We start from the raw sequence: 228,108 nt of genomic DNA, 5'->3' as shown, positions 1-228,108 counted from the left end.
CAGAACTTGTCCGTGTAGACCAATTTGGGTTTCCAATCTCTCCAAAAGAATGTGGTGATCGATGGTATCAAAAGCAGCACTAAGGTCTAGGAGCACGAGGACAGATGCAGAGCCTCGGTCCGATGCCATTAAAATGTCATTTACCACCTTCACAAGTGCCGTCTCAGTGCTATGATGGGGTCTAAAACCAGACTGAAGCATTTCGTATACATTGTTTGTCTTCAGGAAGGCAGTGAGTTGCTGCGCAACAGCCTTCTCTAAAATCTTTGAGAGGAATGGAAGATTCGATATAGGCCGATAGTTTTTATATTTTCTGGGTCAAGGTTTGGCTTTTTCAAGAGAGGCTTTATTACTGCCACTTTTAGTGAGTTTGGTACACATCCAGTGGATAGAGAGCCGTTTATTATGTTCAACATAGGAGGGCCAAGCACAGGAAGCAGCTCTTTCAGTAGTTTAGTTGGAATAGGGTCCAGTATACAGCTTGAAGGTTTAGAGGCCATGATTATTTTCATCATTGTGTCAAGAGATATAGTACTAAAACACTTGAGCGTCTCTCTTGATCCTAGGTCCTGGCAGAGTTGTGCAGACTCAGGACAACTGAGGTTTGGAGGAATACGCAGGTTTAAAGAGGAGTCCGTAATTTGCTTTCTAATAATCATAATCTTTTCCTCAAAGAAGTTCATGAATTTATCACTGCTAAAGTGAAAGTCATCCTCTCTTGGGGAATGCTGCTTTTTAGTTAGCTTTGCCACAGTATCAAAAAGGAATTTCGGATTGTTCTTATTTTCCTCAATTAAGTTAGAAAAATAGGACGATCGAGCAGCAGTAAGGGCTCTTCGGTACTGCACGGTACCGTCCTTCCAAGCTAGTCGGAAGACTTCCAGTTTGGTGTGGCGCCATTTCCGTTCCAATTTTCTGGAAGCTTGCTTCAGAGCTCGGGTATTTTCTGTGTACCAGGGAGCTAGTTTCTTATGAGACATTTTTTTAGTTTTTAGGGGTGCAACTGCATCTAGGGTATTGCGCAAGGTTAAATTGAGATCCTCAGTTAGGTGGTTAACGGATTTTTGTCCTCTGGCGTCCTTGGGTAGGCAGAGGGAGTCTGGAAGGGCATCAAGGAATCTTTGTGTTGTCTGTGAATTTATAGCACGACTTTTGATGTTCCTTGGTTGGGGTCTGAGCAGATTATTTGTTGCAATTGCAAACGTAATAAAATGGTGGTCCGATAGTCCAGGATTATGAGGAAAACATTAAGATCCACAACATTTATTCCATGGGACAAAACTAGGTCCAGCGTATGACTGTGACAGTGAGTGGGTCCAGAGACATGTTGGACAAAACCCACTGAGTCGATGATGGCTCCAAAAGCCTTTTGGAGTGGGTCTGTGGACTTTTCCATGTGAATATTAAAGTCACCAAAGATTAGAATATTATCTGCAATGACTACAAGGTCTGATAGGAATTCAGGGAACTCAGTGAGAAACGCTGTATATGGCCCAGGAGGCCTGTAAACAGTAGCTATAAAAAGTGATTGAGTAGGCTGCATAGATTTCATGACTAGAAGCTCAAAAGACGAAAACGTCATTTTTTTTTTTTTGTAAATTGAAATTTGCTATCGTAAATGTTAGCAACACCTCCGCCTTTGCGGGATGCACGGGGGATATGGTCACTAGTGTAGCCAGGAGGTGAGGCCTCATTTAACACAGTAAATTCATCAGGCTTAAGCCATGTTTCAGTCAGGCCAATCACATCAAGATTATGATCAGTGATTAGTTCATTGACTATAATTGCCTTTGAAGTAAGGGATCTAACATTAAGTAGCCCTATTTTGAGATGTGAGGTATCATGATCTCTTTCAGTAATGACAGGAATGGAGGTGGTCTTTATCCTAGTGAGATTGCTAAGGCGAACACCGCCATGTTTAGTTTTGCCCAACCTAGGTCGAGGCACAGACACGGTCTCAATGGTGATAGCTGAGCTGACTACACTGACTATGCTAGTGGCAGACTCCACTATGCTGGCAGGCTGGCTAATAGCCTGCTGCCTGGCCTGCACCCTATTTCATTGTGGAGCTAGAGGAGTTAGAGCCCTGTCTATGTTGGCAGATAAGATGAGAGCACCCTCCAGCTAGGATGGAGTCCGTCACTCCTCAGCAGGTCAGGCTTGGTCCTGTTTGTGGGTGAGTCCCAGAAAGAGGGCCAATTATCTACAAATTCTATCTTTTGGGAGGGGCAGAAAACAGTTTTCAACCAGCGATTGAGTTGTGAGACTCTGCTGTAGAGCTCATCACTCCCCCTAACTGGGAGGGGGCCAGAGACAATTACTCGATGCCGACACATCTTTCTAGCTGATATGCACGCAGAAGCTATGTTGCGCTTGGTGATCTCTGACTGTTTCATCCTAACATCGTTGGTGCCGACGTGGATAACAATATCTCTATACTCTCTACACTCGCCAGTTTTAGCTTTAGCCAGCACCATCTTCAGATTAGCCTTAACGTCGGTAGCCCTGCCCCGGGTAAACAGTGTATGATCGCTGGATGATTCGCTTTAAGTCTAATACTGCGGGTAATGGAGTCGCCAATGACTAGAGTTTTCAATTTGTCAGAGCTAATGGTGGGAAGCTTCGGGCGTCTCAGACCCCGTAACGGGAGGAGTAGAGACCAGAGAAGACTCGGCCTCTGACACCGACCCGCTGCTTAATGGGGAAAACCGGTTGAAAGTTTCTGTCTGCTGAATGAGCGACACCGGTTGAGCGTTCCTACAGCATTTCCTTCCAGAAACCGTGAGAAAGTTGTCCGGCTGCGGGGACTGTGCCAGGGGATTTATACTACTATCTGCACTTACTGGTGGCACAGACGCTGTTTCATCCTTTCCTACACTGAAATTACCCTTGCCTAACGATTGCGTCTGAAGCTGGGCTTGCAGTACAGCTATCCTCGCCGTAAGGCGAACACAGCGGCTGCAATTAGAAGGCATCATGTTAATGTTACTACTTAGCTTCGGCTGTTGGAGGTCCTGACGAATCGTGTCCAGATAAAGCGTCCGGAGTGAAAAAGTTGAGGAAAAAATAAATATATGAACGGTAATTAAAAAGTGAAACCCGTAAAGTTGTCAGGTAGCAAAATAGGTTGGCAACAAAACGCACAGCAATTCGAAAACAAGCCTGCAAGTTGTGACCGGAAATGACGTCAATCACCAGTGCACCACAGACACTAGGCCTGAATCTACTGTCAACAATGCCAGACAGTGTCTCACTGCCACATAGACTGGAAACAAACAATAACCCATACACTACTGGAGGGTTTGGAGGGAAGTCACAGATAATGAGCACAATTACCTCTCTCTCTTGCTCGAGCTTAGACCTAGGACCTAAAATAACCCTAGGCTTTCCCTAAGACCATTACATTAGTACAGAGATGCTTGAGGTGATGGGGCCACAGTGTCTCCTGACCCCTCCTGTCTCAGCCTCCAGTATTTATGCTGCAGTAGTTTATGTGTCGGGGGGCTAGGGTCAGTTTGTTTTATCTGGAGTACTTCTCCTGTCCTATTCGGTGTCCTGTGTGAATTTAAGTGTGCTCTCTCTCATTCTCTCTTTCTCTCTTTCTTTCTCTCTCTCAGAGGACCTGAGCCCTAGGACCATGCCTCAGGACTATCTGACATGATGACTCCTTGCTGTCCCCAGTCCACCTGGCCATGCTGCTGCTCCAGTTTCAACTGTTCTGCCTTATTATTATTGGACCATGCTGGTCACTTATGAACATTTGAACATCTTGGCCATGTTCTGTTGTAATCTCCACCCGGCACAGCCAGAAGAGGACTGGCCACCCCACATAGCCTGGTTCCTCTCTAGGTTTCTTCCTAGGTTTTGGCCTTTCTAGGGAGTTTTTCCTAGCCATTGTGCTTCTACACCTGCATTGCTTGCTGTTTGGGCTTTTAGGCTGGGTTTCTGTACAGCACTTTGAGATATCAGCTGATGTACGAAAGGCTATATAAATACATTTGATTTGATGAGAGAGGGGTGGGGTAGGAACACTTCCAGAGCGTAATCAAATCAGTGTGCATATTTTACAACTAACATGCAAATGCACCGTGAGACAGGAAACAAATCAACTCAGACAGATCCTCTGACAAGTAGAGCAGGTAGAAAAGATCTCACACACACACACACACACACACACACACACACACACACACACACACACACACACACACACACACACACACACACACACACACAAAGCCATTTAGGTTGTTAGAATTTAAGACTGAAGAATAGTAAGGGTTAGAATCGCTTCATACTACTTACGTTCTGCAATAGAATACAAATACTGTATGAATGTGTGTGTCTGCCTCTTTGTCGTTGTTTCACAAAGAGAGTTTGTTCAAGTGTGCATGCACATCTCTGTCTCCCTTTGTCAATCAATTATTTTGACAGTGTGGAAGATAGAGAGTCAGAGAGGATTTTTTTGTATGGATATGATTGCTGCAAGCAACCGACTTAAGTGTGGTGCTTCTGTCTTTTCAGTTTGTCAATGTTTAATATAAAAACGTAAACTTGTGACCATGTACAGTATGTGTTTTCATGCGTGATTTAATATGAATAAACCCTAAAGCATGCAATCCATGTGTTCACACAATGGGTGTGACCGCGCAGCACATACACGATACGCTATAGAATGACCACAGGAATGTGTATGAGTGTGAATGGGAGAGTGTGTTGCCGTGTGTTTAGGGTATGATTGGGGCATTACCAAGCTATGTTCACTGGGTACCGAGATTATAGTAATATGGTCCTCTCACTGGGGGGCATGATTCAGCTAACAGCCCAAGATCACACAAAAGCCCCCCCCCATGAGTTACCAGTCCAGCATGGTGTCCATCTGTCTGCCTACACAGAGGGAAATAGATACAGTACCAGTCAAAAGTGTGGACACACCTACTCATTCAAGGGGTTTTCTTTATTTGTACTATTTTCTACATTGTAGAATAATAGTGAAGACACCAACACTATGCAATAACACATATGGAATCATGTAGTAACCAAAAAAGTGTTATATATTTTATATTTGAGATTCTTCAAATTAGCCTTTACAGCTTTGCACACTCTCTTACAAAATAGGGCTGTCTTCTGTATTCTGTATACCCCTACCTTGTCCCAACACAACTGATTTGACTGGTACTGTGTCCGACTGGTACTGTGTCTGAGAGAGAGACGGGGACAGAGAGAAACAAAAAGATAGATAGACGAAGAGAAAGAGAAGTCCATAGTGAAAGATATGCCATATTATACACAGGGAGAGATAGAGATAAATCTTGTTGGGGATAGGGGGCAGTATTTTCACTTTGGATGAATTGCGTGCCCATAGTGAACTGCATCCTACTCTGTCCTAGATTGCTAATATATGCATATTATTATTCATATTGGATAGAAAACACTGAAGTTTCTAAAACTGTTTGAATTATGTCTGTGAGTATAACAGAACTCACAGGGCAGGCAATCCTCCAAACAGGAAGTGAAATTCTGAATGCAGGTCTAATTTTAAGTCATCGCCTCTTCACTTCCAAATAAGATATGGATCTGTGAGCACTTCCTACGCCTTCCACTAGATGTCCTCATTCAGTAGAACGTGGAATGGAGCCTCTGGTGAGAGCTTTGACAGAATGGGAGGGGAATGAGTCACTGTCCTGGCAGAATGCAATTTCCCTGTTGCGTGTTTGTCTGTTGATATCACCATCGTTCCATTTGGCTGCAGATGAAAACGTATGCTCCGGTTGGAACGTTATTGGATATATATGAATATAACATCCTGAAGATTGATTCTCTACTTAGTTTGAACAGTTTATTCGACCTGGAATATATATTTTTGAAGTTTTCGTCCGAGTTCTCCTGGACCAGCATCAGCTTTGGGGCAAGTGAGCTGAAAGTGCTAGCAAATGCAACTAATTGGACACTAGTGTTGGACATTATGGAACAAAACAACAATTTATTGTGGAACTAGGACTCCTTGCACTACATTCTGTTGAAAGATCATCAAAGGTAAGGGAATATTTATCATGTAATTACGTATTTCTGTTGACTCCAACATGGCTGGGAAATATATTTACGTTTGAGCACCGTCTCAGATTATTGCATGGTAGGCTTTTTTTCATAACGTTTAAAATAAATCTGACACAGCGGTTGCATTAAGAACCAGTGTGTATCTTTAATTATACAGTGGAACAAAAAATATTTAGTCAGCCACCAATTGTGCAAGTTCTCCCACTTAAAAATATGAGAGAGGCCTGTAATTTTCATCACAGGTACACTTCAACTATGACAGACAAAATGAGAAAAAAAATTCCAGAAAATCACATTGTAGGATTTTTTATGAATTTATTTGCAAATTATGGTGGAAAATAAGTATTTGGTCACCTGTAACTTCTTCTTTAAGAGTCTCCTCTGTCCTCCCCTCGTTACCTGTATTAACGGTACCTGTTTGAACTTGTTATCAGTATAAAAGACACCCGTCCACAACCTCAAACAGTCACACTCCAAACTCCATTATGGCCAAGACCAAAGAGCTGTCAAAGGACACCAGAAACAAAATTGTAGACCTGCACCAGGCTGGGAAGACTGAATCTGCAATTAGGTAAGCAGCTTGGTTTGAAGAAATCAACTGTGGGAGCAATTATTTGGAAATGGAAGACATACAAGACCACTGATAATCTCCCTCGATCTGGGGCGCCCACGCAAGATCTCACCCCGTGGGGTCAAAATGATCACAAAGCCTACCATCAGTAACACACTACGCCGCCAGGGACTCAAATCCTGCAGTGCCAGACGTGTCCCCCTGCTTAACTTCTTGTGTCGAGCCAACCCGGATCCGGGATCATGACTACAGCCTCAAGCCCATTACCATAACGCAACGTTAACTATTCATGAAAATCGCAAATGAAATGAAATCAATATGCTAGCTCTCAAGCTTATCCTTTTGTTAACAACACTGTCATCTCCGATTTTCAAAAATATGCTTCTCAACCATAGCAAACTAGCATTTAGCATTTAGCGTTAGCATTTAGCATTAGCATTTAGCGTTAGTATTAGCAGGCAACATTTTCACAAAAACCAGCAAAAACATTCAATAAATCATTTACCTTTGAAGAACTTCGGATGTTTTCAATGAGGAGACTCTCAGTTAGATAGCAAATGTTCAGTTTTCCTGAAAGATTATTTGTGCAGGAGAAATCGGTCCGTTTTCTGCGTCATGTTTAGCTACAAAAAAAAAAAACGAAAATTCATTCATCCAAACGCCAAACTTTCTTCCACATTAACTCCATAATATCGACTGAAACATGGTAAACGTTGTTTAGAATCAATCCTCAAGGTGTTTTTCACATATCTCTTCATGATATATCATTCCTGGAAGTCTCCTCTCTGTCTCAATCACATGGATGAATGCGAGCAGCTTGGAGATTACGCAACAATTTCAACAAAGGACACCGGGCGGACCCCTGGTAAATGTAGTCTCTTATGGCCAATCTTCCAATGATATGCCTACAAATACGTCACAATGCGGCAGACAACTTGGAGAAACGATAGAAAGGGCAGGCTAATTCGTGGCACTTTCACAGCCATATAAGGAGACAATGAAAAACAGAGTGTCAAAAATCCTGCTCATTTCCTGTTTGAAGTTTAATCTTGGTTTCGCCTGTTGCATCAGTTCTGGGGGACTCACAGATAATATCTTTGCAGTTTTGGAAACGTCAGAGTGTTTTCTTTCCGAAGCTGCCAATTATATGCATAGTCGAGTATCTTTTCGTGACAAAATATTGCGCTTAAAACGGGCACGTTTTTTTATCCAATAATGACATAGCGCCCCCATAGGTTGAAGAGGTTAAGCCAGTACATGTCCAGGCCCGGCTGAAGGATGCTGGAGAGTATTTGAATGATCCAGAAAAAGATTGGGAGAACGTCATATGGTCAGATGAAACCAAAATATAACTTTTTGGTAAAAACTCAACTCGTCGTGTTTCAAATCAAATCAAATCCAATTTTATTTGTCACACACACATGGTTAGGAGATGTTAATGTGAGTGTAGCGAAATGCTTGTGCTTCTAGTTCCGACAATGCAGTAATAACCAACAAGTAATCTAACTAACAATTCTAAAACTACTGTCTTATAAACAGTGTAAGGGGATAAAAATATGTACATCAAGATATATGAATGAGTGATGGTACAGAGCAGCATAGGCAAGATACAGTAGATGGTATCGAGTACGGTATATACATATGAGATGAGTATGTAAACAAAGTGGCATAGTTAAAGTGGCTAGTGATACATGTATTACATAAGGAAGCAGTCGATGATATAGAGTACAGTATATACGTATGCATATGAGATGAATAATGTAGGGTATGTAACATTATATTAGGTAGCATTGTTTAAAGTGGCTTAGGTAGCATTGTTTAAAGTGTTTGGAGGACAAAGAACGCTGAGTAACATCCAAAGAACACCATACCTACAGTGAAGCATGGGGGTGGAAACACCATGCTTTGGGGCTGTTTTTCTGCAAAGGGACCAGGACGACTGATTAGTGTAAAGGAAAGAATGACTGGGGCCATGTATCGTGAGATTTTGAGTGAAAACCTCCTTCCATCAGCAAGGGCATTGAAGATGAAACGTGGCTGGGTCTTTCAGCATGACAATGATCCCTAACTCACCGCCCGGGCAATGAAGGAGTGGCTTCGTACGAAGCATTTCAACGTGCTGGAGTGGGCTAGCCAGCCTACAGATCTCAACCCCATAGAAAATCTTTGGAGGGAGTTGAAAGTCCGTGTTGCCCAGCAAAAGCCCCAAAACATCACTGCTCTAGAGGAGATCTGCATGGAGCAATGGGCAAAAAAAACAGCAACAGTGTATGAAAACCTTGTGAAGACTTACAGAAAACGTTTGACCTCTGTCATTGCCAACAAAGGGTATATAACAAAGTATTGAGATAAACCTTTGTAGGTGACCAAATACTTATTTTCCACCATCATTTGCAAATAAATTAATAAAAAATCCTACAATGTGATTTTCTGATTTTTTTTCCCTAATTTTGTCTGTCATAGTTGAAGTGTACCTATGATGAAAATTACAGGCCTCTCTCATCTTTTTAAGTGGGAGAACTTGCATAATTGGTGGGTGACTAAATACTTTTTTGCCCCACTGTATGTAGAACATGTATCTTTCGTCAAAGTTTCTGATGAGTATTTCTGTTATCTGGCGTAGCTCTCTGTAATTACTCTGGATATTTTGGAGGCATTTGTGAACATGACGTCAATGTAAATCGAGATTTGTGGACATACATATGCATATTATCGAACAAGACATAAATGTATTGTGTAACATGTCATATGAGTGTCATCTGATGAAGATTATCAAAGGTTAGTGAATCATTTTATCTCTAATTCTGCTTTTGTGACTCCTATCTTTGGCTGGGAAAAATGGCTGTGTTTTATTTTTATTTAGTGGTGGTCTAACATAAATATATGTTGTGTTTTCGCTGTAAAACATTTTAAAAAATCGGACATGATGGGTAGATTAACAAGATGTTTATCTTTCATTATCTTTCATTTGCTAATGTGTGAAAGTTAAATATTTCTAAAGAATATTTTTGAATTCCCCGCGCCACCTTTTCAGCTGAATGGGGGGGGGAGTTCCCCTAGGGGAACGCCTAGCCATAACAGATACACAGTTAGAAAGGGGTACAGTATATTTTTCAGGAGGTCCAGACACAAACATGGTTAGCTTTCCGGCACACTTGGAACCATATGTGTTAAATGAACAACTTCTTTGTGAAATGTCCTTGAGCTGAGAGAGGGAGTTGGTTGGTCTGAAAACACAGAGACATGCACAGTCACACACAAAATCACAGCCACATGTTACTGAAGATACCGGTAGTCAGACACACACAGTCAGGCAGTAGATCATTTTACATTACATTTAAGTCATTTAGCAGACGCTCTTATCCAGAGCGACTTACAAATTGGTGCATTCACCTTATGACATCCAGTGGAACAGCCACTTTACAATAGTGCATCTAAATCTTTTAAGGGGGGTGAGAAGGATTACTTTATCCTATCATAGGTATTCCTTAACCTGTTAGAACTCTAGGGGCAGTATTTCATTTTTGGATAAAAAGACGTGCCCGTTTTTAGCGCGATATTTTGTCACGAAAAGATGCTCGACTATGCTTGGAATTGATAGTTTTGGAAAGAAGACACTCTGACGTTTCCAGAACTGCAAAGATTTTCACTGTGAGTGCCATAGAACAATATCTACAGGCAAAACCAAGATGTTTGAGTGACCAGGAAATCAACAGGATTTTTGAAGGCACGTTTTCCATGATCTCCTTATATGGCTGTGAATGGCACAGGAATCAACGGACACTTCCTATCGTTTCCCCAGGTGTCTGCAGCATTGTGACGTATTTGTAGGCATATCATTGGAAGATTGGCCATAAGAGCCTACAATTACCAAGTGTCCCGCATGGTGTCTGCGTGGAAATTGGTGCGCAAAAGTCAGGTCCCAGTATTTTTCCATCCGAATCAGAGAAGAATGCACGTGTCTAGGACTGGCATTTCAATGAAGAGATATATGACCAAACACCTTGAGGATTGATTCAAACAACGTTTTCCATGTTTCAGTCGATATTATGGAGTTAATTCGGAAAAAGTTCGACGTTTAGGTGACTGAATTTTCGGTTAGTTTCGGTAGCCAAATGCATAGTAACAAAACGGAACGTTGTGTCCTACACAAGCATCTTTCAGGAAAAACTGGACATCTGCTATGTAACTGAGAGTCTCCTCATTGAAACATCTGAAGTTCTTCAAAGGTAAATTATTTTATTTGATCCCTTTGCTGGTTTTTGTGAATGTTGCGTGCTAAATGCTAACGCTAAATGCTACGCTAGCTATCACCACTCTTACACAAATTATTGATTTTCTCTGGTTCTAAAGCATATTTTGAAAATCTGAGACGACAGGATTGTTAAGAAAAGGATAAGCTTGAGGACAGGCATATTTATTTCATTTATTTTGCAATTTTCAGAAATCGCTAATGTTGCGTTATGGTAATGAGCTTGAGGCTGTAGTCACAATCCCGGATCCGGGATGGGGCGGCCTAACAGGTTAAAGAGGTGGGGTTTCAGGTGTCTCCGGAAGGTGGTGATTGACTCCGCTGTCCTGGCGTCGTGAGGGAGTGTGTTCCACCATTGGGGAGCCAGAGCAGCGAACAGTTTTGACTGGGCTGAGCGGGAACTGTACTTCCTCAGTGGTAGGGAGGCGAGCAGGCCAGAGGTGGATGAACACAGTGCCCTTGTTTGGGTGTAGGGCCTGATCAGAGCCTGGAGGTACTGAGGTGCCGTTCCCCTCACAGCTCCGTAGGCAAGCACCATGGTCTTGTAGCGGATGCGAGCTTCAACTGGAAGCCAGTGGAGAGAGCGGAGGAGCGGGGTGACGTGAGAGAACTTGGGAAGGTTGAACACCAGACGGGCTGCGGCGTTCTGGATGAGTTGTAGGGGTTTAATGGCACAGTCAGGGAGCCCAGCCAACAGCGAGTTGCAGTAATCCAGACGGGAGATGACAAGTGCCTGGATTAGGACCTGCGCCGCTTCCTGTGTGAGGCAGGGTCGTACTCTGCGGATGTTGTAGAGCATGAACCTACAGGAACGGGCCACCGCCTTGATGTTAGTTGAGAACGACAGGGTGTTGTCCAGGATCACGCCAAGGTTCTTAGCGCTCTGGGAGGAGGACACAATGGAGTTGTCAACCGTGATGGCGAGATCATGGAACGGGCAGTCCTTCCCGGGAGGAAGAGCAGCTCCGTCTTGCCGAGGTTCAGCTTGAGGTGGTGATCCGTCATCCACACTGATATGTCTGCCAGACATGCAGAGATGCGATTCGCCACCTGGTCATCAGAAGGGGGAAAGGAGAAGATTAATTGTGTGTCGTCTGCATAGCAATGATAGGAGAGACCATGTGAGGTTATGACAGAGCCAAGTGACTTGGTGTATAGCGAGAATAGGAGAGGGCCTAGAACAGAGCCCTGGGGGACACAAGTGGTGAGAGCGCGTGGTGAGGAGACAGATTCTCGCCACACCACCTGGTAGGAGCGACCTGTCAGGTAGGACGCAATCCAAGCGTGGGCCGCGCCGGAGATGCCCAACTCGGAGAGGGTGGAGAGGAGGATCTGATGGTTCACAGTATCGAAGGCAGCCGATAGGTCTAGAAGGATGAGAGCAGAGGAGAGAGAGTTAGCTTTAGCAGTGCGGAGCGCCTCCGTGATACAGAGAAGAGCAGTCTCAGTTGAATGACTAGTCTTGAAACCTGACTGATTTGGATCAAGAAGGTCATTCTGAGAGAGATAGCGGGAGAGCTGGCCAAGGACGGCACGTTCAAGAGTTTTGGAGAGAAAAGAAAGAAGGGATACTGGTCTGTAGTTGTTGACATCGGAGGGATCGAGTGTAGGTTTTTTCAAAAGGGGTGCAACTCTCGCTCTCTTGAAGACGGAAGGGACGTAGCCAGCGGTCAAGGATGAGTTGATGAGCGAGGTGAGGGAAGGGAGAAGGTCTCCGGAAATGGTCTGGAGAAGAGAGGAGGGGATAGGGTCGAGCGGGCAGGTTGTTGGGCGGCCGGCCGTCACAAGACGCGAGATTTCATCTGGAGAGAGAGGGAGAAAGAGGTCAGAGCACAGGGTAGGGCAGTGTGAGCAGAACCAGCGGTGTCGTTTGACTTAGCAAACGAGGATCGGATGTCGTCGACCTTCTTTTCAAAATGGTTGACGAAGTCATCTGCAGAGAGGGAGGAGGGGGGAGGATTCAGGAGGGAGGAGAAGGTGGCAAAGAGCTTCCTAGGGTTAGAGGCAGATGCTTGGAATTTAGAGTGGTAGAAAGTGGCTTTAGCAGCAGAGACAGAGGAGGAAAATGTAGAGAGGAGGGAGCGAAAGGATGCCAGGTCCGCAGGGAGGCGAGTTTTCCTCCATTTCCGCTTGGCTGCCCGGAGCCCTGTTCTGTGAGCTCGCAAGGAGTCGTCGAGCCACGGAGCGGGAGGGGAGGACCGAGCCGGCCTGGAAGATAGGGGACATAGAGAGTCAAAGGATGCAGAAAGGGAGGAGAGGAGGGTTGAGGAGGCAGAATCAGGAGATAGGTTGGAGAAGGTTTGAGCAGAGGGAAGAGATGATAGGATGGAAGAGGAGAGAGTAGCGGGGGAGAGAGAGCGAAGGTTGGGACGGCGCGATACCATCCGAGTAGGGGCAGTGTGGGAAGTGTTGGATGAGAGCGAGAGGGAAAAGGATACAAGGTAGTGGTCGGAGACTTGGAGGGGAGTTGCAATGAGGTTAGTGGAAGAACAGCATCTAGCAAAGATGAGGTCGAGCGTATTGCCTGCCTTGTGAGTAGGGGGGGAAGGTGAGAGGGTGAGGTCAAAAGAGGAAAGGAGTGGAAAGAAGGAGGCAGAGAGGAATGAGTCAAAGGTAGACGTGGGGAGGTTAAAGTCGCCCAGAACTGTGAGAGGTGAGCCGTCCTCAGGAAAGGAGCTTATCAAGACATCAAGCTCATTGATGAACTCTCCGAGGGGACCTGGAGGGCGATAAATGATAAGGATGTTAAGCTTGAAAGGGCTGGTAACTGTGACAGCATGAAATTCAAAGGAGGCGATAGACAGATGGGTAAGGGGAGAAAGAGAGAATGACCACTTGGGAGAGATGAGGATCCCGGTGCCACCACCCCGCTGACCAGAAGCTCTCGGGGTGTGCGAGAACACGTGGGCGGACGAAGAGAGAGCAGTAGGAGTAGCAGTGTTATCTGTGGTGATCCATGTTTCCGTCAGTGCCAAGAAGTCGAGGGACTGGAGGGAGGCATAGGCTGAGATGAACTCTGCCTTGTTGGCCGCAGATCGGCAGTTCCAGAGGCTACTGGAGACCTGGAACTCCACGTGGGTCGTGCGCGCTGGGACCACCAGATTAGGGTGGAATGACAAGTGGGGCGGCAGCGTAGCCTAGTGGTTAGAGCGTTGGACTAGTAACTGGAAGGTTGCGAGTTCAAACCCCCGAGCTGACAAGGTACAAATCTGTCGTTCTGCCCCTGAACAGGCAGTTAACCCACTGTTCCCAGGCCGTCATTGAAAATAAGAATATGTTCTTAACTGACTTGCCTGGTTAAATAAAGGTAAAATTAAAAAATAAAAAAAAATTAAAAGGGTGGCCGCGGCCACGCGGTGTGGAGCGTTTGTATGGTCTGTGCAGAGAGGAGATAACAGGGATAGACAGACACATAGTTGACAGGCTACAGAAGAGGCTACGCTAATGCAAGGAGATTGGAATGACAAGTGGACTACACGTCTCAAATGTTCAGAAAGTTAAGCTTACGTAGCAAGAATCTTATTGACTAAAATGATTAAAATGATACAGTACTGCTGAAGTAGGCTAGCTGGCAGTGGCTGCGTTGTTGACTTTGTAGGCTAGCTGGCAGTGGCTGCGTTGTTGACACTACACTAATCAAGTCGTTCGGTTGAGTGTAATAGTTTCTACAGTGCTGCTATTCGGGGGCTAGCTGGCTAGCTAGCAGTGTTGATTACGTTACGTTGCGTTAAAAGAACGACAATAGCTGGCTAGCTAACCTAGAAAATCGCTCTAGACTACACAATTATCTTTGATACACAGATGGCTATGTAGCTAGCTATGTAGCTAGCTACGATCAAACAAATCAAACCGTTGTGCTGTAATGAAATGAAATGAAAATGTGATACTACCTGTGGAGCGAAGCGGAATGCGACCGGGTTGTTGAGTGCGGAAGTTCTATTCAGTAGACGTTGGCTAGCTGTTGGCTAGCTAGCAGTGTCTCCTACGTTAAGGACGACAAATAGCTGGCTAGCTAACCTCGGTAAATTAAGATAATCACTCTAAGACTACACACTCTAAATTACACAATTATCTTGGATACGAAGACAGCAAAGACAACTATGTAGCTAGCTAACACTACACTAATCAAGTCGTTCAGTTGAGTGTAATAGTTTCTACAGTGCTGCTATTCGGTAGACGGTGGACGTTTGCTAGCTGGCTAGCTGCTGGGCAGATAGCAGTGTAGACTACGTTAGGACGACGAAATACGAAGTTGCAATAGAAGTGCTGACTGTTTCACTTTGTTGTCCTCTTTCTTTTCCTTTTTCTTCTGTCCTTCTTTTGTCCTTATTTTGTCTTCCTTTCTTCTGTTAACTAGATATTTTTTGTTGTTATTCTTTGTAAGCTAGCTAGCTTCTTCCAGGAGAGTCCCTAGCAACTGCTTAGCAACAAGTAAACAATTCTGCTAGCAATTCAGCTAGCTAAGATAACTGTACAATTTTATGAAAAATAGTAAATTTTTCAAAAGCCTGTCTTTTTTGGTTTGTTCCTTGTTTTGTCTTCTATTGAGTCTTGCAGTTTTCTCTTGATTTTTTCGATGTACTTCACTCTAAAAAAACATTTAAATCTCAATATATACAGGAGCTCATTTTTCAGCAGCTGCTCAATTTAGAACTCCGGAACAATTACCACACACACCTTCCTGGTACAAGAATGCATATAATTTGGTCATTAGGACTTGTAGACTGGAACTCAATGGACAAACACTGTCCTGCTAGGAAGCCACACAAATATACCTTTTTTTAATCTTTTTTTAACTAGGCAAGTCCGTTAAGAACAAATTCTTATTTACAATGACGGCCTACACCGGCCAAACCCGGACGACTTTGGGCCAATTGTGCGTCGCCCTATGGGACTCCCAACCATAGCCGGTTGTGATACAGCCTGGATTCAAACCAGGGTGTCTGTAGTGACGCCTCTAGCACTGAGATGCAGTGCTTCAGACCGCTGCTCCACTCAGATCTTTCCTCCAAAACCAGGCATGTGGCTCCATCTCAAATAAATAACACTGCGGCAGCAGGATACAAGCAATCAGATTAAGACCCATATTAATTTCATATTCATTCATTACCCTTCATTATTAGGCCTAGCACAGGCTTCTCAGCTAATGTATGGCTACAGATGAGTCAGTGGGGAGATTAGTACCAAAATACCTCCACAGGATGCAGCCTCTTTCTGGTTGTCTAGACACTCAGGGATAATTCTCCACTCTGGGCTCTAAAGACAGAGCTCCATATGGAGGCTGCTCTCCCTCTCCCTCAGCCCCCCTTAGGCTCTCTCCCTCCACCAGCATTGAGTTTCATCAGATCTGGAGGGACAAGAGGATGGAACCCCATTACAGTCTCTGTGTCTGTACAGTATGATACTTACTATACAGTGCCTTCAGAAAGCATTCACACCCCTTGACTTTTTCCATATTTTTGTTGGGTTACATCCTGAATTTAAAAGGGATTACATTTATATTTGTTTTGTCACTGGCCTACACACAATACCCCATAATGTCAAAGTGGAATAATTATTTTTAAATATATATATATATATTTTTTACTAATTAATACAAAATGAAAAGCTGAAATGTCTTGGAATGGACTCACTTTGTGTGGATAAGTGTTTAACATGATTTTTGAATGACTACCTCATCTCCGTACCCAACACATACAATTTTCTGTAAGGTCCCTCAGTTGAGCAGTGAATTTCAAACACAGACTCAACCACAAAGACCAGGGTGGTTTCCAATGCCTCACAAAGAAGTGCACCTATTGGTAGATGGGTAAAAAAAAGTAGACATTCAATATCCATCCCTTTGAGTATGGTGTAGTTATTGATTACATTTTGGATGGTGTATCAATACACCCAGTCACTACAAAGATACAGTTGTCCATCCTAACTCAGTTGCCGAAGAGGAAGGAAACTGCTCAGGTATTTCACCATGAGGCCAATGGTGACTTTAAAACAATTTATTGACTGAGCGGTATGATGGCTGCGTGGTCCCATGGTGTTTATACTTGCGTACTATTGTTTGTACAGATGATCATGGTACTTCCAGGCGTTTGGAAATTTCTCCAAAGGATGAACCAGACTTGTGGTGGTCTCTAATTTTTTGGGGGGCTGATTTCTTTTGATTTTTCAATGATGTCAAGCAAAGAGGCACTGAGTTTGAAGGTAGGCCTTGAAATACATCCACAGGTACACCTCCAATTAACTCAAATTATGTCAATTAGCCTATCAGAAGCTTCTAAAGTCATGACAAAATTTTCTGGAATTTTCCAAGCTGTTTAAAGGCACAGTCAACTTAGTGTATGTTAACTTATGACCCACTGGAAATGTGATACAGTGAATTATAATTTAAATAATCTGTCTTTAATAAGGCTGGGGGCAGTATTTGAGTAGCTTGGATGAATAAGGTGCCCAAAGTAAACTACCTGCTACTCAGGCCCAGAAGCTAAGATATGCATATTATTAGTCGGGTTGTATAGAAAACACTCTGAAGTTTCTAAAACTGTTTGAATGATGTCTGTGAGTATAACAGAACTTCAACCAGGAAGTGGGAAATCTGAGGTTTGTAGGTTTTCCTATCCAATATACAGTGTCTATGGAGTCATATTGCACTTCCTAGGGCTTCCACTAGATGACAACAGTCTTTAGAACCTTGGTTGATGCTTCTACTGTGAAGGATGAGGGAATAAGAGCAGTGTGCAGCGAGCTCACTCAGGCGCACCCCCGTGAGAGTTAGCTGGGTTCCATTGCATTTCTACAGACATGCAATGGCCACGCTGCTTGGTCCGTTTGTGGTGAGATCTTCTGTTTCGTCCGTTGAAAGAATGAGACCAAGGCACAGCGTGGTAAGCCTACATCTTTCTTTATTTAGATGAACACCAAAAAAACAACAAAGGATAAACGATCGTAAAGTTCTGCAGGGCTAAACAGCTACTGTGCAAAAACAAGATCCTACAAACTAGGGTGGAAAACAGGCTGCCTAAGTATGATTCCCAATCAGAGACAACGATAGACAGCTGCCTCTGATTGGGAACCATACCCGGCCAACAAAGAAATAGACAACTACAATGCCCACCCAAATCACACCCTGACCTAACCAAATAGAGAAGTTTTAATGACTCCAACCTAAGTGTATGTAAACTTCCGACTTATATAATAGGCGTTGTCAGAGGAACGGCCATTAAATTATCAGAAACTCCAGTCACCCAAGTCATAGACTGTTCTCTTTGCTACCGCACAGCAAGCGGTACCAGAGCGCCAAGTCTAGGACCAAAAGGCTCCATAACAGCTTCAACCCCCACAAGACTGCTGAACAATTAATAAAATGGCCACTGGACTACTTACATTGATCCCCCCCCCTCCCTCCATTTGTTTTATACACTGCTGCTACTCGCTGTTTATTATCTATACAAAGTCACTTCACCCCTACCTACATCTACAAATTACCCCGACTAACCTGTACCGCTGCACACTGACTCGGTACCGGTACCCCTGTATACAGCCTCTTTATTGTTATGTTATTGTGTTACTTTTTTAAAAACTTTTGTTTATTTGGTACATTTTTTCTTAACTCTTCTTGAACTGCACTGTTGATTTAGGGCTTGTAAGTAAGCACAACAAGGTCTACACTTGTATTTGGCGCATGTGACAAATAAAGTTTGATTTGAACAAAATGTGGAATAAGTCAAGGGGTATGAATACTTTCTCAAGGCACTGTGTATGAATATCAGTGTCTATTAACCAAGAATGATAAACAGTTCAGCTTTTATTGTTAAGATAATAGCCGTCAGTTGTATTGTATTATTAGACAGAGGGGAAAGGAACAGTAGAAGACAGACAGACCATGTTTAGTGTAATGTGTGAGAGAGGGGGGGAGACACAGAGAGCCCATGTGTGTCTTAGAGGGAAAATTGTTCAATTCAAAACAGAGAGGCATTGAGGTACATGTTGTTCCAATGGCTTTCACACTGTCTTTCCATTTAAGAACACAAAAGCCCAGGATTTAGACATAACAATCAGAGCCACATGGAGACACACTCTTATGCAGAGACAACACACACGCTCTCTCACTCCCACATGAACATACAGTGGTATGCAAAAGTATTCACCACTCTTGGCATTTTTCCTATTTTGTTGCCTTACAGACTGGAATTAAAATGGATTTTTTTTGGGGGGGGGGTTGTATCATTTGATTTACACAACATGCCTACCACTTTGAAGATGCAAAACATTTTGCATTGTGAAACAAACAAGAAATAAACAAAAAAAAACAGAAAATGTGAGTGTGCATAACTATTCACCCCTCTAAGTCAATACTTTGTAGAGCCACCTTTTGCAGCAATTACAGCTGCAAGTCTCTTGGGGTATGTCTCTATAAGCTTGGAACATCTTGCCACTGGGATTTTTGCCAATTCTTCAAGGCAAAATTTCTTTAGCTCCTTCAAGTTGGATGGGTTCCGCTGGTGTACAGCAATCTTTAAGTCATACCACAGATTCTCAATTGGATTGAGGTCTGGACTTTGACTAGGCCATTCCAAGACATTTCAATGTTTCCCCTTAAACCACCCGAGTGTTGCTTTAGCAGTATGCTTAGGGTCATTGTCCTACTGGAAGGTGAACCTCCGTCCAAGTCTCAAATCTCTGGAAGACTGAAACAGGTTTCCCTCAAGAATTTCCGTGTATTTAGCTCAATCCATCATTCCTTCAATTCTGTCCAGTTTTCCAGTCCCTTCAGATAAAAAACATCACCACAGCATGATGCTGCCACCAGCATGCTTCACTGTGGGGATGATGTTCTCAGGGTGATGTGAGGTGTTGGGTTTGTGCCAGACAGCATTTTCCTTGATGGCCAAAAAGCAAAATTTTAGTCTCATTTGACCAGAGTACCTTCTTCCATATGGTTAGGGGGGTCTCCCACATGCCTTTTGGCGAACACCAAATGTGTTTGCTTATTTTTTTCTTTAAGCAATGGCTTTTTTTCTGGCCACTCTTCCGTAAAGCCCAGCTCTGTGGAATGCTCGGCTTGAAGTGATCCTATCGACAGATACTACAATCTCTGCTGTGGAGCTTTGCAGCTCCTTCAGGGTTTTCTTTGGTCTCTTTGTTGCCTCTCTGATCAATGCCCTCCATTTCACTTCACCATTTTGGACTATTTTGTTGATGTCCATCACATGAAATCCAAATAAAAACCCATTTAAATTTCAGATTGTAATTCAACAAAATAGGAAAAAAGCCAAGATGGGTGAACACTTTTGCAAGGCACTGTATACCACTCTTTCTCTGCCACATCCCCACACATGACACTCACTTTCTCATACACACAGTCACACATGCTCCAGAGAGAAAAACACACCCCTACTGCTGCAAATATGTTGGCTGAGGAGAGTAAACAGAATCCCTTCAGGGGAGCAGCATCTTCCAGAGAGGTATCCTTTCATTTTACACACTCCTATACACCAGTGGAGGCTGGTGGGAGGGGCTATAGGACTAGCTTACTGTCGTGGCTAGAATAGAATAAATGGAACGGTATCAAAGTCATCAAGCATACGGAAACCACGGTTGACTCTGTTTTGTTATTCCATTCCAGCCATTACAATGAGCCCATCTTTCTATAGCTCCTCCCACCAGCCTCCACTGCTATGCACAGACATGATGACACAGACTGAGATCTCTTAAGCAATACACAGGGCAGTAAGGCTTTTTCTTTCCTGGTGAGCATATGTGTTGGCGTGCAGATATTGCCTGTTTAGCCAAATTATGTGAAACTCCCCCCTCCAACTCAATTTTCTCCTCTCCCACTGTTTTTCTTCCTCTTATTCTTGCACTCTACTCTGTGCTCTCTCTCTCTTTATCTGCCCTAAAGCTGGGCCCCGGATCCTGTCCAACTCAACAGGCCTGAAGATGAAAGCTGACTCACTCACACATTTACACACATGGCTGCACACACACACACACACAAACTAAACAATCTATGGATGACAACACACACTGTGGATGACAACACACACTGAAACCCATGCAGATGCAAGTAAACACATGAATGCATATGCTTACATACATAAGTAGGGAAAGGGAAAACCTAGTCAGTCAGCACAACTGAAGGCATTCAACCAAAATGTGTCTTCCTTAACAATGTCATCGGCATCTGGGGAGCAGTTGTTGTTGGGTGTTAACTGTTAATAATAATAATACACACACACACACACATATATATACACATATATACACACACATATATATATATATATATATATATATATATATATATATATATATATATACTGAACAAACATTTTTAATAGCAACATGCAACAAATTCAATGATTTGTAACTCAATGAGTTACAGCTCATATAAGGAAATCAGTCAATTGAAATCAATTCATCAGGCCCTAATCTATGGATTTCACATGACTGGGCAGGGGTGCAGCCATGGGTGGGTCTTTACAACATTAACAATGACTATTGTAGCTGGAAACGGCTGATTCTTTTATGGAATATCTACATAGGCGTACAGAGGCCAATTATCAGCAACCTGTGTTCCAAAGGAAAGTTGTTTTAAACTTGGATTAGCTATAATTTTAAAAGGCTAATTGATCATTAGAAAAACCTTTTGCAATTGTGTTAGCACAGCTGAAAACTGTTGTCCTGATTAAAGAAGCAATACAACTGGCCTTCTTTAGACTAGTTGAGTATCTGGAGCATCAGCATCTGTTGGTTCAATTACAGGCTAAAAATGGCCAGAAACAAAGCACTTTCTTCTGAAACGTGTCAGTCGATTCTTGTTCTGAGAAAAGAAGACTATTCCATGTGTGAAATTGTAGAGAAACTGAAGATCTGGTACAACGCTGTTTACTACTCGCTTCACAGAACAGAACTGGCTCTAACCAGAATAGAAAGAGGAGTGGGAGGCCCTGGTGCACAACTGAGCAAGAGGACAAGTACATTAGTGTCTAGTTTGAGAAACAGACGCCTCACAAGTCCTCAACTGGCAGCTTCATTAAATAGTACCCGTAAAACACCAGTCTCAAAGTCAACAGTGAAGAGGCGACTCCGGGATGCTGGCCTTCTAGGCAGCGCTGCAAAGAAAAAGCCATATCTCAGACTAGCCAATACAAATACAAAATTAAGAAGGGCAAATAAACGCAGACACTGGACAGGGGAACTTTGCCTATACTACCCACCACTGCGACCTGTATGCTCTTGTTGGCTGGCCCTCGCTACATATTCGTCGCCAAACCCACTGGCTCCAGGTCATCCATAAGTCCTTGCTAGGTAAAGCCCCGTCTTATCTCTGCTCACTGGTCACCATAGCAGCACACACACGTAGCACGCGCTCCAGCAGGTATATTTCAATGGTCACCCCCAAAGAAAATTCCTTCTTAGATAGATGTGCAGAAGATGAATGTGCAAGTAGCGATTCTGGGGTGCAAAGGAGAAAAAAAAAGGAAAAAAATATGGGAGTGAGGTAGTTGGGTGGGCGAATTACAGATGGGCTATGTACAGGTGCAATGATCTGTAAGCTGCTCTGATAGCTGATGCTTAAACTTAGTGAGGGAGATATGAGTCTCCAGCTTCAGTGATTTTTGCAATTCATTCCAGTCCTTGGCCTCAGAGAACTGTAAGGAAAAGGCGGCCAAAGTAGGAGTTGGCTCTGGGGGTGACCAGTGAAATATACCTGCTGGAGCGTGTGCTATGGGTGGGAGCTGCTATGGTGACCCGTGAGCTGAGATAAGGCGGGGCTTTATTTAGCAAAGACTTATAGATGACTTGGAGCCAGTGGGTTTGGCCATTAATATGATGCGAGGGCCAGCCAACGAGAGCATACATGTCACAGTGGTGGGTAGTATATGGGGCTTTGGTGACAAAACGGATGGCACTGTGATAGACTCCAATTTGTTGAGTAGAGTGTTGTAGGCTATTTTGTAAATGACATCGCCGAAGTCAAGGATCAGTAGGATTTTCAGTTTTACAATGTATGTTTGGCAGAATGAGTGAAGGATGCTTTGTTGCGAAATAGGAAGCCAATTCTAGATTTAATTCTGGATTGGAGATGCTGAATGTGAGTCTGGAAAGAGAGTTTACAGCCTAAACAGACACCTAGGTATTGGCAGTTGTCCACATATTCTAATGTCAGAACCGTCCAGAGTAGTGATGATAGTTGGGCAGGCGGGTGCGGGCAGCGATTAGTTGAAGAGTATGCATTTAGTTTTACTATCATTTAAAAGCAGTTGGAGGCCACGGAAGGATGTTGTACTGTAAGTAGAGTAATATTTAAAAGTAATTGGCCCAGGAAATCATATGAAGCTGTGAAGAATCTTCCCATATCTTATCACCATCTTGAAGTCACCTCTGACACTCCACCTTTTCCCTGGTTCTACTACATTGGTATAATATTGAATATAGGAGTGTCCAAAGACTGGAAGCATCCACAACTAGACTGAATCAAAATGTGTGCATAATCTCACATCACTGACAGAGGAAACAAGTACAAAACCTTTTTATTTCATTGTAAAAAAATAAACGTACAAATACAAAGTATTTTTGGTGGTCCATTGATCTAGAAAAAAATAGATAGGAACTAAACACTGAGAAAGTATCTATGTAAAGAAGAGAAAAAGAGAAGAGTAAAATTACCCACACCTGTAGAGCTTAATTCCCAGACATGAATCACTGTAAAAGGAATCAGTAGCCTTCAGTTCAGAGCCTGAACACAGAAATATATGACAGACAATAAAAGTCTGGTTCGGAGTGAACTCTGTCTCTTATGACATCTATCACATGTATATATCCGTCTTACATCATTCTACAAAGTCATCAGGAAAAAAACACTGACAGTGACCTTGGTTTGCATGCAATCAGGTCATAAACCTAGGGAGACAAGGTCAGATTGTCAGCCTCACAAGCCTAGTTGCTCCCGAGAAAGGTATGCAGAGAATAACAGATATTCAGTTTAGCCTCCTGAGCTAACATAAATCATCAACAAATAACCTCTGCTGACCTCACACCACATCCACCTCTTTCTTCACAGACCTTTTTATTACACATTTTCTTGTCCTTCCCCATTCCCGCTACCTTTATCGTGACCTTCTCCTCCTCCTGTTTCAGAGGGTGTTTCTGTCAGCTTCTGGAACTTCTTCAGGTCAGCACAGAACACCTGAGAGTGTGACAGAGTCATGCTCCATTGACATCAATGCATGACTTAGTGTAAGTTCAAGTAACTGGTGTCCCAAGTTAGCCTTTATAGATTAGAGAGAGAAAGAGTAGAGGTAACAGAAGAGGGGATGGATTCTGACCCCTAGTTTGTGCCACTCACCGAGCATAAAGACCCATGGCTGTCTGAAGAATTCCCCTAACACAGAAATAAAATCAATCAGTGATGTTTTGTCCAGAATGACAGTTTGAGGTTGTTAAGCACATACTGTAGGGTGAATCCTCACCAATCTCACAGCAGACTGTCTGAGGCTCTTCTGCCCGTTTACAGCCGCACAGCTGTGGTCTTGTTCAGTAATCTGCCACACATGTCCACAGGCACAACACAGGCCTTGTCCATCAGACACACACAGTCTGTCACCGAGAGGTGGAACACAGGTAACGCTTAATATTATGCCTGTGTATAATGCATTCGCATTATAGGCATGGCTCCTTCCCAAAAAATGTATTCATCATAATGCACTACATACAGTTGGTTCATAGAAAGCCATTCCTCAGCTGCACACTTTGAAGATGCACCCTTAATTGCCCTGAAGGGTTGAGGCATACGTTGGGGCCCACCCTGGGCAGAGTGCGCAGTGAATCCCCAGCCTGCAGGTAGCCACTGGGGTCCACCGTCCACCGCCTCCACATTGCTGTCTGACAACCAGAGAGCACATGTCAGAGCGACAGACACAAAGAGAAGCATAAATGATTTGAAAGAGCGAGATAGATATCAGACAGACAGCCGGAGTGGTGTTGATGGTAGTTGAGGGGGTACCTGCAAGGGCATGCAGGGACGGGAAGTTGTGGTAGATGGTCTGGTCCAACTGCCCTGGATATGAGAGATCTGGTTGTTGGAGGTGCAGATGAAGGAGAACCGGCACTCCGTGGTGACCTGGAACAGCAGTCTCACACCTGGGGTGAAGAATACACCTGTGAAAATGTTGGCGATGTGTTAAAAGTGTGGGTCGGTTGCTCCCCACTGTGTACAGATCCCCCAACTTTACCTTCAGCTGGAAATAATCATTCAGCAGCTCTTCTTCCTTCATGTCTGGGTCAAAGGTCACAGCCACTAGTGCCTCCTCTTCCTACTTCCACCTCCATCCCTCCCTTGGATCTCTTCCCTGACACCTTTGACCCCTGGAGCAGGGCCCCTTTCCCTCCTCCCATCCCTGTCTCCTGTGGTGTTGGGACTATTGTAGGTGTAGTACCATAGAGTTGCTGAGAGTCCCCACTCGTCACCCCCACAACTTTGGTCTAGATGTAGATGTTTGGGGCTTTTAGAATTCTAATCTGTAACATCTTAAAGTTACCTGTAGTTGCTGTGAGTCCTGGACCTGCACCCCTCTCTGTGTGTGCAATACCTGTTGCTGGGGGTCCCAGATGAGTGACTGCGTGGTGTTGCCGTACCCCTGCACCGCCCACCGGGATGTGAATGTTCCCATTCATGAACTGGGCTGGAAACAGAGCTGGCCACCACCGTCTGGTATTGCACCTCCTCATGAACCCCCGACCACCCCATCAGCGTGGAAACCGCATGTCCCGAGCCAATAGGAACTTGCGTTGGCGTAGTGTGTGCCATTAACACTGTAGTTCCCCCGGCAACCTGCATGGCACTGTGTGCCTCCTGGGGGATGGCAATGTGTGTGTAATGCCACAATGACCACGTGACCCTGGCAGGGAAGAATAGACAGGGATGGTCCAGGTCTCTCCAGTGGGGCTGGTGATGGTACCTGTAACACTGTACCGGTGGCTGCGATCTACAGTCAACACGTCTGGCCTCAGAGACACGTAGCTCTGCTGCTGTACCTGAACTTGGGGGTGGCTAGTACAGTGGCCAGCTACTGACCAGGCAGGGCGTTGGACACTGTGATGGCATGTCCACCTTACACTTCTTGGCTGGCTGCAGGGAGGTGGTCTGGATGATGCTCCCCTGGGGAGAATACTGCTGCTGCGTGGGGGAGAGAGCTTCCTCTGTCTGGATCTGGACCTGCTGTTCACCTGCCACTGCTGCCAGCAACCCGGCCTGCAGCTGAAGGTTAGCTATGTGTGTACACCAATCGGTGGGCCTGTGTGTGTGTGTGTTTACCTGTTGGCGCGGTTCCCAGACTGTAATAGCTGGGCTATGGTGACCCCTGTTGATGGGAGGAGGTGGAGGAATGCAGCTGCAGGACCTGGCACGAAAACCACCTGGCCCTACTGTTGCCCCCTGACCTGCACCTACAGGAGAGGGTGAAAGAGGGGTTGTCTGCTGTCAGTATCTTTTCCATATACATTATGGTTAACTAGGATAATCCTCTCAGCAATAATTGGTACTAATTTTTAGGAGAGTGGCAGGGACAGAGACAGAATGATGAGGGAGAAAGAGAGTAGAGCAAGGAGCGCAAGAAAAAGTCCTGACCTGTATTATGTCTTGGCCTTGCGGCTGTGGTCATATGGGGCGAGAGCTGCTGCTGTCATGACATAACTTTCTGCTGGGACACCTGTACCTGCTGTTGCTGAAGGTAGAGCACAATGTGGTTACCCACCCTGAAACCACAAATGGATCAGCCAAAGGGCAATGGTCCACTTTTTCCAAAAACACTCCTTATGTCAGACTCATCTCGGACTCCAAGCCTCGGGCTCCAAGAACTACACCACACCTACCACCTCCGATACTTCACCCTCATGCACTTCCAATTCTCCTCCTGTCTTCAACCTCTGCTTTCCCTTTCTATCATTCTTCTTTAATAAACCATCTCCCTTTTTCTCCGCCATTTTTAACCAACTCAAGCTCACCCTCTTTTTCTCCTTCTCTCCCTGGCTGTAATTCCAATTTAACCAGCTGTCACAATCTCCGTAGAATCAGCAGGAACCCCTTGGGATGTCACTGTGGCCTGTTGCACTTCATGTCCCCTTTAAAATGACTAACACATCCATTTTTCGTGGTACCTGAAGGGGTGTAATCTCGCGTTAGCATCACACCGCAGTATAACGCTTTCTGATTGGCCGACTGGACATCGATGCCAATTTAGCAATTTTGTTGCTCGATTTAGCAACTTTTCAGACTACCCTGGCAACTTTTAGCAAGTTTTGAAAAGTGACTCAAACGCTAACATGCACGCATGTTCCTTCTAAATGACACAAAAATATTATCTGTCACACACCCAGTCACAACACACGTGCCTGGCTGCAAACGTGCATTGTGAGTGACGTCAGCAGCAGGCACTCAGCTCGTGTACAGCCAGCAGTAATTTCAGCAAATGATTGTTGGCTGACTGCAGCAGCAGTACGGTTCGACGAGCCAAACCCGATGAATATAGTTGGTCACGAATGTTTGATCTTGAACAGAACTTACAACATCAAATAGTGAGAGTCTGTACCTGAACAAATGTCAAATCATATTTTTCGCTGAGATGGCCAGTCAATTTGAGTAACGATATTGTGGATTCTACGCAATTACGCAGTTTTACGTTATCACGCAATAACGTCACAACGTCATTTAGCAACAAATCAACCTGCCTCTAGCAACTTACCCAGAAAATGAGTTGGCAACACTGCGACTGGAGTGTAACTGTAAAATGGCCCCCAGTGAAATCTGAGTGGTAAAGAAAAGGGAATGTAATAAAAGAGCACAGAGACAATTTGTGAGTCCAATGCACAAGAATAATGCTTCTACGGGCGTGTCCATCCAAACAGGCAAGTTGGATGGAAGAAGGTAAAGGCTGGGAGGGGAGTTAGCTGCAGTTAACGTTACAGGATCTGGAATACTAAACTAACTAGTTATTCTATCCCCCGTATTATATATGTTTTGTACTTTCATTGACTTGCCATCTTCTATTTGCTCAAGAGCTGCACATTATTTTGTAGGCAGTTAACGTTAGTCAGCACCAGTAACCCATCTTAAACATTACAATAGTAACTAACTAATGCAAATTTGTCATTTGTTCATTATCAATGACAATATGAACAATGATTTTAATCCCGTTAAATTTGATATCGTTTTATCTGGTGTTCTCCCAAGTTGACCTACCTGCTCGAGCAAAGAAACAAGCAAGACTTTCCAGTCGAGCGCATGCCCTACCTGTTAGTAGTTGTTCCGAGTGGTGGTTTAATTCCTATGACTAGAAAAAAACCGAGTTTCTGAGGCATTCGCTGAATCCCGACCACTCAGGCCATCAAATATAACCCTTTAGTTTCTGATGTGTAACGTTCCTGGATTCAACCACTGACAAAGTCCTGAGGGGCGTTCAGTTCACTTCCACGTTTGCTACGTTGCATGAACCGTGCACTGAACCGTGCACAGTTCTTCAACAGCGTTTGCGGTACGTTTGGTGGGCATGGCGAGGTGTGACAATTTAAAATCGTGCTGCACGGTAATATCTTGCATGTGCATTTCCCTGTGGATATATTTTTTACATCGACTCTTTTTGGAATTGGCACAGCAAACATCTACTTGGAATCATTTCTTATATTATCTTTGCTGCAAGGACTTTTGTTTAAACGTTCCCTCCTTTGCAACAGACCAAATGTTTTGCAACAGAGTTCGACTAATGAATACACCCCTGGCCGTACAGTACCGTTTCGGTTTAATTCAACGTTGCACACTGTTCTGTCATACTGAAAGCAACACTTGCTGAACAGGAATCTAGATCCTTCTATCTTCAGTGAGTGGACGGCCACAATAGTTAACATTTTCCTCAGCAAATATTATTGATCTAAAACTTTATTTTCCATAAAAACTGAAGCATGTTTCTTGTGAACCAACCAAATCTGACTAGCTGTGTACCACAACCCCATTGATGTACAGCCATTGTAACGTATGCCTTCATGACAGTAAGTTATGGTACAATACTAATTGACATGCATCTCGTTTGTCACCATAGAGTAGCGAATAGTATGGAAGGATTGTTTGAGGAGCTAGTGAGGCTGAAGGTCCACAGTGTCCCCAGTATCGGGTGAAGGAGTTCTTGGAGTCCCTGTCCAACAAGAGCTCAAAGGCACTGCAGGAGTTCAACCAGCAGGCAGGTGTTATCACTACAACCACCACCATGGTTTACCAGCAGGGGGTCAACTGCATCTACATAGACAGCAACGAGGTGGCTGGGTCACTGTTGGAACTGTCTGTCTGGTAAGAGACTGAGGGCAGGAAAGACAAGGTACAGTTAGTGAAAGACAAGATGGAGTTGTTGACAGTATCCATATTATAACCACATTGTGCTCTACCTTCAGGTACAGGTGTCCCAGCAGAAGGTGATGTCATGACAGCAGCAGCTCTCGCCCCATATGACCACAGCCGCAAGGCCAAGACATAATACAGGTCAGGACTTTTTCCTCGTTCTCCTTTCTCTCCTTTCTTTCTCCCTCATCATTCTGTCTCTGTCTGTCTCACTGCCACTCTCCTAAAAATGAGTGGCAATTATTAAAGTGCATTCAGAAAGTATTCAGACACCCTTGATTTATTCCAGATTGTTACGTTACAGCCTTATTCTAAAATTGATCAAATATTTTTTTCCTCCTCAACCTACACACACGACCACATTATGACAAAGCAAATACAGGTTTAGACTTTTGCAAAAAAAAAATAAGTAAGTCACATTTACCCTTTACCCATTAGTACTTTATTGCAGCAATTACAGCCTTGAGTCTTCTTGGGTATGACCATACAAGCTTGGCACACCTATTTTGGGGGATTTTCTCCCATTTCTCTCTGCAGATCCTCTCAAGCTGTCAAGTTGGATGGGGAGCATTGCTGCGCAGCTATTTTCAGGTCTCTCCAGAGATGTTAGATCAGGTTTAAGTCTGGGCTCTGGCTGGGCCACTCAAGGACATTCAGAGACTTGTCCCGAAGCTACTCCTGTGTTGTCCTGGCTGTGTGCTTAGGGTCGTTCTTCTGTTAGGTGAACCGTCGCCGCAGTTGGAGGCCCTGAGTGCTCCGGAGCAGGTTTCCATCAAGGATCTTGCTGTACTTTGCTCAATTCATCTTTCCCTTGATCCTAAATAATCTCCCAGTCCCTGCCGTTGAAAAACATCCCCACAGATGCTGCCACCACCATGCTTCACCATAGAGATGGTGCCTCCAGACGTGACACTGGGCATTCAGGCCAAAGAGTTCAATCTTGGTTTCATCAAACTAGAGAATCTTGTTTCTCATGGTCTGAGAGTCTTTAGGTGCCTTTTGGCAAACTCCCAAGTGGACTGTTGTGCCTTTTACTGAGAAGTGGCTTTCGTCTCGCCATTCTACCAGAAAGGCCTGATTGGTGGAGTGCTGCTCAGATGGTTGTCCTTCTGGATGGTTCTCCCATCTCTATACAGAAAGTCTTGAGCTCTGTCATTGACCATCGGGTTCTTGGTCACCTTTCTGATCAAGACCCTTCTCTCCCATTTGGCGGGCCAGCCAGCTCTAGTTAGTCTTGGTGGTTCCAAACTTCTTCCATTTAAGAATGATGGAGGCCACTGTGTTCTTGGGGACCTTCAATGCTGTAGATATTTTTTGATACCCTTCCCCAGATCTGTGCCTCGACACAATCCAGTCTCGGAGCTCCCAAGTTGTAGAAACATCTCTAGGATGATCAATGGAAACAGGATGCACCTGAGCTCAATTTCAACTCTAATAGCAAAGTGTCTGAATACTTATATAAATAACAGATTTCTGTTTGAATTTTTGCTAATTTATATGTATTTTTTTGTAAAAACACTTTTTACTTTGTCATTATGGGGTAATGTGTGTAGATTAAGATTTTAATTATTTGATCCATTTTAGAATAGGGCTGTAACGTAACAAGATCTGTAAAAAGTCAAGGGGTCTGAATACTTTCCGAATGCACTGTATTTCTAGATATTGTTTTGTTAACCAGTCTTGCTCACTGCTACTTGTTTCTCTTTGTCATGATTATGCCTCTGCAGTTTCTTCCTTTTTTTCTTTCACTTTCATAGTTGTTTTCCTTACCTGAGTATTGCCCAGATGTGAACAGGTATATGGAGTCACCTGAAAGTTCACACTCAGGATGTACCTTCCTCTGTTTTTCCTGCCAGCTTTGCGTTACTGGACTGAACAGACCTGGGATGACCTCATTGAGCTGGCTGGAGGCACAGTGAATAATGCTCAGGCCATAGTGCCCTCTTTAACAACTATCACCACAGTGGCAGTGAATGACTTGCAGACCTTTGGCCCCTCTGACCAGGGTTGTGTTCAATTGGAGCAAATGGGAGAAAACACTTTGAAAATGGAAGAGGTGCCACATGAATTTGTCATTTAGGAACACTGACTTTGGTTTTCTGTTTGAAAATGTTTTTTTTCAAGCGAGGCTTACAGTCATGGTTGACAAACCACTTTTTACATTGGTTTGTCAACCATTGGTCTCAGCCATTGATCCAGCAAGGCATGGTAGTAATACTGTGCTGTCTACGGGACAGCCCCTCGGAAACACAGACACAGACACACTCACTATCAACACAACCACACACACTATCAACACTCTACCACACACACAACAGACAGACGATTAAACTTGGAATTAGCCTAAATCTGTCGACCAATGGCTGAGACTAATGGTGTTACACTAAAATAGATGACGATCTCGGCCTCACTTGTAAGTGAATGATGGTGATGAAATAATCTGGACCCCGTTTACGAGACACTGTGGTAACCTTTACCACTCCGTACTCAGTACTCGTCATACAGCATCTGGAGTAACATGGTCTAACTAATAGAAGTAGAGAAACGACTGCATGCTGTGGTAGCGGAATCAGAATTCTTTAGGTAACATTTTATAAATAAGATGTTTTATCAATGTTCATAAGTATGCTTATGTGGGAAAAGTTACTTGGGCCCCAGAGAGGGGAGAGGTCAGGCTTGTCTTCTTATGGGAATGTGTCTGTAACTATTACTTGTAACTATGCCTTTCTCTTGATTTAGTATATGGCCTCGGAGGCTCACTGTCTCTGTGAGCTTGTCCAGGATGGGTTGTATTTTTGTTGGGAGTGTCTAGAATTGACAATTGATATATGCCATTGGATGAGGTAAAGTTTTGGTTCTAAGTGGTACCAAGAACGAGATAAGAACTTAGTTTAGGAGACCAAACTGAATGATATTTTATAGCCAATGCTGTCTGGCTATGTGTGTCTTTGCCTCTAAATGATCTCAGTTGCCATTATGTAAGCACTCTCAGAGAATTCATTTATGGACACTGAATTGATCTGAGAGTCACAGGGCTATGGTGAAGCTCATATAATTAAAGATGGACTTTATGATAACTCTGACTTGTGTGTGGTTTGCTCTCTCATGATTTGGTAATACAGGAAATTTCCACGACAATGCACCCATACTCTGTGCAGCACCCAAATCAAGTGGCAAGAATATGCTTATGAAGATTCTTCCTAAATTCATGGGCAGCATTCTGAAAATTGTGAAACCAGAAGAACTATGCACGTCTATTGGTCAAACTTGATGCTGTGAATGTAATCAACATATTACCCATGAAGATTTTCTACATTTTGATTATTGTTCAGTGTCCAATCACCATCAAATCCCTCACTCACCATGTCCTTCTGTTTCAGGGGGGTCACCATGAAGATGATCCTAACATGCTGCTCCCACACCATCCTCCAGAAGTCAGCCATGGTGCTGCGCAAAGGACCCTGGCTACAGATTAAGTCTGGCTCTGTACAGCCCCCTGAAAAGCAGACCGCTGACTTGATGAATGGATATATGGACAGACAGAGTACTTACAGGGACATAAACTAGCGTTCATATAGCTTCACTCTACAGTGGTAATCTGAAATCACAGGGACTGTTATTAATCAACGTGACCAGAAAGTGGGAAGCATTACCGAACATGGGAGAGATGTGAAGGATGTGTTCATGGATGTGGTGGTGCTATGATATGGTGTGCGCTGTAATACTCTCAAGGCAGTATGTAGGGGTATCTGTTCTCTCTGTTAACCTTCCAGGTCTTCAGCCCTGGTAGTGAGTTCTTTACCATCATCCAGCTCCTGAAGAATAAACAGCTAATGGGACACTATGAAACAGCCACAGCAGACACTACACAGACTCCAAAGCACAATCATCTACTGTATGGTGTGGTCTCACAAGACTGATGGCCTAGATTAGTGAGTTTGGTTTACCTCAAACTGCCCTTGGCAGCGAGTGATTGAAAGCACAGGTGGAATTCCTGTAGTTTATGTGCCCGTCAAAGAACACTTATTTGATGTGGAAACATGGCAACAGTCTTCAGCCGATTAAAACGTGTTTTTTAAACAAAGTGGTGTTTTTACAAGTGACTACACCCATAATGTTCTTAATTCCATCATTCCATGCTTCTGGGTTGGACTTGAGAAAACAACAATAGGCTAAAACACTTCACTAACAGCACTCAGTTACTGTATATCAACTAATGAAAGGTTACTTTTCTCTTCCATATTTTAGCAGATGCTCTCATCCATCATCGACGCCAGGACAGCGGAGTCAATCACCACCTTCCGGAGACACCTGAAACCCCACCTCTTTAAGGAATACCTAGGATAGGATAAAGTAATCCTTCTCACCCCCCTTAAAAGATTTAGATGCACTATTGTAAAGTGGCTGTTCCACTGGATGTCATAAGGTGAATGCACCAATTTGTAAGTCGCTCTGGATAAGAGCGTCTGCTAAATGACTTAAATGTAAATGTAAATGTAAATCCAGAGCAATTACGGTTAAGTGCCTTGCACATCAACATATTTTTCACCTAGTTGGCCTCAGGGATTCGAACCTTTCGGTTACTGGTCCAACGCTCTTAACCGCTCCGCTACCTGCCACCCATACCATTTCACAAAGACTCAAGTTATTATATCCACTCCTTCAGTGACTTTCAGAGTTCCTCACCTCATGTTTGTTAGGGGTGCAGAGATTAGGCAAAGCTTCCTTTGGTAACCAAGAACGGAAGTATAGTGTAGAGGGAGCCAGGCTGGTGAGGTGGTGTTGGGTAGTTTTAAAAGAAATGTGATCAGAGGATCACAAAGCCAAATCCCCCACCCACCCCTGCTAGCTAAAGAGGAATTTGGACACACAGTGGCTCTCACACACACAAGGATTTGAACACCAACCTGAGAACACATATACAAACCTGCATCAACAGGTCTACAACTCAAAACACAGGTAAAGCACAGAGTGAGCAACCCCAGCCTAGTGTTCCTTATTAGTTAGTATCACCTTTGTAAGTGCTCCTTTGAGTGAGAAAGAGTTTAGAGAGCAACGGGGGCTCTTCCCATCGATGTGTTATGTCCTGTCAAGTTGTCAGTCTCCAATTATCCAAGCCACCACATTTTATTCTCTCAATTCAAAGGGCTTTATTGGCATAGGAAACATATGTTTACATTGCCAACGCAAGTGAATAGATAATAAGCAAAAGTGAAATAAACAATCAAAAATGAACTGTAAACATTATACTCACAAAGGTTTCAGAGAAATAGAGATTTCAAATGTCATTGTGGCTATGTACAGTGTTATAACGATAGTTAAAGTACAAAAGAGAAAATAAATAAACAAAGATGGGTTGTATTTACAATGGTGTTTGTTTTTCACTGGTTGCCCTTGTGGCAACAGGTCACAAATCATGCTGCTGTGATTTCACATCATGGTATTTCACCCAATTGATATGGGAGTTTATCAAAACTGGATTTGTTAAAAAAAAAAATGTGGGTCTGTGTAATCTGAGGGAAATATGTGTCTCTAATATGGTCATACATCTGGCAGGTTAGGATGTGCAGCTCAACTTTGCACCACCTTTTGTGGGCAGTGAGCACATAGCCTGTCTTCTCTTGAGAGCCAGGTCTGCCTACAGCGGCCTCTCAATAGCAAGGCTATGCTCTCTTTCTCGCTCTCTCTCTCTCTGAAAAGTGGGAGGGAGAGAGGGATGGGTGGAGACGAGAGAGGGATGGGTGGAGATGGAGACTAAAGGGGCAGAAAGAAATAAGCAAATAAGTAAGAAATGTGTCTGTGGATAATGTGTTTATTTGCTATAATATTTGTTTGAATGCTGCCACACGTTGCTCATGAATGGTACCTATAAAATGTAGTAATACACAGCTGTGTACCTTAAAACCTTAGGAAACCTGGCCAGCTGCATACCACCATGCACCCTACTGCTGGCTTGCCTCAAACTAACCAGGGTTGGTCCTGGTTGGTCCCTGGATGGGAGACCAGATGATGCAGGTAGTGGTGTTGGAGGGCCAGTAGGAGGCCCTGTTTCCTCTGGTCTAAAACAAATAATATCCCAGGGCAGTGATTGGGGCTATGGCCCTGTGTAGGGTGCTTTCTTTGGATGGGATGTTAAATGGGTGTCCTGACTCTCTGTGGTCACTAAAGATCCCATGCCACTTATTGTAGGGGTGGTAACTCTGGTGTCCTGGCTACATTTTCGGTTCTCAGTCAACTTACCTGGTAATTTAAGGGTTACTTTTTTTATCACTTCAATCAAAAGAGGACAGATACCACTGGTCTAAGCAATAGTTTATCAATTATATATGTATATCACATACAAATACAAAAACAACTTTTTTAAATTATGTAACAAGTGTAAATAACATGAAAAATCTTTTGTTCCTGTTGTGAAGTTGATTTTATTTTTTATTTCATACTGTGAACATTGTTTATTGAGTCCATGAATATAATTAGAGGGTCAATAGTCCATAGAATTATCATTAGTTCTAATTCTAGACATACACATTCTAATGCTAGGTAGTCAAGGTTACAGCATCTCAACAATTTTCAAATCTGCATCTCATTCCAGCAGGGAAAGTGTCTGTGCCATGAATGGATAGAAGACTCCCTCCCTCATGATAATGAAACAATTTAAACATACCGTGTGTACCTAATAATAATTTGACCTAAGATTTGTGGGGGAGTTTCTTCTTAGAACCTGCTCTTCCAACATAGACCTCAAAATGGATCAGCAGAGAAAGAGCAAAAGGTCATTTAAGCCACAGTCTTATGTAAGTATTGAGTTACCGTTATCCCTATGATTATTGCGATGTCCTATTTCTTCATGGTTTGACAACATGTCCAATATATTCAAAAGCATTACAGCTAAATTGTATTTATTTGTGTATGTTGTGTCAGTAGTTACCAAACTGGAATTTAAAAACCAAGTCAAGAACCAAGAACGGGAGGGGGACAAGGTTTCCGAGACCAAGTCAAAACCGAGACCAGAAAAATGCGTGTCCAATTCAAGACCATGATTGTAATTCTCTCAAATCACCACCATAATAAGCGTTCAAAATGTCCAGTATTTCCATGTTCATATTTCAGAAGGCCATATGATTCTTTAGACATTCAGAATAGTTTTTTAAAAATGGGAAAATAGTAATCATTTGTACAGAAACATAATGGGGAACAATGGGCCTTCTATGCCTTCAGAGAAGGGTTTATGATTTATAAAATGATGATTATAATAATAATTATATAATTATTTTCAATGATGTTCTGATTTAGTATTTTCAGTTTTTGTTGGAAAGGAAAGGGTTAACACTGAAGAGAAAAAAATATCCAATCAGGGTTTTTCTTTGTTGGTCTCTGGTGAGATAAATCTAGCTAGCTATGTCAGCCATTGTCTAGGTAGGCCATCAGAAGCTAGATAAAGGCTTCTGCCATTCAACTGTATTAGGGCCAAATTTTGAAGTGACAATGGAATAAACCAATCACATTTTGACTTAATGGGTGGGTGTCACGCGGGACTAGGTGTGTGTACAGGAATCAGACGCAGAGAGAGAGTAACGGAGTAAAGTGCTTTACTATTGCACACCAAACTGATAAGCCCAAGACACTATACCAGAAAACCCAAAACCACAGGTAGGTCCAGTATAGAAAATAAAATACAGCACAACCTAATATGTACACACGTAACAAAAGACAATCCCGCACAAAACAAGGGCGGGTCAAACTACTACATATAGGGAAGCTAATGAAACCAAAATACACACAGGTGAAACTAATAAGACAAAACCAACAGACAAACGAAAAAGGAATCAGTAGCGGCTAGTAGGACGGTGACTAAGACCGCCGAGCACCGCCCGAACAGGCAGGGGAGCAAACTTCAGCGGAAGTCGTGACAGTGGGACCGTTTTTACAAAAACGAATGTAAACTTCTGCCTTCTTGAAGACCAACAGGTCAATGCGCAGTAGTTTTCCTAAGGTCTAGCTAGCTATCTTTGTTGTTGGCTAGTTTGCAGCGACTGCAGCAGGTGTTATCAAAGATGATGTTGTTGCTCATTTGTTAGCTTCTCCCTTTTCAAGAATAACTTTCAACAAGAAGTTAAGTTGCAAATGATCATCAACCCCTTTTCTCCCCAATTTTGTTGTATCCAATTGGTAGTTACAGTCTTGTCTCATCGCTGCCGCTTCTGTACGGATTCGGGAGAGGCGACGGTCGAGAGCCATGCGTCCTCCGAAACAACTCAACCAAGCCGCACTGCTTCTTGACACAATGCCTGCTTAACCCGAAAGCCAGCCACACCAACGTGTTGGAGGAAACACTTCACACCTGGCGACCGTGTCAGCGTGCAACTGTGCCCGGCCTCCCTCAGGAGTCACTAGAGTGCGATGAGACAAGGACATTCCTGCCAGCCAAACCCCCCCTAAGCCAAGAGACGCTGGGCCAATTGTGCGCCGCCTAATGGGTCTCCCGGTTGTTGCATTTAGTGGAACTGAAAGTATTTAGGCACATTAAATCTTATTAAAAAGTTTCCATATACACCCCCTGGAAGAATGACAAAAAATCTGACAAGCAACCACTTAGATATGGCCATTTTCACCTTTTCATAAATTCTTAGAAGGTTTGGGAATTACGTATACTAACACATTTGTGAAAATTCTATAGTAATATAGAGTGGGAAAGCAGCCGTGCGTTTGGACAATTAATAGACACTGCAATAAATAAAACTGAATAAAGAAATCTGTCAATGTCCAGGACCTGAGTCTACACAGACCGGTGCACTATAGCCAACCAGAGCACCAGTATACAAAAAGCTATTTGCCACATGGGCCTGCCATCTTTAACTTTGAACTGCACTGTGTGTTTACAGGCAGTTGCAACAATGCGACTTTAGATCATTAAAACACATTCACCAAAAGCCACAAAATATCCCTGAATAGATTTCTACAAATATGTAAACCCCTCGGGAGTCCTCTTACATTTGGGAACTTTACAGTCCTATTGACTAAACCATGAAAAGGTAGGCTCTCCCCCAGCTATGCACAACAACAAGATCAACAACTAATGCTAGCCAGAGCAAGATGAGCTCAAATCTAACGAAGGAATAGTAGATAAACCCTCTCAAACTTTTTCAGTTAGTTGGCCATCATAATTGCACTCATGGGGAACTGTAGCCTCCTCGTCCTTCTGCAGCTTGCCTGTCAATGCATAATTGACCCAACCAAGCACCCAAGGTAACTTGCTTGCTAGTTCCAGACACAAATGAGAGAACATCTCACTGACCATTTCATTCACCATAGCAGAGCTGGTTAGGCTGTTTACATGTTATCTAGAGCATTCTTTACTAACTATAAAACATGTGTCTATGTTTACTGAGTGTTTGTAAATTCATCAGTTGTTCTGTGCTCTGGCACACTTCAGAGAAATTAGAGTAGATAGCCAGAGGGAATTTACGATCGCAAGAGATATGTCAACTGGATAACAGTCGTTCAAGTTCTTGCTAGCTAACCAAATGACACCTGCATCTCTAGCTGTGTATAGCCACCAAAAAACAATATGAGGGGGAAAAGTCAGTCCCTCACCCACTCCTCCAATGGCATGCTATGACATCCTCCTAGCAGCTAGCTAGCTAACGTTAGGCTATGTGTTTTTAGATTGCTTAAATATATTCGCTAGCCAATTAGCCACGTTTGATTGACTTGTGATCATTGCCCTTGCTAGTTTGATTGTATTGACATTCCCAGCCTTAGTTACATTCATCCGTTTTTGTCCAGAATATAGAGTCATTGAAACTGAAACAGTGCATTCCGAATGGAGGCAACAAACAATGTACCAGGCCAGCTGTGACTTACAACCTGATAACAATATTTTTTGCACTACCGAGTCATGTATTGGTGAATTATATTAATCATGCATTGAACTGCATCCATCTATTCTGTAACAATTCCTTATTGTACCTCATGGAACGATGAGTCAAATATAACCTATTTGTAAAACCTCAAAGATAGTTTTGTAGCATAAACTGGGAATGCAATATTTTTTACTAATAGTATGATTGTCTGTTTGTTTCATATCTGCAAAGTAGTTAAATCGCTGTCAATTCCATTTTAAATTTTTTTTGTGTGCTAAATGTGAAATGTTTTTTTTTGCAATGGGCAGTAATAGTTGTAAATTCTTATAATTTGGACCTACTGGCTTATTATGTCCAAGTTTATGGTCTGCTTATCCTTTAACATCATGCTGTGTGTGACTGCTGTCTTTCCATGCAGTGGTGTAGTGATGCCTGATGCCTGATTTTATTTTTTACATTTTATTTCACCTTTATTTTACCAGGTAGGTCAGTTGAGAACAAAGTTCTCATTTACGACTGTGACCTGGCCAAGATAAAGCAAAGCAGTGTGACACAAACAACAACACATGAACAAACATACAGTCAATAACACAAAAGAAAAATCTATATACAGTGTGTGCAAACGTATTAAGATTAGGGAAGTAAGGCAATAAATAGGCCATAGTGGCAAAATAATTACAATTTAGCATTAACACTGGAGCGATAGATGTGCAGATGATGATATGCAAGTAGTGATACTGGGGTGCAAAAGAGCAAAAAAAAGAACAATATTGGGATGAGGTAGTTGGGTGGGCTATTTACAGATGGGCTGTGTACAGGTGCAATAATCGTTAAGCTGCTCTGACAGTTGGTGCTTAAAGTTAGTGAGGGAGATATGTCTCCAGCTTCAGTGATTTTTGCAATTCGTTCCAGTCATTGGCAGCAGAGAACTGGAACGAAAGGCGGTCAAAGGGGGTGTTGGCTTTGGGGATGACCAGTGAAATATACCTGTACAGACAAGGGTATGGTAGGATGTGAGTATAGTGGAGGTAAACCTAGGGATTTAGTGACGATGAGAGAGGTTCCATCTCTGGAGGCACCAGTTAAGCCAGGTGAGGTCTCCGCAAGTGTGGGGGGTGCGACAGAAGAGCTATCTAAGGCATGTTGAGCGGGACTGGGGGCTCTACAGTGAAATAAAACAATAAGAACTTCCCGAAACAGCAGTAGACAAGGCATATTGACATTAGAGAGAGGCATAAAGCAATCACAGGAGTTGATCGGCAGAGCTAAGACAACAACGGGTAAATGGAGATGAATGGGCAGAGACGGTCAGTTAGGTACACACAGGACATGAGTTTGAGGCTAGGTAAACTCTAACTTTTCTAAAAAGTTTCCACATGGCCCGCCCACTATGTATTTTGGAAAGGCATCATGTGTGAAAAATCTTTGTCAAAATGTATTTTGTAAAAAAAAAGTTTTTCGAATAGATTTGTCAGATTTTAACCAATTTTTTTATATTTTTATTAAATGGAAAAAGATACACTATTTTGATAGGCATCAGTAGGGATTAAGAAGTGAGTATACGCAATGCCCACTGAACAAAAAGTGTATACGGTTTGTACCTGCGGATAGCCTCCACTACACCACTGGCGCTTTGTGTTTTATAAAAAGTGCACTCTCCTACATGAGTGTGCTGGTATTATGGTTACTGTCCTTTCAGAATCACCAACCTGTCACACACTGAAGGCCTATATGTTTGCCACTGCGCAAATGTCTATAACAGGCTGTTAAAATGTAGGGCTGCAATCCCGTTAACGGGATCGATATGGCAACAGTCAGTAAAAGTGCAGGGCGCCAAATTCAAAACAACAGAAATCTCATGACTAAAATGTATTTTATACCGTTTTAAAGGTAATCTTTTTGTTAATCCCACCACAGTGTTCAATTTCGAATAGGCTTTACAGCGAAAGCACCACAAACGATTATGTTAGGTCACCACCAACTCACAGAAAAAAACAGCCATTTTTCCAGCCAAAGAGAGGAGTCACAAAAAGCACAAATAGAGATAAAATTAATCACTAACCTTTGATGATCTTCATCAGATGACACTCATAGGACTTCATTTTGCACAATACATGTATGTTTTGTTTGATAAAGTTCATATTTATATAAAAAAAATCTCAGTATACATTGGCGCGTTACGTTCACTAGTTCCAAAAACATCAGGTGATATTGCAGAGAGCCACATCATTTTACAGAAATACTCATCATAAACGTCGATGAAAATACAATTGTTAGACATGGAAATATAGATATACCTCTCCTTAATGCAACCGCTGTGTCAGATTTCGCAAAAACTTTACGGAAAAAGCAAACCATGTAATAATCTGAGAACAGTGCAAAAAAATATATTTTTTAAAATCCGCCATGTTGGAGTCAACAGAAATCAGAAATAACATTATAAATATTCCCTTACCTTTGATTATCTTCATCAGAATGCACTACCAGGAATCCTAGTACCACAATAAATGTTTGATTTGTTCGATAATGACAATTAATTTGGAAAGGCATCAAGTAGCTACTTTTGTTAGGGTATTTATTACACAAATCCAAAAGCTCGTGCAGGTCCAGCCGAACGTCGGTTGAAAACTTCAAAAAGTTATATTACAGGTTGTAGAAACAGTTCAAACTAAGTATAGAATCCATCTTTAGGATGTTTATATCATAGATCTTCAACAGCGTTCCAACCGGAGAATTCCATTGTCTGTAAAAAAAGCCATGGAACGCAGGTTGCTGTCATGTGAAATGCATGTGACCAGGACCTGGCTCTCTGCCAGACCACTGACTCAAAGAACTCTCATCCGGCCCCACATCACAGTAGAAGCCTCATTCAAGTTCTAAAGACGGTTGACATCTAGTAGAAGCATTAGGAAGTGCAACATAACCAATATCCATCCCACTGTGTATTCAATAGGGGCTGGGTTGAAAATCGACCAAGATTTCCCACTTCCTGTTTGGATTTCTTCTCAGGTTTATGCCTGCCATATGAGTTCTGTTATACTCACAGACATCATTCAAACAGTTTTAGAAACTTCAGAGTATTTTCTATCCAATAATACTACTAATAATATGTATATATTAGCAACTGGGACTGAGGAGCAGGCCGTTTACTCTGGGCACCTCTGGGCACCTTTCATCCAAGCTACTCAATACTGCCCCTGCAGCCATAAGAAGTTAATGTTACGTCCGTCGTTAGTGGTAGAATGACCGGACCAAGGTGCAGCGTGGTAGGCGTACATTTTCTTTATTAAATGTTCCACAAAAAAACAATAAACAACACAACGAACGTAAAGCTTCGGCATGCAACAAACAAAGACAAGATCCCACAACTGAAGGTGGGAAAAAGGGCTGCCTATGTATGATCCCCAATCAGAGACAACGATAGACAGCTGCCTCTGATTGGGAACCATACCCAGCCAACAAAGAAATATACAAACTAGAATGCCCACCCAAATCACACCCTGACCTAACCAAATAGAGAAATAAAAAGGCTCTCTAAGGTCAGGGCGTGACAGTTAAGATATTCATGTTTCAAGAAAGGAGTGTATATATTTGGCCTGGTGAAGCAGTTATATGCGATGACTGTTAATTCAGATTTTTTTTTACTCTGCTGGTCTCGGGAAAGAAATGATGAGTCCTCGTTGTCCGAGGCAAGACCAGGCACACATGAATCCAACCTTCGAGACACTATGTGTACTACAACACTGTCTGGACCACTATTGGAAGGATGCAATAGCATTTTCCCACAAGAAATTCCATAATTTGGTGTTTTGTTGGTGGTGGTAGAAAACACTGTCTCACTCTAGAATATCCCTTATTTGGTCCATTGGGTTGAGACCTGGTGACTGTGACAGCCATGACATATGGTTTACATCATTTTAATGTCTATCACACCAGTCAGTGACTACTCATGCCCTGTGGATGGGCATTGTCATCCTTTTGTGGCATAGCCATGGTAGCCCACCCAGCATGTTTATACATGACCCTAAGCATGATGGGATGTTAATTGCTTAATTAACTCAGGAACCTCAGGCTGTGTGAAAGCACCTGCTCTCTATATACTTTGTATCCCTGTTATAAACAGGTCAATGTTGTGTGCAAGAATCCCGACTTTGTGAGATGTTCCTCCTGTCTTACTTCCAAATGACTGTCAACTAGAAAGGTTCAAAAGTGCCAACATGTTGAAGGAACATACTGACTAATAACCAAATGAATAACCATTTATTAAACATGGCTTTGCATCATTAGACAAATGACCTAGGAAGAGCTCACAGTGACAAGAAGCAGAGGTCCTCTGGGGACAGGATTGTCCTTCCGTCCAGTCTAAAGGATGAGGGTGGACAGGCATCACACATGAAAGTGTGTGAAGAGGTGCAGGAAGAAAATGCAGAGGCTGTGAAAACCCCATCTGTCTGTGAACCACTGGTAAGAGATCACTGCTACCCATGTCTTTGTTTGACTGCCTGTGTATAGATGAGTTCTGACCAGCTGACTCTGACAGATTCTTCAGGATATTGAGGACTTGGAGGAGTCTACTGTAAAGGAAAGTCCAATTCCTCCAAAGGACACTGAAGATACAGATAAGGCTTCAACCGAGGTCCAACAACTGGTAATAAGGCTGTGTTTTTATCAATTGATTTTGACCAGAACTGCCCAGTCTGCGCTGCATCTGTATATCTGACCCAAAATGTCTGCACAGACCCAGGTAGAGGAACACAACCCTGACATCCTTCTACCTCACCCTGTTGATGCCCTGGAGAATGCCTATGTGAACACCCCCCCTGTTTGTGAACCACTGGTAAGAGATCAGTGCCACACATTTGTGTTACTGTCTGTCTGAATATGGAGAATGGAGCTCTGACCTACACACTCTCTAAATATGATAAACAGATTATTGAAGACTTGGAGGACTCTCCTGACAAGGAATGTCCAGCTCCCCGAAAGACTGAGGATGTAGAATGTGCTTCAGCACAGGGCCAAGAACAGGTAAAATAACCATGATATTTGTGCCTGTGTGTGTGTGTGTGTGCGTGCATAATCGTTTTCCGACAACATTTGATCATAATTGCCTTTCTCTACTTGTCACTGTGTTTGACCTTCAAAGATCCAGGTAGATAAGGACCGAGATAAGGAGAAAGACCATGATATGCCCCTCCCTTGCTGCTTAGATAACCTGAAGAAGCGCTTCTACCAGAGCAGGGACCGCCAGATCAGGGAAAGACACTGGGCTCAGTTCAGAGCAGAGACCCTGAGGGTGGCCCACCAAGGGATAGTTGTCCTGCAACGTGACCTGGAGCTGGAGCTGGAGCGTGTTAGAGAGGGCCTAGAGGATAGACGGCAGCGCAGAGAGAGGGACCATTACACTCTGGCCCAAGTGAAGAGAGAAAGACAGAAAAAGAGAGAAGATCAGATAAAAGGATGGATGGAAAAGTGGATGATATGGAGGGAAGAGGAGAGCCAGGGGGAAGAAGCTGAGGAAGAGGGGGAGACAGAGGAAGAGGAGAAAGAGGGAGAGGAGGAAAGTGAAAAGGAAGAGGAGAGTGAGGATGAAGAGGGTGATACAGAGGGAGCGGAAGAGAAGGAGAAAGAGGAGAAGGTGGAGGAGGGAGACAGGGAGGGGAGTGAAGAGAGCGAGGAGGAGGAGGAGGAGGATGGCATAGAGACTATCTGCAAGGCGGTGAAGATGCAGATGCACTTGATCATGGGCGACATTGAGCATGATATGAAGAATGACTATGAGCAAAACAAGAATAGGGAAGTCCAGGACCGGAAGATGTTGACCACCCTGCTGCAGTGCTTGGAGTCAGTCTACCAGACACGCACTGAGGAGATACTGGGCAAGATAGGCATGCTGTGGGACATCATGATCAACAACATGCTCCAGGACCTCCATGGAAGGAGAACAGCCCAGAAGTCAGTGTCTGCCCAGACTGCGCAGTATCTCCACTTCCGCCACAGTCCCCGTCTGGCCCCCATTACCCCTCTGACTGAGGCGGGCAGGAGGCTCCTCAAGGGATGGGCAAGAGGCCAGCAGGTGGGTGATGATGGGAACATGGCTATGACTTGACAGTTCAGTTATATGATGGGAATATGTTTCAACATTGTTTCTTCATATAAAACTATAACTCAAACATACACTGAACAACAATATAAACGCAACTTGTAAAGTGTTGGTCCCATATTTCATGAGCTGAACTAAAATATCCCCAACATTTTCCATACGCACAAAAAGCTTATTTCTGTCAAATGTTGTGCACAGATTTGTTTGCATACCTGTTAGTGAGCATTTCTCCTTTGCCAAGATAATCGATCCACCTGACAGGTGTGGCATATCAAGAAGCGGATTAATCTACCATATGCTACCTCCAAAGTTGTTTTTAAGAATTTGGCAGTACGTCAAACCAGCCTCACAACTGCATGGCGTCGTGTGGGCGAGCTTTTTGCTGTGCCCCATGGTGGCGGTGGGGCTATATGTGCAGGCATAAGCTACGCACAATGAACACAATTGCATTTTATCAATGGCAATTTCAATATACAGACATACCGATCCTGAGGCCCATTGTTGTGCCCTTCATCCGCCGCCATCAACTCATGATTCAGCATGATAATGCACTGCCCCATATCGTAAGGATCTGCACACAATTCCCGGAAGCTGAAAATGGCCCAGTTCTTCCATGCTCTGGATCGACGCGTACGACACCGGGTTCCAGTTCCAGACAATATCCAACATTCCACAGGCCACAATCAACAGCCTGATCAACTCTATGCGAAGGATATACAGTTGAAGTCGGAAGTTTACATACACTTAGGTTGGAGTCATTAAAACTTGTTTTTCAACCACTCCTCAAATTTCTTGTTAACAAACTATAGTTTTGGCAAGTCATTTAGGACATCTACTTTGTCATTTTTTCAACAATTGTTTACAGACAGATTATTTCACTTATAATTCACTGTATCACAATTCTAGAAGTTTACATACACTACGTTGAAAATTCCAGAAAATGATGTCATGGCTTTAGAAGCTTCTGAAAGTCTAGTTGACATAATTTGAGTCAATTGGAGGTGTACCTGTGGATGTATTTCAAGGCCTACCTTCAAACTCAGTGTCTCTTTGCTTGACATCATGGGAAAATCAAAAGAAATCAGCCAAGACCTCAGGAAAAAAATTGCAGACTTCCACAAGTCTGGTTCACCCTTGGGAGCAATTTCCAAATGCCTGAAGGTACCATGTTCATCTGTACAAACAATAGCACGCAAGTCTAAACACCATGGGACCACGCAGCTGTCATACTCCTCAGGAAGGATACGCATTCTGTCTCCTAGAGATGAACGTACATTGGTGCGAAAAGGGCAAATCAATCCCAGAACAACAGCAAAGGACCCTGTGAAGACCCTGGTGGAAACAGGTATCTATATCCACAGTAAAACGAGTCATATATTGATATAACCTGAATAGCCGCTCTGCAAGGAAGAAGCCACTGCTCCAAAACCGTCATAAAAAATTCAGACTACGGTTTGCAACTGCACATGGGGACAAAGATCGTACTTTTTGTAGACACTGTATGTCCTCTGGTCTGATTAAACAAAAATAGAACTGTTTGGCCATAATGACCATCATTATGTTTGGAGGAAAAAGGGGAGGCTTGCAAGCTGAAGAGCACCATCCCAACCGTGAAGCACGGGGGTGGCAGCATCATGTTGTGGGGGTGCTTTGTTGCAGGAGGGACTGGTGCACTTCACAAAATAAAAAATATGTGGATATATTGAAGCAACATTTCAAGACATCAGTCAGGAAGTCAAAGCTTGGTTGCAAATGGGTCTTCCAAATGGACAATGACCCCAAGCATACTTCCAAAGTTGTGGCAAACTGGCTTAAGGACAACAAAGTCAAGGCATTGGAATGGCCATCACAAAGCCCTGACCTCAATCCTATAGACATTTTGTGGGCAGAACTGAAAAAGCGTGTGTGAGCAAGGAGGCCTACAAACCTGACTCTGTTACGCCAGCTCTGTCAAGAGGAATGGGCCAAAATTCACCCAACTTATTACGGGAAGTTTGTGGAAGGCTACCCAAAACATTTGACCCAAGTTAAACAATTTAAAGGCAATGCTACCAAATACTAATTGAGTGTATGTAAACTTCTGACCCACTGGGAATGTGATGAAAGAAATAAAAGCTGAAATAAATTGTTCTCTCTACTATTATTCTGACATTTTGCATTCTTAAAATAAAATGGTGATCCTAACTGACCTAAGACAGGGAATTTTTACTAGGATGGATTACATGTCAGGAATTGTGAAAAACTGTATTTGGCTAAGGTGTATGTAAACTTCCGACTTCAACTGTATGACACTGCATGAGGCAAATGGTGGTCACACCAGATACTAACTGGTTTTCTGATCCACGCCCCTACCTTAAATTAAATGCGTTATCTGTGACCAACAGATTCATATCTGTATTCTCAGTCATGTGAAATCCAAAGATTGGGGCCTAAATGAATTGATTTCAATTGACTGATTTACTTTTAATGTGTGAACTGTAAATCAGTCGAATGTTAGAAATTGTTGCATGTTACATTTATATTTTTGTTCAGTATAGTTACATAGGTAGTGTATAGACTGTATATACACCTGTTACAACGTAGACATCTAGGTGTCAGTCACTACAATAACCTCCATCTACCAATCTTAGGATGACGAGGCAAAGAAGACTGGCAAAGGGAAAAAGAAGAAGAAAAAGAAGAAGACACAGAGAGAACAAGTGAAGGATGAGGAGAAAGACAGTCAGGTGCTGCAGAAGGAGGAAATGGTGGAAAGTAAGCCAGAAGATAATAAAAAGTCAGGGTAAGTGCAGTAATGAATTGATAGATGAATGAGAGCCAGAGAGCGAGAGAGAAAAATAATGTTGGTTATCATAAGTATATGATGAATGGAATATATTGCCTATGTACAGTATGTTGTCTATATATGGTAACTATATTGTATTTTAAATCACAGGTTTCTCCAATTGCTGCTGCTCAAACTGACATGCATTCAATGATGACAAAATATTTAGAAAAAATAAAGTTTGAAACCAGCTTGATTTTGTTTTTGATTTTGATAATCTTTGGTTTATCCATCTGGGTTTCACCCGATGATTGCATATAAACTCTGGATTACTGATACTATGTATTGGCCAATGAGAGGCTTTAAAGCCACCGGTCAGCCATATTGGTGCTCCCCAGAAGAAGCAGTCCTCCATATGAATGAATAGAATTATACAGTATTTCAATTAAATGTTCTAAAGACATTTTTTTTTGATGTAGTGGGAACAGTAACAGAACTTTAAAATGTATATACTTAAAGGAAAATGTTAATATAGTTTTCAATTTTACGTTCAGTTTATATAATACAATTTTAAAGTATGCATTGATGTGTCTGTACTAGAATAAACCTGGCAAAAACAAATGTAGATGTTAATAAATTGATTTTTATAGCTTCCAAAATAAAATAAAACACAGTGGAGGAGTGCCAAGTAGGAGGCGTGGTGGCTTCAACACAGCGCCTCCTGTTCGGTATCTAGTAGTAGTGCATTCTGAAAGTATTGAGACCCCTTCACTTTTTCCACATTTTGTTACGTTACCGCCTTATTTTAAAATGGATTTTAAAAAATCAATCAATCAATACAATATACCCCAGTAGAAAGAAGAAGAGGAGGAAGGAAAGCACTGCTAAGGTACACAATAGTATATTTTGGTATATAGAAGGTGCTCTTTGGTAAAAGTGGTAAATTGGTTATCCAAAAGAAAGGAGGACCAAGGCACTCTTCATATAAGTCATTTAAATGCCTTTATTTGTGTGGCATGTTCAATGGAAACAGAGTTTTAAAAATCCGATGCGTTTTGGCTGCATGGCCTTCCTCAGGGAGTACAAAGAAATTATAATACAATGTCCTCTTTTGAACAGCGTTTTCCAATCGGCCCTAATTTGAAGAGGGAGTGGTTATAAAATTGATTGGACAACACCTAGTAAGCAATACAAAACACATTAAAAAGTGAAATTCTGTAGATATGTTTTCAAAAAATTCAACTCCAAGCTAGAAACATCAGAACGCCTTGAAAAGTAGTTCTAACCTTAAATATGACTGGTAAAAGTGCCAAGAATAGGAGAGCCATCTATTCCATAGTACACTAGAACACAGCAAACATAGCTGAGGGCAATAGAGCAAAATGTCCACTAGATGAGAGCAAATGGACCTATCACAACCCTACAGGAAAGGTGAGAAATCCATATCTTCATTTAAAACCAGGCATTTTTTTCTATTTTGTTGCCTTACAACCTCAAATTAAAATACATTTTTGGGGGGTTTGAATCATTTGATTTACACAACATGCCTACCACTTTCAAGATGCAACATATATTTTAAGTCAATACTTTGTAGAGCCACCTTTGGCAGCAATTACAGCTGCAAGTATCTTGGGCTATGTCTCTTTAATCTTGGCACATCTAGCCACTGGGATTTTTGCCCATTCTTCAAGGCAAAACTGCTCCAGCTCCTTCAAGTTGGATGGGTTCCGCTGGTGTACAGCAATCTTTAAGTCATACCACAGATTCTCAATTGGATTGAGGTCTGGGCTTTGACTAGGCCATTCCAAGACATTTAAATGTTTCCCCTTAAACCACTTGAGTGTTGCTTTAGCAGTATGCTCAGGGTCATTGTCCTGCTGGAAGGTGAATCGCTGTCCCAGTCTCAAATCTCTTGAAGACTGAAACAGGTTTCCCTCAAGAATTGGCCTGTATTTAGCGCCATCCATCATTCCTTCAATTCTGTCCAGTTTCCCAGTCCCTGCCGATGGAAAAACATCCCCACAGCATGATGCTGCCACCACCATGCTGGTGTTCTCGGGGTGATGAGAGGTATTGGGTTTGCGCCAGACATGTTGTTTCCCATATTGTTTTGCCAAAAAGCTCAATTTTAGTCTCATCTGACCAGAGTACCTTCTTCCATATGTTTGGTGAGTCTCCCATATGCCTTTTGGCGAACACCAAATGTCTGCTTATTTAAGCAATGGCTTTTTTCTGGCCACTCTTCCGTAAAGCCCAGCTCTGTGGAGTGTATGGCTTAAAGTGGTCATATGGACAGATACTCCAATCTCTGCTGTGAAGCTTTGCACCTCCTTCAGGTCTCTTTTTTGCCTCTCTGATTAATTGCATGATCTGTGAGTTTTGGTGGGTGGCCCTCTCTTGGCAGGTTTGTTGTTGGTGCCATATTCTTTCAATTTTTTCATAATGGATTTAATGATGCTCCGTGGGATGTTCAAAGTTTCGGATATTTTTTTATAACCCAACCCTGACCTGTTTGGAGAGCTCCTTGGTCTTCATAGTGCCGGTGCTTGGTGGTGCCCCTTGCTTAGTGGTGTTGCAGACTATGGGGCCTTTCAGAACAGGTGTATGTATACTGAGATCATGTGACAGATCGTGTGACATTTAAATAAAGTCCACCTGTGTGCAAATCACATTTTATTTGTCACATACACATTCTTTAGCAGATGTTAATGCAGTGGTTCTTAACCTTGTTGGAGGTACTGAACCCCACCAGTTTCATGTGCGCATTCACCAAACCCTTCTTAATTGGAAAAATAAAATATGATTTTTTGAAATTCAAAACATAGGTATATATTTTACTGGTGCACAAAATGAACCGTGCATCAACATCACTGTGTTCAAAGAACAAGATTAGATTGGAAACGTCTGTGGTCTTGTCGAGATGAAGGCTGAATTTTGTCGGGCTTGAAATCAGATCTGCAACTACTTGAGCCAAGATGTCTTTGCTCATGTCCTCTATTCTGTCGCTGATGGTGTCATTTAAAAGAGGAATTTGGGATAACTTATCTTCAGCCTCTTTTCCCAGCATGATATTCGCCATCTTCAACACAGCTGGTTTTACGAGTGTTTCACCAATGGTGTGTTGTTGCCCTGCTTTGCGATCAGGTAAGCAACTTCGTACGATGCTGTGAGGAATGGTTTGTTGATGGGCACAAAGCCGAGAACAGGCAGAGTAGCCTTTTCATCGAATCTGGCTCTCTTCACCTTGAATTCAGCGAGCGTTGTGTTCTTGTATTTTCCATCTCCATGCAGCATAAGGAAGTGTTCTCTTAGTTTTGCCGGTGCTAGACTAGAATTGCTCAACTTGGCATTGCAAATCATGCAGTTAGGACGCTGACTCCCATCACGTTCCGTTATACATGCGAATCCATATTGTACATATTCGTCCGACCACTTTCTTTTTTTGCTCGACATAGTAAGTATGAAGGGATTAAAATATTAAGAAAGAAATCACAAGACGTACCATCACGACAGTCACAAGTCGACTACTGAGCGCACCAAATTCCCTGCAGCACAGATAGGCCAAGCGATGTAGCGTGATCACCTGCAGCCAATGATGGCCAAGCGGGGCGTGTCATCACGAATCACATGAGTCGGATGTGTGTCTTGACCTCCGCCGAACCCCTGAGACTGACTCACCGAACCCCTGGGGTTCGATCGAACCCAGGTTAAGAACCACTGATATAAGATGAGTAATGTAGGGTATGTAAACATTATATTAAGTGGCATTGTTTAAAATGGCTAGTGAAACATTTTTTACATCAATTTCCATTATTAAAGTGGCTGGAGTTGAGTCAGTATGTTGGCAGCAGCCACTCAATGTTAGTGGTGGCTGTTTAACAGTCTGATGGCCTTGAGATAGAAGCAGTCTCGGTCCCTGCTTTGATGCACCTGTACTGACCTCGCCTTCTGGATGATAGCGGGGTGAACAGGCAGTGGCTCGGGTGGTTGTTGTCCTTGATGAGCTTTATGGCCTTCCTGTGACATCGGGTGGTGTAGGTGTCCTGGAGGGCAGGTAGTTTTCCCCAGGTGATGTGTTGTGCAGACCTACTACCCTCTGGAGTGCCTAACGGTTGTGGGCGGAGCAGTTGCCGTACCAGGCGGTGATACAGCCCGACAGGATGCTCTCGATTGTGCAGCTGTAGAAGTTTGTGAGTGCTTTTGGTGACAAGCCAAATTTCTTCAGCCTCCTGAGGTTGAAGAGGCGCTGCTGCGCCTTCTTCACAATGCTGTCTGTGTGGGTGGACCAATTCAGTTTGTCCGTGATGTGTACGCCGAGGAACTTAAAAATTACTACCCTTTCCACTACTGTCTCGTCGATGTGGATAGGGGGGTGCTCTCTCTGCTGTTTCCTTAAGTCCACAATCATCTCCTTTGGTTTGTTGACATTGAGTGTGAGGTTATTTTCCTGACACCACACTCCGAGGGCCCTCACCTCCTCCCTGTAGGCCGTCTCGTCGTTGTTGGTAATCAAGCATACCACTGTAGTGTCGTCTGCAAACTTGATGATTGAGTTGGAGGCGTGCATGGCCACGCAGTCGTGGGTGAACAGGGAGTACAGGAGAGGGCTCAGAACGTACCCTTGTGGGGCCACAGTGTTGAGGATCAGCGGGGTGGAGATGTTGTTACCTACCCTCACCACCTGGGGCCGGCCCGTCAGGAAGTCCAGTACCCAGCTGCACAGGGTAGGTTCGAGACCCAGGGTCTGACAAGTTTGGAGGGTAGTATCGTGTTAAGTGCTGAGCTGTAGTCGATGAACAGCATTGTGGACTGTGGACCTATTGGGGCGGTAAGCAAATTGGAGTGGATCTAGGGTGTCAGGTAGGGTGGAGGTGATTATGGTCCTTGACTAGTCTCTCAAAGCACTTCATGATGACGGAAGTGAGTGCTAGTCGTGAGTGTAGTCGTTCAGCTCAGTTACCTTAGCTTTCTTGGGAACAGGCACAATAGTGGCCCTCTTGAAGCATGTGGGTACAGCAGACTGGGATAAGGATTGATTGAGTATGTCCGTAAACACACCAGCCAGCTGGTCTGTGCATGCTCTGAGGACGCGGCTGGGGATGCCGTCTGGGCCTGCAGCTTTGCGAGGGTTAACACGTTTCAATGTTTTACTCACGTTGACTGCAGTGAAGGAGAGTCCGCAGATTTTGTTAGCGGGCCGTGTCAGTGGCACTGTATTGTCCTCAAAGCGAGCAAAAAAGTTATTTAGTCTGTCTGGGAGCAAGACATCCTATTCCATGACAGGGCTGGTTTTCTTTTTGTAATCCTTGATTGGCTGTAGACCCTGCCACATACCTCTTGTGTCTAAGCCGTTGAATTGCGACTCTACTTTGTCTCTATACTGACGCTTAGCTTGTTTGATTGCCATGCGGAGGGAATAGCTACACTGTTTGTATTCGGTCATGTTTCCGGTCACCTTGCCCTGGTTAAAAGCAGTGGTTCGCGCTTTCAGTTTCGTGTGAATGAATGCCATCAATCCACTGTTTCTAGTTTGGGAATGTTTTAATCGTTGCTGTGGGTATAACATCTCCGATGCACTTTCTAATGAACTCGCTCACCGAATCAGCATATTCGTCAGTCTAACTAATTATGTGACTTCTGAAGGTAATTGGTTGCACCAGATCTTATTTAGGGACTTCATCGCAAAGGGGGTGAATACATATGCACTGATCCCTTTCGATTCAGTTTTTAGGTCCTCTGTAGGGTTGAAGATAAGAGATTGGTAGAATTTGACGGTGGTAGGCTTCTGTCACATATTTGTCCTTACTCCGCACAACTGTCTGCTTTTTTTAACCACAATCCATCCATTTTTGAACAATGATTGAACTGCATCCCTTTCTGTCTTAATTTACGTTGTGTTTGGTTAGAGTCAATTTTACCCCTAAAACATATTCTCCATGTATTTATTGTGGCATTCTGGACGATGGGACAACTGCGCCCAATGTTAAGTGCCCTCTCTACTTAGCAGCATACTCTGCTCAGTTTGGCAGCCGCGCAAGTGGGAGATCTCCGTGTGCTTCAGTTTACCAGATCTTTTTTTCTCAGTTAACTTGAAGATCACTCCACGACCCACATGTTGCAGCGCTGTCGTTCAGCAGCAGATGATGCGCTGTCAGCCACTGCCTTGTCATTCCCACTCGCCTTCACTCACCACTGTCATCAAATGGACTCAAGCTTGCCACAAGTTCTGGCTGAGCTCAATCGTCATAAAACGCAAACACAGCGATGAGTTTCTCTCTCTTGGTTTCACACAAATTTGAGAAGTAACGAGGAGCGCCCACAAAACAAATAATTTCTCATTTGGATCCCAGGCTGAAAAAGTTTAAAAACCCCATGCTCTAGGTCATCATGGCATTTGTAGTTCTTTGTGATAGCCACATTATCAGCTAATTAGCGTTTCACTTTTTGGGGGGTAAATACAGGTGAACATATTTATAAAAGTCACCCTGTCCTACCTAGAGAGATTTACACAGTTATCAAAACAGCACACCAGGGTAAACATAAGCCCATATTTGAAGTGTTTCTAAAATTCCCTATGGGAAAAATATATGATGGAAAAACGGTTGGTACCATTTCCCGTGTGACCGCTAGGTTTTATGGGTAGTATGACAAAGATTAGCCGTCGAGCCAGCTCTATGATCCATTCTAATCAAACAAGTAGTTGAGAAGTCTAAATGTTATCTCAGCACGCCATCTTGTGGCAATAATCGGACAGCGTTTGTTGTAAAAGTCACAGGTTTGGCAGGAACGCAAATCACAGGTGACAACTCCGAGTAGCACAATATGGCTGAACAAGCCTTCTTTATCCGCGTTTATTGGTTTTGCAAATTGGTTTTTAAGGAAACCTGGTGATAGGACAGGTTCATTTGCACACCGTTAATGTTGAACGAAGTGTCCGATTAACTCCACCAACGGTTCATCGGGTTACCAGAAATTGACTTCACCATGGAGTTGAGTTTAGTCAGCTAATATTACCCACTCAGTGGTGTGCTGTCTCTGGAAAGCTTACCTACACAGCCTTTTAAAACGAGAAGTTGAATGTCCACAAGGGACCACTAGGCTACACCTTCTGCATTGCTCGCATAGAAATCGAAACCAAAATGAAGCTGTCTCGAAAGAAATCCTGTGAGGTGACAATTAAACGAATGTCATAGAGCAATACAAGACGAGACTTAAAGATCAAACGTGCGCTGCTGGAGACAACCAAATTAAACTGTCTCCTCTAAACAAAAGAAATGGATCCACGGCAGCAGGAATCTTCACAGGGCAAGGTAAATAAACCCGCTATTATTATGTCCTCATCATTCAAAGCCTCCTCTGGTTTGTCTCATTGAAGGAAACATCTGTCAAACGGTCAGTTCGTTTGTTATGTTAATAACCAAGTGTTTTACACGAGAAGTGAAGTGCACCCTAATTCTGTAATCCCTACCCAAAACGCCACTTCCTGATTGTTTCATTGTGAATGAATTATTGTCCAGCCAATGCAATATCCTGTTCACAACTGAAACAAACATGCATTGGTTTGGGGGATCGGCTAAATTATTGTTGCAAGAATATTATTCAAGAATTGTGGTCATTCTAGCACATTCGGTTTGTACTGGCAGTCCCATCCCAGAAACAAATGCATTAGTTACACATCAGCTAAAAACACTAGAGTAAAGTTCAACACCCCCCCCCATATTATTGATATGATTGTACTTTCACTTTCAAGAGCTCCACCATGCCACACAAAGAACGCAGTGAAGAGTCACGTGACAAGAGGCCCAGCGACGTACCTATCAAACATAACACTGAGGTATATAACCCATACACCAATCAGTCATTCAATCAATTTAACTGTAGTTGTGTTTGAGTGATTGTGTGTAATGGCCGCCTTAGCATGGTCCCAGACAGTCCCAGATCTGTATGTGCTTTTGCCAACTCTTCTGTCATATTAATTTTATTGTGTTTACTGCATAAAGATCTGGCAAAAAGGCTAGAGCACTGTGAAAATAGTTTCTCATCCAGAACAGTAATTAGCTTACTATGTGACATTTTCAGGAGGAGAAACAACCTTTCAGAAGAATGAGAAGTCCACCTAGACCCAGAATAACTGGTTCATTTAGACCAAGATTTGGAGGAAGATTCTACAGACCGCGGTAAGATTAGAGGGCATTTCAGAGCAACCTTGTAAATGTTCAAGGGTTTGCTCTTGATAATTTCAACATTTCCTTATCTTCACCCACTTTCGTCCAATTCAGATTAGGTTGTAGAAATATTCACTCACTCACTCATCCATATACACTACTTTTCAAAAGTTTGGGGTCACTTAGAAATGTCTTTGTTTTACATGAAAACATGCATCAAATGAGTTGCAAAATGAATAGGAAATATAGTCAAGATGATGACAAGGTTATAAATAATGATTTTTAATTGAAATAATAATTTTGTCCTTCAAACTTTGCTTTTGTCAAAGAATCCTCCATTTGCATTAATTACAGCCTTGCAGACCTTGCCTTGCAGGCATTCTAGTTGTCAAGTTGTTGAGGTAATCTGAACAGATTTCACCCAATGCTTCCTGACGCGCCACCCACAAATTGTATTGGTTGGATGGGATGGGCACTTCTTACGTACCATTCGGTCAAGCTCTCTCTCACAACAGCTCAATAGGGTTGAGATCCGGTGACTGTGCTGGCCACTCCATTATAGACAGAATACCAGCTGACTGCTTCTTCCCTAAATAGTTGTTGCATAGTTTGGGGTGGCAGGTTAGGGGCAGCAGGTTTGGGACAGCAGGTAGCCTAGTGGTTAGAGTGTTGGGCCAGTAACCGAAAGGTTGCTAGATCAAATCCCCAAGCTGACAAGGTAAAAGTTAACCCACTGTTCCTAGGCCGTCATTGTAAATAATAATTTGTTCTTAGCTGACTTGCCTAGTTAAATGAAGGTTAAATAAAAAATAATAATGATAGTTTGGAGCTGTGCTTTGGGTTGTTGTCCTACTGTAGGAGGAAATTTGCTCCAATTAAGCGCCGTTGCAAAATGGAGATATAGCCTTCCTTCTTCAAGATCCCTTTTACCCTGTACAAATCTCCCACTTTTACCACCACCAAAGCACCCCCAGACCTACACATTGCCTCCACCATGATTGACAGATGGCGTCCAGCATCTTTTCATTTTTTCTGCGTCTCACGAATGTTCTTCTTTGTGATCCTTCATTTCTCAGAACAAATCAAATCAAATCAAATCAAATTTGATTTGTCACATACACATGGTTAGCAGATGTTAATGCGAGTGTAGCGAAATGCTTGTGCTTCTAGTTCCGACAATGCAGTGATAACCAACAAGTAATCTAACTAACAATTCCAAAACTACTGTCTTATACACAGTGGATAAAGAATATGTACATAAGGATATATGAATGAGTGATGGTACAGAGCAGCATACAGTAGATGGTATCGAGTACAGTATATACATATGAGATGAGTATGTAGACAAAGTAAACAAAGTGGCATAGTTAAAGTGGCTAGTGATACATGTATTACATCAGGATGCAGTCGATGATGTAGAGTACAGTATATACGTATGCATATGAGATGAATAATGTAGGGTAAGTAACATTATATAAGGTAGCATTGTTTAAAGTGGCCAGTGATATATTTACATAATTTCCCATCAATTCCCATTATTAAAGTGGCTGGAGTTGGGTCAGTGTCAATGACAGTGTGTTGGCAGCAGCCACTCAATGTTAGTGGTGGCTGTTTAACAATCTGATGGCCTTGAGATAGAAGCTGTTTTTCAGTCTCTCGGTCCCAGCTTTGATGCACCTGTACTGACCTCGCCTTCTGGATGATAGCGGGGTGAACAGGCAGTGGTTCGGGTGGTTGATGTCCTTGATGATCTTTATGGCCTTCCTGTAACATCGGGTGGTGTAGGTGTCCTGGAGGGCAGGTAGTTTGCCCCCGGTGATGCGTTGTGCAGACCTCACTACCCTCGGGAGAGCCTTACGGTTGAGGGCGGAGCAGTTGCCGTACCAGGCGGTGATACAGCCCGCCAGGATGCTCTCGATTGTGCATCTGTAGAAGTTTGTGAGTGCTTATGGTGACAAGCCAAATTTCTTCAGCCTCCTGAGGTTGAAGAGGCGCTGCTGCGCCTTCTTCACGACGCTGTCAGTGTGAGTGGACCAATTCAGTTTGTCTGTGATGTGTATGCCGAGGAACTTAAAACTTGCTACCCTCTCCACTACTGTTCCATCGATGTGGATAGGGGGGTGTTCCCTCTGCTGTTTCCTGAAGTCCACAATCATCTCCTTAGTTTTGTTGACGTTGAGTGTGAGGTTATTTTCCTGACACCACACTCCGAGGGCCCTCACCTCCTCCCTGTAGGCCGTCTCGTCGTTGTTGGTAATCAAGCCTACCACTGTTGTGTCGTCCGCAAACTTGATGATTGAGTTGGAGGCGTGCGTGGCCACGCAGTCGTGGGTGAACAGGGAGTACAGGAGAGGGCTCAGAACGCACCCTTGTGGGGCCCCCGTGTTGAGGATCAGCGGGGAGGAGATGTTGTTGCCTACCCTCACCACCTGGGGGCGGCCCGTCAGGAAGTCCAGTACCCAGTTGCACAGGGAGGGGTCGAGACCCAGGGTCTCGAGCTTGATGACGAGCTTGGAGGGTACTATGGTGTTGAATGCCGAGCTGTAGTCGATGAACAGCATTCTCACATAGGTATTCCTCTTGTCCAGGTGGGTTAGGGCAGTGTGCAGTGTGGTTGAGATTGCATCGTCTGTGGACCTATTTGGGCGGTAAGCAAATTGGAGTGGGTCTAGGGTGTCAGGTAGGGTGGAGGTGATATGGTCCTTGACTAGTCTCTCAAAGCACTTCATGATGACGGAAGTGAGTCGTTTAGCTCAGTTACCTTAGCTTTCTTGGGAACAGGAACAATGGGTGGCCCTCTTGAAGCATGTGGGAACAGTAGACTGGTATAGGGATTGATTGAATATGTCCGTAAACACACCGGCCAGCTGGTCTGCGCATGCTCTGAGGGCGCGGCTGGGGATGCCGTCTGGGCCTGCAGCCTTGCGAGGGTTAACACGTTTAAATGTCTTACTCACCTCGGCTGCAGTGAAGGAGAGACCGCATGTTTTCGTTGCAGGCCGTGTCAGTGGCACTGTATTGTCCTCAAAGCGGGCAAAAAAGTTATTTAGTCTGCCTGGGAGCAAGACATCCTGGTCCGTGACTGGGCTGGGTTTCTTCTTGTAGTCCGTGATTGACTGTAGACCCTGCCACATGCCTCTTGTGTCTGAGCCATTGAATTGAGATTCCACTTTGTCTCTGTACTTGTTTAATAGCCTTGCGGAGGGAATAGCTGCACTGTTTATATTCGGTCATGTTGCCAGACACCTTGCCCTGATTAAAAGCAGTGGTTCGCGCTTTCAGTTTCACGCGAATGCTGCCATCAATCCACGGTTTCTGGTTAGGGAATGTTTTTATCGTTGCTATGGGAACGACATCTTCGACGCACGTTCTAATGAACTCGCACACCGAATCAGCGTATTCGTCAATATTTTTATCTGACGCAATACGAAACATGTCCCAGTCCACGTGATGGAAAAAACAAGGACATTTCTAAGTGACCCCAAACTTTTGAACGGTAGTATAAATATTTTTTCTACTGTTTTCCTTCCTGTATAGATTCATAAGGGACGATCATTCATTCCGGAAGCCCCGCTTCAGTTTTGGGTTCCAAAGGTACCACCCTTTCACCCCTCGCCCACGGTTCAACTGGAGGGACCAGTCCGGCCCACCACAAGGCCCCCCGTGCCCTAACAACCAGTACAACGACCAGAGGAACATGGACAGGAGCGGTCCCGCCAGGGCCTCTACTCCTAAAGAACACAGAAGTAGGTTTATACTCACGTAGCAGTTTAGGGAGGGTTAGACCAAATGACTCGGTGGTTACAGGGTAAGGGCTCTACCATCTGTGCCATGAACCAAATATCTTGGCAGTTTAAAAGTACAGGCAATACATACTTAGACCTATATCACTTTCCTCTTGTGAACACTAGAGAGCAGTGTGAGCAAGCAGTGGCCATGTTGACTAGGAATAATATTTCCATTCTGACATATAGGCTACGTTTGGAATGTGTTTTGCTCATCAGCATTCCCAGTGGTTGATATTCACCAAGCAATAACATGACAATGTTACATAATGCTGGCTGCACACGGCATTGGTAGATATTCATCAAATTATAGGTGCTGTCTTTGCGTTTTGAATAAGTGGGTAACTAATTGGTCTCTAGACTCTACCCACACACTCACACATACCATTTTGTTCGTGTTTCTGTTTCATTTATTTGTTTCCTGCAAATATTTGTCTTACTTTTGATCTCTGCATTGTCGCGAATGGGCTCGTACTGTAAGTAAAGCCTTTCACAGTAAAGTCTACACCTGTTGTAATCGGAGCATGTGACCAATAACATTTGATTTGGTCACTATTAACCATTTGTATTTAGCCACTGTATATTCCTACATGTTTCTGATCATCAGATTTCTCCTCATCACGTTATTATCATGAAGAGTTTTGTAAGACCACAGTCGATGTGCTTGCAAGTCAACAATTAGCACTTATGGTTTAGCCCCATTCTCTATCATGTTTGAAAGTGTTTTCTTGAATAACTTTGCATTGCCTGAAGAAGACCTTTGTCTTGTTACCTGCAATAGAAACCATACATGTCATCTTTACTCTCTTTGGTGTTGATAACATGAGCTGTATTGCTTTTCTCAACCACAGTGGTGTTTTCTTCTCCTATTTAATTCAGCTGCTAAGTCTCTGCGCAGACTGCAGTGCTGTGGAAGTGTGTGAGAGAGATTGTGTGAGGAACAGGTTGCTCTATGTGCCTGAGAGATATGCTATTATGGTGACTCATCTCTATAGTGTGTTACAGAAAGAGAGAGAAAATGAGAGAAAGAGGGAGTGAAGTACCGGGCAGACAGCCAGCTGTATATACTGAGCCCTAACAAAGCTATCGCCTCATATAGGCACACTGCAGTCAAATGTTGCTAGGCAGCTTTCTCAAATCACACCCAATGGATTGTGCTTAAAGAAACATTAATTTTAGCCCCTGCGCGCTGCCTGTAGACAATAAACCTCCTGCTGCCCGCAGAGAGATGGCGATGGGGAAGCTTAGACCTGAATTGTACCTGCAGCTAGAGACACCAATGTGATGAGAGTTGAGGAGGACACTGGGTAGATTGAGGAGTCCCAGCATCAATCAGAGATAATTAATTTAGAGATACCACCTGTGCCAATCAAAGATTTTCGAGTTTATCACAGATGTCAGCTGCTGTAGTTTAGCTCTAACTTATCCCCCATCTGTTCCCGAGCTGGTAGAGTGTGTTGTGTTGAATTGTTGTGAAGACGTGGTTTGTCTGTGTTATGTTGCAGGTGCTCTCAGGTCTTCTGCAGGCCCCAGCAGAGAGAAGGAGAAGCAGCCTGTGTCGTTCATCGTAAGTCCACATTCCACCACTCCTCTCTGCCTCTTCTGGGATGGGGGGAGTCTGCGCTGTACACAGTAGTGCACACATACTGTATCTGCTGTCCTACTCCCGTAGTGTATGGTGGTGGCCGAAAAAGTCTAATCATTCCATTCATCTTCCAAAAAGTACAACATGCAGGCCTCTTTCATCATAAAATTTTTTTAGCCACTAAGGTAGCTTCACACAAATGATCCCTCCCTGCTTGACTGCTGCTTCAATTTCTCAGAAGTGAGATGCTCCACACTGGGAGGTACGCATTGCAACACATTTCCTCATGTTGAATAGAAACCTGAGTCCATCTCTCTTCCCATGATGTTCGCGATCAAAAATATTTAGTACACACACAGTCTTTCACAGTCCTTCAAATCACAGAATGAAAAGAAACCTCAAACATTTGAGCAATCTTGGCTAGACTGCTCGGGAAGATTATTAACGTGTGTGTGTATGCGTGTGTGTGTGTGTGTGTGTGTGTCCTCCACGCCCCTTGGTGTGATAGGAATTGGAAGGACAGAGAAAGCACAGACGCAGCATAAAGAATGAGAAAGTTGGAGTAATTGTGTGGTCTGACTTGGAGAGGAGCACAAGGTCGTCGTCGTCTTCAGTTTAAACATGCTCATTATTCAAATAGCCTGGCTGCCTGCTAACTTTAATGAGAGAGAGAGAGATGCACTTTTAAGGAACTCAACAACAGTCAGATGGGCTCTGAAAGGCAAACGCAGGCAGACTAGCCACGTGCTGCCAGAGTACTGACGGTGTGTTAAGGTCTTAAGGGATACTTATAACTGTGCTTATAACTGTCTCTCACCCCTGTGTTTCTGTAGGTGGCTCAAGAGAAGGAGAGATCCCACAGCAAAGAAAGAGAGAGGGGTAGAGAGCTCCCCGCCACCATAAGCAGGGCCACAGCACGAAACAGAGCCATCCAACAGAAGAGGAGAGAAATCGAGCAGGTATAGCACCATTCACAGTACAGGGAAACAGATCGAGAAAGAGAGGGGATGTACCACACTGCAGCAGCAGGTAGGGGAGAGGTAAAAGGATTTACACTAGTGTAAACACCAAAAAACGAGATTTGATCACTGCGGTGCCAAAACTAATTGAGAAATAGCCAGCTGAAGCTGCCTCGAATTTATCATAATTTGTTTCTTCCTTTTAGCAGCTGAAATGTTGAATAGGTAATCAGTCATGATCAGAGCCAATACATGGTGATGTTGTACATCCCTGGGTTGTTTACCTCCAATCACTCTTAAGCGCCTATCAGTCCAAAATGTGTACACGTGCACACAGCAGTGTTCTAGAATATTGGACCGTTGGCTTTCATACTTTTTGAATTATCTGTGCGGCTCAAGCAATTTCTCCAACTGTCAACACATTGAAATGGATAGAGGACGCGTACACGGAGCCATGTTGGATGGGAATTGTGAGGAGGTGTGCATTCGGGCTGTGCGGATTGTGTTCTCAGAGCAGCTATGTCACAATGGGACCCCGGACTATCATCTCTCTGCCTCTGTGGACTCTGAATTATGCCGAAGATGGAGCTCCTGTTATTGTCAGGTTGTTTGTCCAGGTTTTTTCATCATAAATCCGTCATCAGATGGGCGTAGTTCGGTTGTCTTTCAATAGGTTTTTAAACACGCGCTGTAATGGATACGTCACAGTTAATGTGACAGAACATCACATGAAGCGTTGTCAGTGGGAGGTGTGTGTGTGTTGGGTGTTGTCTCTCCATCCACTCGACTGATGAGAAGTTCACTCTCGCTCTTCACATCTCCATGGTAACTGGAGAAGGTAGGCTCTGTGAGAGAGCAGTCTGGCAACAGGTAGCTGAAATACTCGTCCTCCAAAGACACACACACAATAAATAGAAAATGTTTGTTGTGGGGGATTAATTGCTTTGCTAAAGGGCAGAATGACAGATTTTTCCCGTTGTCGGTCCGGGGATTCGAACTAGCCACCTTTCGGTTACTGGCCCAACGCTCTAACCGCGAGGCTGCGCATTCATGCACGCAGGCACCAACCAACCCTAATTGTAACCCTAACCTTAAAATAGCCTTTGTCCTCATGAGATGTGGGAAATGTCCCCAAAAGGATCGAAGAACCAACCAACATACACCCTTGCATGGTGTGAACAGCTCTCTGTGCGTGAGTGCTGCTACCTTGGACTATTAATCCACTCCGTGGTAATGGCACACACATGACGGGACCTCTTGCCCCAAGCATCTCTCCCAGAACTCTCTCTCCCTCTTTCCCACTTTTACTTTCTAACCTCTCTTTCACCTTCTTTCTTTCACCCTCTCTTCACATCCGCTCTATCTTCACCCCCCCTCTCTTTCTCTATCTCTCCCTCACTCCTATTTCCCCCTCTCCAGTCTCTTGTTTGCCTGCTCCTCTCCTGTGTCTGAATACTTCTGGTAATTCTGTGAGCTGAGTTTCTTTAGACCATCTGTGCTAAGCTCCTCACTGGAACAGGAGCCACAAAACAACCTCTCACGTGCCATGAAAATATGTTTATGTGTGTGTGTGTGTTTTATGTCACGCTGGTGTACAGTTAGGACTGTGCCATCGTTTGGTTGGGTTTAGAAGATATAGTTTAGATTAGAAGATGATGTGGTTTAGTAGATATATTTAGTGTGTACAGTATGTGTTTTAGGACTGTGATGCACAGTTAAGTGTGGTGGTGAAAATGCTGACTGTCTGTGTTTTTTATGCAGGTGTACCGTCAGGACTGTGACACGTTTGGCGTGGTGGTGAAGATGCTGATTGCCAAGGACCCGTCTCTGGAGCGGCCCATCCAGCCGTCTCTGAAGGAGAACCTCGGGGAGATCGGACTGCGCTGTGTAGAGGCCATGCAACAGTTCATAGAGGAGTATGACACCAGGGAACCATCACCACAGTGACACACAGTCCCCTTTGTCTTAACCTGTGTAAGTGGTGTGCTTGTATACCGAAACATACACACACAGTCATATCTCACAAAGCTCAGAAATGAAACTCAATATTGTATACGTGCTAATTGGGTATGTGACATTGCCGATGTTGAATAGCACGAGTCTATGTCATGACTCATGAGCTGGCCTGTCCTAGTGTCCTTGGTCAGTCAGGCCAAAGTCACTCCTGGTGCTCAGCCTTCTGGAAGCTCTGTCTTGACCTGTGATCGTGACTGCTACTGAAACTCAATCATTTATGATGTGTTATCAACTTTCAATATTGCTCTTGACAATGTGATGGAAGATACAGCTATTTCCCTTGTGTTTCCTACTGAAGTATAGCTAATGAATTCTAAGCCCTGTGACATATATACAGTGCCTTGCGAAAGTATTCGGCCCCCTTGAACTTTGCGACCTTTTGCCACATTTCAGGCTTTAAACATAAAGATATAAAACTGTATTTTTTTGTGAAGAATCGACAACAAGTGGGACACAATCATGAAGTGGAACGACATTTATTGGATATTTCAAACTTTTTTAACAAATCAAAAGCTGAAAAATTGGGCGTGCAAAATTATTCAGCCCCTTTACTTTCAGTGCAGCAAACTCTTTCCAGAAGTTCAGTGAGGATCTCTGAATGATCCAATGTTGACCTAAATGACTAATGATGATAAATACAATCCTCCTGTGTGTAATCAAGTCTCCGTATAAATGCACCTGCACTGTGATAGTCTCAGAGGTCCGTTAAAAGCCCAGAGATCATCATGAAGAACAAGGAACACACCAGGCAGGTCCGAGATACTGTTGTGAAGAAGTTTAAAGCCGGATTTGGATACAAAAAGATTTCCCAAGCTTTAAACATCCCAAGGAGCACTGTGCAAGTGATCATATTGAAATGGAAGGAGTATCAGACCACTGCAAATCTACCAAGACCTGGCCGTCCCTCTAAACTTTCAGCACGAGGAGAAGACTGATCAGAGATGCAGCCAAGAGGCCCATGATCACTCTGGATGAACTGCAGAGACCTACAGCTGAGGTGGGAGACTCTGTCCATAGGACAACAATCAGTCGTATATTGCACAAATCTGGCCTTTATGGAAGAGTGGCAAGAAGAAAGCCATTTCTTAAAGATATCCATAAAAAGTGTTGTTTAAAGTTTGCCACAAGCCACCTGGGAGACACACCAAACATGTGGAAGAAGGTGCTCTGGTCAGATGAAACCAAAATCGAACTTTTTGGTAACAATGCAAAACGTTATGTTTGGCATAAAAGCAACACCCTGAACACACCATCCCCACTGTCAAACATGGTGGTGGCAGCATCATGGTTTGGGCCTGCTTTTCTTCAGCAGGGACAGGGAAGATGGTTAAAATTGATGGGAAGATGGATGGAGCCAAATACTTCCATTCTGGAAGAAAACCTGATGGAGTCTGCAAAAGACCTGAGACTGGGACGGAGATTTGTCTTCCAACAAGACAATGATCCAAAACATAAAGCAAAATCTACAATGGAATGGTTCAAAAATAAACATATCCAGGTGTTAGAATGGCCAAGTCAAAGTCCAGACCTGAATCCAATCCAGAATCTGTGGAAAGAACTGAAAACTGCTGTTCACAAATGCTCTCCATCCAACCTCACTGAGCTCGAGCTGTTTTGCAAGGAGGAATGGGGAAAAAATTCAGTCTCTCGATGTGCAAAACTGATAGAGCCATACCCCAAGCGACTTACAGCTGTAATCGCAGCAAAAGGTGGCGCTACAAAGTATTAACTTAAGGGGGCTGAATAATTTTGCACGCCCAATTTTTCAGTTTTTGATTTGTTAAAAAAGTTTGAAATATCCAATAAATGTCGTTCCACTTCATGATTGTGTCCCACTTGTTGTTGATTCTTCACAAAAAAATACAGTTTTATATCTTTATGTTTGAAGCCTGAAATGTGGCAAAAGTTCGCAAAGTTCAAGGGGGCCGAATACTTTCGCAAGGCACTGTATATAAAAAAATATATATAAAAGAAATGCATGACATGATAATTGTACATATATGAACTATGTTGATATACAAGGATGATTATATCTAATACAGAGGAAGAATCTATTTACACACAACGTTTGAATGTTTTCACTCTTATAAAATAAATCTGCTCTTAAAAATGATATGGGTGTTTGATTCAGTGTTGTATTGTATAGTGCTATTCCCTAGACCCTCTGATCTGCAAATCACCTGATCTACCAGTAACTGCAAATTCTCTGTACCTCAGTTGGTAGAATATGGCGCATGCAATGCCAGGATACTGGGTTTGAATCCCGGGACCACCCGTATGTAAAATGTATGCATTTAACTTGCTAAATGGCATAATTATATTTACAGTATTAAATCAACCTGATCTACATATTTTTCTCATTTACTACCCAATAAAGGTGGTCAATGTGTGCAGCAGTCAGCTCAGGGCCATCGTATTGAGCATGTAAATTCAGCAAAAAAAGAAACGTCCCTGTCTTTCAAAGATAAATTGTAAAAATCCAAATAACTTTACAGATCGTCATTGTAAAGGGTTTAAACACTGTTTCCCATGCTTGTTCAATAAACCATAAACAATTAATGAACATGCACCTGTAGAACGGTCGTTAAGGCACTAACAGCTTACAGACGGTAGGCAACTAAGGTCACAGTTATGAAAATTTAGGACACTAAAGAGGCCTTTCTACTGACTCTGAAAAACACCAAAAGAAAGATGCCCAGGATCCCTCATCTGCGTGAACGTGCCCTAGGCATGAGGAGGCATGAGGACTGCAGATGTGGCCACAGCAATAAATTGCAATGTCCGTACTGTGAGACGCCTAAGACAGTGCTACAGGGAGACAGGACAGACAGCTGATAATCCTCGCAGTGGCAGACTATTTGTAACAACATCTGCACAGGATCGGTACATCCGAACATCACACCTGCAGGACAGGTACAGGATGGCAACAACAACTGCCCGAGTGACACCAGGAACGCACAATCCCTCCATCAGTGCTCAGACTGTCCACAATAGGCTGAGAGAGGCTGGACTGAGGGCTTGTAGACCTGTTGTAAGGCAGGACATCACCGGAAACAACTTCGCCTATGGGCACAAACCCACCGTCGCTGGATCAGGCAGGACTGTCAAAAAGTGCTCTTCACTGACGAGTCGCGCCAGGGGTGATGGTCGGATTTTTTATTTTTTATTTCACCTTTATTTAACCAGGTAGGCTAGTTGAGAACAAGTTCTCATTTGCAACTGCGACCTGGCCAAGATAAAGCATAGCAGTGTGAGCAGACAACACAGAGTTACACATGGAGTAAACAATTAACAAGTCAATAACACAGTAGAAAAAAAGGGGGGAGTCTATATACACTGATTTGCGTTTATCGTCGAAGGAATGAGCATTACATAGAGGACTGTACTCTGGATCGGGATCGATTTGGAGGTGGAGGGTCCATCATGGTCTGGGGCGGTGTGTCACAGCATCATCGGAATGAGCTTGTTATCATTGCAGGCAATCGCAACGCTGTGCGTTACAGGGAAGACATCCTCCTCCGTCATGTGGTACCCTTCCTGCAGGCTCATCCTGACATGACCCTCCAGCATGATAATGCCACCAGCCATACTGCTCGTTCTGTGCGGGATTTCCTGCAAGACAGGAATGTCATTGTTCTGCCATGGCCAGCGAAGAGCCCTGATCTCAATCCCATTGAGCACGTCTTGGATCTGTTGGATCGGAGGTTGAAGGCTAGGGCCATCTCCCCAGAAATGTCCGGGAACTTGCCAGGTGCCTTGGTGGAAGAGTGCGGTAACATCTCACAGCAAGAACTGGCAAATCTGGTGCAGTCCATGAGGAGGAGATGCACTGCAGTACTTAATGCAACTGGTGGCCACACCAGATGCTGACTGTTAATTTAGATTTTGATCCCCCCTTTCTGTTAGTCACGTCTGTGGAACTTGTTCAGTTTATGTCTCAGTTGTTGAATCTTGTTATGTTCATACAAATATTTACACATGTTAAGTTTGCTGAAAATAAACATAGTTGACAGTGAGAGGACATTTCTTTTTTGGCTGCGTTTAGATTGATGTATGATCACTAAGCAGCCAGCCAGTAAGGCAGTCTAATAACAGCAGACTGGTAATGAACAGATCGTATTTCCACACCAGTATTTGGAGCGGTGTCTGGAGGAACGGAGACTGTCAGTCAACCAAAACAACATGGGATTCCAGCTACAACCAACCACAGAAATCTGGAACAAGCCGCATTACAGCATTCATATACACTTATAAACATTTATAATGGCCTATTAAACATGGTTATTGTTATCGTGTCACCAAAAGATGTGACATTTCCATTGCTCATCGAAATCCACTTTAATTCCAATATGACACAACATCAACAAATAAACATGCAAGCCTTTTCTATCTCTACATCATGTTATACAAATAATGGTTCTGTAGTTACAAAATATATATAAATATTTAGGACCATTATGTACAGAACATTTACATTACTACATCCAAAACTTAAATAACATTTATTTTACTGTTATATACACTTAACAGGTATTATTATTGTTGTTATCTGTTTTATCTAGTAGTAATATTATAACGTTGAAAAACAAAGCATGTTGCGGGAGAAAACAGGACTATACAGGACGTTACTGTGCCTGAATGGCCAAGGAGCGTAGGCTAGAGCTGTCCTTGGTAAGCGTGGAGAGCAGGGCAGTGTAGTTAGGTTCAACGGCTTTTTATACAGGATGATAACACAATCTGCTAGCCAACTGTACTGTAGATCCAGCAGCTCTTGGTTTCCACTGAGGTAAACGACAACACTGTATGGCATCTATCTAGCACACATCGTCCGCAATCACACTTCCAGCTGACTGGTTTTGGAGGGCTGTGGTGTTTGCCAGACAGTTTTTGGTTCTCCTTAGTAAGTGATGGACTGCTTATAAGTCATTGGTTGGTCAATGCTATGAGAGGGTCCACTCAGGTGGTTTTCCAAGGTCCAGTAGGTACATAAAATATGTGAGCACTTCAGCCATTAGTGCTCTTGGAGTTGTGTACCAATACTTATTTGAAACTGAGTCATTTAGGATCATTCATTAAACTTTACAGACATGGTGAATTTATCCCTTGTCGGTTTCAAGACAGAAAAAAATAATGCTAAAGAGTTGGTAAACTCCAGCATGAATTGCAATTAATTGCTGTATTATCTGTATGCCTTGTTGACGTACTGAACATTATGCATGCATAAATCCAATTTCTAGACATTGTTAAACTGGTTTTAAATAACAGCTGGTAAATTCACTATAGCAGTAAAATGTTATGAATTTGTCCCATATTTCTGTTATGTATCTGTGGAAGACACACACACACACACACACACACACACACACACACACACACACACACACACACACACACACACACACACACACACACACACACACACACACACACACACTGTTTATCAATCAAATGCTGAGACCTTTCTTGGGCTATATAATAATATACGGTTAACAATACAAATGTGATGTTTTTGCCAATTGTTAGTCACCTGACTCCATTGCAGGCTTCTTGTCCTGATTAGCTCATACTGTGTAGGTGTATCCCCCCACCCCACCGCATAGAGCTAGTTGTGTAACTCACACACATCAAATATATATAGGCCTCTCTTTGACACACACACACGATCACTCTTTCATATACTCTCTCTCCCCCCTTTCTCTCTCCCCCTCCCACTCCCTCTCCTTCCTTTCTTTCTCACTTTCTTTTTCTCTGTCACCCTCCCACTCCCTCTCTCTCCATTCTCACCATCCCTAACTTTATCTATGAGATGATGCAGTTCTTGCTCTTCCTCCTCTGGCGCATGTGGAGCTGTCCGTGCAGCTGCCCTTGGTTTCCTCCATGTAGGGGTCCATGTATGGGTCCATGGGGGCCCCCCATCCCTCCCATCCCTGTAGGGCTGTATCTGTGGCGCAGCTCCTCATTGTGGAGGTAGCGTAGCTGGACAGGTCTGGGGATGGGCTCCCCCAGGAAGTAACCCTCGTCTTCTTCAGACTCAGAGGATGAGGAGCAGCTGGAGCACCAGAGGTCCGCCCCCTCCCCGTATCCCTCCCCACCCAAGTGTGGTCCCCCAAGGCCCAGCGGCTGCATCCCCCCACCCCCCGCTGCATTGTGCAGGGTGAGGTCTGAGGTGGTGCGGGGGCAGGGTCTGTAAGGCTGCTGTCTGTACCCGCCTATGCCCTCCACCCCAAACAGGTCCCGGGCGGTACGGCCGGCGGGGAAACGGTCATAGTCCTCCTGAACACGACGGTGCGGGGGTTCCATCATATGACTTCCCCGGTCGGCCGTCAGGTGGAGGGCATTGTCAGAGCGTGAGCGTCGAGAACGCCGGTAGTGGCGACCGCTGCTGCGGTGGTTGCCGTTTCCATCATTACCATTGCCACAGTGTTTGCGTCGCCGTGATTGTGTTGGTTGTTGTTGCTGTATGGGCTCTGGCCCATTCGGCCGACGACGAGGGATCCTCTCACTCATGGGGGTCATGCGGAGGTTACCACTACTCCCTATTAGGCCCACGCGACCTGTACCCTTAAAGGCCAGGGGCTGTGGGGAATCCCAGTACCCCAGGGGGTACCCCATCTGCACAGGCGCATTCAGGTACCCGTAGGGCCGAGAGGTCAGGGACTCAGAGCTGCGGAACTGGACAGAGGAACCCAGTGTGCCAATGTTACTCTTCTCAGACACATTCATCCCAGAGTCCTTACTAAGGTCTGGCATGGAGTATCGGGACAGGTGCTCTTGACGCTTACTTACCCCATCCAGTGAGTTACCTGGGAAAGATACACACACAGGTTATTCATGTATATAGATACTGAAGGTATTAAATAATCATTCATGATCCCTATTATCATATTATCAAATATTTGTACTATTTTCACTGAGGGAATTATAAACTCAATAGCTGACAGTGGCTCGAAAGGGCTGGGTTTTGATGAATTAATAAATGATAGGTGTGACGAGTCCTTGACCCCTCACTGGTCAATACTGCATGCCATTGTCTCAAGTTCTGTTGCTTATTGATGGTCTTTGCGTCATCATCAACTCCAATTCGGCTGTGGTCACCGAATATTATTTTCCTAGTCCATTGTGGATTGATACAGTTTATTAAATAGCATCGGCTACAGTAACAAGTAACAGCAATATTAACAAAACAATCAAAAAAAGATCCGTGTTTGCTCAATATGTTTTGAGTGTTGACAGTCAATGTTGTTGTAATTGGCTTCAGTATAGTATAGGCCTTTACTCGTCGCACTTATCCTCAAATAAAAAATACTAGGCTCCTGTAAATTGTATTCTATGTGTGAGGCACGTTATCAATAAGCAAGATATAACCTAGGCCTGCTGTTATAGGACTGAATCATTTGCATATGTTTGGAGGAGCCGCACATATGTTGGATAACCGGACAAGAGGCGGGGGTGGATACAAGCCAAATGGAGTAGCCTATACACTGCAGGTAGGCCTATGTGAATAATGCCTCACAAGTAGACCATTTAGAAACAGGCTACTTGACTAATGCATGGAAATACAAATACATTTAGCAGATGCTCTTATCCAGAGCATTAAGGTCTAAGTGCCTTGCTCAAGGGCACATCAACAGTTTTTTCACCAAGTAATCTCAGGAATTCAACCAGTGACCTTTTGGTTACTGGCCCAATGCTCTTAATCGCTAGGCTACCTGCCACCCTAGGCCAGGATAAGAAAGACACTAGACTCATTGCTGTTGAACCAGCTTTCAATATACTGTAGTAGGGTAAGGGTGGCCTATTAGGCAGCATTTCCCAAACTAGGGGTCGCCTGATATGAAAATGAGGTAGCGGGAGATTTTCCAAAATCCTGGTTGTACATATACAGTACCAGTCAAAAGTTTGTACACCTACTCATTCAAGGGTTTTTCTTTATTTCTTTATTTTTCTACATTGTAGAATAATAGTGAAGACATCACAACTATGAAATAACACATATGGAATCATGTAGTAACCCAACAAGTGTTAAACAAATCTAAATATATTTTATATTTGAGATTCTTCAAAGTAGCCACCCTTTTGCCTTGATGACAGCTTTGCACACTCTTGGCACACTCTCACATCAACACCTTTGTCAGATTACACTGTGAAACTAAGAATTGATTCTATAGCTAGCAATCAAGAGGGCGACACAAAATGGGGCTCCATCTATCACAGGATGGCGGGAAGGCCTCTGCACTCAAGTTATGAAAGTCTCCCTCTGCAATATGGACGCATTGTATTATACACCCACTGTGCTATAATGGATACACTGAGAGCAACTGGCAGGCAAAAGAGCTGAGCGCCAAACTTGGAGATATGTAGCAGGTAACTGTCACGCCCTGGTCTTAGTATTTTGTGTTTTCTTTATTATTTTGGTCAGGCCAGGGTGTGACATGGGTTAATTATGTGGTGTGTTTTGTCTTGGGGTTTTTGTAGGTATTGGGATTGTAGTATAGTGGGGTTATCTAGAAAAGTCTATGGTTGCCTGAAGTGGTTCTCAATCAGAGGCAGGTGTTTATAGTTGTCTCTGATTGGGAACCATATTTAGGCAGCCATATTCTTTGAGTGTTGTTCCTGTCTCTGTGTTTGTTTGCACCAGATAGGGCTGGTTTGGTTTTTCACGTTACGTTTTTGTAATGTTCGTTATCATCTTTAATAAAGATGTTTAATAATAACCACGCTGCATTTTGGTCCTCCTCTCTTTCATCGGAAGAAAGCCTTAACAGTAACTCCAATTGTAAACTACATTGCGCATGCCTGTTTGTAAAACTGCAGTGCATTTGGAAAGTGTTCAGACCCTTTGACTTTTTCCACATTTTGTTACATTACAGCCTTATTCTAAAATGGATTTCCCCTCATCAATCTACACTCCATGATGTAGAAAGCACAACAGGCTTTTATAAAATTTTGCAAAAAAGAAAATCACATCACAAGTATTCAGACCCTTTACTCAGTACTTTCTTGAAGTATCTTTGGCAGCGATTACATTCTTGAGTCTACTTGGGTATGATGCTACAAGAGTGGCACACCTGTATTTCGGGATTTTCTCCCATTCTTCTCTGCAGATCCTCCCAAGCTCTGTCAGGTTGGATGGGGAGCGTCACTGCACAGCTATTTTCAGGTCTCTCGATTGAGTTCAAGTCCAGGCTCTGGCGGGGCCACTCAAGGACATTCAGAGACTTGTCCCGAAGCTACTCCTGCGTTGTCTTGGCTGATTGTTTAGGGTGGATGTCCTGTTGGAAGGTGAACCTTCTCACCAGTCTGGGGTCCTGAGCGCTCTGGAGCATGTTTTCATCAGGGATCTCTCTGTACTTTGCTCCGTTCATCTTTCACTCGATCCTGACTAGTCTCCCAGTTCCTGCTGCTGAAAAATATCCCCATAGCATTATGGTGCCACCACCATGCTTCACCATAGAGATGGTGCCTCCAGACGTGACACTGGGCATTCAGGCCAAAGAGTTCAATCTTGGTTTCATCAAACTAGAGAATCTTGTTTCTCATGGTCAGAGAGTCTTTAGGTGCCTTTTGGCAAACTCCAAGCATGCTGTCATGTGCCTTTTACGGAAGAGTGGCTTCTGTCTGGCCACTCTACCATAAAAGCTTGATCGGTGAAGTGCTGCAGAGATGGATGTCCATCTGGAAGGTTCTCCCATCTCCATAGAGGAAGTCTGAAGCTCTGTCAGAGTGACCATTGAGTTTTTGGTCACTTCCCTGACCAAGGCTCTTCTCCCCCGATTACTCAGTTTGGCTGGGCGGCCAGCGCTAAGAACAGTCTTGGTGGTTTTAAACTTTTTCCATTTAAGAATGATGGAGGCCATGGTGTTCTTGGGGACCTTTGATGATGCAGAAATGTTTTGATACTCTATCCCAGATTTGTCCTCGGCACAATCCTGTCTTAGAGTTCTACGGCCAATTCCTTCGACCTCATAGCTTGGTTTTTGCTCTAACATTCAATGTCAACAGTGGGACCTTATGTAGGCAGGTATGTGCCTTTCCAAATCATGTCCAACCAATTGAATTTACAACAGGTGGACTCCAATCAAGTTGTAGAAACATCTCAAGGATGATCAATGGAAACAGGATGAACCAGAGCTCAATTTCGAGTCATATAGCAAAGGGTCTGAATACTTATGTAAATAAGGTCTGCCTGTTAACATACACTGCTCAAAAAAATAAAGGGAACACTAAAATAACATATCCTAGATCTGAATGAATGAAATATTCTTATTAAATACTTTATTCTTTACATAGTTGAATGTGCTGACAACAAAATCACACAAAAATTATCAATGGAAATCAAATGTATCAACCCATGGAGGTCTGGATTTGGAGTCACACTCAAAATTAAAGTGGAAAACCACACTACAGGCTGATCCAACTTTGATGTAATGTCCTTAAAACAAGTCAAAATGAGGCTCAGTAGTGTGTGTGGCCTCCACGTGCCTGTATGATCTCCCTACAACGTCTGGGCATGCTCCTGATGAGGTGGCGGATGGTCTCCTGAGGGATCATCTCCCAAACCTGGACTAACGCATGATGTCCCAGATGTGCTCAATTGGACGTCGGGCCCTCATACCACCCTCATGGAGTCTGTTTCTGACCATTTGAGCAGACACATGCACATTTGTGGACTGCTGGATGTCATTTTGCAGGGCTCTGGCAGTGCTCCCCCTTGCACAAAGGCGGAGGTAGTGGTCCTGCTGATGGGTTGTTTCCCTCCTACGGCCTCCTCCACGTCTCCTGATGTACTGGCCTGTCTCCTGGTAGCGCCTCCATGCTCTGGACACTACGCTGACAGACACAGCAAACCTTCTTTTCACAGCTCACATTGATGTGCCATCCTGGATGAGCTGCACTACCTGAGCCACTTGTGTGGGTTGTAGACTCCGTCTCATGCTACCACTAGAGTGAAAGCACCGCCAGCATTCAAAAGTGACCAAAACATCAGCCAGGAAGCATAGGAACTGAGAAGTGGTCTGTGGTCTCTACCTGCAGAACCACTCCTTTATTGGGGGTGTCTTGCTAATTGCCTATAATTTCCACCTGTTGTCTATTCCATTTGCACAACAGCATGTGAAATTTATTGTCAATCAGTGTTGCTTCCTAAGTGGACAGTTTGATTTCACAGAAGTGGGATTGACTTGGAGTTACATTAAGTGTTCCCTTTATTTTTTTTAGCAGTGTATATATATAACCACCAACATCCAGAATAATAAAGAATGGGTACAAAACCCGTCGCGCACCAGAACAACAATGTGCCCAAGCATTTACAACAAACAATACCACACGACGACATGGGGGGAACAGAGGGTTAAATACACAACACGTAACGATGGAATGAAAACCAGGTGTGTGGGAAAACAAGAAAAAACAAATGGAAAATGACCGCCGAACACCGCCCGGACAAGGAGAGGAACCGACTTCGGTATAAGTCGTGACAGAGGAACTGTTGTCATTCACACTGAATATAAATAAACATACTTTGTTGAATGTCTGTGTAATGAACAGACCATGTGTCTCCTTTCCTATGTAATAGACATATTTGGGAAACTGAACGAAAAGAACACAAGCATGCAGGGCAAATGCAAAAACATTATTCAGATGAGTGACCATATCAGCAAAATCCGTTTGACTGTGATCCTGGCTCATTTGACATGCCCTTAAGTGAAATCAATCAGCTGATCGCAATGTCATGTGCCTGAATTCTGCAGACGATGTATTCATGGGTCACTATGGAGGAGATTTGGTTCCTGACTCAAAGGGAATACTGTGCCGTTTCCCTCCGAGCATTGCATGTAAAGGCCGTTGTTGGTGCAAGAAGAGGAGGATCAATGCGCAGCGTGGTAAGTGTCCATAATGATAATTTATTATCATGAACAGAAAATAACGAGAACGAAACGAAACAGTCCTGAACGGTGAATACAAAAAACACTGAACAGAAAATAATTACTCACCACTCAAAGGTGAAACCAGGCTACCTAAGTATGGTTCTCAATCAGGGACAACGATTGACAGCTCCCTCTGATTGAGAACCATACCAGGCCAAACACAGAAATCCCAAATTATAGAAAAAAGAACGTAGACTGCCCACCCCAACACACGCCCTGACCATACTAAAACAAAGACAGAACAAAGGAACTAAGGTCAGAACGTGACATTGCAACTCATGGTACGCTGATTCAGTACTCTCGTCTGCATTAAAAACAAATATCGATCCAGGTTGGATGTGACAGGAGAGATGAGGTGTGCACTGTCAACCACGCTCCCTGACTTTGAGAAGCTCCGACGGGACATGCATTAAGCACACCCATCTCATTAGTGCTGGTGAGATAAGAGAAATTATGTCAGACTAATTTGCAATTGACAGCCCCACATTTAAAGTACATGATGGTGAGTTCAGAAATACTGTTAGAAGGTTTTGCAATTGACTGCGTAGCCCCAATTAAAAAAGTAAACATAGGCTGTTAATTACATCATTTGTTTCACATGGTCACAAGAATTTTTTGACATCAAAATGGGGCCACGGGTCAAAAACATTTGGGAACCCCTGCGATAAGGGCTTGTTTTTTAATAAAAAATAAAAAACAGAAAACAAGCTATTGCTACAGGATATTCACTTAAATGTTTTTAAATACGAGTCTCACCGGATCATCCTATCTCTCGTTCAATGATGGGCATGGAGGGGTTTTTACATACATGCAAATAATAACAGTAGCTGGATAAAATAATGTACAATAGCCCACATACAGTGCATTGCGAAAGTATTTCGCCCCCTTCAACTTTGCGACCTTTTGCTACATTTCAAGCTTCAAACATAAAGATATAAAACTGTATTTTTTTACACACAGGTGGATTGTATTTATCATCATTAGTCATTTAGGTCAACATTGGATCATTCAGAGATCCTCACTGAACTTCTGGAGAGAGTTTGCTGCACTGAAAGTAAAGGGGCTGAATAATTTTGCACGCCCAATTTTTCAGTTTTTGATTTGTTAAAAAAGTTTGAAATATCCAATAAATGTCGTTCCACTTCATGATTGTGTCCCACTTGTTGTTGATTCTTCACAAAAAAATACAGTTTTATATCTTTATGTTTGAAGCCTGAAAAGTGGCAAAAGGTCGCAAAGTCCAAGGGGGCCGAATACTTTCGCAAGGCACTGTATATAAAAAATAGATGCTCCCGACCTTGATCTTTTAAGAAAGCTTTGGTAATTAAGATGTATTTCAAAGCAGTCACATGAGCCAAACCTTTTATGATAGTCTTCTCAGCAAACCGGGAACATTCCCAGAACATTAGCTAAGATTCCCAATACGTTCTAGTTTTATCTAACATTAGGATGATAACATCCTAAAAACATTTTTTTAAGGAAATATCATTGGTATGTTCTCCTAACATTCACTAAAATGTTGTCCACAACATCTGTAACAACCACCACAGAACATTCCCCAAACATTCTCAGTAGGTTTCCAGGTAATGTAATAACACAATGTACCTGTAATGTTTTCCCAGCAAACCAGAATTGGTTCTGTGAAAGTTCCCAGAACATTTGATAGGTCGTGGCATATGTTTTCATGACACACAAACTGTCCAGCCGTACTGATGATTATAGAATGTTTGCATAAAGCATTCGCCAGATGTTGCAAGAATGTTCCTAGAACACATTTAATTTGTTATTTTTTTACCTATTTTTTCTCCCCAATATCGTGGTATCCAATTGTTAGTTACAGTCTTGTCTCATCCTTGCAACTCCCGTATGGAATCGTGAGAGGGGAAGGTCAAGAGCCGTGTGTCCTCCGAAACACAACCCACCCAAGCCGCCCTGCTTCTTCACACAGTGCCCACTTAACCCAGAAGCCAGCCGCATCAATGTGTCGGAGGAAACACTGTACACCTGGCAACCGTGTCTGCGATACAGTGCCTTAGACCACTGCGCCACTCGGGAGGCCCAATTTGTTCTTTAATTATTGGATATAGGGGGCGCTATTTTAATTTTGGGATGAAAAACGTTCCCGTTTTAAACAAGATATTTTGTCACGAAAAGATGCTTGACTATGCAGATAATTGACAGCTTTGGAAAGAAAACACTCTGACGTTTCCAAAACTGCAAAGATATTGTCTGTGAGTGCCACAGAACTGATGTTACAGGCGAAACCCAGATAAAGATCCAATCAGGAAGTGACGCATTTTTTTAAACAGCCTCATGCCAATGACTCCTTATATGGCTGTGGAGGAGCTAGGAGTCAGCTTACGTTTTCCACGTTTTCCCCAAGGTGTCTGCAGCCTTGTGACGTCTTTTTAGGCATTTCCATTGGAGAATGGCTGTAAGAGACCATATAGGGCGAGTGGACGCATGGTGTCTCCCGGAGAAAACGTTGCGTAAAATACTGAGGTAGCCATTTTTCCAATAGTTTCTTATGAGAAACCAACTGCCTCCACGGATATATTATTGAATAAATATGTTAAAAACACTTTGAGGATGGATCCTAAACAACATTTGCCGTGTTTCTGTCGATATTATGGAGCAAACTTTGAAAAAAGTTTGGCGTTATAGTTGAAGTATTTTCGGTCGATTTCTCGCCTCCAAAAATATTATTTTTGGAAAAAAGGAACATTTGCTATCTAACTGGGAGTCTACTGAGTGAAAGCATCTGAAGTTCTTCAAAGGTAATGCAGATGCTTTCACTCAGTAGACTCCCAGTTAGATAGCAAATGTTCCTTTTAATTTGGTTGCTTTTCTTATTTTTGTGAAAATGTTGCCTGCTGCCAGCACAGCCTAGCATAGCATTATGCCATGCTAAACTTACACAAATGCTTGTCTAGCGTTGGCTGTAACGCATATTTTGAAAATCTGAGATAATAGTGTTGTTAACAAAAGGCTAAGCTTGTGTTTCAATAATGCACTTGATGCATTCAGTAATGCACTTGAGGCTATGATTACGCTCCCGGATACGGGATTGCTCGTCGCTAGAGGTTAAACATTGCCAGAATGTTTCATTACATCGTGGGGACCAGCGTTACCTGAAATTTGTACTTTGGCACAAGTTTTTAAGGCTACACCCCAAATATTGCCAAACCTCCTACCTCATCGCAAGCTAGGTCATTTACCAATCCTGATGCTAGGGTTTGAAAACAGAAGAGCGCCGGCTTTAACAGGTTGAAATTGCAAAACGAGCATGCATTTGACAATTGTGCTGGCTTAACACCCGCCGAAAATAAAGCCCCTTGTCTACAATGTAGCTTCTAAACTCAGTTGAGAGGGTACAGTACCTGTAGCATTGGACAGGGCAAGAGACTCCATAGATCCTCGGGGGGTCTGTTCCAAAGGGGTGAGGGGTTCTGTGAAGCTCATGCCATTGCTCATTGCTTTCCTGGTCCTGGTCAGGGGGGGCCTGCTGTCCCTCTGGAAGCAATGCATGCTGATGTTCCTCTTGTCCGAGAAGCCCTGGCCTTGGCTGGACACCTCGTTGAAGCTCATCTGGGTCCTCAGCTTGGGTGGGCGGAACTCGTCTTGGCTGTGGTGGATCCAGTTGTCCTGGAAGGATTGACCCCTCAGTGCCGCCATGGGCGTTCGCTTCGTGTTGCCCTGCACTTTAGCTCTGGACTCAGGCCTTTTTCCTGGGTTGACAGGGCTCTGGGCTGGGGGCAGGGGGTTGTGGGAGCTGGGGCTGTAGCCTTTCCTGGGGTTACACAGGCCCAGGAGCAGGGAATTGGGGGTTGGAGAGGCATCCTGCTGGGAGCCCTCGTTGGCTGTCTCATAGGCTGGGGGGTAAGGTTCATCCCGGCTCATCCACACTTGGTTGAGACTAGGGGTGCGGCTGGGGGCGTGACTGGGTGTGCGGCTGGGTGTTCGACTGGGTGTCTGGCTAGAGCCAAGGCTCAGACGGTCCATTTGGATAGACAGCGGGTCCACCTCAACAGATAGACGATCAGTCATGGGTGCTGGCTGGCGACGCTCCTGCTCGGCATTTCGGCGCTCCGGTTTTAGAATCTTGATGCTGTGGTGAGACTCACGGGAGCGGGCACTCTGGAAGGCTGAGTCAGATGAGTCTGACTCGTCTGGGTCCTGATTGATGGAATTTATAGAATTTATAACATATAATTGAAATACATACAAAACACACATACTATACAATGGTCAATTGAACATTCAGTCAAGTGGTGGTTGTTCACCTGTCCGGTGCTGCAGGAGCGTGAGCAGTAGATCTGTCCCTGTTTGGGCAGGAAGGGGCGCCCCAGGAGGGAACGCTTACAGCGGGCACAGCAGAAACACTCCTCTGTGGCGTGCCAATGCTGCCCGTCATATGTCATCTGGCCCTGGTCAATGCCTAGGGAAAGGATTAGATCCTGTCATTATGTAACAGTGTTGCTTCCATCCCTCTCCTCGCCCCTACCTGGGCTTGAACCAGGGACCCTCTGCACACGTCAACAACTGCGACCCACAAATCATCGTTACCTATTGCTCCACAAAAGCCGCAGCCCTTGCAGAGCAAGAAATACAACCACTTCAAGGTCTCAGAGCGAGTAACTTCACCGATTGAAATGTTGCTAGCGTGCGCCCCGCTAGCTAGCGAGCCATTTCACACCGGTTACAATTAGAATTTGAAATAATACTACTACTTACTACTAATAAGGTGTCAGTGTTGGGATATCACATACTGAGTCTAATAAACCCATTATCTACAGTGAGACTGTATCACTCCTCAGTAAGCCAACAGCTAATCTGTAAAATATGAGCCTGCAAAATATTTTAATGATATTTACTGGATGAAGAAATTAAGTACAGTACAAACTGATATTGTGATTTTACCCAAAACTGAGATTATGCGGTCTATATAATAATTTAAAAATACATTTATAGAAAGCCCTTCTCCTAAACCAAGGGAACTAATAATATTTCACATGGTCCATCTGGACACAACATGGCATCCTCTGGGTCTGAATGGCTCATAGCTTCCCCCTGTCTAACTGGATTCTGGGCAGCAGATAATAACCACCTTCATTTCCCTAGCCAGTCATGTCTTAGCACAGCTGAATGATGCACATGGCTCTGAGTGTTCTGTTCTGCTATCGAGTGACAGCTGCTTTCCAAATGACTTCTACTGTAAATTGGTATGTAATGTTTTCTATTATAAGCTTTTGTCATGAATGCTTGAAGCTATGGATTTCTATCTCAGATTTTATGACTATTCTCTCTTAACGACTACAGGGTCCTTGAATGACGCCATTGTGTTTTGTCACACAAAAAAACATGTCAATAATGAAATGAGTTGAGACATGGAGAGATGGCGGTAATGACACAGAGAAAGACAAAGTGCGTTTTATAGTGTGTGGAAACAACACAGTCAAAGAGAGAGGCTGGAAGACAGGGGGTAAGATACATGTAAAGAGACACAGAGACAAAGAAAGGGTGAAAAATAGAGCAAGGGAAGAAATGCTATAAAGAAAAACGGGGATTGATATAAAGTTACTAAGAGAGACTGAGTGGGATGGCAGGAAATGAAAGCAATGGAGAGAGTGGCAGAGACAGAGGGAAAGACAGAAAAACAGGAAAAGGATGCAGGTGCGTTTTGAAGAATAGAATCTTTGCATGATTTATCTATTTCCATGTCTAAACGTACAATCTGATAATAATCAATAGAAAGAAAGAGAAGAGTGCAGTAAGCATGTATAAATCGTGTTTAGGAAACATCTAGAACCATGTACCTATGTGTTCACCGCAGGCGTCACAGTACTCTGCATACAGGGACTCGAAGCAGTGGCAGCAGTGTGGACGTCCATCCTTCATGATGTAGCGCTGGCCGCCCAGCGGAGCCTCACACTCATAGCAGCAGAAGTGCTTCATGTGCCAGTGCCTGCCTTCTGCCTCTGTGCACTCATCAGCAAAAATAATCTAAAAAAGAGAGTGAGAGAGAGTGACAGGCAGACAGAGAGAGAGCAAAGATAATCATCAGCAAAATCATCTAAAGCTATTAGAGACACCAAGCTCATCAGCAAAGACAATGAAATATAATATGCAGGAGAGACAGAGAACAGACTGTCAAACCATAGAACACCAGAGGGGGAGAGAGATAGACACCAAGCGGTGACAGATTCTGGGCTTGCACGCATCTTAGCTCAACCTTCTGAGCTCCAGCTAACCCAGCCAACCCTCCCACCACCCCAGCCCTCTAAGCCCAGCCGGGCTCACCTCATCGCAGGCACAGCAGCGGGGTTTGAGCATCTCTGAATGGTGCCGGCCGCAGTAGATCTTCCCTTCCTGGTGAAAGTAGATTAGGTCCACCAGGAGCTCCTCACACATGCTGCACACAAAGCAGTGAGGGTGCCACACCAGGCCGTGGCCTGCCCGTGACGCAAACACCACAATGTCCCCTCCATTTATCTGGCCCCCACACTGAGAGAGTGAGAGTGAGAAAGCGAGTGGAGGCAGGGGAGACAGGGCGAGGGAGTGAGAGATAAATAGATGAAAAGAGAGAGAAAGAGAGAGTCAAAGAAAGGAATTGACCGAGGGGGAGGGGGAGCAAGACGCCAGTTACATGATATAAATAATCCAATCTTTTTAAATGTGCATGACCTAATCACAAAAGGGCTTCTATGGCTAATCCTTCTGATTAGACATCAAACAGAATACCAAGGCAAGCTGATTATTTTCAAATATTTGATTTGCTGTGGCAAAGATTTTATCCCATTTGCACTGTCCCCTAGTGCAGTGGTTCCCAAACTTTTTATAGCCCCGTACCCATTCAAACATTCATCCTCCAGCTGCGTACCCCCTCTAGAACCAGGGTCAGTACACTTTCAAATGTTGTTTTTTGCCATCTTAATTCTGCCAAATAAATTCATAAAAAATTCTACAATGTGATTCTCTGGATTTTTTTTCTCATTTTGTCTGTCATAGTTGAAGTGTACCTATGATGAAAATTACAGGCCTCTCATCTTTTTAAGTGGGAGAACTTGCACAATTGGTGGCTGACTAAATAATTTTTTGCACCACTGTACATGCAACCCTTATTTGTTCATCAAAAATTGTGAATAACTAACCACAGGTTAATGAGAACGGTATGTTAGAAAGGATGCATATACAGTTGAAGTCGGAAGTTTACATACACCTTAGCCAAATACATTTAAATTCTTCACAATTCCTGACATTTAATCCAAGTAAAAATTCCCTGTCTTAGGTCAGTTATGATCACCACTTTATTTTAAGAATGTGAAATGTCAGAATAATAGTGGAGAGAACGATTTATTTCAGCTTTTATTTATTTCATCACATTCACAGTGGGTCAGAAGTTTACATACACTCAATTAGTATTTGGTAGCATTGCCTTAAAATTGTGTAACTTGGGTCAAATGTTTCAGGATGAACCAAATTTGCAGAGGTCTATAATTTTTTTCTGAGGTCTTGGCTGATTTTTTGTGATTTTCCCATGATGTCAAGCAAAGAGGCACTGAGTTTGAAGGCAGGCCTTGAAATACATCCACAGGTACACCTCCAATTTACAAAAAGTATGTCAATTAGCCTATCAGAAGCTTCTAAAGCCATAACATAATTGTCTGGAATTTTCCAAGCTGTTTAAAACCTGTTGGGGATAGGGCTGTCTACTGCCCCCGCTGGAGTAATTGCGTGCCCATAGTAAACATAATTTTTTTTTGTCAAAAGTTGCTAATATATGCAAATAAAAAATATTATTGAATAGAAAACACTCTAAAGCTTCTAAAACCGTTTAAATTATGTATGTATGTAAAGCAGAACTCTCAGGGCAGTCATTCTCCCAAACTCTCTCTTGTCATCAGAAAAGTTGGCCCAACTTTGACGTCATCGCCCCCACCCTTCCCAAGCACTTACAGGTCTGGGAACAGTCTCTTTGTCTTCAGCGCGATGTCTGCTTTCAATGGGGCTTCTCATTATGAGAATCGCGCGCTCACGAGAGTTTTGGCGGGCCGAAACCTTTCGGTCACGCGAAAAAACAGGTCACTCTCATGCGCGCTCTGCTCCGGTCCTGTCTTTTTCCCAAGATCGATTATACAATGCATGCGTTTCTGTTCGTCCTCACGATTGCTGTACACCTTTATAACTTGTTAAAGCTTGATTATGAACTTAGTTTGACAAGTTTAGTCGACATATAATATGTAAGTTCAACGTTTTGGTGCGCATCCACTTGACTTTTGGCTACATTTCAACCGAATTGTGTCGTGTTTGAGAACCGAAAGACACAGACTGCAAAACTAAACACTGTTTTTGGTAAGTATAATTCCTTCCAGGTCTTCTGATGGAAGAACAGCAAAGGTAAGGGAATATTTATGTGGTAAATATGGGTTTCTGTGGACTCCAAGATAGAGGATCCATAATGCTACTTTTTGAGCGCCGACTCATAGTATAGCCTAGTGAACGAAACCTGTAACGTTAAAAATAAATGTAACATAGCGATTGCATTCAGAAGAAGTGTATCTAACTATATATATGTAGAACATGCATATTTAGTCAATGTTTATGATGTGTATTCCTTGTTAGCTGACGTTATCTGCCGGAGCTATCGTCATTTCTCAGGACATTTGAGTAGCATTTTTTGAACGATGCATCATTGTAAACAGGATATATATAGCATATTATTGAAAAAAACATAAATGTACTGTGTAACATGTTATATTACTGTCATCTGATGAAGATTTCAAAAGGTTAGTGCATTATTTTTCTTTTAATCCTGCATTTGTTGATTGCATATGTTTTTCAACTTGGCTATGCAAATTAGCTGTGTCTTCGGTGGTGGTTTGACATAAATATGTGCTATGTTTTCGCCGTAAAACATTTTAGAAATCTGAGTAGATAAACAAGGTGTTTATCTTTCATTTGAGCCATTGGACTTGTTAATGTGTGGAGGTTAAATATTTTTAGGAATATTTTTGCGTTCCATGCGCCACCTTCCAGCTGAACGTGGGGGGGGTGTTCCCAAATTGGAACCCTAGTCCCCTTCTGGTTAAAGGCACAGTCAACTTAGTGTATGTAAACTTCTGACTCACTGGAATTGTGATTTGCAAGAGTTTCTTTGCAACTCTGCCTAGTAGGCCAGCATCCAGGAGTCGCCTCTTCACTATTGACATTTTTTTTGCAGATACTATTTAATGAAGCTGCCAGTTGAGGACTTGTGAGTCGTCTGTTTCTCAAACTAGACACTCTAATGTACTTGTCCTCTTGCTCAGTTGTGCACCGGGGCCTCCCACTCCTCTTTCTATTCACTCCTCTTTCGCTTCCAGCTACAATAGTCATTTACATTAACAATTTTCTACACTGTATTTCTGATCAATATGATGTTATTTTGATGGACAAAAAATGTACTTTTCTTTAAAAAACAAGGACATTTCTAAGTGATCCCAAACTTTTGAACGGTAGTGTAAGTGAACCCCAAATCAATGTATTTCTCATCATATTTGTGCCTCTTCGATGGTCAAATGTCTCTGTCTGTTGTTCTGTGCTTTCCCGGGTATGGGGGCAGCAGTTCTTCGGCTGCATCAGAGTCACAACCGTCAGTGTCTATGCTAGCTGGGCTAACAACAAATGTAGAATTACTGATGCTAGCATTGGATGTGTTCGTGGAAGCAGAACAACTTAGCAGTACTACCAGTAGAGCTGGTATGTGTCTCTATGGACGCAGGCCTTACTTATTTTTTTACGATTGATCCATTTTCCAGCAAGTGCAATGAGCAGCAGCTGTGAGAGAGTAACGGTTAATGTGATTGGATGTTAATTATTTGAGTAGGCTACCTGTATTTGACATTGTGTTGCTATTTCGCTGAACACTAGATGGTTTAATTTTATTTTTGGCAGTAAACGAAACCTCACCTAAATGTATAGCCCCGTTGGAAAATATAAATGGACTGTTTGAAAATGTAAAGAATTCTTATTGTTATATAGATTTTTTAATTGTTATTGTATATGTGAATCACATTTTTATTTGGCGTACCCCCGACAGCATTGGGCGTACCCCCGTACCCCAGTTTGGGAATACCTGACCTAGTGGAACCCCCTATGTGTCTGCTCTTTGTGCTGTAGGATTTCTGTGATGATTGTTTTGTGTCAGCATGTGTGTACCTGTTCGCAGATGGCCCCACTGACGGACAGTGGGAAAGGGCGGACATTGCCTCGGCCCAGGTTGTCCCTTTTCCTCTGGTTACTGAAGAGCTTGAGCTCCCTCTTCTCCTCGTCGTCCAGCGCGTTACAGTACCGGACCTGACAACCGGATCAACATAATACTCCATCATCATCATTATCAAACACATCATCCATACCTGCGTGAATGTGTCAATAGTCACTAGACACAGTGTATCAGGTAAACTAGTGTGTCACCTCGTTGTCGTGCGGGGGCAGCTGGTGAATCAGCTGTTTGATGCGGTGCTTCTCTCCTGGGCTGTTCACATACGGCACCCTGTCCTCAGGTAGAGAACTGTAGTACTGATGCACCTGACAGGGACACAAACCATAGATGAGTGATTTGATTTGAGTGGCTAGTGTGGTCCTCCCTTCCTGAAGTAAGACATGTGCATCCCTGTCATTATCTCTGTCGCCGACCCCAACCGGCCCCATGAGAACAAGGTTGGATGGAAGAGAAAAACAGAATTGGTTTCTAATGGTCAAATGTCTGTCAATTGAAAGCATACCTTGAGAGAGCCCTCCCAGATGAACCTGAAAGCTGCTGTTTGTAATGAATTGATGATGCGCTTCATATTCTGCTGTGTTGGTTATTGGTCTGTCTTCCATCAGCCTTATTCTTGAGAACAATGACTGGAACCATGAGTGTCTGGGACAAAGGATCCTGTGGCACTGCAGCAGATGCAGCCACGGAGAGCAATGTTCTCTTTCAATTGCTGACTGATCAAATTAAATGCGCCGAATACAACAAGTGTAGACTTTACCGTGAAATGCTTACTTGCAAAGCCCTTAACCAACAGTGCAGTTCAAGAACAGTTAAGAAAACATAATTTTTTTAAATTAAAAGTAACACAATAACATAACAATAGCGATGCTAGGGGGTACCGGTACCGTGTCAGTGTGCGGGGGTAGGTACAGGTTAGAGATGGTTGACAGAATGCCAAGCGTGTGCAAAGCTGTCATCAAGCCAAAGGGTGGCTACATTGAAGAATCTAAAATCTAAAATATATTTTGATTTGTTTATTAATATTTTTTTGTTTTTTACATGATTCCATATGTGTTATTTCATAGTTTTGATGTCTTCACTATTATTCTACAATGTAGAAAATAAAGAAAAATAAAGAAAAACCCTTTGAATGAGTAGGTGTGTCCAAACCTTTGGCTGGTACTGTATCTATGGTATCTATGACTTTACTGTAGGCGACAATCAAAGTAATTTCAGGCATTCAGTTAAACTTGTTGAGCTAAAGTCACATGATGAAATGGAGGGGAAACGCTTCAGGTAATTATTCCTCAAGAACACAATGATCTGATCGTATTATTATAATGATTTGCAAAATAATCCTTGACACATACAGAGCAGATTTAAACTAAAATCATCTTGTGGCTCACACCTCCCACAAGAAAAAAATGTACAGTTTGCCATAGAATTCTTCAGTACTTACTATAGAATTCTGTAGTAAACTGTATTATACTTAAGTAATAAGGCACAAGGGAGTGTGGTATATGGACAACATACCATAGCTAAGGGCTGTTCTTAGGCACTTCGCATCGCTGTGATATATTGGCCATATACCACAAACCTCCGTGGTGCCTTATTGCTAGTATAAACTGATTACCAATGTATTTAGAGCAGTAAAAATACATGTTTTGTCATACCCGTGGTATACCATGGCTGTTAGCCAATCGAACTTCCCAATTTATAATGTAGAATGCTATACTCCACACTGTAGTATCCCTCGATCGTGTAGTGCTTACTCTATAATTGTGTAGTATAGTATACTACACATTGTAGTGTCCATCGATCATGTAGTGCTTAATATGGAACTGTGTAGTATACCGTAGAATACTATACTACATGCTGTACTATCCCTCGATCATGTGTAGCCCTTACTATAGCATTTTGTATTATACTGTAGAATACTTCAGTAAATGATACAGTAGTATCTCCAAAAAACACTGTGTAAATACTACAGTATTTTCACACTACAGTGTCTGCAAAAAAACTATAGTAATACTACAGTATTCAGTTTGCATATACCTCACCCATTCCCTTCCCCATATCCCAATTTGTGCCTCCCATGAGTGAGAAACCTACATGCCAAGTATAGACCATATGTTATGTTCCCTACAGGTAATAGAGGGGCCCTTGATATGGATTGACAAGATAGTGGAAAGTGAAGTTTTGTTTGAAACTGCTAGCGAATCGGTTGAAGATAATTGCACAGAGTGAGAATGAGTAGGGTACAGAAGCGAGGAAGAAGGTTAGCAAGAGATGTAGTTGTTGTGGTGGAAGCTAGCAAACCCCCTAGACCCTAGTGAGGGTATTGGACCAATGCTACTTGGGAAATCCATTTAACGTCTCAAGGAAAATCTGGAATGTGTTGGAGGAAAGTGTTGAGAGTCACAAGAAGTGGTTTTATTTAGATTTTTTTTGTGCCTGCTTAGCAGAGGAAGCGTGTCGTAAGTCTCATAAAGATATCAGAGTAGAGTGTTTCCTGTATGGATTTTCAAAGCAAGGCGCCTATATCAAGGGGGTCATATCTGGGGTGGCGCATGAGAAAAGGCAGAGGATACTGTAACTGACGACATACTGTAGATGGAGTGCTTGGTGCCGTTGACAGATCTGAGGGGTGGATGGAGAGAAAAACTACTGTTCTTTGATGAAGAGTCTCTCTCTTCTAATATAAAGATAGGATTCATGATATATCCTGTAAGAGCTTTTGTGCACAAGCCCCTTCAGTGTCATAAATGCAGAAGATTTGGTCATCTGTCAAGTGTGTGCAGATGGGAAGAGTATAGTATGCCAGATTAAGTGAAATGCTGCAATTTTGGTGGCGAACATGCCCCCTAAATTCCTGGAGTGCCCTGTTAGGCTGAAGGAGATCGAGGTGGCAAGAGAAAGGAGTTTCCAGCTTGTTCCCTATCTGGAGGCGATAAGAACAATGGAAGGAACGAGTGGCAAGCAAGAAACAAAGGTTCTAGAGCCACCACAAGTGAAGGTTTCTCATAAAATGTTACATGTTAAAAAGGTGGACATTTGACTATTTAACTGAACAGCACAACACATTGTGAATGCAGCTGAAATTTCACTGCCGAGGCCTTGTAAGAAATCCTGTTGGTGAATGTTCTTGCATCACAGGCCACTGAGCCTGTGTAGGGATGTATCTTGGAATGGACTGTGATTGAAGAAGTGGGATCGGTTTTGTTTGTTGACGTGCCTATTTTGGATATTTGGTATGATGTCATTTTCCTCAATGTGAAAGAACCAACTTCTGTGTCAAACATAATAAAACAAAAACAGTATAGTAAATACAACAGTATAATATAGTGTCATGACGTTGGCCTGTGGGTAAGGTTTATAACCCCCCCCATAAATACCTTTCTCCCTTCCCTCTCTCTTGACTCTACAGAGGGACTCTTGAATATTCTTTGTTAAACAGGGATTCTGGGAATATCAGAAGGTGGGGGGAAATGAACCATATTTTGGTAATCCAACCAGTTGAACACATGCGTTGGTACTTAATGAATTCGGTTGGCATCTGAGACATTCTCATCAATGATAGGATGACATAAATGGTACAGTGTGAAGTCTACACATTATAGTTATCAGATTCACATGGAATTGTTGTGCAATTTGAATATAAATTAATTTGGGAGGGGATGAAATGTGATTTTAGCTTCCAAAATGTGAGAATTGGGTTTTCATGAGTGAATTCGGCCTGACTCAGTGACCCGCTCACGTGAAGAGACATTGGTTATAAACAATGAAACACTCCCTCCTCTCCCTTCCTATATAAAGCCTTGATGACAATATAACTTTCTGTTCCAGGTACATCAGGATGACGATCCGATGTCAGAAGGGTTCAGATAATAACTACAGAACAATGCCAACCTCAGTGTGAGCTCTGGTTGCGAATGGCATGAACTTTGAACTCTTATTCACTACTGAAGTGATACATCCTAGCCGTTGAGTTAGCAACAGCAGCTGAAAACGTGGGCTAGGAGAGGACAGACAGAGTATACTGTCTACCACACAACAACGACACTACAACATTTCCTGTTCACCGCCAGAGTCACTCTTCAAAGGACAAAGGACTCTGTTGGGCAACACGGCCTTCCATCTACTACCAACCTACCGAAGCGCAGCTCGGAGTAAATATTTATTGCATTTACCTTTTTCAAATGGGCGGTAATTTAGAATGCATAAGATTCTGTATTTATGATAGAGTAGCTGCCTACGGCCCGATATGGCTTCTCCCTTTGCTCTTCAGTCTTCCCCCTCTTTCACTCAAACCCGCCCTCTTTTCTTTGTGTAACCAGCTGTCATACCTGTTCCGTCCGCTACGTTTTCCTTTATGACATAATTTGTAATCAATGTATGATTAATTCTGTGTATATGTAAATCTGTGTGATTAGTTAGGTATTTAGTAAATAAATAATTAAACCCAATTTTGTATTGCTGATTCAACTTGTTAGCCAGGGTTCGTGAAGATAACCAAGAATTTACAACTTTCAGATGAGACTGAAATAAGGGGACGATTGATATTGACTGCTATTGATGTAAAATATTACTAGGTCTTGAAGAGTTTATTCGGAGGATAACTGCTCCATAAATATTATTTTGTGGTGCCCCGACGTTCTAGTTAATTACATTTACATGATTAGCTCAATCAGGTAATATTAATTACAGAGAAAGGATTTTATAGAGTAGCATGTCATATCACTTAAGTGCAGACACGACAGCAGTCATGTCTGCAAAAACACTACTGTAAATACAACAGTTTAATACACTAATGTCCCCCAAACCACTGCAGTAAATACTACAGTATACTACAGTCATGTCCGTAAAAACACTGTAAATACTACAGTAGAGTCCGAAATAACCCTGCAGTGAATACTATAGTATATAAATATAGCAATACTAGAGTATTTATACCATAGAATACTATAGTATTTTTCATGTGGGCTAGCATTGCACCAAAACACTAATAATCTCCAATCCTGTAGAAAACAGTCACTTAGGCAACAGTAGACGCCAAACTAAATTATCTTGATTTCATTCATCTCCTGTCGGTTCAGAGAAAGGCCACAGCTTCCATCAGCATCCTGTCAAGATGGCTGACTAGAGAAAATAACTATCATCAGCAATACCTGTCATCTATTAACAGAGCCCCGGGAGCGAGCGAGGGAGAGAGCGAGCAAGGGCGGGAGGTACAGCACTTTACTGTGGAGACAGTAGTTTTAACTTCAGCCTGATCGACCTAAGAACAAACACGGAACTAATTTCTCGATCATATGGACAGCTCCCGTCCATGGAAAGTACAAGGAATGTTTATGTCTGTGCTATTTTCTCTCTGTGCTTGAAGTTTATGCTTTAGTTTGTTCCAATTTTGTTCCTGATCGAATAAAAACATTGCAATCCAACAAAGAGCATAAAATGAAATTTTGATTTAACCATTATATATAATTTGATCTAACCATTATATAGCCAGGGATTCATGCTGAGACCATGGTCTCTTTTGCATATGAGCCCTGCATGAACACATCAATAAACAACAATTACACTATACATAGCTACAGTATATACTGTACACATCAATTACACAATACATGGAAAGCAAACACAAAACATGAAAACAAAACACATTCTTCAGCCCTCTAACATCTACCTGAATTGCCCTAGAGCAGGGGTCTCCAACCGTTCCTAGAATGAGAGCTACTTTAAAAAAAATTATGAGCTAGTCATTTTTTTCTAACTTTCAAATAGGTACTTCCTTCTCTTCTCATCTCCACCCCGGGTCTTTAGTTTACAAGAGAAAGTAGTGTCGTGACGTTGTATTAGTTAATGTGACGACTGTTGCTCATCGAATGATTAAAGGTTTCTAATTCCGTGATTAACTGAACCAAGCAATTATTAACTCATTAACTTGGGGCACCATGGGAAAATTAGTTTTTATTGAGTTTACATTTCCCAAATTAACTCAAAGAATGTCAGAATATCGATTTTACAACAGCCGTTAATTAACCAGTTACCTCTACAGTCTCGTTCTGAACATCTCATAATCCTGGAATCTGCACGGACCCGGGTCTCACCAATGAGTTCGTACCACACCAATCTTAGTTGAGTATTTATTTACTAGAAAGCTAAAATGATGATAAAAGATATACATACACAAAAACACAATCTAGGCTATTGATTAGAACTTAATATAACGGGCCAGCACACTATGGCGCATGTTACCCAAAATGGGGATTTAAAAGAGAGAGAAAAATACAAAGTACACGAGAGAAACATACATTTGGGTGAATTTGTCAGCTATGCTTATTCTAACCCTAGCCTTGCCCCAAACTGCCGCTCTTATGGGTCAGAATATAATGATGTAATTATGTGGGGAAGGTCTCAGTGGATTCTCTGCGTGGACCGTTCAGGCTGCTCAATGACTCTTTGGTTGTCCTCACGATGTCGGTGTCCTTTTAGCTTAGGAGTCTGTTCCCTCGCCCTTGCTCTGGAAGGGTTCTTCTGAGGACAGACAGCTCTGTAGCTCAGAGCTCACAGCGTAGGAATGAAACAGTGTAGATACCACGATTCGATGGGGAGTGGATGCTAGGTGGTTCGACTTGAATTAACCCGCTTAGACACAGCTACTCATCCGTAGCTTGGGTAGAAAAATATTTCTTTGTCTTCAAACTTGTGTTGCGTTTTGGGTTCGTTGACTTTTTAGACCTCGGCTTCAGCTTGGGTCACTTAGTCTGATATGTTAATTCTTCACTCACAGGTTTTATAGCCTCGGGTCAGAAGTGGACGTAACCACCTTTAGGGCAATTCTCTGCGCGTACCAAGTTAAGAGCAAGGTCTAGATTTGACTCAAATCCAATTTTAGACAACTACATTTACATTTACATTACATTTAAGTCATTTAGCAGACGCTCTTATCCAGAGCGACTTACAAATTGGTGCATTCACCTTATGACATCCAGTGGAACAGCCACTTTACAATAGTGCATCTAAATCTTTTAAGGGGGGGGGGGGGTGAGAAGGATTACTTTATCCTATCCTAGGTATTCCTTAAAGAGGTGGGGTTTCAGGTGTCTCCGGAAGGTGGTGATTGACTCCGCTGTTCTGGCGTCGTGAGGGAGTTTGTTCCACCATTGGGGGGCCAGAGCAGCGAACAGTTTTGACTGGGCTGAGCGGGAACTGTACTTCCTCAGTGGTAGGGAGGCGAGCAGGCCAGAGGTGGATGAACGCAGTGCCCTTGTTTGGGTGTAGGGCCTGATCAGAGCCTGGAGGTACTGAGGCGCCGTTCCCCTCACAGCTCCGTAGGCAAGCACCATGGTCTTGTAGCGGATGCGAGCTTCAACTGGAAGCCAGTGGAGAGAGCGGAGGAGCGGGGTGACGTGAGAGAACTTGGGAAGGTTGAACACCAGACGGGCTGCGGCGTTCTGGATGAGTTGTAGGGGTTTAATGGCACAGGCAGGGAGCCCAGCCAACAGCGAGTTGCAGTAATCCAGACGGGAGATGACAAGTGCCTGGATTAGGACCTGCGCCGCTTCCTGTGTGAGGCAGGGTCGTACTCTGCGGATGTTGTAGAGCATGAACCTACAGGAACGGGCCACCGCCTTGATGTTAGTTGAGAACGACAGGGTGTTGTCCAGGATCACGCCAAGGTTCTTAGCGCTCTGGGAGGAGGACACAATGGAGTTGTCAACCGTGATGGCAAGATCATGGAAAGAGCAGCTCCGTCTTGCCGAGGTTCAGCTTGAGGTGGTGATCCGTCATCCACACTGATATGTCTGCCAGACATGCAGAGATGCAATTCGCCACCTGGTCATCAGAAGGGGGAAAGGAGAAGATTAATTGTGTGTCGTCTACATAGCAATGATAGGAGAGACCATGTGAGGTTATGACAGAGCCAAGTGACTTGGTGTATAGCGAGAATAGGAGAGGGCCTAGAACAGAGCCCTGGGGGACACCAGTGGTGAGAGCGCGTGGTGAGGAGACAGATTGTCGCCACGCCACCTGGTAGGAGCGACCTGTCAGGTAGGACGCAATCCAAGCGTGGGCCGCGCCGGAGATGCCCAACTCGGAGAGGGTGGAGAGGAGGATCTGATGGTTCACAGTATCGAAGGCAGCCGATAGGTCTAGAAGGATGAGAGCAGAGGAGAGAGAGTTAGCTTTAGCAGTGCGGAGCGCCTCCGTGATACAGAGAAGAGCAGTCTCAGTTGAATGACTAGTCTTGAAACCTGACTGATTTGGATCAAGAAGGTCATTCTGAGAGAGATAGCGGGAGAGCTGGCCAAGGACGGCACGTTCAAGAGTTTTGGAGAGAAAAGAAAGAAGGGATACTGGTCTGTAGTTGTTGACATCGGAGGGATCGAGTGTAGGTTTTTTCAGAAGGGGTGCAACTCTCGCTCTCTTGAAGACGGAAGGGACGTAGCCAGCGGTCAGGGATGAGTTGATGAGCGAGGTGAGGTAAGGGAGAAGGTCTCCGGAAATTGTCTGGAGAAGAGAGGAGGGGATAGGGTCAAGCGGGCAGGTTGTTGGGCGGCCGGCCGTCACAAGACGCGAGATTTCATCTGGAGAGAGAGGGAGAAAGAGGTCAGAGCACAGGGTAGGGCAGTGTGAGCAGAACCAGCAGTGTCGTTTGACTTAGCAAACGAGGATCGGATGTCGTCGACCTTCTTTTCAAAATGGTTGACGAAGTCATCTGCAGAGAGGGAGGAGGGGGAGGGGGGAGGAGGATTCAGGAGGGAGGAGAAGGTGGCAAAGAGCTTCCTAGGGTTAGAGGCAGATGCTTGGAATTTAGAGTGGTAGAAAGTGGCTTTAGCAGCAGAGACAGAGAAGGAAAATGTAGAGAGGAGGGAGTGAAAGGATGCCAGGTCCGTAGGGCGGCGAGTTTTCCTCCATTTCCGCTCGGCTGCCCGGAGCCCTGTTCTGTGAGCTCGCAATGAGTCGTCGAGCCACGGAGCGGGAGGGGAGGACCGAGCCGGCCTGGAGGATAGGGGACATAGAGAGTCAAAGGATGCAGAAAGGGAGGAGAGGAGGGTTGAGGAGGCAGAATCAGGAGATAGGTTGGAGAAGGTTTGAGCAGAGGGAAGAGATGATAGGATGGAAGAGGAGAGAGTAGCGGGGGAGAGAGAGCGAAGGTTGGGACGGCGCGATACCATCCGAGTAGGGGCAGTGTGGGAAGTGTTGGATGAGAGCGAGAGGGAAAAGGATACAAGGTAGTGGTCGGAGACTTGGAGGGGAGTTGCAATGAGGTTAGTGGAAGAACAGCATCTAGTAAAGATGAGGTCGAGCGTATTGCCTGCCTTGTGAGTAGGGGGAAGGTGAGAGGGTGAGGTCAAAAGAGGAGAGGAGTGGAAAGAAGGAGGCAGAGAGGAATGAGTCAAAGGTAGACGTGGGGAGGTTAAAGTCGCCCAGAACTGTGAGAGGTGAGCCGTCCTCAGGAAAGGAGCTTATCAAGGCATCAAGCTCATTGATGAACTCTCCGAGGGGACCTGGAGGGCGATAAATGATAAGGATGTTAAGCTTGAAAGGGCTGGTAACTGTGACAGCATGAAATTCAAAGGAGGCGATAGACAGATGGGTAAGGGGAGAAAGAGAGAATGACCACTTGGGAGAGATGAGGATCCCGGTGCCACCACCCCGCTGACCAGAAGCTCTCGGGGTGTGCGAGAACACGTGGGCGGACGAAGAGAGAGCAGTAGGAGTAGCAGTAACTAACTTCACATTTCATCAACATCCTTGTTGTTGCGCCTTGATCATTGTTATTTATCATGGATTCACACACAGAACTGATGTCCTCTCTCAATGACTTACAGATTGCTGTCATCTTGCCGTTTTCCTGTTTCAACTCATTGAGCTGACCCTGGGAGAACTGAAAACTGTCCTTCAGATCCTGGACCTCTCTGGTCAGGTCGTCCATTCTTTTATTAGTTGAATCCACCAGTATTTGACCAAACACTTGAAGCTATTTTCTGCTTATAGATCTCTTTGTGTTTGTTTAAAATATCCTTCAACTGTGATAGAGAAACACCACTGTCCTCAACTGTACTCCCATCGGCTTTGGTATTTGTCATGGTAGCTGTAAACCATGTACTCCTCGCAGTTCCAGACAGGGCAGGTCACGAGGAAGATTGAAAACAACAACAAATAGCAGGGATCTAGACAGCCGGACAATCCCGGACAATCCGCGGTCCCAGCCACAATGGCTAACCGCGTTGTGGGCTGCAGTCACGGGCTGCTAGCATGATAGGTATCTAGCTAGCCTATCATTCTTCACCAAATAGCTCCTCAGACCCAGCCTTGGATGCCAGCCTTGGCATCCCATGATTCAAACTCAAAAGTTATCTAGCTACTAAGAAACTTCCCAATACACTTTCAAAACAACAAACTTTCCAAAACAACAAACCAAGCTCTCCCTGGTTCCACGTTCAACAGGAAGGGATTTGAGACAATTACAATAAAGGCAGATTGAAGCTCTGACAGAGCTTGGTCAGCTGTGGGGGCAATAGCATACACCACAGTGTCATCTGCAAACAGATTAAAGTTTGAATTATTACAGATACAGTAAACCAATATTGTTTGAAAGGTTGCTGGATAGAATCCCCGAGCTGACAAGGTACACATCTGTTTTTCTGCCCCTTAGCAAGGCAGTTAACCCACTGTTCCCGGGGCGCTGAAGACGTTGATGTCGATTAAGGCAGCCCACCGCACCTCTCTTATTCAGAGGGGTTGAATGTGGAAGACACATTTCAGTTGAAGGCATTCAGTTGTACAACTGACTAGGTATCCCCCTTTCCCCTTTCATGTAAATAGTGAAAAGAACCGTACCAAGAACCGATCCCTGTGGAACACCCTTTGTTAGGTGTTCTGTCCTTAATTTATTTTTCAAACCATCTACATGTTGCCTGGTTCTGTCACGTTCTGACCTTAGTTCTTTTATTATGTCTTTGTTTGGTCAGGGCGTTGAGTTGGGTGGGTTGTCTATGTTCCGTTTTCTATGTTGTGTTTGCGTTTGGCCTGGTATGGTTCTCAATCAGAGGCAGGTGTCGTTAGTTGTCTCTGATTGAGAATCATACTTAGGTAGCCTTTTCCCACTTGTGTTTTGTATTCTAAATGTACACCAGTCAGGTTTCAGACCTGGTCATAGCACCATCTATGCTACTTTTTTGGGTGTTTATTTTCTGTGTCTGTGTGTTCCACACGGAACTGTTTCAGTTAGTTATTTCATGTGTCGTTTATTGTTTTGTTTCAGTGTTCTTTTACATTTACATTTAAGTAAATTCACATTTACATTTAATTACATTTCTTTTAGTTTAATAAAGAGCATGAACACGTACCACGCTGCGCATTGGTCCTCCGATCCTTACTACTCCTCCTCGTCGGAGGAGACAGAGACAGCCGTTACAGGTTCAGACCAATTGATGAAAGCCTCTGAATAAGTAATGAGGTATCTACTGTGTTGAATGCTTTAGACAGGTCCAAAAAAGTAGCATAGATGGTGCTATGACCAGGTCTGAAACCTGACTGGTGTACATTTAGAATACATGTTATAGTTAAAAATGATCTAAGCTGACAATTTTCTGTCAAATCAAATCAAATCAAATGGTATTTGTCACACCGCACAAATACAACAGGTTACAGTGAAATGCTTACTTACAAGCACTTAACAAACAATGCGGTTTTCATTTAAAAACTTAAAATAAAAAATATAAAAGTAACAAAGAATTATAGACCACTGAAATATATATATATATTTCAACCTTTATTTAACCAGGCAAGACAGTTAAGAACAAATTCTTATTTACAATGAAGGCTTATCGGGGAACAATGGGTTAACTGCCTTGTTCAGGAGCAGATCAACATATTTTTACCTTGTCAGCTTGTGGATTTCGATCCAACAACCTTTCGGTTACTGGCCAAATGCTCAAACCACTAGGCTACCTGCCGCCCACAAAACACAAAATACAACCATAATTTCATTACTTTCATATTTCATGTTCTTCAGACAATGCATTCCACAGATTATCCTCCAGCTCATCTTCAGTTTGGTCATGGTTTCTGGCTTTTTCTCCTCTATCCTTCTTTCCTCAAACCACACGAGGGGATTGAAAATGAATTAATCATCAGTTCTGCTGCTCGTTTACCAATCAATGAATCCAGCTACAAATAATTGGACTGTTGTGACAAATACAGTTCAATTTGTTTCAGCCAGGGTTCAGAAAACTGTGGTAGGACACAGGAGACGTGAAGAGGCATGTGCGTGGCTAGATTAGTAGGTAGTTGGGATAAAGAGGTAACAGAAAGTCAGAATTGGGTTGTGTACCTGTTCAGGGCTGAGACCGAGGGGTGTAGTCAGCAGTGTGAGAGAAGGGGAAAACGGGGGTACAAAAGACGGGGTAACAGAGAGGTGGGTAGTGTACCTGTTCAGGGCTGAGGCCAGGGGGCACCCAGGCGTATTCCTCCAGCGCGCAGCCTGAGTCGTCGTCAGAAGTAGAGTTCCTCTGGAAGTCGTACATCAACTTAGTGACACTCTTCTCCATCTCCAGAGACATGGCCCTCACCACATGCTCCTCACTGGGACTCTTAGAGTGGATGCCAGTTTTCTTTTAGCAGAGAGTGCAAGAGAAAGGAGAGGGAGAGGGAGAGGGAGAGAAAGAGGGAGAGGGAGAGAGAGCGAAAGAGAGGGAGAGGGAGAGAGAGAGAGGGGAGAGAGAGTGAGAGAAATGGAGAGATAGGATAATTAGTATTCTAGGGCTCCGATTTCCCAGTGGCATACATCAGGGCTATGGCAGATATATTAAAGCATTTTAAGCAATTTGTTACAAGCAATTACACATTAATATTGTACAGAGACACACACACATACACACACATTGGCTCAGACTTTATTAAAACAGTCAAAAGCACATTATGTTTATGCCATTATAGTTTTCAAAACGAATGTACAGTCCAAACACAAAAGACGAATACAACCAACCTAAGTTAAGTGATCATTTATCAGGTTTGGAGAAAAGAGAGGGTCTCTGGCTGGAGAGTGAAACAGCTGAACACATTACTATTAACAGGACAAGGTATCAGATGCCTATCGCTGTCACGCCCTGGTCAAAGTATTTTGTGTTTGTCTTCATTTATTTGGTCAGGCCAGGGTGTGACATGGGTTTTTGTATGTGGTGTGTATGTATTGGGATTGTAGCTTAGTGGGGTGTTCTAGTTAAGTCTATGGCTGTCTGAAGTGGTTCTCAATCAGAGGCAGGTGTTTATCGTTGTCTCTGATTGGGAGACATATTTAGGCAGCCATATTCTTTGTGTGTTTCGTGGGTGATTGTCCTTAGTGTCCTTGTTCCTGTCACTGTGTTAGTTTACACTAGTATAGGCTGTTTCGGTTTTTGTTACGTTTATTGTTTTTGTAGTGTGTAATATAGATTTGTGTTACGTTTGTTGAATAAACATGGATCGCAATCTAAACGCTGCATTTTGGTCCGACTCTCCTTCACCACAAGAGAACCGTTACAGAATCACCCACCACACCCGGACCAAGCAGCACGGTAACAGGCAGGAGCCGCAGGAGAAGCAACAAAGGCAGCAACAGCGGCGCAATGAGGAATGGACATGGGACAATATATTGGATGGCAAGGGTTGCTACACATGGGAGGAGATCCTGGCGGGAAGGGATCGTCTTCCATGGGAACAGGTGGAGGCAGTGAGGAGAGCAGAGGCAGCCGGAGAGAGGAGCCGGCGATATGAGGGAACGCGGTTGGCAAGGAAGCCCGGGAGTCAGCCCCAAAAATTTCTTGGGGGTTGGCTCACAGGGAGTTTGCGCAGGTCTCCTACCTGGCATAGCCATACTCCCTGTGAGCCACCCCCCAACTTCCTGTGCTTACCGGGGGGCTAGAGAGACCGGGCAGGCACCGTGTTATGCTGTGGTGCGCACGGTGTCTCCAGTGCGGGTGCATAGCCCGGTGCGGTATATTCCAGCTCCGCGTATCGGCCGGGCTAGATTGAGCGTCGAGCCAGATGCCATGAAGCTGGCTCTACGCATCTGGTCCCCAGTGCGTCTCCTTGGGCCGGCTTACATGGCACCAGCCTTGCGCTCGGTGTCTCCGGTTCGCCTGCATAGCCTCGCCGCACTGGCAGGGCGACCGAGAGCATTCAACCGGGTAAGGTTGGGCAGGCTCGGTGCTCAAGAGCTCCAGTGCGCCTGCACGGTCTGGTCTATCCAGTACCACCACCACACCCCAGCCCTCCGGTAGCAGCTCCCCGCACCAGGCTTCCTGTGCGTGTTCTTGGTCCAGTCCCACCAGTGCCAGCACCACACATCAGGCCTACAGTGCGCCTCGCCTCTCCAGCGCTGCCGGAGTCTCCCGCCTGTTCAGCGCAGCTAGAGACTTCCTCCTCTACAGCGCTGCTGGAGACTCCTGCCTGTTCAGGGCAGCCAGTGCTGCCAGCCTGCATGGAGCAGCCAGAGCTGCCAGTCTACATGGAGCTGCCAGTCTGCATGAAGCAGCCAGAGCTGCCAGTCTGCATGAAGCAGCCAGAGCTGCCAGTCTGCATGAAGCAGCCAGAGCTGCCAGTCTGCATGGAGCAGCCAGAGCTGCCAGTCTGCAAGGAGCTGCCAGTCTGCAAGGAGCTGCCAGTCTGCATGAAGCAGCCAGAGCTGCCAGTCTGCATGAAGCAGCCAGAGCTGCCAGTCTGCATGAAGCAGCCAGAGCTGCCAGTCTGCATGGAGCAGCCAGAGCTGCCAGTCTGCAAGGAGCTGCCAGTCTGCAAGGAGCTGCCAGTCTGCACGGAGCTGCCAGTCTGCACGGAGCCGCCAGAGCTGCCAGTCTGTAAGAAGCCGCCAGAGCTGTCAGCCTACATGGAGCAGCCAGAGCCGCCAGTCAGCGTGGAGCAGCCAGAGCCGCCAGTCAGCATGGAGCAGCCAGATCCGTCAGTCTGCCAGGATCCGCCAGTCAGCCAGACTCTTCCAGATCTGCCAGTCAGCCAGACTCTTCCAGATCCGCCAGTCAGCCAGACTCTTCCAGATCCGCCAGTCAGCCAGACTCTTCCAGATCTGCCAGTCAGCCAGGATCTGCCAGATCCACCAGTCAGCCAGGATCCGCCAGTCAGCCAGGATCTGCCGAAACCACCAGCCAGCCAGGATCTGGTAGATCCATCAACCTGCCTGAGCTTCCTTTCACTCCTGAGCTTCCTTTCACTCCTGAGCTTCCTTTCACTCCTGAGCTTCCCATCAGTCCCGAGCTTCCCCTCAGTCCCGAGCTTCCCCTCAGTCCCGAGCTTCCCCTCAGTCCCGAGCTTCCCCTCAGTCCCGAGCTGCCTCAGTCCCGATCTGCTCCTCAGTCCAGTGGGGTTCTGGGTGAGGACTACTAGGCCATGGTCGGCGGCGAGGGTGGACTATCCAAGGACGCGAGGAGGAGGGACTAAGACAGTGTTTGAGTGGAGACCACGTCCCGCGCCGGAGCCGCCGCCGCCATGGACAGACGCCCACCCGGACCCTCCCTATTGTTTTGAGGTGCGTTCGGGAGTCTGCACCTTTAGCGGGGGGTTCTGTCATGCCCTGGTCAAAGTATTTTGTGTTTGTCTTCATTTATTTGGTCAGGCCAGGGTGTGACATGGGTTTTTGTATGTGGTGTGTATGTATTGGGGTTGTAGCTTAGTGGGGTGTTCTAGTTAAGTCTATGGCTGTCTGAAGTGGTTCTCAATCAGAGGCAGGTGTGTAATATAGATTCGTGTTACGTTTGTTGAATAAACATGGATCACAATCTACACGCTGCATTTTGGTCCGACTCTCCTTCACCACAAGAGAACCGTTACAATCGCTGCCTACCGACATCAGAAACATGGCATTTAAAGGCAATAATTTAGGGAGAATATTGAAAATCTAGCACCATGAGAGAGGCTTAATGGTTTGTGCATGCTAACATCACATGCCTTTTTTTGGTTGAAAAACAACCTAAATAAATCATCACATTCTTGTTTAATTTCTTGATTACACAAGTCTATGGAATATCACGGCATCAATTTGGTATACAGGGTTCTTCTGCTAGCCATTCAAAGGTGTAAGTAGGGAATGGAGGGTGGGTGATAAGGGGACAGGCCCTTACAGTAAATTGGTTTGTATGGAAAACAAGATCATTTACTGTAGCGAATTCAGTTCCAATAGAATCAGTCCCACTCCATCACATGCCACAGACCAGGCTCAAACATGATCTGTCCACATGAATCCAAAACATCATTCCCTCACCACAACCCTGTGGAACATCCAATACTTGGAATCTAGAAGATAACTAAAACAGCTTCTCAGAACATATTACAAAACACACACAAAGCCACATGAGAACTAAAGCCATGAAAGGACAATGACTTATCTAGTCTCCCTCTCTGTTCTTTGAGGGAGAGCCAGTGAGTGAGTCAGAGTGTATGAGGTACTGTGGTGTGTTGTTAATCTCTCTCTAAAATGGACGCCTCTAATAGATTCCTCTAAGGGACAAGGTAAAGCTGGTGTAGCTGCTAGCCCCTGGCCTGGCCTGAGGAAGGCAGGCAGTGCACTGATTACATCACCACTGTATGGAGGATGAGTGGAGAGAGGGAGAGGAGGCCTCATGGGAGACCAGGAGAGAGTGTTTTTTTTGTTGACATAACACACTCTCACTATACCGAGTGGTTAGTCATCAACACACTCCTCTGATCTGCCTTGGCAACATATTAGGGAGTGGGGGTATTCAGGAGGAGGGAAGGTCTCTCGCTTTGCTCGCTGGCTTATGTTCATTTATTCTTTCTAGAGAAAAAATGATAGGTCTGTCTATCAGTCACAGTCAATCAAAGATAATATCCATTATGTGCAATGATAATGAAGATGAGCACATACAGTTGAAGTCGGAAGTTTACAAACACTTAGGTTGAGTATTTTAAACTATTTTCAGCCCCTCCAGAAATTTCTTGTTAACGAAATATACACTGCTCAAAAAAATTACGGGAACACTTAAACAACACAATGTAACTTCAAGTCAATCACACTTCTGTGAAATCAAACTGTCCACTTAGGAAGCAACACTGATTGACAATAAATTTCACATGCTGTTGTGCAAATGGAATAGATTACAGGTGGAAATTATAGGCAATTAGCAAGACACTCCCAATAAAGGAGTGGTTCTGCAGGTGGTAACCACAGACCACTTCTCAGTTCCAATGCTTCCTGGCTAATGTTTTGGTCACTTTTGAATGCTGTCGGTGCTTTCACTCTAGTGGTAGCATGAGACGGAGTCTACAACCCACACAAGTGGCTCAGGTATTGCAACTCATCCAGGATGGCACATCAATGCGAGCTGTGGCAAGACGGTTTGCTGTGTCTGTCAGCGTAGTGTCCAGAGCATGGAGGCGCTACCAGGAGACAGGCCAGTACACCAGGAGACGTGGAGGAGGCCGTAGGAGGGCAACAACCCAGCAACAGGACCGCTACCTCCGCCTTTGTGCAAGGAGGAGCAGGAGGAGCACTGGCAGAGCCCTGTAAAATGACCAGGCGTTGTAGGGAGGTCATACAGGCATGTGGAGGCCACACACACTACTGAGCCTCATTTTGACTTGTTTTAAGGACATTATATCAAAGTTGGATCAGCCTGTAGTGTGGTTTTCCACTTTAATTTTGAGTGTCACTCCAAATCCAGACCTCCATGGGTTGATAAATTTGATTTCCATTGATGATGTTTGTGTGATTTTGTTGTCAGCACATTCAACTATGTAAAGAAAAAAGTATTTAATAAGAATATTTCATTCATTCAGATCTAGGATGTGTTATTTTAGTGTTCCCTTTATTTTTTTGAGCAGTGTAGTTTTGGCAAGTTGGTTGGGCATCTACTTTGTGCATGACACAAGTAATTTTTCCAACAATTGTTTACTGACAGATTATTTCACTAATAATTCACTGTATCACAATTTCAGTGAGTCAGAAGTTTACATACACTAAGTTGACTGTGCCTTTAAACAGCTTGGAAAATTCCAGAAAAGTATGTGATGGCTTTAGAAACTTCTGATAGGCTAATTGACATCATTTGAGCCAATTGAGGTGTACCTGTGGATGTATTTCAAAGCCTACCTTCAAACTCAGTGCCTCTTTGCTTGACATCATGGGAAAATCCAAAGAAATCAGCCAAGACCTCAGCCAAGACCTCCACAAGTCTGGTTCATCTTTGGGAGCAATTTCGAAACACCTGAAGGTACCACATTCATCTGTACAAACAATAGTACGCAAGTACATACACCATGGGACTACGCAGCCATCATACCACACAGGAAGGAGACGTGTTGTCTCCTAGAGATGAACGTACGTTGGTGCGAAAAGTGCAAATCAATCCCAGAACAACAGCAAAGGACATTGTGAAGATGCTGCAGGAAACAGGTACAAAAGTGTCTATATGCACAGTAAAATTAGTCCTATATCGACATAACCTGAAAGGCCGCTCAGCAAGGAAGAAGCCACTGCTCCAAAACTGCCATAAAAAAGACAGACTACGGTTTGCAACTGCACATGGGGACAAAAATCTTACTTTTTTTGTCCTCTGGTCTGATGAAACAAAAATAGAACTGTTTGGCCATAATGATACTTTGAACGATCGGCTAAGAAAAGCCAAATGACATGAACTCCTGAGGTGCTGACCTGTTGCACCCTCGACATCCACTGTGATTATTATTATTTGACCCTGCTGGTCATCTATGAACATTTGAACATCTTGGCCATGTTCTGTTATAATCTCCACCCGAAACAGCCAGAAGAGGACTGAGTGTCCTCCCCTCATAGCCACCCCTCATAGCCTGGTTCCTCTCTAGGTTTCTTTCTAGGTTCTGGCCTTTCTAGTGAGTTTTTCCTAGCCACCGTGCTTCTTGCTGTTTGGGGTTTTAGGCTGGGTTTCTGTACAGCACTTTGAGATATCAGATGATGTAAGAAGGGCTTTATAATTGTTTTTGATTTGATTTGATCGTTATGTTTGGAGCAAAATAGGGGGATGCTTGCAAGACGAGGAACACCATCTCAACCGTGAAGCACGGGGTTGGCAGCATCATGTTGTGGGGGTGCTTTGCTGCACTTCACATTCATTATGTGGACATATTGAAGCAACATCTCAAGACATCAGTCAAGAAGTTAAAGTTTGGTCGCAAATGGGTCTTCCAAATGGACAATGACCCCAAGCATACTTCCAAAGTTGTGGAAAAATGGCTTAAACAAAGTTAAGGTATTGGAGTGGCCATCACAAAGCCTGGACCTCAATCTCAAAGACAATGTATTGGCAGAACTGAAAAAGCGTGTGAGCAAGGAGGCCTACAAACCTAACTCAGTTACACCAGCTCTGTTAGGAGGAAAGGGCCAAAATTCACCCAACTTATTGTTGGACGCCTGTGGAAGGCTACCCGGAATGTTTGACCCAAGTTAAACAATTTAAAGGCAATGCTACCAAATACTAATTGAGTGTATGTAAACTTCTGACCCACTGTGAATGTGATGAAAGAAATAAAAGCTGAAATTAAATATTCTCTCTACTATTATTCTGACATTTCACATTCTTAAAATAAAGCGGTGATTCTAACTGACCTAAAACAGGGAATTTTTACTTGGATAAAATATCAGGAATTGTGAAAAACTGAGTTTAAATGTATTTGGCTAAGGTGTGTGTCAACTTCCGACTTCAACTGTATCCTCTGCACCGCACGAATGACAGCTCTGTTCAGGAGCATCATTTTTACCACTCTTGTTACATACTGGAAAGTTCAAGGAGGTTCAGTCAATAATCACCATGACATATCTTTGCCGTGGCTTCAGAAAAAGTTGATCAAGCAAATATCAATTGTCTGTTGGAGAAAAGACGGTAATTACTAAATTTCAATCAAATGACAGAAGTATTCTTTCAACTGTGTCCAAAACTACAAAGCGCTTCATCTTCAGAGAGAGAAAGTGAGAGAATAAGAGGTAAAGATACTGTAAATGGAAAGAGAGTGATTTAGTGAGAGAGAAAAGGAGTGATAAAGAGCTGTTAATGCAGTGCCGAAATAAATGTTTTTCCTTTTTCGCGTGTCATGCTTCACCTCCCTCCCAACTCCTCCTTCCATCCTTGTGTGGATCTGACAGGCTCTGTGTGGGTGGGCATGAGAGTTAGAGAGTGAGAGGGAGGGAGGGAGTAATAGAGAAAGAGACTTTTATTAATGTAAAAGCTGACATGAGAAGAGGTGCTCGTCTGAAGCACTGAAAACCTAATCTCTCATGGACAGATTTACGTTAACAACTGGTTCCGTAGAATCCGTCAGGAAGGAATGGGATGCTTGGGCTAACTAGCAGCAGTAGTTCCAGTGTTTTGTGTTTTTCGTCACTGGTTATTTGGACAAATCACAAGTTCGCTGGTGTTAGCATCTTTAGAATTTCGGAATGGGAGGAAGGCCAGCAACTTGCAAAGAGAGAGGGGGGGAGCTCCTCACTCCAGTTTCTTTCCCAGTTGTAGCATCTCTTAATCTCTTCTCTAAAAACACCTATGGACCCAGAACTGAATCGAGCAGCTGACTAATAACGTAAGACTTTAGTTCAGGACTGATAATGCTTTTTTTTTAATTGGCAAGAGTAGCAAACTGAGGCATGACATGCCAGCAACAAATGCCCGAACCTACACATCAAACTGATCAAATTATGAAATACAAGCATTGTAAAAAATAAAATCTGTAAAGTGAGCGTGGAAGAGGTGACATTTTTTGTTGTTGTCTATCAACAATGAAAAGCCATCTGGGTCTACCAAACTTGGATGGAAAATTAGTGTGTGCTGTCCTGCTTGGAGGGATGCAAAAGTCATTCCGCTACCCAAGTATAGTAAAACACCCTTTACTAGCTCAAATAGCTGACTAATCAGCCTGTTACCAACCCTTGGTCAACTTTTGGAATAACTTGTATTTGACCAGATACAATGATATTTTGCAGTAAATAAATTAACAAAATACTTTCTGCACGCTTATAGGGAAGGGCATTCAACATGCACGGCACTTACACAAATCATGGATGATTTTCTGGGAGAAATTGTTCATAAAAACATTGTGGGGGCTGTTTTGTTAGACTTAAATGTGGCTTTTGGCATTATCAGTCATAGTATGCTGCTGGAAAAACGTATATGTTATGGCTTTACACCCCCGGCTATATTGAAGATTGAGAGTTACCTGTCTAACAGAACACAGAGGGTGTTCTTTAATGGTAGCCTCCCTGTAACGGCCGTTGTTGGTGGAAGAAGAGGAGGACCAATGCGCAGCGTGGTGAGTGTCCATATTGATAATTTATTATCATGAACACAAAACAAAATAACGAGAACTAAAAGAAACAGTCCTGAACAGTGAATACAAAAAACACTGAACAGAAAATAATCACCCACAACTCAAGGGTAAAAACAGGCTGCCTAAGTATGGTTCTCAATCAGGGACAATGATTGACAGCTGCCTCTGATTGAGAACCATACCAGGCCAAACACAGAAATACCAAATCATAGAAAAACGAACATAGACAACCCACCCGACTCACGCCCTGACCATACTAAAACAAAAGACATAACAAAATAACTAATAATCATAACATAATCCCGGAAGAATTAGGCATTCCCAAGGGCAGCTGTCTTGGCCCTTTACTTTCTTACATATTTAATAATAACCTGCCACTGGCTCTGAATAAACCTCATGTGTATGCTGTTGACAACACTATACACGTCAGTTACTACAGCAAGTGAACTCACTACAACATTTAACAAAAAGCTGCAGTCAGTTGCAGAATGGGTGGCAGTAAATAAATTAGTCCTAAATATTTCAAAAACATAAAGTATTGTACTTGGAACAAATCATTCATTAAACCCTAAACCTCAACTAAATATTCTACTGAATAATGTAGAAATTAAGAAAGTTGTGGAGACTAAACTACTTGGAGTAACCCTGGATTGTAAACTGTTATGGTCAAAATATATTGATGCAAAAGTAGGTAAGATGGGGAGAGGTCTGACCATAATAAAGGGCTGCTCTGCTTGCTTAACAACAATATCAACAAGACAGATCCTACAGGCCCTAGTTGTGTCGCTGGCTCAGAACAGGGCAGCACGGCTGGCCCTTAAATGTACACTTAGAGCTAACAATAATACTATGCGTGTCAATCTCTCATGGCTCAAAGTAGAGAAGACATTGACTTCATCACTACTTTTTAATTTTTTAAAATATTGACATGTTGAATGCATCGAGTTGTCTGTTAAAACTACTAGCACACAGCTCATGCACCCATGCATACCCCACAATACATGCCACCAGAGGTCTCTTCACAGTCCCTATGTCCAGAACAGACAATGGGAGGTTGTCACGACTTCTACCGAACTCTCCTTGTTCGGGTGGTGTCCGGCGGTCGACGTCGCCGGTCTTCTAGCCATCGCCGATCCATTTTTAATTTTCCATTTGTTTTGTCTCGTTTTCCCACACACCTGGTTTTCATTTCCCAATTAGTGGTCATGAATTTAACCCTCTGTTTCCCCCATGTCTTTGTGTGTGATTGTTTAGGTCGGTACGTTTCCAGGTGGTTTTCACCCGTGTTTTGTGGCAACCGTTATTGTTCGCACATAAGTATTGTTGCTTTGTGCAATTTTTTCTTTAGTAAAGAGCGTTGTTCACTCATCTCTGCTGTCCTGTGCCTGACTTCATGTACCAGCTACACCCACCGCCTGACAGAATCACACACCCCAATCGTCATGGAGTCAGCAGGAACAGGTACCCTTGTTATTGGGGTTGAGGAGCACATCCAGGAGCAAGCAGCGGTGCTCCATCATCTCGGCGTCACCATGGATTGTGTCCTACAGACTATGGATCTCTTTCAGAGAAAGGGAGGTCCTCCAGCACCTCCACCAGCCCCACCAATGTCTCCACTACTTGCCTCTCTTTCACCCGGTCCCAGTGGGATTCGTTTGGCCTTCCCTAGGGAGTATAATGGGACTACTAAACAATGTCAGGTTATCCTTTTACAACTGGAGCTCTACCTAGCAACCGTTCACCCGGCACCTTTGGACCGAGAGAGGGTGTCCGTCCACGTCTCATTCCTCTCAGGGAGAGCCCTGGAGTGGGCCAACATCATGTGGGAGGAAGGAGATGCTGCGTTGGACCACTTTGAAGATTTCACCCAGTCTTTGACCATCCACCTGAGGGTAGAGTGGTGGGTGAACGTCTCGTACATCTGAGGCAGGGGACGAGGAGCGCCCAGCAGTTCCCTCTGGACTTCCGGACCCTGGCCGCTGGTGTGGGATGGAACGACAGGGCCCTAATCGATCACTATCATTGCAGTTTTGCATGAGGACATCCGTCGGGAGTTGGCCTGCAGGGCCACCACCCTCACTTTCGATCAGCTGGTGGACATGTTCATTCGGTTGGATCACCTGCTGGCTACCTGCGGACGTCCAGATCTAGGTCTCTCGGTTCCATCCCCCAGTACCACCCAGAGCTCTCTGTTGCCTGCATGTTTTTAAGCAGTACTTTTCCTGAGTTTTCCCTGCATTTCCAGCATAAGGTGCATGTCGATTCAGTCGCAGCTGGGAATGTCATTGACAGATCATTTGCCCATAAATTAAGGATCCCCATTGTTCCAGTGGATATGCCCTTCCCAGTTCATGCCCTAGACAGTCGACCATTAGGGTCTGGGTTGATAAGGGAGGTCACCGTGTCCCTGGGCATGGTGACGCATGAGGGTCATAAGGAGATAATCAGTCTCTTCTTTATTAATTATCCTGCGTTTCCCGTGGTGCTAGGTCTACCCTGGTTAGTCTGTCATGATTCCACTGTTTTGTGGCAATGGAGTGCTCTCAGTGGGTGGTTACGAGAGTGCTCCGGGAGGTGTTTAGGGGTGTCCGTTGGTGCCAATATGGTGGAAATTCCAGACCAGGTCTCCATCATGCGCATTCCCCCTGAATATGCCGATTTGGTTCTCCTGGTAGATGCTGCACTTCCCAGGAGTCACGTGTATCCCCTGTCACAAGTGGAGACGGTGGCTATGTAGACATATGTCTCCGAATCCCTGCGTCAGGGGTATATTTCGGTCCTCCACTCACCCGCCTCCTCAAGTTTATTTTTTGTGAAGAAGACGGAGGGAGGTCTGCAGCCGTGTATTTACTATCGAGGTCTAAATCATATCACGGTGAGGTACAGTTACCTGCTACCTCTCAAAGCCATGGCGATTGAGTCGATGCCTCTCCTTGTTCAGGTGGTGTTCAGTGGTCGACATCGACAGTTTTCTAGCCATTGCCGATCCATTTTTTATTTTCCATTTGTTTTGTCTCGTTTTCCCACACACCTGGTTTCCATTTCCCAATTACTGGTCATGTATTTAACCCTCTGTTACCCCCATGTCTTTCTGTGTAATTTTTTTATTGTTTAGGTCGGTACATTTCCGGCTGTTTTTTTTCTTGGTGCTGTGTTCACCCGTGTTTTGTGGCAACCGTTATTGTTTGCACATAAGTATTGTTACTTTGTGCTATTTTTTCTTAACCTCTCTAAGTTATGTGGGACGCCAGTGTCGCACCTGGCCAACATCCAGTGAGATTGCAGAGCATCAAATTCAAATACAGAAATAATTATAAAAATTCAGAAAATATACAATTATTTTACATAGGTTAAAGATGAACTTCTTGTGAATCCAACCACGGTGTCAGATTTAAAAAATGCTTTGCGGCGAAAGCATACCTTAAAATTATTTGAGAACATCGCCCAGCAGACAAATCATTACAAACAGTAACCAGCCAAAGTAGGAGAGTTACACAAGTCAGAAATAGAGATACAATTAATCACTTACCTTTGATGATCTTCATATGGTTGCACTCAGAAGACATTCATTTATTCAATAAATGTTCCTTTTGTTCGATAAAGACTCTCTTTACCTCCAAAATATCCAAAAATCTCATTTTGTTCACACGTTTTCTTCAGTAATCCACAGGCTCAAACACAGTCACAACAGGCGGACAAAAAAATCAAAATTGTATCCGTAAAGTTCATAGAAACATGTCAAACGATGTTTCTACTCAATCATCAGTCTGTTTTTAGCCTAAATAATCGATAATATTTCAACCGGACAATAACATTGTCAATATAAAAGGTAATCAAGAATGGCACTCTCTCGGACACGCGCATGAAAAAGCTCTGTGACACTGCAGGGTCCACTCATTCAGACTGCTCTTACCCCCCAATTTTTCAGAATACGACCCTGAAACAATTTCTAAAGACTGTTGACATCTAGTGGAAGGCATAGGAACTGCAATTTGAGTCCTAAGTCAATGGATACTGTAATGGCATTGAATAGAAAAAGAAAAGAAAAAACAATCCTACTTGATGAATGGATTTTTCTCAGGCTTTTGCCTTCCAAATCAGTTCTGTTATACCCACAGACACTATTTTAACAGTTTTGGAAACTTTAGAGTGTTTTCTATCCAAATGTACCAATTATATGCATATCCTATCTTCTGGGCATGAGTAGAAATTCCAAATGCTGCCCCCTACCCTAGAGAAGTTTAAGTAAAGTACGTTGTTCCCTCATCTCTGCTCTCCTGCGCCTGACGTCATGCAACAGCTACACCCACCGCCTGAGGTGCACAGTACTACATAGAGCTATGGATACATGGTACTCTAATCCACATGAATTATCTCACACAAACAGTAAAATCAGATTTAAAAAACAGATAAAAATACACCTTATGGAACAGCAAGGACTGTGAAGAGTCACAAACACAGGTACAAACACACACATACAAACGGACACAACATACACTCTATACACACGCACATCTGGATTGTGTGTTGTTGTTGAGTAGTGGCCGGAAGGAACACACTTAATGTATTGTGAAATATGTTGTAAAATGTATTTGAATGTTTAAAAATGTTATTGTAATGTATATTACTGCCTTCTTTTTTGCAGGATACCAGGAAGAGCAGCTGATTTCTTGACAGCAGCCAATGGGGATTCAAAACAAATACAAATACAAACTGAGAGGAATGAAAACCTATAACCAAGGTTTATTAGTTCTTCACTGACATATCTCCACAAATAACACACTGTTGTGGGTTCTCCATGTCACACCGTTGTTATTTAAAAACACACGTTTCTCTTACATCTTATACATGGCAGCTATACCTAAACACATGCCAATCTTTTTATAGGCTACAAACATTAATCTGCTTCAAGGTTATGAGAAAATACTCTCTATTCACTGGTCAGTAGTTATTTTCTCATCTTATGCCCAACAATGAAAATCAACATCTAAATGGTGATTTATTCTATTTGCAGCCACAGAAATCAGCAGTTGCATAACCTGCCCACGTACTCTATTATGATCTAGAATGGGAGAGATGATGTCAGCAAGTCGCTGTGCCAACGTTTACTAGATGTGTAGACCCTACATCATCAATGAAGACACCTGAAATCCATTCATTTGCATTTAGATGTAGGTCATGTTTATATAAGTAACCTGTCACTCACTCCTCTCCTGCACTGTACATCAATCAGTAACCAATATGTGGGACAGAGTGAGATGATAAATATTGTATGATACACATTAGAATGGTCCTTTCTTTTTGCTCTAACTGTATAGAATGTGGGTTATTGCACCATAAAACAAGCTCTATAATGTATGCGATTTTAATGTACTATCCAATAAACCACTTCATGGGTTGTCTGAGTACAGCCATATATTAAATAAAGCCATATACTGTATTTCATATCTCTCTCACCTTTACAGTTCACACATTGGCTATCATTTATGTAAGACAGGTTTGGTGAGAGAGCAGCGACAGAGCTGGATGTGGGTTACAGAAGCCTAAAGCTTGTGTCACACAAATGCTGGATCGAGCAGCCTAGGAATAATGGATATAACAGCCCAACAGCCAGGATGGACTAGGCTCCTCTGGCAGCTGTGTGACCTGTAGAGAACAGTCTGCCTGGATTAAACACACAGCATGTTGGTCTGTCTGGGTGACAGATATAAAGACACTTCTCTCTTCCTAGCTCTACTGACAGAACTTTATCACTCACAGCTATAGAGGAATTTTAATGATTCTGCTCATACAATGAAACATTGAAGAAAGAATATCTGTGAAGCCACTAAGCCATACACTTTACTAGATGAGAGGGTATGTGTGTTTATTCCTCATGTTAAACAGTACTAGTGACTTAGTTCCACCCCTAGGCCTGCTGTGTCCTTCCTTTGCAATACTGTAAAACATCAAAAACTTCTATAATATGCCCTTGGGCCTTTGAGAAAGCTGTGGCAGACAAGTGCATAAATTACCAACAATTATTGCAAAACTGAAAATCCGGTGTATAATAGGCGGAATTATCAGAGTTGAGGTAAATAAATGTAGAATTTATGTTGAAAAGTGCTCTTCTCTAATGCCATACGTATCTGCAGATGTCAGCAGTGCATGGATTCATAGATATTAATTTGGCTGATAAGACCATTGTTCAATAATAACCTTGGACTGAAAGGCCATTTTCTCTTGTGTGGAGAGTTGATTTGGTGGTTTATTAAAGGGTTGTCTCCCTTTGAGACATATTCTTGGTCTAATGTCCAACACAGAGACAGAAAATGACGATGGGGTAAACAGATAGATGCTACCGTACCTAACACCAACCCACTCTAATGAGGTTCCTGATGTAGAAGGCCATCCAAACTACCCAAGGATTGGTGGAAATCACACTACAGACAATTGAGACCACACTGTTATTTTGTCGTTGTTTAACAGCAAATATTGTGCAGCATTCTCTTGTGGCCCATGTTATTCAACGTGAGTCACTATCCACATTCTGACTGACTATCTATAAATGGAAACAATATGAAATGGCACTAAAACATTTTAGTCTGACAAACAGGTGCAAATGTGACCTTAGAGCAGGCACGGTCTCTACATCTTTCACAAAGGCAGCGTTGAAATAATGCACAATGACCGATCTGTTGTTTTACTGTTGGGCTTTGCTAGAATGTAACCGCGTCCCCGTGACACTGTGCTACAATAAGAAGTAGAACACGTATGACATTTTCACAGAGTCACGGTGACTGGAGAAAGCAGCGGTGGCATTGTGAGAGAGGGAGTGCACTTACAGCAGCAGTCCAAATGTCCTCCTCTCTCTCCATTTGAACAAACAGCCATCCCCGATTAATAATGAAGTGTGATAGAGGGATGGGAGTGAGAGAGAGAGGGAGGGCAAGAGCATTCCCAACCCCCCTTCCCTTATTTAATTTAGGAAGAAAGCATTCCAGAACCCAGTGGTCTCCTCCCGCTTCCCTCCTAACATCCTAACACCTTTTACATTTATCAAGAAACCAGTGTTCCAGAAGACAGCCGTGTCACCCCTCTTCTTTTCCTCTCTCCTTCCCCCTCTCTGTATGCCAATGGAGCTGGTTTCCATGGAGTCAGTTCAAGCGAGTAGCCACGGTAACCCCAGTCCAGCCCTCCCTGGTACACCAGAGAGAGAAAACTCAATTACACAGTGGCAAAGATGGAGGAATCACGCAGAATGTCTGTCATCTGTTTATCTGAGTGTGGGGACAAAGAGATTCAGATGGAGATAAAGTAATAGAAGGGAGAGACTTTCCATACGGATGTGATGAAACTTAAGAGCATGTGTGGTCAAAGACATTCACGCTCGTTGAATACCATTAAAGGTCAAATGCATTTTTATCTCAATATCAAATCATTTTTGGGTAACAATTAGATGCTTACTGTGATTGCTGTCAATTGAAATGGTAAAAAAGAAGCAAAATAGCTTCTTAGCAAAGAGCAATTTCTCAAGCAAGAATTTTGCTAGGACTGTCTGAGAGAGGAGGGAGAAATTGAAAACAACCTGTTATTCTTATTGATCTATCACCAGGCAGGCCAAAACTCCATCCTCCCAAACTTGGCTCAAACACCTCTTACACTAAAAGGGCATTTATCATCCTGTTCACAGTTTCACAGTACTATTCCAACCTCATATACACCTTTCAAACCACTACGTTTTTCTGCCAACTTCAGCATCCCGACAAATATTTGTTGACTTTTCTTTATGTATAAAAGGTATTGGTGGTGACAAAGCCTCTAGTTTTATTTCCACCAACCTACCTAGTCATGATTGCGATAAAGTTCTGCCTAGAGTTTAGTATGAAATGTAGACGTAATGCCGTAATTTCTTTGCATAGCCCACCACGTGCACTGTTTTCTTAGCCTCAACTGGATGGATCCATAAAGACTTAATATGGGAATACATATCACTGAATTACAAACATATCGGAATAAAGTAGGCTAACGCAATTGAAGGCATCAAATTGTAAAAAAATAAATAAGAATTATATATGACATTTACATAAGTATTCAGACCCTTTACTCAAAACTTTGTTGAAGCAGCTTTGGCAGGAATTACAGCCTTGAGTCTTCTTGAGTATGACTCTACAAGCTTGGCACACCTGTATTTGGAGAGATTCTCCCATTCTTCTCTACAGATCCTCTCAAGCTCTGTCAGGTTGGATGGGGAGCGTTGCTGCACATCTATTTTCAGGTCTCTCCAGAGATGTTAGATCGGGTTCAAGTCCGGGCTCTGGCTGGGACACTCAAGGACATTCAGAGACTTGTCCTGAAGCCACTCCTGTGTTGTGCTTAGGGTCATTGTCCTGTTGGAAGGAGAACCTTCGCCCCAGTCTGAGGACCGGAGCGCTTTGGAGCAGGTTTTCATCAAGGATCTCTCTGTACTTTGCTCTGTTCATCTTTACCTCGATGCTGACTAGTCTCCCAGTCCCTGCCGCACGCTAAAAAACATCCCCACAGCATGATGCTGCCACCACCGTGCTTCACCGTAGGGATGGTGCCAGGTTTACTCCAGATGGGATGCTTGGCATTCAGGCCAAAGAGTTCAATCTTGGTTTCATAAGACCAGAGAGTCTTGTTTCTCATGGTCTGAGGGTTTTTAGGTGCCTTCTGGCAAACTCCAAGTGGGCTGTCATATGCCTTCTACTGAGGAGTGGCTTCTGTCTGGCAACTCTACCATAAAGGCCTAATTGGTGGAGTGCTGCAGAGATGGTTGTCCTTCTGGAAGGTTCTTCCATCTCCACAGAGGAAATCTAGAGCTCTGTCAGAGTTCTTGGTCATCTCCTTGTCCAAGGCCCCTCTCCCCCGATTGCCCTGGATGGGCCAAACTGAGGGTTGGACCAAACATTTAAGAATGATAAAGGCCACTGTGTTCTTGTGGACCTTCAATGCTGCAGAAATGTTTTGGTACCCTAACCCAGATCTGTGACTACACAATCCTGTCTTGGAGCTCTATGGACAATTCTAACAACCTCATGGCTTGGTTTTTGCTCTGACAAACACAGTCAACTTTGGGACCTTGTATAGACGGGTGTGTGCCTTTCCAAATTATGTCCAATCAATTGGATTTACCACAGGTGGACTCCAATCAAGTTGGAGAAACATCTCAAGGGTGATTCATGAGAACAGGATGCCCCTGAGCTCAATTTTAGGTCTCATAGCAAAGGGTCTGAATACTATACAGAAATATAAGGTATTTCAGATTTTCATTTTGAATACATTTGCAAACATTTGTAAAAACATGTTTTTGCTTTTCATTATAGGGTATTGTGTGTAGATTGCTGAGGATTATTTTTTGTTTTAAATCCATTTTAGAATAAGGCTGTAACGTAACAAAATGTGGAAAAAGTCAAGGGGTCTGAATACTTTCCGAAGGCACTGTACGTCTGTATATTTAATTTATTCTCTGGCTGGGAAAATAAGTGGAGGTGGTAGAGCTTATCTCTTCGCTTGCTCATCTTTCACTAATCAGAAACTTTTAATCAAGTGTAGTCCGATTATTTTGCTCGATCATGTAAATGCAACTCAAAAAGCCAGTGACTCACAAGACTCACATGCTTTTGAAAATATAGATTGATATTATTTTCTACTGGTGTCATGATGAAGATACTCTCAATGTAAGGCCCTAGGCTTGCTCCCTAACAAAGTGGAGTCAGGGTAGAAAATACAGTTGAAGTTGGAAGTTTACATACACTTAGGTTGGAATTATTACAACTTATTTTTACAACCACTCCACAAATGTCTTGTTATTAACAAACTATAGTTTTGGCAAGTCGGTTAGGACATCTACTTTGTGCATGACAAAAGTAGATTCTTTCATTTATAAATCACTGTATCACAATTCCAGTGGGTCAGAAGTTTACATCCACTAAGTTGGCTTTAGAAGCTTCTGATAGGCTAATTGACAACATTTGAGTCAATTGGAGATGTACTTGTGGATGTATTTCAAGGCCTACCTTCAAACTCAGTGCCTCTTCATGGGAAAATCCAAATAAATCAGCCAAGACCTCATGAAAAAAATTGTAGACCTCCACAAGTCTGGTTCATCCTTGGGAGCGATTTCCAAATGCTTGAAGGTACCACATTCATCTGAACAAACAATAGTATGCAAGCATAAACACCATGGGACCACACAGCAGTCATACCACTTTGTGCATGACGCATTCTGTCTCCTAAATGAATGTACTTTGGTGCGAAAAGTGCAAATCAATCCCAGAACAACAGCAAAGGACATTGTGAAGATGCTGCATGAAACAGGTACAAAAGTGTCTATATGCACAGTAAAATGAGTCCTATATTGACATAACCTGAAAGACCGCTCAGCAAGGAAGAAGCCACTGCTCCAAAACCGCCATAAAAAAGCCAGACTACGGTTTGCAACTGCACATGGGGACAAAGATCGTACTTTTTGGAGAAATATCCTCTGGTCTGATGAAACAAAAATGGAACCGTTTGGCCATAATGACCATCGTTATGTTTGGAGGAAAAGGGGGGACGCTTGCAAGCCAAAGAACACCATCCCAACCATGAAGCATGGGGGTGGCAGCATCATGTTGTGGGGGTGCTTTGCTGCAGGAGGGACTGGTGCACTTCACAAAATAAATGTCATCATGAAAATGATGTGGATATATTGAAGCAACATCTCAAGACATCAGTCAGGAAGTTAAAGCTTGGTCGCAAATGGGTCTTCCAAGTGGACAATGACCCCAAGCATACTTCCAAAGTTGTGGCTAAATGGCTTAAGGACAACAAAGTCAAGGTATTGGAGTGGCCATCACAAAGCCCTGACCTCAACCCTATAGAACATTTGTGGGCAGAACTGGAAAAGCGTGTGTGTGTAAGGAGGCCTACAAACCTGACTCAGTTACACCAGCTCTGTCAGGAGGAATGGGCCAACATTTACCCAACTTATTGTAGGAAGCTTGTGAAGGCTACCCGGAACGTTTGACCCAAGTTAAACAATTTAAAGGCAATGCTACCAAATACTAATTTATGTTAACTTCTGACCCACAGTGAATGTGATGAAAGAAATAAAAGCTGGAATAAATAATTCTCTCTACTATTATTCTGACATTTCACATTCTTAAAATTAAGTAGTGATCCTAACTGACCTAAAACAGGGAGTTTTTACTAGGATCAAATGTCAGGAATGGTGAAAAATGTAGTTTAAATGTATTTGTCTAAGGTGTGTGTAAACTTCTGACTTCAAATGTAGATTTAACGTGGATCAAAAAATCATGGGCTTACCTTGGGTTCTATTTAAAATATACCTTTTTTTGTATGACAGCGGTTCCACACTTATATGATTCTGTTATATTTATATATTATATTGAAAGCTATGATTCCTTATTGATATCACTTTTTAAGTGCACTTCAATCAGTGTAGATGAAGGGGAGGAGACTGGACAAAAAAAGGCTTTTTAAGCCTCAAGACAATTGAGACATGGTTTGTGTAGGTGCTATTCCGAGTGAATGGGCAAGACCAAAGATTTAAGTGCCTTTGAACGGGGTATGGTAGTAGGTGCCACGCTTGTGTCAAGAACTGCAACGCTGCTGAGTATTTCACACTCCACAATTTCCTGTGTGTACCAAGAATGGTCCACCACCCAAAGGACATCCTGCCAACTTCACACAACTGTGGAATGTTTCCGACACCTTGCCCGGTTGAATTGAGGCTGTTTTGAGAGCAAAAGAAGGGGGGGTGCAACTCAATATTAGGAAGGTGTTCGTGTTCCTACTCAGTGTATGTGTAAGGTTCTGTATTTACTTTCTTCGTCAACCTTGTGTTTTTATTTTATTTTATTTATTTCACCTTTATTTAACCAGGTAGGCTAGTTGAGAACAAGTTCTCATTTGCAACTGTGACCTGGCCAAGATAAAGCATAGCAGTGTGAACAGACAACACAGAGTTACACATGGAGTAAACAATTAACAAGTCAATAACACAGTAGAAAAAAAGGGGAGTCTATATACAATGTGTGCAAAAGACATGAGGAGGTAGGCGAATAATTACAATATTGCAGATTAACACTGGAGTGATAAATGATCATGTACAGGTAGAGATATTGGTGTGCAAAAGAGCAGAAAAGTAAATAAATAAAAATTGTGGGGATGAGGTAGGTGAAAATGGGTGGGCTATTTACCAATAGATTATGTACAGCTGCAGCGATCGGTTAGCTGCTCAGATAGCTGATGTTTGAAGTTGGTGAGGGAGATAAAAGTCTCCAACTTCAGCGATTTTTGCAATTCGTTCCAGTCACAGGCAGCAGAGTACTGGAACGAAAGGCGGCCGAATGAGGTGTTGGCTTTAGGGATGATCAGTGAGATACACCTGCTGGAGCGCGTGCTACGGATGGGTGTTGCCATCGTGACCAGTGAACTGAGATAAGGCGGAGCTTTACCTAGCATGGCCTTGTAGATGACCTGGAGCCAGTGGGCCTGGCGACGAATATGTAGCGAGGGCCAGCCGACTAGAGCATACAAGTCGCAGTGGTGGGTAGTATAAGGTGCTTTAGTGACAAAACGGATGGCACTGTGATAAACTGCATCCAGTTTGCTGAGTAGAGTGTTGGAAGCAATTTTGTAGATGACATCGCCTAAGTCGAGGATCGGTAGGATAGTCAGTTTTACTAGGGTAAGCTTGGCAGCGTGAGTGAAGGATGCTTTGTTGCGGAATAGAAAGCCGACTCTTGATTTGATTTTCGATTGGAGATGTTTGATATGAGTCTGGAAGGAGAGTTTGCAGTCTAGCCAGACACCTAGGTACTTATAGGTGTCCACATATTCAAGGTCGGAACCATCCAGTGTGGTGATGCTAGTCGGGCATGCGGGTGCAGGCAGCGATCGGTTGAAAAGCATGCATTTGGTTTTACTAGCGTTTAAGAGCAGTTGGAGGCCACGGAAGGAGTGTTGAATGGCATTGAAGCTCGTTTGGAGGTTAGATAGCACAGTGTCCAATGATGGGCCGAAAGTATATAGAATGGTGTCGTCTGCGTAGAGGTGGATCAGGGAATCGCCCGCAGCAAGAGCAACATCATTGATATATACAGAGAAAAGAGTCGGCCCGAGAATTGAACCGTGTGGCACCCCCATAGAGACTGCCAGAGGACCGGACAGCATGCCCTCCGATTTGACACGCTGAACTCTGTCTGCAAAGTAATTGGTGAACCAGGCAAGGCAGTCATCCGAAAAACCGAGGCTACTGTGTCTGCCGATAAGAATATGGTGATTGACAGAGTCGAAAGCCTTGGCAAGGTCGATGAAGACGGCTGCACAGTACTGTCTTTTATCGATGGCGGTTATGATGTCGTTTAGTACCTTGAGTGTGGCTGAGGTGCACCCGTGACCGGCTCGGAAACCAGATTGCATAGCGGAGAAGGTACGGTGGGATTCGAGATGGTCAGTGACCTGTTTGTTGACTTGGCTTTCGAAGACCTTAGATAGGCAGGGCAGAATGGATATAGGTCTGTAACAGTTTGGGTCCAGGGTGTCTCCCCCTTTGAAGAGGGGGATGACTGCGGCAGCTTTCCAATCCTTGGGGATCTCAGATGATATGAAAGAGAGGTTGAACAGGCTGGGAATAGGGGTTGCGACAATGGCGGCGGATAGTTTCAGGAGGGTCCAGATTGTCAAGCCCAGCTGATTTATACGGGTCCAGGTTTTGCAGCTCTTTCAGAACATCTGCTATCTGGATTTGGGTAAAGGAGATCCTCGAGAGGCTTGGGTGAGGAGCTGCGGGGGGGCGGAGCTGTTGGCCGAGGTAGGAGTAGCCAGGCGGAAGGCATGGCCAGCCGTTGAGAAATGCTTGTTGAAGTTTTCGATAATCATGGATTTGTCGGTGGTGACCGTGTTCCCTAGCCTCAGTGCAGTGGGCAGCTGGGAGGAGGTGCTCTTGTTCTCCATGGACTTTACAGTGTCCCAGAACTTTTTGGAGTTGGAGCTACAGGATGCAAACTTCTGCCTGAAGAAGCTGGCCTTAGCTTTCCTGACTGACTGCGTGTATTGGTTCCTGACTTCCCTGAACAGTTGCATATCGCGGGGACTGTTCGATGCTATTGCAGTCTGCCACAGGATGTTTTTGTGCTGGTCGAGGGCAGTCAGGTCTGGAGTGAACCAAGGGCTGTATCTATGAGGGTGCCCTTGCTTACAGAGTTAGCGTTGTACCTGGTGGGTTCCTTGATGATTTGTGTGAGATTGAGGGCATCTAGCTTAGATTGTAGGACTGCCGGGGTGTTAAGCATATCCCAGTTTAGGTCACCTAACAGAACAAACTCTGAAAGCTAGATGGGGGGCAATCAATTCACAAATGGTGTCCAGGGCACAGCTGGGAGCTGAGGGGGGTCGGTAGCAGGCGGCAACAGTGAGAGACTTATTTCTGGAGAGAGTAATTTTCAGAATTAGTAGTTCGAACTGTTTGGGTATGGACCTGGATAGTATGACATTACTTTGCAGGCTATCTCTGCAGTAGACTGCAACTCCTCCCCCTTTGGCAGTTCTATCTTGACGGAAGATGTTATAGTTGGGTATGGAAATCTCTGAATTTTTGGTGGCCTTCCTGAACCAGGATTCAGACACGGCAAGGACACCAGGGTTAGCAGAGTGTGCTAAAGCAGTGAGTAAAACAAACTTAGGGAGGAGGCTTCTGATGTTGACATGCATGAAACCAAGGCTTTTTCGATCACAGAAGTCAACAAATGAGGGTGCCTGGGGACATGCAGGGCCTGGGTTTACCTCTACATCACCCGCGGAACAGAGAAGGAGTAGTATGAGGGTGCGGCTAAAGGCTATCAAAACTGGTCGCCTAGAGCGTTGGGGACAGAGAATAAGAGGAGCAGGTTTCTGGCCATGGTAGAATATATTCAGGGCATAATGCGCAGACAGGGGTATAGTGGGGTGCGGGTACGGCGGAGGTAAGCCCAGGCACTGGGTGATGATGAGAGAGGTTGTATCTCTGGACATGCTGGTTGTAATGGGTGAGGTCACCGCATATGTGGGAGGTGGGACAAAGGAGGTATCAGGGGTATGAGGAGTGGGAATAGGGGCTCCATTGTGAACTAAAACAATGATAACTAACCTGAGCAACAGTATACAAGGCATATTGACATTTGAGAGAGGCATACAGTAATCACAGGTGTTGAATTAGGAAAGCTAGCTGAAACAGCGGGTGAGACAACAGCTAATCAGCTAGCACAACAACAGCAGGTAAAATGGCATTGACTAGGCAACGGGGCCGACAGATAAAACAAACAAGCAGAATGGAGTACCGTGATTAATGGACAGTCCAGCGTGCATCAGCTATGTAGCCAAGTGATCAGAGTTCAGGGGGCAGCGGTGGATGGGGCAGGGGGGCTGGACTGGCGAGTGTTATCCAGGTAAAAAAATTAACAATGACTAAATAGCTTGTAGCTAGTTAGCTGGTTAGCTTCTGGAGGTTCTTGAGTGTGTTCTAAAAATTACAAATAATAGCAATTCCGTATCACATTGGGTGAGGTAGGTTTCCGGAAGGTATAAACACATTTTTTAAAATCGGGAAGAGATAGAAAGTACATATGGGCCACTGCGTGTTTGGGACGCGGCGATGCAGACGGTTAGCAGGCCTGTGCTAACAAGCTAACAGATTAGCAGGCCTGGGGTAAACAAGGTAGTAGTTAGCGGACCTGGGCTAAACAAGCTAGCAGTTAGCATGCCGAATTAGCAAGCAAGGAGATAGCGAGGGCTAGAGAGTTAGCCTTTGGGGGACGTCGCGATGGGGTGAGTCTGTTTATTCCTCTTCATGCGGTGACATCGATAGACCGGTCGTGGGTCCGGGTATTGTAGCCCAGGAGTATGCTACGGTGGCAGCACAGGAGCTCTGGCCGGGCTAGCTTCAAGCTACGTGGGTGGAAACGCTAGCCAGAAGTAATCAACCAGGGTTGCGGTTTAGCTCGATAGCTAGTTGTGAAGATCCAGCTGAAAAATGTTCAGTTTGCGGTGGGAACCCTGGGATAAAAAATGAAATAGCTCCGTTATGCTCTGGTTAGCGTCGCGTTGTTCGAACTGGCAAGAGCTTTCCGAGCTAAAGGTTAGCTGATGACCGGTTAGCTGAAAACCGCTAGCATAGCTGGAGGTTAGCTGGCTAGCTTCAGTTGAGGGGTTCCAGTTCCGAAGTAAATATAAATACTTTAGGAAAAGTAGCTACATTGGGTGAGGCGGGTTGCAGGAGAGTATTTGGAGGCTTAGGTTTAGCAAAGTGTTTTTAAAGATATGCGAAGAAAAATATCTAAAACGAAAAAGAGACGATATATACAGAGAGACGATACGACAGGACGACTTACTTCTACGCCATCTTGGAATACAAGATGGCGTGTTCTGTTTTGTTATGTTCTTGAACGTAGCCCTGGATTTAATTAACATCATTCATTCACTTGGATGTAACTTAATTAAACACACAATATGCCATTCTATTGATTTGAAAATAATTTTTTTTGTCTTTCTTATTACCTGTCGAAATAAATGAATAATGGATTTAGTTTTGATGGTGTATCTTCAATGGATTTATTAAAATGGACACCCACCCACATCTGCACACCACTTGTCGCCAAATGCTCACGGGAGGTACAAAAGGAGCATGCAGGCAAGAATGTGGTTCGGCCTGTTTGTAGGGTCATATAAACACTTCCCAATTTAAAAAATAATAAAAATTAACAGACAAAATACCATCAATCCTATGTGAATGCAGTAATAGTGTGGAAATATGTAAAACAGTTTTTGACTGCAGTGGCCGTTAAGTGGACAATTTGTGTTGTGATCACGTTGTCAATTTTCATGGGTTTCAATTAACCCAGCAATCACTCTTTCTGCTTCCAGCCCACCGGCCATCCCTCTCCCATCTTCCATGTGTTACGATGCAGGCTACGTAGCAGCAGGTCTTGTGCATAGGTGTGTGTTCTGTAAGCCTCTGAAGTCTGTTTAGGGGAATACAGTCAAGGACACATCACATTGGGCACACCACATCATTCCAACATGGACATTTGGGTAATATTTGGTTAAGGATCAGTGAGATTTCAACATTTATTCACCCACTCATGACAGCCAGAAGTTTGTTGAATTCCCAATGCTTCACTAAGCTTTTTACTATCTAAACCACATTTCAATGGAATAACAATGTCATATTTTTGGTTTAGTTGTCATCTAAATGTGTTATCACTGCACTTGCAACCATTTTAAAAGCACAAAGTTGAAATGGGAATACAATGTCAGATATGCTGTATTTACACAACGTAATGTGTTATTACACTGTGATTCATCTAATAGCACAACCAATTGACCTGGATGGAGGTTGAGTTGACATTAAAAGTACATACATTAAAATTGATCAATGCTGTTAAATATTCTGCACAGATTATTATAACAATTGTGAAGATGTCCACAGACCTGCGACCTTTGCATTCTATCTTGAACGTTGCCCGTGTTCTATGATTTCATAAGAAAACATTTACAATTACCTCACTGTGGCAATGGATGTGTTACTTATTTTGAGGTTGAGTAAGATAGCTTTATCTTTAGGTTATTTACTGTATTACAAACGCATTATTGAATTGTGTTTGGTTGACAACGCAGACAAATATCAACATTTAAAGAACATCTAATAATTGGATAGTTTCATCTGAGCCACTTTCTTAACCCTACACTATTCTTTAACTTTTATTTTTGGTTTAGTTGGAGACGTGAATCCAACGTATCATAAGTTAATAGGCTATTTACTGTTTTGCAAAAATGTAATTTTTTATTTTATTTTTTTTATTTCACCTTTATTTAACCAGGTAGGCTAGTTGAGAACAAGTTCTCATTTGCAACTGCGACCTGGCCAAGATAAAGCATAGCAGTGTGAACAAACAACACAGAGTTACACATGGAGTAAACAATTGTTTGGTTTTCAACGCAACCAACATTTGAAGGAGATGTATCTTTTGTGCAATGACGTAGTCTGTCTTTAATTCCAGTTTGACTACCGAGTTGGGCATCTCCGGCGCGGCCCACGCTTGGATTGCGTCCTACCTGACAGGTCGCTCCTACCAGGTGGCGTGGCGAGAATCTGTCTCCTCACCACGCACTCTCACCACTGGTGTCCCCCAGGGCTCTGTTCTAGGCCCTCTCCTATTCTCCCTATACACCAAGTCACTTGGCTCTGTCATAACCTCACATGGTCTCTCCTATCATTGCTATGCAGACGACACACAATTAATCTTCTCCTTTCCCCCTTCTGATGACCAGGTGGCGAATCGCATCTCTGCATGTCTGGCAGACATATCAGTGTGGATGACGGATCACCACCTCAAGCTGAACCTCGGCAAGACGGAGCTGCTCTTCCTCCCGGGGAAGGACTGCCCGTTCCATGATCTCGCCATCACGGTTGACAACTCCATTGTGTCCTCCTCCCAGAGCGCTAAGAACCTTGGCGTGATCCTGGACAACACCCTGTCGTTCTCAACTAACATCAAGGCGGTGGCCCGTTCCTGTAGGTTCATGCTCTACAACATCCGCAGAGTACGACCCTGCCTCACACAGGAAGCGGCGCAGGTCCTAATCCAGGCACTTGTCATCTCCCGTCTGGATTACTGCAACTCGCTGTTGGCTGGGCTCCCTGCCTGTGCCATTAAACCCCTACAACTCATCCAGAACGCCGCAGCCTGTCTGGTGTTCAACCTTCCCAAGTTCTCTCACGTCACCCCGCTCCTCTGCTCTCTCCACTGGCTTCCAGTTGAAGCTCGCATCCGCTACAAGACCATGGTGCTTGCCTACGGAGCTGTGAGGGGAACGGCACCTCAGTACCTCCAGGCTCTGATCAGGCCCTACACCCAAACAAGGGCACTGCGTTCATCCACCTCTGGCCTGCTCGCCTCCCTACCACTGAGGAAGTACAGTTCCCGCTCAGCCCAGTCAAAACTGTTCGCTGCTCTGGCCCCCAATGGTGGAACAAACTCCCTCACGACGCCAGGACAGCGGAGTCAATCACCACCTTCCGGAGACACCTGAAACCCCACCTCTTTAAGGAATACCTAGGATAGGATAAGTAATCCTTCTCACCCCCCCCCCTTAAAATATTTAGATGCACTATTGTAAAGTGGCTGTTCCACTGGATGTCATAAGGTGAATGCACCAATTTGTAAGTCGCTCTGGATAAGAGCGTCTGCTAAATGACTTAAATGTAAATGTAAATGTAAATGACTACGAATTAAAAATTGATATGTTGGATTCACATTTTGTAATGTTCGTCATCCTCCTCTGATGAGGAGTAAGATAGATCGGACCAATTTTCTTTGTGGTAAAGTGCCCATAATTTAATAAGAAAACTGAACACTACAAAATACGAAACAAACTATGTGAAACAAACGAAACAGTCCCGTGTGGCAAAAACACAAACACGGAAAATAAACACCCACAGAACCCAGGTGGAAAAAGGCTACCTAAATATGATTCTCAATCAGAGACAACTAAAGACACCTGCCTCTGATTGAGAACCATACTAGGACGAACACAAAAACCAACATAGAAAAACAAACATAGACTGCCCACCCCAACTCACGCTCTGACCATACTAAAACAAAGACAAAACAAAGGAACTAAGGTCAGAACGTGACACATTTGACATTTTAGTCATTTAGCAGACGCTCTTATCCAGATTGATTTACAGGTAAGATAGCTAGTTGGGACAACCACATATATGATATTTTCACAGGGATAGTTAGTACACTTTTCCTCAATAAAGTACAGGAGCTATCAGCAGAGCTGGGTGGGAGGTCAAGTGAAAGTGTTGGTTCAGGATATATATATAGGTGCCCCTCAAGGTGAGGAGGGGCATCATTTAAGATACTCTTTGAAGAGGTAGGGTTTCAGGGCGAAGCTGGTTACATCATTGGGGTGACAGGACAGAGAAGAGCTTGCACTGGGCGGGGCTGGAGCTGCCCTCCTGCAGGAGGAGGGCCAAGAAACCAGAGATGGTCGGAACGGGGTACTCGGATTGCAGTGTAGGGTTTGAACATAGCAATGCAATAGGGAGGGATGTTCCTCTTTCTGCTCCATAGGCAAGCACCCTGGTGTTGCAGTGGACGTGAGCTTCGACGTGAAGCTAGTGGAGTGTTCGGAGGAGTGGGGTGACATGGGAGAAGGATGAAAACCAGGGGGGCTGCAGCATTTTAGATAAGTTGCAGGAGTTTGATGGCACAAGCGGGGAGCCCAGCTTTTATGTTTGCAGAGAACTACAGGGTGTTGTCCAGGGTTTGGCAAAGGGACTTTGCACTCTGGGAGGGCGACACTGTGAAGTTGTCAACCGTGATGAAGAATTATTTGAGCGGGCAGGCCTTCCCAGGAAGAAAAACAGCTCCATCTTGTCGATGTTGAGCTTGAGGTTGTGGGCCGACATCCAAGCTGAGATATCTGCCAGGCACACAGAGATGCGAGTCACCACCTGGGTGTCAAAAGGGGGGAAGAAGAAAAGTATAGTAGTTGAGTGTCATCCGCATAGCAATGATAGGGGAGACCATGTGAGGATATGATGGATCCGAGTGACTTGGTGTATAGAGAGAAGAGGGCCTTGAATCGAGCCCTGGGGTACACCAGTAGTGAGAGCATGTGGTGCAGACACAGATCCTCTCCACGTCACCTGGTAGAAACGGCCTGCCAGATAGGATGCAATCCAAGAGTGTGCAAAGCATGAGGTGCCCCAGCCCTGACAGGGTGGAGAGGGGGATGGTTCATGGTGTCAAAAGCAACGGATAGATCTAGGAGGATGAGAACAGAGGAGAGATAGTCAAATTTGTTGAGTGGATTCAATAGGCTGAGTTAATGAGGAGCGGATGTCTTCAACCTTCTTTTCTTTGACACAGTGGTTGACAGAGAGTGAGGATGGAGGGAGGGGGGGTGGAGGATTAAGGAGGGAGGAGAAGGTGGAAAAGAGTTCCGAGCTGACCGGGAGGAAGGGGGACAGTGTGAGTCATAGGATGCGGAAAGGGAGGAGAGCAGGGTCAAAGGGAAAGATGATATGATATAAGAGGAAAGAGTAGTGGGAGAGAGAGCGAAGACTGAGGCGGCACATGATTCTTCACGTCTTCATCTCAACCAAGAATCCAAGTAAAGAATAAGACTAAGTCAAATCAAACTTAATTTAAAGTGCATTTAAAGTTTCATTTGACTTAATTTAGACCCAAATCCAACATATGAATTGTGAATTTGTACACAAACAAAAATTAAACCCAGACTAAGTCAGTGGCACAGACGGAACTATCCAAGCAGAGGATCTCCTTCAAAATGTTGAAATTTAGTTGTGTTGAAAGCCAAACACAATTAAATATCCAGTTTGTCTGCAAATGTATAGTTGATTTGTTAGATTCATGTCTCTGTCAACCAAAAATCGAAGTTAAAGAATAGGACTAAATCTAATCTAATCAAACTTTAAATGTACTTTAAATAAAGTAATTTTTTTTGGTCCTATTCTTTAACTGAGATTTTTGATTGAGATGGAGACATGAATCTAACATATGATTAACTTGTAGATTTGAAATCAAAGCTTGAAACCAGAGTCCTATATGTATTGTCTATTTTTTGTAGAACCCTGGGTTGAATTTGAAATAATAGCTGCGGATGACTTCGCAGATGTTGTACAGGCCTAAATAGTACCATTAATATATATATATTTTTAAATTGAACCTTTATTTAACTAGGCAAGTCAGTTAAGAACAAATTCTTATTTACAATGACGGACTACCAAAAGATAAAGGCCTCCTGGGGGGACGGGGGCTGGGATAAAAAAAAATGTAATTAAAATATAGAACAAAACACATTACAAGAGAGACATCACAACACTACATAAAGAGAGACTTAAGACTAGATAGCATGGTAACAACACATGAAAACACAGCATGGTAGCAACACAACATGACAACAGCACAAAACATGGTACAAAGATTATTGGGCACAGACAACAGCACAAGAAGGTACAGACAATACATCACGCGAAGCAGTGTCAGTAGATATAAGATATAACTTTTTTTTAATAAGATATGACTTTTAAAGTATGGTTACATTTAATTTGTTCTTTAAAACCTACCATTTGGAATGACTTCGATAGCAACTGTGAAAATGTTATTCTCACGATAGCACATCGGTAGTAGCCAGTGACATATATAAAAACTAAGCAGGGCTGGGTTTGTTTAAAACCCTGGATACGACACTAAATTAATAATTGTAGATCAATGCTCCAGTAGAAGGTGCTGCCCAGCCTATTGTTTATTTTTTCTGATAATGGATATAACATTGAAGATCTGACAATGTTTTAAAGGTACAAATTCAACATAATTTATACAAGGTATGTTTCTGTTGAAAATAGGTTATAACGATGACAGGATCCTGTGGTTGAAATTTCACCCTCAAAACAACTGTTGATTACTTTTTTCAAATCCAATATATTTTCTATGGAGAGCCCACGTCACAGTATAGTTGACAAATTGTAACAAGTGCACTGAGAGTCGGGGAGGAAGTTCAGGGAGTGAATGTTTTAATAATTAAACAATAAACACAAACAACGCACCAACATGAACAGAGTCAATAAGACCTGAGGAAAGAACCAAGGGGAGTGACAGATATATCAAGGAGGTGATGGAGTCCAGGTGAGTGTCATGAGGCACTGGTGTGCTTGACGAAGGTGACAGGTATGCGGGATAATCAGCAGCCTGATGACCTAGATGCCGGAGGGGGAGTAAACGTGACAGTACCCCCTCCCCGACGCACAGCTCCAGCCGCAGGGGATGAACCCGGGGATCAGGAGCGGACCGGTCACCCCTGCTGAAGTGCGGGAACCGGTCACGCCAGCTGAGGCGTGGAAACCTGTCGAGCCGGCTGGGGTGTGTGAACCTGACAGACCGGCTGAGGCAGGGGAGCCTGGCGATCCAGCTGAGGCATGAAAGCCAGACGAGCCGGCTGAGGCAGGGGAGCCTGGCGATCCAGCTGAGGCATGAAAGCCCAACGAGCCGGCTGAGGAAGGGGAGCCTGGCGATCTAGCTGAGGCATGAAAGCCCGACGAGCCGGCTGAGGCAGGGGAGCCTGGCGATCCAGCTGAGGCATGAAAGCCCAACGAGCCGGCTGAGGCAGGGGAGCCTGACAAGCCGGCTGAGGCAGGGGAGCCTGGCGATCCAGCTGAGGCATGAGAGCCTGACGAGCCGGCAGGGGCAGGGTAGCCTGGATAGCTGGCTGAGGCATGAGAGACTGTAGTGGCTCCTGGACCCGAAGTCATTTACACTGACACAAAAAAAACACAAAAAAAACTGGAGAAAAAAAAAATCACTCCCTGATGCTTCCCTTAGGTGAAGTGTTATTCTCTAACGAGTTGCGCTGAGAGTCGGGAAGCAAGTTCAGGGAGTGAGTGTTTTTAAAAAATTTATGAAACAATAAACACGTAACACATGAAAACAGAGTCAATAACACCTGAGGAAAGAACCAAGGGGAGTGACAGATATAGGGAAGATAATCAAAGAGGTGATGGAGTCCAGGTGAGTGTCATGAGGCGCTGGTGTGCTTGACGATGGTGACAGGTGTGCGGGATAATCAGCAGCCTGATGACCTAGAGGCCAGAGAGGGAGTATACGTGACACAAATTATGGTGAAACAATGTTGATTCCACCAGTTTGTGCCCAGTGGGAGAGGATAAAAATATAGCCCTATGTGCCTTTACATCACATTATGCGAACAACACTGCCCCATCGTTCTGAAATCTGTACCTTCTGACTTCTGAATAACATATTTTTAAGGTAAGAATGGAATCAGTGCATAATACATATAATCCAAAATTATATTAATGATTAATACGACAACAAAAGGCTTAAAATACCTCCAGAAACAAGGGATTCAATTTGACCAACTACAGAAGAAAGTGGATGGGACCATTAAAGGCAGACTGGCCATGTTAATGTGTACCGTATGTAACTGTTTATCAGAACTATACACAGCTCAATTACAGTACAATTCGCATAATCCAAATGTAAGGATTTAACACTTTATACATTTTATCTGGATAAAACCTAAGCACATGAGAGTAAACCAAACCTCCATGGTTAGACAGACTGATATCAGCATGGAATAAATGGATGGAGTGGGAGGAGAAAACAATGGACATAGAAATGCATACAGTGTCACACCCTGACCATAGTTTGCTTTGTATGTTCTATGTTTTGTTTGGTCAGGGTGTGATCTGAGTGGGCATAATATGTTGGATATCTTGTGTGTCTGTTTCTGCGTTTGGCCCTGATATGGTTCTCAATCAGAGGCAGGTGGTAGTCATTGTCTTTGATTGGGAGCCATATTTAGGTAGCCTGTTTGGTGTTGGGTTTTGTGGGTGATTGTCTCCTGTGTCAGTGTTTGTACCATACGGGACTGGTTTCGGGTTTTCACATTTATTGTTTTGTAGTTTGATCATGTATAGTTTCTTTATTAAAGAACCATGAATAATCACCACGCTGCGTTTTGGTCCGCCTCTCCTTCGACACAAGAACCCCGTTACATACAGCATCAAATAGAGAACTCACAGATAGCAACAGCTATTTACTTCACATCCAAATCTTATTTGGTTGCAGTGATGACAATAAGGAAAATGTTAAGAAACCTTTTGAAAACTGCAGGCTCAACTGTCACACGAACGCATGCTCACATACACAGGAGCACGCATACGCACACGTAAGCACGCACCAACGCACACACACAAACAGCACAACTCCTTGAAGTGAGGCACAATCGAGAGCATCCTGTTGGGGTGTATCACCGCCTGGTACGGCAACTGCTCCACTCACAACCGCAAGGCTCTCCAGAGGGTAGTGAGGTCTGCACAACGCATCACCGGGGAAAACTACCTGCCCTGCAGGACATCTACAACACCCGATGTCACAGGAAGGCCAAAAAAGATCATCAAGGACAACAACCACCCGAGCCACTGCCTGTTCACCCCGCTATCATCCAGACGGCGAGGTCAGTACAGGTGCATCAAAGCTGGGACCGAGAGACTGAAAAACAGCTTCTATCTCAAAGCCATCAGACTGTTGAAACAGTTAACATTGAGTGGCTGCTGCCAACACACTGACTCAAATCTTTAGCCACTTTAATAATAAAAAATGGGATGTAATAAATGTATCACTAGTCACTTTAAACAATGGCACTTTATATAATGTTTACATATATAAATGTCTCATCTCATATACTACTACTACGTATATACTGTACTCTATTCCATCTACTGCATCTTTCCTATGCTGTTCGGCCATCGCTCATCCATATTATGTACATATTCTTATTAATTCTTATTAATATTCTTATTAATTCCTTTACAAATGTTCCTTTACATTTGTGTACATTTGTTTACATTTGTCCTTTACATTTGTGTGTATAAGGTAGTTGTTGTGAAATTATTAGATTACTTGTTAGATATTACTGCATCGTCGAAACAAGAAGCACAAGCATTTCGCTACACTCGCATTAACATCAGCTAAACATGTGTATGTTGGTGTATCCAAGATGGCGTAGCAGTCAGACGTCTTGTCCTGTCGTGTCCCTTGTATATATCGTTTTTACATATTTTTCTTTGCGTATCTTTTAAAATATTTTGCTAAACCTCAACATCTAAATACTCTCTGCAACCCGCCTCACCCAATGTAGCGTGGATCTTCTTTTTTTCATCTAAAGTATTTACATTTACTTCGGATCTGGAACCCCACAACTGAAGCTAGCCAACGCGACTCTAACCAGAGCATAACGGACCTATTATTTTTATCCCCGGGTTCCCACCGCAAATGGAACATTTTCATCTGGATTTTCACAACTAGCTAACCGCAACCCCGGATGACTACTCCTGGCTAGCGTTTCCATCCACTTAGCTTGAAGCTAGCCCGGCCAGAGCTCCTGTGCTACCACCGAAGCATACTCCTGGGCTACAATATCCGGATCCACGACCGGTCTATCGATGTCACCGCATGAAGAGGCATAAACGCACGTAACCCCATCGCGACGTCCCCCAAAGGCTAACTTTCCAGCCCTTGCTATCTGCTTGCTTGCTAATTCGGCCTACTAACTGCTAGCCTGCCCCGGTCTACTAACCGCTAGCTTGTTTAGCCCCGGTCTGCTAACCGCTAACTTGATTAGAGCCCCGGCCTACTAACTGTTAGCTTGTTAGCACAGGCCTGCTTAACTGTCTGAATCGCCGTGTCCCCAGCTAGTCCAACCACTCACCGGACCTATATTTATTTTCAATCTTTTTTCGATTTTTAATTTGATTATACCTTCCGGTAACCTACCGCACCCAATACGATACGGAATCGCTATTATTATTAATTTTTAGAACACATTCAAGAATCTCCAGAAGCTAACCAGCTAACTAGCTACAAGCTATTTAGTAATTGTTAGCCACTGCTAGCGGCTTTTACCTTCTGCACAGCCAGCCAGTTTTTTTTAGCCTGGATAACGGTCTCTCCACAACAATGCCGGATTCCTGCCGTAATCCCTGGACCACTACTTCTGATCTTCACAGCTAGCTTGCACGCCGTACCGACGCTATCCCTGAGGCCCACTTCCCGGCCTACTCAGCTGTTCACCCGAACCACACTCATACACGGCTAGAGCCCAATACTCCACCGGGTCCTTGCTGTAAACTTGGCTACATAGTTGATGCCTGCTGGACACTGTGATCACTTGGCTACATAGCTGATGCCTGCTGGACACTGTGATCACTTGGCTACATAGCTGATGCCTGCTGGACTGTCCATTAATCACTGTACTCCATTCTGTTTGTTTATGTTTTTATCTGTCGGCCCCAGCCACACTCAGGCTCTGTGTGTAGTTAATCCGACCCTCTCTGACTAGTCAACGCCATTTTACCTACTGTTGTTGTGCTAGCTGATTAGCTGTTGTCTCACCTGCTGTTTTAGCTAGCTCTCCCAATCAACACCTGCGATTACTGTATGCCTCGCTGTATGTCTCTCTCAAATGTCAATATGCCTTGTATACTGTAGTTCAGGTTAGTTATCATTGTTTTAGTTAACAATGGAGCCCCTAGTTCCACTCTTCATACCTCTGATACCTCCCCACCTACCACACATACAACCTCTCTTATCATCACCCAGTGCCTGGGCTTACCTCCGCTGTACCCGCACCCCACCATACCCCTGTCTGTGCATTATGCTCTGAATATATTCTACCATGCCCAGAAATCTACTCCTTTTATTCTTTGTCCCCAACGCTCTAGGCGACCAGTTTTGATATCCTTTAGCCGCACCCTCATACTACTCCTCCTCTGTTCTGCGGGTGATGTGGAGGTAAACCCAGGCCCTGCATGTCCCCAGGCACCCTCATTCGTTGACTTCTGTGATATAAAAAGCCTTGGTTTCATGCATGTCAACATCAGAAGCCTCCTCCCTAAGTTTGTTTTACTCACTGCTTTAGCCTTGCCGTGTCTGAATCCTGGCTTAGGAAGGCCACCAAAAATTCAGAGATTTCCATACCCAACTATAACATTTTCCGTCAAGATAGAACTGCCAAAGGGGGAGGAGTTGCCGTCTACTGCAGAAATAGCCTGCAAAGTAATGTCATACTGTCAGTAAATATTTTTGGTCGGGGGACCCCTAGCAACCTGGGCCCTAAGCAACTGCTTATTTCGCTTATGCCTGGAGCCGGCCCTGATGAGATTTATATGTAAAACATTTACGTTTAACATCTTAGTAATTTAGCAGATGCTCTTATCCAGAGCAATTTAAAATCATCTTTAATATAGCTACAGTGCCTTCAGAAAGCATTCATACCCCTTGACTTATTCCACATTTGTTGTGGTACAGCCTGAATTCAAAATGTAATTTGTATTTTTTTTAATTGTTATGTCTTACCCACCTGCACACAAAACCCCATAATGACAAAATTAAAACATGTTTAAGATTTTTTTTATAGATTTATTGAAAATTAAATACAGAAATCTCTAATTTACATAATTATTCACAACCCTGAGCCAGTAAATCTTGGAATCAACTTTGGCTGAGATTACTGCTGGGTAAGTCTGGGTTGTACAATATTTGGTAGCCATTTTCAAGATTTCAAGATGCCATAGATTTTTCAAGCATATGTAAGTCAAAACTGTAACTAGACCACTCGGGAACATTCAATGTCATCTTGGTAAGTAACTCCAGTGTATATTTTTCCTTGTGTTTTAGGTTATTGTCCTGCTGAAATGTGAATTTGTCTCCCAACTCTATCCCGTTTACTTTTATTATTTTTTAAAACTCCCTAGTCCTTGCTGATGACAACCATACCCATAACGTTACATGATGCAGCCATCATCGTGCTTGAAAATATAATTAGTGGTACTCAGTGATGTGTTGTGTTGGATTTGCCCCAAACATAACGCTTTGTATTCAGGACATAAAGTTAATTTCGTTGCCACATTTTTTAAGCAGTTTTACTTTAGTGTCTTATTGCAAACAGGATGGAATATTTGTATTTTGTACAGGCTTCCTTATTTTTGCTCTGTCAATTAGGTTAGTATTGCGGAGTAACTACAATGATGCTGATCCATCCTCAGTTTTCTCCTATCACAGTCATTAAAACCTGTAACTGTTTTAAAGTCACAATTGCCTCATTGTGAAATCCCTCACCAGTTTCCTTCATCTCCGGCAAATGAGCTATCAAATCAAACTGTATTTGTCACATGCGCCGAATACAACAAGTGTAGACCTTACCATGAAATGCTTACTTACAAGCCCTTAAACAACAGTGCAGTTCAAGAAGAGTTAAGAAAATATTTACCAAATAATAAACTAAAGTAAAAAAGTAGCACAATAAAACAACAATAACGAGGCTATATACCGGTACAGAGCCAATGTGCGGGGGTACAGGTTAGTTGAGGTAATTTGTACATGTAGGTAGGGTTGAAGTGACTATGTATAGATAATAAACAGCGAGTAGCAGCAGTGCACAAAACAAAAGGAGGGGGAGGGTGTCAATGTAAATCGTCCGGTGACCATTTTAATAATTGTTCAGCAGTCTTATGGCTTGGGGGTAGAAGCTGTTATGGAGCCTTTTGGTCCTAGACTTGACGCTCCGGTACCGCTTGCTGTGCGGTAGCAAAAAGAACCGTCTATGACTTGGGTGACTGGAGTCTCTGACAATTTTATGGGCTTTCCTCTGACATGCCTATTATATTGGCCCTGGATGGCAGGAAGCTTTGCCCCGATGATGTGATGGGCCTTACGCACTACCCTCTGTAGCGCCTTACGGTCAGATGCCGAGCATTTGCCATACCAGGCTGAGATCCAACCTGTCAGGATGCTCTGATGATGCAGCTGTAGAACGTTTTGAGGATCTGGGGATCCATGCCAAATCTTTTCAGTCTCCTGAGGGGGAAAATGTTTTATCGTGCCCTCTTCAGGTCTGTCTTGGTGTGTTTGGACCATGTTAGATTGTTGGTGATGTGGACACCAAGGAACTTGAAACTCTCGACACGCTCCACTACAGCCCCGTTGATGTTAATAGGGGCTTGTTCGGCCAGCCTTTTCCTGTAGTCCAGGACGTGTAAATAGTTTTCTTAAACAGCGCAGAGTGTGAACTCAGCCATATGGGAAGCATTTACTTCACTCCAAGTATGTGCAAATTGTTATGTATGTGAAAGTCACTCTCTTTTAGATGTGTTGAATCAGGAAATGTGTTTTGTATGGATCAGGCGGGTTTATTTGTTAGAGCTAATGCTCAGACTAAGCATATGTGGAGTGATGTGTGTGTGCTGCTTTAATAATTGTTGCACCAATGAGGTCATCAATATTAATAAGATTTTGCTCTTAATTTACTTTATTGCATAAATAAAGATGAAATAAAAACCACCTTTATCATGATTAGGGCATATTGTCACCTGCATTTCCATCTGCTAATGTTTGACACAAGAATGATAGTCTATGTAGAGTAAAAATGATCTGGTTAATGTCACTGACCTGGGAATAATTGCTTTGAGTAAGATATACTTCACATAAGTGCGACCATGTAAAAGGCAGGAGGTTGTCTTGTAGTCTAATGTCTGGGGAATCTCATGCAACAGTTTGTGCTTGCCTACCAATCCATCCAAACAACAAAAGTAACACTCATTCAAGGCATGATTCATTTAACACCCTATCCCATTGTTACTGCTTTTATTGAAAACTAGCACCATTGTGTAGCCATGTCATCAACAATGGGCATGTAATGGCTCACGTCAGTTTCTTTCAAGTACTCACAAAGAGACCCGATTTGGCTTTGACAGTCCACCATTTAAAAAGAAGGCAGACAATGAAACAAGACAAATTGTTGAGATCTCCATAGACCAAGTCTAACTCACAAAAGCCCCTTGAAGTAGAACAAAAATGTGTTTACGTGACATACCATTCCAGGTGTTGCCATAGTTTTAGGTTCTTCAACTACTACAGATGTAGGATCTTAGCCAGTTTCTTACAGCAGGAAAATAATCCTACAGTAGCAGGAAATGCAAATTATTATGCGGACTATAATTCATTTTTGTAGGGGTTGATATATTTTTCTTAAGGGAAAATCAAGTCTTAAATGTCAAAATGGAAATACACGACACATTTTAAATGTCCCGCATTGCAGGAAAGTTCACCGGCAACATCGTAATCAATTTAAGATCCTACATCAGTAGGTGTTTTCTGAACAACCTACTATGTGGTGTTTGATGTTATGGCTGATTATTTGATCTTGAGAAGAAAGACTAACAGGGACGCATGGTGTCTAGGATAGAAGAGACAGGACCAGAATACAACCAGAGGGTGATTACAAATGGATATTGGGCATTGTAAGCTTTTAGTAGTGTCACGCCTGCTCCCTCTTGAGGCGCTCGAGGGCACCAGGAGGCCCATCATTACGCACACCTGTCACCATCTTTACTCTGTCATAATCGTCGTAAGAAGCGGACCAAAGCGCAGCGTGGTGTGAATGCATCATTTTAATGGATGAACAACGACTGTGAAGCCATATATGAAATGTGCTGACACAAGCAACTAGCATAGACAATCACCCACCACCCACAATGACAAAACAAGCTACCTAAATATGGTTCCCAATCAGAGACAATGACTAACACCTGCCTCTGATTGAGAACCATATCAGGCCAAACACAGAAACAGACAAACATACAACATAGAATGCCCACTCAGATCACACCCTGACCAAACAAAACCTATAAACATACAAAGCAAACTTTGGTGGGGGCGTGACATACGCTCATCGGCACTTCATGGGACTTTAACTTTATTGATTGACTCCCCTATATCTGTCACTTCCTCAGTTTCTTCCTCGTGTCTGCATTAATGCCATTTTGTTTACCCTGTCCTTGGTTTGTTTCCTGTCTGTCATTTATTAAATATTCCCCCCAATACTTGCTTCTCGTACCCCAGCGTCTGTCCTCACAGAATGCAGACACTAATATTGGAAGCATCAGGGAGTTTTAAAGGGGGGATTGGTAACGTCAGGTCCGGGTGCCATTGCCAAAGAAACCGGGGGTGCCACAGCTGGCTCGTCGGGCTTCCATGCCTTTGCTGGCTCGAGAGGTTTTCTTGCCTCGGTTGGCTCGGTCGGCAAGCTCCCATCCCATGTCATGCCTCAGCTCGTCGGGCTCCCACTCCTCAGCCGGCTCATCAGGCTCCCATCCCACTCATGGCCCAGCCGCCTGGTCGGGCTCCCACTCCTCAGCCGGCTCATCAGGCTCCCATACCACTCATGGCCCAGCCGCCTCGTCGGGCTCCCACGCCTCAGCTGGCTCATCAGGCTCCCATCCCATGTCATGCCTCAGCTGGCTCGTCGGGCTCCCATGCCCTGGCGGTACTGTCACTCTTGCTCCTGCTCCCTCTCTCTGGTGCTCAAGGGTGCAAGGTGGCCCATCATTACGCACACTGGTCACCATCGTTACACGCATCAGCGCTTCATGGGACTCACCTGAACTTTTACTGATTGCCTCCCATGTATCTGTTCCTCAGTTTCTTCCCCGTGTCTGCATTAATGTTGTTTTGTTTCCTGTCTGTCATTTATTAAATATTCACTCCCTGTACTTGATTCTCGTCTCCCAGAATCTGTCCTCACAAATAGAGATATTTTAAATGACCTCTAACCTGCATCATACTACATTAAATGTCATCCCAAAGTTCACTAGGGTTCATCAAACTAGAATTCCTGACAAACTGTGGGATAAGGGGATACTGGGGTTGATTCATGGATTCATGTCTCATGGGTCGTTTGTCACAATGCTTATTACACCCAATCTAGAGGGTGCTGGCTAATAATTTTAAAGATTAAAATGTGTTAATTCTTCATCCACCTTGTCAATTCATGTCAGCATGACAAAACATTAACCTGTAGTGACACCCCATCCCGTGAACGGGACCGTTGTCATCGTCTGACACTAATTAGCATAAAGCAACAAACATAAATCTTCCTAGAAAATATTCCTATTCATGAAAATCACAAGTGAAATATATTGGAACACAGCTTAGCCTTTTGTTAATCACCCTGTCATCTCAGAATTTCTAAATATGCTTTACAGCCAACGCCAGACAAGCATTTGTGTAAGATTAACATAGCCTAGCATAGCATTATGCCTTGCTAGCAGCAGGCAACCTTGTCACGGAAATCAGAAAAGCAATCAAATTAAATAATTTACCTTTGATGAACTTCGGATGCTTTCACTCACGAGACTCCCAGCTAGACAGCCAAAGTACATTTGTTCCCAAAATATTATTTTTGTAGGCGAAATAGCTCCATTTGTTCTTCACGTTTGGCTGAGACATCGCCCGGAAATTCCAAATTAGCTCCATAATATCGACAGAAACATGGCAAACGTTGTTTAGAATCCATCCTCAAGGTGTTTTTCTAATATCTATTCGATAATATATCCGTCGGGACAATCTGTTTTTCACTAGGACCGATTGGAGTAATGGCTACCACTTTATTTTACATGAGAATCTCTCTCGGAGCCACAATGTGACCACTTACGCAATGTGGCCGCCAACGGCTATTCTACAACAGAGATGCGTAAAACTACGTCACAATGCTGTAGACACCTTGGGGAATACGTAGAAAGCGTAAACTTGTTTATGGTACATTCACAGCTGAATAGGGAGTCATTGGAACGCAGCGCTTTCAAAACCTGGGGCACTTCCGGATTGGATTTTTCTCAGGCTTTCGCCTGCAACATCAGTTCTGTTATACTCACAGACAATATCTTTACAGTTTTGGAAACGTTAGTGTTTTCTATCCAAAGTTGTCAATTATATGCATATTCTAGCATCTTTTCCTGAAAAAAATATCCTGTTTTTAAACGGGAACATTTTTTTCCAAAAATTAAAATACTGCCCCCTAACACCAAGAGGTTTTAAGGTAGGAGAATTTGTTTTTCATAGGTGACAAATGTCTTGGGATTTTCTTCATAAATGCTTGAATTGTGGGAGTATACATGAACACTTATGCTTGTTGAAAAGAGAAAATGTGGCACTACATTCCAAACATATTTCTGAGTTGCTAAATCAAACCATGTGGTAACTACTTCTGGTTGGGGATGGATGTCACATGAAATGTGGGGTTGGTTGTCGGCAGAGTCATATACTGTACATAGAGAGTTGGGCCAATACTGAACGTTGAGAGCGCCACCTTCTCTATGAAGATCAAGTGAAAGCAGATATGCAGTTTGTTGATAACACAACACAGTACAGACTTGGGTACACATTATCCTGAATGCTAATCAATAAAAATGTCTGTTAAATTCGCTGCTCAATTTTGCCTGTTTACAGCGGGTCATTTCATAGGGTATTGCCAGAGGAGTTCTTGTATTGTTACATCACCTACATTTTCGAGAATAATTACAGCTGTTCTAAAACCTGACAGAACTCTCCATATACAGTGGGGCAAAAAAAGTATTTAGTCAGCCACCAATTGTGCAAGTTCTCCTACTTAAAAAGATGAGAGGCCTGTAATTTTCATCATAGGTACACTTCAACTATGACAGACATTTTTTTTTTTAAATCCAGAAAATCACATTGTAGGATTTTTAATGAATTTATTAGCAAATTATGGTGGAAAATAAGTATTTGGTCACCAACAAACAAGCAAGATTTCTGTCTCTTCCAGACCTGTAACTTCTTTATGTAACGGCTTTCTTTAGGTGAAGTAGAGGCGGACCAAAATGCAGCGTGGTGGTTATTCATGTTCTTTAATTTATAAAGAAACTACACATGAGATAACTAACAAAAACAACAAACGTGAGAAAACCTAAAACAGTCCTATCTGGTGCAAAACACAGAGACAGGAACAATCACCCACAAACACACAGTGAAACCCAGGCTACCTAAATATGGTTCCCAATCAGAGACAATGACTAACACCTGCCTCTGATTGAGAACCATATCAGGCCAGACATAGAAATAGACAAACAAGACATCCAACATAGAATGCCCACTCAGATCACACCCTGACCAACCAAAACATAGAAACATACAAAGCAAACTATGGTCAGGTTGTGTCACTTTACTCGGCTCCTCTGTCCTCTACTTGTTACCTGTATTAATGGCACCTGTTTGAACTTGTTATCAGTATAAAAGACACATGTCCATAAGACCTCCCTTCCCATTAAACATGAACACCTTTGGCCGACATCAAAATATGAAGTGTGGAGAGCATTTGTGCATTGGAAAGACGTCACTGAGATATCAGAATAGAAGGTTGATGCCTGGCCAACATATAAACCACTTAGTACTTTAGAATTTAGAATACAGGTATTATAAATACATTTGTGAGACTTCGTGCCAGCAAACAATGTCTAAACAGCATCTTCCCGATGCATCATGTATTAATCCGTTGGGCAGAAGTATCTGTGCTATCTGGGATTGTTGGTTAGGTTTAGGATAAGGGTTAAGTTTAGGGTTAGGATAAGGCTTAAGTTTAGGGTTAGGACAAGGGTTAAGTTTAGGGTTAGGATAAGGGTAAGTTTAGGGTCAGGGCTAGGGTTAGTAGATTGAAATGCTACTGAAAGTGTGTAGAGCATCTAGAGATGGACTATCCAAATGTTATTCTTGATAAAATTATGAATTTGGTTAGGAATATTGTTAGGGCTCCCGAGTGACGCAGCGGTCTAAGGCACGGCATCTCATTTACATTTACATTTAAGTCATTTAGCAGACGCTCTTATCCAGAGCGACTTACAAATTGGTGCATTCACCTTATGACATCCAGTGGAACAGCCACTTTACAATAGTGCATCTAAATCTTTTAAGGGGGGTGAGAAGGATTACTTTATCCTATCCTAGGTATTCCTTAAAGAGGTGGGGTTTCAGGTGTCTCCGGAAGGTGGTGATTGACTCCGCTGTTCTGGCGTCGTGAGGGAGTTTGTTCCACCATTGGGGGCCAGAGCAGCGAACAGTTTTGACTGGGCTGAGCGGGAACTGTACTTCCTCAGTGGTAGGGAGGCGAGCAGGCCAGAGGTGGATGAACGCAGTGCCCTTGTTTGGGTGTAGGGCCTGATCAGAGCCTGGAGGTACTGAGGCGCCGTTCCCTCACAGCTCCGTAGGCAAGCACCATGGTCTTGTAGCGGATGCGAGCTTCAACTGGAAGCCAGTGGAGAGAGCGGAGGAGCGGGGTGACGTGAGAGAACTTGGGAAGGTTGAACACCAGACGGGCTGCGGCGTTCTGGATGAGTTGTAGGGGTTTAATGGCACAGGCAGGGAGCCCAGCCAACAGCGAGTTGCAGTAATCCAGACGGGAGATGACAAGTGCCTGGATTAGGACCTGCGCCGCTTCCTGTGTGAGGCAGGGTCGTACTCTGCGGATGTTGTAGAGCATGAACCTACAGGAACGGGCCACCGCCTTGATGTTAGTTGAGAACGACAGGGTGTTGTCCAGGATCACGCCAAGGTTCTTAGCGCTCTGGGAGGAGGACACAATGGAGTTGTCAACCGTGATGGCAAGATCATGGAAAGAGCAGCTCCGTCTTGCCGAGGTTCAGCTTGAGGTGGTGATCCGTCATCCACACTGATATGTCTGCCAGACATGCAGAGATGCGATTCGCCACCTGGTCATCAGAAGGGGGAAAGGAGAAGATTAATTGTGTGTCGTCTACATAGCAATGATAGGAGAGACCATGTGAGGTTATGACAGAGCCAAGTGACTTGGTGTATAGCGAGAATAGGAGAGGGCCTAGAACAGAGCCCTGGGGGACACCAGTGGTGAGAGCGCGTGGTGAGGAGACAGATTGTCGCCACGCCACCTGGTAGGAGCGACCTGTCAGGTAGGACGCAATCCAAGCGTGGGCCGCGCCGGAGATGCCCAACTCGGAGAGGGTGGAGAGGAGGATCTGATGGTTCACAGTATCGAAGGCAGCCGATAGGTCTAGAAGGATGAGAGCAGAGGAGAGAGAGTTAGCTTTAGCAGTGCGGAGCGCCTCCGTGATACAGAGAAGAGCAGTCTCAGTTGAATGACTAGTCTTGAAACCTGACTGATTTGGATCAAGAAGGTCATTCTGAGAGAGATAGCGGAGAGAAAAGAAAGAAGGGATACTGGTCTGTAGTTGTTGACATCGGAGGGATCGAGTGTAGGTTTTTTCAGAAGGGGTGCAACTCTCGCTCTCTTGAAGACGGAAGGGACGTAGCCAGCGGTCAGGGATGAGTTGATGAGCGAGGTGAGGTAAGGGAGAAGGTCTCCGGAAATTGTCTGGAGAAGAGAGGAGGGGATAGGGTCAAGCGGGCAGGTTGTTGGGCGGCCGGCCGTCACAAGACGCGAGATTTCATCTGGAGAGAGAGTGGAGAAAGAGGTCAGAGCACAGGGTAGGGCAGTGTGAGCAGAACCAGCAGTGTCGTTTGACTTAGCAAACGAGGATCGGATGTCGTCGACCTTCTTTTCAAAATGGTTGACGAAGTCATCTGCAGAGAGGGAGGAGGGGGGGGGGGAGGGGGAGGAGGATTCAGGAGGGAGGAGAAGGTGGCAAAGAGCTTCCTAGGGTTAGAGGCAGATGCTTGGAATTTAGAGTGGTAGAAAGTGGCTTTAGCAGCAGAGACAGAGAAGGAAAATGTAGAGAGGAGGGAGTGAAAGGATGCCAGGTCCGTAGGGCGGCGAGTTTTCCTCCATTTCCGCTCGGCTGCCCGGAGCCCTGTTCTGTGAGCTCGCAATGAGTCGTCGAGCCACGGAGCGGGAGGGGAGGACCGAGCCGGCCTGGAGGATAGGGGACATAGAGAGTCAAAGGATGCAGAAAGGGAGGAGAGGAGGGTTGAGGAGGCAGAATCAGGAGATAGGTTGGAGAAGGTTTGAGCAGAGGGAAGAGATGATAGGATGGAAGAGGAGAGAGTAGCGGGGAGAGAGAGCGAAGGTTGGGACGGCGCGATACCATCCGAGTAGGGGCAGTGTGGGAAGTGTTGGATGAGAGCGAGAGGGAAAAGGATACAAGGTAGTGGTCGGAGACTTGGAGGGGAGTTGCAATGAGGTTAGTGGAAGAACAGCATCTAGTAAAGATGAGGTCGAGCGTATTGCCTGCCTTGTGAGTAGGGGGAAGGTGAGAGGGTGAGGTCAAAAGAGGAGAGGAGTGGAAAGAAGGAGGCAGAGAGGAATGAGTCAAAGGTAGACGTGGGGAGGTTAAAGTCGCCCAGAACTGTGAGAGGTGAGCCGTCCTCAGGAAAGGAGCTTATCAAGGCATCAAGCTCATTGATGAACTCTCCGAGGGGACCTGGAGGGCGATAAATGATAAGGATGTTAAGCTTGAAAGGGCTGGTAACTGTGACAGCATGAAATTCAAAGGAGGCGATAGACAGATGGGTAAGGGGAGAAAGAGAGAATGACCACTTGGGAGAGATGAGGATCCCGGTGCCACCACCCCGCTGACCAGAAGCTCTCGGGGTGTGCGAGAACACGTGGGCGGACGAAGAGAGAGCAGTAGGAGTAGCAGTGTTATCTGTGGTGATCCATGTTTCCGTCAGTGCCAAGAAGTCGAGGGACTGGAGGGAGGCATAGGCTGAGATGAACTCTGCCTTGTTGGCCGCAGATCGGCAGTTCCAGAGGCTACCAGAGACCTGGAACTCCACGTGGGTCGTGCGCGCTGGGACCACCAGATTAGGGTGGCCGCGGCCACGCGGTGTGGAGCGTTTGTATGGTCTGTGCAGAGAGGAGAGAACAGGGATAGACAGACACATAGTTGACAGGCTACAGAAGAGGCTACGCTAATATAAGGAGATTGGAATGACAAGTGGACTACACGTCTCGAATGTTCAGAAAGTTAAGCTTACGTAGCAAGAATCTTATTGACTAAAATGATTAAAATGATACAGTACTGCTGAAGTAGGCTAGCTGGCAGTGGCTGCGTTGTTGACTTTGTAGGCTAGCTGGCAGTGGCTGCGTTGTTGACACTACACTAATCAAGTCGTTCCGTTGAGTGTAATAGTTTCTACAGTGCTGCTATTCGGGGGCTAGCTGGCTGGCTAGCTAGCAGTGTTGATTACGTTACGTTGCGTTAAAAGAACGATAATAGCTGGCTAGCTAACCTAGAAAATCGCTCTAGACTACACAATTATCTTTGATACATAGACGGCTATGTAGCTAGCTATGTAGCTAGCTACGATCAAACAAATCAAACCGTTGTGCTGTAATGAAATGAAATGAAAATGTGATACTACCTGTGGAGCGAAGCGGAATGCGACCGGGTTGTTGAGTGCGGAAGTTCTATTCAGTAGACGTTGGCTAGCTGTTGGCTAGCTAGCAGTGTCTCCTACGTTAAGGACGACAAATAGCTGGCTAGCTAACCTCGGTAAATTAAGATAATCACTCTAAGACTACACTCTCTAAACTACACAATTATCTTGGATACGAAGACAGCAAAGACAACTATGTAGCTAGCTAACACTACACTAATCAAGTCGTTCAGTTGAGTGTAATAGTTTCTACAGTGCTGCTATTCGGTAGACGGTGGACGTTTGCTAGCTGGCTAGCTGCTGGGCAGATAGCAGTGTAGACTACGTTAGGACGACGAAATACGAAGTTGCAATAGAAGTGCTGACTGTTTCACTTTGTTGTCCTCTTTCTTTTCCCTTTTCTTCTGACCTTCTTTTGTCCTTATTTTGTCTTCCTTTCTTCTGTTAACTAGATATTTTTTGTATTTTTTTTTGTATCTCAATGCTAGAGGCGTCACTGTTGACCCTGGTTCGATTCTAGGCTGTATCACAACCGACCGTGATAGGGAGTCCCAAAGGCGGCACACAATTGTCCCAGCGTCGTCCGGGTTTGGCCGGGGTAAGCCATCATTGTAAATAATAATTTGTTCTTAACTGACTTGTCGAGTTAAAAAAAGGTTAAATAAAATAAAATAAGATGAAAGAAAGACTCTGTATGCTATATTGCTTCATTTCCTGTTACAAAAGGAAAAGCTACTTACAAACATTGTAACAATCAACCCCATACCGTGTGACAACCAACCCTGTGATGTTTGTTTGATGGGTTCTAACTCTATGTTGGAATAAGATATGAGGATAAAATAGGTCCCTATTTCAACTCAAGACCTTGGTCTAATATTAAAAGGAGTCTTGTAGGACACACTGGTGCTGAGATATATCCATGAGAGTAAAAAACAACCAACCCCAGTCTCCCCTATCGATGTCCAACATGACAATAACAGAGTGTGAAAATGTGCCTAATTTTGTGGTTTTCGGAGGCAATCTGTCAGCATTAGTGTAAATGACAGTGTGCTGTTAGTTGCAGTGTGCAGATGTAGACCTTTACACAACACACAATTAACTAATGAGGTGGATCTGGTAGCTTTTAGCAAAGTGTTTCTGTTTTTGTGGGGCCTGGGAGACATACACTGATGTGGGGAGTCAACTCAGCATGGATGACATCACCACTATGGTAGGAGGGACCGTCACGCTAACAACTGGCTGAAAGAAAGAAAAAAAGGAGAGAAAGAGAAAAGGAAGTACCAGTAGAGAGTTTTAATATACACTAGTATATTAGTGTGCAATGGTAGTAAGGTTCAAGACGAGTTACTGAATTACAGTAACACCACTTCCTCCACAAAGAAGGTGTTGTTCTTCTACTCCAAATGGGCCTTCTGACAAATTGTCTCTTGTGGTCATTCTAAGGTTAGTTGGTTAATGGTAAACATTCAGAAATGCTGTTTCTGTGACAATTAGCTGCAACAAACTCAACAAACTCATTTAAGAGTCAACAAGAGAGTCCTCAGTTGGTTCTTTACTATTCTAAATGAACCTTCTCTTTCCAACGCAGATAACCTAGGTCAAATGGGGTCTTAATGGGACCCAGTCATTCTAAGGACAGGCCATTGGTTATTGTACATGCTTAATGATGTTTCCGTAGCTATTAAGGCATGACAAAGTCAACAAGCTGATTGAGGACATTGTGTAAAAGGGTCTAATAGTGCCTCAGTCACGCTCTTTCAGGGTTAAAGGTTCAACAACCTCTGATTGGCTTTTTAACAAGGAGACCCTGCTCTTATAACAATGAATGTAGTTGTATGACAACTCAGAGTAGCCCATATATGTGTAGACATATACAGTACGTCATATTAACGAGTTTCGTTACATCAGAGTTTGTAAAAAGTATGAGGTGCTTAGTATTTCTGGGTGATTTAGTGGTGATTTAATGGTCGTCTGAGAGAGAAGCTTTGGCTATGCATGACTTAACACTATTTGAACATATGTACGGAAGGCAAACACACTCACACACACGCACACTGTAATCGTGCACTGCATTTATAGGACTGGGGGAATGTCTGCCTGTCAGAAAAATCATTAGCCACAGCCTCAAATTAAATTACCTGGCCATTACAGTGAGGACTTGTCGTGGCAGAGTCAGAATTCTTTAGGTAACATTTATAAATAAGATGTTTTATTCATTTTATAGCATGCTTATGTGGGCAAAGTTACGTGGGCCCAGAGACGGGAGAGGTCTGGTTAGTCTTATCTGTGAATGTGTCATGTGTAAACTTATCTTTTAAACCATGTGAAGGGATGATTGAGGGGGAACCAATTATCTATTGGCTCCACAATGTCTGTGTGCCAGTCACTGTCTCTCTATGATCTTGTCCAGGAGGAGGTGTATTTGATGTATGCCATTGGGTAAGTTAATGGTGTTGGTCCTGAGTGGTACCAAGAGCGAGATAAGAACATAGTTTAGGAGACAAAACTGAATGATAATTTATAGCCAATGCTGTCTGGTTATGTGTGTCTTTGCTATAAATGATCTCAGTTGCAATGTGTAAGTACTCTCAAAGAATTCATTTATAGACATTGAATTGATCTGAGAGTCACAGGGTTGTGATGGAGCTCATATTTAATTAAAGATGGATTTTATGATAACTCTGACTTGTGTGGTGGTTTGCTCTCATGATATGGTAAATACAGGAAATTTCCACTACAGACTACAGGGGTAAAATAAATCCCAGCACCCCCCACACATTACGTATCCCCCCTATGACAGGACTGATCTCACCTCGTCAGTCAACGAAAACAGCAGCCCAGTGCCAGTAGATCAGCACAATCAGAAACACTCAGCAGAGGGTGGTTGGGTGGGTTTGGGATGGTAGCTGGGAGTGGGAGAAAAATAGCTAGTTGATGGCTCTATTAGTTAGTTCCACATGTTAGATTGACGGTTAGAGGTAGATAGGACACTCAGTCACAGAGAATTGTAAGTGATATTTCTAATCAGACCCAGAGACCCTGCAATGCTCTGCTAGTCTCTTTCTGAGGTCCACTTCCACTGCACACACAGAAGATTTAGAGAGAGAGATACAGTAGGGAGAAAGAAAGTGCGAGAAACATGGCAAAATAGCCAGAGATAATTATAAATAAATGTACATACTGTAGCGCTTCACTTTTCACTTGACGTCCCGAATTCCCTGAGGGAAAAACCCAATACAGCCCATTCCTGAAGTGGGAAAGCTGTAGGAAGGCTGTAGGGAGGCTGTGGGTCGAGACAATTGTATTAGCAGTGATCTTATTCTGCTTGATGAAGGGGTGGATGAGAGGCAGGTGGTACAGCACTGTAGCAGCTCTGTTGATTTGAAGTTTATGTCAATGTGTGTGTTTGTGTGTGCCCCAGAATGTGCATGTGCTCGTGCATGTGTGTGCATGCTTTCATTTGTAAGAGTGTGTATGGATGCTTGTGGTTTTTACAGAGGAGGTGTAATAGTTAGCAGCTTCGCTGCATTTCTCTCCCCCATCTCATCAAACCCATTAAGGGGTTGGGGAGAAATCATTAGCAGAAAACCACATATCTGGTATATTTCTGGTCTGCTGGATCCAGGCTCTAAAGGAATTCCAAACAGAGAACTCATGGAAAAATGGCTTTAATACGCAGACCTGGAATCTGGAGACGAAGAGTTTAGATTTGGGATTTGGGAGTGTTTAAGCATTTATATGGTGGTCTTGAAGCAAAACTAAGACCGGGTCTTTACAGACGCTTACCACCCCTTGTTTGCAACCCTTTTAATTTAGTGTACCCTGCATGGACAACCTATGTGGAATTCCTAGTCTCTGGTAGTATTTGGAAAAGCCGATCTGTGGTCAAGAATGCCAAGTTCATCTTAGCCTATGCTGCCCTTCAGTCCCTTTACTTTTTGGCCCTGATGGAGAGATGGATCACTCCAGAGAACACTGCTACTCCAGCTGCTCTCTGATCACATTTTCTCTCATAGTCTGAGAGTATCTGGTCATCGTGGTGGTGGCACAGGGCTACTCATTTCTCTTCTTTTCTCCCTCACTCACCTGTCCATCTCCTCATTTTGGTTGTCACTGTTACTTGTCTACTTAACATTGTTGTCGTCCATCTATCTGACTTCAACCTCTCAACCTCTGCATTCGATTAATTTCTATCCAACTCTTTCTTTCCCCTCCTTGCCTCATTTGACCTAACCCTTTTCTATTCCCCTCCCACTCACAAGGCAGGCAATATGCCTACCCTTATCAATGTAAGAGGCTGTTCATCTACTAATCTCATGGCAACCCCCCTCCAGGTCTCTGATCACTACTTTGTTTTCCAACCCTAGCCACTCAGCCCCTACCCCAATTGTCATGCGCCGTCACAATCTTCACTCTATTTCTCCCACTACTCTCTCCTCTTCTATCCTATAATCCCTTCATTCTATTAGTCGTTCTCCCGCATGTCTTCTCATTCTGCCTCTTTGAATCCTACTCTGCTCCCTTTCCGCATCCGTTAACTCGCACAGTCCCCTTTCTTCTCAGACTTCTGGGCCCTCCTCTCCTAATTCGTGGCTGAGTGATGTATCATCCTTTCAATTCAATTCAATTCAATTCAATTCAAGGGCTTTATTGGCATGGGAAACATGTGTTAACATTGCCAAAGCAAGTGAGGTAGACAACCTTTCACTCCCTCCTTTCCACCTTCTCTTCCTCGTTATCCACTGCTAAAGCCACTTTCTATCACTCTAAATTTCCAGTTTCTGCTTCTAAACCTAGGAAACTCTTTTCCACCTTGTTCTCCCTCCCTCCTTAAGGGGGCCTTCCTCTAACACCACCTGGTATTGAGGTCCTGGATGGCAGGAAGCTTGGCCCCGGTGATGTACTGGGCCGTACGCACTATCCTCTGTAGTGCCTTACGTCGGAGACTGAGCAGTTGCCATACCAGGCAGTGATGCAACCTGTCAGGATGCTCTCAATGGTGCAGCTTTAGAACCTTTTGAGGATCTGAGGACCCATGCCAAATATTTTCAGTATCCTGAGGGGGAATAGGTTTTGTCATGCCCTCTTCACGACTGTCTTGGTGTGCTTGGACCATTTTAGTTTGTTGTTGAGGAACTTGAATCTCTCAACCTGCTCCACTACAGCCCTTCAAATGGGGGGTGCTCGGACCTCATTTTCCTGTAGTGCACAATCATGTCCTTTGTCTTGCTGACATTGAGGGATAGGTTGTTGTCCTTGCACCACATGGCCAGGTCTCTGACCTCCTCCCTATAGGCTGTCTCGTCGTTGTCGGTGATCAGGCCTACCAATGTTGTGTCATTGGCAAACTTAATGATGGTGTTGGAGTCATGTCTTGCCAGGCAGTCATGAGTGAACAGGGAGTACAGAAAGGAATGAACACGCACCCCTGAGGGGATCAGCATGGCAGATGTGTTGTTATCTACCCTTACCACCTGGGGACGGATCTAAGATCCAGTTGCAGAGGGAGGTGTTTAGTCCCAGGGTCCTTAGCTTAGTGATGAGCTTTGAGGGCACTATGGTGTTGAACGCTGAGCTGTAGTCAATGAATAGCATTATCACATAGGTGTTCCTTTTGTCCAGGTGTGAAGGGCAGTGTGGAGTGCAATAGAGATTGCATCATCTGTGGATCTGTTGGGGTGGTATGCAAATTGGAGTGGGTCTAGGGTTTCTGGGATAATGGCATTGATGTGAGGCATGACCAGCCTTTCACAGCACTTCATGGTTACAAATGTGAGTAGTAGTAGTCATTTAGGCATGTTACCTTTGGATAAAAGCGTCTGCTAAATGGCATATATTATTATTATTATTATTCTTGGGCACAGGGACTAGGGTGGTCTGCTTGAAACATGGTTGGAATTACAGACTCAGACAGGGAGAGGTTGAAAATGTCAGTGAAGACACTTGCAGTTGGTCCTTTGCATGCTCGGAGTACACGTCCTGGTAATCCGTCTAGCCCTGCGGCCTTGTGAATGTTAACCTGTTTAAAGGTCTTACTCACATCGGCTGCGGAGAGCGGGATCACACAGTCGTCCGGAACAGCTGATGCTCTCATGCATGTTTCAGTGTTACTTGCCTTGAAGCTACCATATAAGTTATTTAGCTCGTCTGGTAGGTTTGTGTCACTGGGCAGCTCCAGGCTGTTCTTCCCTTTGTAGTCTTTAATAGTTTGCAAGCCCTGCCACATCGGAACCAGTGCAGTAAGATTCAATCTTAGTTCTGTATTGACAATTTTCCTGTTTGATGGTTCATCGGAGGGCATAGCGGGATTTCTTATAAGCTTCCGGGTTAGAGTTCCCGCTCCTTGAAAGCGGCAGCTCTACCCTTTAGCTCAGTGTGGATGTTGCCTGTAATCCATGGCTTCTGGTTGGGGTATGTACGTACAGTCACTGTGGGGATGACGTCATCATTGCACTTATTGACGAAGCCAGTGACTGATGTGGTATACTCCTCAATTTCATCGTAAGAATCCCGGAACATATTCCAGTCTGTGCTAGAAAAACAGTCCTGTAGCTTAGCATGTGCTTCATCTGACCACTTTTTTTATTGACAGAGTAACTGGTGCTTCCTGCTTACATTTTTTCTTGTAAGCAGGAATCAGGAGGAAAGGATTATGGTCAGATTTGCCAAATGGAGGGCGAGAGAGAGCTTGTCCGCGTCGCTGTGTGTGAAGTAAAGGTGGTCTAGAGTTTTTACTCTCTGGTTGCAATTTAACATACTGGTAGAAATTAGGCAAAATAGATTTAAGTTTTCCTGCATTAAAATCCCCGGCCACTAGAGGCGCCACCTCTGGATGAGCGTTTTTCCTGTTTGCTAATGGCCGTGTACACCTCAATGAGTGTGGTCTTAGTGCCAGCATCGGTTTGTGGTGGTAAATAGACAGCTAGGAAGAATACAGATGAAAACTCTCATGTTAGATAGCGTGGTCTACAGCTTATCATGAGATACTCTACCTCAGGTGAGAAAAACCTTGAGACTTCCTTAGATATTGTGCACCAGCTGATGTTTACAAATATACATAGACCTCCCCCTTGTCTTACCAGAAGTTGTCGTTCCATCCTGCCGACATAGTGTATAACCTGTTGTCGTTCAGCCACGACTCGGTGAAACATAAGATATTACAGTTTTTAACATCCCATTGGTAGGATATACGTGCTTGTAGTTCGTCCACTTTATTATCCAGCGATAGTACGTTGGCCAATAGTACCGATGTCAAATACAGTTTAGCCACTCGTCGCCGGATCCTCACAAGGCACCCCCATCTCTTTCCGCAAAACCTCTTTCTCATGCGAATGACGAGGATGAGGGCCTGTTCGGGTGTCTGGAGTAAATATTCTCATCTGACCTGCGAAGGTGAACAGCAAGGCACTGGAGTCACAAACCACCCTTGTTGTCTGCATAGCCGGCTCCCCTCTCTCCACTGGGATTCTTTGCCTCTGACCCTATGTCAGATTCACTGACAGTTTACAGTAGTGTCAGTATTCCCTCCAAGTAACATCATTGGCTGTTAGTGAGAAGGAGTGGAGGTTTCGCTGGAAGGAGACTGAAATATAACAAAACTGTTTAACATAGAATCACCAGATTTTCGACGGGTTTTTGGAAATAATGTTTATTACTTTATATAAAATATTAATAACATTCCACCCATGAGGCCTCTAGGCCATTTGACTGCAGGAAATGGGTAGGTTCTAAGTTGAACTCTTTGCCTTACAAAGAAACCTTGTCTTCCATAAAGGGTTCTTCAGATCAAAATGAGTCATGGCTCATATACTGAGATCGAGTGACAAAAATAAAACTGATTGGAGATCTTCCAACTGGACAAAAAGGTCATGTTCATTTGAGAAAGCAATGCTGAAACACAGAAAAATAAGAGACATCCCATTCACACTTATTTTTTATTGCAGAATTGGGATCTGTGATGAATGAACATTGACACCAGTTCATCTTGAATAATGAATCGACATTGAATGAATGAAAATATATTTTTAAAATGTACAAATAATACATAAAAAATGTTTTTGTCTTAGTAAGTAGGCTATTATTATTAAAGCATAATTTCAGGTGAACATAAAAGTCCATACCAGAGGTGGCCAACCTCACTCCACTCCCAGATCTACTGGGTGAGCAGGCTTCTCTTCCAGCCCAGCAATAATACGCATTACTATTAACTCAGTAGGTTTGATAAGTTGAACCAGGTGTGTTAGGGCTGGAACAGATGCCTGCACACCCAGCATACCTCCAGGAGAAGGATTGGCTACAGTTGTAATAAGTTTGTAGCTTACATTGCATGTGACTTTAAACTGTATTGTTGTAAACAACATTTGCTAACATAAGTACACATTCAACGCATGATATACAAGGATGTGCCAGCATGGCTTGGGACATTCTCTGGGAATTCTTCATCTACATAGAGGCTTTCACAGATCTCCATATCTGAGGACAGACATCACAAAGAACCAGGCTTCATTTATTACTATTACTATTACTATTACTAGCCCTGACTATTATCTCTCTGTGCTTCATAGTTTTCATAATGGCATTCCACAACGTGCCCTAACTAGTACACCTACTCCTTTTCTGACAGCTGGAGCAGAAAATACTTTCACTCTCCCATTGCTGTTATCTACAAATGCATTTGGAGCATGAGTTTTTAATTTGCATGTCACACCCTGGCCATAGAGCGGCTTTTTATTCTCTATTTTGGTTAGGCCAGGGTGTGACTAGGGTGGGCATTCTATGTCCCCTTTTCTATGTTTTGTATTTCTATGTCTTGGCCTGGTATGGTTCTCAATCAGGGACAGCAGTCTATCATTGTCTCTGATTGAGAACCATACTTAGGTACCCTTTCACCCACCTGTATTGTGGGAAGTTAACTTTGTAGTTGTTCAGGGCACATAGCCCAAAGCTTCACGGTTGTTTTTTTGTTCTTTGTTTTGTCGGCGTCATTTTAAAATAAAGTTAAAATGTACGTGACATTGCAATGATAAATAGGCCGACATCAAGGATCTGATGAAATTTCACTTAGTTATAGTATGTAAAGTTGGCTAGCTAACTAGCTAACTAACAAGAAGCTCATCAGCCTACACACAGTGATCTGCTGTAGCAAGTTAGCTAGCTAATAATATATCAACACATACAGTTGAAGTTGGAAGTTTACGTATACTTTAACCAAATACATTTAAACTCCTAACATGTAATGCCAGTAAACATTCCCTGTCTTAGATCAGTTAGGATCACCATTTTATTTTAAGAATGTGAAGTGTCAGAATAATAGTAGAAATAACAATTTATTTCAACTTTTATTTCTTTCATCACATTCCCAATGGGTCAGAAGTTTACATACACTCAATTAGTATTTGGTAGTGTTGCCTTTAAGTTGTTTAACTTGGGTCAAACGTTTCGGGTAGCCTTCCACAAGCTTCCCACAATAAGTTGGTTGAATTTTGGCCCATTCCACCTGACAGAGCTGGTGTAACTGAATCAGGTTTGTAGGCCTTCTTGCTCGCACATGCTTTTTTAGTTTTGACCACAAATTTTCAATAGGATTGAGGTTAGGGCTTTGTGATGGCCACTCCAATACCTTGACTTTGTTGTCCTTAAGCCATTTTGCCACAACTTTGGAAGTATGCTTGGGTTCATTGTCCATTTGGAAGACCCATTTGCGACCAAGCTTTAACTTCCTGACTGATGTCTTGAGATGTTGCTTCAATATATCCACATCATTTTCAACCCTCATGTTGCCATCTATTTTGTGAAGTGCACCAGTCCCTCTTGCAGCAAAGCATCCCCACAACATGATGCTGCCACCCCCGTGCTTCATGGTTGGGATGAGGTTCTTCGGCTTGCAAGCCTCCCCCTTTATCCTCCAAACATAACGATGGTCATTTTGGCCAAACAGTTCTATTTTTGGTTCATCAGACCAGAGGACATTTCTCCAAAAAGTACTATCTTTGTCCCCATGTGCAGTTGCAAACCGTAGTCTAGCTTTTTTATGGCAATTTTGGAGCAGTGGCTTCTTCCTTGCTGAGCGGCAGTTCAGGTTATGTCGATATAGGGCTCGTTTTAATGTGGATATAGATACTTTTGTACCTGTTTCCTGCAGCATCTTCACAAGGTCCTTTGCTGTTGTTCTGGGATTGATTTGTACTTTTCGCACCAAAGTACGTTAATCTCTAGGAGACAGAACACGTCTCCTTCCTGAGTGGTATGATGGGTGCGTGGTCCCATGGTGTTTATACTTGCGCACTATTGTTTGTACAGATGAACGTGGTACCTTCAGGTGTTTCGAAGTTGTGGAGATCTACAATTTATTTTCTGAGGTCCTCACTGATTTATTTGGATTTTCCCATGATGTCAAGCAAAGAGGCACTGAGTTTGAAGGTTGGCCTTGAAATCCAGCCACAGGTACACCTCCAATTGACTCAAATTATGTCAATTAGCCTATCAAAAGCTTCTAAAGCCATGACACAATTTTCTGGAATTTTCCAAGCTTTTTAAAGGCACAGTCAACTTAGTGTATGTAAACTTTTACATTTTCAAAATGTATTTACTTACTTGCTGACTTACTTGAATTGGTTGACAACTACGCCCATGCCCACAAAGTGGCCAATCTTTTGGAGCGAACAGTTGTCAAATGGAGGCACTTCTTCTGGTCTAAATGTACCATTAGCGGAAGGCAGCGTGTCATTAGCACACGGTGTCACTCCTACCTGCTGTATACCAGAGAAAGCCATGCCCGACAGGCAGGATGAAGGACACTGTCTACCGGTCACCACCGCCTCCCGCTGGTGTGACACTGTGTATTAGCTAGCTAACGAGCTAGCTTGCTCATTAAGGACACCATGTGCTAGCTAGGTAGCATGCTTGTTAGCTAGCAAGCACACAGTGTTGCCCCTTTTTCCTGGCTGGTGTTTAACAGACTGGCTGACTAAGCTAGCACACAGTGTCCTACGCGCCCTTCTGTCGAACACCTCCCCTCGAAGTCGTTAACAGAACTGCGGGAAAACAGTGCCCGACAGGGTTTATCAGCGGCTTAACGCCACCTACTGTACATGAGCGCTCCCGCCTACCGCCTATCCTAGCTTCAACATTTAACAATAGATGTGTCGTAAGGCTTGTACATGAGCGCTCCCGCCTACCGCCTATCCTAGCTTCAACATTTAACAATAGATGTGTCGTAAGGCTTTTGCTGCATACCATCATCATTAACACACATTCAAAGAATCATGGTCTTAGGTCTGGTCTGTGATTAGCTGAATCAAGAGTGTTATTGCAGGGCTGGAAAAACAACCTACACATCAAGTTGCTTTCCAAGATAGTAGGATACCCCTGGCCTACTCACTGTTAACACTGTACGTGAATGAAGTAAACAATTTCAGCTTTTAAAGAGCATAATGTGAATCCCCAGGGATTATAGGATACTGCTCTACATGTGAACTTTTTATTCATGCTTTTTAGACCTGTTTATAAATGTAATTAATAAAAATCCTGGTCTGTAACTCAGTGGGCTACAGTAGAACCTAGACCTTCAGTTACATTTTCTCACAGGGGGTGGAACATAAACTATTTTGATGTTTACAGCAATGAGCACACTTATTTTAAAGATACATTATAATACAATTATTCAATAAGGGATCAAATACTTACTTTTGAAATGTCAGATTGTGTCAACAAATATGAAACTTTGAGTGACGGGCTCTATCAAGGTGGGTCAAAGTTTTCACAGCATGTATCCCAGATGTCTCTGAATGTTTTCATTGAGTCTGATTCACACAGTTCCTCAGTGTGTTCAATTGTGTGTTGAAGTGTTAATATGATCCGTATCAGACCTGGACACATTTGGATGCTCTAGGACATATGCTGTGTTGGAATGTGTGTTAAGACCTGTCAGATGTTGATACAGGGGTATTCTGTACAGGGAAGAGGACTGGCTATCCCTCTGAGCCTCGTTCCTCTCCACGTTTCTTCCTAGGATTCTGCCTTTCTAGGGAGTTTTTTCCTAGTCACTGTGCTTCTACATCTGTATTGCTTGTACTTTGAGGTTTTAGGCTGGGTATCTGTATAAGCACTTTATGACAACTGCTGATGTAAAAGGGGCTTTATAAAATAAATTTGATTGATTGATCAGTGTTAAATAGGGTCAAGGCATTTCAGAGAACCAGTGATAATACCATTAGTAGTCTCAGCTCTGTCAGCTCAGCTCTGTCTCAGCTCAGGCATGGAGTCCACTGCAGTCTATTTTAGCCCTTTTCTCTCCCTTTCCAAACTGTTTGGCAGTAGGGCATTTTTTTGTTTGTTGAGGAAACAGCCTAGGTCAGACTAGGCACAAACTCTGTATTGTTCTCTAAGTAATCTTCCTCCTAAGACAGTCAGCACATTAACTTTATATTGTGACAGATTGGAAAGTTCTGCTGAGACATACTGTGTGCAGAAGCATAAAGCGACAGGGACGTAATCAATTAAGAAGCCATAACCAAATCCTGGCGAACACCGTAAAGCTGTATGTTGCCCTTCAGTCATCTTTCATCTCACCTCAGTCTCTCCATTCATCCATGTTACACAGAGGCCATTTTGAAACAATGACTCATGAGGTGATTGCCCAATTAAAGCAGAGAGAGGACCAGATGGTAGGAAAAGTAGGCCCAGATGGGACTCCTTGGTCAGAGCTCTGAGGTTAGCACCCAGACACCCTGACACTAAGCTCGGTGACACCTCAGAAGGACCAAAGTGACTCATAACCTCTCTGTGAAGATTCCGACAAGTAGAATCTGTTAGATAGATAGACGAGGAGGATGGAGGAGCAGTCATGGTGAAATGATGGTACAATCGCTCTTGAAGGTTAGATGAAATACTAATGAGTGGGTTAATGATAGGCTCATTGGAGCCAATTAAAGCGCTGTAATATCGAGTGTTATCGGGGAGGGAATTAGTCAAAGTCTAAAAGTATTTGGTTTTAAATATACTTAAGTATCAAAAGTTAAGGTACTTTAAATTTTTTTATATCAAGCAAACCAGATGGCACAATTTTCTTGTTTTTTTAAATGTATTTACTGATAGCCATGTGCACACTCCAACACATCATTTACAAACGAAGCATTTGTGTTTAGCTAGGAATATGAACGAGCCTATTCGAAATTCAAACATCAACAAGTACTGATAGGAGTCACTCAGCTTGGCCCAGGGCAAGCCTCAATTGGGGCTACTGTGTTGCTGTAGTGTTGATGGTTGAGGGGTTCATGGGATCTAGTTTGCCTTGCCGAAAACATCTAAGGACATGATATGTGTGTTGTGGTTTCGCCAAGTAGCGCTGGTCCCTCTCCAAGCGGCTCTGTAATTCTTGAGAAAGCCACACTGGTTTGCTGTTTTACAGGCCATCCTCCTCATCACTCACAATATGAGTGAAATATGAGTGAAATAGTTTTCCTTCCCAAAAATGGTAGTGAAGTATGATAAAAATCAGCTTTTCTGTGTTGGAATGGTGTGGGTATACCGGTCATTAAAAACATTCACGCTGATTGGCCAGCTCAGGAAATTACCTTTTTGAAATGGTCTGTTTGAGACACAATTTAGAGTTTCTTGAAGTTTTTTTTCTCTTCAACTTATGCTTTGGAAAATCTGAGTCAGCAATATTATTTGGGTATGAGATAAAATATGAACTTTTAAAAGTGATATTTCACTGGACATTTACTTTAAATGCATCAGTCTGAAATCATGCATATTCATACAATTGAAGTCTGAACTAAACCTAAAAGCCTCCCACCCCACATTGAGAGCGGAAGGGGAATTCGAACCTTTGACATTTATCACATTTGTCTTACTTTGATTGTAGGTCACCCAAAACAGATTTCGATATCTTCAGAAATGACTGAGCTTATTGGTATTCTTGGACTATTGTGAAAATGGGTTTAAAAGATCATTGAAAAGTAGGGGAGACTAGGGAACAAATCAACACGGGGCACAAAGTTATAACTAAAACTAGAAATAACTAAGAAAGCTGTTTTTCAATGTGCTTAAATGCTTGATTAGTGTATGTACAATGCCTTCAGAAAGTCTAGATACCATTTGACTTATTCTATATTGTGTTATGTTAGCTCTTTATTTAAAAATGGACGAAATACTCCATAATGACAAAGTGAAAACATGTTTTCATAAATGTGTGCAAATATATTCAAAATATAAAATACAGAAATATTTGTTCAAAGCCCTGAGTCAATACATGTTAGAATCACCTTTGGCAGCAATTACAGCTGAGAGTGTTTCTGGGTAAATCTCTATGAGCTTTGCACACCTGGATTATGAAATATTTGCACATTATTCTTTTTCAAATTCTTCCAGCTCTGTCAAGGTGGTTGTTGATCATTGCTAGACAGCCATTTTCAGGTCTTGCCATAGATGTTCATGCCAATTTAAGTCAAAACTGTAACTAGCCCAATCAGGAACATTCAGTGTCATCTTGGTAAGCAACTCCAGTGTATATTTGGCCTTGTGTTTTATGTTATTGTCCCGCTGAAACCTAAACTTGTCTCCCAGTGTCTTTTAGAAAGGAGACTGACTAAGATTTTCTTCTAGGATTTTGCCTGTGTTTAGCTCCATTCCATGTATTCTTAAAAAAGTCCCTTGTCCTTTATACGCATACCCATAATATAATGCTTTGTATTCAGAATATAGAGTTAATTTCTTTGCACATTGCTTTGCACATTGCTTGCCTTGTTGTTTTCACCCTGACATTTAGGTTAGTATTGTGGAGTAACTACAATGTTGTTGATCCATCCTCAGTTTTCTCCTATCAATGTCCTTCAACTCTGTAACTGTTGAAAGTCACCATTGTCCTAATTTTATTATTATTATTTTTTTAATTTTACCTTTATTTAACCAGGCAAGTCAGTTAAGAACACATTCTTATTTTCAATGACGGCCTGTGGGTTAACTGCCTGTTCAGGGGCAGAACGACAGATTTGTACCTTGTCAGCTCGGGGGTTTGAACTCGCAACCTTCTGGTTACTAGTCCAACGCTCTAACCACGAGGCTACGCTGCCGCCCCTAATGGTGAAATCCCTGAGCTGTTTCCTTCCTCTCCGGCAACTGAGTTAGGACAGACGCCTGTATTTTTGTAGTCACTGTGTGTATTGATACACCATCCAAAGTGTAGCTAATAACTTCACCATGCTCAAAGGGATTTTAAATTTTTATTTTTCATTATATGACTTAATCAAGTTTTTACTCCTGAACTTATTTTGGCTTGCCAAACTCAAGATGTTTCAGCATTTAATTTTTTATTAATTTGTAAACATTTCTAAAAACATAATTTCACTTTGACACAGTGAAACACAATCTCAATTAAAATCAATTTAAATTCAGGCCGTAACAACAAAATGTGTAAATTCCTTCTGAAGGCATGCCTAGAAAGTTTGACTTAAATCCATAAATATTTGTTAGTTTTTTTGACCCCCCAAAAGAAATTCAGGCCGAATTAAAAACATTCTTGCCGCCCATGTTATCTAATCATATATCATTTTTTACAAGTAAACGAGGTCTTTAGATTGGTATGATGACAATAATTTTTTATGTATTTTCTCACAAGAGTCAGATTAGATTTGTAACAATTATCCCCTTACCTAAAGTTCTTTGATGTTTTATATAGTATATTTAGACACATTCACATAATGATATAAAATGTAACTTCTTTACATTAAGTCTGCTAGTACAACTAAGATAATGTGTTAGAAAAAAATTGAATTCATACTTTTGAATGCTAAAAGTGTCAAATGTATAAATGTTGGCTACTCCGTTTTTGGTCAATATATACATTTTTTAAATTTTTACTTTATTTCTTTCACCTTTATTTAACCAGGTAGGCCAGTTGAGAACAAGTTCTCATTGACAACTGCGACCTGGCCAAGATACAGCAAAGCAGTGCGACAAAAACAACAACACAGAGTTACACATGAGAGAAACAAATGTACAGTCAATAACACAAAAGAAAAATCTATATATAGTGTGCGCAAATGTAGTAAGACTAGGGAGGTAAGGCAAAAAATAGGCCATAGTGGTGAAATAATTACAATTTAGCAATTAACCACTGGTGATAGTGCAGAAGATGAATGTGCAAGTAGAGATACTGGGGTGCAAAGGAGAAAAAAAATAACAAAATGGGATGAGGTAGTTGGGTGGCCTATTTACAGAAAGGCTGTGTACAGGTGCAATGATTGGTAAGCTGCTCTGACAGCTGATGATTAAAGTTAGTGAGGGAGATATAAGACTCCAGCTTCAGTGATTTTTGCAATTTGTTCAAGTGATTTGGCAGTAGAGAACTGGAAGGAAAGTTGGCCAAACAAGATGTTGGCTTTATAGGGATGACCAGTGAAATATACCTGCTGGCGCACGTGCTATGGGTGGGTGATGCTATGGTGACCAGTGAGCTATGATAAGGTGTGGATTTACCTAGCAAAGGCTTATAGATGACCTGGAGCCAGTGGGTTTGGCGATGAATATGAAGCGAGGGCCAGCCAACGAGAGCATACAGGTCGCAGTGGTGGGGCTTTGGTGACAAAATCAAACTGGTTGGCACTGTGATAGACTGCATCCAATTTGCTGATTAAAGTGTTCGAGGCTATTTAGTAAATGACATCGCTGAAGTCAAGGATCGGTAGAATAGTCATATGTTTGGCAGCAAGAGTATGCTGAGGGTATGTTTGGCAGCATGAGTGAAGGATGCTTTGTTGCAAAATAGGAAGTTGATTCTAGATTTAATTTTGTATCGGAGATGCTTAATGTAAGTCTGGAAGAAGAGTTTACAGTCAAACCAGACACCTAGGTATTTGTAGTTGTCCACATATCCTAGTCCGAACCGTCCAGGGTAGTGATGCTAGACGGGCGGGCGGGTGTGGGCAGCGATCAGTTGAAGAGCATGCATTTAGTTTTTACTTACATTTAAGAGCAGTTGAAGGCCACGGAAGGAGTGTCATATGGCATTGAAGCTCGTCTGGAGGTTTGTTAACACAGTGTCCAAAGAAGGGCTAGAAGTATACAGAATGGTGTCTTCTGCGCAGAGGTGGATCAGAAAATCACCAGTAGCAAGAACGACATCATTGACGTATACAGAGAAAAGAGTCGGCCTGAAAATTGAACCCTGTGGCACCCCCATAGAGACTGCCAGAGGTCCGGACAACAGGCCCTCCGATTTGACACACTGAACTCTATCTGAGAAGTAGTTGGTGAACCAGGCGAGGCAGTAATTTGAGAAACCAAGGCTAGTCTGCCGATAAGAATGTGGTGATTGACAGAGACGAAAGCCTTGGCCAGGTTGATGAAGATGGCTGCACAGTATTGTCTTTTATCGATGCCGGTTATGATATCATTTTGGACCTTGAGCGTGGCTGAGGTACACCCATGACCCACTCTGAAACCACATTGAATAGCGGAGAACGTACGCTGTGATTCAAAATGGTCGGTGATCTGTTTGTTGACTTGGATTTCTAAGACTTTAGAAAGGCAGGATATGATAGACATAGGTCTGTTAAAGTTTGGTGTCTACAGTGTCTCCCCCTATGAAGAGGGGGATGGATGACAGCGGCAGCTTTCCAATTTTTAGGTACGAAAGAGAGGTCGAACAGGCTAATTACAGGGGTTGCAACAATTTCGGCGGATAATTTTAGAAAGAGAGGGTCCAGATTGTCTGGGTCAGCTGATTTGTAGGGGTCCAGAGTTTGCAGTTCTTTCAGAACATCAGTTATCTGGATTTGGGTGAAGGAGAAATGGGGGAGGCTTGGGAAAGTTGCTGTGGGGGGTGCAGAGCTGTTGACCGATGTAGGGGTAGCCAGGTGGAAAGCATGGCCAGTCGTAGAGAAATGCTTATTGAAATTCTCTATTATCGTAGATTTTTGGTGTTGACAGTGTTTCCTAGCCTCAGTGCAGTGGGCAGCTGGGAGGAGGTGCTCTTATTCTCCATGGACTTTAGTTTCTCAGAACTTTTGGGGGTTTGTGCTACAGGATGCAAATTTGTGTGAAAAAGCTAGCATTTGCTTTCCTAACTGCCTGCGTATATTGGTTCCTAACTTCCCAGAAAAGTTGCATATTGCAACTATTCTATGTTAATGCAGAATGCCACAGGATGTTTTTGTGCAAGGGCAGTCAAGTCTGGAGTGAACCAAGGTTTATATCTGATCTTAGTTCTACAGTTTTTGAATGGGGCATGCTTATTTAAGATGGTGAGGAAAGCACTTTTAAAGAATAACCAGGCATCCTCTACTGACGGAATGAGGTCAATATCCTTCCAGGATACCCCTTTCCAGGTTGATTAGAAATGCCTGCTTGCTGAAGTGTTTTAGGGATCGTTTGACAGTGATGAGGTGTGGTCATTTGACCGCGGACCCATTATGGACGAAGGCAATGAGGCAGTGATCGATGAGATCCTGGTTGAAGGCAGCAGAGGTATATTTAGAGGGAAGGTTGGTCAGGATGATATCTATGAGGGTTTCCGTGTTTACGGATTTAGGGTTGTACCTAGTAGGTTCCTTGATCATTTGTGTGAGATTGAGGGCATCTGGTTTAGATTGTAGGATGGCCAGCGTGTTAAGCATATCCCATTTTAGGTCACCTAATAGAACAAACTCTGAAGATAAATGGGGGAAAATTAATTCACATATGGTGTCCAGGGCACAGCTGGGGGCTGAGGGGGGTCTATAACAGGCGGCAACAGTGAGAGACTTATTTCTGTAAAGGTGGATTTTTCAATATAGAAGCTCAAACTGTTTTGGCACAGACCTGGATAGCATGACAGAACTCTGCAGGCTATCTCTGCAGTAGATTGCAACTCCACCCCCTTTGGCAGTTCTGTCTTGGCTGAAAGTGTTGTAGTTGGGGAAGGAAATTTCAGAATTTTTGCTGGCATTCCTAAGCCAGAATTCAGACATGGCTAGGACATCAGGGTTGGCAGAGTGTGCTAAAGCAGTGACTAAATCAAACTTAGGGAGGAGGCTTCTGGTGTTAACACGCATGAAAACAAGGCTTTTACGGTTACAGAAGTCAACAAAATATAGTGCCTGGGTAATATGAGTAGCACTGGGAGCTACATGGCCTGGGTTAACCTCTACATCACCAGAGGAACAGAGGAGGAGTAGGATAAGAGTACGGCTAAAGGCTATAAGAACTGGTCAGGTGCGTCGGGGACAGAGAATAAAAGGAGCAGATTTCTAGCCGTGGTAGAATAGATTCAGGGCATAATGTTTGGATTTGAGTACAGTGGAGATAAACCTAGGCGTTGAGTGACGATGCGATAGGTTTCATCTCTTGAGGCACCAGTTAAGCCAGGTGAGGTCTCCGCATTTGTGTGGGGTGGGACAAAAGAGTTATCTAAGGCATTTTGAGTGGGTCTGAGGGCTCTACAGTGAAATAAAACAGGAAGAACTAGCCAAGACAGCAGTAGACAAGGCATATTGACATAAAGAGAGGCATAAAGCAAACACAGGTGTTGATCAAGAGAGCTAAGACAACAAAGGGTAAAAGACGATGAATGGGCAGAGCAGGTTAGTTAGGTACATACAAGACCTAAGTTTGAGGCTGGGTCCGACAGGTAAACAAAATTAGTTTCCGTGTTATTGAAACAGTCCACGAGGAATCAGCTGTGTAGCCGAGTGATCATAGGGTCAAAAGAGCGGCAATAGGTGAGTCAGGATGCTGTTCGGTAGTCACCACTACGCTGGGCGAGCAGGGGACACAGCGTTCAGAAAAGCTATCGGGCCGGGGCTAGTAGATAGTTCTTTGGTGACATCGTAACAGAATAGCCTGTTGAGACCCCCCCTGGACAGTTACGTTGGTAGACCAGTCATGATGGATCGGCGGGGCTCCGTGTCGGCAGTAAAAGGGTCCAAGAATTGGCTGAAGGACCTATCCGGCTAGCCGTGAGTTGGGCCTAGCTCCAGACTAGCTCCAGGCTAACTGGTGCTTGCTTCGGGACAGAGATGCTAACCAGGAGTAGCCACTCGGAGAGCAGCTAGCTAGCTAAGATGATCTGGTGTAAAGGTTCAGAGCTTGTGGTAGGAATCCGGAGATGTGGTCGAAAAAGCAATCCGATATGCTCTCGGTTGATATCGCTCTGTCCAGACTGGCAAGAATTGACCGGGCTGAGGCTGACTGATATCGGAGTTAACGGTGATGACCACTAGCAGTGGCTTTCTGACTACTAGCTAGTAGCTAGTTAGCTGGCTAGCTTCTGATGGGGGTTCCGTTTCTAAAGTGTAAAGAATAGCAGATCTGTACCACATTGGGTGAGGCAGATTGCAGGAGTGTGTGTTCAGTCCGTAGATGGAAATTGAGATTAAAAATCAAAAAAATATATACAAAATATATATGAAGAAACAATATATACATGGGATGGGACAGGACAAGATGAATAGACGTCCGACTGCTATGGCATCTTGGAAACCAAATGTAACAAGCCTAAATGCTAAAATAAAAACATATTTTTGTTAATTTAGTGTATTTTCATCCAAATATTAGTTTCAAATCATATAGATTTTTTATTGCCTCTCATTTCTACCATTGAAGACAGGGTTACAATTAACACTGCAGCCTTTTACAATTAACCCCGTGAGAAATACATAAGCGACATTTCACGTCCACCACTTTTGGATGAATTGTAAACAACTGGTATGTCCTAGAAACTTTGTTACAGTGTGTAAAGATATGTACAGTGCCTTCGGAAAGTATTCAGACCCCTTGACTTTTTCCACGTTATGCTACGTTACAGCCTTATTCTAAAATGGGTAAAAAAAAAATTCAATTGATTGGGAGGCGAAAGAAATGTACATCTGTTTAGGTGAGGCGCTTGCTGGTGGAGGAGAAAGCTTGAAATAGAAAAGGAGATCCACACACTCTAGGAGCTCAGATGCAATAATTTAATAACCTAATAAACAACATTTCGACAGACAAGCTGTCTTCATCAGGGTATAATGACAAAACACTGAAGGTCACTAGTTTACATAGTGTCAAAGGTATCTGTAATCATGGCCAGGTATGGCTTGATATCATTGGTTATTTTATAGATATAAATAGAATATATAAAACTGAGTTTAAAGATTTTTTTGCACACTAATTGATACTCACCAGACAGCTTGCTTGATTGGTTGGTTTTGTAAATTATTTTTTGGAATTATTGTAAGGTCCGGAATGATATATCCATACTTTGTTTTCTTGTGTTTTGACATCTCCTTTTGTTTGGGTATTCGGCCCAGCTGGGAAGCTTCAATTGCTGGAGAACACTGAATCCAGCTAATATCTATTTGAGGATCAACGATCCATCAATTCTTAACTAGGAAGTATCCTCACTGTATAATGCTGAATAGTTTTGATATATTTCAATGTTAAACAAATTACTTTAATCACTAACATTACAATTAAAATCGCTGCTGTAGTTGTGGCTATTTCCAGCGATGCAAAAACTGATTTCAAGGAAAATGAGACCTGTTGAGCAATGTTGTAGGTTGAAATACCCCAAAGGAGACTGTTTTACCTATTTTTATCATGGAGAGAGAAATCTTGACAAAGGAGGAGGCCATAACCAACCCCATTAAGGAGGAGGAGCTCTACCACAGTCTTATACAGGAAATTCATCCAAACAACTTAAGGTCAGAACAGAGAGTATGTGAACTCTGGCGTATATATATTCTCAGTAAGGAAGCAAGGGCAAAGCTTCTGAGCAGAGAAATAACAGTCAGAGGAAAACATGTTGTGTTCGAAGAGAATAGTCCGTTCAGTTTGAAGTTGCGCATGGCTGACCAGAAATCAATTAAAGTTACAATTAAAGAACTACCTGAATCAGCAGATGATAGTGTTGTGACTGAGTTTCTGGCTAAAGCTGGATGTAAACTGGTGGGGAGAGTGATGAGGGTCAACTTACAAATGGCTCCAATGGATATCATTTTGTATATGTTGAGGCAGCACCCATCATTCCTATAACATGGTCTGTGAAGATGGGCCCTCACTGGATCAAAGTATTGTATGATGGTCTGCACATAGACAGGACTGGCTGACACAATCCCACACTAGAGGAGATGGTAGAGTTCAGTCCTACTACACTGGACAACATAAGGTGCACAAAGGAATCTTTTTCACACTATTTGCAGGACAACAATCCTGTCCCCATGAGTAGGGCAGACATATCACATATCTCAGCTGAAATGACTGAATGTGAGACTGAGGTTGAAGAGGATAATTAATTCGCTCCCAAGGACAAAGACGGAGTGAATTAAACATTGGAGTTCGTACCTGGTGAGCCAGGGTCTACAACAGTGACCTCTCATTCCAAGAAAAAGAAGAAGAATAAGAGGAAAAATGCTAGAAATGAAGCTGTGAAAGTGGCTACTGAGACCAGTGACAATCATAACCCAAAAGAAAACCTTGAGGATAATAAGAGACCCTGAAGGCGGTGCAAAAGAAGTCAGTCAAACATCAACGCTGACGTTCATTCAAACAATCTGGAATCAACATTTTTTATAAAGTTCCTATGTATAAATCTGAATTTACATTGGCACGTTAGATTCAGTAGTTCCAAAAACATCAAGTGATTTTGCATAGCCACATCGTTTCAACAGAAATACTCATCATAAATGTAGATAATACAAGATATACACATGGAATTATAGATATACCTCTCCTTAATGCAACCGCTGTGTCAGATTTCAAAAAAAGTTTACGGAAAAAGCAACCCATGCAATAATCTGAGACGGCGCTCAGAACAGTAGCCAAATTAGCCTCCATGTTGGAGTCAACAGACACCAGTAAATACATGATAAATGTTTCCTTACTTTGATGAACTTCATCGGAATGCAGTCCTAGAAATCCCAGGTCCACAATAAATTATTGATTTGTTCGAATATGTCCGTTTTTGATGTCCAATTAGCTACTTTGGTTAGCGCGTTTGGTAAACAATTCCAAAGTCACAAAGCGCGTCCACTATAACGTGACGAAATGTCCAAAAGTTCCGTAACAGTCAGTAGAAACATGTCAAACGTTGTACTGAATCAATCTTTAGAATGTTGTTTACATATCTTGAATAACGTTCCAACCGGAGAATTAAAATTACTTCAGATGGAACGCAAGTTCTTCCCCTGTGAATGCCACTCATGGCTGTGGTGACTATTTCCTGTGTCAATCGACCCCCATTCACATTAGTCATCAGACAAAGTTCCATTGACTGCTGACATCTAGTGGAAGGCGTAGGAAGTGAGAACTCATCCATATATCGCTGTAATTTCAATGAGACCTTGGTTGAAAATCTGCCACCCCCAGAAGAAAAAAAAAATCAGGAATTGGAATTTCTCAGGTTTTTGCTTGCTATATGAGTTCTGTTATACTCACAGACATAATTTAAACAGTTTTAGAAACTTCAGAGTGTTTTCTATCCAATACTCAATACTGCCCCTGTCACTAACATGGCTTTTCAAGAGAATGGGAAACCTGAATATTCGTCAGCATTATCTATAAGACTGAACAGGTAGAATATTTATTGAACAACTCTAATCTGATCTAGTTTCTCTGAGACATATTTGAGGAAATCTTCTCCTATTTCTGCCATTAATGTCCCTGGATATTGAATATTCAGGGGGGACAGGGGAGAGGGTGGATTGCTTATGTACATGAAAGATAACTTTAAATGCAATCTCATCATTTGGAAACATGCCAATGACATTTAATGTATGTGCCCGAATGTCTTCCTATCCCTTCATATGTCTCTCACTAGTTTTGTATTATATCAACCACCAACATCTGATATCACATTTCATGACCAGCTTTTTTACCAGGTAAGTTGAGTGAGAACACATTCTCATTCACAGCAACAACCTGGGGAATAGTTACAGGGGAGAGGAGTGTGATGAATGAGCCAATTGTAAACTGGGGATGATTAGGTGGCCATGACGGTTTGAGGGCCAGATTGGGAATATAGCCAGGACACCGGGGTTAACACCTCTACTCTTACGATAAGTGCCATGGGATCTTTAATGACCTCAGAGAGTCAGGACACCCGTTTAACATCCCATCCAAAAGACAGCACCCCACACAGAGCAGTGTCCCCAATAACTGCCCTGGGGAATTGGAATATTTTTTAGACCAGAGGAAAGAGTGCCTCCTACTAGTCCTCCAACACCACTTCCAGCAGCATCTGGTCTCCCATCCAGGGACCAACCAGGACCAAACCTGCTTAACTTCAGAAGCAAGCCAGCAGTGGGATGCAGGGCATTATGCTAAATGCCATGCTTAAAGAATGTGATCATAAGAAGGAGATCATCTTCATGGGCGATTTCAATATAAACTGGGAAAACAAAACTTGCAGGAAAAAAACTCAGAGATCACAGATTATTTCAACCTGACTCAAAAAATACAAGGTCCAACCAGAATAACACAGTCATCCCACACTCAAATTGATCTGGTGTTTACTAACAGACGTGATCGAATTATTAAGTCTAGTAACTTACTAACTGCCGTATCTGACCACAATGTTACATTAGAGAATTAAGAACCATATTAATGTGCAACAATATGATAAAAAAATACAGAAAAGTGAGCAGAGTAACTACGATGCAGCTATAAGTCAAACTGACTGCTCTGATCTGTTAAGCATTGAAGAACCTAGAGTCTGGATACAGAACATTTCTGTCAGCAATTGACAAAGTGGATACCTCTTTTACTAGGACATTTCAACATAAGCCAAGACGGAAACCTCTCTACCATGGTTCAATGAGGACCCCTGGAGTCAGTTGAGAGAATGGGATTTTTCATTGAAAAAAACACTGAAATCTGGTAAGAATGATGTCAGACGTATATTTGCATCACTCAGAAATACGGTGGTTAAGAATATAATATAATATTCTTAGAGTGATTAATGAAGCAAAAGGTAATGGCAAAGTGATTTGGGAAAATCTCAACAAACTAACAGGGAGAGGAGCTAAAAAGTCTTCAATTTCATATCCACCACCTTTAACAATTTTTTTGTTGACTGTCAGGGAACTGGCTCAAAGGTTTCAACCAACACCACAGTTCTCACTCCCATAGATAATAATAAACCAATATTCAGAATTCCTGAAATCGCAGCGTCAGCAGTGGACAGTATTATTAGCTTCTTCAGGAGCTCTAGAACAAAATATGTATTTGGTCTAGACACTGTATTCCTGAAGAGACACAAATATTCACTGATTGCCCCTATTGTACATCTAGTTAATCTGTCCATCAAATATGGGTTCTTCCCCAATACTTGGAAGTCTGCTGCAGTGATACCTGTTTTAAAATCTGGTGACCCAACACTGGTGGAAAATAACCGACCTATAAGCATTCTTCCAGTGCTATCAAAAGTAGCTGAAAGATGGGTGGCTGAACATCTGACTGATCACCTCATTCAGGGCATCTCCATACATCAAAAGCAATTTGGATTCAGAACAAACTATTCTACCGAAACAGCCAATTGCTATTTTCTGGAGTGCATTAAATCTAAACTGGACATAGGTAATGAAGTCAGCGCAGTCTTTTTGAATCTTTTAAAGTCCTTTCATACTGTGAATCATGAGGTCCTCCTATTCAACGTATCCTCTATTAATGTGTCCACTGAAGTTATTAGTTGGATGAATTCCTATCTAACGAACAGAAGTCAAAGGGTTAGTTTGGGAGGCACTCAGTTGGACTCTCTTTACTATAACAATGGGGTCCCACAAGGGTCAATATTAGGCCCCTTCCTGTTTACCATCTATACAAATTATCTCGCTTGCCCACAAGTTATGTATGCAGACGATACAGTTCTGTATCCACACTCAAAATGTTTACAATTGGTTGTTAAGATCCTGCATGGTATTGCCCCTCCACCCCTATGCCGGCATATCATGCTCAAGGAAAGCACCTCCAGGATAACAAGGGCAGTAACTAGAGGGGATTGTGCTGTCCCTTTTCGACATAGTAAAATCAGTCAATCGGCGTTCTCTGTTAGAACTACAATATACTGGAATGCAATGCCCATGGACTTGAGAAGCTGCACTGATTATTATACTTTTAATTTTTTAAATTGAAAACATGGCTAAAATCTATCCAAACCTGTACACATGCATTATTTTGTTCCTCATATGTAAGTCGACAGTTGATGATAGTGTTGTTGTTGTCGTTAGAATTATATATTATTATTGGATGTAATGTATTTGTATTTTGTGTTGTTTTAGTGAGTATTTCTATTGTGGCTGTGTAATTGTCCTTAGCTGCCCAGGGACTACGGGACAGCAAAAACCAAGCCATGAGGTCGAAGAAATTGTCCATAGAGCTCCGAGACCGGATTTTGACGAGGCACAGATCTGGGGTAGGGTAAATGGAAGATTTGGCCGCTTGGCCAAACTGAGCAAAAGGGGGAGAAGGGCCTTGGTCAGGTGATCAAGAACCTGATGATTACTCTGACAGGGCTCTAGAGTGCCTCTGTGGAGTGAAAAAAGGGCAAACCTTTCAGAAGGACAACCATCTCTGCAGCACTCCAACAATCAGGCCATTATGGTAGAGTGACCAGACAGAAGCCACTCCTCAGTAAAAGGCACATGGCAGCCTGTGCTTGGAGTTTGCCAAACGCACCTAAAGACTCTCAGACCATGAGAAACAAGATTCTCTGGTCTGATTAAACCAAGATTGAACTCTTTGGCCTCAATGCTAAGCGTCCCGTCTGGAGGAAACCAGACACCATCCCTACGGTGAAGCATGGTCATGGTAGCATCATTCTGTGGGGATGTTTTTCAGTGGCTGGGACTGGGAGATTAGTCAGGATCGAGGGAAAGAGCAAAGTACAGAGTAATCCTTGATTGAAACTTGCTCCAGAGCGCTCAGGATTTCAGACTGGGGCGAAGGTTTAGCTTCAGGACAAGTCTCTGAATGTCCTTGAGTGGCCCAGCCAGAGCCCGGACTTGAACCCGATCGAACATCTCTTGAGAGACCTGAAAATAGCTGTGCAGCAATGCTCCCCATCCAACCTGACAGGACTTGAGAGGATCTGCAGAGAAGAAGGGGAGAAACTCCCCAAATGCAGGTGTGCCAACCTTGCGTCATACTCAAGAAGACTCGAAGCTGTAATGGCTGCCAAAGGCTAAATGGCATATATTATTAATGGTGAAAACTCACTTGTTTCTCACTCTGTCAAAACACTTAAATTACACATCAAAATCACCAGAAAACTCATCCCAGTTTAGACAAACATGTTATCGCTCAGTTTTGAAAATAAAATCATGCTTTTAAATGTTAAAAACCTGAAAAAAATCAAATAAAATCAAATCAAATGTATTTATATAGCCCTTTGTACATCAGCTGATATCTCAAAGTGCTGTACAGAAACCCAGCCTAAAACCCCAAACAGCCAGCAATGCAGGTGTAGAAGCACGTTAATTAAGAAACGTGAGTTGGCTTATTCCACTGGGCTTCTCATCCAACACATGAAATAGAAGCATTTCTTGCAGCGGTTGAAGGTTTAGGTGACGTGACGTGCACAGAAACGTATTCATGCATAATTGGGTATTTACTATCCCAGATATTCCTGTATCATTCAAGTGTTCAGGGATGCATGGGTGTGTGCAGTAATCCACACACTCGCATGGGCAATTCCCACCCACACCGTGTACCTCAAATTTCACCGGAGAATAGCCGATTCGATTTCACCAAGAAACTCTGATTTTCTCTCTTCTTTTTTACCCCAGTCCATAAGGTAAAGTTTGAACTTTGTGAGAGAAATTACAAGATTATGTTATAATACTTGTATTGCATAAAATGGTAGTTTTATGCAACAGAATAGAGGGCTCTTATAGCTCTATTGTGTCTGTGTGAACTGAAAGTGGTCCTCTGGGAGATGTAACACTGACAGGAGATTTACGATGTGATAAAACCTATAGAGACTACATTCCATAGCATGAGTTAATGTTTCTGTTCTATAAGGTACCAGGGATAGATGATTCCAGGGCCAGTCCTTGGTCTCTACACAATGAGAACTGTTTTTACAGCAGATACTGTCTGCTGTGAATTGTATCTTTCATACAAATATTAACCCTGTGACCCATTCCATACATCTGTTGTTTGTCATGTAGACTGAAAAGGGTGTGTCTTTGCTATTAAAGATCTTTGTATCTTTGTATCTCGGCGCTCTTAATCAATCATCTGAGGGTGATTTATCGACCAGCCATCATTAACGTAGAACAGTCAATAGATGCACTTTATATGTGTGTGTTTTTTTGACCTGCTCCCTTCTTAATAAGTGAATAAAGATTTAGTTGAAGCATAATTCTGACTTGTGTGGTAAGTTTGTCTCTCCTCATTTGATAGTAAAGAAATTAACCACCATAATTTTCAGCAGAATTTCATTCCACAGACCACACAGTTTAAACTCACTGACAGCTCAGCAATATTAACATTCTTCAGACCAGACATTTAGAAAAATGTCCCAATTTATCATCAGAACAATTCATTTAAAACTAAAGGCCCAAACATATTGAGCAAATCAATCTAGATGCCAGCTGGGGATTGTTGAGAGAGAAAAGTCAATAACCGAAGCCCATTCCATAATCATTCATTTGATCAGCTAAGTGAGGAATGCATCCCTTTACATGAGTGGTGAGTATCATGGCTAATGTCCTCCCCCTCTTCTTTTAACTTAAATAAATGTATTACCCAGTCAGGATGGATCAGTCTTTCACACTGCTTTACTCTATTTGAGGAGCGCCTCTGCCAGGGCTGGGATGTTTTGGCAGAGAGAGGGTGGGGGAAAGGTAGGGGAGAAAGGAAGGGGAGTGGGAAGTGAGGAAGGAGAGAAACCTTTATTACACCCTCATTTATCACCAGCGGGGTACCTCGGCAACACTCTCATTCACTCTCTCTTTTCCAAACACACCCTCCTCATTTTCTCTTCATAAACCACCTCTTTTTTTACCTCATTCTCATCCCGTCAAATCTTACATTTTGCCTTCTACGGTTTGGGTTGGTAAAACTGGCTTACCCCTGCAGTTATCACCCGCTCCACCACCACACCTCTATGGTCTAGCCACCTGGGCAGACAGATGAAGAAAGGGCTATATTTAAGGTAATACCTGACCAAGAATGCTGGGATTGATCAGGGAGGTGCTACCGTGACATCGCCAGGAATGTAGCATCATATTTACAGAGCTCTCCTAGGATCATACATATACACGGCTGGGATGTGTACCAGAAGTCACATGGCACACTAAATAAGCTGAAGGGCATGCTTGCACGCACACTTTTCCTATAACTGAACGAATAAGCTAAAAGAGTTGTACTTGAAAGAAAGAGCAGCTGTGTTCCACCTGAGGACCACAACAGCCCACACATATCCCCTCAGGTAGAGAAGGGGGGGCCAGTGTTCTCAAACCATGATTGGGTGACTGATCAGCACATACTGTAGCGTCGCACTCCAGGGCTCCGACTGAGGGTAACAGCATAGTTTTACATTGTTACATATGGATATCTGCTTTGAATGGTATTCTAATGACATGAATAGAGAAAGAATTCGGAAAGCGAGAAACATGAGTGAACATGAGTGAAGAGCAATATCCTCTTTTTTCTATCCTTCTTCATCTTCTCTTCTATCTTCAGATATTCTTCCTATCATAGCACCACTAAGGGATTGTGAAGAAGTCACACTCAACCTATTCTCTCAAATGACTCTGCTCAGTGCTGTGACTGTAACTTGTGATGTGTCTGCAGTATTACTGTGTGAGTCTGGAGTCTGGTGCTGGTTGCCGTCACACAGCTGACTGTAATGACTGCACACTGCGGGGTGGATACCACTGCAACCCACATATTATCCCATCTTCCATTCCTTTTGTTATCGGAATAACAGAAATACAATTGATTCTATTCAATTCGTTGTTAGTTATATCTTCAGTGCAAAGAATAGCCCCAAATATACTGTACATTGGGTAGGCATTATACCATAGCAACTAGAAATGTCCTTGCATGTAACGGTTTTCTAGGTATGAAAGAGAGTCGGACCAAAATGCAGCGTGTAGATTGTGATCCATGTTTTAATAAACAAACGTAACGCGATATTCTCCAGGCTGAGCCCAGGGTCCTTTACCATCCAGTTCGTCCTCCCATGTCCATTTCTCCAGGTAGTGCAGCCTCTCCCACTGCAGTTGCTGCTGCTCCTGCTGCTGCTGCCTCTGTTGCCTCTCCTGTGGCTCCTGCCTGTTGACACGCTGCTTGGTCCGGGTGTGGTGGGTGATTCTGTAACGGTTTTCTAGGTGTGAAGGAGAGTCGGACCAAAATGCAGCGTGTAGATTGTGATCCATGTTTTAATAAACAAACGTAACACGAATCTAAACACCAACACTACAAAAAACAATAAACGTAACGAAAACCGAAAAAGCCTATACTTGTGTACACTAACACATAGACAGGAACAAGGACACTAAGGACAATCACCCACGACAAACTCAAAGAATATGGCTGCCTAAATATGGTTCCCAATCAGAGACAACGATAAACACCTGCCTCTGATTGAGAACCACTCCAGACAGCCATAGACTTTGCTAGATCACCCCACTAGCTACAATCTCAATATATACACACCACATACAAAAACCCATGCCACACCCTGGCCTGACCCAATACATGAAGATAAACACAAAATACTTCGACCAGGGCGTGACAGAACCACCCCCCTAAGGTGCGGACTCCCGAACGCACCTCAAAACAATAGGGAGGGTCCGGGTGGGCGCCTGTCCATGGTGGCGGCTCCGGCGCGGGACGTGGACTCCACTCAGTCAATGTCTTAGTCCCCTCTCCTCGCGTCCCTGGATAGTCCACCCTCGCCGCCGACCATGGCCTAGTAGTCCTCACCCAGAACCCCACTGGACTGAGGAGCAGATCGGGACTGAGACAGCTCGGGACTGAGGGAAAGCTCGGGAGTGAGAGAAAGCTCGGGAGTGAGAGAAAGCTCGGGAGTGAGAGAAAGCTCGGGAGTGAGAGGAAGCTCGGGAGTGAGAGGAAGCTCGGGAGTGAGAGGAAGCTCGGGAGTGAGAGGAAGCTCGGGAGTGAGAGGAAGCTCAGGAGTGAGAGGAAGCTTAGGAGTGAGAGGAAGCTCAGGCAGGTAGATAGATCTACCAATTCCTGACTGGCTGGTGGTTTCAGCAGATCCTGGCTGACTGGCAGATCCTGGCTGACTGGCGGATCTGGCAGATCCTGGACGACTGGCAGTTCTGGCAGATCCCGGCTGACTGGCGGATCTGGAAGAGTCCGGTTGACTGGCAGATCTGGAAGAGTCTGGTTGACTGGCAGATCTGGAAGAGTCTGGTTGACTGGCAGATCTGGAAGAGTCTGGTTGACTGGCAGATCTGGAAGAGTCTGGTTGACTGGCAGATCTGGAAGAGTCTGGTTGACTGGCGGATCCTGGCAGACTGAAAGATCTGGTTGCTCCATGCCGACTGGCGGCTCTGACTGCTCCACGCTGACTGGCGGCTCTGACTGCTCCACGCTGACTGGCGGCTCTGGCTGCTCCATTGTAGGCTGACAGCTCTGGTGGCTTCTTACAGACTAGCAGCTCTGGCGGCTCCGTGCAGACTGGCAGCTCCTTGCAGACTGACAGCTCCTTGCAGCCTGACAGCTCTGGCTGCTTCATGCAGACTGACAGCTCTGGCTGCTTCATGCAGACTGACAGCTCTGACTGCTCCATGCAGACTGACAGCTCTGACTGCTCCATGCAGGCTGGCAGCTCTGGCTGCGCTGAACAGACGGGAGACTCCGGCAGTACAGGAGAGGAGAAAGGCTCCGACAGCGCTGTAGAGGCGGGAGACTCCGACAGTGCAGGAGAGGCGAGGCGCACTGTAGGCCTGATGCGTGGTGCTGGCACTGGTGGTACTGAACCGAGGACACGCACAGGAAGCCTGGTGCGGGGAGCTGCTACCGGAGGGCTAGGGTGTGGAGGTGGTACTGGATATACCGGACCGTGCAGGCGCACTGGAGCTCTTGAGCACCGAGCGTGCCCAACCTTACCTGGTTGAATACTCTCGGTCGCCCTGCCAGTGCGGCGAGGTGGAATAGCCCGCACTGGGCTATGCAGGCGAACCGGAGACACCGAGCGCAAGGCTGGTGCCATGTAAGCCGGCCCAAGGAGACGCACTGGGGACCAGATGCGTAGAGCCGGCTTCATGGCATTTGGCTCGACGCTCAATCTAGCCCGGCCGATACGCGGAGCTGGAATATACCGCACCGGGCTATGCACCCGCACTGGGGACACCGTGCGCACCACTGCATAACACGGTGCCTGCCCGGTCTCTCTAGCCCCCCGGTAACCACAGGAAGTTAGCGTAGGTCTCCTACCTAGCGTAGCCCTACTCCCTGTGAGCCCCCGCCCAAGAAATTTTTGGGGCTGACTCTCGGGCTTCCATCCGCTATGCCGTGCTGCCTTCTCATACCTGCGCCTCTCAGCTTTCGCCGCCTCCAGTTCTTCCTTGGGGTGGCGATATTCTCCAGGCTGAGCCCAGGGTCCTTTACCATCCAGTTCGTCCTCCCATGTCCATTTCTCCAGGTAGTGCAGCCTCTCCCACTGCAGTTGCTGCTGCTCCTGCCTCTGTTGCCTCTCCTGTGGCTCCTGCCTGTTGACACGCTGCTTGGTCCGGGTGTGGTGGGTGATTCTGTAACGGTTTTCTAGGTGTGAAGGAGAGTCGGACCAAAATGCAGCGTGTAGATTGTGATCCATGTTTTAATAAACAAACGTAACACGAATCTAAACACCAACACTACAAAAAACAATAAACGTAACGAAAACCGAAAAAGCCTATACTTGTGTACACTAACACATAGACAGGAACAAGGACACTAAGGACAATCACCCACGACAAACTCAAAGAATATGGCTGCCTAAATATGGTTCCCAATCAGAGACAACGATAAACACCTGCCTCTGATTGAGAACCACTCCAGACAGCCATAGACTTTGCTAGATCACCCCACTAGCTACAATCCCAATATATACACACCACATACAAAAACCCATGCCACACACCCTGGCCTGACCCAATACATGAAGATAAACACAAAATACTTCGACCAGGGCGTGACATTGCATGAGTGTAGTCTATATATCGATATACAGTACCAGTCAAAAGTTTGGACACACCGACTCATTCAAGGGTTTTTCTTTATTTTCTCAAATGTAGAATAATAGTGAAGATATCATAACTATGAAATAACACATATGGAATCATGTAGTTACCAAAAAAGTGTTAAACAAATCAAAATATATTTTATATTTTAAATTCTTCAAAGAAGCCACTCTTTGCCTTGATGACATCTTTGAACACTCTTGGCATTCAGCTTCATGATGTAGTCACCTGGAATGCATTTCAATAAACAGGTGTGCCTTGTTAAAAGTTAATTTGTGGAATTTCTTTCCTTCTTAATGCGTTTGAGCCAATCCGTTATGTTGTGACAAGGTAGGGGTGGTATACAGAAGATAGCCCTATTTGGTGAAAGACCAAGTCCATATTATTGCAAGAAAAGTTTCTTTGTGCATTTGCAAAAACCATCAAGCGCTATGATGGACCGCCACAGAAAAGGAAGACCCACTTCTGCTGCAGAGGATAAGTGCATTAGAGTTACCAGCCTCCGGAGTTGCAGCCCAAATAAATGCTTCAGAGTTTAAGTAACATCTCAACATCAACTGTTCAGAGGAGACTGCGTGAAGCAGGCCTTCAGGGTTGAATTGCTGTAAAGAAACCACTACTAAAGGACACCAATAAGAAGAGACTTGCTTGGGCCAAGAAACATGAGCAATGGACTTTAGACCAGTGTAAATCTGTCCTTTGGTCTGATGTGTCCAAATTGTAGATTTTTTTTTAAATTGGTGTGATGTGCCCAAATTTTAGATTTTTGGTCTCAATAGCCATGTCTTTGTGAGAAGAGACTTGCTTGGGCCAAGAAACATGAGCAATAGACATTAGAACAATGGAAATCTGTCCTTTGGTCTGATGTGTCCAAATTGTAGATTTTTGGTCTCAATAGCCATGTCTTTGTGAGAAGCAGGTGTAGGTGAACTGATGATCTCCGCATGTGTGGTTCGCACCTTGAAACATTCAGGAGGAGCTGTGATGGTGTGGGGGTGCTTTGCTGGTGACACTGTCAATTATTTATTTAGAATTTAAGGCACACTCAACCAGCATGGCTACCACAGCATTCTAGAAACATTACGCCATCCCATCCAGTTTGCACTTAGTGGGACTATCATTTGTTTTTCAACAGGTCAATGGTGCAACACACCTCCAGGCTGTGTAAGGGCTATTTGAGCCAAGAAGGAGAGTGATGGAGCGCTACCTCAGAGGACCTGGCCTCCACAATCACCCTACCTCAACCCAGTTGATATGGTTTGGGATGAGATGGACCACAGAGTGAAGGAAAAGCAGCCAACAAGTGCTCAGCATACGTGGGAACTCCTTCAAGACTGTTGGAAAAGCATTCCAGCTGAAGCTGGCTGAGAAAATGCCAAGAGTGTGCATCAAGGCAAAGGGTGGCGACTTTGAAGAATCTCAATTTTAAAATAGATTTTGGTTTGCTTAACACTTTTTTGGTTACGACATGATTCATTATAGTGTTGATTTCTTCACTATTATTCTACAATGTAGAAAATAGTACAAATAAAGAAAAACCCTTGAATGTGTAGGTTTGTCCAAACTTTACTGTGTCACGTTTATTTCCACTCCCCCTCTCTGGCGCTCGACGTCGATAGTTGTCTCATCATTACACCTGTCACCATCGTTACACGCACCTGCATCTCAAGATACTCACCTGGATTCCATCACCTTCCTGATTACCTCCCCTATATCTGTCTCTCCTGTCTGTAGTCACCTGGAATTCCTCAGGCGTTATAGACTCTGTTTCTTTTTCATGTTGTGCTATGTTCTATTTATTATTACATTTGCACTCCCTGGACTTGCTTCCCGACTCCCATCGTAAATGTTACAGAATAATGCCTCACCAAGGGGAAGCAACAGGGAATATGTACATTTCATGATTTTTTTACTGGTGACGTCGGGTGCAAGTGCCGCTGCCGAAGCAACCGGGGATGCCTCAGCTGGCTCGTCAGGCTTCTATGCCTCAGCTTGCTCGACAGGTTCTCAATCCTTGGTTGGCTCGGCAGGCTCCCCATGCCCTAAGCCGGCTCGTCAGGATCCCGCGCCTCAGCCGGCTCTACAGGTTCCCGCACCTCAGCAAAAGCGACCGGCCCACTCCTGGTCCTCGGGATGTTAAAAAAAATGTGACTTTAAATGTGATAACTTCACATTTTTCCTGTGTATTTTTGGTAAAGGGAATCATTCTGAATTGAATTGTGCTGCTCTATCGATTGCTCCATATATTGTCCCAAACTATCATCATAGAAGTTGTTGCTGCTAACGTTAAATTGAGGGGCGTTGAACAAAACAAATGAATCAGCAATTGGATCGTCTTTAACCAATCAGAGTATCAAGGCCAATTACAAGATTCATGATTTATGTAGGCTGGCTCTGGCACAACCTATCGGTTGCTAGGACCAATCAGAATGGTTAGAATGAGTTTGCGCTCTATTAGACGTCGGGGAGGAAAACAAATCCAGACTCATCGTGGAGAAGAAATGCTAGTGAGCGTGGCATTTGGCCTGAGAAATTTGGATGGACAGTCAGGCTACATGTTCTTACCCATGTTATGTAAAGTGGGCCACTGAATGAATAGAAAGACTCCAGTCTACACAGAGTATAGTTCTAATAATATTGCTGGCCAGATATGAAAGCAAATCACACATTGGGGGATCAATGACGTAATACCTCACAGCAGGCAGGGATCCAAAATATATTTTCCAAGGAAGAAAAGAACCTAGATGGATGTGGATCTCCCACAGTATCTCCTGCCTTAGTGTACATTTCCATCCTAATTTAATCAGACACTCTCTAAAGGCAGTCTCATGGGGTCTGACCGTGAGACTGACCGTGTTGCGGTTCAGTGACAGTGACAGCACTCAGTGAGCAGATGTTTCCATGGGGCCACAAACTCAGTCCAGAGATCGTTTCATGACGTTCATTTAAGAAGGGTTTATATTGACCAAAAGCCATAGCGATGAGTCACTGTCAGCACTAGCAGCAGTGTGACCATGTGATTCATCATTATAAAAACATTAATACACATAGATATTACTTTGGGAGTTCTGTATGGAGACAGTATGTTGGCATCCTTCTTATTTAATGTATTGTGCACCTGCAAAGGTTTGACGGATGTTCATGTTTTGAATTGTGATGAATCAATATGCTCAAACCATGCTCAAACCATCTGGAGAACCTACGTATGTATATATGGCAAAAACAGAGTGTGTGTATGTGACTTAACTCTGACAGTGTTATTTAGCATGTGTGTGGTCCGGACCTGGGTTTACAGTACTTTCAGAAAGTATTCACACCCCTTGACTTTTTCCACCTTTTCTGTGTCACAGCCTGAATTTCAAATTGATTAAATAAAAAACATGTGTCACTGGCCTACACACAATACCCCATAATTCCAAAGTGGAATAATGTTCTTAGAAATGTTTACAAATAAATTAAAGCTGAAAAGCTGAAATGTCTTGAGTCTAAAAGTATTCAACTCCTTTGTTATGTCAAGCTTAAATAAGTTCAGGAGTAAAAATGTGCTTAACAAGTCACATAATAAGTTGCATGGACTCACTTTGTTTGCAATAATGGCATTTCAACATAATTTGTTAAAGACTGCATCATCTCTGTAGCCCACACATAAAATTATCTGTAAGGTGCCTTAGTTGAGTAGTAAATTTCAATCACAGATTCAACCACAAAGACCAGGGAGCTTTTCCAATTCCTCGAAAAGGGTACCTATTGTAAGATGTATAAAAAAAGCAGAAATTGAATATCTCTTTGAGCATGGTGAAGTTATTAATTACACTTTGGATGGTATACTCTTATCAACACATCCAGTCACTTCAAAGATACAGGCGTCCTTCCTAACTCAGTTACCGGAGAGGAAGCAAACTGTTCATGGATTTCACCATGAGGCCAATGATGTCTTTAAAACAGTCACAGAGGTTAATGGCTGTGATAGGAGAAAACTGAGAATGGATCAACAACATTGTAGTTACTCAACAATACTAACCTAATTGACATAGTAAAAAGAAGGAAGCCCGTACAGAATAAAAATGTTATAAAACATGCATCCTGTTTGCAACAAGGCTCTAAAGTAATACTGCAATAAATTTGGCAAAGCAATTAACTGACTTTTTGTCATCCAATACAAATCCAATAGAACACATCACTGAGTACCACTCTCCATATTGTCAAGCATAGTGGTGGATGCATCATGTTATGGGTGTGATTGTAATTGTTAAGGACTGGGGAGTTTTTCAGGATAAAACAATTACAGAATGGAGCTAAGCACAGGCTAAATACTAGAGGAAACCCTGTTTCAGTCTGCTTTCCACTAGACACTGGGAGATTAATTAACCTTTCAGCTGGACAATAACCTAAAACAGGCCAAATCTACACTGGAGTGGCCGAGTTACTGTTTTGACTTAAATCTACTTGAAAATATTTTGCAGACCTGAAAATGGTTGTCCAGCAATGATCAACAACCAATTTGACAGAGCTTGAAGAATTTTGAAAAAAATGATTGGAAAATGTTGAGCAATCCAGGTGTGGAGACCTCTTAGAGATGTACCCATTACACCATGTACACATTAGCATGGCATAGCTTCTCACATAGCTTCACAACATCTGCATTATGGTCTCTGTGATAACTTGATCCACATCTCCCGAGTGGCATAGGGGTCTAAGGCACTGCCCCTCAGTGCTAGAGGGGTCACTTACTGACCCTGGTTTGATTCCAGGCTGTATCATAAGCGACCGTGATTGGGAGTCCCATAGGGCGGCGCACAATTGGCCCAGCGTCGTCTGGGTTTGGCCAAGGTAGGCCATCATTGTAAATAAGAATTTGTTCTGATCTGACTTGCCTAGTTAATAAAGGCTAAATAAGTTTAAAATATCATTCACACTGAGGATCCTATCGAACGCAGGAGAGAAAGATTGAGCAACATCCATTATTAACTGGCTCAGTAATGCCACATTACATTATTAATGAGCTCCACACACACATAGCGTATCCTTTGTATGTGTGTTTAAGCATAAACAAGCCTGTAACCCTCCAGCTCCAATGTTAAATTAGCCACATCACCATACCAGTCATGCCCTGGTCATCCAAGGCACACAGTGAACACACAGATTCAGTAACCAACAGTGACCCCATGCAGGAAATGAATCCACAACCTTGGTGTTGCCAGCACCAATCACTAACCTACGGAACCATCTGAGCCTCGGGCAACTCAGATTCACACAGGCAATACAGATAACTAGAGCACAGTGCTGCATGAGGCAGAGCATTCAGGAGCTCTGTTTCTTTTCCCACCCACCACCCTTCCAGAATCGTCTGTTTCTGTGGCGACAGAGCTGGTGGGAGAAGAGGGGGGGTCGGTTCTGTAAAAGTGGAGAGACAGCACTTCAGTCTCACAGTTGGAGAGAGATGGAGATATGGAGGGAGATGGAGGGAGGAGGGGTAAAGGGATGTGAAAGGGTCAGTAGGGAGCTTACGCATCTCTCTGTATATCACATAGACTGACTGACTGACTGACTGACTGACTGACTGACTGACTGACTGACAACATTGGAAGAGACTGAGGCAGCAGTAGAATCCATAAGTGTTAGAAAACCAACATGGAGAATATTCTCACCATAACAACTTAGAAATCAATACGTTGTCATGGATTCCCAACTTATTATCCAGACCTCTGCCATATGAAGCTGCAGTTGTCCAGGAAGGCATGCTTTGAAGCTGCAGTTGTCCAGGAAGGCATGCTTTGAAGCTGCAGTTGTCCAGGAAGGCATGCTTTGAAGCTGCAGTTGTCCAGGAAGGCATGCTTTGAAACTGCAGTTGTCCAGGAAGGCATGTTTTGAAGCTGCAGTTGTCCAGGAAGGCATGCTTTGAAACTGCAGTTGCCCAGGAAGGCATGCTTTGAAACTGCAGTTGTCCAGGAAGGCATGCTTTGAAGCTGCAGTTGTCCAGGAAGGCATGCTTTGAAACTGCAGTTGTCCTTGTTCTATACACCATTTCTGTCCAACAGTCTTTTCCTCTGTTATTTTACAGTAACTGACGAAGGAAATAGAAATGGCCTCTGTGTTTGGACATGGAGGTATATTAAACTGACTAGATTATCTATTATATATTGAAAAACAATCAGAGCCTGTCAATAGCAATAGACACTACCTGCAGCAGGACACCCCCCCAAGCATCTACAAGTGGTCAGTACTAAGACAGTAGAGATCACTGTTACTGAACCCTTTCCCCATGCTGGCTTGGAATTCCATTTTTATGGCTTAGATAACAGTCTGGAGCTGCCAATAGGAAAAGGAGGCAGTTATCAACTCTGTCACGGGCAATAAGATTACTGTAGTGTAGCTCTCCCTGCTCTAAGAGCCCAAAGAGCTCAGTCCGTAGGGATGGATCAGTCTTCATAAAGTACAGAGGAGACAATATACCCACAGTCACACTGAGAACCAGGGGGGCAGCTATACCGATACTGAGTTATAAAAGCAGATGATAGGCTAGCTGGACAGCTGTAAGATACAGTAGCCTATTCAGAGCAGCTGAAAAGACACTGGCATTTTCATGTTTCATGGCTCCCGAGCTAAGACTGAAAACAGTAATGCTGCTGCTGTGTTCCTCCACCCACTCTCCCTCTCGCTCTTTCTCACTACCTCTTTCTTTCTCTCTCACTGGAATGCACAGGCACAAGCACACAGACATGTGCGTTCGCACGCACGCACACACACGCGCACACACAAACACACAGACACATGCGTTCGCACACACACACACACACACGCACGCGCACACACAAACACACAAATCCAGGTTGTAAAAGGGATACAGCTACATAACAAACCTGTCTCAAATCCCAGCAGTCTTTTTCACTTGCCAGTCAAAAAGTTAATAGGATATACACAGACGCACACAAAAAAGCCGCTGACTCACACACACAGACTTGCGCACACACACACACACACACACACGCACACGCACACGCACACACACACACACACACACACACACACACACACACACACACACACACACACACACACACACACACACACACAGTCTGTGCCAGTTCATAACACACCTAAAAAATGCAATGGGAGCTCATAACACTTCACACATATTCTATTGGTAATATTACCTGTCTTATTATAAACCCATCAGTGTTACATCTTTCTGTGTCATCTAACACACCAAGCAAACCATGCATCACATTCTCTCACCCAAGACTAATGAAAACAACCAAAACAGATCAATAGGGACCCAAATATCAATACCAGATATTGATTATTCAAGTTAATGAGTATATTAAGCTGTGAACCAAAACACGCCAAGTATTTCCCTCTCTTTCTTTTAATTCTCTCTCAATTCAATGGATGTATTTTTTTGACATAACTATAAAACAATTATTCAAAAGACAGTTCATCACTGCATATTCAAAACTCTCTCTTTCTCGCTCTCTGTTTCTCTCACTCTCTCTTCTAAATGACAACAGAAAAGCAGACAAACTCACCTCTGTAGCTGTAGCCGTAGAGAGGTGGTGGACAGGGGGAACTCTCTCTTCTGAATCACGTCAGTAGAGTCATGGCCGTGGTGTGACAGAAGTACTGTACTGTTCACAACTCACTGCTCTGTCTATCTGTAGTTAACTGAGAAAAACATCAGCTCAGCCTCTGGCTCTGGCTGAAATGAAGCAGCAGCAGCAGGAGCAACAGCAGACAGAGGAGAGGCAAGACTGGAGGCTGAAAGCTCTCTCCCTCACTCTCTCCCTCACTCTGTTATTCTCTCTCTTTCTCTCTACCTCTCTCTTTCATTTCCCTCTAGGCTCTGTGTCTCTCATCAAGGCTGCTCAGAGGCAAAGGTAGCAAGGGAGCACCACAACAGACCAGTACCTTCAAGTTGGGTTGGCATCCTCTACATAAATGGCATGTGTGTGTGTAATGAGATTTCTTTGAGCACTACTGAGAGCTAGGCAAGCAGGCTCTCACTGAGAGAGACAGAGAGAGAGAGAAAGAGAGCGAGAGAGAGAGAAAGAGAGAGCTACTCCCACCTCTTCTCCTCTTCCTCTCACCCCTTCTCCTCCCCAGCCTGGTGAAGAGTGAATCATCAGCTCTGAGCCAATCACAACACCGCGGACTGCCTATGATTAAAATTACAAGAGCATTTACCAGGGCTCCAACACTGCTATCCTTAGGAGAGGGGGATGAAGGAGGGAGGGAGAGGGGGATGAAAGAACGAGTGAGAAAGGGAATGTCTGGGAACACGTTTACATACTAAGATTTTATAGTATACATTCTGGTTGGGGAGGTAGTGGAATATGGTCATATGGTGAGGTTGTCAGTGAATGACAGCTGCAATCCTTTTTGAAAATGTGTGACAGTAGTGTGTTAAGGCAAGGTTGTCTCCTCTGATGCACAATTATATCTGGCACAGAAAGTAAAGGGGAATGCAGGGTCCACTGGTGGAGTTTCTATTCGCTCAACATTAACCTGTTTTGTCCTGCTGGGTTATGCCTGATTTCATAGTGGGAATATAGAAACCTGCAGGGCAGACTCAGGGCAATCTAGGGCTGATTCTTGTTCTCCTTCTGAATCACTGCTGCTGATTGCAAAACCTGTACAAATGACCAGTGCTGTTGGATTATGATGACATTCATTCAACCAACCATCTACTCTACACTATATTTTTCTCCTCATGACCCTCCAGAACTGTTCCTCCCTCTGTGATGCTGATTTTCTCCATAAATCATCCCTGGGACATCTGTCCATAATGAGGGGGACAGAGAGGAGGTTGAGGAGGAGAGGGGAACAGAGAGAGTGACCCAGTTTTTATACACTCTCAGTCCTTCCATCATTCACTTTCTGCTCTTCTAAATACTAAACCTTTATTTCCCCTGCAATAATTATCTTTAAAAATGTACTCTCAATGTTAAACCTGCATTCAATATCATGGCCCCAGCACCACAAAATATAAATGTTTTCATATAAATTGGGGTTAAGTCTGTAAATACGAGTAAAACAAATGTGTTATTGTAAGGGTAATTATAAATCAAGCATCTACAGTATCTGTGACTGAACCAGAGTTGAATTTGATTCCATATTTATGGAAAATCTGATAAAATGTGGGACATCTGTGGAACGTGCAGCATTGTGCAGTAACAGTAACTCAACAAGTGCTCGAGATGGCATAGCAGTTCAGACGTCTTTTGTCCTCGTCTTGTCGTGTCCTGTATATATATATATTTACAACTTTTTTCACATACATTTTACTTTTATTTTCCATCAACTCATCTTCAAAACACTCTCCTGCAACCCGCCTCACCAATTTATATTTATAAATAAGTATTAAGTATTATTTACCTCAAATCTGCAATCCTCCAAGAAGCTAGCCAGAAGCTTGCCAGAAACTCCAAGAAGCTAGCCAGAAACTAGCCAGAAGCTAGCCAGGAGCTAGCCAGAAGCTAGCCCAGAAGCTAATCCAGAAGCTAATCAGAAGCTAGTTCAGAAGCTAGTTAGCTTCCTTACTGGCAAATCGTTAGTATTCAGCTAACCACGGCTTGTGGTCATCAGCTATCCTTTAGCTCGAAAATCTATCGCCAGTTTTGTACGGCGCAGCGCGGCTAGGAACGGAACATACCGGACCAATTTTTCTCTCCATGTCCCTGGATTTCAACTGCTCTCTGGACATTCATACCCGGATCTCACAGCTAGCTAGCTGCTATCCGTGTGACTATCTGCTTTCGTCGATTCCGGAGCAAACATCAATTACTCCGGAGCTAGCCAGCTCCGTCAATCACTCCTGAGCTCCGTCAATCACTCCTGGGCTGCAGTCACCTATCCGGACCCGTTTTACTGCCTACGCGGAGCCCCACCGGGCCTTCACAACTGGACTGCCGACGTTATTTACCCGAAGGAGATCCGGCAGGCTCCTCCGTCGCAACGTTACCTGAACGCCCATCTGCGGCCTGCTAACCGTTAGCTGTCTTACCGGCTGCTCTCAGAATAGACAATTGGACAATTTATTTATTTTTATTATTATTATGTTTCTTCTTGGGCCTCTATAACTATATCTATTGTTTTTTTTTGTGTGATTTGGATTAATCCCCTCTACCACACGGAACCCCACTAATCTACTGACGGAACGCAAGAGGTGGCTAACAACAGACCTCCATCCTATGCTAGCTTGCTACCGATGTCCTGGCTAGCTGTCTAAATCGCCGTGACCCCCAACCAACCTCTCCACTCACTGGACCCTTTTGATCACTCGACTAAGGATGCCTCTCCTTAATGTCAATATGTCTTGTCCATTGCTGTTCTGGTTAGTGTTTATTGGCTTTATTGGCTCACTGTAGAGCCTCTAGTCCTGCTCACTATACCTTATCCAACTTATTAGTTCCACCACCCACACATGCAATGACATCTCCTGGTTTCAATTATGTTTCTAGAGACAATATCTCTCTCTTCATCACTCAATACCTAGGTTTACCTCCACTGTATTCACATCCTACCATACCTTTGTCTGTACATTACACCTTGATGCTATTTTAATCGCCCCCAGAAACCTCCTTTTACTCTCTGTTCCAGACGTTCTAGACGACCAATTCTTATTGCTTTCAGCCGCACCCTTATTCTTCTCCTCCTATGTTCCTCTGGCGATGTAGAGGTGAATCCAGGCCATGCAGTGCCTAGCTCCACTCCTATTCCCCAGGCGCTCTCTTTTGATGACTTCTGTAACTGTAATAGCCTTGGTTGTTGCATGTTAACATTAGAAGCCTCCTCCCTAAGTTTGTTCTATTCACTGCTTTAGCACACTCTGCCAACCCGAATGTTCTAGCTGTGTCTGAATCCTGTCTTAGGAAGACCACCAAAAATTCAGACATTTTTATTCCAAACTACAACATTTTCAGACAAGATAGAACTGCCAAAGGGGGCGGTGTTGCAATCTACTGCAAAGATAGCCTGCAGAGTTCTGTCCTACTATCCAGGTCTGTACCCAAACAATTTGAACTTCTACTTTTAAAAATCCACCTCTCTAAAAACAAGTCTTTCACCGTTGCCGCCTGCTATAGACCACCCTCTGCCCCCAGCTGTGCTCTGGACACCATATGTGAACTGATTGCCCCCCATCTATCTTCAGAGCTCGTGCTGCTAGGCGACCTAAACTGAAACATGCTTAACACCCCAGCCATCCTACAATCTAAACTCGATGCCCTCAATCTCACACAAATTATCAATGAACCTACCAGGTACCCCCCCAAAGCCTTAAACATGGGCACCCTCATAGATATCATCCTAACCAACTTCCCCTCTAAATACACCTCTGCTGTCTTCAACCAAGATCTCAGCCATCACTGCCTCATTGCCTGCATCCGTAATGGGTCAGCGGTCAAACGACCTCCACTCATCACTGTAAAATGCTCCCTGAAACACTTCAGTGAGCAGGCCTTTCTAATCGACCTGGCCGGGGTATCCTGGAAGGATATTGATCTCATCCCGTCAGTAGAGGATGCCTGGATACTTTTTTTAAAATTCCTTCCTAACCATCTTAAATAAACATGCAATTCAAGAAATTCAAGAAATTTAGAACCAGGAACAGATATAGCCCTTGGTTCTCCCCAGACCTGACTGCCCTTAACCAACACAAAAACATCCTATGGCGTTGTGCATTAGCATCGAACAGCCCCTGTGATATGCAGCTGTTCAGGGAAGCAAGAAACCGTTATACACAGGCAGTTAGAAAAGCCAAGGCTAGCTTTTTCAAGCAGAAATTTGCTTCCTGCAACACTAACTCAAAAAAGTTCTGGGACACTGTAAAGTCCATGGAGAATAAGAACACCTCCTCCCAGCTGCCCACTGCACTGAAGATAGGAAACACTGTCACCACTGATAAATCCACCATAATTGAGAATTTCAATAAGCATTTTTCTACGGCTGGCCATGCTTTCCACCTGGCTACTCCTACCCCGGTCAACAGCACTGCACCCCCAACAGCAACTCGCCCAAGCCTTCCCCATTTCTCCTTCTCCCAAATCCATTCAGCTGATGTTCTGAAAGAGCTGAAAAATCTGGACCCCTACAAATCAGCCGGGCTAGACAATCTGGACCCTTTCTTTCTAAAATTATCTGCCTTAATTGTTGCCACCCCTATTACTAGCCTGTTCAACCTCTCTTTCGTGTCGTCTGAGATTCCCAAAGATTGGAAAGCAGCTGCGGTCATCCCCCTCTTCAAAGGGGGGGACACTCTTGACCCAAACTGCTACAGACCTATATCTATCCTAACATGCCTTTCTAAGGTCTTCGAAAGCCAAGTCAACAAACAGATTACCGACCATTTCGAATCTCACCATACCTTCTCTGCTATGCAATCTGGTTTCAGAGCTGGTCATGGGTGCACCTCAGCCACGCTCAAGGTCCTAAACGATATCTTAACCGCCATCGATAAGAAACATTACTGTGCAGCCGTATTCATTGATCTGGCCAAGGCTTTCGACTCTGTCAATCACCACATCCTCATCGGCAGACTCGACAGCCTTGGTTTCTCAATTGATTGCCTCGCCTGGTTCACCAACTACTTCTCTGATAGAGTTCAGTGTGTCAAATCGGAGGGTCTGCTGTCCGGATCTCTGGCAGTCTCTATGGGGGTGCCACAGGGTTCAATTCTTGGACTGACTCTCTTCTCTGTATACATCAATGAGGTCGCTCTTGCTGCTGGTGAGTCTCTGATCCACCTCTACGCAGACGACACCATTCTGCATACTTCCGGCTCTTCTTTGGACACTGTGTTAACAACCCTCCAGGCAAGCTTCAATACCATACAACTCTCCTTCCGTGGCCTCCAATTGCTCTTAAATGCAAGTAAAACTAAATGCATGCTCTTCAACCGATCGCTACCTGCACCTACCCGCCTGTCCAACATCACTACTCTGGACGGCTCTGACTTAGAATACGTGGACAACTACAAATACTTAGGTGTCTGGTTAGACTGTAAACTCTCCTTCCAGACCCACATCAAACATCTCCAATCCAAAGTTAAATCTAGAATTGGCTTCCTATTTCGCAACAAAGCATCCTTCACTCATGCTGCCAAACATACCCTTGTAAAACTGACCATCCTACCAATCCTCGACTTTGGCGATGTCATTTACAAAATAGCCTCCAATACCATACTCAACAAATTGGATGCAGTCTATCACAGTGCAATCCGTTTTGTCACCAAAGCCCCATATACTACCCACCATTGCGACCTGTACGCTCTCGTTGGCTGGCCCTCGCTTCATACTCGTCGCCAAACCCACTGGCTCCATGTCATCTACAAGACCCTGCTAGGTAAAGTCCCCCCTTATCTCAGCTCGCTGGTCACCATAGCATCTCCCACCTGTAGCACACGCTCCAGCAGGTATATCTCTCTAGTCACCCCCAAAGCCAATTCTTTCTTTCTCTCCTTCCAGTTCTCTGCTGCCAATGACTGGAAAGAACTACAAAAATCTTTGAAACTGGAAACACTTATCTCCCTCACTAGCTTTAAGCACCAACTGTCCAGAGCATCTTACAGATTACTGCACCTGTACATAGCCCACCTATAATTTAGCCCAAACAACTACCTCTTTCCCAACTGTATTTAATTTATTTATTTATTTTGCTCCTTTGCACCCCATTATTTTTATTTCTACTTTGCACATTCTTCCATTGCAAAATTACCATTCCAGTGTTTTACTTGCTATATTGTATTTACTTTGCCACCATGGCCTTTTTTGCCTTTACCTCCCTTCTCACATCATTTGCTCACATTGTATATAGACTTGTTTATACTGTATTATTGACTGTATGTTTGTTTTACTCCATGTGTAACTCTGTGTCGTTGTATCTGTCGAACTGCTTTGCTTTATCTTGGCCAGGTCGCAATTGTAAATGAGAACTTGTTCTCAACTTGCCTACCTGGTTAAATAAAGGTGAAATAAAAAATAAAAAATAAAAACAACAGATGTCTCAAACTGTTAAAGATGGGAGCTGTGATTTAGCCATGGTGCCAATACTGAGGTGGTCTGTTGCCAAGCACGCTGATCCAAATCAATTTCCTCTCCCCTGTTTCTCTGAATGATGGATAGAGTCAGAGGAAGGGAGACTCAGAGGAATTAAGAAAGAAAAGGCCTGATAGTAATAGTGGCAATTTTGATATAAAAATATATACATGTTTTGAGGCTATATAATGTTTGTTTACATTTACTTTGTTTACAAACTTTGGAGAGAAACAAGCAGTGTTTGGGGAGTTGTGAACTATTGTACATGTAGTAATTTAGCTACATTTTGCAGTAGCTTGGTGGACGTTGAACTAAATTCAAATCTAGGAAGTGTTTTCAGTAGTTAAAACCTCTTATTAAGCTGTTGTTTTGGTATATGTTTTTATATATGGCTTATATATAAAAATGTGACATACATTTTAAAGTATATGGTCAAATATTGTCAGCTTCATTAAATAGTACCCCAAAAACACCAGTCTCAACATCAACAGTGAAGAGGCGACTCCGGGATGCTGGCCTTCTAGGCAGAGTTCCTCTGTTCAGTGTCTTAATCTTAATCTTTTCTTTTTGTTGGCCAGTCTGAGATATGGCTTTTTCTTTGCAACTCTGCCTAGAAGGCCAGCATCCTGGATTCACCTCTTCACTGTTGACGTTAAGACTGCTGTTTTGCGCATACTATTTAATGAAGCTGCCAGTTAAGGCCTTGTGAGGCGTCTGTTTCTCAAACTAGACACTCCAATGTACCTGTCCTTTTGCTCAGTTGTGCACCGGGGCCTCCCACTCCTCTTTCTATTCTGGTTAGGGCCAGTTTGCACTGTTCTGTGAAGGGATTAGTACACAGCGTTATACTAGATCTTCAGTTTCTTGGCAATTTCTCACATGGAGTAGCTTTCATTTCTCAGAACAAGAATGGACTGACAAGTTTCAGAAGAAAGTGTGTTGTTTCTGGCCATTTTGAGCCTGTAATTGAACCCACAAATGCTGATGCTCCAGATACTAAATCAATCAAAAGAAGGCCAGTTGTATTGCTTCTTTAATTAGTACAACAGTTTTCAGCTGTGCTAGCATAATTGCAAAAGGGTTTTATAGTGATCAATCAGCCTTTTAAAATGATAAACTTGGATTAGCTAACACAACGTTGTAAGGGTTTTCTCTTACGAAGAGGAGTAGTATGAAGGATCAGAGGACCAAAATGCAGCGTGGTAAATGTCCATAATGTTTTTTAACAAAGACAATAGAACACTCGAACAAAACAACAAACTATGACGTGAATATACAAAACTGAAAACAGTACCGTGTGGACCAAACACTCACACAGAAAACAAACCAAAAAGAAAAACCCAGGCTACCTAAGTATGATTCTCAATCAGAGACAACAATTGACAGCTGCCTCTGATTGAGAACCATACTAAGCCAAACTCAAAAACAAACATAGAAAAACAAACATAGACTGCCCACCCAACTCACACCCTGACCATACTAAAACAAAGATATAATAACAGAACTCAGAACGTGACAAATGTGCCATTGGAACATAGGAGTGATGGTTGCTGATAATGGGCCTCTGTACGCCTATGTAGATATTCCATAAAAAAACAAGCCGTTTCCAGCCACAATAGTCATTTACAACATTAACAATGTCTACACTGTATTTCTAATCAATTTGATGTTATTTTAATGGGCAAAAAATGTGATTTCTTTCAAAAACAGACATTTCTAAGTGACCCCAAACTTTTGAACGGTAGTGTATATAAATCTCATCCACCATACAAAACATAATAAGATGGATATGTGTTTTCATCATGAAAAATGTACTCAGATGCATTTATTACTTTGAAATGTGTTCCAGAAACCTTTTTTTTACATGGTAAATATTTAAAAACAATACATAAACCTCACATGTGGGGATTCAATATTTTCTAATTGCATTTAGTGTTAGGCAACCTTATGACTACTTGGTCATATCTTTGTATCTACTGTAGATTTTGCCATCTCATTTTCAGAATGGATTGAGATGGTGTAGACTATTGTAGGTTTATCATTTGTGATGTACACATTTTGAAAATGTACAGAGACCTTTCTAAGTATGAATGTTTATTTTCATACACTATAAGAGATTATTAAATATGTTAAAGTTATTGATAAGACTAGACTAGATCCATGATAATTAAATAATCATTATTATGTTGCACCTTTAACCAATAGCCTAACAAATTAACAAATATTGCAAATAAAGTACGAAGACAACTTTTGATTGTCTTTAATACATCCTTTATATAAAATTTCAGCCAGAAAGCTCAGCCAACTCGAGCCACCTACACACCCAACCAGCACCAGTCTAGTCAGTACCTCAACTCTCTCCCCAACACGACTTCCTTCCCATCATTTATTGTCTTAATGGAAAGGTTTGGAAAACAAAGTTGAATGAAAATACATATACATTTACATTTTACATTTAAGTCATTTAGCAGACGCTCTTATCCAGAGCGACTTACAAATTGGTGCATACACCTTATATACACCTACACATTAACACACAGAAACAGTACACCATCTATATAATTCATATCATAGGCCTAATAGTACTGTAGAGCTCTTTCTACTTGCACACACTATACCTGGGTCACCCCGTCTTGCTGCTAGGGGTCCATGGTCCTGTAGAGCCCCTTAAACTGCAGTAATTTATGTCTGAGATGATAAAAACATGACTGGGCATTCTAACAAATCTGTATCCATTCATCATCATCAATAGCGTCTCCCAGGTCTTCCTCAAATTTTTGTTTGACATGTTTTGTGTCATCGGGAAAACCCTCTATCAACCCTTGATACAACTTTTGAGGTTTGTAGACTGCCTTAAAAAAGCATTTGGCTTGTCCAGTGTTTTCTGGACAGAAAGGATAAAGTGCTGTATCTGAAAAAATTCACCTCACCTCATTCACAGATTGGTCTTCCATGGCTGCATGACCCTGCTGATACACCTGTCACCATCTGATCCTCCATAAATGAGGCATGACAAAGAATTACCTTGGTGTACATTTATACATTATATTATCCAAGAATAGAATCAATGGTTCAATAATTGAAATTACCAATGTTCCCAGATCCCAGACTGTAGTTTTAAGGTTAATTTAACCTCTTGGTGTTAGGGGGCAGTATTTTCATTTTTAGGGAAAAAAACATTCCAGTTTTAAACAGGATATTTTGTCAGGAAAAGATGCTAGAATATGCATATAATTAACAGCTTTGGATTGAAAACACTTGTTTCCAAAAATGTAATGATATTGTCTGTGAGTTTAACAGAACTGATGTTGCAGGCGAAAGCCTGAGAAAAATCCAACCCGGAAGTGCCCCAGGTTTTGAAAGCGCTGCGTTCCAATGACTCCCTATTCAGCGGTGAATGTACCATCAACGAGCTTACGCTTTCTACGTATTCCCCAAGGTGTCTACAGCATTGTGACGTAGTTTTACGCATTTCTGTTGAAGAATAGCCATAGGCGGCCACATTGCGTAAGTGTGTACTTCCGGGTTGGAGCGAGCGGTCGCATTCGCACTTCGCTCCACAGGTTGTATAACTTTTTCATTACATTTCATTATAGTACAACGGTTGATTTGTCTAATCTTAGCAATTTCTTCTTAGCTAGCTACATAGCCGTCCTTGTATCAGAGATAATTGCATAATTATCGTATTTCGTCGCCCTAACGTAGCCTTCACTGCTATTCGCCCAGGAGCTAGCAAACGCTAGCTAACGCCCACAGATTAGCATCACTGTAGTGCTATTCACTCAACTGAACGACTTGATTAGTTTAGTGTTAGCTAGCTACATAGCTGTCTTTGTTTCCAAGATAATTGTGTAGTTTAGTGTGTGTAGTCTTGGAGTGATTATCTTAATTCACTGAGGTTCGCTAGCCAGCTATTTGTCGTCCTTAACGTAGGAGACTCTGCTAGCTAGCCAACAGCTAACAGCTAGCCAACGTCACCACACAGACGTCTACTGAATCGAATTCAACAACCCGGTCAGGTAGTATCACATTTTCATTTCATTTCATTACAGTACAACGGTTTGATTTGTTTGATCGTAGCTAGCTACATAGCTAGCTACATAGCAGTCTTTGTTTCAAAGATAATTGTGTAGTCTAGAGCGATTTCCTAGGTTAGCTAGCCAGCTATTGTCGTTCTTTTAACGCAACGTAACGTAAACAACACTGCTAGCTAGCCAGCTAGCCCCCGAATAGTAGCACTGTAGAAACTATTACACTCAACGGAACGACTTGATTAGTGTAGTGTCAACAACGCAGCTACTGCCAGCTAGCCTACTTCAGCAGTACTGTATCATTTTAATCATTTTAGTCAATAAGATTCTTGCTACGTAAGCTTAACTTTCTGAACATTCGAGACGTGTAGTCCACTTGTCATTCCAATCTCCTTGCATTAGCGTAGCCTCTTCTGTAGCCTGTCAACTATGTGTCTGTCTATCCCTGTTCTCTCCTCTCTGCACAGACCATACAAACGCTCCACACCGCGTGGCCGCAGCCACCCTAATCTGGTGGTCCCAGCGCGTACGACCCACGTGGAGTTCCAGGTCTCCGGTAGCCTCTGGAACTGCCGATCTGCGGCCAACAAGGCAGAGTTCATCTCAGCCTATGCCTCCCTCCAGTCCCTCGACTTCTTGGCACTGACGGAAACATGGATCACCACAGATAACACTGCTACTCCTACTGCTCTCTCCTCGTCCGCCCACGTGTTCTCGCACACCCCGAGAGCTTCTGGTCAGCGGGGTGGTGGCACCGGGATCCTCATCTCTCCCAAGTGGTCTTTCTCTCTTTCTCCCCTTACCCATCTGTCTATCGCCTCCTTTGAATTCCATGCTGTCACAGTTACCAGCCCTTTCAAGCTTAACATCCTTATCATTTATCGCCCTCCAGGTTCCCTTGGAGAGTTCATCAATGAGCTTGATGCCTTGATAAGCTCCTTTCCTGAGGACGGCTCACCTCTCACAGTTCTGGGCGACTTTAACCTCCCCACGTCTACCTTTGACTCATTCCTCTCTGCCTCCTTCTTTCCACTCCTCTCCTCTTTTGACCTCACCCTCTCACCTTCCCCCCCTACTCACAAGGCAGGCAATACGCTTGACCTCATCTTTACTAGATGCTGTTCTTCCACTAACCTCACTGCAACTCCCCTCCAAGTCTCCGACCACTACCTTGTATCCTTTTCCCTCTCGCTCTCATCCAACACTTCCTACACTGCCCCTACTCGGATGGTATCGCGCCGTCCCAACCTTCGCTCTCTCTCCCCCGCTACTCTCTCCTCTTCCATCCTATCATCTCTTCCCTCTGCTCAAACTTTCTCCAACCTATCTCCTGATTCTGCCTCCTCAACCCTCCTCTCCTCCCTTTCTGCATCCTTTGACTCTCTATGTCCCCTATCCTCCAGGCCGGCTCGGTCCTCCCCTCCCGCTCCGTGGCTCGACGACTCATTGCGAGCTCACAGAACAGGGCTCCGGGCAGCCGAGCGGAAATGGAGGAAAACTCGCCTCCCTGCGGACCTGGCATCCTTTCACTCCCTCCTCTCTACATTTTCCTCCTCTGTCTCTGCTGCTAAAGCCACTTTCTACCATTCTAAATTCCAAGCATCTGCCTCTAACCCTAGGAAGCTCTTTGCCACCTTCTCCTCCCTCCTGAATCCCCCCTCCCTCTCTGCAGATGACTTCGTCAACCATTTTGAAAAGAAGGTCGACGACATCCGATCCTCGTTTGCTAAGTCAAACGACACCGCTGGTTCTGCTCACACTGCCCTACCCTATACTCTGACCTCTTTCTCCCCTCTCTCTCCAGATGAAATCTCGCGTCTTGTGACGGCCGGCCGCCCAACAACCTTCCCGCTTGACCCTATCCCCTCCTCTCTTCTCCAGACCATTTCCGGAGACCTTCTCCCTTACCTCACCTCGCTCATCAACTCATCCCTGACCGCTGGCTACGTCCCTCCCGTCTTCAAGAGAGCGAGAGTTGCACCCCTTCTGAAAAAACCTACACTCGATCCCTCCGATGTCAACAACTACAGACCAGTATCCCTTCTCTCTTTTCTCTCCAAAACTCTTGAGCGTGCCGTCCTTGGCCAGCTCTACCGCTATCTCTCAGAATGACCTTCTTGATCCAAATCAGTCAGGTTTCAAGACTAGTCATTCAACTGAGACTGCTCTTCTCTGTATCACGGAGGCGCTCCGCACTGCTAAAGCTAACTCTCTCTCCTCTGCTCTCATCCTTCTAGACCTATCGGCTGCCTTCGATACTGTGAACCATCAGATCCTCCTCTCCACCCTCTCCGAGTTGGGCATCTCCGGCGCGGCCCACGCTTGGTTGCGTCCTACCTGACAGGTCGCTCCTACCAGGTGGCGTGGCGAGAATCTGTCTCCTCACCACGCGCTCTCACCACTGGTGTCCCCCAGGGCTCTGTTCTAGGCCCTCTCTTATTCTCGCTATACACCAAGTCACTTGGCTCTGTCATAACCTCACATGGTCTCTCCTATCATTGCTATGCAGACGACACACAATTAATCTTCTCCTTTCCCCCTTCTGATGACCAGGTGGAGAATCGCATCTCTGCATGTCTGGCAGACATATCAGTGTGGATGACGGATCACCACCTCAAGCTGAACCTCAGCAAGACGGAGCTCCTCTTCCTCCCGGGGAAGGACTGCCCGTTCCATGATCTCGCCATCACGGTTGACAACTCCATTGTGTCCTCCTCCCAGAGCGCTAAGAACCTTGGCGTGATCCTGGACAACACCCTGTCGTTCTCAACTAACATCAAGGCGGTGTCCCGCTCCTGTAGGTTCATGCTCTACAACATCCGCAGAGTACGACCCTGCCTCACACAGGAAGCGGCGCAGGTCCTAATCCAGGCACTTGTCATCTCCCGTCTTGATTACTGCAACTCGCTGTTGGCTGGGCTCCCTGCCTGTGCCATTAAACCCCTACAACTCGTCCAGAACGCCGCAGCCCGTCTGGTGTTCAACCTTCCCAAGTTCTCTCACGTCACCCCGCTCCTCCGCTCTCTCCACTGGCTTCCAGTTGAAGCTCGCATCCGCTACAAGACCATGGTGCTTGCCTACGGAGCTGTGAGGGAACGGCACCTTAGTACCTCCAGGCTCTGATCAGGCCCTACACCCAAACAAGGGCACTGCGTTCATCCACCTCTGGCCTGCTCGCCTCCCTACCACTGAGGAAGTACAGTTCCCGCTCAGCCCAGTCAAAACTGTTCGCTGCTCTGGCCCCCCAATGGTGGAACAAACTCCCTCACGACGCCAGGACAGCGGAGTCAATCACCACCTTCCGGAGACACCTGAAACCCCACCTCTTCAAGGAATACCTAGGATAGGGTAAGTAATCCTTCTCACCCCCCTAAAAAGATTTAGATGCACTATTGTAAAGTGGCTGTTCCACTGGATGTCATAAGGTGTATGCACCAATCTGTAAGTCGCTCTGGATAAGAGCGTCTGCTAAATGACTTAAATGTAAATGTAATGTAAATGGTCACATGGTGGCTCCGAGAGAGAGGTAGCCATTGTTTCAATCGGTCCTAGTGAAAAACGAATTGTCCCGACGGATATATTATTAAATAGATATTAGAAAAACACCTTGAGGATGGATTCCAAACAACGTTTGCCATGTTGCTGTCGATATTATGGAGCTAATTTGGAATATTTTTTGGCGTTGTGGTGACCGCAATTTCCGGGCGATTTCTCAGCCAAATGTGAAGAACAAACAGAGCTATTTCACCTACAAAAATAATATTTTGGGAAAAATGAACTTTGGATGTCTACCTGGGAGTCTCGTGAGTGAAAACATCTGAAGTTCATCAAAGGTAAACGATTTAATTTGATTGCTTTTCTGATTTCCGTGACAAGGTTGCCTGCTGCTAGCAAGGCATAATGCTATGCAAGGCTATGATAAACTTACACAAATGCTTGTCTGGCGTTGGCTGTAAAGCATATTTTGGAAATGTGAGATGACAGGGTGATTAACAAAAGGCTAAGCTGTGTTCCAATATATTTCACTTGTGATTTTCATGAATAGGAATATTTTCTAGGAAGATTTATGTACGTTGCGTTATGCTAATTAGTGTCAGATGATGACAACGGTCCCGTTCACATCTCAGTTTACATTGGCGCCATGTTCAGAAATGCCTCCAAAATCTTCGGAGAAATTGCAGTTCACTTGATATGCAGGGTTCAGGATTCAGACCAATTTACACACGCAATTTACACACGCAGCTGCAACCTGGCAATGTTCTGGTCTACAATGTTCATTCTTAACCAGTCCTTTTATGCACTCTGGTCGAAAAGGATGGTTCCATCAGGCTGACACGCTCTCTGACCTCACCTGGGGCGTGGCTACTTTCTGACTCCTTTAGTCACGTTCCTATCTTAACAACACCATTTTCATCATTGCTCACATTATATGCAACGTAGTGCATGGAAACTTGACAGATAATGAGGATATACAGTGGTTCCCCCTTTTTTAAAAGTTGCAAGCTTACACCACCGGATTTATACTTACCCAGCGTCCCGGCTTCATTGCTCCAGACCACCACAAGGGGGAGGTAGAGCACTCATTATGCATTTACTGCAAATTGAATGTACAATTGTGTAAGCTTGCCTTGCAAGTAACATAGCTAGCTAACTAGTTACTTGCTTATTGTGTAGTGGAGGATAAAAATAACTGTATGCCTATGGATGTATAGCTAGCTACAGTATGTAGCCGATCTGTGTATGGACCCTAAAACGTTAGGTTCTGAACTAATATTCATACCAATCTATGAACCTAAGCTATCATAGTTGTTGTATCAACTTCAAGTCTGAATGGCATTACTGAAGCCTATGGATAGAGTAGAATATAATAACTGTACTGTGCCAAGGATGCAAGTCCTATATACATGTACTGTAGTTATTACCCCGCATTGTAGCCTGTACATTGAATATACTCACTGATCATGTACTCTTCCTTGGCAAATAAAGGTGCGCTTCAGGTATGAATCTCTGTGAGACATTCTATTTCAGTCATATCCAATACATACCCAATACCAGGTGTGTCAAACTCCATTGTTTGAATGATGCTGTGTCTGCATGTATGTATTACAATTATACACGCCTGCTCCTGGGAAATCAATGATTACACATTGTAACTATGCAATAGACTAGAAACATGATTTAAGTAAAGGCTGTAAGTAAACCTATGCATATCTACATACATCTGCATTAATCTGAGGGCATAGTATAGTATATCAATGAGATTGTCACGACGCCCGCCGAAGTTGGTACCTCTCCTCGTTTGCCGGTCAAAGTCACCCACCTTCTAGCTATCGCTGATCCTCTTTTCATTTTCCTTTGGTTTTGTCTTGTCTTGTCTTCCATCACACCTGGTTCCAATCCCATCAATTACATGTTGTGTATTTATCCCTCTGTTCCCCCTCATGTCCTTGTCGGTCTTTGTTTATTGTAAGTGCTTGTGCACGTCTGTCCCGGTGTGCGTTGGGTTATGTACCCATTTATGTTATTATTCTGTTTTCCGGTGGGTTTTGTGAATAAACTGCGCAGTTGGAAACACAGTTATTTCTCTCCTGCTTCTGACTTCTCTGCCGCCAGTTCACACCCCTTACAGAGATACTTAATTTCAAGCAGTGGAGAATGTGAAACGCTTTAATGAAAGAAGTTAATTATCCAGGTGTTATAAATACATGCAATATAATTATGATAATTTTAATATTATATTATATATACGGGTTCAGTCTGTACTTCAATGCACATATGGTATGCATTATAAAATGAGGATGAAAGATGAGGTGGGGAGAGAGGTGTAGAAGACAGAAAGGGAAAGAGGTAAGAGCAGAGGCAGCAGCATATGATTAATGAACTACAGTTTTACCCTAATATTCTCTCAGTTCATCACAATTAGTATCTTTAGCAATGTCTCCTAACCAGCCTTGGGCCCCCAGTTGGCCCGAAGGTTATATTAAGAACGGGTGAGGTGGCGATGACGGGCCTGGCATCCTCTCTCATGTCAAAACGTACCTGCAGACGAGAGACATATGGATATAGCAAGAGCATGATTAGGCCTTGATTTTTTAAATTCTAAAACGGCCAGTCATCGTAATCATCAGGAGGTGAAATGCAAAACTTACCTTGGATCATTAACTCTGTGACTACTACATCTCTATCTGTATTTCAATGTAATACTACTTTGAACCGACCAAGTGACCTCTCATCTATAATCATGTTGTGCCCTCTGTGTCAGCCAGTTCAGATGCGGGAAGGGTTCACCAACACAGCTGATATAACCTAGATGATTTAGGGAGAAGGGGCGAGGGATGAAGTGAAGGAGAGAGACTGTTATTTTGTGTGTGCCCTCACCTGGTGTCCACACTAAGTGACTACAGAGTGCTGAAAAACAGACACACAAGGACAAACAATAGAAGATAATTTCATTATTAGACATAAATATCACTTTAATCTTGATGACATGATCATTTAAATCAGCTGTGTAGTGCTAAGGCAAGAACAAAAATGTGCACAGGTGTCTGGAGCATTCCGATTTGCCACAGCTGATGAGGTGTTTGCCTCTGCACTTAAAGGATGATTATTCCAACTCTCTGTGAAGTGCTGCAGATCTGCCCGCAGACGAGGTAGGAACACATATCCCACACATAAGAGGTGGATAGAATTCGACAGGTCAAGGTATCCTTCTTCCTCCAAACTGTGCATGTGAGACAGGTTCCATGTACAACAAGACAGGCAGAGAGAAATAGAGAAAAATAACACCGAACAGTTTAATTACCTCTGGTTATGGACCCTTTAGTCAGCGATAAATCTTCCACGACCTGTTCCTCGGACAGTGAGCATCTGGCAATATCTACATTTTCGTCCCCTTGATCAGCTCGCACTCTGAAAGTAAAGAAAATCACTTATTTTTTTGTAGATATGAAAACATTAACTGGGATGTGACCGTTCAATCTAAAGCAGCAGATGCCATTTTCAGGGTATGTCAACACAGCACAGAAAGCTAAACACCAGACTGTTATTGTGGTTGTTCATTTAGTTTAGTTTTCAAATACAATTCTTGTTCTCAAAATATTTTGGGGGAATAAAATGCATGAAGTTTTGTGCTCTATTACAAAATATTTGATTGCAACATTTTTTTAACCTTTGAAACCTCGTTTTTGCTTTCAGAAATATTATACTTGATTGAAAATAAAAACGTTTTGCTCTCAACAAAAATACATCCATTCTTTGCAAGTTGGAGAGGGGGGCTAATAGCTGAACAATAGACTATTCAACCTTTACTAAAGAACAGTCTAGTAGCCGAGCTAGGTGTGAAAAAACCCTGTCCTATCACAGACCAGATTTGCCCTAAAGACCAAGGGGAGTTAGAGCACTGATTATGCTTTTGGGTCCCAATGCACAACTGTGTCTCTAACTGACAATGAATGGGCAATATACACCAAATAATAAACTGATAATTGTGCACAACTTCAAATGAAACAAGCAGGGAGCAGGTTTCTAACCCTCAACCTTCTTGCCCGAAATCCATAGCACATTCGACTGTGCACCAAAAGCATGCTCAAGCCACAGAGTCGACAGAGCACATCCTCGCGGTAGCTTACTACTCAATGCAATAAAGTAATGACTTTTCAAATAAATTACCTTACACGTTATGTTGACGTACATTTGTCCTTACGAACCACATAGCGCAGTATGTACCGGTATGTTAGTCGTCTCCCTAACGTTAGTAGTTATACATCACACTTGACAGTATATTAACTATAGGCTAACTACCCAACATTTATTGACTTGATTATTTCTGTTATTCTTAGCTTAGCTAAATGGTATAGTCGTTGTGAGTTCTCAATGGACATTCCCGTGCTTTCGTAATTTGCTCTGGCTATCTACTCCAATTTCAGAGCACTCTCTTCTGATTATACCAGAGTGCAGAATAATGAATTTACGAGTGCTCAACACCCGTTGAATATGGCAGGTGTCAGTAAAGTTGTCAAAATAGCGTAATTAAATTGTTTCCAGCAGCACAGTTACATTCACCAATGCTCTGGTTAACACGAAAACTGCCTAACCAGCTCTGCTAGGCCAAGTAAAGTGGTCAGAGTGGTTTCATTTGTGTATGGAAGTAGCTTTCAAGCTAGCCAACATTAAGCCAACGTTAGCTTGGGTGCTTGACTGCTGTTGTAATACAAGAACATTTAAATCAACCCTACTCCTCTGCTCGAATATCCCGTGTGCGCTCCGAGAGCGAAAAGGTCTGAAATTACAGAGGGTTTTTTCATTTTTCATGGAATAGAAACACCATGATATTAATCAAATGAATGAAGCAAGTACCAGTGAAAAGTTTGGACACACCTACTCATTCCAGGATGTTTCTATATTTTTACTATTTTCTACATTGTAGAATAATAGTGAAGACATCACAACTATGAAATAACACATATGGAATCAGTTAACCTGTTAAGTCGACCCTCTACTTTTTCGAACATTCTGTTAAAAATCGTGCAACATTTCAGCGCCCTGCTACTCAGGCCAGAAATATAGTATATGCATATGATTAGTATGTGTGGATAGAAAACACTCAGACGTTTATAAAACGGGTTAAATCACGGCTGTGTCTATAACAGAACGTGCGTTTCATGGAAAAGGGCAGGAAAATCTGATCACTGAAAATGGAAATAAATATCCTTGCGCTACTTCCAGGAATTGTTCAAAGTGAACCGAATTAAATGAGGCCGAGGTTGCAGTGCCTACAGCTTCCACACGTTGTCTAGAGTCTTGTCATTTGATTCAGCTTTGATTCTTGGTCAAACTGAATCAAGGGAACCGATTCCCTCCGGTCTCCGACCGGATGTTTTGGTCGAGCTCTCTCCAGACATTTTTTCGAGACGGACACATTACATTTACATTTAAGTCATTTAGCAGACGCTCTTATCCAGAGCGACTTACAAATTGGTGCAAACACCTATGACAACCAGTGGAACAGCCACTTGCATCTAAATCTTGTTGGGGGAGAAGGGGGGTGAGAAGGATTACTTACCCTTACTTACCCTATCCTAGGTATTCCTTGAAGAGGTGGGGTTTCAGGTGTCTCCGGAAGGTGGTGATTGACTCCGCTGTCCTGGCGTCGTGAGGGAGTTTGTTCCACCATTGGGGGCCAGAGCAGCGAACAGTTTTGACTGGGCTGAGCGGGAACTGTACTTCCTCAGTGGTAGGGAGGCGAGCAGGCCAGAGGTGGATGAACGCAGTGCCCTTGTTTGGGTGTAGGGCCTGATCAGGGCCTGGAGGTACTGAGGTGCCGTTCCCCTCACAGCTCCGTGGCGAGCACCATGGTCTTGTAGCGGATGCGAGCTTCAACTGGAAGCCAGTGGAGAGAGCGGAGGAGCGGGGTGACGTGAGAGAACTTGGGAAGGTTGAACACCAGACGGGCTGCGGCGTTCTGGATGAGTTGTAGGGGTTTAATGGCACAGGCAGGGAGCCCAGCCAACAGCGAGTTGCAGTAGTCAAGACGGGAGATGACAAGTGCCTGGATTAGGACCTGCGCCGCTTCCTGTGTGAGGCAGGGTCGTACTCTGCGGATGTTGTAGAGCATGAACCTACAGGAACGGGACACCGCCTTGATGTTAGTTGAGAACGTCAGGGTGTTGTCCAGGATCACGCCAAGGTTCTTAGCGCTCTGGGAGGAGGACACAATGGAGTTGTCAACCGTGATGGCGAGATCATGGAACGGGCAGTCCTTCCCGGGAGGAAGAGGAGCTCCGTCTTGCTGAGGTTCAGCTTGAGGTGGTGATCCGTCATCCACACTGATATGTCTGCCAGACATGCAGAGATGCGATTCGCCACCTGGTCATCAGAAGGGGGAAAGGAGAAGATTAATTGTGTGTCGTCTGCATAGCAATGATAGGAGAGACCATGTGAGGTTATGACAGAGCCAAGTGACTTGGTGTATAGCGAGAATAAGAGAGGGCCTAGAACAGAGCCCTGGGGGACACCAGTGGTGAGAGCGCGTGGTGAGGAGACAGATTCTCGCCACGCCACCTGGTAGGAGCGACCTGTCAGGTAGGACGCAATCCAAGCGTGGGCCGCGCCGGAGATGCCCAACTCGGAGAGGGTGGAGAGGAGGATCTGATGGTTCACAGTATCGAAGGCAGCCGATAGGTCTAGAAGGATGAGAGCAGAGGAGAGAGAGTTAGCTTTAGCAGTGCGGAGCGCCTCCGTGATACAGAGAAGAGCAGTCTCAGTTGAATGACTAGTCTTGAAACCTGACTGATTTGGATCAAGAAGGTCATTCTGAGAGAGATAGCGGTAGAGCTGGCCAAGGACGGCACGCTCAAGAGTTTTGGAGAGAAAAGAGAAAAGGGATACTGGTCTGTAGTTGTTGACATCGGAGGGATCGAGTGTAGGCCTCCTGATGAATTTTATCGCTTATTGACGTGTACTAATACCTAAAGTTGCATTACAAAAGTATTTCGAAGTGTTTTGTGAAAGTTTATCGTCGACTTTTTGAATTAAAAAAAATGACGTTACGTTATGAAACGCAATTTTTTTTAGTTTATCACACAGTCTTCATAGATCGATATCTAGGCTATATATGGACCGATTTAATCGAAAAAAAGACCCAATAGTGATTATGGGACATCTAGGAGTGCCAACAAAGAAGATGGTCAAAGGTAATGAATGTTTTATATTTTATTTGTGTGGTTTGTGTAGCGACTACTATGCTAATTATTTTGTTTACGTCCCCTGCGGGTCTTTTGGGGTGTTACATGCTATCAGATAATAGCTTCTCATGCTTTCGCCGAAAAGCATTTTAAAAATCGGACTTGTTGCCTGGATTCACAACGAGTGTAGCTTTAATTCAATACCCTGCATGTGTATTTTAATGAACGTTTGAGTTTTAACTAATACTATTAGCATTTAGCGTAGCGCATTTGCATTTCCAGAGCTCTAGACGGGACGCCTGCATGCCAGGTAGGAGCAAGAGGTTAAGAACAAATTCTTATTTACAAGGACAGCCTACTCCTTCCTCCCGGTCGGGGATTTGAACCCCGGTCTCCCGCGTGCCTGCAATATGGAAGACTATCGAATGATTCTTGAAGATGCCCTCTGGTGGTCAAACTAGCACTAACTTGCATTAACAGGAAAAAAATGGCTGACAGTGAAATTACGTGCCACAGAATGCTGCGGTAGCCCGCAAGGTGCAACTTTTAAAGGAGGAACCACTCTACTTTCCAAGTTACAGTATTTCCTTTATACCAGTTTTATGACATCACAAAATAAAAACCAATATGACATTAGTTTTCTATAGCCCCCCCTCTGACCATTCACCAAATTCTTATGTTAGGGATATTGTTCTAGTATTCACTTTTGAACGTGTTAGAGTTTTGGCGGGAAAAGCATGTTTACAAAGACATTCCTTTTGTTCATACTGGAGGGGAAGAAAGAGTCTTATTCTGCTGTAATTTACAACAGGGTGTGAATTGTCAACCATCTGGCATCTCCCTCCAAACTCCGTGGTTACTGGTTACTGTCATTCCCCACCAAACTGATCTGACCCATTCTGAACCTCACAGGACAGTCATGACACCATCTGATCCTCATAAGACACAATAAGCATTGTGTACTGACTGCACTGGGGTTCCCGTGGGACCAGCGGGTCCCGACAGAGATCATTGTGGCGCGGTCCCTTTACTCAGTACTTTGTTGAAGAACCTTTGGCAGCGATTGCAACCTTGATTCGTCTTGGGTGTGACGCTACAAACTTGGCACACCTGTATTTGAGGAATTTCTCCCATTCTTCTCTGTGGATCCTCTCAAGCTCTGTCAGGTTGGATGGGGAACATCGCTGCACAGCTTTTTTCAGGTCTCTCCAGAGATGTTCGATCGGGTTCAATTCCGGGCTTTGGCTGGGCCACTCAAGGACATTCAGAGACTTGTCCCAAAGCCACTCCTGCGTTGTCTTGGTTGTGTGCTTAGGGTCGTTGTCCTGTTGAAAGGTGAACCTTCACCCCAGTCTGAGGCAATGAGCATTCTGGAGCAGGTATCATCAACGATCCACTGTACTTTACTCCGTTCATCTTTGCCTCAATCCTGACAAATCTCCTAGTTCCTGCAGCTGAAAAAAATCCCCACAGCATGATGCTGCCACCATCATGTTTCACCGTAGGGATGGTGCCAGGTTTCCTCCAGACGTGACGCTTGGCATTCAGTTCAAATAGTTAAATCTTGGTTTCATCAGATCAGAGAATCTTATTTCTCATGGCCTGAGAGTCCTTTAGCTGCCTTTTGGCAAACTCCAAGTGGACTGTCATGTGCCTTTTACTGAGTTGTGGCTTCCGTCTGGCCACTCTACCATAAAGGCCTAATTGGTGGAGTGCAGCAGAGTTGGTTGTCCTTCTGGAGGGATCTCCCAACTTCCCAGAGGAACTCTAGTCAGTGTGACCATTGGGTCATTTGTCATCTCCCTGACCAAGGCCCTTTTCCTCTGATTGCTCAGTTTGGCCGGGCAGCCAGCTCTCGAGAAGAGTTTCGGTTGGTTCTGATCTTCTTCCATTTAAGAATGATCGAGGCCACTGTGTTCTTGGGGACCTTCAATGCTGCAGAAATTGTTTGGTACCCTTCCCCCAAAGCTTTGCCTGGACACGATCCTGTCTTGGAGCTCCACAGACATTTATTTTGACCTCATGGCTTAGTTTTTGCTCTGGCATGCAGTGTCAACTGTGGGACCTTATATAGACAGGTGTGAGCTTTTCCAAATTATGTTCAATCAATTGAATTTACCACAGGTGGACTCCAATAAAGTTGTAGAAACATCTCAAGGATGATCAATGGGAACAGGATGCACCTGAGCTCAATTTTGAGTCTCATAGCAACGGGTCTGAATACTGATATAGTCAAGTAATACAATGTAAGGGCCATGTGAGAATCTCTGGCAAATTAACCTATTCTTATTTTTGCGTATTTGAGATTGCCTATAGGGCGCAAAATAGCTGGGACCATGGCTGGCAAGTGAGCTGCGTAACATAAGGCAAAAAAAATATTGAGTAACTGCAGTTGGGTTTGAGACCAGTTCTTGCGGTAGGGGGTGGGAGTTGGACAGAAAAAGCTAGTAGAAAGCTAGAAGGTGTGGGAGTGAGCAGGATGAAGAAATCAGTCATGCACAGATGTCTACTGTGCACCATGACCGAGAAGTCTGTAACTGTAGAACTGTTTATTACTGTGTCAGTGTGAAAAGTAGGGAATTAGCTAGGGAGACTAACAGATCGGTAACATTACATTGACATACTGACTAATACAACTCACATTACATTGAAAAAATGTCAGAATATCAATCTTCAATCCTTTGGTCGATGGATTCATTGTTTTTATTCAGGTCTAGTTTGAGGCAAAAATAATAGCTAATGTTAGCCAACTTTTGGCCAGCTCTTTCTCTAATGGTATATCAAGTGGGGAATGCTTGCCATGTTAATTTGCTTCTGAACATGACAAAACAAAGGCTACAAAAAATGTCCATACAAACAACTGCTGTTAAATAGTAATAATAGCCATAGTCATTTTCTGTTAATTAAAAAGCCTTGCCAGCTACATCAGTCAACTAAAGAGTAGCCAGTTTCGGTTCTGCTTCCTTTTACAACTTGGTGAAAGAGCGCAACACATACGCACTGAAATAAGCTCAACTCTCCCATGCTGGTCCAGCCAGCCTCACCAGAAGCTTTGCCTTCACACAGCCTGCCAGACCGCTCTGTGGTGTCCAGGTGGTCCTAAAATCAGTAGGATAAACACTCCAAACAGCCTACCCGACCGTTCGGAGGCGTCCGCGTGGTCATAAAGCACACCGTTGCCACATTTTGTATCACATTCCAATGATAAAACTGAAGGGACACAAATGCAATTTCAGAATGTGGGGTGAAAAGTTGAAAGTTGCGTCCCTAGTATTTAGAGTGCCTTGCTGAATATATTACTGATTAATAAAAGTTGTGACTTGTGAGCATTTCATACAATACATTGCAATGCTAATATCTGTATGAATGCTAATCAAATGAAAATTGTTACAGAAGGTGTTATTGTTGTTGTTGTTCTGCACTAAATGCTGAAACCTGGATGTTGATCATCTGTGCCCCTCTACACACTTTCCAAATGTAGACCTTCCATCCACAAGGGACTTCTGTTCCACTCCTCCCGCCCTGTGGGACCTCGCCAATGACCCAACCACTCAGCTGATACCAGCTGTCCGTTGTGTGTAGAACCTCAGTCCCCTGTATCAACTCCGGATACCCCTCTCTTCCCATAAAGTGTAATGACAACACTCTGGCCCCAGGCCTAGGGCTCCACCAGTTGTGTGTGTTTGTGTGTGCGAGAGCAAGTAAACCTGTCTGTAAGGTTTTTAAAGAGCATACACGCTGAGACTACACACATAGCCATGGGAAAGAAGCAATTTCCCTAACTGTGATCCAGCCACTCAGGCAGGAAATAACCGATGCTGTAAACCACTAATGAGCCAATGGTAGCCAAAAGATAATTTTGCTATTGAGTCAATCAGGCAGTTAGAGAGAGGAGATAAAGTGACTGCTTGTGATGTGTTGAATTAATTAGAGTCAGTGGTAGTTGTCTGACCATTGATTTAATCACACAACAGTAAAGAGAGATAACCAGCCCTCCCATCCCTCACTGTCAAGGAAACACTTCTATGAATATCTCAAGTAATTTTCCTTTCTTAAATCATGATGCCACACAACACAACATTACTACTTCAGTGCAAAGCTACACAAATACAGTGTTATTGAGTAACACCTCTTAAGGATCGGACACTTTTTTTCAATTTTCACCTAAAATGACATACCCAAATCTAACTGTCTGTAGTTCAGGACCCGAAGTAAAGATATGCATATTCTTGATACCATTTGAAAGGAAACAACTTGACGTTTGTGGAAATGTGAAATGAATGTAGGAGAATATAACATTAGATCTGGTAAAAGATAATACAAATATATATTGTCACGGTTTTCATAGGGTGGAGGAGAGTCGGACCAAACTGCAGCGTGTATATTGTGATCCATGTTTAATAAAACAAACGTAACACGAATCCAAAACACAAACTCTACAAAACAATAAACGTAATGAAAACTGAAAAAGCCTAAACTGGTGCAAACTAACACAGAATAAGGACGTCAAGACACTCAGGACAATCACCCACAATACAACCAAAGAATATGGCTGCCTAAATATGGTTCCCAATCAGAGACAACGATAAGCACCTGCCTCTGATTGAGAACCACTCCAGACAGCCATAGACTTTTCTAGATAACCCCACTAGCTACAATCCCAAATACATACACACCAAAACCCCAAGACAAAACACACCAAAATACAAAAACTCCATGCCACACCCTGGCCTGACCCAATACATGAAGAAAAACACAAAATACTTAGACCAGGGCGTGACATATATTTTTTAAAGTTTTTGTTGTTCCATCATCTTTGAATTGCAAGAGAAAGGCCAATATATGACTCAGGAATCTAGGCACAATTTAGATGTTGGCCACTAGATGGCAGCAGAGTATGTGCCATGTTTTAGACTGATCCAATGAAACATTGTATTTCTGATTAAAATGTGTATCAATACAGCTCAAATGTGCCTAATTGGTTTATTAATACATTTTCAAGTTCATAACTGTGCACTCTCCTACAACAATAGCATGGTATTCTTCTGTAATAGCTACTGTAAATTGGACAGTGCAGTTAGATTAACAAGAATGTAAGCTTTTAGACCATATCAGATATGTCTATGTCCTGGGAAATGTTCTTGTTACTTAAAACGTCATGCTAATCGCATTAGCACATGTTAGCTCAACCATCCTGGGGCGGAGACACACTGATCGCGTAAAAGTTATTAACAACAATAGATACCGTAAATCTCACATGATCAAGAATAGATTTTGTCACAGAGAGAGGCAAAAAAATATATATATTCTATTGTATTCTTTCCAATCCTGCACAAAAACCAAGGTTGTTAGTAGCAGAATTTTGGCTAATTGTTCTTTACAATATCAAGTCCATATGTATAAAAACTATCATAGACGAACATACTGTATACTACTACTACAGATTAAATGATTTAACCATGAAAGAAAGAGAACCCTGAAGCAGCTTATGTTCCTTAGAGACAAGAAACAATTCACACGTTTGTACTGAAATATAAAAATATAAATACATTTACATTTACATTTAAGTCATTTAGCAGACGCTCTTATAATTCCAAAACAACACATTGCATTTTTACAAAACAACATAAAACATGAAAAACATGTTTTGGTTGCTGAGGTGTATACTGAGTGACATGCTCTTACCTCACTGAAAATAAGGCCCTTCAAATAACTGACCCCTAACTGACTCCATGTAAAACTGTATCATTTCATGAAACACTGTTTTACGCCTCCTAACAGTGACTGTTTACAGGGCATACCACTACTATTACTGGGTTATTGGATACAGTACTATGTTTGTCACTGCTCTAAAATGATGAAAGTACTTGTAATTGGGTAATGGGTATTTCTACTATCAGTGTTCATTACATTTGTATAGAATGCATTGTCTGTATGACTATATTAAAGCATGCATGCATGCCATGTAATCGTCAACGTAGGCTATTCCAAACTCCTTTGGATTAAGTAGCCCACCATACCATCTATTGGAAATTTGTAGATTATGATCTTCACTAATCTGGACATGCAGGTATTTATTTATTGGGTCGAAACTACAGAACAGTACAAAACAAGAGAACACACGTGGTTAATTTCCTAACCACAATCAGATGGATCCATAATGAATTACTATGTGAATAAATATCACCGAATTATGTAAATACTGGAATAAATTAGGCTAATGAAGGCAACAAATTGTTGCTCACTGGAACACCCAAAGTCATCCAATTGTTATAATAGGAATTGAAGCAATAGCCTAATCCCTTGTGGTGAACTATTTCAGCACCATTTCGCGCTGCTCTGAGACAAGCATGGGGACTGGTCTTGATAAATCAATTCAATTTTTATTTTCCGTTTGGGTGTTGTTTGGCCTACAATTAGGGTGTGGAAATGTTAGGATTATTTTGCTCTTCACTCACAGTCACTTAGTAACCTACTCCCGACCGGTCATGTTGTACAGTGCCATATTTTCCTGACGGAAACCCTGAGGGTTTCGTTTTTTAGTTTTTCTTTCAGCTAATTTTCTTAAAATTAACCCCATATACTATTTTCTTTAAAAAAAGGTTTTAAATTCTCTAGTACAGCCAATATTAAAAATAGTCAAATGCTTCTCAAAGACGCCCTCAGATGGTCAAACTAGTACCAAATAGCATTAATGGCAACAATGGCTGACACTTAAATAACGTATCAAATAATTCTGCGGCAGCTGTGCTACAGTACGACACAACCTTTAAAGGAAGCACCAATGTTTGCAGTGTGCATCTTTGCTAGTCATGTTGGTTTGTTGGAGTGGAAGGTGCCGTACAGTACGATGGACCTTGGAGGAGACACGGAATTGGTGGTTATTGGGTTAACTCGGGTCAAAGTGGCTCACGCTCTGACCACTCAGAGCTTTCAGGAGATAAGGCCATTGATTCCGATGTGGCTGAGCGAGCGCACAAGCGAGCAGCGAGAATGTAGCTTAGAGAGGGAGAGAAATCACTCAGAAAAGATAATCCACTTTCACGGCCCAGAAAAAGCATTTGGATCATACATACAAATAAAGAATGAGGTTTGTGTAAAATGTTATTTCTTTCCCACGCTGAAACCCATGACTTTAAGACATCCAGTACACAGCAAGAGAAAGAAAACACTAAGAACAGACTGAAAAAAAGAACGTTGGAAATATAGAAGGAAAAATAAGCCAGGCTGTCATATTGTGAGTTTTCTAGTTCTGAGCCTCTCTTGTTGCCTCCTTATCTCTCTCCCCTTTCACCCACTTAAAGTTTCTTTATCTCTCTCTCTCGCTCTTTCTCTCTCTCTTGCTCTCTTTTCCTCTATATCTTGCTCTCTAATCCTCTCTCTATCTTCCATCCCGCCCATTTCAGTTCCTCACAGCACCTGTTTTGTAAATAGACCTGGTCTGTGGGGACGATATGCTCCTCTGTGGAGGATGACAGAATGTCAACAGACAGACATCGTTATATCTTATCAGTCTTCATCACAACTCCCTGGGAAACCAGCTGTCATAGGCCTTCCCTACGGACTCCTCAAGGCCTAACGAAAGGAGGCCAAAGCCAAAACACACATTATCCACACATGCACGTCCATACAAACACCCATGGTCACACACAGGCACACGAGCAGAGGCACACGAGCACAGGCACACGAGTACAGGCACACGAGCACAGGCACAGGCACACGAGCACAGCGCACACGAGCACAGGCACACGAGCACAGGCACACAGGCACACACACACACAGTCTACTGTCTTATCTCACGCTTGAGATGCTAAGCATTTCCTATTGCTAGTGTCTGACTTTTCTTCTGGAGTGAAATACAGTTCTCTTTTTCACGAAGATGAAATGAAAATAAGCAGCAGAGAAATGATAAGCATGGTGTGGGGTGTGAAGCTGTTTTTCATCTGAGCATCTCTGTTTCTCACTCTCTCGCTCTCTCTCTCTCTCTCTGCATATTCAGAGATGGATGAGTTCAAAACTTTTCAAAGGCACAATCTCTGTATAACATATTTTGAAGAAAAAAACATGTCATTCAGATAAAAATTCTGCGCAAATCACATTGTAAAAGTTTGACATAAACTTGTCTCTCTAACTCATTTTAACACACACTTGTGGTATCACATGAATAACAGAATTTATTTTAAGTAGAGTCTATCACTATCAAATGTAACTGTCTTGTAAAGTATAAAGTTTGAAGTTCACCAGTTGTCTCGAAATGTCAGGCTACAGCTTCCTGAATTGAATATTCTTCCCAATAATATGTCAATGGATGCCTTGGTGCAGAATGACATTTCAAAATTATATTTAAGGCAGTAAAAGAAGGATTAGATTTTCCCTCCCTGCTGTAGTGGAGGTTTTACTCATTGTCGTGACTTTACTTTCATTATTCTGATGACTGTTACTTATTGAATCAACTAACTATGTTTAATTGTGTCCCGATTAAATTAATAATGTAACAATTAACTCATTAGGATCTGGGGCACCACGAGAGCATTTCTTTAAAGAGTTACCATCTCCCAAATTAAACTCTAACGTCTTTACCTATCACATCCATAAACAGTCAACCTATTAATCATAACCTCGTATCATATCATCATTCTGAACAGTCGTAACCTCCATGCATCTGCAAAAACCCAGGCCGTACTTATGATTCAGTACTGCACAAATTGGTTTAATTATTTATTTACAAGCTAACTAAAATGGTAACATGGATAAACTTACACACTTAATATATTCAAAACAGGTCCCTAGCAGACTGACACAACATGGCGGTTTGTCACGAGAGAGAGAGAGAGAGAGAGAGAGAGAGAGAGAGAGAGAGAGAGAGAGAGAGAGAGAGAGAGAGAGAGAGAGAGAGAGACAGACTTAGGTACATTACTCTCACAGTAATCATATAATTTGCACATGAACCTGTTAAGGGAGTTTTTGTCAATGATGACTAATTATGTATACATTTCAATCAGGACTGACTAATCAGAATACTATTATGTTACTGTATATGTACTAATCCGTATACTATTATGTTACTGTATATGTACTAATCAGAATACTATTATGTTACTGTATATGTATGAATTTTCTTTCTTAATCTTAGTACTGAATATAATGTGTGTGAATGAATCAAGGATTAGAACAATGACGGTCTGTTCCTTGGTAGGAATGAATTAACTAAATCTTCAGACTGGCTAGAATGCTTATCTACACCGGAAAACCTTGGCTCAGCCGTAAATTATATTAAATTGGTAGGGAGACGGATGTGGGAAGGCTTGAGATACAGCCTTTGTACTGGAACGGAGATGGCACGGGTTGGTGCTGAAACTAATGACGTCATTTTCAGTTTATAACCTGTGGTAAACTGTATCGTATTCAGTGCTCTCGTGAATAAACTCTGCTGATTGACTTTAAGACTGGGCTCTGTCCATTATTATAGAATACGGGTCTTACAAATCCTTATGAATTGACAGAGTGTTTCATTTAATTGGGTATTAAAACATAGAGTAATTTAATTCCCGTAACAGAACCACCTCCCGTTTGGAGTAAAAAGTCATGAATGTATTCACGTGTAAAGACTTGGTTCTTTGTGTATTTCTGACAAGAACCAGATCTTCTTGGAAAGGGTGTTGGGCCTTCTTGCGACACGCTTGTAAGGCTCTGATTGTCCTACAGGTTCCCCACCCATCTTCTACTGTTGTTCTCCTCTGCTGTCGTCCGGTATCCGGTGACTTGCGTGTAATCCTGAACAGAACTACAGAGTTCTACTATTCTCCTTCCATTCTCTCTGAAAGATGCTTCTTGGAAGACAGGCTAGCCAGCCATGCCGATGATTTCAGTTGGGGTGATGAGAGTGGTAGAATACGATGGTTTGAAGAGAGTAGTAGAATGGTCCCACTTAAATTCGCTTAACGAGATATTTTACTTAGGACAGCTAATCAGCCGTACCACTGATTGTCCAGGAGGCAACTTAATTGTTTTTACCTCGTGTTGAGATTCAAACTTTAAATGTGAGCTGCAGCTCGACGTCTTTCTGGTCTAATATGTTCATTCTTAACCCATCATTTTATACAGTTCATTTAGAAGGGCGGTTCCACCAGGCTAACACGCTCTCTGACCTCACTCAGGGGGCGGTGACAACTTACTTGTACAAAGTTACAGAAACAATTTCCTCTTTTAATTTCTAAAATCACACCCCTCTCTTTAAAAAAAGACACGTTCATCCTTTTTCATACTTCAAGCACAACTCATCGGATGGACACTTCACACATATAGAGTGTATACACTTCAAGTTAAAGTATATCCTTTATAATTTTTTTTTATGACATCACAAAATAACAACCAAACTGACATCAGTGTTCTTTTAGGTCACCTCTGCTCATTCCCCACATTCTATGTTGGAAATAATGTTCCAGTATTCGCTTTAGAACGTGTTAGAGTTTAGGCGGGAAAAGGTCTGTGTAGACAAAGGCACATTCCTTGGGTGATAGCTGAATGTTCTGTCCTTGATTTACACCAGGGCGTGAGTTGTCAACCCTCCACCGCCCTCCGCGGATCAGAGTGGGTCTGGTTGAAGCTATTCATTGCAATGCTGATCTGACTCATAATGATCTGATCATGCCACCATGTGTAGCTCACTGTGAGACTGTTTCCCTGGATGTCACACCAGTGGAGGCTCCTAAAATGAGGCAGGGGAGGGCCATCCTACTCAGTGAATTTCATAAAAATAATAATCCTTTTTTAGATAAAACTATACTAAATATATTCACATCACCAAATAACTGACTGGAATTTATTAGCCTCAACAGCACCCTATACGGATAGCACCAAGGTGTAGCCAGAGGACAGCTATTTTACTCCTCCGGGTACATTGACTTCATTACAAAACCTAAGAGGCTCATGATTCTCACCCCTTCTGTAGACTTACACAGCAATTATGACTACCTCGGGAGGACGTCCTCCAACCTATCAGAGCTCTTGCAGTGTGAAGTAACACATTGTTCTTTCAATCAAAGGATCAGAGAATGAACCTAGTACTGAAAGCATTTAAGCTACAGCTAGCTGGCACTGCAGTATATAAAGTGTAAGGAGCTCAAAGAGAGACAATAGTAGAACAGTTTTGAACAAAATTATTTCTTTAAAAAATCAAGGAGAAGCAGAGATAGAGGAACAGAGAGCTTGCTGTATTTTCTTGTATTTATATTTTTTCTTAGTTTACTTACTTAGCCAATGCAGTTAATTTAGCCTATTTAACAACCTGACTCAAATAGAGAGGAACGCTGTATGTGTTACCTAGCTGGCTAAGGCTATCCAACACAGCATCTCTTTCAAATCAAGGTAAGCTTTAGATTTTATTAATGTATTGCCACCGGGACCCGCTGTTGTAACTGCTAAACAACTTGCTCAAATCAAAGTGTATTGGTCGCGTACACAGTTTAGCAGATGTTATAGCAGGTGCAGAGAAATGATTATGTTACTAGCTCCTAAAAATGTAGTAAAATTTACATTACATATACATTACACTTGTCAAACAAGTGTAATGCAAATTCTTATGTTTGTGCTTTTCTTATAACTAATTTCGGTGTTCTATTTATGTGCTGTTCTGTAACCAAGCTCTGTGTTCATGTAAGTGGCTGACTGAACAAATCCTCACTTATCAGTAGCTGCAATTTGGCAGTATGCCCAGACCTTGTTTTGAGAGCAAACTATAGATATCTCAGTTTCAAGGTCTCAGCTTAAAGAGGAGAAGCCTCTTGAGGTGGTGATCTGTCACATGTTATGAAACAGTATTGATCGGTCACATGGATGAAACAAAACGGTAATGATTAATTCATTATACTAAATCATGCAAATATAACTTGTCTGTTTATAGCCATATAAGACAAATGCTGGGTCTGCCCAGGCAGAACTCCTGATTGACATGTGTACTATGGTGCATTGAGTTGGTTGGAACCTCTCCAGTGAGCTAACAATAAACAATTATTCATTTAAGATAGACTTCGAGTGTCCCTGTGTAAGATTTTTCATGACACAACTATACAAATACACTGTACTGCATGATTGTACGCATGGATTGGATTGTGGGTTTACGAGCGCCTTAGTTCTAGCTTGTTGACTCTAATGTTAATATGGTGACAACGATGTAGGCTGTGTAGCTTGGAGAAGTTTTTATGCCTGGTCAAAGACAGCTGTTTAGTTATGCACTGAAGTCCACAAACGAAAGGGAAAAGGTGAGAGTAGGAGAGCGCGTAGATGCAAAAAGGAATTATACAGCGAGTAAAGTGAGGATGCTGTATGTTGTGGAAAAAGTTTTCAATTGTCATACATGAGGGAAATGGTGATTCTGCAACTTCGGGCACTTCTACTTCCTCAGGCTAATGTTATGTTCACATTACATTCACCCAAACTTTTTTTAACACCTCTCTATCAAGTATTTTAGCTACTTTTCAGATGCATGTTATACAGTGCCTTGCGAAAGTATTCGGCCCCTTGAACTTTGCGACCTTTTGCCACATTTCAGGCTTCAAACATAAAGATATAAAACTGTATTTTTTTTGTGAAGAATCAACAACAAGTGGGACACAATCATGAAGTGGAACGACATTTATTGGATATTTCAAAAAATTTTAACAAATCAAAAACTGAAAAATTGGGCCTGCAAAATTATTCAGCCCCTTTACTTTCAGTGCAGAAAACTCTCTGCAGAAGTTCAGTGAGGATCTCTGAATGATCCAATGTTGATCTAAATGACTAATGATGATGAATACAATCCACCTGTGTGTAATCAAGTCTCCATATAAATGGACCTGCACTGTGATAGTCTCAGAGGTCCGTTAAAAGCGCAGAGAGCATCATGAAGAACAAGGAACACACCAGGCAGGTCCGAGATACCGTTGTGAAGAAGTTTAAAGCCGGATTTGGATACAAAAATATTTCCCAAGCTTTAAACATCCCAAGGAGCACTGTGCAAGCGATAATATTGAAATGGAAGGAGTATCAGACCACTGCAAATCTACAAAGACCTGGCCGTCCCTCTAAACTTTCAGCTCATACAAGGAGAAGACTGATCAGAGATGCAGTCAAGAGGCCCATGATCACTCTGGATGAACTGCAGAGATCTACAGCTGATGTGGGAGACTCTGTCCATAGGACAACAATCAGTCGTATATTGCACAAATCTGGCCTTTATGGAAGAGTGGCAAGAAGAAATCAAATCAAATCAAATGTATTTATATAGCCCTTCGTACATCAGCTGATATCTCAAAGTGCTGTACAGAAACCCAGCCTAAAACCCCAAACAGCAAACAATGCAGGTGCAAAAGCACGGTGGCTAGGAAAAACTCCCTAGAAAGGCCAAAACCTAGGAAGAAACCTAGAGAGGAACCGGGCTATGTGGGGTGGCCAGTCCTCTTCTGGCTGTGCCGGGTAGAGATTATAACAGAACATGACCAAGATGTTCAAATGTTCATAAATGACCAGCATGGTCGAATAATAATAAGGCAGAACAGTTGAAACTGGAGCAGCAGCACAGTCAGGTGGACTGGGGACAGCAAGGAGCCATCATGTCAGGTAGTCCTGGGGCACGGTCCTAGTGCTCAGGTCCTCCGAGAGAGAGAAAGAAAGAGAGAATTAGAGAGAGCATATGTGGGGTGGCCAGTCCTCTTCTGGCTGTGCCGGGTGGAGATTATAACAGAACATGGCCAAGATGTTCAAATGTTCATAAATGACCAGCATGGTTGAATAATAGTAAGGCAGAACAGTTGAAACTGGAGCAGCAGCATGGCCAGGTGGACTGGGGACAGCAAGGAGTCATCATGTCAGGTAGTCCTGGGGCATGGTCCTAGGGCTCAGGTCCTCCGAGAGAGAGAAAGAAAGAGAGAAGGAGAGAATTAGAGAACGCACACTAGATTCACACAGGACACCGAATAGGACAGGAGAAGTACTCCAGATATAACAAACTGACCCTAGCCCCCGACACATAAACTACTGCAGCATAAATACTGGAGGCTGAGACAGGAGGGGTCAGGAGACACTGTGGCCCCATCCGAGGACACCCCGGACAGGGCCAAACAGGAAGGATATAACCCCACCCACTTTGCCAAAGCACAGCCTCCACACCACTAGAGGGATATCTTCAACCACCAACTTACCATCCTGAGACAAGGCCGAGTATAGCCCACAAAGATCTCCGCCACGGTACAACCCAAGGGGGGCGCCAACCCAGACAGGCTGACCACAACAGTGAATCAACCCACCCAGGGGACGCACCCCCCCCCCAGGGACGGCATGAGAGAGCCCCAGCAAGCCAGTGACTCAGCCCCCGTAACAGGGTTAGAGGCAGAGAATCCCAGTGGAAAGAGGGGAACCGGCCAGGCAGAGACAGCAAGGGCGGTTCGTTGCTCCAGAGCCTTTCCGTTCACCTTCCCACTCCTGGGCCAGACTACACTCAATCATATGACCCACTGAAGAGATGAGTCTTCAGTAAAGACTTAAAGGTTGAGACCGAGTTTGCGTCTCTCACATGGTTAGGCAGACCGTTCTATAACAATGGAGCTCTATAGGAGAAAGCCCTGCCTCCAGCTGTTTGCTTAGAAATTCTAGGGACAATTAGGAGGCCTGCGTCTTGTGACCGTAGCGTACGTGTAGGTATGTACGGCAGGACCAAATCAGAGAGGTAGGTAGGAGCAAGCCCATGTAATGCTTTGTAGGTTAGCAGTAAAACCTTGAAATCAGCCCTTGCTTTGACAGGAAGCCAGTGTAGAGAGGCTAGCACTGGAGTAATATGATCACATTTTTTGGTTCTAGTCAGGATTCTAGCAGCCGTATTTAGCACTAACTGAAGTTTATTTAGTGCTTCATCCGGGTAGCCGGAAAATAGAGCATTGTAGTAGTCTAACCTAGAAGTGACAAAAGCATGGATTAATTTTTCTGCATCATTTTTGGACAGAAAGTTTCTGATTTTTGCAATGTTACGTAGATGGAAAAAAGCTGTCCTCGAAATGGTCTTGATATGTTCTTCAAAAGAGAGATCAGGGTCCAGAGTAACGCCGAGGTCCTTCACAGTTTTATTTGAGACGACTGTACAACCATTAAGATTAATTGTCAGATTCAACAGAAGATCTCTTTGTTTCTTGGGACCTAGAACAAGCATCTCTGTTTTGTCCGAGTTTAATAGTAGAAAGTTTGCAGCCATCCACTTCCTTATGTCTGAAACACATGCTTCTAGCGAGGGCAATTTTGGGGCTTCACCATGTTTCATTGAAATGTACAGCTGTGTGTCATCCGCATAGCAGTGAAAGTTTACATTATGTTTTCGAATAACATCCCCAAGAGGTAAAATATATAGTGAAAACAATAGTGGTCCTAAAACAGAACCTTGAGGAACACCGACATTTACAGTTGATTTGTCAGAGGACAAACCATTCACAGAGACAACCTGATATCTTTCCGACAGATAAGACCTAAACCAGGCCAGAACATGTCCGTGTAGACCAATTTGGGTTTCCAATCTCTCCAAAAGAATGTGGTGATCGATGGTATCAACAGCAGCACTAAGGTCTAGGAGCACGAGGACAGATGCAGAGCCTCGGTCCGATGCCATTAAAATGTCATTTACCACCTTCACAAGTGCCGTCTCAGTGCTATGATGGGGTCTAAAACCAGACTGAAGCATTTCGTATACATTGTTTGTCTTCAGGAAGGCAGTGAGTTGCTGCGCAACAGCCTTCTCTAAAATTTTTGAGAGGAATGGAAGATTCGATATAGGCCGATAGTTTTTTATATTTTCTGGTTCAAGGTTTGGCTTTTTCAAGAGAGGCTTTATTACTGCCACTTTTAGTGAGTTTGGTACACATCCAGTGGATAGAGAGCCATTTATTATGTTCAACATAGGAGGGCCAAGCACAGGAAGCAGCGCTTTCAGTAGTTTAGTTGGAATAGGGTCCAGTATACAGCTTGAAGGTTTAGAGGCCATGATTATTTTCATCATTGTGTCAAGAGATATAGTACTAAAACACTTGAGCGTCTCTCTTGATCCTAGGTCCTGGCAGAGTTGTGCAGACTCAGGACAATTGAGGTTTGGAGGAATACGCAGGTTTAAAGAGGAGTCCGTAATTTGCTTTCTAATAATCATAATCTTTTCCTCAAATAAGTTCATGAATTTATCACGGCTAAAGTGAAAGTCATCCTCTCTTGGGGAATGCTGCTTTTTAGTTAGCTTTGCCACAGTATCAAAAAGGAATTTCGGATTGTTCTTATTTTCCTCAATTAAGTTAGAAAAATAGGATGATCGAGCAGCAGTAAGGGCTCTTCAGTACTGCACGGTACCGTCCTTCCAAGCTAGTCGGAAGACTTCCAGTTTGGTGTTCCGCCATTTCCGTTCCAATTTTCTGGAAGCTTGCTTCAGAGCTCGGGTATTTTCTGTGTACCAGGGAGCTAGTTTCTTATGAGACATTTTTTTAGTTTTTAGGGGTGCAACTGCATCTAGGGTATTGCGCAAGGTTAAATTGAGATCCTCAGTTAGGTGGTTAACGGATTTTTGTCCTCTGGCATCCTTGGGTAGGCAGAGGGAGTCTGGAAGGGCATCAATGAATCTTTGTGTTGTCTGTGAATTTATAGCACGACTTTTGATGTTCCTTGGTTGGGGTCTGAGCAGATTATTTGTTCCAATTGCAAACGTAATAAAATGGTGGTCCGATAGTCCAGGATTATGAGGAAAAACATTAAGATCCACAACATTTATTCCATGGGACAAAACTAGGTCCAGCGTATGACTGTGACAGTGAGTGGGTCCAGAGACATGTTGGACAAAACCCACTGAGTCGATGATGGCTCCAAAAGCTTTTTGGAGTGGGTCTGTGGACTTTTCCATGTGAATATTAAAGTCACCAAAGATTAGAATATTATCTGCTATGACTACAAGGTCCGATAGGAATTCAGGGAACTCAGTGAGAAACGCTGTATATGGCCCAGGAGGCCTGTAAACAGTAGCTATAAAAAGTGATTGAGTAGGCTGCATAGATTTCATGACTAGAAGCTCAAAAGACGAAAACGTCATTTTTTCTTTTGTAAATTGAAATTTGCTATCGTAAATGTTAGCAACACCTCCGCCTTTGCGGGATGCACGGGGGATATGGTCACTAGTGTAGCCAGGAGGTGAGGCCTCATTTAACACAGTAAATTCATCAGGCTTAAGCCATGTTTCAGTCAGGCCAATCACATCAAGATTATGATCAGTGATTAGTTCATTGACTATAATTGCCTTTGAAGTAAGGGATCTAACATTAAGTAGACATATTTTGAGATGTGAGGTATCATGATCTCTTTCAGTAATGACAGGAATGGAGGTGGTCTTTATCCTAGTGAGATTGCTAAGGCGAACACCGCCATGTTTAGTTTTGCCCAACCTAGGTCGAGGCACAGACACGGTCTCAATGGTGATAGCTGAGCTGACTACACTGACTATGCTAGTGGCAGACTCCACTATGCTGGCAGGCTGGCTAATAGCCTGCTGCCTGGCCTGCACCCTATTTCATTGTGGAGCTAGAGGAGTTAGAGCCCTGTCTATGTTGGCAGATAAGATGAGAGCACCCCTCCAGCTAGGATGGAGTCCGTCACTCCTCAGCAGGTCAGGCTTGGTCCTGTTTGTGGGTGAGTCCCAGAAAGAGGGCCAATTATCTACAAATTCTATCTTTTGGGAGGGGCAGAAAACAGTTTTCAACCAGCGATTGAGTTGTGAGACTCTGCTGTAGAGCTCATCACTCCCCTAACTGGGAGGGGGCCAGAGACAATTACTCGATGCCGACACATATTTCTAGCTGATATGCACGCAGAAGCTATGTTGCGCTTGGTGATCTCTGACTGTTTCATCCTAACATCGTTGGTGCCGACGTGGATAACAATATCTCTATACTCTCTACACTCGCCAGTTTTAGCTTTAGCCAGCACCATCTTCAGATTAGCCTTAACGTCGGTAGCCCTGCCCCCGGGTAAACAGTGTATGATCGCTGGATGATTCGCTTTAAGTCTAATGCTGCGGGTAATGGAGTCGCCAATGACTAGAGTTTTCAATTTGTCAGAGCTAATGGTGGGAAGCTTCGGCGTCTCAGACCCCGTAACGGGAGGAGTAGAGACCAGAGAAGACTCGGCCTCTGACACCGACCCGCTGCTTAATGGGGAGAACCGGTTGAAAGCATTTCCTTCCAGAAACCGTGAGAAAGTTGTCCGGCTGCGGGGACTGTGCCAGGGGATTTATACTACTATCTATACTTACTGGTGGCACAGACGCTGTTTCATCCTTTCCTACACTGAAATTACCCTTGCCTAACGATTGCGTCTGAAGCTGGGCTTGCAATACAGCTATCCTCGCCGTAAGGCGAGCACAGCGGCTGCAATTAGAAGGCATCATGTTAATGTTACTACTTAGCTTCGGCTGTTGGAGGTCCTGACGAATCGTGTCCAGATAAAGCGTCCGGAGTGAAAAAGTTGAGGAAAAAATAAATAAATATATGAACGGTATATTGAACGGAAAAAGTGAAAACCGTAAAGTTGTCAGGTAGCAAAATAGGTTGGCAACAAAACGCACAGCAATTCGAAAACAAGCCTGCAAGTTGTGACCGGAAATGACGTCATGGAAAATAAGGATGAGTGTCGTGTGGTACTGTTACTGACTGACCTGTAGAAGGATGAGTGTTGTGTGGTACTGTGACTGACTGACCTGTAGTAGGACGAGTGTCGTGTGGGACTGTGAATGACTTGCAGTAGGATGAGTGTCGTGTGGTACTGTGACTGACCTGAGGTAGGATGAGTGTCATGTGGTACTGTGAATGACATGTAGTAGGATGAGTGTCATGTGGTACTGTGACTGACTGAGCTGTAGTAGGACGAGTGTCGTGTGGGACTGTGAATGACCTGAGGTAGGATGAGTGTCATGTGGTACTGTGACTGACCTGTAGTAGGATGAGTGTCGTGTGGTACTGTGACTGACTGACCTGTAGTAGGATGAGTGGTGTGTGGTACTGTGACTGACCTGTAGAAGGAAGAGTGTCATGTGGTACTGTGACTGACCTGTTGTAGGATGAGTGTTGTGTGGTACTGTGACTGACTGACCTGTAGTAGGACGAGTGTTGTGTGGGACTGTGAATGACTTGCAGTAGGATGAGTGTCGTGTGGTACTGTGACTGACTGACCTGTAGTAGGATGAGTGTCGTGTGGTACTGTGACTGACCTGTAGAAGGATGAGTGTAGTGTGGTACTGTGACTGACTGACCTGTAGTAGGATGAGTATCATGTCGTACTGGGAATGACCTGTAGTAGGATGAGTGTCGTGTGTTACTGCGAATGACTGACGTGTAGAAGGATGAGTGGTGTGTGGTACTGTGACTGACCTGTAGAAGGATGAGTTCCATGTGGTACTGTGACTGACCTGTAGAAGGATGAGTG

At 43.5% G+C, this 228,108-nt stretch overlaps 3 protein-coding genes and 1 long non-coding RNA gene across 10 annotated transcripts; 2 read left to right on the top strand and 2 right to left on the bottom strand.

Annotated features, from left to right (window-relative positions):
- Positions 1-23,395: 23,395 nt before the first annotated feature.
- LOC118361430 (uncharacterized) lies at positions 23,396-28,358 on the bottom strand. 6 transcript variants are annotated; one of them, XM_035741367.2, is made up of 8 exons: positions 28,171-28,344; positions 27,623-27,684; positions 26,509-26,605; positions 24,886-26,327; positions 24,596-24,764; positions 24,353-24,479; positions 24,229-24,264; positions 23,396-24,069 (listed from the first exon to the last, which is right to left on the bottom strand). In XM_035741367.2, the coding sequence occupies exons 4-8, from the start codon at positions 25,154-25,156 to the stop codon at positions 23,953-23,955; spliced, it is 720 nt and encodes a 239-aa protein (XP_035597260.1). In that variant the 5' UTR covers positions 25,157-26,327; positions 26,509-26,605; positions 27,623-27,684; positions 28,171-28,344; the 3' UTR covers positions 23,396-23,952. The 6 variants fall into 6 exon arrangements, 3 of the variants coding, with proteins under 3 accessions (XP_035597260.1, XP_035597262.1, XP_035597261.1); XM_035741369.2 differs by lacking the exons at positions 27,623-27,684; positions 28,171-28,344 and adding an exon at positions 27,470-27,602; XM_035741368.2 differs by lacking the exons at positions 27,623-27,684; positions 28,171-28,344 and adding an exon at positions 26,886-27,439.
- LOC118361432 (uncharacterized) lies at positions 27,619-33,631 on the top strand. Of its 2 annotated transcripts, none has more exons than XR_004820995.2 (4): positions 27,619-27,804; positions 28,973-29,217; positions 29,319-29,406; positions 32,646-33,631. It is a non-coding gene; the product is annotated as an uncharacterized LOC118361432 (long non-coding RNA). The 2 variants fall into 2 exon arrangements; XR_004820996.2 differs by lacking the exon at positions 27,619-27,804 and adding an exon at positions 28,437-28,753.
- Positions 33,632-54,768: 21,137 nt separating this feature from the next.
- Positions 54,769-66,615, top strand: LOC118361433 (uncharacterized). Its single transcript, XM_035741370.2, has 7 exons — positions 54,769-55,302; positions 55,743-55,826; positions 56,072-56,169; positions 59,695-59,903; positions 61,448-61,509; positions 62,361-62,486; positions 64,248-66,615. The coding sequence occupies exons 1-7, from the start codon at positions 55,267-55,269 to the stop codon at positions 64,431-64,433; spliced, it is 801 nt and encodes a 266-aa protein (XP_035597263.1). The 5' UTR covers positions 54,769-55,266; the 3' UTR covers positions 64,434-66,615.
- A 3,644-nt stretch (positions 66,616-70,259) lies between these two features.
- Positions 70,260-187,895, bottom strand: LOC118361434 (prickle-like protein 2). Its single transcript, XM_035741371.2, has 9 exons — positions 187,422-187,895; positions 99,113-99,295; positions 86,882-86,995; positions 86,627-86,764; positions 82,730-82,933; positions 82,246-82,432; positions 80,713-80,867; positions 79,810-80,605; positions 70,260-71,305 (listed from the first exon to the last, which is right to left on the bottom strand). Exons 2-9 carry the CDS (start codon positions 99,242-99,244, stop codon positions 70,302-70,304), a joined length of 2,730 nt encoding a protein of 909 aa, XP_035597264.1. The 5' UTR covers positions 99,245-99,295; positions 187,422-187,895; the 3' UTR covers positions 70,260-70,301.
- Positions 187,896-228,108: the final 40,213 nt, after the last annotated feature.

The sequence above is a fragment of the Oncorhynchus keta genome, unplaced genomic scaffold (genome assembly GCF_023373465.1).
Source record: "Oncorhynchus keta strain PuntledgeMale-10-30-2019 unplaced genomic scaffold, Oket_V2 Un_scaffold_584_pilon_pilon, whole genome shotgun sequence".
NCBI classification, from domain to species: domain Eukaryota; kingdom Metazoa; phylum Chordata; class Actinopteri; order Salmoniformes; family Salmonidae; genus Oncorhynchus; species Oncorhynchus keta.
This window is presented reverse-complemented; position numbering and strand designations above follow the sequence as displayed.

Coding starts and splice junctions, on each gene's coding strand:
- LOC118361430 (XM_035741367.2), bottom strand. CDS start 25,156: ATGAAGGAAGAAGAGCTGCTGAATGATTATTTCCAGCTGAAGGTAAAG. Junction 24,480..24,595: donor TGGCTTTCTATGAACCAACT/GTATGTAGTGCA, acceptor TCTCGGTGACAG/ACTGTGTGTGTCTGATGGAC. Junction 24,265..24,352: donor GACAGTCTGCTGTGAGATTG/GTGAGGATTCAC, acceptor TTTCTGTGTTAG/GGGAATTCTTCAGACAGCCA.
- LOC118361433 (XM_035741370.2), top strand. CDS start 55,267: ATGGATCCACGGCAGCAGGAATCTTCACAGGGCAAG. Junction 61,510..62,360: donor AGCAGCCTGTGTCGTTCATC/GTAAGTCCACAT, acceptor GTGTTTCTGTAG/GTGGCTCAAGAGAAGGAGAG. Junction 62,487..64,247: donor AGAGGAGAGAAATCGAGCAG/GTATAGCACCAT, acceptor TTTTTTATGCAG/GTGTACCGTCAGGACTGTGA.
- LOC118361434 (XM_035741371.2), bottom strand. CDS start 99,244: ATGTCTCTGGAGATGGAGAAGAGTGTCACTAAGTTGATGTACGACTTC. Junction 86,765..86,881: donor TGCCCCCGCACGACAACGAG/GTGACACACTAG, acceptor TCCGGTTGTCAG/GTCCGGTACTGTAACGCGCT. Junction 82,433..82,729: donor GCTGCTGTGCCTGCGATGAG/GTGAGCCCGGCT, acceptor TCTCTTTTTTAG/ATTATTTTTGCTGATGAGTG.